The sequence below is a fragment of the Gopherus flavomarginatus genome, chromosome 3 (genome assembly GCF_025201925.1).
Source record: "Gopherus flavomarginatus isolate rGopFla2 chromosome 3, rGopFla2.mat.asm, whole genome shotgun sequence".
NCBI lineage: Eukaryota > Metazoa > Chordata > Testudines > Testudinidae > Gopherus > Gopherus flavomarginatus.
The window spans coordinates 86285046-86573403 of NC_066619.1; the positions used below are offsets into that span (position 1 = coordinate 86285046).

General features: G+C 41.5%; 2 protein-coding genes and 1 long non-coding RNA gene across 8 annotated transcripts; 2 read left to right on the forward strand and 1 right to left on the reverse strand.

Moving 5' to 3' along the window:
- Positions 1-46704: 46704 nt before the first annotated feature.
- Positions 46705-137461, reverse strand: LOC127047504 (rab9 effector protein with kelch motifs-like). 5 transcript variants are annotated; one of them, XM_050945851.1, is made up of 19 exons: positions 137334-137461; positions 136959-137027; positions 134067-134139; positions 133669-133711; positions 132749-132827; positions 122680-122768; positions 115308-115454; positions 114383-114434; positions 91088-91146; positions 88935-89020; positions 86731-86812; positions 83713-83798; positions 81309-81396; positions 77248-77296; positions 74317-74404; positions 71110-71210; positions 57528-57612; positions 50202-50306; positions 46705-47515 (listed from the first exon to the last, which is right to left on the reverse strand). In XM_050945851.1, the coding sequence occupies exons 1-19, from the start codon at positions 137357-137359 to the stop codon at positions 47411-47413; spliced, it is 1512 nt and encodes a 503-aa protein (XP_050801808.1). In that variant the 5' UTR covers positions 137360-137461; the 3' UTR covers positions 46705-47410. The 5 variants fall into 5 exon arrangements, with proteins under 5 accessions (XP_050801808.1, XP_050801807.1, XP_050801810.1 ...); XM_050945850.1 differs by having other exon boundaries at positions 91046-91146; XM_050945853.1 differs by lacking the exon at positions 134067-134139 and having other exon boundaries at positions 91046-91146.
- A 6609-nt stretch (positions 137462-144070) lies between these two features.
- On the forward strand, positions 144071-194456 carry MFSD14B (major facilitator superfamily domain containing 14B). 2 transcript variants are annotated; one of them, XM_050945855.1, is made up of 12 exons: positions 144071-144324; positions 163000-163095; positions 167679-167741; positions 170034-170161; positions 171256-171370; positions 175837-176055; positions 177324-177437; positions 182980-183051; positions 184804-184916; positions 186772-186869; positions 189106-189263; positions 192768-194456. In XM_050945855.1, the coding sequence occupies exons 1-12, from the start codon at positions 144181-144183 to the stop codon at positions 192963-192965; spliced, it is 1518 nt and encodes a 505-aa protein (XP_050801812.1). In that variant the 5' UTR covers positions 144071-144180; the 3' UTR covers positions 192966-194456. The 2 variants fall into 2 exon arrangements, with proteins under 2 accessions (XP_050801812.1, XP_050801813.1); XM_050945856.1 differs by lacking the exon at positions 189106-189263 and having other exon boundaries at positions 192768-192932.
- Positions 194457-261277: 66821 nt separating this feature from the next.
- On the forward strand, positions 261278-265581 carry LOC127047629 (uncharacterized). The gene is made up of 3 exons (XR_007773429.1): positions 261278-261355; positions 265298-265388; positions 265512-265581. It is a non-coding gene; the product is annotated as an uncharacterized LOC127047629 (long non-coding RNA).
- The last annotated feature ends 22777 nt before the right edge of the window (positions 265582-288358 follow it).

A 288358-nucleotide genomic window follows, 5' to 3' on the forward strand; every position in this document is an offset into this window, starting at 1 on the left:
AAGATGTGTGCAAGTCTGGCTGCAGTTTCAATCAAAATGAGCTGCCATGTAATGTTCACATCTTAAGAGTAGAATTAATTCAGTGTTGTAAAATATTACTATTTAATTATACAAATATGCTTGTTTCTTCTCAAGACCTATGAAAGCAACTTCTTCATTTCTGCTTAAAGAACAACTCTCCGCACATACTTTTGAAGTATATTGATGTTGGCCAGTTATTTCTAGTTCCCAACTCTGTTTTCACTTCTTGATTCTAATGCAGCTGCCTATATCACATTCCAGTACAGTCACTGATGTAATAGTATCCCAAAAGTACTGGATGCAAGAAGCCAATAATTATTACTGTGAATATAAAAATTAAGTTTAAAACTTTTACATATTCATTATTGCATTGAAATGATGACTTTTACATAGAAATTGCTCAACTGGGGAAATTGGGAGAGCAGAAATGTAAGTCGTCTCCCAGCCAAAAATCTTTATTTTTATTTTGAATTTTATTTATTATGAAGGTTCTGAATACATTGACACTTAAAATAACAGCAGATTGTTTAAAAATAAAATCTAAATGCTAGAAACTCAGGAAATTTGCAGGTAAGTTTCCCTTATATTTCTCAAAAAGAACAGGAGTACTTGTGGCACCTTAGAGACTAACAAATTTAGTTGAGCATAAGCTTTCATGGGCTACAGCCCACTTCATTGGATGCATAGAATGGAACATATAGTAAGGAGATATATATACAAATACAGAGAACATGAAAAGGTGGGAGTTGTCCTACCAACTCTAAGAGGCTAATTAATTAAGAGAAAAACTTTTGTAGTGATAAAATAGCCCATTACGGACAGTTGCGGATACAGATTAACATGGCTGCTACTCTGAAACCTTATCTTTCTGTTCATCTTCCCAAAGAGGTTGAAGACTTCACCAAACGTGTCTTATTCATGTCATTCTATTGAACCCTGTACTAGGCTATAAAAGTAATATTCAGGGAATCAAAGTAGTATGGGTCCCAGAGTGCAAGGGTCAGCTGACAAGGGATCTTAGGTTTCAAACTCAGAGATTGAGAGCTGAATGAAGGGGTGTTGAACTGTCATATTGAGTTTGGTGTGAACTCTGCATGAGCACCTGAAGAGAAGCTCTTGGGACCTGGAAGTGGTTCCTTACCTGGAATCCCTGCAAAAGGGAGTTGTCTACATGCAGTTTGTTCCTACTACTGTTCAAAGAAACAGGGCTTGTGTAAATTTTTTAAATAAATTAACTATGAAATTTCTGACTCCACATCACCAATTTCAGCTCCCGGGGGAAACTTCCCTTTGAGAGCCTTGAATTTCACCTATGACTCAGCCAGGAGGCAACATCTCTTGTGGAAAGTGACATATAATCCAGTGGATAGGACCATTGTTTTACATTTCACTAGACTCGCAGGTGAAAGTGTCGCCTATTGAATCATGAGCATCACTTCCTGCAGCACTTCCGAGTTCCCTGAAAATCACTCCAAACATTAGTATGACCCGTCTATTTAATTTATGAGATCTGCACAAAGTACACAGCTAAAGTCATGATAAAAGTTTTCGAGAGGACAAAAGTCAAGAACATTTATTATGACAGAAAAATTACTCAGCATAAACAAGTGTGAAAACATAAACCTCATACAGCCAGAAATGAAAACAAAGATTTCAGATGAAACCATATAGAAATAAGAACATATTAGCACCCAATCATAGTTAATTTTCCCCTGCTAATTCATCCAAGAATATAACATCAAGACCTTTTCACAGCCTTACAAATGCAAGCAATACACGGAGAACATCAGCTGATCAAACATACTCTTCTCTGCCAAACAATCATTGCTCTAATAATGAAACTGGGTGAATGGTTGAAGCAGTAATCTGAACCAGCACTGTGATGGGTTCTCAGGGGTACAACCTGGAATTGTGGGACCGCTGTGCCCCCTTAATTCTCCAGCCTGGACTGTCTCTCACAATGCTTTGCCAGTGACAAGCAGCAAACCCTTTCAGACACTGTTATCACCCAGTCACCAACATGTAGAGGCACACCCAGCTACGTTGCATGAATGCTCTCCGAACCACTCATGAACTATATGCAGGGAAACATCAGCAAATCTCCCAGGCCCCCATCCTTCCACCAAGAAATATACCATCTAGCACTGCTCAAGGCCATCTCTTGAACACTGCAAACTTATTAATTAGCTTGCCACTTCATCAAAGGAAAGTGGACATGTATCAGCCTTTGTAACCTGAGCAGATTCCCTAAGTAAGGATAAACCATTAAAATAAGTTTATTAACTACAGAAAGGTCAATTTTAAGTGATTATAAATGGTAGGCATAAAGGTCAGAGATAGTAACCAAAGGAAATAAAAAGTAAGTACACAGTCTTAATCCTAAACCTTATTAGACTTAGCAGTGTTTGTATCAAGCAGTTTTTCTCACTGCACTGGATGTTGCAGGCAGGTTACAGTCCTTAATAAACAGATTGACTTTCCTTCTCAGCCTGAGAACAGTCTCCTCAGCTCAAGTCTTTGTCTTCCCACTGTTCTTGTTGCCTTCAGCGTAGGTGAGGGAGAAGTAATCTCATGATGCCACTGTCCCTTTTTCTTTTATATCCTCAGTCCTGAAAGTACTAGTCCAGACATGTTCTGTTGGCCTTGCTGTGTCACAGAGTTGAGCAAACCCCATTGTGTGATGCTTGCGCAACTCTCCTACAAAATTATAAATCTCTTGTTTACAACTTCCCTGCTGATTAATGGTCATTTAACGCTCGCCTGGGTGAGGGTTGTTGGGATGGTGCCAAATTGGTGTGGCCAGGCTGAATGAATGGTGAGAGCATAACTTGACATGACTTAAACATGGCTGAATGGCTGCAGAGGATCCTGGGAGCAGGTTCCCTTTAAGCAGAAGCAAATTTGGCAAAGACTGTGTGTACGATCGATGTTGAACCTATTAGTCAGCAAATATGGGCCCATGCAAAAGTAAATATCACATGTATAAAGTTCCAGCATGGAGCACAGGTCCACCTGGCTATAGTGACCTTACAGCAGGAATGTCACGCAGAGAGAGTGAACGATGAGTAAGTAAACGTGGGGTGATCTTCGTTCGGTACCACCACCACCCAGCCCCTTCTAAAATACTAATCAGGTAAAAATTAGTAACCATACGCCCACTGGACATGCTTTTAAGACATGTCTGCTTTGGGGAAAAAGAGTATAAGAATCAAGCAAAGTAAATTACTGTGGTTAGGATTCCTTAATTACCTCTTGAAGAAGCAACATTGCTAGACAGAGTAGCTCTGTGGGCTCAAGTAGAACTGTGAACCAGAGGGCTCTCAAGCAATGAGGGCCTTGCCTGGAGGGAATCCAAGACAGACCAGAGAGCTGAGAAGAACAGACCAGGAGAAAAGAAGCCATATATAAAATTGGTAACCACTTTCTCTGTTTGCCAAGCAGGAACTGCGTGAGGCTAGCCCAGGGCCTGTTTGTGTATGTTTGTGAAAGAGAGACTTGTTAAGAGGAATGTATAGCTCTTAATGTATAGTTCTTAATGTCTAACATAGGAGTTATGTGCTTAATATAACCCTTTACTGCTTGTGTAATTCCTTCTCAATATACCGCTGTGTATTGAAGATAATTACTGTGGACCTTTTTCATTGATACCACAGTAATCTACTCCACCAGGAGCCAGTAAAGATCCATTTCAGGGGTAGTAGCGCCTCCTATTGTCAACATGGGTCATTCCCTTTGTTGTCACTGAAGAACTAGCAGTGGGCGACTCCCAAATTTACAGCATATTTCAATAACAACCACACAACAACATCTGATAACTTCATATGCACTAATGATATACATATTTTGACAGAACAATTGGTTTCAGCAGATCATGACCTTTCATATGATATCTTACAAGGCATGCTTTGCATAAAATATCACAACCATATTTGAACAATGAATATAGGAGTTACAAAGTACTACTTTGAGGTATAGGGTGTCACAGCCTCATTATGCCTTATCTGAACTTTTGCAAGCTTGTGTTTGACAGAGATAGTATGGCAAAATTATTTAGTTGGTGTTGGCACTGTAACACAAGTATCAAGGCACAAAAGCAGCTCTGTCACATCTCAGGGGAGTGAAGGAGAGCATGAGCTAGGGGTCAAATTTACTGAAGTTTGAGGTTAGAACCCAAACTTAATCTAACTAACTAATAACCTTTAACAAGTTATTTTCTAGATCATTAGCCAGACAGTGTTTGAGGTACATACAGGGTTTGGATAGGAGAGGAATGGTTGAAGTCTTCCAGAAGCTCCACATATAAGTCTTGAAGGATAAAACTAAGGGTAAATTATGTGAAAAATGGACTACCTGACAGTGGATATGCCTCACCTTGCTGATTTTAGAGGAACCTTGCTCTGTGCAAAACAAAAATTTAGCAACATGTTCTTGGGATGAGTTGGATAATAGCACCATCAAAGTATACTATGATGGAAAGAATTTTGTTTGTAATATTATATTGGAAAAAATTGTATGGTAGGAAAAATATGCTCAAAGGCCACCTTTATAACAACGTATGTGCAATGTAACAATATTGCGAACCCCCACCATGACTTACTATTTTCTGGTTCATGAAGATAGGGATGTTAACTAGTAGATGCCAATAATGCCCTGAGTTTTAATTTTTCTTTGGGGGTTAATTGGACCAGCTCATACCAATGGCTTGCAGGGAATAAGCTAATGAGTCAATGAAATGCAGCAACCTGGACAAAAGTACTAACATGAAGTCTAGCTATTTTGCACAAAGGAAGTAAAATTCTAAAAGTATCCGCGCAAGCTCAACAAATGATGGTGCACCATTGGTAAGACATTTTTAGAGACTGGTCCCTCTCATGGACATCAGTTTTAAATATTGTGATTCATCCCATAATAGTTTTATTTGTACTAATAGGAATAATGTTTGTCATGTGTTTTATGTGCTGCTGGATTAAGAGAAAGTACCTCAAATTAAAACCACAAGTCCAAATTGCTTTGTAATACATTGCCTTACAGCAATTATACAAGATGTGACCCATGTAATATATTGATATTAAAGGGTCAAAGGGGGGACAATGTAGGCCAAAAGCCTAATGGGAAGAAATTGTCTCAAGTAAAATTGTACTCCATTTTGCTTATTTTGCCTTATACTCCATTTTGCTAGCTTTAAATTAGTAAGAAGAAATTGTTCTGAGTTTATTTTTTGCTGATTGTGTTAACATTTGTTCTTAGAAGGATAGAAGTTCTATCATTGCAATTGCTTTATTTACTGTTTGGTGTGAGTGAAGAATGAGAAAGGACAACTGGGTTGGATGGTTAAGAAGGGAGTGGAGGAGCCAAGAGGCACCAACTTTATCATCAATCACACGGATGGCAGATTGACGACCCTAAAGCAAAGGCATAGACCCCGAGGATGAGATAAGGAGTTGAGCCAAAAGGATGAGATTAGAAACAGCTGCAGATCCTCCCAGTAACAACTCAAAATAATGCTAATTAAGAGCAACCTTGAATACCTCATGATTGACATCTCTGGTGTGACACAGCAAGGCCCATAGACTTATATGGGAACTTATCACTATAAAGAAGGGTGTATTGCCATGGGACTTTGGATTCGTTCTGCATCAACAATGGAGCTTCGAACAGAGGCCTAGTTCCCCGCCCTCGTGTGCAGTTTCAGCTGGCCACTGGAACTGATCAAAAAATAGTAAAATCCACCTGCACAACCTTTTGGGGTGTGTGTGTAACTATGAAATCCACATACAGAACCTTTTGTGGGGGAGGGGGGTGAGAGAGAGAGAGAACGGGAGCATATGCTGATTTTAATGCTTAAATTGTACTCTCAATAAATGCGGCGTATTGCCTAATCCTCTTTACAAAGATTCCGTGTGCTTCTTATAAGTGTAACAAAACGGAGTCTGACATGGTGCCCATTTGCACTACAAAAACAGGTGTCTACTACCAACATGGATATTACATGGCCTGGTTACAGCATAGTTAAGATATGTCATGGGTATACAGCCTAACTGTGCTGTACTGGGGTTCCCTGATTCAGTTGTTTTTGGTAGTATATACAGACTCATTACGTGGCACTGTGGCAGGCTTCAGAAATAATACCTCAGTGATATGAATCGAGCCAGTTGATATTTCTCTAGTATATCAGTCTGCAAAATCACATAAGTGACTTTCACATTCAGAAGATCTTCACAGCCAAAAGGGCCCTGGCCCAGTCCACAAAAGTATTTAAGCTCCTAACTTTCATTGAAATTAATGGAAGTTAGGAGCCTAAATACTTTTGCAGCTCTGGGGGTCTATTTTTTAAAGAAGATCATACATTCTGCAGAAGCAAGTGAATAAGGCCAGACGTTCAAAGGAAAATGCCCTATTTGCTGTTTAGGGTTGTCAACCCTCCTGGTTTGGCTGGGAGTCTCCTAGAATCAGGATTGATCTCCCGGAGGCTACTGAAGCCAATCTGGGAGCTTTTAGGCTGCTAAAAGTCTGGTTGCACAGCGAGGCTAAAGCAGGCCCTCTACCTTCCCTGGCTCCACACTGCTCCAGGAAGCAGACAGTATGTGTGACAGCGGCTCCTAGGCTCGGGTGGCCAAGGGGTCTTGTAGTGGGGTGGTGAGATTCCCTTACAGCACCGCAGAGGGACGAGCCTCCCCTAGCACCAACGTGGGTGGAGCCAGTGGGTCCTGCGCCCGCCCCCCAGAGGTCATGGCGCAGGACAGGAAGTAGAAAAGCCCCGCTGCAAAGCTCAGTTGAAAGCCAGCCGCCGGAGAGAACAGATGCCTGTGGCCTAGCTCTGGGTTGGGGAACGCCCACAGGCCGCGGCCGACTCGAGGACTGGTCGGGCTAGCTGAGCCTACCCCTCGCCAGCTACCCCTTGCAGGAGCCACGCCCACCCCTCGCCAGCTACCCCAAGGAGGAGCCGCGCCTACCCCTCGCCAGCTACCCTGAGGAGCAGCCGAGCCTTTGCTAGTTACCTGGAGGAACCGATGGTGCTGGAAACTGCTGAGTATGCCAGCCAAACCCAGGTACCTTATGAGGGGGAGTCCGGAAGTAGCCCGGAGGCAGCCAATCCTGGCCTGGCCACAGCAGGGCCAAAACCAATGTCAGTGTGTTGCGGTCAGGATCCTCACTCACGCAGCAGCGAGTCTTCTGCCGCTGCTAGGGCCCCAGGCTGAGACGCAGTGGAGTGGGTGGGCCTGCATCCTCCCTGCCACTCCACTCACAGGTGGCAGTCTACCCCTTGCACCAGACGCTCAGAAGGCTGACCTCCTGACTGTGTGTTTGCTGCCCCGCCCTGACCTAGGGCCAAGACTCATAGATTAATAGACTTTAAGGTCAGAAGGGACCATTATGATCATCTAGTCTGACCTCCAGCACAATGCAGGCCACAGAATCTCACCCATCCACTTCTATAACAAACCCCTAACCTATATCTGAGTTACTGAAGTCCTCAAATTGTGGTTTGAAGACCTCAAGCTGCAGAGAATCCTCCAGCAAGTGACCCGTGCCCCATGCTGCAGAGGAAGGTGAAAAACCTCCAGGGCCTCTGCCAATCTGCCCTGGAGGAAAATTCCTTCCCGACCCCAAATATGGCCATCAGTGGCTCATATTGAACTATTGGCTCAGCCCCTGCCTAAGGGCCCAAGCTCCTGACTGTTTACTGGCCAGCCCTGACCCAGGACTTGGGCCCAGAGTAAACTAGTGCAAGGCAGTGGGATACCCCACTGCCCCGCGGAGGGATGAGCCTTGGCCGAGCCCTTCTACAGGGTTTGCTGCCCCCACCCTGAGTGCTGATTCTGCAGCTCCCATTGGCCAGGAACAGGAAATCTCGGCCAATGGGAGCTTTGGGGGCAGTGCCTGCAAGTAGAGGCAGTACGCAGAGCTGCCTGGCCACCCCTGAGCCTAGGAGCTGCTGCCGGGCATGCTGCCACTTCTGGGATCCATCAGTGCTGCCTTTGTGGGTGCTCCAGCCCCAGAGGACCCATGAGGAAAAATTAGTGGATGCTCTGCACCCACCAGCAGCCAAGCTCCCCACCTCACCTCCTCTGCCTCTTCCCCCTCCCCTGAGCGTGCTGCATCCCCACTGCTCCCAGCACTTGCCACTGCCAAACACCTATAGTAAGCTCTGGGAAGGAGGAGTGGGAACGTGGCACACTCAGGAGAGGGGGCAGGGCAGGGGAGGAGTCAGGGCAGAGAGGGGGCAGAGGGGGTCTAGCACTCACCAAAGCCATTAGAAGTCGCCGCCTATGCCAGGAGTCACCTGAGATAAGCACTGCCTGGCCAGAGCCTGCACCTCATACCCCCTCCCATACTCCAAATCCCACCTTAGCCCCCTCCCACACCCCAAATCCTCCCAGAGCCAGCACCCAAAACCTCTGACCACACCCAACCCCTTGCCCCAGACCCCTCCTGAACCCAAACTCTGTCCCAGAGCCAGGACCCCACATCCCAATCACCTGCCCCATCCCTGAGCCCCCTCCTGCACCCAAACTTCCTCCCAGAGCCCACACCCGACACTCACTCCCACACCTGGGCATCAGGTAAACTACTGGCTGGGGGAGGTTCGCCCTCAGCCCTGCCCCTTCCACCCAAGGCCCCACACCTTCTGCGCACCCCAGAACCCAGAGTTCCCCTACTGCAGCTGCCGGCCCCCGCCGCAGGATGGCTAGTGCCCACAGCCCCCTAGCCCTGGAGCACCAGGAGGGAGAGCGCATAATCTCACTGCAGCCCTCCCACCCCCAGTCCCGGAAAGGGGGCAGCATAGCCCCAGCCCCTGGAGCCAAGAGGCACCGCCGAAGCGGGGCCCTGAGGGCGGAGTGTGGGCCGGTCTACGTCTGGCTGTTTGGGGAGGCATAGCCTCCCCCAGCCTCCCCTACCTGCTTCCCCAGCCCAGTGAAAGTGAGTGAGGGAGGGGGAGAGCAAGAGACTGAGGGGGGGGCTGGAGTAAGCAGGGGCATGGTCTCTGGGAAGGGCGGGGCATGGGTGTTTGGGTTTGTGTGATTAGACAGTTGGCAATCCTATTTGTTGTGAATGAGCAAGTGTGTTTGTAAGGCTCTGCCTATTCCAAAATCTCTCTTCTCTGCCAGCACCAAATGACTTCAGATCAACAGCCTCAGCCCCCAGAGAAATAAGGTTGCAAAAACTCACTGCCTTATCTGGAATGAAAAACAGAGAATCCCTGAACCTGAAGGGGGAAAAATCAACTAAAGATGACTTGCATGTAGAACCTAAGCATTCACATTCATTCTGTGTTGTTATAATTCATCCATCAGTGAGTTCAAAAGACTGGAGCGAGTTCCAAAAGTGACCAAATGCCAGAGAAGTGGTGGATTTATAGCAAAAAATATACATTGTATAAGGACAGATGTTCAATCCCATCAAGGCCTGGTCTACACTAGAAAGTGGTACTGGCAAAACTAGCCATTTTGCCATGGTTTATTTTGTCTCCTACTAACAAAATCCTTAACTTTCTCCAGCACAGTTATTCCGTTATCCCCTTTTGTAAATAAATGGTCTTCTCATGCCCTTAACAGATACCAGCTAATGACAAGCTAGTGAAGAAATAATCCAATAAAAGTGTCAGGAGAGAAAGTCACTGATATTATCCAGACACCTCTTTGAAACATAAGTGACTAGTCATCATGCACAGAGGTGGCTCTAGACATTTAGCCGCCCCAAGCACGGCGGCATGCCGCGAGGGGAGCTCTGCCAGTCACCGGTCCCACAGCTCTGGTGAACCTCCCGCAGGCATGCCTGCGACAGGTCCACCGAAGCCACGGGACCAGCGGACCCTCCGCAGGCATGACGCTGAAGGCAGCCTGCCTGCCGCCCTCCCGGCAACCGGCAGAGCGCCCCCCGTGGCATGCTGCCCCAAGCACTTGCTTGGCGTGCTGGGGCCTGGAGCCACCCCGATCATGCAGAGGGGTCTCATCTTTCAATAAACTTTTTCCACTCATAGCAAGAGGTAGTCCTGAATGAGTGACCCTTGTAATGCAGGTATACTGTACATTATTTGCTTGCTGATAGACAAATTATGGCTTTTGTTTTGGAGGTTTCCATGCAAATAGGGACAAATTCTGTAAAGATCAAAGTAGGAGTATATTTCAGGTATATGTATCCTCTTCCTTATTTCCTTTACAATGACTTTGTAATCTTAGCAACTTGATTTTCACACAGCTAACATTTATTTCCACCTCGAGAATTTTTGTTGAACACCAGGCTAGGAAACATTTGAGAGACATGTACCTTCTGTGCTTGGTGTTTTATAGCTCCCCTGGGGAGTCCAACAGTGATAATATAAAAAGAAACATAGCAGAAAAAAAACCACTGGTAAAGAAATCTCAGAGAGACAGAGATGACCTCCCTACTTCACATCCTAATAGTTCCAAAGAAAATATGAAAATTCTTTTCTTTCAGAGACATAGTACTGATGATGGAGAAGAGGCGCATCTGAAATACTGATTGAAGATTCTTAACAAAAATTGTAAGTACATTTTTCCCTCTATATAGACATGAGAAAAACATCTTTATAGATAAAGCTTATGTTTTTGCCTTTCGTGATTTTTGTAACTATTTCAGAGCACTTTAAAATGATAATAAAATGTATCATACCTCATTAAATTGTGCTTTAATCTTGTGTGTGTGTGTGTGTGTGTGTGTGTGTGTGTGTGTGTGTGTGTGTGTGTTGAACAATTTGCTCTAATTTATTGATTATTCACTGTTCCTGTTATAGGATTTTTCCACATTATTATGTTTGTGCAGCTCTGTCATACTATTATAATTAAGATGATATCATTACTTCTGGTTAAGGCCCATTTTTTAAGATTTATGTCCAGGCTATATACAAAGAAAATAATCAAAGCATCAATCCATTTTGAGTTTACACTGAAGGAAAATTACATACATGCTTAATTTGAAAAGTAATTAAGGCCTGGTCTACTCTACAAAGTTAGGTTAGTGTTAGTTGCCTTGCGTTGACCTATGTGTGCATGTATCTACACTGACATTTTTCTCTGGATGACATAAGCCCTAGTGACACAGTAAAATCCCCTCCCCAAATGGCACAGAGCCATGGTCAACCTATTGAAATAGTGTAAAGACTGATCACCTGTGTTAACCCTTAGCCCTGGTCTACACTACGAATTTAGGTTGAATTTAGCAGTGTTAGGTTGATCTAACCCTACACCCGTCCACATGACCACGCCTGCTTTGCCGACTTAAAGGGCTCTTAAAATCGATTTCTGCACTCTTCCCCGGTGAGGGGTTTAGTGCTAAAATTGACCTGGCTGGGTTGAATTTCAGGTAGGATGGATACAATTAGATGGTATTGGCCTCCAGGAGCTATCCCAGAGTGCTCCATTGTGACCGCTCTGGACAGCACTCTCAACTCAGATGCACTGGTCAGGTAGACAGGAAAAGCCCCAGAAACTTTTGAATTTCATTTCCTGTTTGGCCAGCATGGCGCGCTGATCAGCACAGATGACCATGCAGAGCTCATCAGCACAGGTGACCATGGAGTCCCAGAATTGCAAAAGAGCTCCAGCATGGACTGAACGGGAACTACTGGATCTGATCACTGAATGGGGAGAAGAATCCATTCAGGCAGAATTCTGTTCCAAAAGACGAAATGCCAATATATTTGCCAAAATCTCCAAGGGCTTGATGGACAGAGGCTACAATAGGGACACACAGCAGTGCCACATGAAATTGTTAAGGAGCTGAGGCAAGCCTACCAAAAAACAAAGGATGCAAACGGTAGCTCCGGGTCAGATCCCCATATATGCCGGTTCTATGATGAGCTGCATGCAGTTCTAGAGGTGGCCCCTACCACTATCCCACCACTGTCCCTGGACACCTGCAAGGGGGAGTCTCATGCAACAGGGATGAGGAATTTGAAGATGAGGAAGATGAGAAGAAGGAGGTTGAGGGTAGCGCACAGCAGGCAAGCGGAGAATCCCTTCTCCCCAGCAGCCAGGAAGTACAGTTCATCATCATCCTGGAGCCAATACCCTTCAAACCATCCCAAGACAGGCTCCTGGACCATGAAGCTGGAGAAGGAACCTCTGGTGAGTGTACCTTTGTAAATATAATACAGGGTTTAAAAGCAAGCGTGTTTAATGATTAATTTACCATGTAAAGCCAGTAGCAAGTAGTCTGGAATCATTGCAGACAGGGCCGGCTCCAGGCCACAGAGTGCCAAGCGCGTGCTTGGGGCGGCACGCCATGGGGGGTGCTCTGCCGGTTGCCGGGAGGGAGGCAGGCTGCTCCAGTGGAGCTCCTGCAGGCACTTCTGCGGAGGGTCCGCTGGTCCCGCGGCTCCAGTGGACCTCCTGCAGACATGCCTGCGGCAGCTCCACCAAAGTGCGGGACCATTGGAACCTCCGCAGAAACGCCTGCGGGAGGTCCACCGGAGCCGCGGGACCGGCGAGCAGCAGAGCACCCCCCGCGGCGTGCCACCGTGCTTGGGGCACCGAAATTGCTAGAGCCGGCCCTGATTGCAGAACAAAACCTTGCAGTGAATGAGCCTGGGATTTGGCTGTTTGCCTTTGGCTAAAAATAAATCATCCCCTCTGTTAGCCAGGTGGTTGGGGGAGGCCCTTTCATGCTAAGCTATTCGCATTTGGCTGACAGGGATCTTCCCTGATACTGGCCACACAGTTGAGGGGCAGGAGGTGAAGCAATCATTGCAGAGAATTGTGGGGGGGGAGTTGAATTGTGCTGCACATTCACCCTAAAACCGCAGCCCCTTCTTTTAAATGGCCAACCCAACGGGCTTTGCTTGATATGGGAAAGGAGGGTGCTGCTGTTTGAAACCGTTCCCACAGTTATGAAGGTTGAAGAAGCCAAAACCCTTTGCCTTACCATGGCTGCCTGCAAGCCGAATTCTGTTGCCCAGCTGAGCGTGTGTGATATCTCACACCAGACAGGCACGCACTCAATATAAGAGGCAAAATGCAACCTTGTAGCAAAAGCACATGTGCTATGTAATGTGAATCACTTGCTTCAGTGTGAAATAGTCTTCCCTTTGTTCTCTAAAACTTAGCTTTTTAAAATACTACTCCCCCTTTTTTACCTCCCGCAGCTGCAAATGTTTCTACCCTCCCCCCATCATCTCTGTCCTAGAGGCTAGTGCAGATTAGAAGGTGAAAAAAACGCACGCGTTCTCAGAGTTCATGCAGTCCTCCCACACTGAAAGAGCTCAGCAGTCTGCATGGAGGCAAACAATGGCAGAGTCCAGGAAAGCATTTAACGAACACAATGAGAGGAGAGAAGAGCATACTGAGAGGAGGCAGGATGCAATGCTGAGGCTAATAGGGGAGCAAACTGACATGCTCAGGTGTCTTGTGGAGCTGCAGGAAAGACAGCAGGAGCACAGACCGCCGCTGCAGGCCCTGTATAACTGCCTGCCCTACTCCCCAAGTTCCATATCCTCCTCACCCAGATACTCAAGAATGGGGTGGAGGGCAGGCTACAGGCCAGCAACTCCACCCTAAAGGATTACCCAAGCAACAGAAGGCTGATATTCAATAAGTTTTGAACTGTAGTGTGGCCTTGTCCTTCCCTCTTCCCCTCATCCACCACCCCACCCAGTGCTTCCCTCTTTATCCACCCCTCCTGGGCTACCTTGCAAGTTTTTCCCCTATTTGTGTGATGAATTAATAAAGAATGCATGATTTTGAAACAATAATCACTTTATTGCCTCTGAAACTGGTGATCAAAGGGGGGAGGTGGGTTGGCTTACAGGCAGGGATGGCTCCAGGCACTAGCGAAGGAATCAGGTGCCTGGGGCAGCCAATAGAAAGGGGCCGCAGTCTATCCATTGTTGGGGCAGCATGTCTGCGTTGGGGGCGGCAGCACTTCAGTGGCAGCTCAATGGGGTTTTTCTTTCTTTCTTTTTTTTTTACTTCTTTTCCCACCACTTGGGGGTGGGGGGCAGCTGCAGCCAGCCCTGCTTACAGGGAAGTACAGTCAGCCAAGAGGGTGGGTATTCATCAAAGAAAAACAAAGAGAACTGTCACACGGTAGCCTGGCCAGTCATTAAACTGTTTTTCAAAGCTTCTCTGATGCGCAGGGTGCCCAGCTGTGCTCTTCTAATAGCCATGGTGTCTGGCTGCGTGTAATAAGCCACAAGGCGATTTGCTTCAGCCTCCCACCCTGCCATAAACCTCTCCCCCTTACTCTCACAGATATTGTGGCACACACAGCAAGCAGCAATAACAATGGGAATATTGGTTTCACTGAGGTCTAACCTAGTCAGTAAACTGTGCCAGCGCGCTTTTAAACATCCAAATGCACATTCTACCACCATTCTGCACTTGCTCAGCCTATAGCTGAACAGCTCCTTACTACTGTCCAGGGTGCCTGTGTATGCCTTCATGAGCCATGGCATTAAGGGGTAGGCTGGGTCCCCAAGGATAACTATAGGCATTTCAACATCCCCCAGTGGTAATTTTCTGGTTTGGGAAGTAAGTTCCTTCCTGCAGCTGTTCAAACAGATCAGAGTTCCTGAAGATGCAAGCATCATGCACCTTTCCCAGTCATCCCATATTTGATGTTGGTGAAACATCCCTTGTGATCCACCAGTACTTGCAGCACCATTGAAAAGTACCCCTTGCAGTTTATGTACTGGCTGCCAAGGTGTTCTGGTCCCAAGATAGACAGAATGCATATCCCTATCGCCTCATCACAGTTAGGGAACCCCATTGTAGCAAAGCCATCAACTATGACCTACATATTTCCCAGAGTCACTATCCTTGATGGCAGCAGCTCAGTGATTGCATTGGCAACTTGGATCACAGCAGCTCCCACAGTAGATTTACCCACTCCAAATTGATTCACGACTAACTGGTAGCTGTCTAGTGTTGTAAGCTTCCATAGGGATATCACCACTCGCTTCTCAACTGTTAGGGCTGCTCTCATCTTGATATTCTTGTGCTTCAGGGCAGGGCAAAGCAAGCCACAAAGTTCCATGAAAGTGCCCTTATGTATGTGAAAGTTTCACAGCCACTGGGAATCATCCCAGACCTGCAACACTATGCAGTCCCACCAGTTTGTCCCTTAGGAAAGACCATCTGTAAATTATAATCTTCTACAAACATATCTCTACACCTATTGCCAATGGTAATCTGCTGATTGGGAAAGAATGTCCCTGCTTCCAGTTTTCTGAACAGTCCTGCGTTCCCAAAGATGTGTCATACACCTTTCCTGAGCAACCCACATTGATCCATCAGTGCTTGCATAACCATAGAAAAATAGCCCTTTCTGTTCATATATTCTATGGCAAGGTGGGCTGGTACCAAAATAGGGATGTGTGGACAGTCTATCATCCCAGCACAGTTTGGACACTCCATTGCTGAAAATCCATTCACTATTTCCTGCACACTGTCAAGAGTCACAATCCTGAATAGCAGGAGATAATTAATGGCCATGCACACTTCCATGACAATGGGCCCCACTATGGATTTTCCAACTCCAAAATGATTTCCCATTGACCTGTAGCAATCCAGCGTTCCAAAGTGTGATCGCCACTGTCAATGCAGCTTTCAGTCTTGTGTCTCTGTTCTCGAGGGCTGGGGTGAGCTTGGCACACAGATCCAAGAATGGGGCCTTTTGCACCCGAAGGTTCTTCACTGACTGCTTGTCATCCCAAACCTGCATTACGATTTGATCACCAGTTAGTACTCATTTCTCAGGCCCAGAAACAAAGCTCTACTATCAGCTGCTTCTCCATGAACATCACCAAGAATCTTAATTTTTTTTTTTTGATAGGTCCTTCAGAAACTGTCCTCAAAGAAATCCTCCTGTCACCCCTGTGGGTTGCAAATACAGGAGAGTCATGTACCCGGTATTTGCAACGTTCATGAGAATAATGCAGAGCTCTGCTGGCTCTGTACTTCTGTCAGAGATGGCAGACACTGAAAAGTGCCTCAGAGTTTTGTAGGTTTTTTTAAAGAAGTGCAAAAATTATGGGGATATGGATGGCATTATGGGACAGAGAAAGTTGCATGCTGAGAATTTGATCCCTCGCTCCCAGAGATCCCTAAGCAGGTCATCAATATCTCAGGAAGTATTGCAAAACGTATTTCAAAAGGCATTGTGCTGGATAGCAGCTCATGGGACACTGGAATACCTTCCCATGATGCACTGCATTTTACATAGACACAAGAGCCCCTGGTGAATATGTGCAGCACTGACACAAGCAGCCAGGTATGCACACACCTAAGTAGTATAAAGACTTTGATGGCTGTACACCAATACAACTTGCATTGACCAAAGTCTGTAGTATAGACATGGCCTTACTGTAGCTGAGACTCCTTAGAAGCATGAATGCTTATCTGACGTTTTCAAGGTTCTTTCATATTTCCAAACATGCTTAACTTTAGATGTGTCTCTCTTTTTTCACGTTAGAGATGTATTTTCAGACTAAAGATTGTGCATCTCTGGAGTTTGTTTCATTTTAGTAGCACAAGTTATTTCATACCTTGGATGGAATAATTAACTCTTAACCATCTCCTCTAAAGTGGAACCAATATGTTGGTATTGTAAAAAAAAGTTCATAATGCAAATTTCAGTGCAAGGTGAGGAGCTCATCATTTTATAGAAGGTCCTCAGCACCATAGGCTAAGTCTTTCTATTGACTTGTATCAGACCCTTAGGTTCCAGTTCAGGAAAACATCCCTACTCAGGACAGTATTTAAGTGCATGCTCAGCATCATAGGCTAAGTCTTTCTATTGACTTGTATCAGACCCTTAGGTTCCAGTTCAGGGAAAACATCCCTACTCAGGACAGTATTTAAGTGCATGCTACAAATTACTACATGTACCAAAAAACTAAATTACCTTAGCAGCCATTTATGGTATATCAAATAACTCTTTCATATTTAACAAATACTTATAACAAATAGTAAATACTTTAGTAATAGGATTAAACAAAATACAGGGGTCACATGAGGCACTTGTTCCAGTAGCTGTGGTCAAAAAAGAGCAAGATCCCCTCTTTCTCCCCAGGTAGGTTGATCTAAGTGTGGGGAGAAGGTGCTGTTATGGGGATGTTCTATAGGAAATTAGGCAACCAAGGCAGAAGCATTCTGCATGGGAAAACAAAAACAAACAAATGCAATTAGAACACACCAAAGGATTTCTAACCAGGGCTTATTTGAATGCAGAATCATAGCAGAGTGGATGCTCCATGAGGAAATCTGCTGTAGCACTGTCTACCTTAGTAGGTTTCAGAGTAGCAGCCATGTTAGTCTGTATCCACAAAAAGAACAGGAGTACTTGTGGCACCTTAGAGACTAACAAATTTATTTGAGCATAAGCTTTCGTGGCTACAGCCCACTTCAATGGATGCATGAATACATAGCTGGAGTAGACATACCTTAGGTTGACTTATTGTGGTGTCTACACCACACTCTCCCCTCGACTTACCTTATGCTTCTCATTCTGGTGGAGTACCAGAGTCAACGAAAGAGCGATCGACCCCTGGTGGATCAATTGCCATGCATTGATCACCCTGTGGAGACAACCCCTTAGGATGGCTTGGAAGAGGCACTAACAGAAAACAGTGCCTGCTCTCAAAAAAGCATGGCTGTAATTATGATCAGTGTTGCAAGATGTAGAGAGAAACTCCTTGTATACTTCCATGACCTGTTGTTTGCATCCCAGCATAGGGGCCAGCCACAATTTTATGAAGGTGAGCACATAGCTGGGTTGATAAAAAATCTTTAGGAAATAGACTAATATAATGGAAAGTGAGAACTAGACGAGTGAATTGTACAGAAAGTCAAAGAACAGTAGTGCTAATACATTTCATTCACAGATGTTAAAATAACTACGGTTATTTCACTACTGGCAGCCTGTCACATCCAAATCACTAGAGAAGTTTGTTGAAGAAGTTACATCTAAGCGAATAAGTTTGGTGACTATAAAATTCAACCATATCCTTATTAATATTTGTATTTTATTATTCAGCCTACCCCCATGACCAGGAATCAGAATAACACTGTGATCAACAGGGCTTAGTAAGTACCACCGAGTCATAGGACTCATGCAAGCCTGCCGGAATATCACAGCACATATGCCTTAGCAGTACAGGGCAGCCTACTTTGCTGTGCTTTAGAAAGGCAAACATTCTGTTACTACATTGTTTAAGAACCAAGTAAAAAAGGTTTTAAGTGGTTATGCATCCTTAAAAAACAACTTGAATTAGTTATTGAAACTGATGTATATCTAATTGGGTTTAGCCCTGACCATGGTTTGTTTTAACTAATCTTGAAAATAGGGACAGCCAATGCTAGTCTCATCTCACAGAGGCATACCAGAGAGGGCAAACTTTAAAAAATATTTCTTACTTTATTATTTTCAGTAACTCACCAAAATGTTTCCCTTCTTCTCAAGGAAGATCTTCAGAACCCTTTAAAGATAAAAGTGACACTGAGAACAACAGAGAACAGCAGTCAGCTCATACAGTGTTACAGATTACTTTGTTGAAATCCAAGAAGACCTTGAAGCAATAGATTGCTGAGCAAAGAGTAAGAAAACAGACTCATAATGAATATGCAGAAGACAAACATATTTAGTGTAAATGTTGTGAAAGAAAAGATCATATCTGATGAGAAAGAATTAGAAGCTATTAAGACAGATGTCTACTTGGAGAAAATTACATGCTTTCTCCTAATCTGTAAGAGGAGGTAAAGAGAACACACAATGGAGAGTCTTTCAAAAGGATGACTATTACTATGAACTGTAAGATCCCTAATTGTGGATCAAATGGGTTGTCATAACAGTGTGGTTTCTTGACACATAGTGCAGAAACAAGGGCACTTGGGAAGAAAGTGATTCAGAAAAGCTGAACTGTGAAGTAAAAAGAGGCATTATAGAGAGAGTGAGATCAAAACAAAAGAACAAATACATGAGCAAGTGAGACTGCCAATGTAAAAGACATCTTTACAAATCTGAACGTTCTGAAGTGGCAAAGGACTGGATGTGTCACAAAAAGAAGAAATAAAAGGTGGGTCTCACTACTTTCCAATATACCCATCACCAAAAATTAAGATCATGGAAAGCAGACAGTCAGTCTGAAAGATTATATTCTCCACTCTTTCTTCATATTATGTCATGAAAGTGTTCCTGGATTTTAAAAATATTTAATATATTAGTTATATTCAGAAAAGTGATGCCACACCATTCTTTAGGGCAGTTATTGTGTAGAATCTATTGTGAAGAGATGCCAATGAATAATGGTTAGTTAGTGATGGTTACCAGTAGTGAAAATGGAGGGTTTGAGATACCACAAGAAAATTTTGTGATGAAATAATTATGAAATGGCATTGAAACTTCTTTTTCTAGCTTAGTTTTGTGGACGGAACTGTAGGGGAAGGCTTGTGTAGCTGGGCAAGGGGAAAGAAATTGAACAAGGGAACAAAGGGATAAGCTTTTCAGAAGCAGTCAGTATTGTCCTGATTGCTTCCATGGAAGTCAATTCCTACTGAGCTGGAATTGCACCCATGCAATTTAAATCCATTTCCATTGACATTAGTGAGAGCAGAGTTAGGAACAATACTGAACACTTTTGGGAAATCTCATCCAAAAGCTATTACTACTGCAGGGATAAACAGACGGAGAAAGACAAATGAGACTTTTGAGAATATAAAGAGAGACACTGGCTTGGAAGTGAACAAGAGGTAGTGGGCCAACTTACGCTTTTATTCACATGAGTGCGATTCCCACTAAATTGAGAGGGACAAATTGAACAAGTGGGACAGAACAGAATTTTGCTCATTTTTTCTTTTTTCAGATATGAACATGGAACCAAAACTATAAAAATAAATACCAACATATACGGTTGCACTAAATTAATATCAGAACTACAATTGCTGGAATTTGGGGATAGTTGTACTATATATTTTTTGAAAATTATACATTTTATATTTAGAATGGGAATATATTAATTTTATCCCAAAAAAGGAAATGAAAAGCTTTAAAACAGATAGACAAGAAATAGAGTTATGTGCATTGCTTTTCAAGAATACTTCTATACAAGTATTCTGCATGCCTTTTATTAGTCACAAGCCACTTTCATAGAGAATAATCATAATTCATTGACCCATATGGCTGAGAAATACCTTTGACAGACACCACAATTTAAAAATGGCAATAGGAAAGAAAGGCATTCTATACTTGAAAGGGAAGACACATTTTGATATGGTTCTTACATGGGGCAATTAGGGCACAGTTCACAGACCACAAGAACAAGTAGCGGAAGCCAAAGGAAAAATAACATTGCCTAGGATGGAGGAGTACACTTTGTGCTTTTCAGCTGTCCTTGATTTACAAGGATAGCTACTATTTTATCTGAAATTCTCTTTTGCTCCAGTTTAAACTGACCAAAGGGATTATCTGTATTTCTTCAATCAATTTCAGTTTTGCAGAATTGCACAGAGAACAACAGGATGAAACATTCATGTCTTACAAAGCTACCAACTCCTCATAAGATAGGAGAAAATGTGCAATAAGAGGCATACAAATGCAAAGACTGAATTAAGTATCCTGCGATTGAAGTCTGTTTTACAAGCCATTTCAACCACTTCTTCTCTAGTCCTAGAAGAGATACAGAATATGGTCCCAATGTAGAACTGATAAATGAAATTGTTTTTAATTGTTCACTTTATTAATGTAACTTCTGTTCACTATTCACTACACTTGCCTACACTGTAACTTCTGTTCCATATTGTAATTCAAACCCCATTTTAAAACACTCACTCCATTTTGTAAAAGCTTCCTCCAACCTTCATTTTTGCAAACCCTGCTGTAATCTTATTAGTTTAGTTTAGATGTGTGAATGAGGTATGTATGAATGATGGAATCAACCTCCAGCCCCAGCCTGTCCTGATGAGATAAAGTTCAAATATCAACAGCTGAAGACCTAGACAACAGCCCTAAACAAAGTAAGAAGCATCCACCCTAAAAAGAAAAGGACAACAGAACAACAGAAGGAAGATCAAAGCCAGGTCCAAGGCTGTAAGTCACGCCTGCAGTTGATGGGTGATCAGTCTAAACCCAGAGGCAACGTGACACAGCAAGACCTATAGACTTTGAATCCAAACTAAAAGCCTATAAAAAAGAAGGGTGAGATGAGAGACTCTGGGTAACATTCTGCTGCCAACATGGAAGAACATCGGTGCCTGCCCAACAGAGATCCAGCTCAGCCTTGTGCCAAGCTTTCCTGGCCAGTTAGCTGCCACAAGCTACGAACCCAAGCTGCAAAATCAAGCCATGAACTTAAGCTATCTTCAGGACTGGTAACTATGCAGCAGCTGCAGAACACCTGATGAATGTGGGTGTGTGTGTGTGTGAATGTGTGTATGTGTGTGTGTATAGGTATTAGGTATAATGTGAATGTGTGTGTGTGTGTGTGTGTGTGTATAGGTATTAGGTATAATGTGTGTGTATAAGAATTAAGATATTAGTTATTAGTCATAAATTGTTATCATAATAAATGTGGCATCTTTGCCTTGCCCCCTTTAATAAGATCCTGCTGGTTTTTACTGGTCTAATATAATTGGTACAACACCAAATTTGCAAACACATTCATGAATAGCTTAATGCAGGTGAATAGTTCCTCTGTCAGTGGACTACTTACATGTTTAAATACTTGCATGATCAGGGCCTATAATTCTATATTTAATCATTTGAACCAGTCCTACTCTTCTTATTTGGGCAAAGTTCTTATTGAAACCAGACATTTTTCCTGAGTGATAAGTGGAAGATCATGCCCTATTACTTTTAAAAAGAACTTGTGCCTCTTACTGCAAAAACAAATTGGTCTGAATCAGGCAATGAGGGGAGAATCACTATGTAGAGTCAACGGAGCTGTCCACCACAGGAACCGAGACAAGCATTGCAGGAAGTGTGGCTACTCCAACGAGACCCTGCCCCAGGTCCTGTGCAGCTGCAAACCCCACTCCAGAGCCTGACAGCTGCACCACAACGCCATCCAGAACCGCTTGGTGAAAGCCATCGCACCACGCCTGGGGGAGATCTTGGTGAACTACACCATCCCTGGTACCGACAGCCACCTACAACTTGATGTCGTTGTCACCGACGAGGCCCAGAAAAAGATCATCCTCGTCGATGTCACGGTCTCCTTTGAGAACAGGACCCCAGCATTTTGCAAAGCCTGAGCTTGTAAGCTGGAAAAGTACACCATCCTGGCTGACACCCTGAGAGCGAAGGGCTACGAGGGGCAGATGGACACCCTGATTGTCAGAGCCCTGGGCACGTGGGACCCCTACAACGAGCAAGTGCTGCGGACCTGCGGGATCGGTCGATGCTACATACGGCTCGTGCTGCGCCTCATGGTCTCAGACACCATCTGATGGTCCAGGGACATCTACATCGAGTACATCACTGGCCACTGACAGTACCAGGAGGCGTGAGCCAGAGTGACATTGTTCTTCGACTACAAGAAAGGGATCAAGACACTTTCTCCATTGGATCATATTAACTGGAACCATAAACTCCCTGAACATTAAGTCTCACCAAATGAGGGTCAATCCATCCTCATCATCATATCCACTCATTATACTCCACACCTGAACATAGCCACTTTATGAACTTCATACCCTCATATCTCAATGTCTGTACTTTGACCCATCAACCTTTTACCCCCAATTGGGGATATTACAGATTATGTATTCCTTATGCCACCTGATCTTAAACCAAACTTTGCACCCTCGATAATCTGTATGTTATTCCCAATAACCAGAAACTTCTATGCTTAAACTCTGTACCGTTCACTTTTTTTTAACATCATCTCAATAAAATTCTTAAATCTGTTCTTATGAAAAAATGATCTCCCTCTGACGAGTTTTTGTTGTTTACAATGTGAGATGTTCTATTATGATTCATAATGTAGGCATATTTTTAAAGGACGTTAAGTTAACACCTCAGATGTTTGTAACTTACAACAGTGAAAAAATAGTAGTTATATGAGTCTGGGAAATTTGGATGAAGAATGAAGGAAGTCCTGTCTGATTAGGAACAGTTGAGATTTTATTACCATGTCTCACAGAAACATTTGTTACAGAAGGAACCTGAGAGAACTCTATTCCCCTTGGGTGAAACAAAATAATATTAAGTTGTCACAGCTGTACTATTTAAAACCATAATGTTTTTTATCCACCTCACTTACATAAATGTAACACTATTGAAGTCAACATTCACATGGATACGTTTGGACATTTTTCAAGGAATGGCAGAGCACAAAATATTCCTATGTTAGTGTTTATTAAGGTTACTATGTGGGTGCCAGCACAAAGATCTATGAACCATTTAAATCTCATTTAAGCCCAACTAACACTCTCTCTCTCTGTCACACACACACACAATTTTCAAAAAGTTAATATAAAGAAAAATGTTTTTAGGACAATTAAATATATTTTAATGTAACACAGCTGGCTTTTTGTTTGTTTTGCTTTATTTATATTTTCTGTGGTGTTGTGAACCCAAACAAAATGGCATTTAGCTGATGAGCAAGATTCAGTCTTGCCAGTTTCACTATCTAATTTTGTTATCCAAGTTTTACTTAATGTAAAAAAAAAGTAGTAGAAACAAACCCAATAAGGCTCCATCCTCAGATCTAGACTTACCGTTGAGTTTTTGTTTTTAACCTTGAGTGAATGGATTTCCAGTTAACTCAAAGTAGTTAGCATGGTTATAAAAGATAGTGTGGACACATCACAAATGTTTATTCCAGGATACAAATATTTGTTCTAGGCTGAAATCAGTCTTTTGTGGAAGTTCTAGGCGATGTTAGGCAACTTCAGTATAGGGGTCATTGCCACTCCCCCACAATGAAGTGTGTAATATTATCAACTTGCATTAAAAATGATCCTGCTTCTTTCAAGACTCCAGCAAACATATATCCTACTGACTGACAAACTGTACGGAGTCAATCACTTTGTATTGATGTACTTGGAAAATGTAAAGGAAAAGCACACAATATAATAATTTAATCTAAACATTATTAATGTTATGAAATTATATTTAGGTCAACTCACATTTTTCAGCAATAGTAAATTAAGAATCTGAGACAATTACTTATATTATTTAAATATTCAAAAGGCAATGATTCAGCCACTTTTCCAAATACTGATGTGGAGAATGAAGGAGCTATATATCTGATTTTTTATAAATACCAGGTGCATCTCAGTTTACCTGTATGATATTATTCTGCCTGAATGCACAGAGTTAAATCAAAAGCAGGCTGCAAGGAGGAAAACAAGGGAAAATATTTGTACAATGTAGTGAGAAATGTATATTTATTTGGGTATGGGAAGTCTTACTTACTGTATGAAGTTTGAAATCAGAAGAGTTTATAATGGATGCTCCATCCAGGAAGTAGGTGCCAGAATGTCTCTCGTCACTTGAGAAGTGACCCTGCGTAGTTCTTTCTTTAATGCAGGAGTGATGTGGATGAGGGATGTGCTTTTTTTCAAATCATGTGCACCTCTGTTCATCTGTGTGCTACTACCTTGCCTGAACGTTTTTAGTTAAATTAAAAGGAAGCTATAAGGAGGAAACCAACATGAAACAAAATAAGGGCAAAGGTCAGGTGCTATCATAGGGAATATCAAGGGAGAAGCTATCAAGTGGGAAATATCCATAGCCCAGCATCCACTAGACTGGCAAAGTTTACTCTTCCCAGGCCAAACCTGAGATCAGAAGAAGTATTAGAACCTTAAAGATGCTAGTTTTGTCAGAAAGGTTTGAGGTGTTAGGGAAGATTGAGTGAGTTGTCAGCAGGCTGACAGAGGCACAAAGACTGAGGGAGACACAGTGAGCACATTGTCACAGCACAGTCTGCATCTCCAGCCCAGACATGGAGGTGCATGGGCTGAATGGAGATGCTGTGTTGAGGAGAACATACCACAACTCGCAAAGAAAGATTAGGGTTTAGGTAAGGAGAAAATATACAGATAGGCTTTTATTGTTTTAACTCTTGGCTCTGATTGCTAGGTGAAAGAATATATAATGCTTTGTTTTGAAAAAGCTATTTGACTCACTTTAATCAACCACTGTCACAGGCTTTCAGAGGAAAAGAACTCACAGGTACAAAACACAGCTGGGCCTTATGGGTTAACACAGCTGGAGAACAGGTGGGCTACAGCCCAGTGCTCCTGTATAAGGGTAAGTACACCACATTGTTCCACCCTTGCAGTGAGGTGCAGGAAGTCAGGTCAGTCATCTGAGAGGTGCCCTCAAGAAAGGCTAAAAGGAGCCTAAAAATGTAGCTCACCTGGTGTCAAGGTATGATTCCCCACTCTGAACCTTAACGTCCAAAAGATGGGGTACCTGCATGAACCCCCCCTAAGCTTAATTATTAGCTTAGAAATGATAGAGCTGCCACCACCCAAAAATATAGTGTTTTGGGGCACTTTCTGGCCCCCAAACCCTTCCCTGGGGACCCCAAGACCCAAACCCCTTGGATCTCAAAACAAAGGGAAATAAACCATTCCCCTCCTTTCTTCCTCCCAGATTCTCCCCTCCCTGGGTAACACTGGGAGATCCCTGTGATTCAACTCCTTGAATCTTAAAACAGAGAGGAAATCCACCTTCCCCTCCTTCTTCACTCCCCCTCCCAGACTCTCCCTGAGAGAGAGACAAAGATACTAACACAGAGAGAAATCATGTTTTTCCTTCCCCCCTTCTCTCCTTTCTCCCACCAGTTTCCTGGTGAGTGCAGACTCCCTCCCCTTGGGTCTCACACAAGAATAAAAATACCAGTCAGGTTCTTAAAAAGGAAAACTTTCAATAAAAGAAAGAAAAAAGTAAAAATTATCTCTGTAAAATCAAGACGGAAAATGTTACAGGGTGTTTCAGCTTATAGACACTAGAGAGAATCCTCCCCCCTGCACAAGTACATGTTGCAGCAAACAGAGATACAATCCTTCCAGCAAAAATACACATTTGCAAATAAAGAAAACAATGAAAAGACTAAACTGCCTTTCTAACTGGTACTTACTAAATTGAACAGGAGAGGCTGTTTCAGAAAATTGGAGAGTCTGTATACATGTATGGTCCCTCTCAGAACCCAGAGAGAACAAACAAAAAAACCCAGAAAGCACAAACAAAGGCTTCCCTCCACCGAGATTTGAAAGTATCTTGTCTCCTGATTGGTCCTCTGGTCAGGTGTTCCAAGTTTACTGCTAGTTAACCCTTTACAGGAAAAAGAGACATTAACCCTTAACCATCTGTTTATGACACCTGGTAACTGTGTTGCCTTTTTTGATAGATTCCCCAACCTCCATTAAGAAACTACTTAGGATAACTTACAAGTCAGCAGTAGTCATAAAATATTAGAATATCAGGGTTGGGAGGGACCTCAGGATGTCATCTAGTCCAACCCCCTGCTCAAAGCAGGACCAATCCCCAACTAAATCATCCCAGACAGGGCTTTCTCAAGCTTGATCTTAAAAACCTCTAAGAAAAGAGATTCCACCACCTCCCTAGGTAACCCATTCCAGTGCTTCATCACCTTCCTAATAAAAGAGTTTTTCCTAATATCCAACCTAAACATCCCCCACTGCAACTTGAGGCCGTTACTCCTTGTTCTGTCATCTGGTACCACTGAGAACAGTCTAGACCCATCCTCTTTGGTACCCCCTTTCAGGTAGTTGAAAGCAGCTATCAAATCCCCCTCATTCTTCTCTTCTGTGGACTAAATAATCCCAGTTCCCTCAGCCTCTCCTCATAAGTCATGTGCTCCAGCCCCTGATAATTTTTGTTGCCCTCCGCTGGACTCTTTCCAATTTTTCCACATCCTTTTTGTAGGATGTGGAAAACTGGACACAGTACTCCAGATGAGGCCTCACCAATGTTGAATAGAGGGGAATGATCACTTCCCTTGATCTGCTGGCAATGCCCCTACTTATACAGCCCAAAATGCCGTTAACTTTCTTGGCAACAAAGGCACACTGTCGACTCATATCCAGCTTCTTGTCCACTGTAACCCCTAGGTCCTTTTCTGTAAAACTGCTGCCTAGCCATTCAGTCCCTAGTCTGTAGCAGTGCATGGGATTCTTCCATCCTCAGTGCCGGCCTCTGCACTTGTCCTTGTTGAACCTCATCAGATTTCTTTTGGCCCAATCCTCCAATTTGTCTAGGTCCCTCTGTATCCTAGCCCTACCCTCCAGAATATCTGCCACTCCTCCCTGTTTAGTGTAATCTGAAAACTTGCTGAGGGTGCAGTCCACACCATCCTCCAGATCATTAATGAAGGATATTGAACAAAACTGGCCCCAGGACTGACTCTTGGGGCACTCTGCTTGATACCGGCTGCCAACTAGACATGGAGCCATTGATCACTACCCATTGAGCCCAACAATCTAGCCAGCTTTCTATCCACCTTATAGTCCATTCATCCGGACCATACTTCTTTAACTTGCTGGCAAGAATACTGTGGGAGACCGTATTAAAAGCTTTGCTGAAGTCAAGGAATAACACATCCACTGCTTTCTCCTCATCCACAAAGCCAGTTATCTCATCATAGAAGGCAATTAGGTTAGTCAGGCATGATTTGCTCTTGGTGAATCCATGCTGACTGTTCCTGATTTCTTTCCTCTCCTTGAAGTACTTCAAAATTGATTCCTTTAGGACCTGCTCCATGATTTTTCCAGGTACTGAGGTGAGGCTGACTGGCCTGTAGTTCTCTGGATCCTCCTTCTTCCCTTTTTTAAGGATGGGCACTATATTAGCCTTTTTCCAGTCATCCAGGACCTCCCCCGATCGCCTAACAGTCCAGGAAATAAACAGCAGTTCAAGCTGTAGGGCTGACTCAAGTGTTTTGATTCTTTATCTTAAATTTGCTTCTTGTGTGGTATGAGGAACACTTTGTTGTATTTGCTGGGTGTGAAATTCATCCCTTAGCTTTCCTAGTACAATGTGATGGGGGAGTGTATCGCAATCAGGCCCTGAAGGAGTTAATGTGGGCCTGAGGGGCTAGAGTGGGTGTCTGGTTACACCTGGTGGGAGATCCAGGTTTAACTGAATAAGAGGCTTGGCTGGGCTGGAGTAGGCTGGATTATAAAGCCAGGACGTTTACAGCAGAAAGAGACTCTAGGAAGAGAGTCTGGAGTCAACTCTCTGGGAGCAGAGTGGAGGGAAAGTGAAAACCCAGGACGGGGACTAACCCCCAGGGTTCAAGCTCTAGAAGAGGCTGTGCTTGTTCAGGGTAGCTGGCTTTCTGTTCATTCTCTTTGTCTGTTTCTCCTGCTTTTATCTCTTTCTCTGACCCCTCCCTCTACTAAAATCTAGTCTTTATGTTTGCAGTGAGGGCCAGGACTCAGTCGCAGCAACTTCTGTGCAGTCAAAAACCAGCTTGCTACTGGGATAGGCTGGCATCCATATGGGCACAATTTGGTTCAGAACAAGGGTAAGTGGTGCTCAAGAGGGAGACTGGACTATAACTAGATGGGTAATCTGCAGGTTTTTCAGGCTTTAGGAGTGTAATAACCTTAACTTCTGTCCACACTGCAGATTTCACCAGTCTCCAGGATGAAAAGCTGCATCATCCATTACTATGCCAGTGGACCCAATACAGGAACTCAGGATAGATGCTTTCTTTTCTTGATGCTTTTCCCAATTTTGTGGCTACAATGGCTTAATAAATCTCCTTACTTGTGAATGGTCCAAATCATTGGGATGATGGAGCACGTGGGCATCACCTGCTTGAGCTGATGCCAAACTTGGCTGTAATACTATTTGTCCATGGGCTGTTTTGATGTCAATAAAAATTTAGCAGCAATGGAATTGCTTTTCACCTGCAGCCTAGTGGCAAGTGAGAGTTTTGCAACCCCCAGGTGTTGCAGCAGGCTCCAAGCGCATCTGCTCTAGCCACTGTTTCCATCTTGCTGCATCCACTGATGCTAGGAGGGCTTTTCCAATTTCTGAATCTCTTCACTCATCATATTTGTGGAGGAGCTCTTGGCACTCTGCAGTCCACTAAGGAGTGTACAATGACATGTGTCCCTGGGGGGAAGAGGAGGAGGTTGTTCTTCTTTGTGGCGGAGATTAGGAGCTCAGTAAAATGGTCAAAAGTCTTTCGTGTTGGGGGAAAGTGGGAGGTTGTATTGTCCACAGTCGTAGTGAAAGGGCCCAGTCTGCATTTTTGAAGTTCCATTGCAGCACTGGTTTTGAGTAGAGAACTGGGATTTGAATGCCAATATGGGTAGTACTGGTCTGCGCTGGCTGTTCAGGAATTCACAGAGGATGATTTTCAGGGTGGGCATTGGTGGCCCTGTATCATCCTTAGAAATAACATTCAGGTGAGGTCAGCTCCCCATCAATCCCCCAGTTACAGCTCGGCAATTTATTGTAGTGTCAAATGCATCCATGATCGATGTTACAACTTACTCAGCTTTTTCCACCATTATACCTCTTTCTAGCACCATGCGCCCTTTCCACCATCACATCCTCCTGGTAGTCTTTGGCATCGGTATTGAAGTTGGTTCTTACTGTAAACACCCATCCTGAATCTCTATAAGCAATTCTGTATGGATCAAGTAACCAGCCACAGTGGTACCTGTAGCTACATTTTTAGCACAAATCCATAGCAGGAAGCCGTTCTCTGTGTTCTTACTTTACTTTTTTTTAGAAATCATAGCTCATGTGAAGAAAATGTGAACTCATTAGAGCAATTACAGTATGAATAATGGGTATCTTGTGCTGGCCAATATAGATCTCAAATGTGAGATCTCACAAGATTAAAGCCGAAAGCATATGTGGGCTCCGATTCCCGTGTGAAGGAGTATGGGGGCCAGACAAAGATTGCTTTTTTATGCTTTATCACTTAAGCATATTCATCCTTTCATGTATCCTAGTTAGAAAAATGAGGCATTTAGGCTTCAAGGCCAGCAGGCTTGTATAGGTTTGTTCCATCCTTTGAGTTAGCAAAAATATCCTGCATTTCCCCCTGAAGTTATTTCCTTTTTAAAGCCAGTTTAAAATTGTCCCTGTTTGTTTCACTGATCCTATTGCTGCCCTTGCTACTTGTAATTGTTATTGTGTAAAGCAACTTCACCTTCTTTTGTGCCCACTTTTCCTTAGCTTAAGTTGCTGCCCTCTCCCTTTCTTGTAAGTGAGAAGAGTGGGAGAGAATCCTGTCAAGAACCCTAAAGTGATCAAAACATGTCTAGGGATTGTGTGGAAATTGAAAAGACCTAACAAAAGAGTCACCCTTATAAATGGAAGTAATGCATAGAACTTAGAGCAAAAATGCTGAAATTACAATACATTCAAATTGTTATGAGAAGTGGAAAGAGGCTTCAGACTCTTTTGAATAGCCATCAGAGGGGCACAAAGGACTGTTGTTCATAGTTATCTCACTTTAAATCTACCACAAGAATGTTTAGCTTTCTAGTTACATATGCAGGTATGCTCACTAACTACATTTGTAGTTTTGATTTTATTTAGATGAATGGACTCTTATTTAAATCCCAATGTTCTGTATGTGCCATGAGATCAGTTTGGAGCAAACCTCTTAAGCTGTAATACTATTAAAATGCAGATAACTCAATTCACTGGGTGAAATCCTGGCTTCATATAAGTCAATGGGAGTTTTATCACTGACTGTAATGGAGCCAGGATTTCTGTCCCTGTACTGCGTGATGGAGAGAAAGTGAAATAAAGGGTGGGGGGAAGAGAAGAGGGAAAAAGTACACTTACTTAGTGCCTGCCATCTGATTGTGTCAAAATAGTTTACCAACATTAGTAAAGCCTCAGAACACCCCTATGAGTTATACGCATTTTATAGACGGGGAAACTAAGGGTATGGCTACACTTACAGTTTTGCAGCGCTGGTAGTTACAGCTGTGTTAGTACAGCTGTGCAGGGCCAGCGCTGCAGAGTGGCCACACTTACAGCAACCAGCGCTGCAGTGTGGCCACATTTACAGCACTTGCAGCGCTGTTGGGAGTGGTGCATTGTGGGCAGCTATCCCACAGAGCACCTCGTCCCATTTTGGCACTGTGGCTTGTGGGAAGGGGAAGGAAGTGTGTGGGTCTTTCCGCTTCCTGTTCCAACGCCTCGTGGTGCTTTGCTACACATTCCGAGCAGTTTGGCGGCATTGTGATTCTGCAGCGCGATTTCTGCGATTTTTGTTATAAATGGAGCCTGAGCTGCTGACGACCTTGCTGATGAATGTTGCCAGCACATCACGCATGGCAGTGGAGCTATTCCTTCAGCTGCAAAGTGACAGTGAGGAGTCAGACGATGATATGGAATCGCCTGACGGTGAAGACACTAAATTGCTTGTGGCAGCAACAGACGTGCTCAGCACAGTGGAACGGCGCCTTTGGGCTCGGGAAACCAGCACTGAGTGGTGGGATCACATCGTCCTGCAAGTCTGGGATGACGAGCAGTGGCTGCAGAACTTTCGGATGAGAAAAGCCACTTTCATGGCACTGTGTGCTGAGCTCACCCCTACCCTGCGGCGCAGGGACATGAGATTGAGAGCTGCCCTGCCAGTGGAGAAGCGGGTGGCTATTGCAATCTGGAAGCTGGCAACTCCAGACTGCTTCCGATCGGTGGCGAACCAGTTTGGAGTGGGAAAGTCTATCGTTGGAATGGTGCTGATGCAAGTTTGCACAGCCATTAATCGCACCCTGCTAAGAAGAACTGTGACTCTTGGGAACGTGCAGGACATTGTGGATGGCTTTGCAGAAATGGGTTTCCCTAACTGTGGAGGGGCAATAGATGGGACGCATATTCCTATTCTGTCACCACCCCACCTGGCATCAGAGTACGTTAATCGCAAGAGGTATTTCTCCGTGGTTCTGCAAGCACTTGTGGATCACCGTGGGCGTTTCACTGACATTTACTCAGGATGGCCTGGAAAGGTGCACGATGCACACATCTTTCGGAACAGTTCCCTGTTCAGGAGGCTGAGGGCCAGGACTTTTTTCCCAGACCGCAAGATCACAGTAGGGGACGTCGAAATGCCCACTGTGATCCTTGGAGACCCCGCTTACCCCTTAATGCCGTGGCTCATGAAACCATATACAGGGAAGCTTGACAGGAGCAAGGACCGGTTCAACTACAGGCTGAGCCGGTGCAGAATGACTGTGGAGTGTGCTTTTGGCCGTTTGAAAGCCCGCTGGAGGTGTCTTTCTGGGAAGCTAGATTTGGGGGAAAGCAGCATCTCCGCTGTTATATCCGCGTGCTGTACCCTCCATAATATTTGTGAAGGGAAGGGTGAAAGATTCAGTGAGGAATGGACCTCCGAGGTTCGACGCCTAGAGGATGAGTTTGCTCAGCCAGAGAGCAGGGCTACTAGGGAGGCCCAGGAAAGGGCTTCAAGGATTAGGGATGCTTTAAGGGAGCAATTTGATGCTGAGAGCCAACAGTAATGTTTGGTGTATTTGATGTGCTTTGCTGTACCTTGGGGTACAATATTTACCACTTCCAGCAATAAAATAGCGTAGTGAAAAAGAAAAAAAATCCTTTATTCAACATACAGTACATAAAAGGCAAGGGGGTTGGGGTGGTGGACTGTACATTCACAGGTTTGAATATGTCCTATTTTGATCACTATTCAATGTCTGCTGCACTTCAGGATTACTATGCTGCAGGATAATGGGGGTGGAGTGAACAGGGTAAGAATTATAGTTATCAGGGCTGGTAGGTGATCATACAGGTGTTGGGGGCAGCTGGGGGTAATAAGAAACTGGCTGCTGGAGAAAGTTGTTTTGTGGAAATACTGGGGAGCAAGAAAGAGGGCTTTGGGAGGGCTGTGGGTTACAACGGTACATATTTGTCTGCATGGCTACGAGAGACTCGAAAGACTCAGTTTGGCGAGCCAGGAGGCTTATCATCTGCTTTGAGGTTTTTTTGGCAGACAATTCTTTTCTCCTGCTTTCTGTTTGCCTCCATTCATGTACACTCTGTCTCCATTCATACATTTTCTCTCTCCATTCCTGTGTGTTCCTACTTTCTCTGTTGTAGTGACTCATAACAGATTTGATCAATTCCTCTTTTGATTTTCTGGGATTTTGTCTCAAGTTCTTCAGTCTTTTTGAGGCCGGTGATCCGGCTGCATTAGTCAAGGTCACTAGAAAAAAGAGAGATAGAACCATGTAATACACAGAGGCTACATTGTTTATTATCACACAGTGAAGGACTTTTTAGACTTTTGGTAGCATCCTTCTCACATACCTCACATAACACAGAGAGGGCAGGGAAGCTAAGTCATGGCGAGCAATGGGGTAAGTGTTTTTCCCCCGATTTCCCCTTGGGAGTGGGAAGTGACCAATGGGTCACTGGGGTTTATCTGCAATGGGTACAGGAGGTAGCTGGTGTCCTGAACAGGGGACAGTAGTGAACAGGAAGGTGGTGAGCTGCTTGTGGGGGGGGGGTTTGGGGCTTTGGTCCACGTTCACGCAGTCCTTCTGGTGAGGGGGGGACGCACCGCGGTGCTGCATGCCTGCTTGGAGGGGGGTGCATAACACCGGAGCACACCGCGGTGCTGGATGCCTGCTTGGAGGGGGGTGCATAACACCGGCGCGCACCGTGTGGCTGGCTACGTGCTGGGAGGGGGGTGCATAACACCGGAGCGCACCGCGGTGCTGGATGCCTGCTTGGAGGGGGGTGCATAACACCGGCACGCACCGTGTGGCTGGCTACGTGTTGGGAGGGGGGGTGGGGAACACCGGAGCGCACCGCGGTGCTGGATGCCTGCTTGGAGGGGGGTGTATAACACCGGAGCACACCGCGTGGCTGGCTACGTGCTGGGAGGGGGGTGGGGAACACCGGAGGGCACCACGGTGCTGGATGCCTGCTTGGAGGGGGGTGCATAACACCGGCGCGCAACGTGTGGCTGGCTATGTGCTGGGAGCGGGGGTGGGGAACACCGGAGCACACCGCGGTGCTGGATGCCTGCTTGGAGGGGGGTGCATAACACCGGCACGCACCGCGTGGCTGGCTACGTGCTGGGAGGGGGGGTGGGGAACACCAGAGTGCACCGCGGTGCTGGATGCCTGCTTGGAGGGGGGTGTATAACACCGGAGCACACCGCGTGGCTGGCTACGTGCTGGGAGTGGGGGGTGTTAACAACAGAGCGCAATGGGCTGGGGAAACGCGAACCTGGCGCCCTGCACTCAAGTATCCCTAAATTCTCAAGAGGGTTTCCTACTGCCAGACATATCACTGCTGCGTGTTACCTGGGAAGAGAGGGAGGGTCTTCTACAGCAATGTGGATACCGCCCTGGCCCCTATGCAGCTTGCCTGTGTGCAGCCATGGTCCCCCCACCCCTCGCTGCACAGTGGATCGGACGAGTTAGCCTGACTGGGACAAGGACCATGGTGGCTCTCCCAATCAACTTGAGAAAGCAAATTGTAAACACTCTTGCTGCAACTTTTCAAGAGATTACCGAGGCAGATTACAGAGACGTGATAGAGCAAATCAATGGGCTATTCCACGTTTAGGCATGCATGCAGGCAGCCATAACCAAAACCCTCCTCTCCCAAAACATAAAAATCTATTTACCCCGAGCACGAACCTCAGTTTCTTCCTCACCATCCACTTCATGCTGCTGCGACTGGCTAGCCTCCTCCTGGCTTGAGAAGAGCTCCTGGCTGCATGTGTACTGGGACTCCGGGGTGTCTCCCTCCACGCCAGTAGCCTCACTGTTGCCGTCCTCTACAACCTCCCCCACTTCTCCCTGCTCTGAACTCTCCATCGTGCTCCTAGGATTGGCAGTGGGGTCACACCCAAGTATGGCATCCAGCTCCTGGTAAAAACGGCAGGTCGTGGGGGCAGCTCCTGAGCGGCGATTTCCCTCACGAGCTTTGCAGTAAGCACTCCTCAGCTCTTTTATTTTGACCCTGCACTGCAACGCGTCCCGTTCATGGCCCCTTCTCACCAAGGACTGCGATATCTGCCCATAGGTATCATAATTTCTCCTTCTGGAGCGCAGCTGTGCTTGCACAGCCTCCTCTCCCCAAACACTTATGAGGTCCTGCAGCTCTGCATTGGTCCATGCTGGGGCTCGTTTGGTGCGTGGAGGCATGGTCGCTGATTGATTGATTGATTAATTGCACTCCACACCTGGCTGAGCAAACAGGAAGGGGATTTTTAAAATTCCCGGGGCATTTAAAGGAGGGGTCAGGTGAGCCCAGGGCAGTGGAGTTTGCATGATTAACAGAGAGGCTTCTAAGGTATGCTGGGATACCTGCTTATGCCACGGAGGTCAATAAAAATGCTGGTGGGTGTCTACACTTGCTGACCAGCGCTGGATCACCAGCGCTGGATCCTCTACACCCGAGGCTCGACCGGGTGTACAGCCAGCGCCGCAATCAGGGAGTTGCAGCGCTGGCCGTGCTGTGCAAGTATGTACACATCCTAAGTTGCAGCGCTGTAACCCCCTCACCAGCGCTGCAACTCTGTAGTGTAGCCAAGGCCTAAGACACAGTGAGATCAATTTACTTGCCCAGGGTCACCTAGTGAACAGTGGCCCCACTGAAAAGGGAATCCAGGAGTCTGGGCAGGCAGTTCCCGAGGCTAACCACTGACTAAATCGAAGAAGGAGAGGACAAGGAAGAAGTTGATGACTAGCTAATCTACTTCTGATTTCACAATCTCATCAGCAAGTAGTGTCTATTCAGAGGGTGGCAGTAGAGACAGGCAAAGGGGAGAGAAGAGAAAGTAGGAGGAAGAAAGTGGGGTGGAAAGTATAATTGCCTGTTGTTCTAGATTTTTACAATGCAGGACAGTGTGTATATGCCATGCCTCCTTTCCTCAGTTATAAATTACAGTTTATTCTTTTACTTGGTGATTTTTAAGACAAGAGATCCCATCTCTGCATAGTACAGAGGTATAGGTAAAGAACTGGATTATTTGTACTCCAGATAATTTACTAACCCTTCAAATAAATTGTTTAGTCTTCAGTAAAGCAAAATGTTTAATTCCTGGAAGGATTCCAGTTTCCTCCAGCTCCATTTTAACCAAAATCATCTACAAAACTATATACAAAACTTTCCTAAATGATGAAGTGGGAAGAAGGGCCTTAGAAATACTTGACTGGGAACACGCTAGAAAGAGTTTTATTAATTAATTATAGGGCACGGGAGCTACAATTAGACTAATTGTAACGCACACACCTTTTGGATGTGGTGTTCTGTCCCATCTAGTGGCACCGAGACCACTTAAAGAGAGAGATAAAATGAGCGTGCTTAACCGCCAACTGGTTTTTAGCTCATGAAGTAGAGGCTCATGCACTAAGTTCCAGAAGTCCCAGGTTCAATCCCATTCACTGACAACTGGGGTTTATCAGCATTACACAGTAACTCTGCACTTAAAGTTGTCCCGGTTAACGTTGTTATGTTGCTTATCAATTAGGGAACATGCTCATTGAAAGTTGTGCAATGCTCTCTTCTAACATTGTTTGGCAGCTGCCTGCTTTGTCCACTGCATAAAGGAAAAGCAGCCCATTGCAGCTAGCTGGTGGGGGCTTGGCACCAGGGTGGACCAGCAGCCCCTCTATCAGCTAAGTTCCCTGTGTGGCAGCTGCCCAGCAGGCTATCAATTGCCAGCAGTTCAGCTGTCCCTCCCCCCACTGCCATGTGCTACTCCTGCCCTCTGTCTTGGAGCTGCTTCCAGAGACTCCTGCTTGCTGTGCAGGGAGGAACAGAGGGGGCTAATGTCAGGGTGTCCCCCTCCCCCTGCACCCTGCTTACCCCTTCTCCATATAGAGCAGAGAGGGGACATGGATGGAGAGAGACAGAGAGAGCTTGGGGCAGCAGCTGCTCTCTCAACTTCCTGATCCACTTAAAAAGATAATGCACTTAAGAGTGAGTCAGCTTACTTAAAGGGGCAGTGTGTATCTGTCTCTGTCTGCTATACTGTCTCCCCTCCCTCATGTTTATGCTGCTTTGATGAGAGGCTACATTAACAACAATGTGTTAACCCTTGAGGGCTCAGCCAAGTGCTAGTTCATCATTTAGCAGCAAGACATTCCCTGGGAAATATCCCTCTCTCTTCCACCCTCTAACTTCACCACCTCAACCAAGCTTCACAATCATCATAGCTGTGAACAGTATTACATCATTTGTTTAAAAAGTATACTGTGTGTACATCTATGTAACATATAGGTTTTTGTCTGGTGAAATTTCCCTGGAACCTAATCCCCTCGTTTACATTAATTCTTACGGGGAAATTGGATTCACTTAACATTGTTTCATTTAAAGTCCCATTTTTCAGGAACATAACTACAACATTAAGCAAGGAGTTACTATATAATTACTTTAGTTAGCCCATAAACCCTGAAAGTGCAAGAGTTTCTCTACATTATATTTATTAGAACATAACAGGGGCACTTTAGTACCAGCTGTGCTTTAGCTAGAAAATTTCTTCACAAGCACAGCCTACTGGTTTTGAAGAGAAACTGTCATAATCATTGCTTGTTAAAACAAATTTAAGGCCTGATCCAAAGACCACTGAAGTTAATGGCATCTTTGGACCAGGAGAGACCTAGAATATATATATGAATTCATTGGCCTTTTTCCTTCCTTTCTGTGTTTTTGCATATTTCCCTTCAATAACTTGTATTTAGTTTACAATTTTAATAAACCTTATCATATAGAAAGTAATCCAGAAATTAGTGTCATTACCTCTGGCATATTGGAGGTGTTTGGTTATGACTTTGATAAGGTACAAATCCAGGAAGAAGACATTATGGAAGCGGAGCTGCTCTGAAATAATGTACAAATGTACAAATTTTACTGAATGAATATATTGGTTTAGTTCAATAGGGTGCAGCTAGAAAAAACAAGCAAGAAGGGCAAAGACTAGCTTGAGATAACAACCTTCAAGCATTTGCTGAAAGGTAGGTTAAGGGACAATACCCCAACCTCTTAGCTTTGAGCATTTTGCCTTCTCTCCAGCCAATGTGCATAACCAGTTTTGTCCAGAAGGGACAAAGCTCCAGAACATAGAAGAATAAAATACTCCTGGAAATTTAAGGAGGATCTCCTTCTTAAGAGAGGGAGGATGAGTTGTTTAGGGGAACAAGACAAACACTCTGGAGTATCTGAAGAAGTTAAGCCCACCTAGTTTACCACAAGAGGATTGTAAGCCTAATAGATATGCCAACAGCATTGTATATCACTGCTCATAGACTCCTGAAGGGAAGAAACGCAGGTGTCCAAACTCAGTTGGACCTACAGGATAAGCACGGTTGATACACAGGGTACAGTAGCCAAAAGCCTGGTGTAAGAGTGTGAGAACTGGAAATCTACCTTGACCATAGCTATAGTCACTGGGAGAGGGTGAGAAGGGGACAGTGCACTAGAGAAAGCAGAAAGACGACACAGGTGCAGGTAACCCTGAGCCAGGACAGAGGGGAGTCGAGAAAAAATGATGGACAAAATGACAAAAGGAAAAGGGCTAGAGGGGGAGATGGCAGAATAATATCAATAATACCCATTTGGGAATGGGTTATACTTAATAAAACCCAGATTTATAAAACAAGGAAACAGGAAGCAAAAAGTTTTGAGTATGTGGTTTCAAAGTTTAACATGGCTGCATGGACTAACTTTTCAAACTATCAAAACAGAGAGGTTTCACCCAGCTCTTCACCATGTGGCCCTGAATTCTATGTCTCATTAAAAATGTGATTAAAAAAAAAAAAGGAAAAATGCCTTATTAGTTAAAGAATGGCAACAAACAGGACGGCCGACTTAGGGGGAGAATCACTTACCAAAACCCCTATAAACATGGAGTTAAAATTGCTGCCATACAGCAGTGTGTTGCCTCCCCCTGCACTTCCTGAATGGGAGAGATTAATTCCTCAAATTTAAACATTCAAAAAACCAGGAAACACAGAGTCACATCTTTTACACAAGAATTACAGTATAAGCAACCCAACTGACAAACCCCTTTACAAGAGCATTGCATCTACATTAAAAAAGAAACCTTGGATAAGAAAAATGCAAAGTTAAGACATTTCTCTGACAATCAACCACACTGATACCTGAGGGCTCTTCAATCTAATAGATTGAAGGTCAAGAACTACTGACTGGAAGTTGAACTCAGCAATGTTGAAATTGGAAGTAAGCTGCTGTTTTAACAGGAAGGGAAATTAACCATTGGAACAAATGATCAAGAGATGTAAATCAAGACTGGACACATCTGTAAAAAAATAAAATAAAATAAAATTGAACTACAAGTTGTTGGACTAGATGCAGAAAGTACTGGATGAAATCCATGGCCTGTGTTAAGCAGGAGCTGAGACAAGAGGATCATAATGATTCCCTTTTAGGTTTTAAATCTATGACTATGAGTAGAGTCATTTGCTCTTTACATTCCAAATGTAACATGAAGGAAGCACACAGGCACAAGGGGGTCCAAATAACTCTGTTTATTAAACATGTATAATATGTAAGGTCTAGCTACGTATACACACTGCTGCTCTGGTGGGTGTCTGGTGGCTTCTGAATCACAGAGTGGGCGCTCACAAGTTATTTGAAGGAATACTACCCAATTCTTACACAGCATAGTGTGTTGGAATTGGATAGTAAATCTGGATTATAGAGAGATTTGAAAACTGGCTTTAAACTCTATTGCAACCTTACTACAGAGTTGCTGTCACTTGTCTGTAATTCTCAGCTTGGGGCTTTTCAACTGTGTAGCTCCTCTTAGTATTAAGGAGTATTGCCTATTTAAATCTCTACTTTGAGCAGATAACATCCATCTACAATGGACAATCAAGAAGTTTTTAGTAATGGCTTCTGAAGAGGATGTTTCCCTTTATGATTATTTGCTTGGAGGTAGAGGCTAACAATCAAATTTAATTCCTGAGGATTCTTTTTCCATTAGTCACACTCCATGCTAGGGGAGGGTGTTCTATCCTTCACATTAAGCAACTGGGGATCAATACTGTTATGTAAAAAGAGCTCTCTTGGTAGCTCCTCTCTCTCTCTCTCTCTCTCTCTCTCTCACTTACACACACTTTTCTCCATGCACCTTTTAAAGTGAACTAATCTTTTGATCCATTTAAGAAATTTAATTGCATAAGAACAAACAAAGTAAAAACAGTTTAAATATAATTGGTTACTAATGATACATTAGTAGAACATTATGATGATAGCTATTGCACTGTCACAGAACTCCAGGATTTCTTATTATCACCTGCAATTTCTTCTCTATTTAAAGTAGCACAATATTTTTGCTAGTATTAAAACGATACCAAATTACTTCTTCATTTAGGGCCTGATCTTGCACCAGTGAAGTCAGTGAGAGTTTTGCCATTGTTGCCACTTGGAGCAAGAACAAGAGCTTTTATGATCTAATTTTCTAAAACATGCATATCTAAAGAAATTCTGTGCTCATTTACACTGGTGTAGATCTGGAGTAACTTCCCTGAAGCCAGTAATTATTCTGAATGTGTGCCAGTGTAACAGAGCAGAGTTTGGCACCTGATCTTCATTGACAAGGGCTTCAACTTAATAATTCTATTACAGTATGAGCATCTGTTGGTGTTTCTGTGATAAACTCTTATATTCAGGGACTTATAACATGGCAGTACATATTAAATCTATTCTAAAAATCTGTGGGAAAAAAGAGACCCTTTTGTTTCAAAGTGTAATTTTAAAAATTGTTTTGCTCATCTAAGTGATAGGAAGCAACAAATTAAAAGTGAAATGAATACAAACGTATTTCTGTACTCACAGCCTAAAATAACTAAAAAAAAGTTGGGTTTTACATCCATAAATGGACCTCACCATTTAAAATAATTAAAAATATGAATGAAGGAGAGGTTCATATACTAAACCCAAGTGATTTGCTGAGAGTGAGATCTCCACCCCAGCTCCTTTATGCTGGAGGCAAGGACCAGAGCAGTGTAAATGGGCTTTAAAAAGTCCTGGATCCAGTCAGGGGACAATTCCCAGGGTGCAGGGACCGAGGAGTCATCTACTGTTGACATCCTTGCAAGCATTGGCCCAGGGCATTGGCTAGGGGCAGAAGGACATCTCAGGTGTGGAGACACGGTTTTGTGGAGATTCTGAGCAGTGCTGCTACCCACAACCAGGAAGGAACAGGATGTCATCACTTAGCCCAGTGGGGCAGTGTAAATTATGCCAGTAGGCACTCAATCCCAAGGAATAGCCTGGAACTGGGAAGGTGCTAACTTGACTTAATGCCTCCTTCTCCTGAGAGGTGAGGTTTTTTTTGTGCTTTAAAGAAAGAATTAACTGATTTCAACGCACTGTTGTAGGAGTAATGTAAAAAGCTAGAAAACAAAAGAAATGCCCATACTACTGAGCCACCAGTAATCTATTAAAATACTCATTATTGGAGATATAGTTTTGGGTAACAGCCACATGGTTAATTTTAACCTTCCAGAGAATTTGCTTTGAGTCTCTTATGCATAGCAATTTGTCCCACTTTGTATTTAGCTTGAACACTCTAGTTACCTTCTTCAGACCCTGAGGAAGAGCTCTGTGAAGCTTGTCCCTTCTGCTAACAGGAGTTGGACCAATAAAAGATATTACCTCACCTGCCTTGTCTCACACAAAATTGAAAGGGGTAAGTTAATCATAGGCCTTTCCCTAAAACAAAAGGTTTATGTGAACCCACACAGGAGTTTTGGACTGTGGACAAAAAAGGACTTTTGCAAAGTATTGTTTTGGGATGTGAGGGAGGAGAGGAGAGGAGCGAGAGAATAGCCAGAACAAAGGACCAGACAATGACAAAGACAGACAGGAAGAGTGGGTGAAAACATGCTGTCTGAACCTGGAAGAAATCTGCAGAGAGATGTTTGGGTCAGGGGTGCAGGCTGAAAAAAAGAGTGCTTGTGGCCCTGTGAGCAAACAAAGCTTTTTCATGCTATTTAATTCCTTCTGTATTCAGAAGCCTAGGACTTTGTACACTCTTTGTGAAGAAGCAAATCTGCATCATAGGCATACCTGACTATCACAATTTCTATGCCCAACTGGAACATTCCCATGGCCAAGAGGTTGAAAAGGGGCTCCACTTCTTTTTCAGTAAGTTAGTGGGCAAGCTGGTGAATAGTTTATAGCTATGTCTTCACTGCAAGAAAAATGTGTATTTACAGAAAGTTAGCTATTTTGATGTAAAATTCTAGCCGAGACAAGGGTCTGTAGTTTTTACTTTGATACACTGAGATGAGGCCAGCCCCAACTGGGGGAAATAGGGGACATTGTGTTGACTTTAACTAGCCACATCAAAGTAGTAATCACATGTGCCTGTCTCAGCTAGGCTTTTGTATCAAGATACCTAATTCAAGTTAGTTATCTTGATATAAATCCCCTTTTTATTGCACTTTGTAGCCTAAAAGCATCAGTGAAGCTATACCGCAACTTTGAGGATTATAATTAACAACTGCAAAACAAGGAAGTGGGTGAAGTGGGTCATGGATTCACTGATTTATGAAAAGCAAAAAAGAATCCTGTGGCACCTTAAAGACTAACAGATGTACTGGAGCATAAGCTTTTGTGGGTGAATATACATCTCCAACACATCTGTTAGTCTTTAAGGTGCCACAGGACTCATTGTTGCTTTTTACAGATCCAGACTAACATGGCTACCCCTCTGATACAGATTTATGAGTCATCAGGCTAACCAAATCCTAGAATGATGCAAGGAGAGATGACAGACCCGACCAGAAAAAGCCTGAAGCACGGGCAATCACTGTTATGGAGACAAGAATGGCAAAAAGAGCCTAACAGCCCAGCGGACCACCAGTTACTGTCTACCATGATATCCTGTCTGGAAGGAAGAAAGGCAAAAGTAGACTTTGACATACGCATGCCCATAAACACGTTCCTAGAAATATTTAAAACTCACAACTACCAGCAGCTCTTATTCAGCCAAGAGCTACAATATTAACTCTGAAACTGCTGCAGCTTGATTCCTGCTTGTGAGAGTAGTCTCAGCGCAGGTCGATGTTAGTATTAAGATACTCTGTACCCATAAAAGGCAGTGTTTTAGCTAAAATTAAAAATAATATATTTGTTTATATGTCTTGTTTTCTGTAACTGTATTTTACTATATTTATATCTAATCACTTATACTGTCTTTTTAAACATTTATGAAATGTGTTACTGCTTAGGTAGTTGTCTCAGGATGTAGTATATGAGTTTTCTAGCCAAAGAACAATAAAGAGACTATATTTTTGCTTTTTGCTACTTAGTTGTTAGCAATAAATTGGAACCTGGTTTTTATCTTCATATAGAGTCTGGTGTCCTTTTGCTTGAAAGAATAGAGGTAGTGAAGTGATGGTTTTCTAAGGTCTTATTTAATCTGATTTTAAGCAGCCATTGCCCTCTCCCATTTTGACTTTTCTCTAGTCTCACGATGGGGGTCTCATGACAACACCACCTAGTACCCAATCTGGCTTCAGGATAGCTCCTACCTCAGCTTCCCCTCATTCAGGTTGGATCTCCTAACCTTCTAGCATGATTTAGTTGCTGCAGCAACTTAGTGCTCTGGGTAAGTCATTAAAGAAGGAAGTTCACAGCTGTAGGCTATCCAAGTCCAAAACAAACACAAAAACAGTCTTCCACGCTCACCCCCGATCTTAAACTGGACCTACTCCCTCTTAAGGGATGGTCTTTTCTCCTCAGCCCCTCTTGGGCACCTTAAAGTCTCTTTCAAGCTCCAAACCTCATGCCATCTTCCCTGAAGTATCACTTTGACTCTCCCCATGCTTCTCTCTTATCTCAGAAGGTCTGATCTGGTTACATAACTTTCCTGTCCATATGTCTTTACTCATTTTCCCCACCTGGGGAAGAGAGTTAAGCACGTTACAGGTGGGGCTGTACCCAACTCTCCTTAAAGGGCCAGTCAGCCTGTGACAAGTCTATATCATACACTCAGCATAGTTAAGTGGAAGTCATCATGATTCCAGGGTGTCAGTTGGAAACCTTACCTCCCAGTTCTCTTCGTGGTGGTTTTCTTCTTAGGGGAGGAGGAAGCTTGACTGATGGCAGGGTCATGGCAGAAGCAGCTGCCACCATGGAAGGAGACTTCTGGGAGGACTCTTGCCCTTTTTCCTACCCTGGTCCTTTTTGCTGATTGAGGGGGGCTCCCTTGGTAGTGGTAGGACTTTTAGCAGTGGGATCCCTGCTGCTGCCATTGTCCTAGTGTTGGTGGTGGTAGCCACAGAGGTGGATAGGAGAGAAAACCAAGATGGGGCAACAGTGGTGACCAGGGAACCTCCCCGCTGAGTCGCCTCCCTCTCTTTCCTCCGTGGAGGAAACCGTCAGAGCAGAAGCCTCACGTGTGGCAGAGTTGGGATCCACCATTGAGGACAGGTGATGGGAACAACCACAGAAGTGGGGGTTGGGGAGAAAAATTATAGGGGGAGAGAGGGAAAATGGATGCTAACTATTCCTCTTCACTAGACTATGAGTGGTGGCAGGATGGTGCAAACAGAAAATAGTGGTGAGGGGAATTAAAATGAACCAAAAAAGAAGTTGGGGGTCACAGCCAGCAGTTTTGGGTAAACTAGCTCCACCAGCTGGCACTGGGAGCAATGCGCAGATGTAGATGTGAAGGGTGCAGTGGATGGGGAGAGGGTGAAAACAAAATGGGGGTGGAGAATCACAAGCACTGGGAATGCACAGGTGCATAGTACAGGTAAGAATAGTGAAGGCAGAGAACATACAGTAAGGGGGGAGGAGCTTGGACAGGACAGGCAACAAAGTAGCAAGAGGAGGGAAGCTGGGCAGGATGGAAGAGGCAGGTAACAAACAATAAAGGGTAAACAGAGGTGGAGTGGTGGACAGGGGAGGCACGTAACAAATTGGAAGGCAGTGAACTGTGAGGCGAGGGGGACCATGCAAGATATGGGGGAGCGAACTGCAAGGGGGGAGGCCACTGGGCAACCAGGTGACATGGGGGAAGCAGCAAACTGCAAAGGGGGGAAAGAATGGCATGGAGGGATCTGGGGGGAGGCAAGGTGAGCATAAGGGGTGGCTCATCAGCCCAATGGTAACTGACAAAAACAGGGTGGGGAGGGGGAAGTCCAAGAGGTCATGTGATCTCTGTGTGTCCTGCTGCTGTGGTTGACCAGGATAGCTCCAGACTCTCCTGAGTCCTGCTGCTACTGGTAAGCTGGAAAGCTTGGGAGCAGCCTTGTCATACAGATGGCTGTGGGAGTGAGGATCCAAAGGACAGTTTATTTTTCACTCCAAGTAAAACTGGAGTGGGTAAAGAATGTGGTCTATTTTCCTGGCAGCTGCTCATGCGGTGGGGGACAGTGCCTGAGATTTCATTGTCTGAGGAGGAATTAAGACCCAGTGAATTCCTCCTCACTGAGCTGATGCCTGTGCCTTCCACAGCTGCAGTATGATAACAATGTATCTTACATATATCTATTTACTCAACAGCCTCCGCTCAGATATATCCCAGCATTCAAACAGCAAGATACTAAGAGAGGCTGAATAGCACCTGGTTTAGTTTTGGGGGCCAAGTGCTATGCCAACCATTTTTTATGCTATTTGGTATTTATACATACTAACAGAAAGCTGCTTTAGGCTATTCTGCTTTGAAGGTCTCATTACTGCTTATTGGCAGGCTAGCTTTCTGCAAGTCATTGAGTCAGAGCATGAAAAATACACCAGCAGTCCTCTACTTCCTTAGACTGACTTACTCAGACTCACACCCACTTTCCAGCATGTAACTTAATTGCATCACCCCCTTTCACAACACCTCTGTATTTAGGTCATTTGAGTCTGAGGGCTTGTCTACACTTAAAATGCTACAGCTGCACTGCTGTAGTGCTTCAGTGTAGATACTACCTGTTGCCAATCAGCGTAGATAATCCATCTCAAGAGCAGAGGTGCTGGGACAATTTTTGTAGCGGGAATGCTGTAGGCGGAAGCCATGTATTTGGGTTGTTATTACTACTTCAAGCCAGGAGACATGGCATCGCCCTCAGTACCTCTAGTTCCAGTACCTATGCTCAAGAGGCACTAGCTTGCTCGATGGAAGAATTCTTCTGTTGACCTAGTGCTGGCTACACGTTGGCTTAACAACGCCACTCAAAGGTGTGGACTTTTCATACTCCTGACTGATGTAGTTAAACCAACCTAATTTTCTAGTGTAGACCAGGCCTGAGTTGATACTGGGGACCACACAGAAGTGTCCCAAGAAAACCAACTAACAGAAAGATGTAAGAATGCATAAATTCAAGTAGGACTTATCCCCTATTTTTACTCACACTTCCTTTCTTTACAGTGTGTAAATTATACCATCTTAGAGTCACTTACGCTTTGGGCATGAATGTACTACAGCATGAGTATAAGGAGGTCTAACTTCTACATTACCTCTGAAACTGGGTGTGAACATTACCAATATGGTGTAACATTTCCAACTTTCCCCTCTACAAACACTAACAATTAGTCTGTTGAAAAAATGATTTTTAAGAGGGGGGGTTATATAGTGCCAGCAATTTTTCAGCAGAACTCCCCACTGACTTCAATCACTAGAGAGTTCTGCCTGAAAACTGATGGTATAAAGCAGCCCATTGAAATTTAAAATGGAGAAACAGTTTAATACAAAGAAGCAGATGACTGAAATAACTTTCCTTTTTATGAATCAAGCTGAAAACAAAATGCCGAAAACCTTTGACAATTCCTCCATACCCAACAAACACGATTTTTTGCCTTATTCCTATAAGCTGTTTAAACATGGTCCATATTTGGTCCCTTCAATGCAAAGCTCAGTTTCAAAATTCTGTTCTCAGTTTCCCACTGTATGAATTCAATGCAACTCTATTGTAGTCAATAGACTTGTTCTGCAGATACACCAGTTTAACTGTAAGCAGAATCTGGCCATAAAATCTAATCATATTATCCTAGCTATGGTTTCTGTCTTCTTTCCCACTGTTAAAAAAAAATAATTAAATATTTTGTAACAAGAATGTCCTACTTGACGACTGCACTGTTCTTTTTGCTGGTATATGAATGACATCCTAATCTTAACCGCATGACCCTGAAATAAAACTCCGTGGGTCCAGCTTTCATAGGGGCAGCCATAGTGTTCTGCCTTTTCTTCTTTTTTAAGCTCAGACAAAGCAAGGAGATAATTCTTAAAAAATCTGAAAAAAAACATTGAATCAAAATGGAAAATGCAAGAAAGGTAGTGGGTGGAAATTTAATTGATCCAGTGCTCATGAGAGAACCTAAGGAGATTAAACTCTTTTTCACAATAACTGAATATAGTCCTTCAACATGCACAGTAACTGGATCTTTTTTATATTAGTATATAAGAGCTCAGTTGTTCAAGTAGGGTTGTATTGTTGCTATGATCCTGATCATGTGGTTCAGGCTTTATTCAGCAGACTGGTCACATTCCTTTAAATTGTTGCATAATAGAAAGCAGCTGCTGATTGCGCTGTTGAACGTTTTGCTGTTCTTCTTTTAGCCTCTCCTGGTCATGAAGAATCTCTTCCTACAAAAGGCAGGAGATCACGCTTTAGATTAAACCTCCAGTCTTGGCAACTAATATAAAAAATGTTATATGTCTCCACCCTCCACCCTCCAATCCAAAAAACCCATAAGTGCTGGAGATCCACAGCTATGACCAGACTCTCTTTCAGTCAAGTGAAATTCAAAAACCAAAACAACAAAATCCAACTAGCTCACTGCCAAGTGGAAAAATAATTTAGGGCCAGATCAAACTGAAAATTCAAGGGCTTGCCATATAGATTGCAGAAATTTGTCCCCTCTCATGGCAAGGGTTTGGGGCTTGCAGTGGGCAGGGAGTGAAGCCTCCCTACTTAAGAAATCCAATTAATCCACAGGAAAAATACTTCCAGATCCCCAGTGACAAAAAAAGCCCAGATGGATGGCTGCTTCCTGTATTTCTCTATTATGCCTTCCCCTTCAGTAACAAAGCTCCAGCAGGCTGAGTTCCCCTGAGGCTACTTAGTAGAAACCAGTCAGAGGGGACCCAGCAAGAATTATTATGTTTCTAACAGCATTACCTCCAACTCTAGTTTCTGCATGGAAATCTATGGACTGAGTGAAGGATGATTCCACAGAGAGCATCTAATTCCCATGAAAGCTATAGAGTCCTTCTCTTTACCTACCAACTAACTCCCTCTCATGCCTTATCAGCAGGGCCAAAACTTCAGAAACTTTCAGCCAAATGCTCTATACTTTCTGAGCATAAGTGGGCCTTGCTCAGGCATGTTGTACAGCAGAATTTATAACTACCATCTATTATTCCTCAGTTAAACCCCAACTCCAGTGAGGGTTCTGTCTGAGTAGGGGCTCAGAACCATGTTCTTCCCAAACTGGTGTTTTATCTCAGTAGCAGGAGGAATCTCCAAGTTTCAGCTGTGCAGTTCCCCTAGGGTGATCAAGTGTCCTGATTTTATACAGACGGTCCCGATTTTGGGGTCTTTTTCTTATATAGGCTCCAATTACCCCTCACCCCGTCCTGATTTTTCACACTTGCTGTCTGGTTGCCCTAAGTTCCTCCCTCACTGTAACATCAGAAGGCTGGGCTTGCTCTCCCCTTGTGTAATGGTTGGAGTGAGGGTTTGGTCTCCTGACTTCTTGAGATTTCTAGAAGCCCAGGGTCTCACACAGCTAATGCACAGGGCTCCCCTCTCCCTGCCAGTTTCTTATTCAGGATTAATTCTACTGCTGGTTGACACCCCCTGCAGCTTCACAGGAATAGCCATGAAGGAGAGCCCCTAGTTATTAAAGTTAACACCTGATTGGATAGATAATCCATGGATTCAACATGGCAGCACACTCCAGACTGCACCTGCTCCCTAGTTCTATCCCTGGCCCTACCTCCAAATACCTCAGAGGCCTGACCTGGCACAGTCTAGGAAAAAGGCTTCTGCAGTTTCCCGAATTGGGGGAGGAGAGGAGAAGATACTGCAGAGCTGGTGCTGTCATGTTCTGTGGCCCTGATTCAGTTATAATCTGCTTGCACTCCTCTCTACTCGAAGCACAGGGGAGAATCTGGCTCTGAGTGGGGATGGCAGGACTGGGCCACTGAGGAGGATGATAAAAAGAATGTTTGCATGCAGTAAAAACAAACAAAGCTACATTAATAAGGAAAATCATTGTGATGATAATTATTAAAACTGGCTCTATATGGACAAAAATTTATTTTAAGTTTTTAAAATAAACAAGTATAGGGCAGGGGGGTTTGTTAACTGTTTTAAAAGTAGACTTTTTTTGTTCAGTTCTTACCACAGGAATTCTTAAAGGTAAATCAGAACTAAAACAGAGCAACAGTGAAGCAAAACATGTTTATCATTCATGCAAAAATTGATTGTTTGGTTGCTGGAAACATGTTTATGTATTTTAGGTACTGTTGGTGTCACTAGGCAGAAATCTAGGTAACTCAGGAGGATGGAAGACCATGAGTGTCGATTAAGTCTTCTTGCTCTAGGCCTGTGTGAACCAAAGTATCTCCATGTTAAAAGCTTGTGTGTTAGCCTTACCAAACTTTTGTAACCTCCTGCATTATGTGCTGACTGCCAAACAATAAGGCCATAGTTAGCAGGGCCGGTTAGTACTAGATACTGTTAATACTAGATAAGATAGATGGAAAGCAGATGTTATGGCCAAGGCCATATGCATGAGAAAGTAGCCCACACAGTGGGAAAGTACAAAAGAAAGATACAAGGGGGGGTGGGTATAAATACTAGTGCCCGCCTGTGTGCAGGTGTGCAGGATTTGAGATTTTTATTTCTCCCTTGCACCTTATTTGAGCTCAAATAAACTTGTGTTGTGCTTCTCCACCCTGGTGTGTTTATTAGCGCGAAGCACACTGGGCCACGAACCGCTGTTGCTTGGCCTCAGGCACTTTGTGCCGGCAACACTATCGTAACTAAAAAGCTGAAGGGGAAAACAAATTATTTGAAAGCATTTAAAAAATGTGATCCAGAACTAGCAGTCGATGATTCATTCAACATTTCCTCCTAGAATACTTTGGTAACAGTGGTTTTGTTGTTGATGTATCATCTTCATATGTGGTGTTCAAGGAAAAAAAACACGTTTTGCTTCTTTCACTATTGCTATAAGAATTGTGCCCACCACACATATAGAAAGGATCCAAATGGACTCTCCAATTATGCACACAGTTGTATGTTACTTTGGAAAAAGTTTACCCTCAGTTTACATATTTCTTTCCTTTCCTTGTCATTTTCCTCTGCTCTGGCTTTGAGCCAGGCTTCATTTTGGGCCTTGTGCTTATCTAGCATCTCCTGCAGCTCCTGGTTTAAAAACAAACAAAAATTAAAAGATGTGCTTTGTGGTACTGGCTTTAAAGTTGTCCATGTTCCATTACAGACATTAAAAGACAAGCCAGTATCTAGTCCAGTGCATCTTTCAGGAAATAGCTGTCAAAGGCATACTCACATCCTAGGACTCTTCCAAATTTCAGGACATGTTTAAATTTCTTCAGTCTCCCTAAGCTATATTTTGTTCATTTTTCTGTTTAACCAGTGATAATAAAAAACATTGTTTTCTTTTACAAATGCAGTAAGTTATTTCTGCAGATGTTTCCTCATCTAAATAAGTCTTGCTAATGTGAATAACAACACTTAGTAGGCCTATGCTTGCACCTGAATGGTGCTACTTGTGAGTGAAATCCAATACCCCTTTTGTAGATTTTGGCCCACACTGGGTGAGGCTAGCTTAGAGACCTCTTCTACATCACAGAAGGGCAGGATGGCCTGTCACGTCACTTACAGGTGACACCCAGTACAGACACTGTTCAAGGCTTAGATGGTCCAAGTAAGGACTACTTGTGTGAACTGGCTTCAGTACTCCAGCTCTGAAAAGTGCCTATACAAAATGGCACCTTCTTACTTAATGGTCCAGATTCCAGCGGATATTTAGTGTCATAGCAACTGAATTTACTGACTAAGATAAACCTGTACAACTTCTTACTCCTGTTAGCCCTGCAGAGCTAACAAAACTGAGCGAACAAGCTGATTTTATTCTGGTACCTGTGTCAACAGAGTGGTTAAATAAGTTCCAGTTATAGGATCTCTGCGGCTGGTGATCTCTTAGCTAGTATGAGCTCAATTTGATTTTCAGGTTAAAGGATGAGTTTGCAGACTTGCCAATTAGAACATATTCTTCCTATTTGTAAATTGAGCACATTTGTTGTGCAACAATTGAAATGCAATAGATATGAAGGCCCATGATCAAATACAAAGTCAACTTCCAGTGTAGCGCAACAATTTAAAGACAGAGCTGAATTTGGCTTGGTTTCCACTGAAATCAATAGAGTTGTGCCAGCTTATGCCAATGGAGATGCCAGAAGTGGGGGCTGAAAGCTCTGAAAAAGAAAATAAATGGGGCTGGAAGAGCTGATGTTGTTGCCCCTTCTCCAGGAAAGGTGGGACTTTTGTTACAGCCTGGGAATTGCTGGTTTTCTAGGGGAAAGAAGAGTGGAAGAAAAGCTCATAAAAATGTATTGGGGAAGCCAGGTAGTTGGCTGAGCATAGGAGTGTCTGAATGAGGAGCAGGGGGTCAGAAGGAAGGAAGGAAATTTGCTTTTCAGTTTTTCACAAATATTATCCTGACTCAGGTTTTACTCCTGCACTTTAAACTTTCACATTAAGAAAATCTACATTTCCTGGGATGATTTGCTCTTCAATAGTTGGTCCCACCTGTTACCTAAAACAGTCTGTGATTTAGGAAACAAAGAGACTACTGTGCTGCTTGCTAATTACCTAATCTTGTAAAAAGTTAAAAGGTGCGTATTTTGTCTTTGTGTTCAAATAGACTCAAGAAATGGTTATCTGATATCTATCAAGTATCCAAGTATAACACCCTCTCTGCTTTGGAGACAGGAATTTCTATATCAGATGATGCTTTGTTCAGTTTCTTCCCTCTCTCTCCTATTACATCTTCTTTTTTCTGCTTCTTCTTTCCCTCTTTTTTCCTCCTCTATTTTTCTTTGCTTTGTATAGTTGCTGTGGGATAGCACATTCTAATAAGTGAGCACTGCACTTTATCCCGCTGGCAATGAGATTTGAGCTCATTCTTAGCTCCTCCATTAATGAGTTCCAAAGCTTTGGGCCTGTTGCTAAGAAATCCTTCACTCTCACAAGCTTCACAGAGGGTGGAAGAGAAATGTAGTAGTTGAGGGAGATCATGACGAGAAAGGTGTTCTTTGAGGTACAATATCTTGTACTGTTTCACTGGAGAGTTGTGATGGATTGAACATGTCGAAGTAATATTTATAATCTGGGGAGGGGGGAGTTTCAGTTTTAGAAAGACTCTTCCTCAGCCAGACCTTATTCAGTGAACAATTTGTATTGCCCATCAGAAGTCACTTTACTTGATGGGCAGACTGCTCTATGAAATATAGTCTTTCAAATGGGTAGTTAAACTTTTAAAAGGTGATGATTAAAGGCCATTGGATTCTCAATAGGTCATCTCTCGGGCATTAGCTCAACAAAACCTTAGAGAAAACAGCAAGTCCAAAACCTATTGGGTAAAAAACTAAATAAGTACGTAAAAAGTTCTTAGGGGAAGACCTGAAGAAGAGCTCTGTGTAGCTGAAAGCTTTGTCTCTCTCACTCAAGAGAAGTTGGAACTTGGTCATAAAAAAGATATTACCTCACCTATCATGTCTCGCCCATTAGCTAGGGTGGCTATCCCCAGTCTCCAAACAAGTCTTCCCCTGATAACTTTTGTTTAGGTATTTAGGTTTGTTTTTTTTACAAAATAGGTTTTGGACTTGCTGTTTTGTTGAGCTAATGCGTAAGAGATGTCCTATTGAGATTCCAATAGCCGTTAATTATCACCTTTCAAAAGTTTAACTACCCATTTGAAAGACTGTATTTCACAGAGCACTCTGTCCATCAAGTAAAGTGGTTTTTGATAGACAATACAAATTGGAAGTATGAAGTTGCCACCCTCTAGAATGGAATCTTCTTTCAGGTCTTGAAGAAGAGCTCTATGTTGAGGCTCCAAAACTTCTCTCTCACCCCACCAGAAGCTGATTCAATAAAAGATATTACCTCACCCACCCTGTTTCTGGGACTGACATGGCTACAACACTAGACAATGGAAGGCATCTCTAGACAGGCAAGCTGCAAGGCAGGGAAAAGAGAGGTCTCTGAACAAAGGGAAGGGAAACTCTCTTTCACCTTGGAACAGGGTAGGAGTGGAATTCTGACTCTGGGCTCTGAGCCACACAGTGCTTTTTGGAACATGATACAGAGAGCATCTTACTTGATTTATTTTATGCAAACCGTATATCTAGGTATGTAACCTAAACAATTTATTTTTTGTTCTTACTCCACTTTCTGTGTTTTTAATCAGTCTTGTCCTCATTAAGAAATTTGCTGCTGTGCGTGGGGAAGGTTCACCCAGTCTTTCCTAGTCCTGGACATGAAAAAGCATGCTGCAAACTCCAGCGAGGGATATGGAAGGAAAAAAGAGTTCTGGAACCTAGCCGCCCCACTATCACCTCAGACAACAAGGCATGGGCAAGGGTTTCCATCCCTGTGTTGTGTTGCAAAAGGCAGTGGCAGGCAAATACTTGGGGATTAGCTAACATGACCAAGAAAGAGAAAAGTGGCACTGATGTAAGGTAATAAAGGTCTTAAAAGTTCCCACATTCTCTGTGAGCCAATATAGTGCGCCGAGCACCTCTCTCAGTTGCTGGTCATGCTGAAGAAGAGGGCTACTACATTCTGGACTAACTGAAGCTGTTTTAATATTGGAGTAGTGAGCTGGAATAGTCCATCGTAGAGGTGACAAAGGCATGGATTCCTATGGCCTGGTCTACATTAGGTAAAATGGGATGCAGTCTTATTGCTAGTTTTAGATGGATAAAGACATTTGTGTGGGTATCACTATCTCTGTGTCCAGCACTAGTGAGGAGACCAGGAGGAGTGCCTGAGACTGCAGACCAATTTAACAATCTGGAGTCAGACCATACGGGTTTCTTTCTAGGTCTTCAAAGTTTCCCCTTTTCCCACTAGCATTTCCTTATCTTGCCCAGGTTCAGCTTCACCCAGCTGTCTTTCATTTCTCTCAGCCAGACAGCACCATCTCCCAAATATCCTATGTACATTTAAATAAAGACGACATGGAGCTGAGTACCATGTACACCTTGCTGGCATTTGAGGCCATGACTATCTTTGGGCTCTATGGCAAGTGAGAGAGCAGGAGCTGGTCTACATTGAAAATCTACGTTGGAATAGCTCCGCCTCTCCACATCCCTGAGAGACATAGCTCTGCCAATCTAATCCCGGGTGTAGAGAGTGCTAGGACCATGGAAGAATTCTTCCATTAACCTAGCTACTGCCTCTTGGGAATGTGGATTAACTACAGAAAAGCAGACCCTCACCCGTCATTGTAATGAGTGTCTACACTGAAGTGCTACAGTGCTGCTGCTTTGGTGCTGCTGTAATGTTTTAACTGTAGGCACACCCTTTGACAGTGAGTTCTTTGGAGCAAGAGCTGCCCTTTCTGAATGTCTGGAAAATGACCAGTATATAGTAGGCACTAAACTATCACAAATAAAGAATAAGGGCTAGTCTACACTAGCAACATCAAAGCGTTGCCGTGGCAGCACTTTAATGTGCCTTGTGTGGTCGTAGTGCAGTGCTGGGAGAGAGCTCTCCCGTAGCATTGTGCAGGAGGTCAGACTAAATGATCATAATGGTCCCTTCTGACCTTAAAGTCTATGAGTAGCGCAGCACTGAGCACTCTAAATAAACCACCTCCATGAGGGGTGTAGCTACAAGTGCTGGGAGCATGGCTCCCAGTCCTGGGGCACTGTCTACACTGGCACTTTACAGCGCTGAAACTTGCTGCGCTCAGGAGCATGTTTTTTCACACCCCTGAGTGAGAAAGTTGCAGCGCTGTAAAGTGCCAGTGTAGCCAAGCCCTCAGACATGAAAGGAGCCCAAAATGGGAAGGAGGGACTTACAGATTCAGTGTGGTGTGGGTAGGGGTACTGTGGAGACTGGGTGCTGGGGACCAATGATATGAGTCTCCTTCAGTTCCAGTCATAGAGGAATGGGCACTGGGTAAAGGAAAGACACAGATCAGTTTTAATGGCTTGCAAGATTTGGGTAGAAGGCAAATATTGTAGATCAGGTCATCAGTTCAGGCTTCCCACTAGCAGGCAACAGCTCAGATCTTCTCCCTTCAAGGAAAGCAAATGCTTTGACAGGCCTTACAGGACTAGAGGGAGGAAGCAGCTGAATACACTGTAAATAACTTGCTTTTCAAGGCAACTCTGCCTGTCAAGTTTCTCCCAAAATTTTAAGTCATCTCCATGTGGGATAAACCTAGGTGAAATAATCTGTTGCAACCAGGCTGGAGGCAAGAGATTCTGAGCATGCCTTTATCATATATACAGATGAGATTCTTGGATAGATTTGTGCCTGGGTTGCCATAAAGCACATGAAATTGTTGCTGCCTGCAGTACTGTTCTGAAAAGGATTGGATGTGGAGAGCCTCGATTAGCATCTCTAGGTTAGCAGAAAGAGCAGACAAAGGAAAGAAAATGCTGTGAATTACCAGGAATTAGGAACCATGGAGAGAGCAGTAGAGTCAAGATCTAGAGACACCCTACACTTCAAATGTCCAAAACCAGGCACTTACACTCTAAGTGGTGGAGAAAGCATCCTTTATAGTAAGCTATCAACATGAAAGATTTCGTCTAATAACAAATATATGCAGATACTGCTACATGACAGAGAGGAATCTGAATCCTACAAAACAGGAGAAGCAGAGTAGAATGTTACAGGAAAAACAGACTATTCATCTTTCAGAAGAACAGCAGGATGTCTTGGAATTTGGTAGCTAAGGGACATAACAGCTGACTAAGTTATGTAGAGACATATTACAATGACTGTGTAGATCTAATACTTTCCCACAGAGTGTAATTTGATGGTTACTACGTTTTCTGTCTTATCTCTTGCACACTTACAGTAGGGACAGATTCACTCCTTTGGGGATGGGGTAGGGGTGCAAAACAGGTGCCCACATGTCATGGTGATAAAAACAAAAATAGAAAAGCTCATCCCTTACAGGGCCAAAAGCAGCAACAATGGAGGGGAGATTTGCTCTGGAAAGGCAGGCAGCAGTGCAACTGCTATCCTCAACAGTTCTTCCAGAGAAAAACAGCTTTAAATTACTGTTGGGGCAGTACAGGAGCTCCTCTGCAGGAAACTGCTTAGGAGAGAAACTGAATCCCTGCAACTCTCAGCTGATCAGTCCTTGCTCTCTTCTATGATGGCCATTTCCACTTTTGGGGCAATGTTAGTTCCTGAGAGATGCTGTGCCCCAGCTCCAAGTGGACTTTCTATTTCCAGGGGCCTGCAGCCTGGTTAATCTGGCCCAAGATGTTTGTGAACTTGCCTGTTTCCATTCTTGAAAGTAAAAGAAATGATGCAGTCTCCATTTCTGATTTCTTGCCAGCTAAGATTTTTATAGCTGGGAAAATGAAGTAGGGGAGAGGGCAGCTCTGCAGGCTAATCGCCATTCCCCTTTTTATCCTGCAACTAGCCATTTAAAAAAAGATGAGGTTGTTCCCCATGTAGATACTTCCTTGACCGTAATCAAGTCACCTCGTAACCTTCTCCTTGTTAAACTAAATAGATTGAGCTCTTTGAGTCTATCGTTATCAGACCTTTACTAATCTTTAATCATTCCTGGTGCTCTCTTCTGAACCCTCTCTAATTTATCGACACCAGAGTTGTGCAAGTTAAGCCTAGTTAGCATTAAGAGATGTTTTAACTTTTGTGTCCCCTGTAACCAGGCAGCCTCACCCCTACGGCGCCTCCTGCTGGTTGCTTCGGGGAATTAGCTCAGTCCAGTGTCCAGAGCACCCTCTGCAGGCCAGTGATCCGCCTTCCAGCTACTGGCCCTGTGTCCCTCCCTGGACCCAGTGCCCTTTTACATAGGGTGCTGCCCCCTGGCAGTGACCTCTTGTTCTCAGGGTCTCCCCTCCCTAGGGAACCCCCACCCTCTATTCCCACCTTGCCTCAGTGTATGGCTGCTGCCAGTCATTGTCTAGCCCCACACCCTGGGACAGACTGCAGCATCAGCCTACTCATCACTGGCAAGGAGGGTTTGGACCTGCTGCCTTGGCCTACCCCTGGGCTGCACCTTGCAACCCCAATACTAGCTCCCTGCAGCCAGACCCTTCTCCCTCTACAGGCAGAAGGAGACTATTTGTGCTCCTGGCTTCTCTGCCTTATATAAGGACCTGTTGCTCAGTTTAGGGCGTGGCCCCAGCTGCCGCCACTTCCCCAAATCAGCCCAGCCTAAAAGGCTGCTTTCTCCAGCCCCCGCCCTTATCCAGGGCTGTTTTAACCCTTTCAGGGCCAGAGCAGTAGTCCACCCTGCTATATCCCCATACTTTGCTAATATGTAATTGCTGAAGAAATAAATTCCATCTATGAACACGCAGCCACTTTTTCACCACATCTTTTATAAATACAGAAACCCACCTGCTGTTGATATCTGAATTGTTTGTTGTAAACCTCCTTTTCTTGTTGAAAAGCAATTGTGGCCTGAACTAATTCAGCTTTCTCACTGTAAAGTAAATTGGGGGAGAGGGGGGAATATGTTTAGTAAAAACAAACAAGTAATTAAATTGCCAAATTAAAAAGGCCTGTTTTCCAAGGATGTTGGTGGCTTCAGTTGTTTTAAAAACACAATATGCCATTTTAAATATAGATCATAAATGTAGATAGAATTATTTCATCAGGTCTGTGTTGGGATACCAGGTGTTAGTGGTCTGTGGTTTAGGAGGTCACACTTCTAGAGAAGCTCCTAAACACACCCAGTTTCCCTCCTAACCACACAAATTTCCAAGTGGAAATTTCCCCAGGAATTAATGTTGCTCCAAACTTACTTCCTTCACTTCTTTTATCCCCTGGGATGGAGATACGTGGGGAGACTGCAGACTCTGGGGAGGAGAAGCAATAGCAAAAGAACAGCTCCTTAAGGAATTACACTGCACAGAGTTGAGGATCCAGGATACTCCAGGGAGGGTCTAGTTTTCCATGCTACAGCACAGGATCCACACAGTTGCAGCCTGTTTCCCCCAAGGAACCCTAAGTGAGGCCTCAGTAGGCCTCATTCAATTGTCAGGTTAGAGACCCCTTTCCCTTGAGGCTAGGGTGACCAGATGTCCCGATTTTTATAGGGACAGTCCTGATTTTTGGGTCTTTTTCTTATATAGTCTCCTATTACCCCCCACCCCCATCCCAATTTTTCACATTTGCTGTCTGGTCACCCTACTTGAGGCAAAAAGAGAAAGGAAATGCCATGATGTGAACATGGTGGAGTTTCTAGCAGGATAAGTTTCAAAAATGTGAATTTAGGCATTTTTCCTCAGGTCTCATGGCAATATTCTCATGCAGCCTTGTTGATGTAGGCTCAATTCTGCATGTGCTTAACTTTACTACTCTGAATAGCCTTTTATCTTCAGTAGGGCTGCTCATGGTACAATTAAATTAAGCACATGCATAAATGTTTGCAGGATTAGGATCTAAAGCCTCAGTTCCACAATGAACTCTCTGCAGGTGTGTAGCGAGGTGGTGTCTGAGAGGGGGACGAGTCCCTCTGGACACCAAAGTGGGCAGAGCCAGCGAGTCCTGCACCCGCCCTCGAGAGGTCAAGGTGCAGGACAGGAAGTATAAAAGACCAACCTCAGAGCTCACTGGAGAAGCAGCCACTGGACAGGCCAGATGCCTGTGGCCTAGCTCCTGGTTTGGAGACCCTGGCAACTGGTGGCAGACTCAAAGACTGGCCCGCCCGCCCACCCAATCAATGCCTGATACTGACCAGAGCCTGGAGGAGCTGCCAAGCCTACCCCTTGCCAGTTACCCTGAGAAGCCCATGGTACTTGACCCCCTGGAGGACACCATCTGGACCCTGGTACCTCTAGAGAAAGAGTTAGGAAGTGGCCCGGGGGCAGCTGACTATAGTCTAGCTGCAGCACTGCCAGAGCCTATGTCAGTGTGTTGTGGCCAAGATCCCCACTGACACAGCAGCGGGTCCTCTGCCACTGCTAGGGCCCTGGGCTGGGATGCAGTGGAATGGGAGAGCCTGTGTCCCTCCTGCCACTCAACTTCTGGGTAGCAGTCTCCCTCTCTCCTAGGCCCCTCTGAGCTGATAGCCTGGGCTGGTTGTTTTCCCTACCTTTGCTCAGCCCATGCCTGAGGGCCTGAGCCACTGACTCTCTGTGGCCCTGACCCCAGGCCGGGACTTGCTAATTATATAAACTGTTGCTCAGCTCCTGCCTGAGGACCTGAGCCCTGAACTCACTATTGCTGCTGATCACAGACCGGGCATGAGTAACTGTCTGTGTTTGCCTCTACTGCTGCCACAGCGAGAGACTCCCATGGCCAGGCTAATTCCCCATCAACAACTGGAAGGAAGTACTGAGGCGGTGTGGTCCCCCGCCGCCCCGGAGAGGGACAAGCCTCAGCCAAACCCCTCTACAAGGTGGCTCCTCATTAAAATCAATGAAGCTCCTTGCACAGGCAAGGGTCCATCCACAAAGTCAATTGCAGGATCAAAACCAGAGGCTTGAACTATAGAAGTCCCTTATAGGTGCTGTGACAGTTATAAATACATCTATATTATTGATTAAAGTAGGATCTATGCTTTTATAGTTCCTTGCTTGTACTCACTACAAAACAAAGCAAAATATAAAATAATAATAATCTTTTTAGTGGTCTTTTTTGTGTGCAGTAATAAAATAAGTGTAGTGGGTACACACAGCCTCTCCACACTCTTGACATATGGTGAGAAAGATTTAAATTTTTGCAAGAAGAGAGTAATCTTTATATATTTTTAACTACCTGATGAAAGCTTACAATCATAGTTCTGAGAAACTCTGCATTCCAAAATGAAGGCTCTTAACTCCAAAATGAACCAAGAAAACGCGCCCTCCCTCAGCTCCAGTACTTTTTCTGTTCTATTTTTTATTTTTCCTAAAAAGATATTTTGAGAATATTAAAATAGTTATGAAGAAGTGTAAACCAATTTTAATGGCACAGCAAGTTTTAAAAACAGATTTGTAGTTTTTAAACACATTTTTAAAGTTACTTTTAACAATATTTTTATTTCTTTCTGTGACCTTGTTTAGAAAATGGGATGTTTAAAATAACAATAAATGTAAAATAGAATCTTGTAAGGGATATATAGACCAGATATCTCTTAAATGATCAATACTTTCTGATTCCTTCTGGCCCACAGAAATTAAAAAAGCTATCCATCTCTGTTTATCCCAAAATAGGATCCACCTAAGAAGCAAAGACACTAACGGCTTGGCTACACTCGAAACTTCAAAGTGCTGCCGCGGGAGTGCTGCCGCAGCAGCGCTTTGAAGTGTGAGTGTGGTCGCAGCGCCAGCGCTGGGAGAGAGCTCTCCCAGCGCTGCACGTACTCCACATCCTCATGGGGATTAGCTTGCAGCTCTCGGAGCCACACTCCCAGCGCTGCGGCACTGTTCACACTGGCACTTTACAGTGCTGTATCTTGCAGCGCTCAGGGGGGTATTTTTTTCACACCCCTGAGCGAGAAAGTTGCAGCGCTGTAAAGTGCCAGTGTAGCCAAGGCCTAAGAATATTGTTCACATCATTTGAGACACTTTATCTAAGTACCCACAGATCAGCCTAGGACAGGAGTTCCTCTTGTCAAGAATAGAAACTAAAATGGCTAAATGAGAGTATTGTCTAGGTGATTAACAAGAATCTTTCATACTTTGCATATAAATAAAACCTCTTTCTCCCACCCAACCTAGCCCAAAAGGACACCAAGGGCTTGTCTACACTGGCACTTTACAGAGCTGCAACTTTCTTGCTCAGGAATGTGAAAAAACATCTCCCTGAGCGCAGAAAGTTTCAGCGCTGTAAAGTGCCAGTATAGACAGGGCACCACTCCCAGAACTGGTAGCTACTTCTCTCATGGTGAGTGGGTTTTTTTTTTTTTTTTTGAGCACTGAGAGAGCTCTCCCCCAGCGATCTGCCATGACTACACAAGCCATATTAAAGTGCTGCTGCAGCAGCAGCACTTTAGCATGGCCAGTGTAGACTAGCCCTAAGTTACCAAGTTGGATGCAGTGGTGTTGTAGTTGCGTTGGTCCATATCCCTGAGTGGCATAGTTAAGCTGACCTAAGCTCTAGTGCAGACAGCGCTAGGTTGACAGAAAAATTTGTCTGTTGAACTAGCTACCATCTCTCAGGGAGGTGGATTACCTATGCCACTTCTTCAGTTGCATGGAGTGAAAATTACAGATGCAGGCATTCCATAATGACACACAAAGAGAAGGGAGTTACCTCACAAGTGGAGAACCAGTGCTGATGGGGCCAATTCGATCAGGGTGGATGTAGTCCACTCCCAATAATGCATGAGGAGGTGTCAATTGCAGGAGAGGCAAAGCTGCTTTTGTAATGAGCCAGCCACTCCCAGGCCCAAATTAATGGTGTTAAATTTGCAAATGAATTTTAGTTCTGCTCTTTCTCTTTCTGAAGTTTTTTTCGTTCAAGTATAGCTACTTTTAAATCTGTTATAGAATGTCCAGCGAGATTGAAGTGTTCTTCTACTGGCTTTTGTATGTTACCATTCCTGATGTTCGATTTGTGTCCATTTATTCTTGTACATAGAGACTGTCTGGTTTGGCCAATGTACATGGCAGTAGGGGCATTGCTGGCACATGATGGCATATATAACATTAGTAGACATGCAGGTGAATGAACCCTTGATGGTGTGGCTGTGGTTGGGTCCTCTGATGGTATCGCTAGAGTAGATATGGGGACAGAGTAGGCAATGAGGTTTGCTACAGGGTTTGGTTTCTGGGTTAGCGTTTCTGTGGTGTGTAGTTGCTGCTGAGTATTTGCTTCAGGTTGGGGGGCTGTCTGTAAGCAAGGACTGACCTGCCTCCCAAAGTCTGTGAGAGTGAGGGATCATTTTTCAGAATAGTTTGTAGATCATTGATAATGTGCTGGAGAGATTTTAGCTGAGGACTGTACATGATAGTCAGTGGTGGTCTGTTATTTTTCTTGTTGGGCCTGTCATATAGTAGGTGACTTCTGGGTAAGCGTCTCACTCTGTCAGTCTGTTTCCTCTCTTCCCCAGGTAGGTACTGTAGTTTTAAGAATGCTTGATAAAGATCTTGTAGATATTTGTCTCTGTCTGAGGGACTGGAGCAAATTCAGTTGTATCTTAGGGGTTGGCTGTAGACAATGGATTGTGCGATGTGTCCTGGATGGAAGCTGGAGGCATGTAGGTAAGTATAGCGGTCCGTAAGTTTTTGGTATAGGGTGGCATTTATGTGACCATCATTTATTTGCATTATAGTGTCCAAGAAGTGGATCTCTTGTGTGGACTGGTCCCAGCTGAGGCTGATGGTGGGATGAAAATTGTTTAAATCCAGGTGGAATTCTTCAAGGGCCTCGTTTCCGTGGGTCTATATGATGAAGATGTCATCAATGTAGTACAAGTAGAGGAGGGGCGCTAGGGGATGAGAGCTAAGGAAGCGTTGTTCTAAGTCAGCCATAAAAATGTTGGCATACTGTGGGGTCATGCAGTTACCCATAACAGTGTCACTGACTTGAACGTATAAGTTGTCTCAAAATCTGAAATGGTTGTGGGTGAGGACAAAGTCACAAAGCTCAGCCAATAGGTGTGCTGTGGACTCAACAGGGATACTGTTCTTGACAGCTCGTAGTCCATCCTCATGTGGAATATTGTTATAAAGAGCTTCTACATCCATGTTGGTGAGGATGGTGTTTTCAGGAAGAACATCAATGCATTGTAGTTTCCTCAGGATCTTGGTAGTGTTTCAAAGATAGCTAGGAGTGCTGGTAGTGTAGGGTCTGAGGAGAGAGTCCAAATAGCCATATAATCTCGCTCTAAGAGTGTCAATGCCTGAGATGATGGGGCATCCAGGGTTTCCAGGTTTATGGATCTTGGGTAGCAGATACAATATCCCTGATCGGGGCCCTGGGGGTGTGTCCTTGTAGCTATACTTGAACAAAAGAATTTCAAGAAACAGATTTCAAAGAGAAACAGCAGAACTAAAATTCATTTGCAAATTTAACACCATTAATTTGAGTTTGAATAGGACTGGGAGTGGCTGGCTCATTATAAAAGCAGCTTTGCCTCTCCTGGAATTGACACCTCCTCATCTATTATTGAGAATGGACAACATTCACCCTGATTGAATTGGCCCTGTCAACACTGGTTCTCCAATTGTGAGGTAACTCCCTTTTTTCACTGCATCTGAAGAAGTGAGTTTTTTTACGCACGAAAGCTTATGTCCAAATAAATCTGTTAGTCTTGAAGGTGCCACTGGACTCCTTGTTGTATATGTGGAAAAAATCTCTTGTTCTAGTGTAAGTCATAAATAATGTGAAATGCTAATGTATAATCATAGAATGTATGCAATGTCCCCTTCAGATTTAGAAGATTATGGGATTTTGTTGGTTTTCATTGTAAATAATTGTTGTAGTCTCAAAATAATAGCAATTGTCTGGCACAAGGAAGAAAGATGACTAAAATATGTAAACAAAGGGATACCTTTGAAATATTAAGAGAAATTCATAGGTTCTAAGGCCAGGAGGAACTAGTCTGACCCCTTGTATCGCACAGGCCACATAACTTCGCTAAAATAATTCCTAGAGCATATATTTTAGAAAGATATCGAACCTTGATTTGAAAATTGCCAGTGACGGACACTCCACTGGAACCCTTGGTAAATTGTTCCAATGGTTAACTACTCTCACTGGTAAAAATGCATGCCTTATTTCCAGTCTGAATTTGTCTAGCTTCAACTTCCAGCCATTGGATCGTGTTAGACCTTTCTCTGCTACACTGAAAAGTCCATTATTAAATAGTTGTTCCCTATGCAGGTACTTAAAAGCTGTAATCATCACCCCTTAATCTTCTCTTTGTTAAGCTAAAAAGATCAAATTATTTAAGTCTATCGCTATAAAGCATGTTTTCCAATTATTTAGTCATTCTTGTGACTCTTCTCTGAACCTTCTCCAGTTTATTAACATCCTTCCTGAATTATGGGAATCATAACTGGACACTATTATATCAGCAGTCTCACAAGTGCCAAAAACGGCAGTAAAATAAACCCTCTAGTTTCTTTATTTGAGATTCCCCTCTTTATGTATCACAGGATTGCATTAACTCTTTTGGACACAGTGTTACGCTGGGAGCTCATATTTAGCTGATTATCTACCATGACCCCCAAATCTTTTTCAGAGTCACTGTTTCCCACGATAGAGTTTCCCATACGGTAAGTATGGCCAATATTCCTTGTTTCCAGCTACATTCATTTACATTTAGCTGTATTAAAACATATATTATTTGTTTGTGCCCAGTTTATCAAGTGATCTAGATAACTCTGTATCAGTGACCTTTCCTCTCCATTATTAACCACCTCACCAATTTTTGTGTCATTTGCAAACTTTTTTATTTTCTTCCCAGTCATTGATAAAAATATTAAATAGCATAGGGCCAAGAACTAATCCCTGCAGGACCACACTGGAAACAGGCTGGCTCAGTGACGATTCCCCACTTATAGTTACATTTTGAAATCTATCTGATAGCCAGTTTTTAATCCATTTAATGTATACCATGACAATTTTATACCGTTCTAGTTTTTTAATCAAAAATATTATGTGGTACCAAGTCACACTCCTTACAGAAATCTAAGTATATTACGTCAACACTATGACTTGTATCAACCAAACTTGTAATTTCATCAAAAAGGTATAAAATTAGTTTCACAGGAGCTATTTCCCATAAACCTACGTTGATTTGTATTAATTACATTACTTTCCTCTAATTATTTATTAATCCAGTCCCATATCATTACTTCATTATCTTGCCTGGGATTGACATCAGGCTGACAGGTCCACAGTTAAACTGAGTCACCCTGTTTATCCTTTTTAAAAATTGGCATATTAGTTTTTTCCCATTCTTCTAGAACTTCCCCAGTGCTCAAAGACTTATTGAAGAAGCAACATTTAATAGTCCAATGAGCTCCTCAGCCAGCTCTTTTAAAACTCTTGGATGCAATTTCTCTGGACCTGCTGATTTTAAAATGTCTGATGTTGGAGGCTTCTCTTTAACACCCTCTAGAGACCCTAGTGGAATGGAAAGAGTGTTAGGACCATATGAGACTGCATCATCTTTTTTCCCTTCAAATACAGAACAAAAATACTTATTGAACACTTTTCCTTTTCTATGATTTTTATGCATTATTATTGACAGTTCTTCCATTTCTAGCTAATAATGAACCAATTCCATTGTCAGGATTCTTTTTGTTTGTAATATATTTTAAAAACTCCTTATTGTCCTTGTCTGTTGACTATACATTTCTCGAGTCCCTTGGCTTTCCTTATCAATTTTCTACAATTCCTAACTTCTGACTATCAACTCTCCCTTTCTTCCATTCATTATATATTATTATTTTATTATTTTTTATAGCTGCCTTCACTTCCCTTTTAAACCAATTTCTTTTTTTAAAATCAGCACAGCCTTCTTCCTCCGTTATAGGATTGTGGCTTTTTGAGCATCTAGTAAGGCATTTTTAAATGATGTGCATTATCATGCAATTTTTTCTGATTAAATTCTACCAGCTGAGTCAGCTTAGCTCTATTAAAGCACCATATATATGTGTGTGTTTATTTATTTATTTCTGGTCTGGACTATATATATATGATGGTTTAATAGGGCTAAGCTGACTCAGCTGGTGTGTATACATATTTCTGGTCTGGACTTTATTCTGTTGGCACATTATAAATATGATCAACTCATGGTCACCTGCACACTAAGCTACCAATAACTTTTAGTTCTGTGGTCTTTTCCTCTTTGTTAGGACAAGGCTGAATATAGAATTTCCCCATGTTGGCTGTAACACTTTTTGAGTTAGGAAACTGTCATCTATAATGTTCAGAAATTCCAAGGATTACTTAAGAGGGTTGGGGAGAAGAAGGGATCCCAATTAATAGTAGGGGCTAATAACGAAGAACAATCCTTGAAAAGAATCAAACTTAAAAAGCCTCCGATAAGAAAAGGATTAAAAAAATATGTTATACACCAGTGCCATCTACTGGATACCAACGAAAGCATCAGAGAAAATAAGAGCTGAAATCTAAGCAGCTACTTGGTATGTATCAGGAATTCGAGTGTGGCCCCTTCCAATTAGTCCTGAAACTAGGGTATATAAACTGAGGTCACCATGTGCTCAAGAGAGTTGACTGAATCCAACAAGAAGCTTTGGAATCCTAAAAATGTGGCCTATGTCCAGACCAGACCAGCCTTGTGGAAACAACCCTCCCCCATCCCAGGGCTCAAGGGATAAAAAGTGGTGAGGGGATTTCAATTCAGAGATTGTATTACTCCTATTTCTTTAACACAAAGAACTGTATATTATTTTGCTGAGCCCACATTGCCTAATGGTTTCTTTCAAGCAACCATATTTTTAATTTTAATTCCTCTATAAACCAAGTCAGATTGAAAACAATAACTTTAAGCAATTGCTTTTAATATTCTAAACTTGTCCTTTTTGGACCAATCCATTTGGACCATACTACCCACACTCTTCAAAGTGCCTTAAAGACAAGTGTATCATTGGAAGTGTGATAAATGTGTTAGGTACTACACAACTGATAAGTTAATATAATAAGAAATCTTGGTAATTTGCACTGTTCCTCAATAGAACTACTGAGCCTCAACTCTACTCAGTGCTAATTTTGTTGCAAGACTGTATTGTGTGCGTAGTACACACCTAGAATATTGGTTGTGTCTACATTTGAGTGGTGAACTGCTGATTGTATACTAATAAGGTTCTGGGTAAATAAATAGCCAACCAACAGTTTAAGAATAAGCAAGTGTGAAGTGTCCTGATTTAAGGAATACTGTTCAAGTTAAAAATTGACCTGGAAAGAACTCAGCATTAAAACTGGTAAGCTAACACTCCCTGGATTCAATAAAAATAACTTACCCAACTGGCAAACCTAGTTTGTTAGATTTCAGCTTTAAAATCTAAATGGCACCCTGGCAAATTCATTAAAAAAATGACCCCTTTTCATGCTTACAATCTAGACACGTCAGAGAAAATAGAGACAGAAAAATTCTAATTGTTACATTATCTCTAGTCCAGCTCCTTGTCTGTGCAGGATTGCTTCCTATTGTCCACTCTAAAAATTATATTAAATGTGCCAAACAAACAACTTTCCACCACTTAAGTTGTGTTTACGCTAGAATACTTTTGCTAAAACGTCCTCACTGTTTCAGCTCCACTGTGTAGCCCATAGAGCTACCCTAGCCTTTATATTAAGCTGTAATGCAAGCAAGCTACAGGCCTGTATACAGTAAGATATTAGCTTAAGCAGGTTAATTTAAGTATAGTCAAATATGTGACCCTTGGCATAGATAAATGGCCTGATAGTTACCCTTAGATTTTGGGGAATTAGGAATAGCTTGCTCAATAGCAGAAGTTGAAACTAATGGTACCCGGTAACCATAGGGACATAGAAGTGATACTGAGCTGGGATATTTTAGGATACAATCATTGGCAGATGTCTAAACACAAATTTGCTTGAGCAGGGCCATGCTTTGGAACAGAGTTGGCTGGCCCTGGGTCCCCATTGACCTTCAAAGGAACAGGCACCTCTCTACCTGCCCTCTCTCCCTTCTTGTGCATTCCTATACAATCAAACCTTACTTTACACAGGGCTGTTATAAGAAATCCCTGTTTGTATTACATTAACAAGGAATTAGCAGATGGGGCAGAGTTAAAGTTTCCAACTTTAACCCTGCATTTCCTCTCTTCTGGAGGTCTGATTTCCCAGTTTCAGCAATGCATTTACACTAGTTTTGTGTGTACAATTTCCTTGTGGTTTTATTTTGAAAGAAAAAAAATAAAATATTGGCAATGGGATATGTAGTATGATCTTGAACTATTTGGCTTGATGTCTACTGAACCTGGCTGCACTTAACTTCTGTGCCAGGGAAGATAACGGAGCAAGTAATTAAAGAAATCATCTGCAAACACTTGGAAGGTGGTAAGGTGATAGGGAATAGCCAGCATGGATTTGTAAAGAACAAATCATGTCAAATTAATCTGATAGCATTCTTTGATAGGATAACGAGCCTTGTGGATAAGGGAGAAGCGGTGGATGTGATATACCTAGACTTTAGTAAGGCATTTGATACGGTCTCTCATGATATTCTTATAGATAAACTAGGAAAGTACAATTTAGATGGGGCTACTATAAGGTGGGTGCATAACTGGCTGGATAACTGTACTCAGAGAGTAGTTATTAATGGCTCCCAATCCTGCTGGAAAGGTATAACAAGTGGGGTTCCGCAGCGGTCTGTTTTGGGACCGGCTCTGTTCAATATCTTCATCAACGATTTAGATGTTGGCATAGAAAGTACGCTTATTAAGTTTGCGGACGATACCAAACTGGGAGGGATTGCAACTGCTTTGGAGGACAGAGTCAAAATTCAAAATGATCTGAACAAATTGGAGAAATGGTCTGAGGTAAACAGGATGAAGTTCATTAAAGATAAATGCAAAGTGCTCCACTTAGGAAAGGACAATCAGTTTCACACATACAGAATGGGAAGAGACTGTCTAGGAAGGAGTATGGCAGAAAGAGATCTAGGGGTCATAGTGGACCACAAGCTTAATATGAGTCAACAGTGTGATACTGTTGCAAAAAAAGCAAACGTGATTCTGGGATGCATTAACAGGTGTGTTGTAAACAAGACACGAGAAGCCATTCTTCTGCTTTACTCTGTGCTGGTTAGGCCTCAACTGGAGTATTGTGTCCAGTTCTGGGCACCACATTTCAAGAAAGATGTGGAGAAATTGGAGAGGGTCCAGAGAAGAGCAACAAGAATGATTAAAGGTCTCGAGAACATGACCTATGAAGGAAGGCTGAAGGAATTGGGTTTGTTTAGTTTGGAAAAGAGAAGACTGAGAGGGGACATGATAGCAGTTTTCAGGTATCTAAAAGGGTGTCATCAGGAGGAGGGAGAAAACTTGTTCACCTTAGCCTCCAATGATAGAACAAGAAGCAATGGGCTTAAACTGCAGCAAGGGAGATTTAGGTTGGACATTAGGAAAAAGTTCCTAACTGTCAGGGTAGTTAAACACTGGAATAGATTGCCTAGGGAAGTTGTGGAATCTCCATCTCTGGAGATATTTAAGAGTAGGTTAGATAAATGTCTATTAGGGATGGTCTAGACAGTATTTGGTCCTGCCATGAGGGCAGGGGACTGGACTCGATGACCTCTTGAGGTCCCTTCCAGTCCTAGAGTCTATGAGTCTATGAACAAGGCCTCTCAAATCCGGCAGGGAGCTGCTGAACCTCAGGAACCAGTACCTGCCCAGACATACACTACTCACAGCAGTAGCAGCTCATTCACAGAACTCCAGCAGCTGTGTTATAAATCCAATGGCAATTTGAGCACTTGAACTCAGAGGGAAGGAGAAGCAAGTCAGCCTTCCTCTGGGCCCTTTCCCAACACAATTATCACTCATCTCTGTAAAGTGTACACTGTGATTCTGGCTAGGACAGCAGGAACTGGAAAACCATGGGAAAGACTTTTTGTGTGCTATTTCTAGCCAGGCTAAAGCTGTAGTAAATACTGAAAATCCTGCCAGAGCTTGATCTTTCAAGGTCTTGTTACTGAAATGTTGGGTCCGCCTAGCCGAGAGCCAATGACAGCCAGACAGGGATAAGGAAAGGTTGTTTTATTCTGCAGAAGAAAGGAGAGTTCTGTACTTTGGTACAAAAAAACTTTACTTTATACAAAAACCAAGAAGATTTCAGACCAAAAAGATTTTAGAAAAGCTTAATGATCAGCATTAAACTTTGCGCTGTTGATCTGAACCTCCAAACTTTGTGTGTTACACCCATTGCTATAGAAGGCTCTAAAAGGAAATTAAACATCCAAAATAAATAAGCCCTGAACAACACTGAAAACAAAACCAAAAAGTAGGTAACAAGAAAATTAGTGTAAAGACAAAAGGCCCTTCAACTAATTATCTCTGTGTAGGATGGTACATCCCCTAAGAACTGAGGGTGGTTATCCCACCTCTCAGGAAGAAGGAGGGGAAAATTGGGTAATATTCCTCTCATCTTTACCACATGAAGGGCACTCTGTAGGCACAGGACTCGAGAAAGGAACAGAGCTTAGGTGAACCTGAGTGTATCCCCTCCCCCAGTATAACCCTGAAAAGGTACAAATTTGGGCTGTATTATCTTTTTCCCAGGGGCAGCTGCAGGCAAGTCCCTGATAACATAGCTACAGTGATGGTGTGCTGCCAGGGATGGAGCACAGGATTCCACTGGGGACTCAAGCAACTGTGGAAGTACAAGTTATCCACATGGATGACTCTAATCCAATCCCCAGGAATCCTTCAGATTTGTGGGTGGCTCCTGCAACCTGTACCACAGGGGATAAGCTCACTCCCCTAGTGAAGCAACCAGAGGGAAGGATCTCTGCAAGAGGATCCTTAAGGAAATTTCCTTCATCTGAGTCCCTTTTTGTATTGTTTTTCTGCCAGAAGGGGCAATCGGGCTCTGAGAACTAGAACTAGGCCTAATAGTAACTCTTTCATGTTTCTCTGTAAGTTGCTTAAAATACTTTGACATTCATGATACAATAACTAACATCCAAATTTTAAAATACATACTGTATATTAAACTTTAAATAAATTGTGAGCAAACAGTACAGCAATTATGCCCTTTGCAGGTTTCTGAATATCACATTATCTTTTTGGCAGCAGCCACAGCCATGTGATGCATACTGCTCCATGGAGGGGAAAACAGTTTAATGATAATGAAGTTTGCAGCCCTTTATTAAAAAAGCTGAATCATTGTGCTGAACTTTTGCATTTGTAGACATTTCTATCTTATTTTTTGCTTGTAAAATATTGGTTCCCATAATAATTCTTATCCTTACCCCCTTCAAGAGATTTTTACCCCCCGTCTCCCACAAAACACATAGAGAAAATTTCTAGAGACTCTAAATAATACATACGCATCTAGCTTTTGAAACTCCAAGTCCAGCAAGGCAAAGGCCCTTGTGATCATGTCCATTGCTTGGTTACGTACAGAAATGAAATCTCTGAGTTGAGCTGCCTATGTAGAAAGTCATAAGTTAACACAGCTTGAGAATCACAGAAGAAGAGAAGGCATTTAATGATTATTAGCATCTCCCCTTAAACCTACAATGGTCTAAGTCATCTATGAGTTCTCCCATCAAGACCTACTGTTTTATCTACCAGTTTTTCCCTCGGTGATGAGAAGAGATGATAGATTTCACTACAACACAGATCCATGTTGATCATTATTTCATAGTGGGATGCCAGCTGTGATTTTTGGTTTACTCTAGTTATTTATTTGCACATTCTTCCACCTTGTCTCTGCTCAGCAGTGATGGTTACCTTTTCTGTTCTAAACAATAAATTTGTTTTGCTATGAATTTTCCCCATTTAATCCTGTTGACAGCATTAGTTATTCAATCTCTCTAGAAGAGTGGCCTGCACATATTGGCTTTTACCACTGGTCTCAGAGACAGGGCTGAAATTCTTCTGAAGGCTGATCTCAAATCATCTGCAGGGGGATGGAATCCTACACTGAAATTATTGATAGTAATAAAATAATGCATCCATTTTGCAAATACTCTGTAGTATAATATTTAGTAATGGAAATTCCTTTACTGAGCAATGTATTTACTTGGCAATTAAATCAATAATTAAATATTTTACTACATAAATTAAGAACCCAGTAATTTATTTGCTAAGTAATGATGTTATTGGGTAATCTGCGAAATCTTTATATGCAAGTGATTCAAGGAACATGTGACCCATTTAAATTGTTCCCTACAGCAAATAGTTTATATAGTAATTGTACTGTAGCAATAATTTTCAAATTATATCCCCCAAAGCAGGTTGCGCATGGGGCTGGCATGCTCAATTTTTTCATGTGATACCATAAGAAATACATAAAATTGACCAAATTAAAAGAGTCTATTAGCCCATAATTTGAAAATAACTGCTAACATTACTATGCAAGGTACAGTGATAATAGAAGAAGCAATTTAGGCCCCAATTCAGCCATCCAGCCCTATTCAGCCAAGTATTTCAGCACGTATTTAAAAGCTTTACTGAACTGGGACCTTAAAGAGCCTCCCTTCCTCCTGTCCCCGGCCAAAAAAATACCTTCAGATCAAAACTTTAGTAACAAAAGAGATGACTCAGAGTGGAGGTCATTCACATGATACTCCTGTCAGGTGGGAAAGATGAAATACATTATATCCCCCCTCAGAGCTTTCTCTCCAGTTTATTTATTTAACTAATTAATCATAGAGTATCAGGGTTGGAAGGGACCTCAGGAGATCATCTAGTCCAATCCCCTGCTCAAAGCAGGACCAATCCCCAGACAGATTTTTGCCCCAGATCCTTAAATGGTCCTCTCAAGGAATGAGCTCACCACCTTGAGTTTAGCAGGCCAATGCTCAAACCATTGAGCTCTCTCTCTCTTTTACTCCTCCTGGAGATACTCAAACACTTTAGCAGCTTCCCCCAAAAGAGAATATGTTCAGTGTTTAACCCTCATTTCCTCTAAGTCAAAGGAGAAAGGAAGAGAAACCTCTTTCAGAATAAACAAAATTATTAAAATAGGTTCTGGTTCTGCAGATCCCTTTTTCTTACTTTCATGCTTAGTATAAACAAGGCCAGGCAGGAACGCTTGAACTTGCTGCATAGAAGAGGGAGTACAGAGGCTCCATGGGTTATGTAAATCCAACTTACACAAATCTGCATTTGTGGAAAAAGATCTGTAAATTCCGTAAGCTAGAAAGTTTTTGTTTTTGTTTTTGTGTAATGGTCGAGTATATGTTCCTGATTTTTGCAAAATTTGAGTTACGCAAGGCGTTCTGGAATGGAATGCCTGCATAAGCTGGGGAGCATCCGTACTTCCTCTGTCACTCCATCCCCCACTCCTTACTGAATGTGGATGCTTCTTAGGGCTGGTCTACACTACGGGGGAAAATCGATCTCAGATACGCAACTTCAGCTACATGAATAATGTAGCTGAAGTCAAAGTATCTAAGATCGAATTACCTACTGTCCTCATGGCATGGGATCAATGTCCGCGGCTCCCCATGTCGACTCTGCAACTCCGTTCGGGTTGGTGGAGTTCCGGAATCGATGTAAGCGCGTTCAGGGATCGATATATCGCGTCTCATCTAGACGCGATATATCGATCCCCGAGCAATTGATTGCTACCTGCCGATACGGCGGGTAGTGAAGACGTAGCTTTAGGGTTGCCATCCATCCAGGATTGCCCGGGAGTCTCCAGGAATTAAAGATTAATCTTTAATTAAAGATCATGTCATGAGATGAAACCTCCAGGAATACAGTCAAACAAATTGGCAACCCTAATGCTTCTCTGCTGGAGCTCTGCATCATGGATAGAATGCTGCTGAGTTCATGGTACAAGACCAAAAAGCAGAAGAGGGGAAGTGTTGCTTTCTGAGGCACTGCAAACTGCCTTGCAGACAGATAGATGGAAGCACTACAGTTGAGAGCTATATTGCTCCCTCTGAGTCACCTCTGCTGCAGCTACTGAGCTGCCACAGGGGGACCCCAGCCAGTAACTGCAGAAATTATGTTGCCCGGGGGTGGTAGACGAAGCAGCAATGCAGCAGTCACCCCCATAAGACAATTCCTGTTCTCAGTACAGACATTCCTCTCCACAAATCCTTAAGGGCTGGTTCAAGAAAAATCTCTGCCAGGGTCACCTCATGGAGTTCGCCTCCCTTTTGGGCATTCCAGTCAGGGTGTGTGTGAGAGAGAGATCTGGCTCTTAAAATGTTTATTTCTTTGACTTTTTTCCCTCCAAGTGGAAGGATCTATATAAAATCCGCACTAAAAAAACAACCAACTAAACCCCCAAGCAAACAGGAATATTTTTTCTTTCATGAAGCCATTTGTAATTAGCCAGAGACACAATAAGGTGCAACATCATGCCCAAGAGATTCAGAACGCTTGCCTTAGCTTTGTTCCTCACAAGGCACCTGTGGGGTAATGTTGTATAGCATGAAGCATATCCTGTCACGTCTTACTGCTTAGGTTTCAGATGAATGCACGTTTCCTAAGTGTTCTGGACAAAACCACAGCTCCAATGTTACACAAAGAAACCAACCTCCTTAGATCTAGTGAAACTGAGGTGAGATACTTACTGGGATTGCAGGTGGGGACTCCATTATGGCAGGAAAAGGTGATGCCATTAATTCATATTTCACTTTGGGTATTTTGGTGGGAGTAAACCTACACACACACACACACATAGACAAAATCATGGTATTAATAAAGATCCTGAAACTAAACACTTTTCTAAACAAATAAAAATGGCTGCAAAGGAAGTGAATTCTCTTTTTCTCTTGGTTGTTCTGGAAGTTATTTGAGGTCAGGTATTAGAATACTGATTTAGTTCAAGGGGACAAAGTTGTTAAGCACAGAGCTATATGCTACAGTTGGGAGAAATAAATAATACATTTGCGAAACAGCAGCAATATTTGCGAACTCATTCTTTCAGCATTAGCGTAATCTTTGTCTCTTCTATTTTTCCTCTCCCCGTATCCAGTATCTTTCTACTTGATATCTTCAATCTACTATTTCAGGTCTTCCCTCCTTAAGTCTTCAGGAGGCGAATGAATATCACCAGCATCCTTGCTGAGAAGACAGATGAGTGTCTTTGCCCACATGGACGCCAGGGTGGCAAGAGATGTTCTCTGATAGTATGTCGACATTTCCAGCTTTCTGTGTGTCAAATCGCTAGTCATTGCCTCCTACAATCCTGTCATTCACACTCAAATCCCTGAGATGTGTGTTCAAAGGTGTGTAGAAATGGAGTTGGCAAACCTGTCTGGGGGCCTGGGTAAGGCTGCACACTGACCCATGACCCACCTTGCTACCTGGTCATTGTGTGGTGTGGTCATAGTGATGATGTGGTCACCTGTCCTTGAGTCTATTTATTCTTCCATTGTCATGCACACAATTCCCTGTTCTGCTGTGGAGAAGGATGTTATGTTCCGGGAACAGATTTGTTTATCCTGGGTGGAGGGCACTACACAAGAAACTCTCATAGTGTCACAATAAAATGCCTCCCCCTCCCCGCCATGGGGTCCTCTGGGTAAGCACCAGCATTGTATATTGCTAACACCTCTATATGCATTGGGAAGCATCTTGGGAAGGGTTAAAAGTGTGAGTGTGGAATGGAAGATTCCTTTGCAGTTTACAAGGGGCCGAAGGGAGAAAGGAAAGAGTTAACTTGACGATCCAAAGACTGCAGCCTAAGGCCAGTGCACACAAACAAGCTCTCTGCTGCTAAACAGCCAGAAGCCTGTATCACAAACCCAGTCAGCTGTGATAAAGGAGAACTGAGCCAGATAGAACTGAAGGGGTTGCAAAACTAATAAGATTGCGAAGGCCAGCGAGTGGGAACACAACAGTATCACAACCCTGAAACCGGTGTGTTTTGGGGAAGCCAAGGGAGGTGTGGAAGGCCGGTTTGGACTGGCACAGAGAGCATGGGGGATGGGGGTCCCAGGACGAAATGACCCCAGAAGAACCCAGGGCTTAAAACCCTCCTGAGAGCTGAAGCAAGACAGAGATCTACAGCGGACCCTAGATGACCTGTGCACAGGGCAGAACTCTCATCTACCCTTTCCCCCACTTCTTACGTTACACCCAGGCTTGGCCAGCCTTGGATAAGTATGAAAGTGGGTTAGGGCTCGGGCACTCATGTTTTCTTCCTCCCTTTGAGTGATGTGGGGCGCGCCCAGCCCTCACCACTATTATTTGGTTAATAAATCTTTAAACTTAGTCACTTTGTGTGCCCCTTCATCTCCTCCTCTAAAGATCCTGTGGCCTCAGCCTGACCACCTGAAGCCCCAGGCAGATTGGTAACATAAATAAGGCACCTTCCCTCTCTCCGGACCCCCTCACTCCAGCTGCCACCACCACTATGTGATATCCAAGATGGATGCCAAGCTGAGAAAAGTTTAGTTTTAAATACTCTTTATTGTGTATCCTGGGCAGAGGGAGATACATAGGAGACTCCCAGAGGGCATCCACCCTGTCCTCAGACTTCCGTGCTCCCCAGGCTGACACCATGTGGTATCCAAGATGGACACGTGGTCCTACCACACTATGCTAGTTGTCCTGCATCAGATATACCGGTCTATACATGGAAAATAAGGACCAATTATGGCATTCATTAGCTGTGTCCGGTCTGCTGTGAATGAACCCTCCTCCAAGTTCAGCTGCTTTCTTTATCTCAGAAAGTGCTCCTGAAATGCCATCCAGTGTCTTGCTGAACATCTGCTCTGCTATATAAACCATTCATTTGCAAACAGGAGCAGCTGATCAGTTGGTCCCAGGCTTTTCCTTGGATGGAATGGATAGAAGTGAACAGCATTCACAACTTGCAAGTGCCGTACACACAAAAAACAGCATTTAAAATGTGGCAGGCTGAAAGCACTTCTGCACAGGTGTCTGAGAAGAACAGATGAGTTCTCCCACAAACCAATACTAGGGCTTCTCCAGATGGTGAGAACACTCAGGTATACGAAACGCCATGTAGCTACACTGTCAGTAAGGACATGGCTACATGGGGTATGGCGTCTATGCAACTCTGCAGTGTGGACTCTGGCGGTGGGCTTAGCTAATATGGAGATGCATGCATGCGAGCCAGACCTTGGGTACAGACCCAGTGTAGACATAGTCTCTGATAAACCAGAGAAGAAGAGGAGTAAAGGCAGACAGTCTTTTTATTAAGGGTCCAGAATAATAGGACCCACATCTGAATATCAGCCTATTCTTCTATCCCTATGAAATGCTCTTCTTTGAGTAGCAAAGGAATTGATTTATGTAGCGGGGCCATTGTATTTGTCACTGAAATGTGGGCAATTATTAGTGATTAGCCAGATTCAAAAAATCAAATAATCACATATTTACGATGATTTATACACAGAAAATATTTTGTACTGCATGGAGAGGCCAGCTCAGTCAAAGGCAGAGCTAATATGAAAAAAATCACAAATATTCAATCTTCCCTGCCTTTTCCCATAGAAGGAAAGAAAGCAAAGAAACAAAACTATAAAGAATACCTGCTGCTTACTCCCTGGATTCCAAATTCTGAGAGAATCTCCTTCATTACTGAAAATAAGACATCAGTTTGCCATTAGTCTATTAACACATTTTATGAACAAGGAGTGATAGATCAGAACCATTATGGGATCTTTCTACTATTTTTATAATGTATTTTTGGCTGAGACCATATAATTACAACAACATGTATAGCTTTTTTAACTGCTATGAATGTTCATCCGCAAGACAAGTTTTGAAGTGATAAAATGTTAGCATAGCAAAAATTACACACTCAAGATCATTTGAAGCTTCCGTTGATACACAATGTGGCTGCCAGCTTGCCACGTTGGGAATAGGTATGTTGCCTGGAACACATTATACAAGCCCTCCAAAGACTATCCCTGTTCACTTTCAGGTGCAGCTTAAGTTATTGATATTGAACTCTTCAGGACATGGGCTGTGTCCACATCTTGGTTTATATACGGCCTCACATAATAGGACCCTGATCCTGTTTGGGGCTTTTGGGTACTACTGTAATATAAATATTGAATAAGAGTAAACCCCTATATTACTTGTATTCTAGCTACATCAGGAATTGCCTCTCTGTACCAGCATGATGGACTGAGATCAGCTGAGATGGGCTCTTGCTTCTCTCTCTCTCTCTCTCTCCCCAACTCTTCATTTTCTTTTCTCGCATTTCATTACACAACACTTGGAAACACCTGTACCTCTGCATACATGCAAGATGGGCCTTGGTGAACATGCACATGTCCCAGACCCTCAGGGCACTTGTGATAGTCCTTGAGCCTTTTAAAACCATGAGCTGCAGTGGCAGGGCACATGACTAGTACCAAATATGTGACCTACCGTAAGGCAGATATAATGCTTCCTGCTTTTTAGGGTATGTCTACAGTGCAATTAGATACCTGCGGCTGGCCCATGCCAGCTGACTGGGGTTCCCAGAGCTTGGGCTGTGGGACTGCTTCTTTGCAGTGTAGACTTCCAGGATCGGATTGGAACCTGGTCTCTAGGACTCGTAAAGTGTGAGGTTCCCAGAGCTTGGGCTGCAGCCTGAGCCAGGAAGTCTACACAGCAATGAAATAGCCCTTCAGCCTGAGTAAGAGGGCATGGGCCAGCTGCAGGTTTTTATTTGCAGCATGGACATACTCTTAGACAAGGACAGCAGACAGATTTGAAAATAAAGCCAATCCTGAAGATGGGTCTTGGTGTTGGGAGCTTAATTGTGCCCTCCCCAGCCAGCGAATATGCCCAGTGGCTTGCAATCTTATTTGTCGCAGCTTTCTTCCACTTCCTGACACTGCCAGGCTTTACTACTAACTTGAGCCCCAGAATGCAGCAAGCATGAGATTTCAATTGTTCTCTGACTTGAGAAGCACACATTGTGCATTCTGGGGTGAAATCCCAAGGCAATTCCACAGTGTAATGAAGTATGAAGAGAAATGCATCACTTAAACCTCAGGGTCTTGCCACCCAGCTACTGCCTCCAATGGGAAGATAGAGGTCCACACCTCAAATTAGAAGTTTGCACAGCAACCTCCTCCCCAGAAATGACTTGCCACTGGAAGAGATCAGCCAGATAGGCCACAGAGGACCTTCCTCACCGAGAGAGCCTGCTACCAACGTGGGAGAGAAGAGTCCTTTTTCACACCATTGAAGATCCTGCTGCTAGCTGAGGGGAGATGGGGCTTGTTGGAGGAGGAATTGTGTTGCAGGGAAACTGACCCAATTGGGGACTGTCCAAGGGATACTGGAAAAGCTTCAGAGCTTTGAATGAAAACAAAAATTTGTAATGTTGAACTAAACCCTGTCCCTGATGAGAATTACCTATTGCCAATTATAAAGAGGGATAGTGAGGATGTATGCAGCTGAAAAGGTCACCAGTCACACAGTGTACAAGTGACGGTGGAGTACATTACTAGGCTGACACCCACAAAGTGGGTTAGTGTGATGACATCTTGTAATTGTGAAAACAACACTGCTCACTCCATAATATGCTGTCTAGTCTGGAAATATGGTAGACACATATGACTGGGATGCTGTTAATTAAGACTCCTAATTCACAAAATGAGAATTGTAGGCATTAACGATTCACACCACCTTTTATGGGTAAAAAAAAATGTATTCTCTCAGATATTTTTAAACAGCTTTTAGTAATGTCATGAATTAAAATCAGTTCAGCATTATTACAGGTTTCAGAATGGTAGCCGTGTTAATATCAGCAAAAAGAACGAGGAGTACTTGTGGCACCTTAGAGACTAACAAATATATCTGAGCATAAGCTTTCATGGGCTAAAACCCACTTCAGATGCATGCAGTCGAAAATACAGTAGGAAGATATATATACATAGAGGACATGAAAAAATGGGTGTTGCCATACTAACTTTGACGGGAGTAATCAGTTAAGGTGGGCTATTATCAGCAGGAGAAAAAAATACTTTTGTAGTCCTTGTAACCATTATAATCAAACGCTTATAGTAACTGTTAGACAAAGTCTGTCACGCTTGGCAACATTTTATGCAATAGGCCAAGGTTGGTTGAAAGGCCATTGTAGAGTCTTTTCTAGAACTTCCCCTGACTGACTTGGGGCTTTTGTGCAAGAAGAAAAATCCTACCTGTAAGTGACAACAAGATCATGTGGTAGGATTACCTTAGGGTTAGTGCTAGTGCTCCTTTTGTTATGAGCTACTGTGCTCGTTTTACTTAGACATTTAATAAGAAAACACATTTTAGATGAACTATTACTTACTGTGACAGAGTGATGAGAACCAGCAGCTGAACCAGCACTCTAGTCAATTTAAGTCCAAGTAGTTTCCCCAAAGAAGACCTGACTGATGGAAGCCATAGAGGATAGGCCCATCAGTGGCTATTAGCCAGGATGGACAGGGATGGTGTCCCTAGTCTCTGTTTGTCAGAACCTGGGAATGGGTGACAGGAGATGGATCACTTGGTGATTACCTGTTCTGTTCATTCCCTCTAGGGCACCTGGTATTGGCCACTGTCAGAAGACAGGATACTGGGCTACTTTGGTCTGACCCAGTATGGCCATTCTTATGTTCTTGTGAAGCTGGGGCTAATTACTAGATCAGTTTGAGCTGGGGGTGCTAACAAGCTAGTTAACCCATTAACTGAAAGAGTAGAATGGCACACAGGAAGGAAGTGCAAGGGGAAGGGGCAATGAGAATGGCATAAGGGATAGGAATAGGGCTTGGTAAAAGGGAGATCTCTGTGTGGCAAGATCTCTATCCTCTCTTCCTGCTGGCAAAAGGGGGATGAGGTTTGTATGTCACTGTACATGGAATTGCTGCATGGACTGTAAATGAGGTGGTGGTTGAGATAACCCAAATAAGCTATATGTGAGTGTTTACAAACCAGAGTTGTTACAGTCATTTGAACAAGAACACAGAAGTGAGCAGAGGGTCGCATCCTGTTACACTTACAATATTTTAGTTGGATCTATGACTACAACTAGCTGATATTACCATTATTCTTATTTAAAAAAGGCTAAAAGTAAAAGTTTAACTTTATACCATGTGTGAAGTGACATTAGTAATAACCCAATAGGTGGAAAACCAATCCTATGGTATTAAGGGACTAAGCACATTTTAGTGTACTATTTTACAGTGTAAAATAAGGTAATACCTGAGCATGTGATCCTACCAGGTGATAAGAGCTCTTAACTCCTACTAAAGTTAACTGAAAGTTATTTTCTTCAGAAAACATGCATACTGCTATTTGATCTTCAAGTCAATGAATCTCAAAGGAGTTGAGTTCCTCGCAGCCGGCACTCAGCACCTCAGAGGACTTGGCCCTATAAGACCAGATAGAGTGTATGTTTTCCAGAGATCATGACTGTCAGTTTAGGTGATATATTAAACAGCATTTTAAGGAGTGAACAGCAGCTCTGGAAGCCTATGTTAAGCAAACATAATAGTAATGTCTTTCTGTAGACATATTATCACAGAATTTGGCATAAGATGGGAGTGGGAAAGGACAGAGACATGAAGAATTGGTTTCAAGTTAACAATAAGTTTAGAATTTGCCAAATTCATAGTAAACTTACTAGGTTGTCTGTCTGATGGGTTTATCAATTTCATCCCCATTATATCATTGAGTTCTTCTTCCTCATTCATGCCACCAAAGATATAGAGCTGGGAACAATAAAAAAGCAAGTGAGATCAATAGCAAACCAAAATAATGGCAGGGTTGCATAATCACATTAATATATCAGTTAATGTTTGCAGAGGCCCTTTAGTATAGTACATTCTGTATTTATGGTTCCTGGTGCTCACTTCAATCGAATACAGTAAAACTCTTCTTGAAAAAAACTGTATAATTCCATTACATGGAAAATGACTGACTGTGTCACTGCCTGGGATCCCCACACAGAAGACTCTGACATAATCTGCCTGCCCTGCCCCAGAGGAGAAGAGGAACTGCTCAGCCTGATCTATGCAGGACCCTACAGAAGTTGCTCCCTAATTTCCTCTAGAGAAGATGTTTCCAATCTCCCTGCCCCTCTGGAAGAAGAGGAGCAGCTAATCCCAGAGAGTGACTTTATGCTCATTTTGGGACTTCCAGTAGTTCAGAAGAGAGTCTCCTTAGCTGTTCTCACAGTTCTTGTGCTGGCAAGGAAAGAAGACCCACTACCATCTAATCTCATGGAGGAATTGTCCTGAGTAATTTCTGTTGCTCACTCCAATGCATTGGCAACACTATTGGGTGGAAAGTGTTAAATAAATACAATAAAATACACACAAAAACACTTTTTGGTTTATATTTACTGCCTGAAAAAGAAAGTTTGGAGCCCACACTATAGAGCTGCTTAGTTAGCAGCTTCAACAGGGGAGCGCTGCTGGCCTGCAATCAGTGTCTTCTACCGCAGTCTCTCGTGTGGAGGGTCCCTCCTTACCTGAGAAGCTGGAGCTCAGAACAACTGACGTCAAGGACTGAAGGCCTGATCCTGCACCACTGGAGTCAATGTGAGCTTTGTCTTTGATATCACTGCAAGATCAGGCTCCTAGACCACTCGAGTGCATTCAGGAACCGATACTTAGTGGAACCGCACAATGCTAGAGGTGACTGTGTGGGCCACTTTGAAGAAAAGGCTACAATGGACGTGACATAGAGGTGGTCAGTTTGTACCAGCACAGCACCAATGCTGAGTCCTAATGCTCAGGGGTCTTGGCCAACTCAGTTTTATGCCTTGAGAGTTTAGCCTGTGATGTGACACACCTTGACAGCCTTGTTTTGGACTTACAGGAGTACCCCAGGAGATTATCAAAGAGTGCTTGGAGTCATTCTGAACATTTTTTAAGTTCTTTGGGTAATATTTGAAAGCATATCTGTCACCTATGCACGTTGTGGCTGACTCCAAGACAGATGGCACAAAGATCATCAGTCATCACAGACATCAGTTGTGTTTCATTCACATGAATTGCTACTGAGCAACCTTCCTTCCATGATAGATGTTACTTCCTGTGAAAAGGAAAAGGATGCAGTCTCCTCCAGGGAAGCACCCACCGTACCTAATAGACAAACTGCTACATTAAGTAGTGTCGCAAAGATGTGGAATAGTGAAGCAAATGCTAAATGCCAAAATGGAAGCCAAGCTGAAATGCAAAGTTTGGTGTTAAACCACTGAGAAACATGGGTGGTGAGGTACTACAGTAGCACTGAATCACTAGAAGCACAGGCACTGAAGTACAAAGAAAAAAATGCAGCTGCACCAAAACAGGCATTGAGGTGCAGAGACAATGTCAAGCACAAGAAACCAGGAGTGCCAGAGCTTCAAGCAGGTGCGAGAGTCAGCCACCAGAGCACTGAAAAAACAATTGATGAACAACTGCAAAAATGTATTGAAATGCTCAAGGCAAAGACCTTTGAAATTTAATCACTGAAAAACAAGAGAGAATCTGAGAAAAAGATATCCAGAGATATTGCTGGGATGTGAAGAAGAGCTGGAGGAACAGCCTTTGTGGTGTAGCTCCTGTGGAGAACTCTTTCACAGTTAAAAAGATGCTGAGCGGAATACTTGGAAGTCTGCATTTATACTTGAAACAGTGTGGTGAGTGACAACAATCCATAAGAAGCCTTGCTCATACTTCACTCTGCTCCTGCTACTGCCCTTAAGGGTGGAAAAATACCTTGATTTATTGGACTTCCTGTACATTGTTTCATGTATTAATAAACTGTTTTTATTTTGTTAAATGCAACTATTTAATTATTGTAAATTGTGTTTTGAAAATAATTATTAAAATCAACATGGGACTTAATAGAAAATAGAAAACTAAAATGTAGCTCTATAGGGGGACTACATATACATTTAAGAACTGAAGAAACAGCCAAGCTGTATGTTGCCTGAATAAATACAGATTGCAGGTAGGCACTTTAAATCAGTAAGGATGAATCACAGTTAGTAAAGTTTAGGGGTGGCAGAATTCTGCTTTAACATTACATTCACTTACATGGCTATGAAGAATAAATGCTACATGGTTGTGTCTGCAAGCGGGGGGGATCCCTACATAAAGTGGCATCTTCCATTTCATCTTTGCTGTAAAATATAAAAGACAGAAATCAAAAATAGAACATATCTACTGTCAACGCATTGACAGACATGTCTTTGCAGTAAATTAGGCCCTAGATATTCTCAGTATTACACATGAAGCACTTGCAAGCCTAAGACATTTGTATAATTATAGGAGCTGCCAAGTAAAGAACAGCAGTAGTGAAAGCCACAGGGAAAATGCAAAACGAAGAATTCTGGGTAATCCTCTAATGACAAGTAGAAAGGCCCTTTCAGACAGGTATCTTTCAGTCTTCCAAAGACTAATGATTGACCTCAGAAAAATCAAAATCACTAAAGCCAAACACATTCCAAAAAGAAATGTATACCCAAGTTAATGTCTTAAAATAGATTTACTCAAAATAAGCAGCTAAGAAAAACATTCCAAGGATGGGAGATGACAGGAAAGTCTATTTGGAATGTCAAGGAGGATAATAATGTTAATGCAGTAAATCTGTTACATTTATATAATGGCTTTTAATCTCAAGTAATCCCAAAGTGTTTTCCCACTTCCATATACAGGGATCTCTGCCCATCAATGAAATGCAGCTATCTATGGAGTGAACATGGCATCTGTTTAGCTACACACCGTGAACTCAGTTCACACCCTTGTGACAAAACACTCCAAGTGTTTGGTAGCTTTAAACTTTCATAATTGCTATCTGGCTCTGGAGCTCAAGGCAGAGCATGAGTTACAGGTGTTTTGAATCTCAATCCTACTTCCAGGTAGACTTCCTGCCATTAAAGGCTTTGTTCACTGGAATAAGCTGATAGAAGTAAAAAATATCTCAGGGTTGATTCAAGACCAACAACTCTAAACAATAATTTAGGGCACAAAGGGAGAGCCACAACAAAAAGTGATGATATGTATTGTCAAGCAAAAAAGATATGTGATAGGAGTGATGATATGTGACAAAGGACACAAAGAACACACGATGTAGAAGTTGCATTCTGTGGCACTATTTGTGTTGTTACTCTGATAGATCCAATACAAAATTATGTATAAAGATTTCACAATACGGGGTTATGTATGCGCCATAAAGCACAGCGACTGAGCCCTGTCTGATCATGCCCTTTGCCATACTGCATTATAGCCAAGAAGGTAGAACTTCTGAAAATAACAACTCAGCACCAGCAGATCACAGTTCAGTCCTGCTGTACTTAATCCATTCAATCATGTGGGTTTTGGAAGGAACTTCCTCCAGCAACTTTGTTAAAATTCATGTGGATGAATTTTCATGCAAAAGTAGCTTTTCAAGTTTTTGCAGGCTTCCATGCAAATAGTTTTCAGTCATCTGAAATTCTGGGGTGTGAAATCATGGGAAAACAACAACAGCAACAATAACAAAACCCCTGGTTAAAAAAAGTTGCATGAATTTTCTTGAAAATATTTCCAATAGTTCCTTGCTCCCCCTAATTCTTACCAACACTGTGGCTCTATAATAAATTACACTCATAAAGTTCCTTTTTACTTAGTGTCCTGCAGTGATTCACCTTGAAAGAAGACACAGAAAAGTGATCTAGTGTATTTTCGGATTTAACTTTTTAAAGATGTCATTGAAACGATTTAATTTTAAATATACTTTTTTATTTTAAACCAAAAAAGTTGGTTAAAAAAGCTTCTCTGCACAAAAACATGGAAAAACTAAATGACAATGAATTTATAAACAGGTGTAACATTTTTCTTCTCTGTTTAAGGAAAACAGTTAGAAAAAATGTGCTAAGCAGTCACTAACTGCAGCCCAACATGAGTATTGTACAACTCCCTGGTATGTCCCTTGTTTAGAACAACAGGTGAAATCTTATTTGAAAACTGACTGTCCTAAAGAATGGCTGATAGAACAGATTTGTTTCCCCATACAGCGATCAGATCCAGTATCTCCCGTATGGTCCATGCTGGAGCTCTTTTTGGATTTGGGACTGCATCGCCACCCGTGCTGATCAGAGCTCCACGCTGGCCAAACAGGAAATGAAAATCAAAATTTCACGGGGCTTTTCCTGTTTACCTGGCCACTGCATCCAAGTTCAGATTGCTGTCCAGAGCGGTCAGTAGTGCACTGTGGGATAGCGCCCGGAGGCCAATACCATCGATTTGCGGCCACACTAATCCTAATCCGATATGGTAATACCGATTTTAGCGCTACTCCTCTCGTTGGGGAGGAGTACAGAAACCGATTTAAAGACCCCTTTATATCGATATAAAGGGCCTCGTAGTGTGGACGGGTACAGCGCTAAATCGGTTTAACTCTGCTAAAATTGGTTTAAACGCGTAGTGTAGACCAGGCCTCACTGTAGGTCACATTGTGAACCTCCTGCTCCTGCTCTTGAGCAGTTACTTGCTGATGTAGTCTCAAGGACTTCTACAGATCCACTTGGGTGAGTAACTGCTCACCAAGGGATGGAAGGGAGAGGTTCAGAGGCTTGCATGATCAAAAAGATAACAAAGGCAGCATTTCCTGCAATCTCTTGGGCAACAAAAAGTGTTGAATTAAAGTGGTTTACAGAGCTTGTCTAGAGAAACATTGCAACCTAACATAAGCCATAAAATGCTGCACAACCTCACATTACAGATTCAAGGCAAAACTGGAAGGCGTGATAACATCTTTAAGGGGATAGAGAGTGGTGTTAGATTTGGAGCATATATGTGTGTATAAATATTATACAACTTTTAATTAAATCTTACAAATTTTCAGTAAATTATTAAATGATTGATCATATATTGACTACAGAGATACATTTGTGCCTTTGGATGTATTTTTATGTAGCTCCACACATATTTAAAGATGTACTCAGGTTCATTTTATTACAATACTATGTCCTTGTGCAGCCATTTAGCTATAGGATACTTCTGGATAGTATCTTGATCTATTCAGTGATTAAAAAATTGGGTTGACAACCCTCTTTTTGCATTTTTACTCACCTAGGCTTAATTTCATTACATCATTCTTTGGTGTTTTATTACCATCTTTAGACTCATATATTCCTCCAAACAAATAGATATCCTGTTGGCAAGAAATACAACTGTAATACAATATATATGAGTCTGTACTCAAAATATTATCTTATGGAAAGTCTCTTTCCCTGCAATTTAACTGTATGTATCTAGAAAAACAATATGAAAACTCCCCTCTCCTCTCAACACACAGAGATCACCTGTCCCACCACACAAACAAACAAAAAAACATAAGTGAAGTGTGTGTGGGGGAGCCTAATTTTTTATTAACTCTTATTACTAAGGAAAGAGAAGAGTAGACAATGTAATGAAATCCACTGGGCTCTCTCTATGTGGAACTAATTTACCTTGATTTACTGCTTGGTTATTACACTAATGAGGCTATAGAAAACCTTAAAATAGACAGATTCTTGGGCATTCTGAACATTGTCCACATATTAGTGAATGCAAAAATACTGCAGAATTTGCAAGTAAGAGGTGTTTCAGACTGCAGGGAAAAGGAAGAGAATCAGTACTATCGCTCCACATCCAGGTTGTTGGATTCCCAGAAGGTGGCGCATATAGCATGGGTAGACTTTAGAGAGAAAAGATACAGCATTCAGCACTCTTTTCAGCAACCTGCGCAGTGTGGCAACAGAGGAAACTATGAGACATAAGCAAGTCATGCAGGAAGTAATGATATTTTTAAAAGTGAGCATAGTGTTTGCATGAAACTTATTTTCTACGCTTGACAGTATTGCAAACTGAACTCCTTCATTTATGCACTACTAAAAAGCACTGGCTGTGCTAGGAATCACCATTGCTCTGCCACTGGTCATGAGCTCTGTGCTGGAAAGAATGCCACAAGAATTGTGAGGTTTGTTCAGCCTCCATGCCCATTCAGTCTACAGCAGTGCTGGGCAACCTGTGGCCTACGGGCCACCTGTGGCTCATCAGGGTAATCTGATTGCGGGCTGTGAGACATTTTGCTGACGTTGACTGTCTGCAGGCACAGCCCCCCGCAGCTCCAGCTCCAGCACCAGCGCAGCAAGCAGGTGCTTGGGGTGGCATGTCCCGCTCTTTGGTGGCAATTCAGCGGCGGGTCCCTCACTCCCTCTCGGAGCAAAGGACCTGCCACCGAATTGCCGCCAAAGAATGAAGTGGCGGCGGTAGAGCTGCCGCCGAAGTGCCGCAGATCGCGATCATGGCTTTTTTTTTTTTTTTGCTGCTTGGGGCAGCAAAAACCCTAGAGCAGGCCCTGGCTTCCAGTGGCTGTGGTTCTCTGTTCCAGGCCACTGGGAGCTGCGGGGCGGGGGCTGTGCCTGCGGATTGTCAACATCAGCAAAATGTCTCACAGCCCACAATCAGATTACCCTGATGGGCCGCAGGTTGCCCATCACTGATCTAGAGTCTCTCTGAAGAGATTGCCGACTGTAGTGACGTTTCTTGATGTGGGCACCTGTGCACTGGCAGCTGGATCAGGGACATTCACTCACTCACACAGACCAAAAAGCTAGAGAGCAATAACATTCAAACTAGTAATCTGGGCTAAATTTGAACAAGTGACCTATACAACAAATGGATCACATTGTGCCAGTGATATTTATGAGGAAATCTCAACTGAAAACTTAGCACTTGCATATGGCTTTACATTTGAAGAACAAATATACTCCACTTTCAAGAATTAATGAATATATTCTGACAGCACTTATGTGGGGTAAGTGAGTATTATTATCCCTGTTTCTCAGACGGGAAAATGGGGAAGAGATATTAAGATCAACTTTTTCTAAAGTGGCCATTTCTATCAGATGCCTCCATTTTTTTGTGTTCATCTTGAGACACTTTCAGAAGCACCGAGCACCCAAAATTCCATATGAAGTCAATGAGATCTGTGGTTGCTTAGCACCTTTGAAAATGAGGCCTCAAATTGAGTAGACAAAATTTAAAGGGCACTATAAGCTCATATAGTACCAGAGCCAGAATTCAAACTCAGAAGTTCCTGACTCCTACTCCTGTATTAGACTTCTTGATCATACTGCTGCTTAGAAAAAACTAGAGGTGAAATCTCATTACACCTTCTTTAAAAGTATATATCTAAGAAGTGTTGAGAAGGAGACATTCCTGCATCTTCCTTCCATATTGGAATTACAGAAAAAGTAAACCAGGACAGAAAAATGACATTTGGTCTATACCTTGTCATGGTGTGCTGTAAATGTGTGATGTGTCCTTCCACTGGGTAGCTCTCCCTTGACTCCACAATGATGCCAGGTTAATAAACCTGTTGGAAAAGAGTCTCACATAATTATATATTTTCCATTGATTTCCCTTGCTATCTGAAAATCATAATATTTACATACTACAGCCTTTTAAAGTGCAGCTATAATCTAAAAGCTCGTGGCAAAAATGGACTTGTGGTGGATCAGATTTATTTTCTTCCAATTTGTTCAGTTCACCAGCAGAAAACTTGGTGGGACAGCACAGTAAATTGTTGCAAGAAGTATTACTTGAAAGGCTAATAGATCAAAGGAAGTTATAGTTACAGTTCATGGGTTAACAAGACAGGGTGGTGCAAAACCACCAACTCTCACTGTCGAAAAAACAATGTGAGGGGAAAATATATTTTGCAGGTCAGCTGGAGTGAAACATTTTGAGCTAGATTGTGGCTTTTCAGTCACTGTCCTGAAGAGAAGGCCATTCAAGTAGCAATGCCTCAGAAGGAGCACTTGGGAGGTTGGCACAATATTTCCGGTGATGCTCCTTGCACATAAAAGGTGAGCATTCTGCTACCTTTATGTGCTGGCTCCACTCCACAAACTGATGCAGAGTGGGAGTGGGATCACAGCCCTGACTCCTCCCTCCTCCCTTTGCAGAGACCAAGGCTAGGCTGTCTTTGTGCTCTCCAAAGTGCAGGGAGCACAGGGACTGGTCTGTGTGTAACGTTTGCACAGCTGCAGAGAGGGGTAAATTGTCTTGTTCACCCCTCTGGCCCTATGTAGTTGTGCAGGGGCCACACTTGGCCCCTTGCAACCATACTGAGGCCACATCCAATTTGCCCCCATGCAGCTTTACCTCAAACCTCTGATAAAAATAAAGCTGATTTTGCAAGTGGAAAACTCCCTTTACAGTGAAAAAGCCAAGGTCTCTGCAAAAATGGCCTATTTCCATCTGGACATATTACAATTCAAGTTTGAGTTGAGAAAGGGAAATTTCAATTAACTTATCCTAGAAGACAAACAGTTCACAAGAGGGGCTTGAGATAGTAGCTTGTTTCTAATGTCTTTTTTTCCTGACTCAGTATGGGTGAAAGAAGCAGTTGTTTCCAGACAAATAATTTAATGACTGGCCCCTCCTAATAATTTGGGTTGTCCCTGAATCTGGTCTGCAGCTGTAAATACACTAGATGTATTTTCATGAGGCAATATCCAAATGCATGACAAGGCAATACAATTATTTCATATCAGTTAGCTCATATCTAACCTAGGAAAGATGATATTTGAAATGAACCAATGAGAATTTTTCAAGAAAGTACCTCAATTTACCCTGTGTGGTTCCTCTGAAGACAGTAAATGTGGTGGGTGAGGATGGATTTAAGTGGGAAGGAAAAAAAAAGGGATAAATTTTCATCTACACTCCAGCAGTGTGTGCCTGTTTCTATGACGCTTTTAAGGATTTCTATTTTGCAGGCCTATCAGATTTACAAATAAAGCAAATGTAATTAAATAAACTATGCAACTCTTTCAATATACTTTGGCTGGCTTTAATTTTCTGTTGTGAATTCACCTTTTCAGTATTATTTACAAGCTTATATTTAAGACTATATTCATGGCGCATCTCTCAAAAACCAATAACAAAAATGATACTTCACACAAAGGTCAAAATTTCCTCCCCTCCTCTGTAGGTGCCCACTAATAGAGATGAACCTCAGTAGGTCTGCAGCACAAGGGCCAGGAAGAAACAATCCAAGAGTTCACAAAGTAGGTGCAAGCTCTTCAGCATTGTGTGGAGTCCAGTACAGAAGAAGCTCTTGCACAGCTACATGCAGCAGCTTTTTGGGGGTCTGACTAAAGTACCTACTGTTGTGCAGATTCTCTAGTTCTTCTATCAATGGAAGAGGCCTATCCTGTCCTCAGAATGGAGTATTGGCTGCAGAGCAATTCTGCACCAACTCTGGATCCTGCTGGGAGGTTAGAAATAGTACCACGGGATCTGTAAGACAGGTCTGTGATACTGCTCTTCTCTTATCACACTTTATATATCTATAAAATGTACTAAGAAGGATATCATCTGCAATTCTAAAAGATACCTGTATCCAATGCGTGCACATCAGTGCAGTAAATATTTTCACCCGAACAACCACCAAACATGTATATTACTTGTCCAACTGTTGCAAAAGCATGGCCTGACCTGAAAAGAATAAAATAACATTTGAAGCCAACAGTTTTTCTAACATTCACTAAGTAAGCAAAATTACTGAAACCAGAAGAAGCCAGACTTCTATTCATTACAGGTCAGAACAACACAGGGGAAAATATATCCTGTTTGTTGCACTCCTAGCAATGTAGTGTTACAACATCTGTGCTTTCCTCCCCTTCTCTGAAGAAGGATTAGCTCTTGTTTCCATATTGTAGCTGCACATGTGCATGTGTGCATTATATCTATAAACAACTCAACCACTTTTCCTTCTCATTCCAGAGAGCTTCCCTCATCCACCTTTCAATATCCTGGGCTAAACCCCCAGCTCTCCAGGTGCACTAAAGTGGGGCTCGGTGAATGGAGGTGGGGTGGGTGGCTTAGGTGGTTTTCCCCACCTTTCCAATCCCCTGAACCTGAGGGATGGCAGGAAGTGTGCTGGCACAGGGATGGAGTAATCAGCCCTACATTAGCTCCTCTTGCCCCATCCTACGTCAGGGACATTTTGGGACCAGAGAGGAAGGGGACATGTCAAGGGTGGGGCAGGGCATGAGGTTCTCAGGTGATCCTTGGGGACTGTGATATATTCCGGTACAGATAAATGTAGATATAAGAAGGCTACAACAAATCCATTGTACAAAAGAAATCATCTGGTTAAAAAAGAAAAAAACAACATAATTTTCCAATTAAAGCATAATTAACGAAGACTAGACAGTTGTACATCCGAGAAATCATTTCTTCATAGTAACTCAGATACAACAATTCCCTGTCTTAAATTGGCATTATAGAATGAAAATTTCTACACTAATTTATATCCTAAAGGAGAAAGAGCAGCCTTAAAATCATAGATAGGAGAATTCTGGCAGGAGAGAACTTCTAGAAATGTTCACATTGATCATATTGATTCTCATTTCTTTCCAATCCACAGAGGAGAGAGTTTTTGCAATGAAAAAATGTTTGGCTTTCTTAAAGTCCAAAAAGTTTCCCAAAATGTGAGTATAATAGGCTGGACTTAAAAGTGAATGTATGAGTAGCATCATTACAATATCATACTTTCATCATGAATAAGGATTTGCAGTATTCAAAAGTAATGTAGGGCCAGAGTTTTAAAGGTATATTAAAGGCTTATACATACAGATAGATGCCCAGTCGGATTTTAAGAGCACACAGGCACCTAATTTTCATTGATATCAATAGGAGTTAGGCACTTTTGTAAATCCCACTAAACATCTATCTGCAGCTTTAGATACCTGAATACCTTCAAACGTCTAGCCTGTAAATATTTTATTAAAATATAAAAGCCACAGGAATCAATTTAACCCTAAATGTGATCTGTGAAGTATTTTTTTTAAATTGGTCTGATGTCCCTTTCTTTATAAAGACTGCTCGAATGCCTTCTTTATTATTTACTTTGTTAGTACTTGCTTTTCACCATAAAAATACAAGGGTTCAGGACTGTCAAGCCTGACAGCCTGACTGGGAGGCATAGGGGATGTTTATGGTGATAGAAGAGAGTGCTGGATCTTTTAACAAATGCTCCCTTAATTCCAAATGTTAATGTGTCATTGGAATTCAATAGGTGTTACTATAACACCCCCCAAAAGGGTTTTAAACAGTCTAACTAAATCTCTCCCCCATAATTGCACTCTTTGGGGTGTTGTGATGTCACCATTTCAGTAGTTCTCCAGGCATTGTAAAGTCTTTCAGCCCCGTCAAGACCTGCATTGCTAATACAAAGAACAGACATATAATTTTACAAGACTTTCAAGCCTTTTTTATACAGCATAGAGAAAGATACAAACTGGATATAGTTTCCTATGCAGGTCACCAGTGATACACCTAAATCCCTGATTTATTAATTTTTAAGGTCTCAGGGAAGATCACCTTTATAAACCTTTATAAAACTGGGATTTTATAACTACTAATTTTGATAAAAATTATGGAAATGAAATTGACAAGAGCACAAATTTTGAGTAACAAGGATATTTAGGGGCTGGAGAATTAGGCCCTTATCTTTCAACTGTTAGCATGTAAGCATCTCCTGCACCTTTTTTAGGGCCCAACCAATTGCAGAATTGGGACCTATGAGGGAGCAAAGAAACTGCCACCTAGTACAGTGGGGATTAAAGAACATCTTTGGGTTCAGCTAGCCCTGCCCTGCTATACCTGCAGCCAATACCAGGTCTGTAGGGGGTAGAAAAGAAGGGAGGCTGGCTCATTTTGGGGCTGACTGGTGAGATGGCAGGAGATATCTGCCGGTTGAGATGGATCAGTAACTTGCCAGCCAGTACAGCCACTTGAGGCAAGTCAATGTTCCCCTGCCAAGGGGAGTATGCAAATAAGCCCTAGCTGATGGGTATTTGGACTAGTGGGGCCATGCCTCAAACTAAAGAGACTTGTAGGAAGTAACCCACGGAATACACACTGGGGGGCAGACCCAACTCTCCTGTTTAGGGGTAGACCTACATAGGGCCCTGGGCTGGGACCCAGTGGAGAGGGAGGGCCTGGGTCCCCCTACCATCCTCTCTGGCCTTACAGATTGAAAGACCAGCTACTCGGCCACCTGGCCATGGAAAACCCTATACCAGGGGTCAGCAACCTTTCAGAAGTGGTGTGCCGGCTCTTCATTTATTCACTTTAATTTAAGGTTTTCCGTGCCAGTAATTCATTTTAATGTTTTTAGAAGGTCTTTTTCTATAAGTCTATAATATATAACTGAACTATTGTTGTATGTAAAGTAAATAAGGTTTTAAAATGTTTAAGAAGTTTCATTTAAAATTAAATTAAAATGCAGAGCCCCCTGGACCGGTGGCCAGGACCTGGGCAGTGTGAATACCACAGAAAATCAGCTCATGTGCCACCTTTGGCACACGTGCCATAGGTTGCCTACCCCTGCCCTAAACCAATATAGTTAAAGCTGTAACAACTTTTGAGTGTAGATAAGACCATTGCTAAAGAATTCCAATGACCTTAATTATCAGAGGGGTAGCCGTGTTAGTCTGGATCTGTAAAAGCAGCAAAGAATCCTGTGGCACCTTATAGACTAACAGACATTTTGGAGCATGAGCTTTCGTGGGTGAATACCCACTTCCTCAGATGCATGTAGTGGAAATTTCGAGGGGCATCCTCCCTGATTGAACTGACCTCGTTATCTCTAGCTTGCTTGCTAGCATATATATACCTGCCCCTGGAAATTTCCACTACATGCATCTGAGGAAGTGGGTATTCACCCACGAAAGCTCATGCTCCAAAACGTCTGTTAGTCTATAAGGTGCCACAGGATTCTTTGCTGCTTTTAATGACCTTAATTGAGTCTCCATGCAGGTGTGAAGGTATCATAACCTTAGTCCCAGATTTGGACCTTAGCGTCCAAAATATGGGGGTTAGCATGAAAACCTCCAAGCTTAGTTACCAGCTTGGACCTGGTACTTGCTGCCACCACCCAAAAAATTAGAGTGTTTTGGGGCACTCTGGTCCCCCTGAAAAACCTTCCCTGGGGACCCCAAGACCCAAATCCCTTGAGTCTCACAACAAAGGGAAATAATCCTTTTTCCCTTCCCCCCTCCAGGTGCTCCTGGAGAGATACACAGACACAAGCTCTGTGAAACTACACAGAGTGACTCCCCCTCTCTGTTCCCAGTCCTGGAAACAAAAAGTACTTTCCTCTTCACCCAGAGGGAATGCAAAATCAGGCTAGCAATTCCAACACACACAGATTTCCCCCGATTTCTTCCTCCCACCAATTCCCTGGTGAGTACAGACTCAATTTCCCTGAAATTTCCCAGAAAAGAAAACTCCAACAGGTCTTAAAAGAAAGCTTTATATAAAAAAAGAAAGAAAAAATACATACAAATGGTCTCTCTGTATTAAGATGACAAAATACAGGGTTAATTGCTTAAAAGAATATTGAATAAACAGCCTTATTCAAAAAGAATACAAATCAAAGCACTCCAGCACTTATATTCATGCAAATACCAAAGAAAAGAAACCATATAACTTACTATCTGATCTCTTTGTCCTTACACTTAGAAACAGAAGACTAGAAGTAGAAACTACTTCTCCAAAGCTCAGAGAAAGCAGGCAGACAGAAAACAAAGACTCAGACACAAAATTCCCTCCACCCAAAGTTGAAAAAATCTGGTTTCCTGATTGGTCCTCTGGTCAGGTGCTTCAGGTGAAAGAGACATTAACCCTTAGCTATCTGTTTATGACAGAAGGTCCATGGAGCTTAGTGCAGAACTGGAGCTCAAAGTTTCTATGGTGTTAATGAAAGTGACACTGATGGCAGGGAAGAGACACTTAGTGAACACTCACGTAGCCCTGCCAATGCATCTCAATCATAACGTGCAACATTTTGGCTGAGAGGAAAAATAAACTTTTAAAGGTACTCTAATCTATTTATTTTGGTCAGCTTCTTGTTGGTTCATAGTAAACAGCAGAAGCAGGATGTGGACAGCTGTAAAGGAAGTTCTGAATTGTGGAGCACTGCTTCATGGAGGCTTCATCTGCTGCAAATGGAGGGCAGGGTGTGTGTGTGTGACACCCATTCCTAAGTAGGATGCTGCACTCGGAGGCCTTGCAGAACTCCTCTGCGAGAAGTCTATTTAATCAAGCCTTGCCCAGGTGCAAAGATTTAAGCCTATTTACTAATTCCCCAGCCACTTGTTTTCTTTGCAATGAGTAATTCCATGTCATCGAAATATAGATACAGAGCCAGGGTCAGAATAAATTCTATTTACAACCAATTCTTTGTGCATCTGATATATAAAGCAGAACTTGTGATTTTTAGAGTAAAGCTTTTTTCATGGTAAATGCAAATGTATGAGAAATATTTTATTTCCATGACAATTACTGGTTTTAAAGTACTTTGAATGATTGCTTAAAATCACATGGCTATATTAGAAATCCCTTAATTTAAAAATATACCTGTGACTTGAAGCACCTCTGTATGCACAGCCTATGCACTATTGTAGTAATCTTTGTACAAAATATGCCTTCTGAGGTATCATTTGAAAACTAATAACTCACTTATCATTAATATTTTTTGTGTGATGTATGTATGTGGTGGGTATTAAGAGTTATGATATGTGCCAGAATTATATTCTTAAAATGTGTTTTACAAGCAGTGCATAAGCACAGTCTGCCTTAAAAAAAAGAATATGGGCAATTTACATATATGTTGTAAACAGGGCCATCAAATTAAGAAGGTGGTGAGAGGGGGAGACTGAAGGAAACAGAACGATTTGCATTTTAGCAAACAGCAGGAGGGGATGAAAAAACATGGAGCGTCCTTCACCATTAGACTTTATGTCACCTTCCTCACAGCTTAGATAAACTTTACTTTCCGGGGTAATCTTTAGGAGAATCCATTTCAAAGGTTTACTGGTCTATAAAAATTGAGAGGCTGTAGACATGCTGCTGGGGTCAGGTTTGCTGAACCAGGGCTGGCTGCATAATACACAGACACTCAGAGTGTGACCTGCGTGCTTGTTGCTAACAGAGCTACAGTAGCAAACATTGAGACACTCTGTAGTACTGGGTATGAGATGGCACAGCTCCTCAGCGGTCTGGATTGTACCAAAGAAGGTGACAGTGTAAGGGTACATCTACAGTACGGGATTATTCCGATTTTACATAAACCGGTTTTGTAAAACAGATTGTATAAAGTCGAGTGCACGCGGCCACACTAAGCACATTAATTCGATGGTGTGTGTCCATGGTCCGAGGCCAGCGTCGATTTCTGAAGCGTTGCACTGTGGGTAGCTATCTCGTAGCTATCCCATAGTTCCCGCAGTCTCCCCCACCCCTGGAATTCTGGGTTGACAGCCCAGTGCCTGATGGAGCAAAAACAGTGTCACGGGTGGTTCTGGGTACAGCTTCACCCCTCCCTCCGTGAAAGCAGCAGACAACCATTTTGCGCCTTTTTTCCTGGGTGAACTCTGCAAAAGCCATAGCACAGCAAGCATGGACCCTGCTCAGATTAATACCGCAATTGTGGATGTTACAAACACCTTGCGCACTCTTGTGCAGCCTATGCTGAACCGGGACCTGCAAAGCCAGGAGAGGAGGAGGCGACGGCTACGGCAGCGCGGCAATGAGAGTGATGAGGACATGGATACAGAATTATCTCAAACCATGGGTCCCTGCACTTTGGAGATCCTGCTGGTAATGGGGCAGCTTCTAGCCATTGAACGCCGATTTTGGGCCAGGGAAACAAGCACAGACTGGTGGGACCGCATAGTTTTGCAGGTGTGGGACGATTTGCAGTGGCTGCAAAACTTTCGCATGCATAAAGGCACTTTCATGGAACTTTGTGACTTGCTTTCCCCTGCCCTGAAACGCCATAATACCAAGATGAGAGCAGCCCTCACAGTGGAGAAGCGAGTGGCAATAGCCTTCTGGAAGCTTGCAATGCCAGACAGCTACTGGTCAGTCGGGAATCAATTTGGAGTGGGCAAATCTACTGTGGGGGCTGCTGTGATGCAAGTAGCCAGAGCAATCATTAAGCTGCTGCTACGAAAGGTTGTGACTCTGGGAAACGTGCAGGTCATAGTGGATGGCTTTGCTGCAATGGGATTCCCTAACTGTGACGGGGCGATAGATGGAACCCATATCCCTATCTTGGCACCGGAGCACCAGGGCACCCAGTACATAAACCGCAAGGGGTACTTTTCAATGGTGCTGCAAGCACTGGTGAATCACAAGGGACGTTTCACAAACATCCACGTGGGATGGCCAGGAAGGGCTCATGATGCTCGCATCTTCAGAAGCACTGCTCTGTTTAAACTGCTGCAGCAAGGGAATTACTTCCCAGACCAGAAAATAACAGTTGGGGATGTTGAAATGCCTGTAGTTATCCTGGGTGACCCAGCCTACCCCTTGATGCCATTGCTCATGAAGTCATACACAGGCAGCGTGGACAGTGGTCAGGAGCTGTTCAACTACAGGCTGAGCAAGTGCAGAATGGTGGTAGAATGCGCATTTGGCCATTTAAAGGCCTGCTGGCGCACATTACTGACTCGCTCAGACCTCAGTCAATTCAATGTCCCCTTTGTTATTGCTGCTTACTGTGTGCTCCATAATCTCTGTGAGAGTAAGAGGCAGACCTTTATGGTGGGGTGGGAGGCTGAGGCAAATCACCTGGCCACTGATGACGCGCAGCCAGACACCAGGGTGATTAGAAGAGCACACCACGAAGCGATGCGCATCAGAGAAGCTTTGAAAACAAGTTTCATCACGGGCCAGGGTACGGTGTGACTGCTGTGTTTGTTTCCCCTTCATGAACCGCCCCCCCCTTTATTGACTCCTTCCCTGTAAGCAACCCACTCTCCCCCTTCGATTACAGCTTGCTTAAGGAAATAAAGTCACTATCATTTAAAAATCATGTATTCATTATTAAAAAGTAATTATAAAAAGAGGCAGAGAACTGACAAGGTATCCCGAGTGTGGTTTGGGAGGAGGATAGAAGGAAAGGAAAAGGCTATTAAACACATTTCAAAGTAATGACAGCCTTTTGGTTGGACTGTCCACGGGCGTGGAATGGGTGGGTGCCTGAAGCCTTCCCCCAGGCGTTCTTACACGTCTGGGTGAGGAAGATATGGAACATGGTGAGTGGTGAGGGTGGTTACACAGGGGCTGCAGCGGCACTCTGTGACCCCGCTGCTCTTCCTGAAGATCCACCAGACGTCGGAGGATATCAGTTTGATCACGCAGCAGCCCCAGCGTTGCATCCCGCCACCGCAGATCTTCCTGCCTACACCTCTGATCTTCCTGCCTACACATCTGATCTTCCTGCCGCCATCTCTCATCTCGAGCATCCCTCCTGTCCTCTCGTTCACTGGCATCTTTCCTGTAATTTGATACCACATCCTTTCACTCATTCAGATGAGCTCTTTCATTGCGGGTTACTTCCACGATGTCCAAGAACATTTCGTCTCGCGTCTTCTTTTTCCTCCGCCTTATCTGAGATAGCCTTCGGGATGGAGTAGGGAGGCTTGAAAAATGTGCAGCTGCATGAGGGAGGGAAAAAAGGGAGAGAAGTATTTAAAAAGATACATTTTACAGAACAATGGTTATACTCTTTCACAGTGAACAAACCTATTCACCTTGCATAGCACATGTGATTTCACTACAAGGTCACATTTTGCATCTTAATATTGAGTGCCTGCGGCTCTGGTGTTACAGATCTCACAGATGCAGGTCCGGGCATCAGAATTCAGCTTGCATGCGGCCATGGTAAGCCATTGTCTTTCGCCTTCTCCAGTCTTCATATACACAGTGCCCTCTGATGCTTCTTTCCTGTTAACATGCAGCAGCAGAAGCCAACCCCCCCATCCAATTCTCTAGGATGATTGCTTTACCCCTCCCCCCACCGCATGGCTGGTACCATGGAAGTGCACTGCTAATCACCCCCCTTCCCCCCCCCCACCGCGTGGCCGGTAGCTGGGAAGATTCCTGCTAGCCAAACGCAAAAAAACTCAGTGCTATCCTTCCTCCCCTCCCCCCGCTTGGCTACGTGCAAGGAAGGATTTCTTGTAAGCAACAGCCCAGGAGGAAAATGGCCAGCTCTGTCCCCTTAATTAAATTCCTGAATTTCAACTAGGTTACCATGAACGATATCACTCTGCTGAGGATAAGAGAGTGAGATAAAGAACGGATGTTTTTTGAATGCCAGCAATCACTGGGACCATACGCAGCTAGGCTTTGTCATGCAATGATACCCGATTACTTGCTACATGCATGGTGTGGTAAAGTGTCCTACCATGGTGGACGGAACAAGGCTGCCTTGCCCAGAAACCTTCTGCAAAGGCTTTTCGAGTACCTCCAGGAGTGCTTCATGGAGATGTCCCTGGAGGATTTCCGCTCCATCCCCAGACATGTTAACAAACTTTTCCAGTAACTTTACTGGCCGCGAATGCATCCCAAGCCCTCATGGCAAATCAATCATTAAAAAACGCTTGCTTTTAAACCATGTTTTATATTTAGAAAGGTACACTCACCAGAGGTCGCTTCCATGGCTTCACTGTCTGGGCTAGTGGCTTGGGAGGGCTGGGAGGGTAATTCCGTCGGGGTCACAAAAAGCTCCTGGCTGTTGGGGCTAACAGAGTGCTGTGTGCTCTCTGCAAAGTCATCCTCCTCTTCCTCCTCCTCCTCCTCATCTTCCCCCTCAGCCATTGTTGAGATTACAACCCCCACCTCGGAATCCACGGACAGGGGTGGGGTAGTGGTGGCGCAGCCCCCTAAAATTACATGCAGCTCAGTGTAGAAGCGGCATGTTTTCGGACCTGACCCAGACTTTCCGTTTGCTGCTTTGGTTTTCTGGTAGGCTTGTCTGAGCTCCTTAACTTTCACTCTGCACTGCACTGAGTCCCTGGTGTGGCCTTTTTCCATCATAGCTTTGGAAATTTTTTCAAATATTTTTTCATTTCGTCTTTTGGAATGGAGTTCTGTTAGCACTGAATCCTCTCCCCATACAGCGATCAGATCCAGTACCTCCCATGCGGTCCATGCTGGAGCTCTTTTTCTGTTCTCAGGAAACTGCATTGCTACCTGTGCTGATGAGCTCTGCGTGGTTACCTGTGCTGATCAGAGCTCCACGCTGGCCAAACAGGAAATGAAATTCAAAAGTTCGCGGGGCTTTTTCTGTATACCTGGCCGGTGCATCCGAGTTCAGATTGCTGTCCAGAGCGGTCACAGTGGTGCACTGTGGGATACCGCCCAGACGCCAATGCCGTCGATTTGCGGCCACATTAACCCTAGTCCGATATGGTAATACCGATTTTAGCGCTACTCCTCTCATCGGGGAGGAGTACAGAAATCGATTTAAAGAGCCCTTTATATCGATATAAAGGGCCTCGTAGTGTGGATGGGTACAACGTTAAATCAGTTTAACTCTGCTAAAATCGGTTTAAACGCGTAGTGTAGACCAGGCCTAATAGTCTGATGGGGAACATAACCCCCGCTCATCTCGTTAGATAAGCTTTGCAATTGTTTTTACAGGCTCCTATATGCAGGCCTCAGGCTTTAACTAAACCAATGCTAAATAAGAACAATTTGTTTATCAGCAAATCGAGCACTGGGGCATGAAGAAACTGGAGTGTGAAGAAACTAGGTATGAAGAAATGGGGTATGAAACACTAACAAAAGAGGAACTGGGAGGAGGACAAGGGGTCCCTTGGGTGCCAGCTCAGCTCTAGGCAAGTATAGTGTGACAAATATTGCTTACTTAAGGTAACCTCAGGGAGGGGTTACAAAATGACCAGCGCAACAACTGCCAACACATAAAACATGTTGAAATAGCTTGCTGGCTTGCAATATTTTATGCCAGATACAGTAAAATATTAATCTTAATTTGCAGTGTTAGCAATATAACCCAAATATGGGTATGTTTATGTGTGACGTTTTGTGGTTTTAACCTTTATAAGCTTGGTAAAAATTGTATGGGACAGAGCAGCCTGCCTCTTGCATGGGGTCTATGCTGTCTCTCCCTGCATATATGCTTGTATGAAATAAAGGTGACTCAGGCTGTCTAATCTAAAATCAACCGTGTGGTCGATTTTCCACAACAATTTGGGGGCTAGTCCGGGATCCACAGATGACTCCCATGAACCAAAGGACCACGGACAGTCTCCTCCCAAACTCTGGGCCCACCTGAGAGGTAAGAGATCTTTTGAAATCTCTATTGGGGTTTGGTGGAAGACTGGCCCGTAGGCTCCGGCTTGGGGTAAGTCACAAGCTGGATTTGAACTTTTATCCGCCAGACAGGCTTGACGCCTTTTTCTTTGGGTTCTTTGGGTTCAGTTATCCGGATACCGGTCCGGATTTTGTTGGTCCCGTTTGGCCATCGGGATCTTGGTAGGTCCAGATACTGGTCTGGGACCTGGCTGTTCTCCACGGAATGTCACTGGAGGTGACGAGGTAGCCGGCAACCCACGGACTGCGCTCCTTTCAGTCCGGAGAATCCTGATCCGCGAAAGTTGATCGGGGGTCCCTTTCGACCAGGTTGGTCGGGACCTGGGCAGGTTTCTTGCCCTGGCGTCTGTGCCAGGAACGTGCCTGTTCGAGTGTGAAGGCCGTGCAGCCGGTGTGAGTGACAGCTGTGGGAAGACGCCCTGAGCCTCCTGCGAAGCAAAAGCTTGTAACCGGAACTGTCTCGAAAGCAAGCCCCACAGCTAAGCTTGGAGAGACTGTGGCCACGTCCAGACTACCCGCCGTATCGGTGGGTTAAAATCGATTGCTCGGGGATTGATATATCGCGTCTAATCTAGACGCGATATATCGATCCCCGAGCGCACTTATATCGATTCCGGAACTCCATCAACCCCAATGGAGTTCCGGAATCGACACGGAGAGCCACAAACATCGATCCCGCGCGGTGTGGACGGGTGAGTAATCCGATCTTAGATATTCAATTTCAGCTACGTTATTCACGTAGCTGAAGTTGCGTATCTAAGATCGATTTCCCCCCCGTAGTGTGGACCAGCCCTGTGAAACACTGACGGGCAGGCCTTGGTAAGGGGCTAGCCAGTTGGGGTGCGTGCATGCTTCCCTGTTCCTTTGCCTTTCCCCTTCCATATCCCCATGACCCTGTGACCGCTCTTCGAGTGCTGTCTTTTAAAGGACCACAGGGTCCCTTTCTTTGCCCCCCTGGAGCCATAAGCTCTCTTCCCTTCTTGGAGAGAAGGGGAGCCCCGGAAAACTGCACCGCCGACTCGACAGCTGCAGAGGCACAGTTGGCTTGAAGGCTGGTGCTCTGGGCTGACGAAAGGTGTGCGGGGACCACGGACTTTCCGTTAGGGTAAAAGTCCCTGAGGAGGCCTGCCCCCCTCTATCACTTTCCCTGTAGGTCTCCTGCCGTGGTGCAGGTCCACGGAAACCTACTCCCTCTTCCCTGCCAAGGGCAGGTTTGAAGGGCCATTGGTGTTAGAATTGTGGCAATCCAAGTAAGCATCCCCTGTGTGAGAGGCTTGAGTGAAAGCGAGCTGCGGTAAGAATGGAGGCTGGAGGGTCAAAAGACATTCCAGTCCACCTAAGGGCAAGCCTGCTGCTTATATGTATGTAAATTATAGTCTGTCAATGTGTAAATATTTACAAAAATGGAATTGGTATACCAAAAATGATCCGAAACTGCAGTTTCCCCTGGAGGGAAGTTTCGACCTTGACAGGATCATGCACCTGCAAGGTGCACTACTTGCCAATGCCGTGCCCCAGGGACAGTTCAATGTGTATTTTAATCAGTATAAAGAAACAGAAAATGATATCGCACAATGAAAAGAAATATATCCTTTCCAATTCCTGTGTTATGAAGGTTATTTTGTGTCTGTCATAGGTCGGGGCTGGAACCCCACCCCGAGGTAGGAGCCACTATGGACCCCGGGAAAGTGAGTGACCCTGGAGTGGCCCTAAAAATAAGGTTGGCCAGGGCTCCTGTCAGCAATAGGCAGACAGTGGAGGGGCCGTAAAACTAGCTCCCAGTAATTGGAGCTAAAAGCCTGTAGGTGTGAATGCTGGAATGATTGTAAGTTACACTCTGAATAATGATGACAGGGGCGAAAGGGACACAGTAAATGTGATGTATTTTGTATGTTTTGTCCACTGTGATAGCCTGTCTATTAAGTGTTTTATATTTAGCCCTTTGAGGATGCCTGTCAGCTGGGTTGTATTTGTCTGCCAGGTATCCACAATGGGGGCAAGAGGGAATCTAAGCAAATTCCCATGCCACAGAAGGGCACTCCCGCCATATACATATACTTAAATTATGGTCTTGGGAACTGGGCAGAGAGTTGCTACCCAGCCCCTACAGCCCCAAGGGTAAAGAATATCAAGTGCCCTAAGTATTAAAAGCCCTTATATGTATCCCTCAAACAGTGTTTCCCCATACTAAGGAAATGTTCCCCTTGCGCCAATTCCCAGGCATTGGTGCTTCGGGTCAGGAGACCTTGGTGTCTGTGTATGAACCCTGGTCTCCCACAGAACTGTATAATTTAATTAAATTGGAGAAGTGAATGTCCCTACCACCCTGACCGCTCCACCAGTGGTAGGGGTGGGCAACATTCTTGTGCTCCACTCCACTTTTTCACCTCTGACTGTTTCTGTTGGTCCTTATGTGCTTTCCTCCTCAGTTCTTGTTTACTTGATGATCTTTTGGGAAAAGATTTGCTGCGTAAATTAAATTGTACAATCGGTTGTACCTCAAAAGGTGTGTATCTGGATGTGCCTGATCCCGCTCACAGTGAGGTCCTGGCAGTTTTTCAGAAGGACACTCTAAGGGAGAAGACCAACCCCAGCCCTTCCTCGTTGCAACAGGAACTGCTGGTTAAGGTCTCTCCCTCCCTGTGGGCATTGTGAGCCGATCATGCCGACCAGGTTAAAAGTTGCCTGAACCCAGCAAGACCACTTCCCAAAAGTGTAGTGAAACCCTCTCTCAAACTACACCGAGGAAGGAATTTTACTGTGCTGTTCATACTGTTGTTCTCCCTGTCTTTCCTGTTGTCTGTAGCCCTGCTACTATCCTTCCTTACAATGCACCGGTGCTAAGGGGTTGTTATTGCCTCAAGGGAAAATTATATTCAGTCCGGACATAGAGGAAACATTAATTATTAGGCAAGATGCATCTAGATGTAATGTATGTATGTAAATAGGTGTGCATAAATAGGTTAGAGGGGGTTTAGTCAAAAAGCCCACCCTCCTTGTTAAATTGGTAGTGAAATAATGCCTGTGACCATGTGAAAAATAATACAGTAAGAAAAAAGGATCGGGCCCAAACAAACGGCAACCGCGGTTTAAGAAAGTTAGAAAAAGAAGTTAAAAGTTAACTCTGTATTTATTGGAGAAAATTAAGCAATAAAACTAAGTACAAATAAAAGAAAAATCTTGGGTTTTTTGAGAATGTTTGTGAATAATCAGCAAAAGGTTATTTAAGTAAAATCATTTGACTATGGCAAAGTTAATCAAATTTGCTAAAGAACACTCTTGGTGTGTACAATCTATGTTTTGTAATAAATTGGTGATGTTTTGGGTTGTAAAACCAAAAAAATACTTTTGCCAGAACAAAAAACTAAACAAGAAAACAATCCAAAGTTGTGATTGCAACAGGGCAGTCAAGACCAGAAGAATGGTAAAAGATTTAAATCTGATTTGGTAACAAATAGCAGATAGAAGCTGTAGTAAGTACCCCATACTAAGCCTTAAGGTGGCTCTGTGTAATCAACGGTCATGTTGCCAAAGAGAAGCCAAAATGGATTGTGCTTTCCATTTCAGATCAACATGTATTCAAAGGCAGAAGTTAAAAAGGTAGAAGTCATTAAAACTTAACCTGGCTATAAAACAAATACAGGAAAATATGGGGAGTAATTTGAGTAATTCCTCAGTTTTGCCTACAATAAGCAAAAATATTTGTAAAAATGATTTTATTCAAATGTTTAAATGTTGTAATTGCAAGACTTGACCTTAGACAAGGTCACAGACCCCATCCCTTGGACATCAGAGGCTAATGAGGCTTTCACTCAGGTTAAGCATGTTCTGGCCTGAGCATTAGCACTGGGCCTCCCTGATTATAAAAAACCCTTTACTCTCTATTGTCATGAAAAGGAGAGGATGGCCCTAGGGGTCCTCACGCAAACCCACGGAAATAAGCAGAGACCCGTTGCATATTTTAGTTCCTCTTTGGACCCAGTAGCTGATGGCTTCCCTCCTTGTCTTAGGTCTGTGGCTGCTGTGGCGGCCTTTGTAGAATCTTCCGCTACCCTTGTGCTGGGCAGCCCCTTGATTATTGCGGTTCCCCATGCTGTTATTGTTCTACTCACTAAGGGGAAAACTCAACATCTCTTTAACTCCAGGCTCACTAAATACGAAATGCTTCTTTTGAATGCATCTAATGTTACCTTAACTAGGTGTCCTATGCTTAACCTGGCCTTTCTGTTGCCCACGGGGGGGATGGTGAACCCCATGACTGTCTAACAGTAACTGCTGGGCTCTCTTCTCCCAGGCTTGATTTGCAGGACACTCCGCTTCAGATTTCTGAGTTATTTTATGTGAATGGCTTATGTCTTAGGAACCCCTCGGGCCAGCTTGTAGCTGGCTATGCAGTTTGTGCCCTCCATGGCCTGGTGGAAGCCTACTGTCTTCCAAAGGCCAGCTCTGCCCAGGTGGCGGAACTGGTCACCCTTACCAGGGCCTGCTCCATAGCTGAGGGCAAGTCTGTTACCATCTATACGGATTCCAGATATGTCTTCGGGGTGGTGCATGATTATGGGCAGCTCTGGAAATATAGAGGATTTCTTACCTCTGGAGGAGCACCCATTAGTCATGACCCTTATGTTAATGCCCTTTTATCTGCCCTTTAGCTTTAGTCTGCAATTGTTGTTGTTAAATGTTCTGCCCATCAAAAGCCCTGTGATAATGTTATGCGCGAAAATGTCCTGGCAGCCGCTGCTGCCAGGCAAGCGGCCCTTTCTGGGTCTCCAACTCCCTCTGAAATTTTTTGTCTTTGTATGCTGCAACCTCTTTCTCCAGCTGCATCCCCTCGTGACCTCGTGCTTTTGCAAGAGTCAGCGTCTGAGGAGGAGTAGGATGGTTGGAGACGAAATGGGTGTTCTCCACACCCTGAGGATGCCTTGTGGTGCACTCCAGATGGTCGCCTGGTTGCGCCCCGGGCTTTGCTCCCCTACCTTGCTTGCGTGGCCCATGGTTTGGCCCGCGTGAGCAAAGGAGGGATGATTGCATCAGTGGTATGGCATTGGTATGCCCCAAAATTTTCAATCATGACTCAACAATATTGTAATTCTTGCCCTATTTGTCTGGCACACAACAGTGGAAAGCCAGTCCGGACTAGACTGGCAGCTCACCCCACTCCATGGGGACGCTTTGTAAATATTCAGATTGACTTTATAAACATGCCAAAATGCTGCTCTTATAAGTATGTTAGTTTTAATAATGTATTTCCTTGTAAAAAGGCAAATGCCAAAACTGTTGTAAAACTTTGGCATACCTGTGAGTAGCAACAGTGAATGTAAACCTAATTTTACTGGACAAATTATAACTAAGTCATGTGCAGCTTCACAGATCCAGTATGGCCAAATGCCCTTAGAAGGCCACTTCCAGTTAAAAAACTGCACTCAGCCCTCATAAAATTTCTACCAGGGCACCCATTGTAACTACCGACAGTGCCCTGCTGGCTTTGGCTCAGATGGACATTCATTTAATAAATGGCACAATGCGTAATTATTGCCTGGCACTAATGAAATGTTAGGTCTTTTTATATACAGTAGCTCTGCCACTCGCTGAAACCAGAAGACTGGGTCTACATGGAGGTCCACCAGCGAGGAACTGCCCTGGCCCCATGCAGAAAGACCCTTATCAAATCCTGTTAATTACCAACACCACTGTGAAGTGCCAAGAATTGACTACCTGCCCATGTTTCTCACTGTAATGGCTCTCCGACTGATGATCGGTCTATCTTTCCTTCTGGCGTTGTTGCTCCTTCTGGATGGCAGGAGTGAAAGACAAGGTAAAAGAACTGGTAACTTCTCCTTTGTCTGCTGACAGACCCACTGTGCCTTGTTAAAAAAACAACCTCTCCACCTAAGAACATAATAAAGCCTCCAAGCAAGCAAGGTGATTGTGCTAGTAACCTCTCCTTTGTGGCCTCACTGCTGGACAGCTAAGTGAATTAAGACTACGAAATCTCGAAGAATAGCTTGCGGAAGATAGCCAAAACTACCTGAAAATGAAACTTTTAATGTTCCTTAACCTCTCCTCCTTAATGAACTTGGGGTGGGGATGGGAAAGTAATATTTTTCTAAATATTAGCCAATCAGTAGCCTCACTAGTAAACAACCAAACATATACCCACAGGACTTGCCTGGCCACGGGAATGTTTTTCTGTTTAGAGGCTATTCCAGTAACCAACAACATAGCCTGTACCCTGTTATAGTATTCCCCCACCCATATGACAAATCTAGAGGCCTCTAAAAGAGTTATCCGAGTGTATAACCAACAGTTATGGTATGGTTCTTCTAGGAAAAGAAACCCTGGTGGGTTCAGATGGACCATACTTAATGCCAGGCTGGGAACTATCAAATTTACTCTGCCCTTATCCCACTTCCAGATCACTGCTACCTGCCCCAATTACTCCCGAGGGGCTGCTCTTGGGTTAGTACAGCAGCAGACTTGGGGTGCATCCTCCCGCCAAAGGAGGGTCTTAGCTGGCTCCTTGTAGGATGGGAAAAATAGTGCCGCCTCTGTTTGGAATATTTACAAAAATCAAAAGCATGATGAAAAATTGGGACAATTGGAATAGGCCATAGGGCTTATTTCCGGGGCACAGGTAAGTGGTCTCCGGGCTGGTGTGGGCGAATTGCGTGTTGTCTCCACTCTTCGTGCCTTTACCCAAGATTTACTAAAAATGATCTTAAGCATCGCTGAGGCTGGAAAGGTATTGCGGTGGGATCGGGCCTGTTCTGAGATGCGGGTTTACCTGAATGACCATTTGGCTAATGACCATTTGGCTAATGGCCATTTGGAGTGATCTTGAGCACCAGGCCTGGCCCACTGCCCTTACAAATGCCTCAGGCATACCATCTGATTTGTGGCCCTGGAGGTACACTTGAAGATTTTCTGGATGGAAATGCTGGTGCTCACAATGCTCCTTTCAGGCCTATGGGCCAGTGAAAGAAGTGTGGACTCCCACATATCAAATCCTCCCAGATCCTTGGGAAAGTTGTATGTGGGACTGGGTCATCCACTGGGATGTTTGGGAAGTGAGACCGCCCGATGGCCCTAACCATTTCTTGATTGGCACCCCAGAAATAACACCTGATATTTGGATAGGATTAGAAAATCAATGGACCTCCTGGCCGTTAAAACCCCCACAGCTTCAGTGTATTCGAAAACTGAAGCCAGAAGAAATTGTCACTATTAATGATCATATTTGTTGGGAGGGTAGCGGACAGATAACAACCATTGATGCACAGCCACTTATCCAGGCTAATAATGGCTGTGTCTATGTCAACAATGCTATTTTGTGGGATGTACACTTTCATCTGCACACGACCTCAGGAAATCATGTCATCTACTGGCCCGCTGATAAGAATGTGCAGGTGAGCCTCCAATTTCAGGTGCCATTTAATTAGACCACTCTGGTCCCTGATCGATTCCACAATTTACTCTCCCTCCTACCGGAGGTCCAACAAATCTGTGAGCTGCAGGAGCAAATCCACCAGCTCCAAAACATGTACCAGAGTAAAAAAAATACCTTTCAGACAGCCTATAAAGTTTCAACTCTTTGCACTAAGTATGATGCCTTGTATTTTATAACCAAAACCTTCCAGCAGCCCCAACCCCACCACATTATCACCTGGGGAGTTATAATAATTTCTATATTAATCAGTATATGCTTCTGCTGCTGTTGTTGCAGACGATGTTTCCCCCCTTGTTGTTCCCCTCACCAGTCACCTACTCCAAAGGTAACCTCTGACCAAGTAGCCCTAGTCCCTCTTAGGGAATTGGCCTGCCAAACGCCAGATATACCCACGTATGAGGAAATGGCCTCAATCCACGAACAACAAGCAACCAGTAAAAATTAAAGATTTAATAAACATCCAAGTTTAAAAATTTGATGCCATAAAAGGCATCAAAAGGAGGGAATGATAGGGAACATAACCCCCCCCGTCTCGTTAAATAAGCTTTGCAATTGTTTTTACAGGCCCCTATATGCAGGCCTCAGGCTTTAACTAAACCGATGCTAAATAAGAACAATTTGTTTATCAGCATATCGAGCACTGGGGCATGAAGAAACTGGGGTGTGAAGAAACGGGGTATGAAGAAACGGGGTATGAAACACTAACAAAAGAGGAACTGGGAGGAGGACAAGGGGTCCCTTGGGTGCCAGCTCAGCTCTAGGCAAGTATAGCGTGGCAAATATTGCTTACTTAAGATAACCGCAGGGAGGGGTTACAAAATGACCAGTGCAAAAACTGCCAAAACACATAAAACATGTTGAAATAGCTTGCTGACTTGCAATATTTTATGCCAGATACAGTAAAATATTAATCTTAATTTGCAGTGTTAGCAATATAACCCGAATATGGGTATGTTTATATGTGACGTTTTGCGGTTTTAATCTTTATAAGCTTGGTAAAAATTGTATGGGACAGAGCAGCCTGCCTCTTGCATGGGGGTCTATGCAGTCTCTCCCTGCATACATGCTTGTATGAAAGAAAGGTGACTCAGGCTGTCTAATCTAAAATCAACCATGTGGTCGATTTTCCACAACAAGTCAAAACAAGGTTTACATACAGCTTGCTATTTTAACTGAGAATTAGACTTTAAGCACTGGTATAACAATTTTAAGTGATTCTCAAGTATGAAGGCTGGGAACTGTAAAAGAAAGGTTACAGTTTTATTATTTTCTGTTTGTTTATTTTGGATAAGGGAAATAGAACAAACGTAAAGATGAAAACAGGAAGGTCAGCAACTACAAAGGTAGGCTTTGTATACACTACTACTTATGTCGGTATAACGTATATCACTCAGGGATGTGAATAAGCCACCCCCGCCCTCCTCTCCGAGTGATGAGGACAGCGCTATGCCAGTAAGAGAGCTTCTTCCGCCAACATAGCTACCACCTCTCATGGAGGTGGTTTTATTCTGCCAACGGGAGAGCTCTCTCCCATCTGCATAAAGCATCTTCACCAAATGTGTGACAGTGGCACAGCTGCATCAGTGCAGCTGTGCCACCGTAGTGTTTCCAGTATAGACTAGCCCTTATTGCAGGCCAGGTTGGAGAATGACAAGATGGGAGAGGTGTGTGAACACCAAAAGTGATTAGATGAACAGAAAGACAGAGTGTGAACACCAAAAGTGGGAAGCAGATATGAGAGCCAAGGAGAGTGAGGCAGAAAGGCAGCAGCAAAAAGAAGCAGAACACTGGTGGGTCCTGGAAGCAGAGTAGCTGCTCACCAACATGCCATGGAGCTGAAAGAGAAGGAAAAGCTGCATGCCCAGTGCACAATGTACCAGCAGGGGAAGATCCCAGAGTTCCCAAGTGCTCCCTCAATCCAAGGAACACCTACCTGGGAGAAACTCTGCCCTTCACATAAAGAAGCAGACTGTATAAGAACACTTTACCACTTTTGAAAGGTTATGTGAGAATCATACTGTAGTTTCAGAACACAAGAAAGTCCCCACACTGATTGCAAGGTTGTCTGATAAAACCTTAAATGTATTTAATGAAATGCCAATTGAACAAATTTTGAAATATCCCAAATTAAAAAAGCTGTCTTGCAAAGATTTCAAATGACCACTGAGGTGTAAAGGTTGAAATTCAGAAATCTCAGGAAAAGTGCTGGCATGAGTCATAGCGAGTGTGTCTGTAAAATGTGTGATCAAATGAGAACAGACAAAGGGACAAAGGGCTGAGAACTATGTCCAGTTGTTTGATCTCTTCACTCAAACGTTCTGGGGAAGTTAGAGACACAGTGCAGGATAAATCTTTACATTCTGTACAGGAAGTTGACATCCTGATTCCTTTGTGCGAGCCCAAAAGTCCGGTGAGTGCAAGACAGAGAAGGACGGGCAGAAGCTTGGTGTAAAGAGGGGGCCTTCTTTTATCACTGGGAAGGTGGAGGGTGGTGAGGATCCCAGGCACTCACCTTCCCAGAATCGTTCCCCTCCTAGAAATCCCCTTCACAGACCTTCTGTGCAGGAGAATGGTCAAAGAGGGTGCTATCAGGGTAACTCTACTGAGCGTAATTGCTCTAAGCTAAAAAACCCCCCAAAACACTTAGCCTCCACCGAGGTTAATACTGTGATTATTAACATACTGTTAGAACTTGGTACTATGGGGTACCTGGGCCATTGAAACCTCCACATCACCACAGGAGGTTTAGGCTGGGCTCTGGCAGGAGGACTCTGTGAGGCTGGACTCTGCAGGAAGTAACACCAGCAGGACTTAAGTGCAGTTCCTCACCGCCCACTGATAGGTTGGCACCAGTACTTAAGCCAGACTGGAGGATGTTGGCTTCATGGCGGCCTTCTGGGAGTTCTGGCTGGCCTGGTGAGGGCAGAGATGCGCCTTTCCCTCAGCGTGGCGGTGGTGGGACATGGGGAAGGTGTGCCCTTGGCTCTTCTGCTGTGACTACACCTGGGGCGCCAGCTGATGGAGGCATGCAGCGATAAAGCAGTTGGAAAGGGAGGTCTTAGAGCTGGAGAGGTATCTGTCCACCAGCCCCAAAGATCCATACCTCTATGGAGCATGCCAAGAGAAGCAGGAGAAGCTCCGGGCCCTCGAGGACCATTGGACCCGGGGTGCCTTTGTCCGATCCTGCATCCACCTCCTTCTGGAGATGGATCGTGGCTCCCGCTTCTTCTACGCCCTGGAGAAAAGTAGGGGGACCAAGAAGCACGTCACCTGCCTCCTGGCAGAGGACAGCACCCCCTCACAGATCTGGAGGAGACGCGTGGGAGGGCCAGGGAATTCTATGCAGGCCTTTTGTCCCCAGATCTGACCGATCCTGATTCTTGCAGAGTGCTCTGGGACGGACTCCCAATGGTCAATGCGGGAGACTGAGACTGGCTAGAGATGCCTCTCACTCTGGCCGAGTTCTCGGAAGCCCTCTGCTGCATGCCACCAATAAATCAGCTTCAGACCTGTGTGCAAGAGACTCCAGACTGGTTTCCAAATCTGCCCATCTCCTGATGCCTGGGTCTTGTTCTGCCCTCTGGCCGGTCCTGGATTTTGGCTCTCTGGTACCTGACCAGGCCTGACACCTGCTCTGACCGCTAGGTTTTACTGCCCACATCCCGATTATGACACACAGAGGTGCATGCTTAGTCCCTGATTAATTTTGTGAGGTCTGACGCTGAGGAGGTGGACCTGGAGTTTATCAAGGTTGCTGAAGTAAATGGCAGGGAATTCACAGCCCGGAGAGACAACGGTGGTGCACAAATTTATCTGGTCAGGGAAAGCATGGTCAGAAAAAACTAACATGTTACCTGGTGAGGATGTAGAGCTCCTGACATTGGAGAAATATAAAATCCCTGTAACTCTGGTTAAAATGCATTTGGATTGGGAAGGCTCGAAAGTTATCTTGAAAGCTGGGGTAGTTAGACAGCATTCCCATAGCAATGCTGGTGGGAAATGATATTCTTAATATATGCAAGATTGTTAAAATTGTAACTCATAGTAAAAAGGAATAATTGTCCCATGATCTCAGAGAATTGTGCAGATAAAGAAACAGCTGTCAGGGAAAGGGACAGCCCTAGCTCAGTACGAAGAAGCAATGTGCTTTCAAGCGTGGGAGGTGCCAAGGCCAGCTTTTGCATAGCAAATAAAAGTAGTGTGTTCATAGAGCTGGAGAATGGGAAGAATTAACCCCTGGTACTGAATAATCTGCTCAGCTGCCAGTGTTTTGCAGATGAACAAAGGGCAGACCCTACTCAAGGGTGCATAAAGGGATATGTCCTGAAGGGATCCCTCACTGAAGAGAAATGGGGAAATGTTTTTTGAAAAGGAAGGGAGACTATGCAGGGAATTTCCCATGGGAGGAAAGCCTTGGAAAACCTGACAAGCAGCTGGTTGTACCTGCCCAGCACCATGACGTCCTTTTGCTGGTCATATAGGGGCCCAGAGAACCCATGAGAGGTTAAAGAAATATATCTACTCGTCAGGGACACAGAATGAGGTGGGAGATTACTGCAGGTCTTGTGAATTATCTCAAAAAAGAAAAAAGACCTGCAGGACCCTAGAAAGTTTGTCTCCACCTCTTGCCCGTAATATAAGAGGCATTTCATAGTTTCGCAATGGACACTGTGGTCCCTATTCCATGGCCTACCCAAAGCGGGAAGAAATATATTACTAGTCTCCCATGAACAAAGACCAGAGCCCAGTCTACAGTGCATAAGGAAACTACCTATCTGTCTCCTATGTAAATTAAGCACAGTGGAATCAAAGCAATGAAAGCCCTATTTACACATAGGGAAACCCACAGGAAGGGAAAATCAGCATGAAGATCATTAAACTTTTGAAGATAAAAGGAAGGATAGAAGCCAGCTTGGGCATCCATCACTAGACAGACTCAAGGGAACAGAGCTCTTGCAAGCTTAGACAGATGGGTCCTTCAATCAAAGAGGGGTTGAAGTCACTGGAAACTGAATATAGGTAAGAAACCTGCTTAGACTTAATCCTTTAATCCCTTATTCTCTATGAAGGTAGTCTTAGAAAATCACTAACCTGGCACCAGGTGCTGAACCAGTGGTTTTGACTGGGGTCCAGCTGAGAGATACTGAAACATAAAATAGAATTTTAAATGACAGGATATAGTAACAGCAATGCAAACAAGTCATTACTAATATGCTGAACTAACAGTAATACATAAAATCCAATTGATTTAACATATAATTGTTTTTTCTGGACTGCAGTCATGAGTCCTGCTTAAAAATTGCTGGCACAGTATGGCTGCTTAGTTTTCAGAGCACAGTAATTCACATGAATAGAATGTGAGGTGTAAGAGAGATTTTGTAGTTTTGTAGTCCGCTATAGGAAATAGTATGTATTTTACTTGCAATATGGCCAACGTTTAAAAAAAAATTAAGTGCCCAAGTTGAAAAATGTTGGCCTATATGCTCATTCTTGGGTCTCACCTCCTGTGCATAATATGAAATACAACAAGCAAGCTACTGATGATTAAGAAATTGTTCATAGGGCATATGCAAAAATAAATAAATAAAAAATGAAAGGACCTGATTTTGAGGCTGGCGTCCATTTTTGAAGGCACAAATTTAGGTTCACAAAAATTGTACCTGCAATTAATTGTGGGTGCAGATACTATCATTTAGACATCTATGTACCTGCATGAGCCCAGAGAAATGAAGGCTAAGTTGAAGCCTTTTTTTGAAATCTTAGTACGAGGAATGAATGTAAGTCTTCAAACTAATTTGTAAACTGTCTTTAGCTGGTCAAGTTTATGATATATAGAACCCACTGTCCTTATTCTGGTAAAATGTTTAGATTTTTAATGCAGGAATTCTTCATTGGTCTGGAAACTGCATTGTTCTGTGTAAAAAATATTCTATCTGTGATTTTGCAAGAGTGGGACTCAAAGATATTTTCCTAGAATCTGAGTGATGATTTTTTATAACAGAGTAGATTTACTTACCAGTACTGAACATATACAGGTCATCAACAGCTTTTCCGTAATGAACTCCACCATAGACATAGATATTTTCCCCTGTTACTGCTGAACTGTGTCTGAGGGTCTGAGGTGCAATGCCATTAGTTTTTACCTTCTGCCATGTTAAAGAACCTAAAACAACAAACCAAATTTTTAGAGAATCTTCCTCTACTTTCACTAAGTAGAAAGGGAAACAAATATTTTCCATTTTAGTTTCTACACACGATACAAATTCTCCTCAGCACAGCAGCTCTATGACAAAAACCATCAGCTCTGTCAACATTTTTCACATGTGAGGGCTACAGAGCAGATATGCTCCTTGAGTCTCTGCAGGACTATGATGATTTTTAGCCCTTTTCTAAATATAAGTTTTTTAGATTTTTTCCAATTCCACTCCCTGGATCTGGTGACTTGTATGTGTCTCAATAGCCTAATTCCTCTAGGAACAAAACCTCTGCTTCCCAAAGAATGGAATATTTTGAATTTTTTATCCACTTTCTCCATGCTGGCTCAGCATCACTGGCTGACACATTGGTGGGTAGCTAATGCTCTGCTCACTTTCTGTGCACCCGCTTTGAAGACAGACTAGCAGCTGTGTAGTGCACACTCATTCCTGCATGGCTGGTATCAAAGTCTGTGAAGACTGTGCAGGTGTGTGTGTGTGTACATATAGTAGGGTGTGTGTCTTGCTCTCTACAATCAAGCACGCAGTGAATTATTGTTTCAAACTCTAAAATAGGTAAATATTCAGATGATATATCTGCCTTATAAAAATATGGCAAGATTATGTTTTGGCAAAGAAGCTATTTGTGGAGGTAGATGTCTAGTCCTAAAACTAGGGAAGAAACAGAACTTTGCTTCTACAAAAATCAGCAGGAGGGGAAGAGATATTTGAAGATTCTGAAACGAACACTTGTCCTGATCCTGCATCAGAAATCGTGCAAGTGAAAGGAGACTCTGCTCAGGTGCTGGGGTCCAGCCACGTGATCTGATTGCAGGATCAGAAAGATCCGGAGAAAACAAGTGACACTCACAAACTGGAGGAGCGGGGGCTGTGGGGGGGAGGGAAGGAGACAGATAATATACTTAAGTTCTCTGACTATATTTACAACTCATTAGGGGATGAATTGCAGAACATAAAATTTCCACCTTTCAGCCACCTATTCCTCATTCAAAATACAGTACCGAGCAGATTATATTGGAGACTAGCAAACTACAGATAGAAAACCACACAGATTATACAATCTGCTGGAGGTTTGACCATTTTCCTGTTTCACTGTCATACAGACCAGTGGAAAGTCTATAGTCATACAAAGATGGGGAGAGTGTGTGTTGAAGATAAAAGGAGAAAGAAAAACGGACTGACCTGATGGTAGAGGTCCTATTACAGAGCACAAAATCACTAGGAGGAGATGAATGAGGCATTTTTAGAATAAATAATAGAAATAGATTATATTGGAGACTAGCAAACTACAGATAGAAAACCACACAGATTATACAATCTGCTGGAGGTTTGACCATTTTCCTGTTTCACTGTCATACAGACCAGTGGAAAGTCTATAGTCATACTAAGATGGGGAGAGTGTGTGTTGAAGATAAAAGGAGAAAGAAAAACGGACTGACCTGATGGTAGAGGTCCTATTACAGAGCACAAAATCACTAGGAGGAGATGAATGAGGCATTTTTAGAATAAATAATAGAAATAGCAAAAACATAAGACCCGGTAGTAATTGGGGACTTTAACTAACCAGGCATCTGTAGGAAAAGTAATTCAGCAAAATGCAAAATGTCCGATAAGTTATTGGAATGTGTTGGGGAAAACGTCTTGTTTCAGAAGGTGGAGGAATTACTGAGGGAGTGCAGCCATTTTAGATTGATTATGACTAATGGAGAAATTGGTTGTGAATCTGGAGGCAATGTGGGTGAAAGTGATATATTTTATGATTCTAAGGAAAGGAAGGAGCAGCAGAATAAGGCTTCAAAAAGCAGACTTTTGCAAGCTTAGAGAACTAAAAAAAATCTACTGGAAAAAAAGAAGTTCAGGGGAAATGACAATTTCTGAGAGACAATATTTAAGACACAACAGCCAACAATCCTGATGGAAAGGAAGGAGAGAAAAATAGAGGCCAATATAGCTGTATCAAGAGCTCTTTAATTATTGGAAAATTAAAAAAAATCTATAAAAAGTGGAAACATGGACAATGCTAAGGATGAGCACAAAAGAGGTGCACAAGCATGTGGGGACAAAATCAGAAAGGCTAAGACAAAATGAGTTTCATCTAGCAAGGAGCATAAAAAGCAATAGGAAGAGGTTCTACAAATACATTAGGAGCTAGAGAAAGATGAAATCAAGTGTAAGTCCACTACTTAGTGGGAATAGAGAGCTAATAATGTATAACATCAAGAAGGCTGAAGTGTTTAAAGCCTGTTTTGCTTTAGTTTTCCCTAAATAGGTTAATGGTGACACACAATTCATATTAACAACAAAGGGGAAGGAACATAAGCCAAAGTAGGGAAAGAACAGGTTAAAGAATATTTAGATGAATTAAATGGATTCAAGTCAGCAAAGCTGGATGAATTTCATTTTAGGGTACTAAAGGAACTAGCAGAATTAATTTTGGAATCATTAGAGATTATCTTTGAAAATTCATGGAGAACAGGTGAGATCCCAGAAGACTGGAGAAAGGTACTATGTTTGCCTATCTTTAAAAAGGAGAACAGAGGACCTGGGGAATTATAAACCAGTCAGTCTAACTTTGATACCTAGAAAGATACTGGGATAAATGATTAAACAGTTTATCTGTTAGCACCTAGAGAATAATATGGTGATGACAAATCCATGTTGGCTATTACTTAAGAACAAATCATGCCAAACGAAACTTATTTGCTTCTTTGGCAGCGTTACTGGCCTAGTGGATGGGGGAAGCAGTAGACATGATATACAGTATCTTGATTTTTAGTAAAGCTTTTGACACAGTCCCACTGTGGGATGAAGAAGGGGTCTGTTGTAGGTTTGGTATTATTCAATATTTTCATAAATGAGTTAGATAAGGTAGTGGAGAGTATTCTTATAAAATTTGCAGGATGAGTTACAAGTACTTTGAAGGACAGGATTAGAATTCAAAATGAGCTTGATAAATTGGAGAATTGCTCTGAAATCAACAAGATGAAATTTGATAAAGACAAATGCAAAGTAGTTCACTTAGGCCACGTCCAGACTAGGAATTAAAATCGATTTTAGATACGCAACTTCAGCTACGTGAATAACGTAGCTGAAGTCGAATTTCTAAAATCGAGGTACTCACCAGTCTGGACGGCGCGGCATCGATGTCCGCGGCTCTCCGCGTCGATTCCGGAACTCCGTTCGGATTGATGGAGTTCCGGAATCGATGTAAGCGCGCTCGGGGGATCGATACACCGCGTCCAGACTAGACGCGATATATCGATCCCCGAGCAATCGATTTTAACCCGCCGATGCCGCGGGTTAGTCTGGACGAGGGCTTAGGAAGGAAAAATCAATGCACAGCTATGAGATGGGGAATAACTAGTTGGGCAGTAATACTGAAGAAAAGGATCTGGGGATTATAACGGATCACAGATTGCATATAATGTGATACAGATGAAAAAAAGGCTAATATAATTCTGGAGTGTACTAACAGAAGTGTTGTATGGAAGACATGAGAGGCAATTGTACCACTCTACTTAGCACTTGGCCAAAGCTGGAACGTCCAGTTTTCGGCATCACACTTTAAGAGAGATGTGGATAAATTGGAGAGAGTCCAGAGGAATGTAACAAAAATGATAAAAGATTTAGAAAACCTGACCTATGAGGAAAGGTTAAAAAACTAGATATGGTTAATCAAGGGAACAGAAGAGTGAGAAGGGAATTGATTAGTTTAAAACTATGTTAAGGTTGTTATCAAGAGTATAGTGTTCAGTTGTTCTCCATGTTCACTGAAGGTAGGACAAGAAGTAATGGGCTTAATCTGCACCAAGGGAAAGTTCGGTTAAATATTAGGAAAAAATTTCTAACTATAAAAATAATTAAATATTGGAATAGGTTTCCAAGAGATGTGGTGGAATCTCTGTCTTTGGAGGTTTTTAAGAACAGATGAGACAAACTTCTGTCAAGGATGGTTTAGGTTTCTTTAATTCTGCCTTAGCGCAAAGGGATGAACTCAGTAACCTCTCCAGGTGCCCTCCAGCCCTATATTTATATGATTCTTTGCCAAAAATTCCCTGACCTGTACAAACTTCTGCATAAGCTCTAAACTCCACCAGCTCTACTCCACATTGTTGTCTTCTTGGCATTGGTGAGCACAGTGCCATGTTACTGTATCTGAAAAATGTGTTCTCACACCTCTTACTTTATATGCCATAATCAGCTGTAGCGATTGGAAAGATTTTAATGCTACTTACTCTCACACAGTAGAAAACAGAACCTGCATCTTTAATCCTAATGATAAGGAGAAGCAACCTAGACTTATTCTCCCTATTCTGGAAGATACTTGAAAGATATTCTTGCTCCAGGAAAGCCTTCTGTGAGTGAGTGGCCTTTCTTCTCTAAGGAAACCAAGCAACTCCAACTCCAAAATAAAAAATACCAAAGCATTCTCTATAGGAGTTACCCTTATCCCAGTCTCAAAGTTCCCAGACTCCAGATGAGTAGTACAGCCCATAATACCCAACTATGAAATACATCATGTAACTAGGGTGACCATATTTCCCAAAGAGAAAAATGGGATACCCCTCGATGCTGTTGCTCATCACTGGAACCCTGGCCTTCCACCCCGAGGCTGTTGCCAAGTCACTGGAACTATGCGGGTGGCCCCCTCAGGAGGCTGTTGCCTGGTTGCTGGAATCCTGTGCTCCCCTGCCCCCCGCCGCATGCTGGAACATGCTGGAACTCCCCCAGCCTTGTCTCCACGCTACAGTGGAGCTGGCATCTCCGCTTGCCGCATCTGCACCACACCCCACTTTTGACAAAAGTAGGCATTTGTCTTGTTTGCTCTTGCCAACTGATCAAGTCAGCAAGAGCAAACGGGACAAATGCCTCCCTTTGGAAAACAGTTGGGATAGCCAGGACAGGGCTTAAAAAAGGGACTGTCCTGGCCAAAACAGGATGTATGGTCACCCTACACATAACAGGTTCCTACTGGCTCCTCCTGTCCATTATCACCTCCCTTGTTATTCTATCCTCACAACTGTTTTAATGCAAAATATTCCATTACCATATCTCTCTGTGGCTTCCCACAAATACACTATACCCTCCCCCACCCAACACATACTCATTTTACTTTTATTTCTCAAGGTGTCAATCCAAAGCCCACTGAAGTCAAGATTTATATCAGGCCTTTAACTCACATATTAAACATTAGCACAAAATGTATTTATATGCTAAACGCATCTTTTCAAATAATGATAAACTGTCTGATTGAGACTGCACTTTTTATTTTCAGTGTTTTGTAAATTTACATCATGAATTTGGTTTGTACACACCTTGTCCATTACCTGTTCCTTTATTTCCATTGCTACTTACTTGAAAAAAATAATAAATAAAGCTTATTTATCAAAAAATCCAAAGACTTTTAAAAATGTGTTATTGTTGCAGAATAGCAAAACAAAGAAAAATAAATAATGAGAGTGGTTGGTAAAGGTTTATATCATTTACACATCAGAAGCCATATAAAATGTCTGCAGTGTTAAATCATTTTTCTAGAGAGTACATATATCATAGGTTACATCTCCGTTACCAGCAACTTTATATAGTATTACCAAACAATCTTACACAGGTTTATTGTAATAAAGCTTTTATAGACCAAATCAGTAATATATTTTCGTAATTACTGACTTCTGCTCTTGATTTTGAGCGAAATTACATAGTAATCACCTTCAGAAAGCTTTCCAAAATCTTGTGCAAATCCCAAGGTGGGGAGGGGATAGCTCAGTGGTTTGAGCATTGGCCTGCTAAACCCAGAATTCTGAGTTCAATCCTTGAGGGGGCTATCTGGGGATTTAGTTGGGGATTGGTCCTGCTTTGAGCAGGGGGTTGGACTAGATGATCTTCTGAGGTCCCTTCCAACCCTAATGATCTGTGATAATGTGTGTAGGCAAATTAGGGGTCACATAAAAAGCAATCTGTGTGAGTTACCCTAATGCATATTCTGAAGTCAGGGGTATCAGCATATCTAGGTGAGGTGTTTGTGCATGATATTTTGAAAGTTTGACCCTTACTGTTGAATTTTGATTACTATTTAATGTTTTTTACTTTTCAAAATAAATAAATCCAATGATCACACAGTACAAAGTGATATAGATAGTGTTTATATTAGTGGCCTCTGCCTAAGGAATGTGAATATACTCTGAAAATGTGCATTGATCTTTGGAGAAAAAACCCACTTCCCCCCAAGCCAAATATATAATGTACATTATACAACATGTCTGGCAAAGTGACTTTTACATTAACTTTTCAAAATGTAGCCATTAAAGTTTTATTTGTTTATGTATGAATGCTTAAAATTATAACTTTTAGAGGGTCTTGCCCAGGTCTAGCTCAGTGCCTAAAAGTATGTTCCTTTGTGGAATAGTTAGTCTGACTTGAAATGCAGTGCATCATGAACTGACATTTGGTACAGAATTAACTTTTCACTTGGAAAGTTTACAGCAGGGAATCTCAACCACTAATCACATTGCCTCAGGGATTGAAGTAAGAAGACATACCTCAAAGACCTGAAGAAGAGTTCTGTGTAAACTCATCTTTCTTACTAACAGAAGTTGGTCCAATAAAAGATATTACTCATCCACTTTGCCTCTCTAATACCTCAAAGAGGCACACTCAAATGAACTGTATTCCTTTTATTTCTCTACAGGTCATGGGAAAGTAAAATCTAGAAGTAGAGTAACAGCTACATAGCAAAAACAGAGTAAATCCATTGACAACCATCTTTATTTAGTTAACTGACTATTAAACAACAGAATTAGCTCAATTTTTTTGTGGGATTAGGTCTAATAAATATTTCTGCCAATAATAAAAGATGGAGTATAAATGCAGATTCTAAAGCAGATATTGTTTAGGTTTCATCTTCTAAAACCTCTCATTCTAAGATAATTACAGCTCTCAATCTGCAAGAGCACAGTCTTTTCCATAGAAAAGGTAAGGATGCCATTTCTGGAGGAGGGTAGAGGTGTTAGGAGTCATATGTGGGGCTGTCTTGATTATTAATACATTAAAATAATCATTGCAAGTTTTCATAATGAAAGCAGCATATTGCTTCAATTTGAATAATGGTCCCTTAGACTTGTCATTACCTTAGTGGACTATAAATAGCACAAAATGTAATCTTATATTTCTACTCACTAAGGTCAAAGCTGTAGACTCCTGGAAGGCATTCTTTAGCATCCGGGGTTGAACACCCTCCAAATAAATATATCTTCCCTCTTACTACACTGTAATAAAAATAATGATTTTACAATTGGTTCATAAAACATATCCTGAATTATTAAAAGTGATTACATAGAAAACCCATTACATTTTTTGATTAATTCCTGTTAGCAATGCACATATTTAAACTGTATTTTGTATGCTGCAATAAAATTTTATCTGGATTCCAATTAAAGTTTTTACCTCCCCACTAATTGTGCCTATGCTGTTTGTTTAGATTTACTAAAAGGTACAACGTCAAGTTGTTTAGGTCCACAGACTTTAAAACTGTTGTAGAAAAAGATGTCCTCTGATTCCAAGAATCTAGTAAAAAGTTCTTCCCACTCCATCACTGAGTAATTAAAATATTCAGTATTGTTTTGGCCTCATGATACATCTAAAAACGAATTGGATAGTATTTTTTTAACTGAGGAAATTAGTTGGCAGTACCCTTTTACCCCAAAATGGAAACATGTCTATGGATTTAAAGCAAATTCATCTACAAATGAAAAACCTAGAAAGCAAAAGCATGTTGATGCAATAATTTGAAATTTTATTCATCATCACTGTTAAAATGGTACCATGTGGCTCTTTCTCAGATTTGCCTAATATGAGCGTTTGTATTCCAGCCACAATTTCCTTCTATTTTTTCACATTGTATTAATATTAATGGAGAATATGAAAGTGGCAGCAAACAAATATCATATATCATCTTATTGACACCAGTGCTTGATAGTTAATGTTTTGAAATGCTTTTGAGATATAATGCTCTGATAAAAGATGTTAATAAAGTGCAAATTATTTCTTTTTAGTCAGTGGTTATTTCTGCAGAACTGGTTTTGCTAAAAAAGGATTTTGTGCTGCACTTTTATCTACCTATTGCATACTCCCAACTGTTCTATATAGGTTATTCCAACTAAACAGCACTTTCGGTAGACATGTATGTCACTTATTGGATTAAAGTATGGATACAACCTTGTTATAATGCTTCATTATCATTCTTGGAAAACAAGGTAGTATTTAACATCCAATGCATTCCAGTATCCCTAACGAACTTCACATACATGAAGATGAATTAATGGATGTTATTATGAAAATCTAGATTTCTTGAGCCAAGAATCTTGATAATTACAGTATTTCAGAACAGCAGGTTTAATTAACTTAAGCCAAATCACAAGTCTTTTGTATCTTGGATATCAGTGTTTATTTACCTTGCAGGATCAGGCAAACTTAAAGAGTCCACTTTGATGGCCCACATGGGGCCAAATGTAAGCCTCAAGTAGAGACCATTTTAAAATACAGTGAAGTCAGTTATTTTCTTCACAGCCAGACTTCCACTTGTCTCTTACCACTTTTGAGGACTCCCTGCCATACAATTGTTTGTCTCTCAGGTATTCTGTCTGTTTGTAGTATGTACGTATCACATTAAGTGAGTTCCAAACCAACAAAATAAAACATTTCTGAAAAGGCAAATTGTACTTATTTACTACAAACTCCTAAATTGCAAGTATATTGTGATGACAAATAAATAAATACACCCAGACTGAAAGAATAAAGGAGGGAATGTGGTCCAAAAGAAGGTGCTCAGAGGCAAGTCTCCTAAGCCCTATTCCTGACTCAGTCAGAGATTTGTCAAACCACTTAACAAGAGTGAGGCACTGTAAAAAGGGGGATAATACTAAGCTACTCCATAAAGATGCTGTTAGTTTTAATTAACTGATGTTGTAAAGAGCTTTGAAATTCTCTGAAGGGCAGAGTGTCCTGAATTATTATTTTTTAGAGGATAAAACTTCCATTTTTCTCTGACAATGATTTTTTTCTGTGGTGAAGTAATATGGTCTCTATATGGTGTGATGGGGCAAGTCCAGATGGCTACAGTAAAGTACTAAGATACAGGTATGTTAGCCCCAGGCTAAACAAATCCCTAGGACCCTGGTAACCAAATGGCAGTTGCTCCAGGTTAATCAAGGCACCTGGGGCCAATTAAGATCTTTCTAGAAGGCAGTGGAGATAGCTACTTTAATTAGAATACCTGCAGCCAATCAAGGCAGGCTAATCAGGGCACCTGGGTTTCAAAAGGAGCTCACTCCAGGCAGGGAGGAGCTAGAGGTGTGTGTGTGTGTGTGTGTGTGTGTGTGTGTGTGTGTGTGTGTGTGTGTGTGTGTGTGTGTGTGTGTGTGTGTGTGTGTGTGTGTGTGTGTGTGTGTGTGTGTGTGTGTGTGTGTGTGTGTGTGTGTGTGTGTGTGTGTGTGTGTGTATCTATATATATATCAGGGAGCTGAGAGTGAACTGCTGGAGGATTGAGGAGTACAAGCATATCAGACATCAGGAGGAAGGTCCTAAGGTGAGGATAAAGAAGATGTTTGGGGGAGGCCATGGGGAAGTAGCCCAGGGAGTTGCAGCTGTTACAGGAGGCACTATAGACAGTTGCAATCCACAGGGCCCTGGGCTGGAACCTGGAGTAGAGGGCGGGCCTGGGTCCCCCCCCCCCCCGAAACCTCCTAATCAGACACAGGAGGAATTGACCCAGACTGTGGGTTCCACAAGAGGGGAAGATTGCTGATGTGAGCAAATCTGCCAAGAAGAGCAGGACCCACCAAGGTAGAGGAGGAACTTTGTCACAATGGGCAAGGCATGTTATAGCCTAGTCTAAAGACAATGACGTAAGTCAGGGGTAATGTTAAAGATCCTTACTAGTGATTCCAAAATGATTAACAAATGTGATCAGAGAGAGTTTTGCTGTGGGATGTCTTATATGGCAAGTTTCTGTTTCTTAGATACCAGATTTTTATTTCAATGAGATTACTTTCTGTACTAAAGTGTAGTTTGCTCTACTGATGCGCATTTCCTTAAGTGTCAGGCATTGAGATTAGGACCCTATCTACATCAGAGAATTTGCACTGGTGAAAACTCTTTCATATCTGTGCAGTATGTTTACTTTAGGGGCTTGCACCATTGTACACTGATGTAGTTATACCAGTGCAAATTTGTTTAAAGTAAACAGGGCTGGGGATCTCCCCCACCACACTCTTAATTCCCCTACAGGATGTACTGATGAGCTCCAAATAGAAGAAAGAAAATATTGTTAGCAGCTGGTATGGGGTTCCTCTCCTGGGGAAAAAACACACGATAGGAAAAATAACTAAAAAAATCCATGGGCCACATCCTCCACTGTTGTAAAATGGCACTGACATTAATGCTGGAGATATGCCAGTTAAGGCTCTGGTCTCATGAGTTAGAACTTGGAGTTAGTGCCTTGTGCTTCTCTCAGGGAGGAGGGGTTTGTGGCTTTGGGGAGGGATGTGGGGTGCAGCCTGCAAATCTCACCCAGCTGCAAGGAACTCAGGGTCCAATCCCATAAATCCTTGTGGTGGCATCCAGGAGGCACATCACTGAGCTCCTCTTGGACAGCTTGTACATATGCACACTACAGCAGTGAGGGAAGGGGTTAATTTCCTACAGGGGAAGGGGAACCTCTCACACAATCTGTTTTGCCTGCCAAGGAAGAGAGAGAATCTCCACCTGGATTCAGTAAGGCAGCTATTTAAACAGCCTAGGGAGGAAAATAATCAGAGCTACTGCTATTTGGACAGCAGACTGCTCTATCGCTACTTGAAGAGGGCTGCAGATAAGGCTGTTTGATATTTTTATCTCCTTAAAAGGCCTCAAAGGAGCCTCCTAGGGTCTTTCCAGTGGACTCTTTCCAAACATCCCACAGCTGATGGAAGCCTGGGTTTCCTTCTCCAGAAACAGGCAAGCTCCTTTAAGGAGAACGTTCCTAATTGGAGTTTGGACCCTTAAAATGACAGTTTAAAATATATTTAGGGCATTTTTTCCTTTATTTTCTGAGTCTGCTAGCACAGACCCAGGCCAGCCTTGGACACCCCTGGACACTTAGCCAGACTGTTTGTGATGACCCATCCTCTCTAAGGACCAAGGTTACCATTGGCTCACCTTACCTGTTTGCTTTACCTATTCTTTGAGGGGGCCTAGAAGGCCCAGGAGAGAGTTAATATTGGTCTGCCCAGTATTTAAGTACCCTGTGAATTTTTACATGGGAGTCTGCCAGTAATTAAGGGGAACATGCTATGCAAAGTAGCTGATTTCCCTTTCTGCCCCATGTCATCCCCAAATATCTACGTGGGTATGAGCTTCATGGAGGGTTTTCTGATTACTCAGAGGGACAGAAGAATGTCACTGGGCTGCCACTCCCTCTTTCTCAGAGGCTGTTTTGTTCCTTTAATCCCTTCAGAGATACCAAAAAAAAAAAAGTTCTTGGTATCTTTAAACAAATTATAAAGGAATACATAAGAGCCAAATAATCACACAACAGAGAATCCAAGAATGACTCAAGTGGAAATCCAGCTGTGAGGGAAATAGCTGGTATCTATTAACCAGACTGTGTGTGTCCGGTCATTAAGGTTGCGGAAGGTAGGGAGGCACCAAGTCATCACCTGTGCCATCCCCTACTTAGTCGGGACTGCCTCCTACCTGCATTGGGTGTCTGCAGCTCCCAGACCTGGCTCCACAGGCAAGTACCTTATGACACGGGCCAGGGTGGGGAAGAGCAGCAAGTGATGGGGGCAGGGAAGAGGAGTGAATGGGGGACAAGGCCTTGGGGAAGAGGCAGGGTGGGGGCGGGGGGAAGAGGAGGAGTGGAGGAGGTTCCAGCACTCCTGCTGGAGTGTCCATTTTATAAACATTACGGAGTTGGCAACCCTAGTCAGGGATGGTCAACATATACTTGTCCTCTGCTTTGAGGCAGGACCTAGACTAGATGAACTCTAAGGTTCCTTTAACCCTACATTTCTATACTCAATATGATTCTTGATATTGAAATAATGAGTGATCCCTCATGTCCTCATTCTTAAATAACTTAGACAAATGTTATATGGGTCTCTGGGTGCTAGCTGTCATTTAAATTAATCCAATAAAAACATTGTTCAGGATATCTGGCACTTATTTTACAGAGATACTGTGTCCAACTTTTTTAAACTTGGTGCCTAAATTTAGGCTAAAAACAAAGGCCTTATCTTGAGACTTGCTGAGCACCTACAGCTTCTACTAAAGTCAAGGGAAGTACAGGTCACTGAACAAACACTTTTTCTTGAACACAAGTGATGTCAATGGGAACTGAAGTTGCTCAGCACCTCTGAAAATCAGGCCACTCTTATCTAGGAGTCTACCTTTAGGCATTCAGGTTTGAAAATGTTTGCCTGTGTGTTGTTTGTTAAAAAAAAATATGGGATTCATAGTGTTTTTGGTCACTGCACTGCACTGAATGAGTTCTCCTGTTGGGCGACTGGAGTATACAATTAGAAATAATGCTGGTCCCAGCAACATTAACTCAACCTCTTTAGTTCATTCCATGTTGTCATAAACAGATAGTTAAGGGTTAATGCCTCTTACCTGTGAAGGGTTAAGAAGCTCAGTAAACCTGTCTGACACCTGACCAGAGGACCAATAAGGGGACAATATACTTTCAAATCTTGGTGGAGGGAAGTCTTTGTTTGTGCTCTTTGTTTTGGGGGTTGTTCGCTCTTAGGACTAAGAGGGACCAGACGTCAATCCAGGCTCTCCAAATCTTTCTGAATCAGTCTCTCATGTTTCAAAATTGTAAGTAATAGCCAGGCAAGGCGGATTAGTCTTGTTTGTTTTTCTCAACCTGTAAATGTTTGGTGTTTTTTGCTGAGAGGATTTTACCTCTGCTTGCTGTAACTTTGAACCTAAGGCTAGAGGGGGTTCCTCTGGGCTATACAAATCTGATTACCCTGTAAAGTATTTTCCATCCTGATTTTAGAGACTTTTTTTTTACTTAAATTAAAAGCTTTCTTTTTAAGAACCTGATTGATTTTTCCTTGTTTTAAGATCCAAGGGGATTGGATCTGGACTCACCAGGGGATTGGTGAAGCCTCTCAAGGCTGTCCAGGGAGGGGAAGGTTTTGGGGGGGACAAGAAGTGATCCAGACACTGAAATTTCTGGATGATGGCAGAGTTACCAGATCTAAGCTAGTACTTAAGCTTAGAAGTGTCCATGCAGGTCCCCACATTTGTACCCTAAAGTTCAGAGGGGGGAAGGAACTTTGACATATTTATTGAAAGATGGAATTGCCGTATAGAGTAGTTTCCTAAAATGCTCATGCAGTGGCTGCTGCTGGTTACCCTGTAGGGGAAAATGCTACTATGCAATTGCCTTTCCCATAGCTCCCTTCTCAACCACATGAGATTTCTGCAGTTTTGCTCCCATTCACACTAAATAGCAGAGGACTACACTGGAAACCAAGTGATAGCCAACGTAGTAAATAGTAACAATGTCTACACTTGTGGCAGTGTGTACAGGGCCGGCTTTAGGCAGATTTGCCCGATTCCCTTGAATCGGGCCCTGTGCTGGCCAGCTGTCTCCCGGAAGCAAAGTTCTGCATCTCCTGAAAGCAGCAGCTGTTGTTGCTAGGCAAAGAGAGATGCTGCCCGGCAGAGGGCTGAGGCAGAGACAGCCGCTGGGTGTTGCAGGTCAGGAGGGGAAGGGGGAGAAGGCACATGTGCTTGCAGCCTTCCTCCCCTCCCCCCCCAACAGTCACCTGGAGGAGACACCGAGGGAGCTTCTGGTCCGGTGGGAGACACAGGAATCTCTGCAGTGGACCTCACCCACCTGAACAGCTGCTGGGGCTTCCAACAGTGAGTGTTTGACTGTGTCATTCCCCCTAGGTTTGTAATGTTGGGTTGGTGTTGTGGTTTTCGTGGTGTTACTGTTTGAGGGTGAGTTTGTGCCTGCCTGTGTCTGTGTTTCAAAACTAAAGTTGGGATCATGTAATGTAACCCAGGAAAAAAGCCCCCAGCCGGTACTTAGTGCTGTGAACTCCAGGTGAGAAAGAGGGAAGTTTGGAGGAGGAAATCAAATACAGCAAGAGAAGAGAATGCCAAAGGTCTGCAACATGGCACAGCAGGCTGAGACTTTTATCTCCTCCCATCTCCCTGCAGAAGGGGAAACTGAGGCACAGCATGATCTGATTCCCTCTCCAAATTATTTTGCAAAGGAAGGGGACTGGGGTGCCTATCCAGACCAGTTCCCTTCCCATCAACTCTGTTCCCCTGCTGCAAGACCGCTGTAGGGGCTGAATATTTCCATTAAACTATGGCTCCTTCATTTGCCCTGCAACAATAAAATAGACTGGCTGGGGGGGGGGCCAAACACCTCCCCCCCCAAAGCTGTGTGGATATTAAGGTTTTTTGGGTTGGGGCATGATAATCTAGATCAATCAAATGCCCAGCTCAGCTTTCTAACCATCCAGCAGCTCTAGGGCAGGGAAGGAAGGTGCTCTTGGTGCAGAGTGGTCGCAAAACAGGGGTAAATTTAGTGGGGGGTTGAGGGGTCCACTTGAAATCCCACCCGATGCAGCCACACAGAATCACTGGCAGCGCTGGGAGAGGCCAGGAGTGGAAGCAGGTGGCTTGGGGGTGGGGGGACATTGCCCTCAGTCCTGGGCTCTGGGATGGACTAGGCTGGGTGGTGGGTTCAGTCTAGTCTGCCAGCCTTTTGCTCTCATTGGAGTTTGTGGTTTTCATCTGCCTCCACTGAGAAGATGAAACAAGCCCAGTAGAAAAGGAGAGTGAGAGGCGGGAAGGAGTTTGTAAGGGGTTTAAGTGACCCATCAGCAAAAGAGTAAAACCAGAGTTTGACTGGGTTTCCCCCCAGCCATCACTCCTGCAAACACTGGGGAAGGGGCAGCTCCATCCCCCACATGGCAGTCCCTTCCCCCCAGCACCCCCTCCAGCCCCCAAACTCTGTCCCAAAGCCTGCACCCACCCCTCCACACTCCCTCCCAGAGCCAGCACCCCTCTACCCTTCTGCACCCCACCCCATGCCCCAGCCCGGAGCCTGAACCCAGCACCCAAATTCCATACCACTCAGCCCTGGCCAAAACTCCTTGGTCTGGCTCCCAGCCCCTCTCCAAGGGTTGCAGCTGTCTGGAGGTGCCTGCCTTCCACACCTTCCTCATTCATTCAATAGGGCAATTGATTATGAAGTGGAAGAAAGATCTTATTCTACTTCTAGCAAAAGGATATTTTTCTTTTACCTTGTATACTACCTTAGGGGCCCGCTATAACATTACCAAGGTTCAATACAAAGTCATGTAAAAGTTAAATCTCTGCATTATGCATTTTTGTATATCTACAACCGCATTGACTGACTGCTGTGTGCAGTAATATAGTGACTCCTGGGTCTCTGAATGAGGCTATATACTTGCGGGAGGAGGGGGGTGGTGCAGCGTCGAGTCGGGGGCAAGCAGGTGGGTAAAGAGGCAAGCAGTGAGCCAGCAGAGGTTCTAGGGGCAGGCATGGGGGTTTCTGGCGGGGGGGGAGAAAGTGAAAGGTGGTGGGTGGGGGCTGAACTAGGAGGAACGCAGCAAGTGAGTGGGGGACTAGAGGGTGAAGAGGGGTGTGATGGTGGGGCTGAGCGGGGAGGGGGTGGGTCCTATTTTACTGCTGTGATCTGGTCACCCTATGTGTGCCAGGTTTCAGAGCAGCAGCTGTGTTAGTCTGTATCTGCAAAAAGAACAGGAGTAATTGTGGCACCTTAGAGACTAAAAAATTTATTTCAACATAATCTTTCATGGGCTACAGCCCACTTCTTCAGATGAATAGAATGGAATACTTTTTGCCTATGTGTGCCGTTTCTCTCCCTTTCGCGACCCCCCCCGCCCAAACCACCTTCTTTGGCCCACAGCTGTTTCGACAGGGTGGCGCTGAGGAAGGAGGGTTTGTTTCTGTGACGTGGGCAGTGCTGGGGGAAAAAGGAGGGGCATAAAATAAACATTATTGAAGAAAATCAGTTGTACAACTATTGAAACATAAATTTTTCTAATATAAATTTTCACTTTCATATAATCTTTTTTAGAATGTGGTACTTCTATCAATATGGGCAAGAGATATTGGTAGAAAGTACCCAAGTGGGAGTAAGAAAAGAGTCATATACAATATGATGTAATGTATGTAATTTTGTTACGTATACAGTCATGGAAAGTAAATAATATATGGAAGAAATGAAAGGTGGTTTTTTTAGTCATCCTTGCCGGGGCCCCACTGAAACTGTTCGAATTGGGCCCCGCACTTGCTAAAGCCGACCCTGAGTGTGTAGCCACATGCCACAGTGAAAAGATGGATGTGTCCACATTGTGGTATATAGCTACATGCAGCGAGGAAAGGCTCTTGCAGGAAAGAAGCATAATAACTAAAAAATTAGATAGTAATCAAATAAAAATGTGAAACACACATTTCTAAAGTTGACTTCTACTTTCTTATGGGTGAATCTTGTGCAAAACCACAAACTTTTGAATTATCAAGTAATTCTTTGATGAACCACTCTTATGGCTGAAGAAAACTTGCAGTCCCATCAAGCTGAAATTTGCCACAACTGCTAATCAAGAGTGGGAAATCTTCCACATCCTGCAGCTGTGGAATGCAGAATTAAGTAAACTTTCCTCTAAATAGGCTGGCCTGTGAAAGTTGCAGTACACAACTTTTAGGCACTTGAACAATCCAGAATGTTACAGATATATTTACTGACGAGTAAATTCTTCTATTGACACTACTAGCTTTTGTTGTTTTTAATTTCTTTAATGGTGTATCCTTATTTAATTCTTCTTGATTCTGTGTGTTGCTTGATGGTATATCCAGTTTTGAACTCTGGGAGCTTTGTCTATAGAAAGACAGCTGTCTGTAACAACCTGTTTAGTTTTTTATTCTAATAATTGTTGAAAGTGATCTCCAATTTTAAGTTACTACCAGAATTCAGGCTTTTTAGAAATTCTCTTGAAATGGAAAGATTTGATTTTTTTTCCTTATGTGATTTAATTTTTCAAAAGATGCTGATTAGCATGTGGAGTAATACTACACGGATTCATTACTTAAGTGAACAAAATGTTGTCCAAATAATGAGCAAGTGTGAGAGAATGACCTAAAAATTTATCGAACTGATGGCAAGGAAAGTTCTGAATTCTTTGCTTACCAAAGGGTATGACCTTCTCTGGCACAAGGAATATGTCCATCATGAGGTATCCTTTCCCAAGTCAAATCAGTAGGAGTAACTGTTGATAGATAAGGATATGTTCGATTATTAAAATCATTATCATTCTCTAAAATGTAATTAGATAAACACACTGAAAAGCAAGTTTGAAACAGTGTTATGCTTCAAATTCTCAATATTCTCTCATAATGCACATTTACAACTAGTACACTTTTAAAAATAGACTTGCCTTATTCTCCCTGCAATCTTTTAATTTTTGTTTGAGAGAAAGATTGTGCTGCTTCCTGTAACTGATGCCCATAGTGAGCCATGGAGTGTCTGTCAGCTGCAAGAAGAAAACATTGAGCTACCAGTCCCTTGCCCTTCCTCTTTGTCCTTCCAAGACAAACTCATTTCCTTTGCACTATGTCTGGCTGCAAGAAGTACAAGTCTCAAGTTGATAAACTTCATTTATGAATTTGGGTATTCTGTGTGCTAGTAATTTGGCAGCTGCAAATTATACTAATATCACTGTTCCAAAAATATAAAGAAATAATTAATCACATCAGATCAGCAAATATATCTAAACAAGCTCTCTCAGTAACCCTCTAAGTGAGGAGACGTTGGTTGATGATATCAAGTACATTCAAATCTATGGAGAATTATGATTATGCAGCTTTTGTTTCAGTACATCTATTCAAATCTAGCAGAACAGGAAGAAAACCTGAAATAATTTTAAAACTATTGTTAAGCAATTTTAGTCTTGGTCTCACTGCTTTTTGCAGTAACCCTTCACTATTTTTATGGTAACACGTTATAGGTATCACAAATAATCCATCCTATCACAGTGAAATATGTGCAACTCCAAAAAGAGGAATAAACCTTTGAGTTTTGTCTGCCACAAAAGACGAAAAATATCTCACTTGTCAACATGTAGAAGTCATTGAAATATGTTCGCTGATCATCCTAGGGGAGAGAGACAGAGAAAGAAATTGAAGGTGATATATTTATTTTCAGGATATTAATAATGCCACCAAAGTAGGGAAAACTCTTTTAATTGAACAGTGACTGGTACAAGAAATAATACATAGATTGTTACCAGGGAGCAGTGGGTGTAGTACTGAAACACATCACAGCACACACTACATGGAATGCTTCTGCAACGATTCTTAAGAAAACATTTCTGAATTCAGAACAACAAACAGTAAAACTAGATTTAAAATAAAAAGCACTAAATGATGTAACTGAATACAGTTCTACCACAAATTGCTCAGTGTTAACAGTTCAATAAATTATGGCAATGATATCCAGCTACACTTACAAAAGTATTATAAATGGAACAGCCTCCAAATACAAATGCTATGTTGCCTGCCATTGTCAGTGCATGTCCATGCCTAAAAATGAAACAGAACAATGGTGAATAATCTGAGTTGTTGACATGACTGTGCAATATTTTTTTCTTTTATCAGAGCTGTTCATTATGATTATTTGCCATTTGTATTGTGGTAACAACAAGAGATCTCAGCCAGGTCAGGGCTTGATTGTGCTAGATGCTGTACAAGAATCAGTGTCCTAAAGAGTTTATTGCCTAAATTACATACATGTCAGGAAAGGGAAGAGGAAGAAGATGGGATATCAAATATTAGGATGTTGGTACAGACAAATATAGGGCACAATTCATAGCCAATCAGTAGCAGGAATCACAGCTTGCCACCTGCCTAGCCATTATCCAATGCTAGTTTTCTGTATGCACAGCAGCAGAGGTGAGTTTTAAGGAGGAACCTGAAGGTGGAGATTTTTCTGACACACAAGCAACAGTAAGGGAGAGAGCCTGAAATTAATTCTGGGAGATGCGAACTACTGAGGCTGTCCTCATTGGCAGAGTGAGGGCAGGGGGTCAATCTCATAACAAGATAATAGGACGGATAGGTAAGGACAAAAGCCCTTCTTACTCAGAAGCAGTGTGTCTTCCACCCCCCTCTCATCTCCACTTTGGGGAAGCTTTGGTGTTCAATCTACCTCTTCCTTTTCTCCCCCATTACGGATAATACTAGTGGTTGGCCTAGCACTTCCAGAAGTATCTCCACAGGGCTTTAATAGTGACACTAGAAGCTCTTTGTAATTTTTTCAGTCTTATTTATTCACACTTAGATATAGCTTGCTCTTAGGACTGTTTTATTCCATGAGTTTTCCAATTTCAAGGAAAAACTGAAACTAATACAAGAAAAATTTCTCTGGTATTAAGCAATCCAGGAGAGAGCGCTGTAAACAGAGAACATGATTGTCAAAAATAGAAGAAAGCACATTCTGCTGTGTGGCTGGAATATTGGCACTTCAAACACATGAAGCAGCATTGTTCACTGTTGCAGACGAGAAGAGGAAATAAAAAAAATCCTTGAGATTATTATCACCATTGTGCCCTTTTAGTTGCCAAGCCCAAGGACATAGTTATTTTCAAGACATGAATTGTTCAAATATAAAGAAGGTCCCAGCACAGCTTCAACTGTTAAGTATCCAAGTACAAAAGTTATAAAATTAATGACCAAACAAAAATATTCACAGAATTTCAATAGATTAAAAAAAAAAATTCACCAAGTGCCCATGTGGTTAGTTTTATTAAATTAATAAATAAGGTGATGGACCATTAGTGTCAAGAAAATAATTAATTTTATACATTCTGTCCATAAACTCTCCTCCTGTCATTGAAGAAGCTCCTTTTTACAATTCCTTTACTCGTCTCCTGGTTTTATCTAGAATTGATATGTCCCATTAATATTTTTCAAACAAATTAATGGTTGGTTCAGGGATAGAATGATATCCTCCTCAGTTTCTGCTGGAATATTACTTGCCACTTTGAAAACTATAGGCCTAATCCTGTAAACACATTTGCACACACGGACCCTATCTTCTATGTAGAATCCTATTGGAATTTTGAGCTGAAGTAAGGGTTTGCATGCACAGTTCATTAGTGATATTAGACCCAGGGCCGGCTCCAGGCACCAGCTTATCAAGCAAGTGCTTGGGGTGGCAACTCTGGAGCAAGGCAGCACTATCAGGTATTCTGCGGCAATTCGGCAGAGGGTCCCTCGCTCCTGCTCGGAGTGAAGGACCTCCCGCTGAATTGCCGCAGATAGTGATCGTGGCTTTTTTTTTTGTTTGTTTGACTGCTTGGGGCGGCAAAACCCCTAGAGCTGGCCCTGATGAGACCTTTATAGCCCCAATCTAATAAAGCACTTAAGCATTTCAGTAGCTTAATGAAACTATTCACACACTTAACTCTAAGCATAGGTGCAATTTTTTGCAGAACTGAGCCTTAGCCTATAAACTGTTTTGGTCAGTGATTGTCTATTGTGTTAATACAGTGTCCAGCACCATAAACAAAAAGACAGTATAGCTTTTTCCTATGTGTTTTAATTAGTAGAAAGGAAAGAAAAAATGAGTAAAGTGCATATGGGTATTTATACTACTACAATATATGCACATTTTAAAATATATTAAGCACATCTGCTTAACGCCATGAACTTTTTTAAATTTTAGGAGGTAAATAAAGTGCTCTGATATCTAATAGCTAAAAAGAAATTGAGAGTTTTCAGTGAGTGATGGATAGCTAAGGTACTCTGCTATAATGAGTGAAGTGAAATAATAATAATCATTATCATAATCACCTTGCGTATACAGCCCTTATCTGGCAGGATCCCAAAGCACTTTACAAACCGCTTGTATAATACTGACTAGTGGGTGAATGATTTGTGTGTATATATCTATATATCTTTTAAATGCAGTCCTGCAGAGGAGGGAAGTGTGCAATATGGCAGCTATTCTGTACCAGTAATACCACATATTGTTGAAGTAAATATTTTGGAAATAAAACATAATTACCCAAACTGGAATTTGACCAAAATAGCCAGGTTAAAATCCTTAACGGTGCAAAAATTGTATTATGGGATCTTATGTAATCACAAGTGATCAGAATCTCAGTTTTATATTTCATCTGAAAGACATGTGATTTTTAATTAATGTTAAGCTGCGAGGGCAGTTAGACAATGTAAAACACTGTTTGAATAACAGAAGATTTTCTTATTCATAGGCCAAATTAGGTGCAGCAACATGAACTAAATCCAACTCACACTTTTACTGTATAAAAGTGAAACAGAAAACATGGTATTTGAAGGAGACTGATAGACAATAGTAAGTTTTTACCGTTATAACATACCTAGGACTTGGGGAGTCTCCAATTACTTCTTTTCTAATCCAATGTCCACTTGCTAATGCCATCTTTGAACTATTCAGAAAAATATATATAGTCAGTAAGAAAATTCCAAAATGTATGAATGTTCTTGATTTTGTACAGGTATTTAAAAAGAATAGATTTAAAAGAAAACCAATAGCCAGTATTTCTTTATTAAACAGTTGTATGTAATATTTGTTTATGGTATTTCATATACTGCATAGTAGTTCTGATAGGTTTTCCAAGCTAAAAAACTCTACTTGGCATGAGAAAAAGCTTAAATATTGACAATGAATGATTCAGAAGTATACTCCTCTTTTGTTATTCTTCTACTTATCAGCAACCCTATATTTCACTCACCTGTTGTGCATGTTTCTTGCACTCATGTAGGAGATAATGGCTGTTTCTGTAGATTCAGTATGCTGCCAGAAATTAATCTCTGGTCTAATTTATTCAGCTCCAGTTCATTCTTTACCTACATTGGTGGCAGTTGCTATGACACAAAGGTACACAGAGAGACATGCATACCTTACGTTATCTCTCTGATGCAGTATTATTTCCGGGTTACTGAAACACATGGCAGGTTAAACAGATACTTTACAGATGCTGCATTCATCCTGTTACACATGTTGCACTGCACTGTGATGAACCATCAGAGTTGTAGTCAGCAGCTGATTTTTTTTATACAGTATTTGGTTAATTTATCAGAGACTATGCTCTTTGTTTATTCTGAGAGTAGTTAGTCTGAGGTACCTTATAAAACAGTAGAAACCTGTCACAGTGAAATAAGTCTACCACCAAATCTTGAGCTCTTGCATAAAATAGAAAAGATCTGGACCTGCATACAGAGTTTCAGTATAAATGAAATTGTAATACATTGAAATGTTTAGGACTTTCATTTTACTAAATTAGAAGCAGTTTCACTCCGTCCATGTTCACTGAAAATGAATTGCACTGTACATTGGTTGCTGTTTTGATATGTGATTATGATTTTCACTAAAGTCATTCCAGATCACAAAATTAAAAATAAAATCCTATTTGTTTCATTGTTTCAGTAGAATTAATTAATTCAGTAGAATTAATTCTTCAATATACACAACCATTCTATTGCTTTTCTATATGAAGGAGATTGGCAATTTGGGAGTTCTGTGATTAATTGTTAAGCATGTTAGATAAATAACGATAATGGTAAAGAGACCTCTCAGCTATAATAGGTGTATTTAGAGATCAGGAAATGCAAGTACTGTAATTTGCATTGTTAAGGCTACATACTGCTCTTGTTTCTCACAAGTCATACTGAATTAGAGTTGTAGGCACAGACTGCAGACTGAATGCATGTGCCTAAGTATCTTGTTGACATTTCTCAGGTGGTGTGATAAATAAAGTGGGGGGATAGCTCCCTTTGATGGACACCCTGCCAGCCAGTTAACTGTAAAATCCCTCCTGGTAGCTGTTCTTTACTTGCTTTACCTGTAAAGAGTTAATAAGTCCCCCAGGTAAAGAGAAAAAAGAGTGGGCTCCTGACCAAAAGAGCCAATGGGAAGGCTAGAACTTTTTAAAATGGAGAAAGAAACTTTCTCTTTGTTTGTTTGTTGTTCTCTGGGCTGGAGAGACAGAACAGCCATGCTATAAGCAGCTGAAGCCAGGTTTGATCATGAATCATTAGATCATGCCTAGAACTACTTATCTGAACTCCAAATGTGTAAGTAGATCAGAATGTTTAGCTAGATGCGATCAGGTTTATTTTCTTTATTTTGGCGTGTGGATCTCCTCTGTGCTAACCCCTCATGTTTGCTTGTAACCTTTAAGCTGAACCTCCAAGAAAGCTATTTTGGGTGCTTAATTTTTGTAATTGTTTAAGATCTAGCGAAAAGCCTAAGATCCAGATGTATTTTTTCCTTTTTTGTTTTTAATAAAATTTACCTTTTTCAAGAACAGGATTGGATTTTGAATGTCATAAGAGGTTTGTGCATGTTGTTTGATTAGCTGATAGCCACAGCTAATTTCCTTTGTTTCTTTCTCAGCTCTTCCCGGGAGGGGGGTGAAAGGGCTTGAGGGTACCCTCACAGGGAGGAATTCCCAAGTGCTCCTTCCTGGATTCAAAGGCTTTTTTTGCATTTGGGGGAGGGCAGTATTTACCAAGCCAAGGTCAGAGAGAAGCTGTAACCTTGGGAGTTTAATACAAGCCTGGAGTGGCAAGTATTAATTTTAAAATCCTTGTGGGCCACCACTTCTGCACTTGGAGTGACAAAGTGAGGATTCAGCCTTGACAGGTGGTATTAAATAAAATTATTTCTTTTTCCAGTGGGTCTTATTATTGGTAAAAATCACTACATTATAATCTCTTAGTGGGTTAGTTTTAATTCTCATGCATTTTTTAAACCTGTTTGCAGTTCTCTGTGTGAAAGATAAGACTTTCAGTTGTTTTCTTTTTTAAATAAGTAAACAGACTAGTGATTTACCCCCAACTTAATTTAATTTTACTAAATTTAGGTGAGATAATGAACCTATTTTTTCATTATTCTTAAACAAATCACAAAAAAGAAACAAGGAAATTACATTATTTATTATTTAGACTGCAGTAGCAGCCACAGTGGGTTCAGCATTTAAATATCAAAAACAATCTCCCTTATGTTGGTTATAATTTTAAACAATCACAGGTTAAGAAATACAAAAGTAAATTTTCTCATAACAATCTTAATGCACCTACAATAGGTTTTTTTGCTAATCTTACATTTCTATTTTATACCGTTACATGTTTATCTAAATTCCATCAACTAACATCCCCCAGGCCATGCTACAGTGAGATTCTTCTGAAACTCAACCAGCAGAGGAGGCCAAAGAACATACATTTATTCCTATTATTATTACTTGCATTGTGGTAGCCCAATCATGGATCAGAATGTGTTAGGCGCTATATATACATACAATCAGTACTGGCTATTTGATCGGTCATTTTTGCTTTATGAGCACCTTCATCAGCGCTGGGAGAAGGAAATAAATATTTCTTGCCCTGTGGAAGCAACCAAGATCACAGACGTCATGTGTTATATACTCAGATTACATAAATTTTGTTAAGACCTAGGTGAGCAGATATACGTGAAGGTAGCATACATGTTTTCAGTGTTGAAGAAAAAATGTATCCATTTCTTATGTTCCCCTTGCTCTTTTTCTTGCAAGGTGGAAGAGAAAAGATGGATCTCTAATTCCAACTTCATTTTGCCAGGAGACTTTGTCCATTCCTTTTGAGTGAGGAGCAGGCCACAATGATCCACATGTTCATCAGGTCCAGGCTGGAGTATTGTAACTTGAAGCTGAGTACATCACTGCTTTGTTTTGCTTCCTCTATGGATTCTCAATCTGTGTTTTTTGCCAGTTCAGTGAATCAATGATATCTTCTCCATCCATGGCCTGTCAAGACAGCTGTGCTCTAAGGCTGAACTGGGGGAAAATGGTGCTAATGCTGTCCCAAGCGTGACCCACTTGAGACATTAAACCAAGACATACCTTGTAGAAGATTGTATAGATTGTCTTAATACTATTTTTTGCTTTTCTTCTGCGCTTTGATAAGCAATAATAGCTAACAATGCAGACGTAAATTATCATCTTAGGTTATAGCGTTAATACGGCATTGAAATGAACGAGTAGGCGTCATACCTTCCTGTCTGCAAACTTAGCCAGCTATCACAGAATTGGTTTATACTTTAAAGGTTATCTTCACAACCATAAAGATTAGAGACTTTAAAAATAATTATTATTCTGGCAGTCTGCAAAAAAAGTGCAGATTTGTAAGGCCAACACAAATCAGCCAAAAATCCATCATGTGCTATAGTCCTCTAGAATAATGCAGCTAATAAACCCAGAACAAAGTGTATGGAAACTAGAAACAAAATATTCTTGGAGGAAGGGGCTCAACTAGGGAATGAGCTACCAGAGGACAAGTAGACCAATCTAGAGTCCAACCACTTTTTAGAACACACTGAAAGGCCCTCCTTTGGGATAAAGCTTTTCCACTGTAACCAGAATGATAAATTTATATTTTCTAAATAGAACTTCCTGGAAAACTTTGGAAGAGATAAGCAAAGAGCAGAGTACTTCATGAAGTCCACTACAAACTTCATCACAATACAGAACTAAATTAGTTGTGTAGTGCTTAGATACTAGTTACAAGCACTATAGAAAACTTGAAATTTACATATATAAACAGGTAGGACTCAATCCTGCAAGGTACTCAGTTCTTTCACCCTGATCTAGAAAAGCTCTTAAGCACATGCTTAGCATGTGCTTTAGTGCTGTGCTACATTTAGAACTCGTTGGTGAAGTCCTGGCCTCATGGAAGTCAATGGCAAAATATCCATTGATTAAATGGGGCAGGATTTCATGCAGAATGCTGAGCTCCTAGCAGGATGGAGCCATAGACCGTAATTGGTCAGGAAAACAAACCAAAATCTCTGATAGCAAAATCATTTCAACATGGAAAAAAACCTTACAACTTCAAATTCCAGACTGAGTGCAGAGAATGGACTGTACTGTTGTTCTGAAATTAATCTAATTGCTTAGGACCTGTTTTCATAGGGGCTGATCAAATACTCAAGGTAGCCAATAGGAATCTTTCCATTGATTTCAGTCCGTATATGATCATGTCCATAGCGAGGCTATGATAATACTGAAAATTTTGAAGTACACTGATGACTTCAAGCAATACAAATTATAAACCTGAAATGGAAGGCAGAGACATCTGTGGCCAAAGTTTTCTAAACAGAGTGCCTAAAGTTAAACTCATAATTTCATATCTAAATAAATGTCTTGAGTTTCAAAAGTGATGAGTGCCCTGAAGTTCTTGTGCTAAGAAACATAAGGGGTGAAATCCTGGCACCACTGAAATCAATAGCAAACATCCAATTGACTTCAGGTGGGCCAGGAGATTGCTAAAATTGCATTTATGATTAAAAGAGAAGTTAGTAGAGATGAGCTGGCTCTGTCATTGCTGATGTTGTTATTAAAGTCTGATCCCATTACTTAGAACACAACAAAATGAACATACACAAAATGAGGCAGGAGTGGCAGAAGCCCTCTAAGAGTATGTGTGTGGGGGCACTGGCACCCAAACCATGGCCCTGCCCACCCCATGCTGCCCCTTGTCCCCGAGGCCTTGTCCCCATGCCGCCCCTTCCCCAAGGCCCCCGACCTCGCACTGCCTCTTCCCCCTAAGACCCTACCCCCCATTCGCTTCTCTTCACCCTCTTTGCACCCTCATTCACCTGTAAAGCCAGTAAAAAGTGGGAGGGCATAGCGATGGCAGTAGTAAGAACTTCTTAGAATGCATTTAATGCTTTCCTAATTACTCAACTTACATTCTGAGCCTATAAGACAAACATTCACTAGTTTCTTGGCAGTAATTTATTTCTTCCTTTTTTTATATATTGGTTTTTTAAAGTTGCTCAGAAAAATGGATAAGCGTAAGAGAAGCAGTCAGATAAGCACGATCAAGTTCATGGCCCTCACCTTCTCTGGGAGAGATAGGGTGGTCTTGAAACAGGACAGAAGGGTGATAGGAAAAATCTGTGAGAAAAGGCCCATTTCTCTCTCTCTCACCCACCTCAGGGCACACTCTCTTACATGTTCAAGAAAGGAAAAGATGCTGTGGATGCTAAGGGAAGAGAGACAGCTGAAACACAGGTGGACAGAGAAAGCCATTACGGGACCCAGAAGGCATGGTGCAGAGAGTCTATTCAGTATTTTCTTAGGAGACCAGTAATGGAAAGTTACAACGTCAAAGCAGCATTAACTTGATTGCTCTACAGGTCTGACACAACCTGGGGAGTCTGGGTGGATGTGTGGCGTTTTACAGCACCTCTCACACTGTCACTTGTTCACATCATGGGCCATATTTGAATTAGGGCACCATCCCATTACGGTTTGCCAGGACTTTCCCGGAATCAGGCTTTATTTCCTGGAGGCTACTGAGGACGAACCAGGAGATTGTAGGTACTAAATGTCCGGCGATGCAGCAAGGCTAAGGCAGGCTTCCTCCCAAAAGCACCGAATCTACAGCTCCCATTGGTCGGGAACTGTGGCCAATGGGAGTTGCCGGGGCAATGCTTGCAGCCAGGGGCAGTGTGTGGAGCCCCCTGCTCCCCACCCCAAGGGCCACTGGGATGTGCGGCTGCTTCCGCGAGCAGTGCGGGGCCAGGGCAGGTAGGGAGCCTGCCTTAGCCACACTGTGCTCCCGACCGGGAGCTGCCCAAGGTAAGTGTCAACCGCCCGGAGTCTGCACCATGCACCCCCTCTGCAACCCAACCCCCTGCCCCAGACTCAGGCTGGAGCCCCCTCCCACACTCCAAACCCCCTCAGCCCCAGCTCAGAGCCTGCACTCCTCCCTGCACCTCAACTCACTGCCCCAGCCCGGTGAAAGTGGGTGCGGGTGAGTGACAGAGGGAGGGGGATGGAGTGGGGCGGAGCCTTGGGAAAGGGACGGGGCATGGTGCATGGGAAGGGTGTTTTGGTTTGTGTGATTTGACAGTTGGCAACCTTATGTCCCACGAACGTTTGTCTTAGTGGCCATTCCAAAGGCCACCCCACTCTGCCAAGTCACAGCCCGGGGTGCAATGCAAGTCACCCAGAGGGACTGGTGATGTCAGGTCTAAGGGGTAAAGTCTAATGGCTGGGCGTGCACTGGGCTGGGACTCAGGGGACCTCGATCCTATTCCCGGTCTCCCACTGGCCTGCTGGCTGGGTGACCTTGGGCAATGGATGCTCCCCACCCCCAGGTGGCGCTGCGAGCAGGCTGCCTGGCGCGGACCTGGCTGGGCACACAGCTCTACGGCAACGCCAGGGTTAAACACTGACCATACGGCAGGGGTGGGGCGGGAAGACAGAAAGGCGCCGGCATCACGTGACCGGACGGCTCTCTCGCGCTGGTGGATGGGTCGGTGCTAGGACCCACCCACACGACCCGCTCCGCTGCTCCGGCCCCGCCCTCCTCTGCCGCAGGCCGGAAGCGCTGCGGAGCGGGTCAGTGACGTAGTTTCCGGTGGGGGCTTGGAGCGAAGCGGTGGTAATCACGTGGGAGTGGCGGTCAGTGTGGCAGGGGAGTGCTGTCCCCTCCCCCTCCGCGGCTGCAGATGAAGGTGCCGGTGGGAGGACGCCCCGAGCCGCCGACCCCGCCGCTCTGCCGTCCCGGCTGCACCGGGAGGATGGGAGCGAAATGAGCCCCGAGCCGGAGCCGCCGCCAGCCCCGGCAGGGGAGGCGGAGGCGCCAGCAGCAGCAGCTGGGGAGGGCGGCGAGAAGCGGGGCATCTGCGTCATGCTGGTGAAGAGAATCGGCCTGAAACCGGGCGGCGGCAGCGCGGTGAGTGCGGGGCGGGGGCGCCTGTGGTCGGGGCAGGTGGGTGAGATCCTGCCCGCCGCCTCCCGGCGGGTGCTGCCCAGCCCGGCAGCGGGTCAGGTTCTCAGAAGCGGGTGAGGGCTGGTGCCGCTGGCCGGGGGCTCGCACCGCATCTCCCGTGCCCGGGGACGCGGCACTGGCTGCGGTGATACTGTGCTAGGGCAGCGGGACCGTGGGGCTCCTTGTGCCGATCCGTTCTCCCCCTGTGCAGGGCAGCCCTGTAGCGCGGAGGTCTCCAGCCTAACAGCCTTACTTTGTTCAGTGTTTCCATTGTCTGCTGCCTGAGGGGAATAAGGAGCCGGTCCCTACTTAGAGCCAGGGCAGTAGCCTCCTTGTTTCCTCGTCATGAGAACAGAAAATTGTCAGTCGGGGCCACTTTCTATGCCTCTTACTTTTAAAAGTTGGCTTTGAGGGATACAAAGGCGCTAACCGGAAATAATTTGAATTTACTTTCTAGGACATAGGCACAGAAATGATTTTTTGGTAGTAGAATTGGTTAATGGCTCACCGCATGATAATTAAGTAACCCTCTGACGCCTCGTGCATGGAGAAAATCCAGTTTGTATTTAGGAGGTATTGCATAAACGCTTCTGAAGTTGGGAGTGTCTTTAACAGCGTCTTTTATAGTAGTTTTCACTTCACTGTGAATGAACTTCCACATACCAAATGTAGGTTAAAATGTTTAGTTGTTTGGAGTAAAAACTCTGCTTAACTTGCAGTGGGTTTTGCAGCTCTTTTCGTCAAGTGGATCATAATGTTGTAAATAGTAGGTGCTGAGTGACTTTGGTGTCAAACACAATCTGTTGTACTGGCTGAAAAGTTGTATGGAAGGTTTCTGCAGTTGTCCTGCTGCTCTTCCCTAACTAGCCTCGAGTTGCGAAACTTTGGTCTGAGTTTCTATTACTGTGTTTCAGATAAAGGAAGTTGCAGTTTGTGTGAGCCCTGGGTAGATAGTATATAAGGGATATTTAATCCCTTCCTGTGTTTATCCTTCTATTCTTGGCATTTCTAATTTGTGTGAATATGTGGTAACTTCTCTTTGCCTCTTCTAGCAAGCTGAACCCATAGATCTATTATCTATTTTAAAAGATACTGTCAACTGAAATCCAGTCTATTTAAAAGTTGCTTCCGGGTAATAGATCTGCTCCTGAATCTCTCAGCCCATTTTTGTTTCAGCACTTTCTAGTTGTCTTTCTTTCCCTGTTTCTTTGTGAACCTGATGCAGCCTATTGGCTATGTCTAGAGATGCACATCTATAGTGTAGACACTTATTACAGGGATGGAAATGTTTTTCTGTTGATATAATAGCTACCACCTCTTTGAGAAGTGGATTTAAGTCATAGAAGAGTACTTCTGTTGATCTAGTGGTGTCTGATCTGGTGTTTAGCTCAATTTAACTACATGCATTGTACAGGGGGTGAAATTTTTCCGCACAGCTCATTTGGAATGGGAAGTACACAATCAGGCAGCCACAGAAACAAAAATAAAGCAAGTACAGTACTGTGTTAAGTGTAAACTACTAAAAAAAGGAAAGCTTTAAAAAAATGACAAAGTAAGGAAACAGTTTCTGTGCTTGTTTCATTTAAATTAAGGTGCTTAAAAGCAGCATTAAGTTAATGTTCATTTGTAAACTTTGAAAGAAAAACCAAAACGTTTTGTTCAGAGTTACAAACATTTCAGAGTTGCGAGCAACCTCTGTTCCAGAGGCATTCATAACTCTGAGGTTCTACGGTATTTTATGTCGTGTCAGTTTAGGTCATCTCAGCTGAAAGCGATGTGATTGTCATATTGCTAGACTTCTGTATGATGAGCATTTATTGAATGGGGTTATTCAAGATAAAATAATAAGGACCAAGTCTTGTCTTTATGAGTGTGTGCTTGCAAAGTGCTTTTTGAGGTTAGGAAGATTGCAGTGTTCTGATCTGAAGTCAGAAATTTGCCTTTTGGCATTTGATAAATGAAGAAATACTATGAAATGAATTTTTGGTCAGCTACTTGATCTGGTTTTTCAGTAGATGCCATGCTTGCAGGACAGAGGAATTGACAAGGGATTGTAAACTGATTTGTTTTGACTAAGTGGAAGAGTATGTGGAAGTAAATGTCTTGTTGTTGTGCAAGTTTCTTAATCTTTTCAATTTTGGAAAATAGGTTTTTCCTGTCAGGAATTTAATTTAATCCTATTTAAGTCTTGCTTTGTTGAAGTTTGTTTTAATTGTTCTCTTATATTGTAGAAATAAGACACATAAAAACTTTTCAGTGAATGTGACCTTTTCAAAATCAGTTATGTTTTCCTTGAAATGAATATCAGAAGTCTGTAGTCATTTTACTAAGTGAATTCTAATGGTATTAAATACATTTATGCTGGCGCTATAAACTTATAAATTGTCTTCTAAAATTAAATTGACACTTTGGCTGGACATTGGGTTGGTTTCTACAGAATTGTCTGCTGGCAGTACTATACCTTCTGATGGTACGGAGTTAAAATCAATACCATGGTAAATTAAGTTTTGCAACCATGGAGGACGTTCATATAATACACATTTGACAACTAAGGAAGTTTTTTTAGTAACACTGATAGCAAAATAACTATTCAATACTGACTTACTGTGATCTATTCTGCAACAAGGGTTTTCCTTTTACAAATTTAAGTGCAGAGGAGGAAATATGCCTGTAACTTTTTCTGAATTAGTAATAATTCAGATATTTGTTTTCTAACACGGAAATTTTACAGCTTCCACATAAACTGGTTTTATGACAAAACTATAAACGTATTATCCATTTTCACCTACAGATTATTCTTGTAGTATCACTAATATTGCCATTCTATTCAGGTACAATAGCAGAGTACAAGAAAGTGGCTCTACAGGTGTGTGACTGGGTTCGATTCACCACTGCAGTGCCTCCTGCTCGCCGTCCTGGGAATTAGCTCGAAGTTAGCAGAGTGCACTCCTTACTTGATGTCTCACCCATCATCACTCCTGTCCCCACATCTAAAACTTGCATTGCTCCCCGGACCCCGTCATCCTCTTCTGGGCAAAGCCCTTAGGCTGTGCCCCACTCGATTCTTTCCCTCCTTCTGGGGAATCGCCAGTCTTCAGTCCAACCACTTGCCTCAGTGGCAATCTGCAGTCCAGGTTCTAGCCACTCATCTCAGTGGCAGACAGCAGTCCATGCATTGGCCACTCCTCTCAATGGCAGGGTGTGGGGGGAGAGCCTGGGCCCACCTGCTACTTCGGCCACTGACCCAGGGACCTTGTAGCCGGCAGCCATGTACTGCCCCCCCCCCCCCAACTCCGTTATCTTCTTCCCTGGGCCACCTCCTCGCAACCCCAACACCTCCTCTGCCCTTGTGTCAGGGTTTCAGTTTGGCCGCCGTCAGTTTGGAGCTTGCTCAGACTCTGCTGACCCTGACTAGCACTGCTCTGTCCATGGTGCTCCAGCCCTTTAAGCAATCAGGCCTCCTCCCTCAATCTCCAGGAAATAACTGCCTTTGCTTTGCTCAGCAGCCCCTTCTTATATGGGCCAGCTTGGCCTGATTGGCTCCTCCAATAAATCTTCCCCTAATTGGCTGGCACTACAAGCCTTTTCCTTATTGGATGCCTCCCGCACAGCCTCCCCAGGGTAGCTTTAACCCCGACATACCAATGAGGAGCAGCTGCTCCGTCACGAGGTGAGACGTTTTTGAATGCCATCGTCAAAACACAGCCATAATGATAAATTAAGTCCTTGTTCCGGGCTTTCCGACTGCTCTTTATTCTTGGCTTTGTTCTGAAGCTCTGTTTCTTTCAATGAGTAATTTTTTTTTTTGCTATTAAAAAGCTGAGACTTTCATGATAGAGATTGCACTACAGTACTTGTGTTAGGTGAATTGAAGTATACCATTTCTTTTGCTTTTTACAGTGCAAATATTTGTAAATAAAACTATAAAGTGAGCACTGTACGCCTTGTGTTCTGTGTTAATTGAAATCAGTATATTTAAAAATGTAGAAAACATCCAAAATATTTAAATAAATGTTGTTCTATTATTGTTTAACAGTGCAATTAATCGCTTGACAGTCCTAATAATTATAGATTGACCTCCAAAGTCCCACACCATTTAGAATTCACTATGTGGGCTCTTTGCAGTCAGTCTTTAGTTTCCATCTTGATATGGAGATGGTCCCATGGGTATAGGCCAGTCAGTGCTCTTACTGCTTCACTTCAGCTTTCAACACACAGTCAGAAAGTGCTGTTAGCTTGATTTTGTGACAGCATTTGAGTAGATGGCACATCCGTACGAAGGCTTCAGTTAGTACTCTCAAAGAGGACCCAGAATGTGGTGATTTGAGACTGTTCCCATTCCCCTGAAGGTTCTTGTATATGCGGTCCCACTGGGGTCTATTTTGTTGCCATCTCCTCCTTTTGAATATTTACTTGAGACTGGTTTTTGTAACGCATCCCAGGCTCTGCTGTCAACCATATGCTAAGCAGGGATTTGGAGCAGTCAAATTTTTGAATTCCTCCGCTCCAGCTCCAGGCAAAAACCTACTGGTCCATGCTCCAGCTCTGGGCTCCGCTCCAAAGCCCTGATGCTAACCACACCTGCTTATATCTTCAACCCTTTTACAAAGATGTCTACAAGGCTATTGGCAGTTTGTGATCAGACTACACTGGAAACGCTCACTCTGTCTATTAGTCTCTAATAAAGTTGCACTATGCTAGGTCAGTGCAGATGTTGCAATGATGTTTGATGTAATCCTTGAATGTATAAATGGTAGGAGTGTACATCTATATGCAGTGTTGATGAGATCTTTACAGGAATACTGTGTCCACACTTCAACAAGAACGTTGAAAAATCTGGTTTGGATTCAGAGAAGAGCTACAAGAATGTCTTGAAGCTTGAAGTTTATAAGTATAAGAACCCTTCTAGAATAGAGCTCTGGAAACCTGCTGTATATTGAGACTATCTAGATTTTCTTTAATCAGAGGAAAGGTTAAGAGGAGATTAGTTCACTATATGGAGAGAAGATTTTTTTGGTACTAGAAGACTCTTTAATGTAGCTGTCAGATATAATGAGATTCAGTGGCTGGAAACTGATGTGAGCCATTTCATACAAAAAGGTGCATTTTTTTAAATATCATTTAAAGACCATTGGAACTTGACAAAGGATATGGTGGATTCTCCATCACTTGAAATCATTATTAGATGTATTTCTACAAAATATGCTCTTAGTCTATTGTAAGTTTGATTCAGGAATTATGAGATGAAATTCTGTTATGCTGGGGGTTAAACTAGATGATCATAATGGTCCCTTCTGGTCTTTTCCTAAGAAAATTCTCTCCTTGTCACTTAAATACTATAGTGACAGGCTTTTTAGAAAAATCTTATATAGGCGAATACCTAAGTTGTATGATTGGGGAAACAAGTTGAGTAAGAGCTAAAAATCATTATTAATTTCAAGAATGTGCATATTTAGAACCTATGTAGAAGTTGTTTTTTTAAAGTACAGCATGCACTTTCAATTTTAAATTCAGTTTGGCAAATGAAAAATTAAATTGATCAGGATTTGTTTGCTGAAGAAATGCTTTTTTACTTCATTCCCATTCCATAAAGCTCAGTGATGAGACATGTACAAAACTGAAAGTGGGTTTATTGAAATAATTTTTTTTACTACTCATTCTCATTAGTAACTACTGAATTGTGGGAATCTCTACAGTTTTCACCATAAGTTGCTGTTTGTACGAGTGGAAGAACAGTTTTGCAGGTGGTGTTGTACTGAATCTGTTCAGAATCATAGGCCAGTGGTATCTAATATACAAGGTGAGCAGTTGTAGACCGTCCCATTATTCCCTGCACATGTAGAATTGAGGATAAAGAAGTCAGGAAGATGAGATTGGGAAAGATGAAATGAAGAGCAAAAGGAGATTCTGACTAATCTCTTAAAGACAAAATACTTATTGCATTAAAGAGAACTGAATGTAAGTAAATACTTTTGTAATATTACTTCCGTGTAAGCAACTCCTGTAGTTGCTACAAAGATTGATTGCAAAAGGGTGGGGAATCAGTCCATGCACTTGAGGGAAGGTGATCCAAGACTCGAATTTCTATTAAGATCTAGTTTTCGCTGTGGAAAGTTTGGGAATCTAAGCCCCTTGGAAATTTGATTAAATGTTTTAAAATAGATGTTACCAACCTTTGGAATTAAATTTTCGTTATGTCTAAAGAATGAAACTTGTTACAAAACTTCTGTGTAAGTAAACCCAGAAAACTGATTTAGCAGTTGTCTTTAATTCTGTCATTTTTGTCATGGTTAAAGATAAATTGTGAAACATAACCAATGTTTTTGTACTGTTTTTTGTTTTCTGTATGTTGTGTATATACTGTACTTCAAAAATGATCTTTAATATCAGTCAGTATCTAATCTCTGTAACTTTTGTCTGTTGGTTATAGATTGACAGTTGCTATACAGCCTGGCCACTGCTTCCTGCAGCTCCCATTGGCCAGGAATGGCAAACTGTGGCCACTGGTAGCTGTGAGTGGCTGTGCTTGCGGATGCTCAGGTAAACAAAATGTCTCGCGGCCTGCCAGGGGCTCATCCTGAATAAGCCGTGAACCAAGTTTGGGAACCCCTGCTGTACAGTAATTGGGTGTGAATTTTATTAAACAATAATCATAAAAATTAACTGAGTAGTCTGTTTTTTGCCATTCAGCTGTTCGGACTTGAGTTTTCTTTCTTCCCACCTCTCGCTGTTCTTCAAAGGCTTTGGTGGAAAGGTAGATTTCATACTGGGCTCTGAAAATGTGCAGACAGGGTCATTTTGAGCTCTCTTAGTGTTCTACAGCAGGGGTCGGCAACCTATGGCACGTGAGCCAATTTTTAATGGCACGCTGGGGCCTGCCGGGACTCCAGTGTGCCATTAAAAATCCTGCTGACGTGGCAAGCCGCAGGGTCCGTGCTGCCGGGCCGAATGCAGCAAGCCGCCGGCCCCTTCCCATGGAGCCCTGCCGTCGCGCACGCGGCTCTCTGGGGGCTGGGGCTGCGTGCTCCTGCGGGTTAGCGTTTGGCTCCGTGGGGAGAGAAAGACGCTCCCCGCTCATTCGGAGCCCTGCTGCTGCGCGCCAAGCATTCTGAGCGGCGAAGCTGCACGCATGTGCGGCAGCAAGGCTCTGGATGTATGGGGAGCCTTATGGTAAGGGGCTCCTGCACCCCCACTCACATTCCCACCTGCACCCCTCACACCAAATGGGAACTGCCTAGGTAAGTGCCCCCAAACCCAAACTTCCTGCCCCAACCCTGAGGCCCCTCCCTCATTCTAGCTCTTGGCCAGACCCTTCACCCCCAGCCCTGTGCTCAGTCCACTCCCACCTTCAGCTCAGTGCAGAGAGAGGAAGAGAATGGGCCAGAGCCAGGGAGAAGGTAGGTACCTACTGTATGAGGGCAGGGCTGGGACCCCAGACCGGCAGCAGGCTGAGCGGATCCAGCAGCCGGAATCCCGGCTGGCAGGAGCCAGCGGATGGAACCCCTGAGCGGCAGTGGGCTGAGCCGCTCAGCCCACTGCCAATCTGGGGTCCCGGCTGCTGGCCCCGCACAGCTCACTGCCTGTCTGGGGTTCTGGCTGCTGACCCTTCCCAGCTGGAGTCCCGGCCGCAGGCCCTACTCCGCCCACTGCCTATCTGGGGTTCTGGCTGCCAGACCCTTCCCAGTTGGGGTCCCGGCCGCAGACCCCACTCAGCCCACTGCTGACCTAGGTGAACAGAGCCCCAAACCAGCAGCAAGCTGAGTGAGCCGGCAGCATAAGATCAACATTTTAATTTAATTTTAAATGAAACTTCTTAAACATTTTGAAAACCTTGTTTGTTTTACAATACAACACTACTTTAGTTATATAATATATAGACTTGTAGAGAGAGACCTTCTAAAAAATATTAAAATGTATTCCTGGCACGAAAACCTTAAATTAGAGTGAAGAATGAAGACTCGGACCCCTGTTCTACAGTCTAGAACCCAACATAAAAAATGCTGTTCCTCCAGTTCATCAAAGTTTTACTCTGGACACTTTTTCTGTGGCCCCACTCAGTACAACTGTCTTAATGGATGGCCTCTGAGGTAGTCTGATCCAAAATCATTGATTATGAGTACCAGCACCTTGAATTGGACAACAAAGCAAATGGACAATGTGAACAACTGGTGTGATGTGCACTCTGTGGCTTGCTTCACCCTAGGCAAACTGCCACGTGATGTACAAGCTGGAGTTTATTTGTGCTGACTGACCACCCTGTGAATAGAGCAAGGTCATAAAGCAGCACCTAGGGACCCTCTTTGTTTTGCTCTGCAGTTCTGTCCAAGTTTCTTATGTTGTACATATTACAATGGTACTCGGCTTACTTGAAATTTCTTTCTGTCCAGTGGGAATGGCTATATCCATATGCCATTTAATTTGCAGTAATGACTACTCAGTACTTAACTACTGTTTGTGAGCATTTGATATCTGAAACGTCAGACTTCAGTTGCCACCGACCTGCAATGTTTGAGGTATGCTGCCTAGGAACTATGTATACTGAATGAGAGTTCCAGTATTGTATCTGAAGTCATTGGCAAAATAACTTGCCTGGAATAATTGAAACAACTCAGTGCTTGAAAATGCACAGTGGTATGATAGTGTGTAACTGTCACTGAATTTGATGTTGAGTATTGTGTGTGTGGTTTACAAATAATATACACGAACCTATACCAACGTAGAAAATTTACTTTCTAATGATAACACACAGTAGATAAGTTCAGTGTAATTTGAAATACTTAATTAAAGAGGACTGGATGTCTTGCAGTTTCAGTAGCAGAACAGAGAGACTTTGATCTCTGAGTGGCTGGTAGACTACATGAAATCAGTGCCTCATTGTCTCACTTGGATTCTGAAATGCCTAAAGTGAAGCAACTACCATCATAGGTTTTTCCCTTTCGGTCAGTTTTCCAGAGATATTGAGGATTTGAAGAAGCATGGAGGAGGTACTGTGTGCATCCCTACACATAGTCCCTGAAGGTTAAGGTTGAGAGTTGTTAGTAGGACCACATGAGGAAGCTTGCATAGTTGTTGCCCATACTGTATCTGTTTGTGGCTATGGAGCGTCAGTTCTAGTATCTTTTCAGGAGCAGAACATTTTATTAAAATAATCCAGAAAAATCATCAGGATTTGCATTGTTATGATTGTGGTATTATCAGGCCATTGTAATTTATGTATTGCATAATCTGCCAGTCAAAAGATTTTTACATCAGTAAATGAGACTGAAAAACATGTAATGTCTGTTTTTAAGAGTAGAGAAGATGGCACTTGGGCACAAAAATAGATGTTACTGAAACAAAATATCATTTCACCTCATTTTATTGCATTTCCTCTCTGATCATCCTACAAAATGATTTACTGTAAAGTTTAGCTTCTGAGGAAGCAAAAAAGACAATGCAAATTATCCAATGCACATGTCACCATATATGTAGCAAGACTCAACTTTTTTCCCATCACTCTTTAGCCTCTTTGGTTTCCTTTCTAGGTCACATGTGACTCCTTTATAGTAGCTTTCTTTTTCTGTATAGAAGAAAATGGAAGAAATCTTTTCTAAGGAGAGATGTTGGAGAGTCATTAAAATAATGTATCTGTACTAATGATGAAGTTGAGTGATACATGCTGTATAATGTTTATGGGAGCGAGGAATCTGTTTTTAATGAGTTGTGAATGTTTAGTGGCAGACCTGAGCATAGGCAATTTTTATTAAACATTTTGCATTTCAGAAGTGTCGAATGGTAGGACATGAACAAACTGTTCAGAAGGTATTGTCCCTTCCTTAAAAAGTTTATAATCTGAAAACTGAAGTGTTCTACAAAGAATGGGGAAGAGAAATGCAGTTAATATATATTGAAATAGTTATACAGTAACTCCTCACTTAAAGACAAGTTTCAGAGTAGCAGCCATGTTAGTCTGTATCCACAAAAAGAACAGGAGTACTTGTGGCACCACAGAGACTAGCAAATTTGAGCATGAGCTTTCATGGGCTACAGCCCACTTCATCGGATGCATGTAGTGGAAAATACAGTAGGAAGATAGATATATCACTCACACACACACACGAAACAATGTGTGTTACCATATGCACTATAAGGAGAGTGATCAGTTAAGGTGAGCTATTATCAGCAGGAGAGAAAAAGAACTGTTTGTAATGGTAATGAAAATGGCCCATTTCCAGCAATTGACAAAGAGATGTGAGGAACTGGGGGAGGGGGGGTGAAAGGGGGGGGGGAATAGTTTTACTTTGTGTAATGGCACATCCATTCCCAGTCTTTATTCAGGTCTAATTTGATGGTGTCCAATTTGCAAATTAAATCCAATTCAGCAGTCTCTCGTTGGAGTCTGTTTTTGACATTTTTTTGTTGTAATATTGTGACTTTTGTAATCGAGTGGCCAGGGAGATTGAAGTGTTCTCCAACTGGTTTTTGAATGTTATAATTCTTGCCGTCTGATTTGTGTCCATTTATTCTTTTACATAGAGACTGTCCGGTTTGGCCAATGTACATGGCAGAGGGGCATTGCTGGCACATGATAGCTTATATCACATTGGGAGATGCGCAGGTGAATGAGCCCCTGATGGCGTGGCTGGTGTGATTAGGTCCTATGATGGTATCCCCTGAATAGATATGTGGACAGAGTTGGCATGGGGCTTTGTTGCAAGGATAGGTTCTTGGGTTAGTATTTTTGTTGTGTGGTTGCTGGCGAGTATTTGCTTCAGGTTTGGGGGCTGTCTAAGCAAGGACTGGTCTGTCTCCCTAGATCTGTGAGAGTGATGGACGATCCCCCATTTACATTAATTCTTACAGGGAAATTGGATTCGCTTAACGTCATTTCACTTAAAGTAGCATTTTTCAGGAACCAAACTACAATTTTAAGTGAGGAGTTACTGTATATTTTTTTCTTTTAATAAGATTAAATTATTACCAGCCATCCCCGTTCCCCCTCTTCTTAGCTGTGGATAATTGACTGAATCCTTATACGTGTTTTAGTGGAAGTGAGCCTTCATCTTGATTTAAGTTAGGATATGTTAGTTTCTTTGTGGAACACCATCCCTTTTCTGATCCACATATAAGGGCACAGTGGAATAAGATAAAATTCTATTAAGCTGAATTACTCAGCTCAGAGAGATACATTCATTGGTATTTAACTTCACAGCTATTTGGTTAGCTGAATCCACAAGTTCATCTGTTGAAACAGGAAGAAATTGTAAACTGAAGAGACATAATAACCATGGAACAAGGGATGCTGGGGTTTGAAAGTGCAGCCAAACTGCGTGGCTCCAGGCTTAAGGAGCTTTTGGCAACTTTGCAGAAGCCTGGACTCCACTGAAGAAGTCTAAAGAGGTTGTAAAGAGTACTGGATATTTATTAAAATAAACTAAAACAAAGGGAATTTCAAGGTGACTTCCCCCTTCCCCTTGTTCCTTTCTTGTTAGGGATGCAAAACTAAGTATTCAAGAAGTTTTCTCCTGTAGTATACACAGACAAGTTAAAAATGTATCTTCTGTTTTGTTAAATGTAAGCTAATGTTGGTGTATGCTATGAAACAGGAAGTGGAACATGGCAGTTAGTGTGGGAGATCTTGACTTTAGGAATTTTGGTAATATTGCATTAATTCTAGTTTCTCTTCTGTTTAGAGCAACTGCATATACAACTATTGGTTCTGTACCAAAATAGGTACGGGGAAGTGTTTGTAAAGCTTAGTTAACTGAATAATTTGGATGAAGGCGCATAAAATTAAAATCTTTAAAATGGTAAGATTTAGTGACACAAGCACAAGCTGGGCATTTTGATTTGTAAAAAAAAAAAAAAAAAGAAAGCATCTTGAAACTAAAAATACAGAGTAGGTGATTAGAGTACTTGAAGCAGTGCTGTGAGTTGCTACTCTGATGATTACAGCAGTATGGATACAGGAGAGATGAGAGATCATCCTTAAAGGTAAAAAGCTACACCTTAAGAAATCCCTTAACTGTCAAATTCCTCACTTTATTTTCTTAACAGCACATTATCAGTTCACTTAATTTAGGCAATGTGTTCTTTTGAAAGACATAACAAATAGTGCATGAATACAATGTCTACATCAGTGGAAATATATAACCACTCTTAGCTGGTACCAAATGTCGCAATACGTTCTATTTTTGTCTGGGAAAGAATGCCCAGGAGAGGGAGGAAAAAAAACTTAAGTTCCTGCAAATGTCAATTAAGATTCATAGGGTAAGTCTACACTATGGAATTATTCCGATTTTACATAAACTGGTTTTTATAAAACAGATTATATAAAGTCGAGTGCACGCGGCCACACTAAGCACATTAATTCGGCAGTGTGCGTCCATGGTCCGAGGCTTGCATCGATTTCCGGAGCATTGCACTGTGGGTAGCTATTCTGTAGCTATCCCATAGTTCCCACAGTCTCCCCCGCCCCTTAGAATTCTGCGTTGAGAGCCCAGTGGCTGATGGGGCAAAAATCATTGTCGCAGGTGGTTCTGGGTAAATGTCGTCAGTCATTCCTCCGGGAAAGCAACGACAGACAATCATTTTGGGCTCTTTTTCCCTGGATTGCCCTGGCAGACGCCATAGCAAGGCAACCATGGAGCCTGTTCAGCTTTTTTTTTTACGGTCACCGTATGTGTACTAGATGCCGCGGACAGAGGCGATACTCCAGTGCTACACGGCAGCATTCATTTGCTTTTGCCTGATAGAAGAGACGGTTACCAGTCGTTCTGTACCATCTGCTGCCGGTGTAAATTGGCAATGAGATGACGGTTATCTGTTTTTCTGTACTGTCCACTGCTATCATGGGTGCCCCTGGCTGAGATGGGCCGGGGACGCAAAAGCAAAACTGGGAATGACTCCGCGAGTCAATCCCTCCTTTATGGTTTCTAAAAATAGTCAGTCCTGCCTAGAATATGGGGCAAGTGTACTAGAGAACCAGTGTATCAGAGAGCACAGCTGCTCCGTGTCAGATCCCGCAGAAATGATGAGCTGCATGCCATTCACAGGGGGTGCCCCTGAAACAACCCCACCCGTTGCTTCCCTCCTCCCCCAGCCTTCCTGGGCTACCATGGCAGTGTCCCCCCCCATTTGTGTCATGAAGTTTATAAAGAATGCAGGAATAAGAAACAGTGACTTGTTAGTGAGATAAAATGAGGAGGAGGCAGCCTCCCGGTGCTATGACAGTCCAGGCAGGACATTAAGCGGTGCAGAGGAGAGGAGCCCAGGATCCCGCTGCTATGCTAGTCCAGGCAGTACAGAATCTTTTCTTTACACAGGAAAGGGAGGGGGCTGATGGAGGTCAGCCCCCAGTTGCTATGATGAGGACGGTTACCAGCCGTTCTGTCCCATCTACTGGGAATGACCAGAAATCATTCCTATTTTTACCCAGGCGCCCCCGGCCGACCTCACCTGAGGCAAGCGAGGAGCACTCACGGGCTGATGGTGATAACAGATATCAGTCATATTGTACCGTCTGCCACCAGGGAGGGGAGAGGAGCGGATACTGCTCTTCACTGCTGCAGTATCGCGTCTACCAGCAGCATTCAGTAGACATAGGGTGACATTGAAAGAAGTCAAGAAACGATTTCTTTCCCTTTTCTTTCACGTGGGGGGGGGGGAGTAAATTGACGATCTATTCTCTGAACCACGCCGGACAATGTGTTTGAACCTACAGGCATTGGGAGCTCAGCCAAGAATGCAAATACTTTTCGGAGACTGCTGGGGACTGAGAGATAGCTGGAGTCCTCAGTACCCCCTCCCTCCATGAGCGTCCATCTGAGTCTCTGGCTTCCCGTTACATTTGTCATGCAGCACTGTGTAGCCTGTAGATTTTTTTTTCAAACGCTTTGGCATTTCGTCTTCTGTAACGGAGCTCTGATAGAACAGATTTGTTTCCCCATACAGCGATCAGATCCAGTATCTCCCATATGGTCCATGCTGGAGCTCTTTTTGGATTTGGGACCGCATTGCCACCTGTGCTGATCAGAGCTCCACGCTGGGCAAACAGGAAATGAAAATCAAAATTTCGCGGAGCTTTTCCAGTGTCCCTGGCCACTGCATCTGAGTTGAGAGTGCTGTCCAGAGCGGTCACAGTGGTGCATTGTGGGATACCGCCTGGAGACCAATACCGTCGATTTGCGGCCACACTAACCCTAATCCGATATGGTAATACCGATTTTAGCGCTACTCTTCTTGTTGGGGAGGAGTACAGAAACTGATTTACAGAGCCCTTTATATCGATATAAAGGGCCTCGTGTGGACGGGTACAGCATTAAATCGGTTTAACGCTGCTAAAATTGGTTTAAACGCGTAGTGTAGACCAAGCCATAGACTAAACTCAGTTAATGTTTTTTTACTGTTTAGTAGATGCCCACATTTGAGTGGCGAGTGTGATGAAAATAAAATGGTTTTGGTTGAACTAAAAGCATCTAATCAAATGATGCCATGCATGGGGAAGGTGCACTGAAGGGGTACAGCACCTAGTACTCTGGGGCCCTGATCCTGATGGAATCATTTGGCACTAACATAATACAAATGAAATAACGTTGGAAAGGGACACTTAAGGCTTTTGGCGTGGGAAACATGAGGCAGTTCTTTTTTTTTTATGGAATAAGCACATTAGCTAGACAATTCAATTAAGATAAGTAAAATGGTTAACAATATTGATACTTAAATTTGCGTTATTATATTGCAAAGTTAAATTTTAATGTGTGAAAATTGGTTGGAAAAGAATTAATGTGTAAATGGTTGCGATGAGGCTGTCTGAGGAACAAATGCTGCCAAAACGGGAGCCTGTAACTTTGATCGAGGAGTTAAAGAAAGTGAAGCATGTTATCAGACTTACCATGCTATAGTACTTTTTCAGAGAAATACTAAAAACATAACCCTCAAAAAGGCTAAAAGTATGGTATTTGAACCACTAATAAAAAGAGCTTTCTCTTCTCCTACGTGTTCTTGAAATTACAAATTATGCTCTTCCTCTTATACAATATAAGTCTTAACAAGCTAGATTTATCCTCTATAAGATTTCATTTGGAGTCTAGGGAACAGGTTTGTTCATGTTGAACAGCTATGTTCTGGTTGAAAATATTTTTGATGGCATTCTTGGAATGCAGTACTCAGGTCACAGGCAACACATTACAATGAATGTTTTGTGAATTTACTGTCCTCTTTCACAGACAGAAATTTAACTTTGGAGAGGAGAGGAAACGGAACATAGAGAGAAGAGAAGTGTGGTGGAATGGAGCTTTGCTTTTGTTTCTGATATTTTAAACATCTTTGATGGGCAAAATTAAGAAATCCTAACCTAACAATGCTGACTGACAAATAACTTTAGTAATTGGTTCATTGTTAGGTATTAATGAGAGAGGGGGATATTGTGTGATGTACATGTACTTTTCATCTTCACTGATTTTTGCAGCTATGTGTTTTGACTAATGCAATTTGTTGAAAGATGGTTTGGTTTATCTTTATCATAGCACTTGTCGTAAACTTTCTCTGCATAAATTCCAATAACTTATACAAGAAATATGAATCGTGATATGGCAGGAAAATACTATATCTGAATTTTCTTCATGTCACTAGGAACATTAAATTTTTAACGTTAACTCTTTAAAATGTTCTGATGGAGACAAGGAAAATAATCTACTCTATGGTTCAGGTGATTATCCAGATCACTGATTGTTCCAGTGCCACACTTAAGTTCATGTGTTCTTCCTCATCTGCTGCTATAACACAATGTTCTGATTTTCCTTTAAAATTTGGAGATGAGGAGCCTGTCCTTTTATCTTCCAGTTTCAAGAATCCTGAAGCTCTGTTACATTTTGAAGCACTTAGACTTAAGTAAGACAAATGGTTATCTCAGCCTACTTATCATTTTTTAAACTGGGTTACACAAATTGTCTCATTCTGTTGCAACATACTAGAGCTATATGTTTCACTATTTTGAGTACTACTACAGTGCTTCTTCTTTTTGGGGAAGTTCTCCTTTTAGAGGTCTTGTTAAACTCAATGTTTGGGGAGGGGGAGTTCCTCTGAACTATTGCAATTCTGAGTCCTGTAGGGAATTTCCGAGACACACGGCTTTGAAGTATCTTGACTGTGGCAAGAAAGAGATGAAAACTTTCTCCTTTTGTGTAATGGAAATTCTTTGTGATGTGGCATATTCATTTTACTACACTTAAAATATTTAACTTAATGCAGACAACTACTGTGTACATTTTCAGTATAACCACCTGAAGATCCAGTCCTGCAAACACTTAGGCACATCTTAACTGTTCTACCATGAGTAGTCGCACTGATTTAAATGGAAGTGCTTGTGGTGGTAAAGTTAATCATATGCAGCAGCGATTGCAGGATTGGCATTTAAGAGACTGTGGCTGCGGGAAGTCTGAGTATAAAGTTGTGGATTTTGTATATAATTTATCAGAGTACCTTATTTCAGAGCTGGATGTCTGATTTTTGCCTGCATTAATCTGTTTTGATAGATACAGAACTTAATTTGTTGTGTATGTGTGCTTTTGGGAGAAGAGGTATGCAGCAGCAAACAAAAATAATTTAATAACATCTGATGGTCAGGTTAGCAATTACTGTAGATTTATATACTTAGTGTCTACTCTAGGGAATTCTTTTAAAATCCCACCCATGGCATGGTTCGTCTGAATAGAATGTTTAAGTGAACTAACATGGTAATAAAAATGCCTTGTTATAGGCCCTGATTAAAGCACATTTACAATCACATGGTTCCCCTGGTATATCAAAGCCATTGAGCCGAGGAGGAACAGTAAGTCCATAACTGTATTATGTGTGTTCGTCATAAGTGCTCTATAAACATGAGTTAATGAAGCCTTAAAACACCCCCTCTGTGGTAGGTACTTGAACTGTTTTACAGATGTTATAGTTAAGGCAGGGGGACCACAGAAGGGAAGGAGTCTGTATCAGAGCCAGTAGAGCAATGAGTTCCTGGGTCTCCAGTCCTTTGAGACTCTAGTTCTCTTGACAGAGTTTTAAACCTTTTTATGACCATATGATTAAAATTGGAGAGAGTCGTCTTTGGAGCTTATTTAAAGATATGAGGTAAATTGTTCCAAGTTGAAAAATATATATCGAAATAGTGAGCCAGAAAAAAACTCAAATCACATGTTCAAATTTGTTGAGATTGAGAACTTCAATGCATTTATTCAACATGGAATATAGTAATCTTTCTATATGTAGCAAAGCGCAGGTTGTAATTTAGTGCCTTTAATACCATAGAGCTGAATATATCAAAAGGAAAACTATATGAGAGAAATTTAAAGGTGTACATATAGCATGTCATGTTGCTGTTTATGATGAAATCAGCTGATAAAGATCTATGTTGGTCATGGGGGGGAGGGATAGCTCAGTGGTTTGAGCATTGGCCTGCTAAACCCAGGGTTGTGAGTTCAATCCTTGTGGGGGCCATTTGGGGAACTGGGGTAAAAATCTGGGGATTGGTCCTGCTTTGAGCAGGGGGTTGGACTAGATGACCTTCTGAGGTTCCTTCCAATCCTAATATTCTATGATTCTATGATTTCTATGAACATATGCAGGACTCGAAAAATCACCTACTTGGATGGACAGCTCTGCCTGTTTGTTTAGGGTGCCGAAGCCATCAACTTCTGGCAGAACTTAAGCTTGCATTTATTTTTGTCATTTTTCTGTCCATTAGGCATGTGTTGCTCTGCAGTGTTGCCTTTCTGATTCTGAAGATAGACTACTGTAGTGCCTCTGCTGCTCAAACTTTCCTAAGTAGCTTGTAAGAATGATTAGTTTCACTTGGGCAGAACAAAAACCTCTGGACAGTGGTGAAACTGAAGGGAGAGATTAATTTTGCTGCTGCTTAGTAACCTACAAGAAGAGATGGGAGCTGGAGTTATTCACAGGGAAAGACCCTCCAAAAAAGGAGACAGGAGGTGGGATAGAGTAGTTGAAACTTTTCTCTTGACTCAGAGGAAGGTTAAGAGTGGGGAGATGTTTCTCCTAATCAGCTGGAGGTTGGGGAAGCCGGTCTTCAGATATGCAAGAGTAACTCCTGAGGAAGGTTCATGGGCAGTACTCTTAGACCTGTGGTTCTCAAACTATTTACCACGCGGCCCACAATGTGTTATGTGGGCCACATCCAATACTACCCCTATGGCCCTGAGGATGTCACATGGGCTGCAGACATGCCAACTGGACCGCATGTTGAGAACCACTGTCTTAGACAAATCTAAGAGGCTTCCTCCTTCTCTGAGGGTGGGAGCTTGGCTTCTTCCTAGGGCATTGTCCCCAGACCTCATTGTTGGATCTGCTCACTCCGCTCCACAAATCATTCATACTGCCTATAGCTGTTAGATTTGGAAAGCTAAAGCAGCGTATCAAATGGGGAATGGCTGGTGGCTTGAGTGATTGGGAGGGAAGGTTTTTTATGTTGATGTGATCAATTTCTCTTACACTGGTTACTTGGCTCATTCAGATCACCTTTAAAGTGTTTGGGTTTTTTAAATTGTAGGTCACCTTGAAAGCTTATTACTGTTTCAAAATGTTATGTAAATTGAGAAGTCACTTCAGAAGAGATCCATTATTCATATTTAAATACCCCTTTATTTTTAGCAACAAGGTATTGGTCGACCAAGTGTGTACCATGCTGTCGTGGTCATATTCCTGGAATTCTTTGCCTGGGGACTATTGACAACTCCCATGCTAAAAGTAAGTATTGCCAATCTGTTTCTCTTTCCCTATGATAATGTCACAGCTCAATTTGTTTACTTTGGAGATCCTATTCATACTGTCTGGGGGCTCTGGTTTTAAATGAGTTTTTTATTTTATTCCCCAGTGTCTTAATAAAGCAGTTTGAGGTCTCTCTCTTTGCTTATATCAAGCCATCGTGATTTGTACAGTTGGTATTCTGCTGAATGGGACCACAGCTGGACTGTCAGAGGGACTGCAAGTTTGATCTGAAATTCATTTAGAGCACCTACAGTGCTGCATCTTAAGTCAGTGTTGTCAGAGTCTCATTTTTATAAGAACAAAAAGTATTTAAAAGAAAAATTAACTGCAAATATAAAGACTTGAGTGTATGCTTTGCCTGTTATAACCATTTAATTATGGGCAGGGAAGATTATAATTTTTACTGCAATGTGGACTGTTTGTGTTATCAACATAAAATTTGCAGTAAAATTTATTAAAGATCTTCATGTTAGAAATAGATTTTACAGCTGATTAAACCCTTATAGAAGGCAGGTACTCTCCAGATGGCTAGATCATTTAAAGGATTGGCAGTAGGATATGGAGTCTTCAGGTTAGAGATGTAAATTCATTCCATATCAAGTCCACCTAAGGGCTGGTCTACACTGAGGACTTATAGTGGCATAACTACTATTTCTGAGGGGGTCTGAAAAATCCACATGCTGAGGTATGTGGTGTGGCTATTGTGACTTAACCCATGCTGTAGACAGTGATATGTTGATAGAACATTTCTTCCTGTGACCTAGCTACTGCCTGTCCGGGAGGTAGATTAATTACAGTGATGAGAGAACCCTTTTGTGACTATAGTGCAGAGGTTCTCAAACTAGGGGTTGGGACCTGTCAGGGGGTTGCGAGATTATTACATAAGGGGTTGCGAGCTGCCAGCCTCCACCTCAAACCCTGCTTTGCCTCCAGCATTTATAATGGTGTTAAATATATTAAAAAGTGTTTTTAATTTATATGGGGGGGTCGCACTCAGAGGCTTGCTATGTGAAAGGGGTCACCAGTACAAAAACTTGAGAACCCCTGCTGTAGTGAGTGTCTACGATAAAGTGCTACAGCAATGCACTGTAGAGTTTTACGTGTAGATATGCTCTGAGTTATCGAACGGCCTCTTAGTGACAAAGAGATGCTGGTATCTCGGTCTTGTTTCTCAGTGAAGTGTCCATATAACATCTTGGTCGTCTTTCAACAGATTCAGGATTCAAAGAGGCATGAAAACCAACATTACTTTGTTCCCTAAGAGGGTCCCCCCAAGAATGGTGGTGGTGCATATTGTCATGACAGTACAATGAAGCTTTTTATTTGATAACTTTTGTTATACTGGCTCTTTAGATAGAGGGCTTAGGTTTCCAGTCCTGTTACTCTCAATGTAACTAAATTAACTTTTAACGATATTTACAACAAAAAGCTACCTATGTGGATGGGACATCAAGTCCAGCCGCCTGTGCTGAGGCAGGACCAAGTAAACCTAGACCAGGGATTCCCAAACTAGGGGATCAGGACCCCTCAGGGGATGGTGAGGTTATTACATGGGAGATTGTGAGCTGTCAGCCTCCACCCCAAACCCCACTTTTTCTCCAGCATTTATAATGGTGTTAAATATATTTAAAAGTGTTTAATTTATTAGGGGGGGTCACACTCAGAGGCTTGCTGTGTGAAAGAGGTTGCCAGTAAAAAAAGTTTGAGACCCAGTGACCTAGACCATCCCTGACACCTGTTTGTCCTGTCAATTTTTAATAAGCTCTAATGGTGGGGATTCCACAGCCTCCCTTGGAAGCCTATTCCAGAGTTTAACTCCCTTTATAGTTAGTTTTTTTCCTAACAGCTAACCTAAAATTCCCTTGCTGTAAATAAAGCCCATTACTTCTTGTCCTACCTTCAGTGCACATGGATAATGATTGATCAGTCCTCTTTATAACAGCTCTTAACATATTTAAAGCCTGTTATCATTGCCCTCCCTCAGTTTTCTTTTCTCAAGGCTAAATACCCACCCCCTCCCTTTTTTTTTTTTAAACCTCTCCTCATGTTCAGGTTTTCTAATTTTTTTCTCATGTTTGTTGTTCTCCACTGGACTCTCTCCAATTTATTCCATCTTTCCTAAAGTGTGGTGCCTAAAACTGGACTCCAGCTGAGGCCTTATTGAGGCTAAGTAGAGTGGGACAGTTACCTCCCATGTTTTACAATACTCCTAATAATGCATCCCAGAATATTATCCTTTTTCCAACTGCATTGTTGACTCATATATACATATATACTCACTATAACCCCCAGATCTTTTTTTGCAATACTACTAACTGGCAATCCCCCATTTTATAGCTGTGCATTTGACATTTCTTTCCGAGCTGTAGTGCTTGCATTTGTCTGTATTGAATTTCATTTTGTTAAAGTCAGACCAATTCCTCAAGGTCAGTTTGAATTCTAATCCTGTACTCCAAAGTGCTTGCAACCCCTCCCAGTTTGGGGTCATCTGCAGATTTTATAAGAATACTCTCTACTCCATTATTCAAGTTATTTATGAAAATATTGAAAGTTGCAGACCCCTACTGGATGCTATTAGGTATCCCCCTCCCTGTGTTGCAGCAAAACATGATAATTGCTTGTTGAGTGTGGTCTTTCAACTAGTTGTGCACCCACCTTTTAGTAATTCCATCTAGATTGCGTTTCCCTAGTTTGCTTTCTAGAATGTCATGTGGGACTGTCAGAAGCCTTACTAGAATGAAGATAAATCATGTCTACAGCCTCCCCAGTAGGCCAATAATTCTGTCAGTGAAAAGAGATTGGTTTGGCATGATTTCTTCCTGACAAATCTATGCTGGATATTCTTTATAATCTTCTTATCCTCTAGATACTTATGAATTGATTGCTTAATAATTTGTTCCAGTATCTTTCCAGATATCAAATTTAGGCTGACTGGGTTCTCTCCCCACCCCTCCTTTTTTTTTTAAAGATAGCTACTTTGTACCACCAGTCCTCTCAGTCATCAACCGTCCTCCATGAGTTATGTTAGAAAGAATCCCATAGATTTAGTAAAATCAAAGTTTTTTTTAAACATCTAATTTACTTTCTACAGTTTTCTACCAAAACCAACTAAATATAAGAAAAGTAGTTGATACAGAAGTCTGGGACTTCCATCAGAGTGGTGATGGCTTCATAGAAAAAAAGCTGAGATTCTCTGTTTGAAGACAATTATTTGATTTCTACTTTTGCTGGGCTTCTTCCTTTATTTTTATGACAAGAGAGACTTGCAAGAAGTTAGGATCTTTTTAAAAGCTGATCTGCTGTCCCTCTTCACCACCTGGAGTCCTAATTTTCTGTTTTGTGAATTAAAAGCAGAAACTGATGAAAAGTTTATTTAAATAGCTGTGATAATAAAAGAGGAGACACATGAAAAACATAATCCTATCAGCAAAATTATCTCTAGAAAGAAAGCTATTAATGTTGCATAAACTGTGGCATAATGCTGTTTTTTGGTGTGTCATGTTTCTTCATATCAGTAGTTTTCAATATACATATAAATAACTTTTATGGATGTTGCCAACCCTGGTATAGAAATATACGGATACATTTTATTTGAGATTTTGTGAAGATCTTGGAAAATTATGCTGGTTTAAACAAGTAACATCCAGTTCTATTCCTAACACTAATCCATAAAACTTTTATATATACTTGTCTCCTAATAGACAAAGCTAAGTTACAGCAATTGAGAAAATGCCTCACGGGTAATATTCTAGCAAGTTTCTTCACATCTCATTAGAGTTTACTGGACTAGTTCAAGAGCAGGCATGTGATTGTTAATGTGCTTTAATCAGGGACTATAACAAAAATCCACTTGGTATGTAAAGAATGATTGGTTTATGCATAATTATACTAGTAACCTTAGATTTTTTTTCCCACTTGAGCAACAGCTTCTATCTGCATAACTGTTAGAGACCCAACAGGCTCTGTACTCATTGCAGTATAGTTCGCTATACAATTGTAGACGTTTTTCTCACTAAGTTACTAATTTTTCAATATCTTTTCAAATAGTTTGTCATCCTGCCAATAAGAATAATTATAATCAAATTAGACTGAAAATCGTGTTCACCTATATAGCAGTGCTTTGGCCAATTATTCAGGTATAACTGTACTATGTATTTTGGTGTAACTATACTGATATACTAGTATGAACCCCTATTTGGGCACACTTATTCCAGGATAAGAGTGGCTTTTTTCCCCTCGGTGTAGTTTAAATCCCTTCCCATACAACATGAACTAAATAGAAGAAAAACACTTTTATCCTTGAATAGGTGACAGCTCAAGGATTATATGACTATAAATATATTAGCTTAAATTCATATTTTATTTTACACCAATTTACTCCTGTAGACAAGTCCTATGAGTTCTTCTGTGAGTCTGATAAACTTTTAACAAGGCTTGGTGAAGTTGTATTTGTCCCCTCCTTGTTAGTGAGAGAGGATTGTTTTTGTCATCATTTTTCTTTTCCCTTATTTTGTTTCTTAATTCACACACAGCCTACATTTTAACATGTTGTTTCTCTTTAGGTCTTACATGAAACATTTCCTCAGCATACATTTCTAATGAATGGTCTTATTCAGGGTGTTAAGGTAAGACTCTGAAATAGACAGTTGAACATAATCTTTTTGTACTTATGAGTTACGAAGATGTCCATGTTTCAGTCACCTTTTTCACTTCATTTTTTATTGTAACGTCTAGAATGCTTGGAATTGAAAGATGTCTAAACCAGTTTTTTTCCTCATCCGTAAATATTTTTTACAAGTTTATGCATCAGTTTGAAGGTGTTTGTGTTTGTTTTTAATTAACATTTGAAGCATTTTCTGGAAACTTAAACACCTTTTTTTGCAAACAGGTGGTATGTTGAACAATCTTGACTAGAACCATTTTCATAATATTTCCAGTCTTAGTATCTATGCCCTTGTTTTTCAAATCTTGAATTAATAAACAGTGCTAGCATGTGACAGATATTTTCATTTCTCCCCCCTATTGCTTCCTCTGTCTCAGGTAAACCAGCATCTAATATTTTTTTTAAAGAAATGTACACAAGAATGGCCACATTGGGTCAGACCAATGGTCCATCTAGCCTAGTATCCTGTCTTCCGACAGTGGCCAGTGCCAGATGATTCAGAAGGAATGAAGAGAAAAGGACAATTATTGAGTGATCTGTCCCTTCTTGTATACTCCCAGCTTCTGGCAGTCAGAGGCTTAAGGATACCCAAAGCTTGGGGTTGAGTCCCTGGTCATCTTGGCTAATAGCCAGGACCCTACCGAATTCATGGTCCATTTTGTCAATTTCACAGTCATAGGATTTTTAAAATTGTAAATTTCATGATTTCAGATCTTTAGATCTGAAATGTCAGTATTGTAACTGTAGGGGTCCTGACCCAAAAAGGGGCTCTGTGTGTGGGGGGGTTAGGGGGGGTCGCAAGGTTATTGTGGTACTGTCACCCTTACTTCTGCGCTGCTGCTGGCAGTGGCACTGCCTTCAGAGCTGGATAGCCCCCTCCCCTACCACACGCAAACCCTTTTTGGGTTGGGACCCCCAGTTTGAGAAATTCTGGTCTCCCCCCATAAAATCTGTATAGTATAGTGTAAAAGTACACAAAAGACCAGATTTCATGGTCCATGATGTTTTTTCACGCCCAGGAATTCGATAGGGCCCTACTGATAGCCATTGAGGGACTTACCTTCCATGAATGAATCTAATTCTTGGTGTCGAAGGCGGCTACAGGATTTTCTGTCTCTAGATTTGAGCGTGCAATTTTTCGCTTGTTCTTTTAGAAGGCTGAAATGTTTAGTTTTTCCATTTGCAAACACTAACTTCTCACATGCCCATAACTCCATTACATGTTTTTGAATTAATTGAATTGTAGACTTTCTAAAGTATTATATCAGAGTGCATTCATTTTTCTGCCATTAAGATATAATTAATTGAATCATGCTTGGACCTAAAAGCACTGACATGCTACCCTTTGTTTAAAAAGATCCAGAAAAACACAAAACAATTGACAAAGAAAAAAAGAATACAGATACAAAACATAATTCTGTTAATAACGTATTCTACTACAGAAAACATCAAGTAGCAAAATACAAATTGGCCGTGTTTCAAAAAGTAAACCCACCACTTCTGTCCTGTGACATCTCAAAGAAATCAAAAGAGGAAATTAGTCCTATGTGGTTTTTATAGTGAAATTAAACTGTTTTGAATAAGAACTAAACGAAAACTGGTGTTCTTAGTTGTTGTGCTTTCTCCCTACTCCAGGATATTTTCCCCAAATTAAATAACATTAGAAGAAGAAAATGAATCATTTTAAGTACTGTAGATTTTTTTCTTTATCAAGGGTTTATTGATAGTTGCAAAGGTGCTAATCCTGTGTTTGTATATCTGAGGTCTTTGTCAAATATTTGATATTTTACCCAATTGTGTGTAAAGTGAAGGAATCCTAGCTAGAATATCAGTTAGTCTGAAATAGCTGAGGGGTTTAAGCACCTAGCAAATAATAAAAGATTGGTACAAGGCCAGGGGAAAGGTTGTTCCGTTGCCTAACCAGTTCCAGGCGCTAGACCAACCTTGTTATAGTGGCAGAAAGAGTTGAATAATTGAGTTGAGAAGAGTTAGTGGAAGAATATAGTTTTATAAGTGTCTGTAGCTGCAATAAGCTTTATTTTTATGTAGGTTTTGTTGAAGGTTTATATCCCTGTCTTATAAATTAAATAAAACCTAAACCATTTGATCATTAGCTGTGAAGTTTCCTACAACTATGTGCTATGAATCAAAGCACAAATTCAATCAGTTCCGTTTAAATTGTAGTTTTACAAAAAACCTTTTTATGCTTCAAAATACATTTACGAATCTTTTTTTTTTTTCTTTTCTCTTACAGGGTTTTTTATCCTTTATGAGTGCTCCATTAATAGGTGCTCTCTCTGATGTGTGGGGAAGAAAGTCTTTTCTTCTTGTTACAGTTTTCTTCACTTGTGTCCCAATTCCATTAATGAGGATAAGTCCATGGTAAGTGGTACAGCAGGGGGCTGTGGTGAACTCAATTGCAGGCAGATTGGTGTTTGGAAAAGAAGGATAATTAGGCAAGAAGAAAATGATTTACTTCTCAAGATGTGATTAAATCATCCTGGCACTTCTTTGTTCATGTTCTAAACATTGATTTTGTGTATAGGGGTGTTAAAGAAGCAGTGTTTCCTGTAAACTGATTTAGTGACTATGTACACACACATCTAGCAGTAATTGCTAAAAATGCTTAGAATGCATTACATAACTGCACTACACAATTTTCAACACTATGCTCTACTACATTTTTCCTTTCTGAGACTTCTGTGGAGATGTAAAGTATCTTTAGTATGTTGGTTATTAGTACAAGCCAAATAAATGTCTCACGGTAGTAGTTCTAAATGGGTGAATCATAGAGTGAAGTATAAAATGCAGAACATCTTTTGAATCTGATTATAGAGCTCCGACATTTTGACTGTATTGCCTTGTTTTCCCTTTCCCTTTATTTGCTGTATTTTGGTGAAGCAAAGATACTGAGAACTTTCTACGCCTGCTGACTGTTTTAGAGCCTGAAATCATGCTCTCGATTTTGATAGCGTCTGTAACTTTAATACATGGGGATTAACTACCACTAACTCACTGAAAGGTGACTCCAGAGTAACTTGTTTTCAGAAAAACTTTTCCACTTTAGAGCAAATGTGGATTGTTAAGTTTTTACAGTTCTACTTCACAACCGAAATTCATCATAGCCTATATTGCTCTTTTCCTTGACAGTTTGATAACTTTATGGGAATCATTATCCTTCATTAGAGGTCAGTCAGAAATTGGGAGTTTCTTTTCATAATTCTCTAGAAAAAGAAAATGCTGCTGTTTTCATTAGATCAATATATTTTGATGTTTGACAGCATCATTGGCACTTATTTTACAATATATGTTGTTAATCTACAGACTGATTAATGTTATGGATACCTATATTTTAAATTATTTATAAAGTTGTTCTAGACTAAATATTAACAAATATTTTCATGGCATAAACAACGTGTTTTTTGTAGTAGACGATAAATAGAGGGTATTTTCTAATTGTCTTTTTGACTTTTTAGGTGGTATTTTGCTATGATTTCAGTATCTGGAGTCTTTTCTGTTACCTTCTCTGTAATATTTGCGTATGTAGCAGACATAACACAAGAACATGAGAGAAGTACTGCATATGGACTGGTAAGATGTATATAAAAATTTTGAATTCTCGTACACTAAAGCATTATCAGTAGAGCTGTTTAGGGCACTGATTTCTAACCTATGGCCCTTGAGGGAGATTGTATCAAGAAGAAAACTTGTATTTAATTATATATAGAAAATGTGTTTCTTGATCCATTCCTTGTGACATTAAAATTTGAAATATTTTAATCAGCCCTTTTACTACAGGGTGAAGAGTGGTACAGTGGTTAGACTAGCATAGACTTGGAAGATCTCTGTTCAGGTCCTGCAACTTCCTCAGTGACTTTGGGCAAGTCAATTAGCCTCTTTGCCCCTTGTGTAAGAAGAAGTTAATACTCGTCTCAACAGGGGAGTTGTGAGGATGAATCTATTAAAGGTTGTGAGGCACTCAGATACTACAGTATAGGGAGTATGTATGTATATGACTTATAGGTAAATAGTTGATAGCAGTGCTTCCTCCTAGGAGTATCTTTAAATGATGATCCCTTCTTTAATGCTCAGCAGCTCACCAACTAAGTTAATGCTTGAAAGGTTAACGTTGACTCTGAATTTCTTGGCAACTGTTTTTACTAAGGATTTTTACCCTTTAATTACTGACGTGACTGCTCACTCTTAACTTTGCCTTCATGAAGCTTTTTATGGGAACTGTACCAAAAGAACTTAATGCATGAACTTGCTGTGTAAAAACTATCTAAGCCGCATGTCTGCAGTGAACTTTGCAGGCTAACATAACCATGAGGTATCTGTATTAATTCTATAAAACAAGTTGATTTTTCTTTGTTTCTGTAAACTTAATTCTTACTGTTTGCATCATGCAGTGACATAATTGTATTTTCTGTTTTTAACGTGGACTAACCATGTTTATCCTCTTCCCTGGTGTAAAAGGAGCCTTGGCATCCAAGTGTAGGCTTCCTCTTATGCATTTAGGCAAGTGCCTGTGCCAAGAATCTTCAACCTGATCCAGCTTTCAGTGGGCCCATTCCTAGTGGCTTGGGCAGGAGCATGACCAATTTCTTCCCCTCCATTTCTTTGTGATGCTGCCAGCGTCTTTCATTGAGATTCCTAATAAGTATCTTGCTCAGGATAACATCATGTGCCACTTGAGCCAATGAGTGAGTTTTGCCTTTTTGGGAAGGAAGGAAAGGTGCTTTGATTCAGTCTCCCTTGTGAAATGAGACTGCTTATTTTGGAGTTGGACAGGAGTGTAGATCAAGAGCTTAATGACATGGCAATGCTACAGCTGCAGTCAATGGATGGACTCAAGCCAAATGGCCTTTGGTTTTTTTTTTAAAAGAGAGAGAGAGTGAGTGCAGACCAGGTGATCTTTGAGGGTCCTCAGATTCTGGAACTTGCTTCTGCCTTGGTCTTAAATAGCCTGAATTTGATTACTTTCTTAGAATGCTGTAAAAGCCACTTGTTTGAGGTTTTGTTGGAGGGTGGGTGGCTCTTCTAGAGTATTTCCATTTTTGTCTGCTGGTTGAGGTAAACTGTTGCTTCTGTTTAATTTGGTGTTGCTATCTGGTAAAGCCACAGATCTATCAGAAATGTTCTAGTAATTTCAGCTGTTAGCAGAACCTTAATGATTAAACGAAGAAAATTTCCCTGCCCTCCTCACATTTGTTCAGGAAAAACTGTACATGTATTTAAAAAAAAATTCAGGAATGGAGGTGATATAGGGTAAGTTCAGCGTCTTTTTTTGAGTAATTGAACTGGCATGGAATTCAAGAGCATAAGTAGCTACAGAAATGCTACTTCCATAAACTGCATTATTCCTCCCTCCCCCACCCCCAAATCAATTAGCTGCTTTGAGCTATTGAGTCTGTTTTTGGAGGCAACATTGACCTTTTTTCCAGACAGTGCTAGTATAATCCACGTTCATGTGGTGCAGCACCTTGTAACATATCTGTCTGTGTTTGTGACCTAACAGAATGGTCTGACTGGGAAACTTCCATTGCAGCGTATTTTGGGGGATAAAATATATGTTTCCTTAATCTTTTTAAATGAATCATTTTCCTATTCTCCCTTTTAATAGGGAACCTCTTCTGAGGGCACATCATTAAACAATCCCTCTCTTGTCTGGTTAACAGTGTGTAACTCTTTTAAAATTGAAAGTGAACATTAGCTGCTGCTTAATTCTTTGGCAACAGTAACTCATTGGAGCAGAGATGTACAGGGAGAGGCCGAGCACCTATTTCCTGTTACTTTATTAATGCATTTGCATTAGGAAATCGTTCAATAATAATAGTATACTTCTGCTTCTGAAAAACAGTAACTTCCTTAAAAATGTCACAAAGTATCTTCTCAGTATTTTGGCATAAAGTTCCAAGAAAGTAGAAATCATAGCAAAAGAAGTTCTGTTCAGTAGTTTGGACATTGGGTAAAAGTGAATGGCTTGAGCAAGAAATTCAACTGTATAGATAAGTTGTGTTAGTTTACTGAATTGAATGCAAACAGTTTGGAGCTTGATATATTTGGCAGGTAGACACCTCTTTTCAATTATTTGCATCTCTGCATCATGATATATGCCTTAAAGATGGGTTTAGGTCATGTAGCTGTTGGCCACAAGTGTTGTCATCATCTTTCTCAAATAACAAGAAGCCTTCTAGTACTTCATTTGCAATAGCCTTTTCTATTCAACTAGAATTTAAACTATTTTAGCTACTTGGAAGCAGCTACTCTCTACCAGTTGAATCTGAGTAGAGAAAATTGGTCTGATTTCCTTCAAAGCTAACAGTGTAGGTAGATACTTGCATAGCTCAAGATTGGAGGTGAGTATAATGGGCCTTCAAACTTAATCATTTCTCCCTTCATCCCTACACTAAAAGAGTTTGTTTCAAGGTTAATATTAATTCAGGACTCTAGTCCCTGGTGTGTTGTACCATATTCTCTTACTTTCCAGCTGTTGAAAGATCAGCTAGAAAGACCAAACGGGAAGTCCCAGGAATAAAAATGCTCAAGTGTCCATCTGGCAGTGATGGGAACAAAAGACTTAGCTGTAAAGTCAGCACAGGCGTAATGAAAGAGAGAAAATAATAGATTAGAAAGTTGATGGTTCTTTCCTGGCTCATTTTATTAATCATAGTTGAAAAGGACTACTACTATTAAATTGCTCAAATATATGTGATATAGCTATAAGTCAGGGATCATTTCCCTTTCTTAGGCCGTCAAAAAAATAAAATAAAACCCTCTTAGAAGTCCTCAATACAATTTTCTAGAAAGGAATAGAATCTAAGATGAGATAAATTGTTCCAGTAGGATAATGCGTTTTTCTAATCAATCTTATTACTGTACATAAGTGCGGTAAGTTCTGTTTTTTATGTTTCTGTGACTTCCAGAATATGTAAAATTGTTTCTAGCCCTCATGGTTATAACGGTAACAATTCTAAATATAACTACTATGCATTGTCTTCCTGAGTGCCCAGCTCTCAAAACTTCCAGGTCTTCACCTTCCCCCTCCACCAGCTTCTACAGTTACGTTAAATTCAGTTATACAATGCCTCATTTTCAGTATGCTCTAGAATTTGTATTAACACAACACAAGGTATTAGTTGTATTCATTTTCATATTTTATTGAAGGAAAACTTCAATATTTGAGTGTTCTTATGCCTACCAAAGAACTACCAGTTTGCCACAGAAATAAAGGGGTTTTGTTGTGGGTTCAGCTTGCCACAGAGTAAGCAGCATGGTGTTAAATATCATAACTGATAACTTTTAATCAGAAGAAATCCCTTAACTGGCATAAGAAAAACACTACTTTTACTGTAAACATACTGTAAGCCTAAAATCATGAACTTTGTTAATTTAGGATTTGAATCAGATATATAAACTACTGTGTTTATGAGTTAGGGTGTGCCTGCCCTAGAGAAATTGGTATCCATCTTTTAGCGCAGGTGCATGTGCACCATTAAGTGCTGTCAGCCATGAACAGATTTTCATAAAACGATGAAAGTGCCTGAGCCCTGTTTGTCTAGTGCTTAGAGTGATGCGCTTGTAGTCCTGCTGTACAAAGTGCACAAGTTCTGAGTGTAGACAAGGCCTTGCATAACACATTCTGATATCACAATTATCCCAAAATGTGGATGCTTGATTTCAAAAAGTTTAAAGCAGTTTAAGTTGTGCATATTGACTAGGACTGGCTCAATTTTTTTCCCTTGCGTTTTCAGTTAAATTAGAACTCCTGTGTAAAGTGTCTGCCTTCCTTGAAAACTTTTTTGATTTTTTTTTTTCTATTGGAAAACTGCATTTTTGGATGAAAATCAAAGTTTTTCAACTGGAAACTTTCCAGGTTTTGGTTCTAGAAAATGGAGGTTTTCATTCTTTTTTTCCTACCCATTTTCTGGCCAGCTGTAATTTTTTGTAAATGAAGTACCTGTATCTTCAAAACCACTGAAAATTCCTTTATTAATCTTAATTGTATGCTGTAGTAGTGAAATCAATTTAACTTATAAAATTGTTTTTATGCTTAGGTTTCCGCCACCTTTGCAGCAAGTTTGGTAACTAGTCCTGCCATTGGAGCATACCTGTCTGCCAGCAAAGGAGATAACCTTGTAGTACTAGTGGCCACAGTGGTGGCTGTCCTGGATATCTGTTTCATCCTATTAGCTGTACCAGAATCTCTACCTGAAAAAATGAGACCTGCTTCATGGGGAGCCCCTATATCCTGGGAACAAGCAGATCCCTTTGCAGTAAGATACATATTTTTATGAATATTTTAAAATAGTTATTACATCTTTTTAATCAACAGGAATAATTTAATTGTATTGGTAGATTAGTCATTAACCTAATGCACATTAATCTTTACACCTCTTTTGCAAAAGAGGTGTAAACTATAATGAAAATAATCATGTTGGATATTCATGCGTTTGGAAGCTGTTACATATACTGGTAGTATGGTGGAGGTAGAAAATCCTAAGGAAACACTCCACCCTCTGGACTCATTTAACACATTGTTATGGAAAGGAAAGTGTTTGAATTCTTATGTTGCTGTGTACTCACTTTAAAAAATAAATTGACGCAACCTTTTTACACTAATTGTATGCGTTTTGCTTTCATAAGGATGCTGATTTCTATAGGTGAATTCATACATTACTGATTTAAAAAGTGAATTGTTCTTAATGAAATCACCCTGCTGGAGTTGCTCTAAAGAAACTGCATTATAAGTGTTTAGAGATGAGTGATATGCTTGGAAAAACTGCAGCAAGGGGACTTGGTTTCCACAGTTTATTAATAGTTTTTCAAAATATGATATAGTATTATCAGAAATGAGCAAGTATAAGAAAGATACAAGAAATAGAAGTACTTTTGTGATATGGTAAGTTGAACCTACAGAATAGTAAGTAGGATCTGTGCTGATCGCTAGCCTTAGTCCCTGTAATAGCGTTCACGTGGTAAATGCTTAAACTTCGAGTAATTCATGACGGTGGTAATAATGTGTATGTATGATTAACTAGCTTTAAGGTTTGATAGTCTGACTGTGTCGAAATTTAATGGACAACATGGATGGATAAGACCCAAAATTTATATTAGGCTATATGAAAAACTAATAATGGGAATATTTTCATAATATTTTAATTTAAGGAAAATCTTTTAAATTTACATTAACTGTTTCTTTGCCAGTCCCTTCCCTTAGCCATTGCAATATTATACTAGTGCAGGATGACAAAGTGACTCTGACTAGCCTGTTCCTGTTGTCCGTGGTGAATAAAGTGTAAAGTAAGCAAACAAATGATGAGAATCAAGTTAAAATTCTTTCGTGATATGTTAGACAAGTAACGAAACCTGCTTTTAAATAACTTTTACTGTAATAGCGACCCTTTAACTGTTCCATAGAATTTCGTTCACTTGGGATTAGTCATGGAACATTTAAGGGAACTACTGTTTTTATCCTTTTGTACAAAGAGTTTTCAGAGTAATTCAGTTTGGCTCATGTTTCCTTCTCTTCTCTTTGTGATAGTCCTTGAAGAAAGTTGGAAAAGATTCCACAGTCCTCCTGATCTGTATCACAGTATTTCTGTCCTACCTGCCTGAGGCTGGCCAGTATTCTAGCTTTTTTCTCTATTTGCGACAGGTACGTAACTGAAGAATGCATGTCATGTTTTCAGAGTCTGTCAAGATACACTTCAATCAGGATTGCCAGAGTTCTGTTTCTAGATTTATATTCCATTTGGGGAACTGTCTTTAAAGCACCATATGTACATGAACTATGAAACCATTGTACTTCGTATACAACAATTACAAGATTTCCTTGAGGGAGAGTATACTTGCTATTATTGTAAAACTATTGCTAAACCTTTTTGTAGGTTTCAGTGATCTAAAGACTTTTTTTCCCTAAACTTCTCAAGTGCATGGCCTAATTCTGAAGTAGTGCTGGAAAGGTCTTACTGAAGTTTAGTTTTAATTTAATATTGAACCAGTGCTTACTGTATTTGCTTCTAGAATAACACTGTTTTTAATGAAAAGAAGCTAAATTTGTGCTAGAATTGCTCCTCCTTTGTTGCTTTTCCCCTCCTCTTTGAGTAATAAAAGATCCTATTCTTAAAGTGCATTTATGTTCCTAGTGTTGTGCATAGCTGCTTGGGGATGGCGGAATATTCTAGCCTGCCTCTCCGTATAAGTTTACTTTTTCAGTAGAGAAACAGCAAGAACAGAGATTTTTGTTAAAGCTGAAAGCACTGAAAATATGAGAACATAGTCAATTGGACTAGGTGAGTCAGGGAAATGATTATTAATCTTTACATAGCACAATGACTTTTTATAGTGCATTAGATAAAAGTTCACAGCTCAATTATACACTGAAGAATAATCAGTCTGTTTCTTTCAAGTGTGCTTTTTCCCACAAATCTGAAATCTTAAACATGCAACATAATTCCATGGGTTTTCCTAATCATGTCCATTTAATATGAATGCCAAGCACCCTTTCTGTAAAGTGAATGTAATCGTGTGCATTTATAAGCAGTTTGTCAAATGTTCTTGCATTTGATAGACAACAGGGTAGAGAAATTATGGGTGATAAACATAAAAACAAAGTGAGTTATAATATGATACTTTTATGTTGAGTGGAGGAGTAAATGGCATAGAAGTGGTGGTCAATGATGAAAAGTGAGGTAAGATGAAATTTTAAGTCACAGAGGTGTGTGAGAGTGAGTGTAATGCATAGGAAGAAAGATGTTGTAAGTGTAGGGAGTGGTATTAAATGGAGATGACAAAGGGAGTAATAAAGTGAGAATGGTGGGCAGATGGGTAAGGCTGCGATTTAGTCACTGAGGACACGGAAGTCACAGAATCGGCAGCTCTCCCACTGCTCCCAGCCCCCATGGGTGGTGGGGGGATCCACCGTTCCCCACCACCGTGGGGGACCCTGCAGCAGGGGGAACCCCCACTGCTCCCCACCATTGTGAGCGTCAGAGGGTGACCCATGTCACTCCCCACCACTCTGGGCGACAGGGGGACCCGGCGGTAGGAGGGAATCCCCATTGCTCAAGGCTGCCGTGGGCGACAGGGTGTGCCTGCAACACTCCCCACTACCCTGGGTGGCAGGGGACCCTGCAGCAGAGGGAATCTCTGCTGCTTATGGCTGCCCCAGGCAGCGGGCAGGATCCCCACTGCTCCTCCCATGCACCGCTTGTGGCAGGGGGGTTCACAGAACTCCCAGCCCCTGTGAGTGACAAGAGGGGGCCCCCGCCGCCACCAGCTGCTGTTGGCAGCAGAGGGGATCCCCGCCACTACGAGCAGCAAGAGGGAACCTTGGCGCTCCCAGATGCTGCAAGTGGCAGGGGGACCTGGCAGCTTGTAGCCGCAGTGGTGGGACCCCGGAGCTCCCAGCTCCCCCTCGTCTACCCATCTTGTCTTGGGTATTTTTAGTAAAAGTCAGGGACAGATCACAGTTTCCATGAATTTTCATTACCCGTGACCTGTCCCTGACTTTTACTAAAAATATCCATGACAAAAACTTAATTTATGTTGCAAGGTGTGGAGGCAACAAAAATGCCCCAGAGGACAGAACTGTGCAGAGGCAGAGGAAGCAGCAAAAGGATCCATTCGGGGTAACAGAGGAGCAGTCAGCAAAGTAGGAAGAGAATCCAGTCACAGAAATCCATGGAAAAGATAGTCTCAAGAAGTGCTTCGCTGATTAAATTAAATGAATGAAGGAGAATCAGTGTAAAGTGACTCTTGAAACTTGGAGAAGTCATTGTTGCCTTTAAGTGCGGGAACTGCCATGGTGGGAAGGATAAAGCCAGATTTGATTGAGGATAGAGCTGGAGGAGAAATTGGTAAGGAACAGGGAATAGTCTGCTCAGGAGCTTGGATATAGAGGGAAGGGAAAGGGAGATGAGATAGACGTAGGGTCAAGTGAGGATTTCTTTAAGATAACAGGAAGCAGGAGTACTTGGAGGCAGAGGGGAAGCAGACTGAGTACCATGAATAAGAGTGAAAGGTGAAGGATTTTAGGAGGCAGGATGGATGGAGTTGAGTTGGTAATAGGTTTCTGCCACAGGTTTAAAATTTGCCCAGGATTGTGGAGACCAGATTCTAAATGTGAAAGTATTTTGACTTATGTGAAAGGAGTTAGTGGTCTGAGTCAATTTGCTAGTAGACAAGTGCCCATGCCATAAAAACCATCATAAATGGCACTAATGGGCAGTCTCATTAGAAAGATAACTCAATTGTGTGTCTCAGCCCATAGAGGTGATCTCTAGTTGTGAGGAGCTCAAGCTGTGACATGTGGCTAGAGCTTTGTTTCCAGAGCTATCAATACCTCTTATGAGAATAAATTCACACACAACCAAATCATAACATTTTACTGTCCTTTGTTGTGTGTTGATTATATGGCTATACTGTGCTAAAATTAAGGAAAATGTTTAACCGTTGTATCTTTACAAATATTTGTGAATTACCGTATATAATCATTCATAAGCAGAATATTTTTGGTAAAAAAGAGCAGGGTTCGGCTTATAAACGGGTCTATACCAGAATTTGATGATTTTAAATTCTATGGAATCATTGAATTGAAAATCTAATACCTGGAGTTTTGTTTACCTGGAGTGTCTGCAGGCCTGGCACCCCTCAGCTTCCTGTAGCCTCGATTCGCTGTTCCCAGCCAGTGGGAGCTGTGGGCGCGCCATTTCCTGCAGCTCCCATTGGCTGGGAACAGTGAACTGCGGCCACAGAGAGCTGAGAGGCTCCAGGCCTGCAGACGCTCCAGGTAAACAGAACGTCCCGCCAGTGGCTTACCCTGGCAGTCCGGGAGCCAAAGTTTTCTGACCTATTTATTGATGTCAATACTGCAGCCTTTTAAAGTTGCAAAGGCTTTGTTTAGTGGATTGACTTTAGATTGGCTTGAAATGGACCTCATAAGTCTCAAGCCAATATGAAAATATAATGTTCAGAATCGATGGAATCTCTAATAAAATTGAAATAACCTGTTATCCCTACAGACATGCCAATCTACAGGTCTGCTTGAAAATAAACCAAGAACAATAATAATTTGACAGTGATAAAGCAGGTGACATTCCCATATAAAGTCCTACAAAATCTACAACTATAATAATAATAATAATCTGTTTTCATACTAGTATTTAAAATGAACAATGAAAGAAAAAGGTCTTATGCAGCTTTCAAACTTAAAGTTGTTGAATATGCGGAAGCAAACAATAATCGCACTGCTGCTCATGAATTCTGTATCAATGAGAAGCAAATAAGAGAATGACGAAAAAATAAAACACCACTAAAAGACATGCCAAGAAGCAAGAAAAAAATGTCCGAGGTGCACTTCATTTCCTGAGATAAAGATCTCAATAACTGGGTTGTTGAGTGTCGATAAAATGGGTATATTGTCACTAGACCTGGAATTCATCTGCGTGCTCTGCAAATGTCGAAAGATGACAAATACAAGACAGTAAAGCAGTCAGTGTTTGTCGCATCAGTGATTCGTGTCCTCGCTTCATGAAGCGTCATGGTCTGCCTTTGTCAGCAAACAAAGAGCTGCCTTTGTCAGCAAACAAAGAGTGCAAAAGCTGTCTAGAGAACTGGAATTAAAAATCCAATCTCTCCAAAGGTTTATTATAAAATATTGAAAGGAATATGCATTTGAACTGTCACAAATAGGAAATATAGACGAAACACCAATCACATTCGATCTCCCGAGCAACAGAATGGGAACAGGTATTGGTGAAAAAACAGTTTTAATTAAAACCACTGGCCATGAAAAAATCCATTTTACGGTGGTTTTACCATGTTTGGCAAATGGATCAAAACTCCCTCCTATTGTTGTTTTTAAAAGAAAAACCTTGCCTAAAAACAAGAAATTTCCTGCTGGTGTCATCGTAAGTGCACATGAAAGGGATGGATGGATGAAAGTGGGACTATTGAATGGCTGGAAAAAGTGTGGAAGAAGAGACCAGGAGCGCTTTTCAAGAAACAGGCTATGATCGTTTGGGACATGTTCAGGGCACACAAGACGGATGTGGTGAAAAATATGGCCAAAAATATGAAGACTGCTTTGGTTGTAATGCCTGGAGGCTTAACTTCAGTTCTACAAACGCTTGATGTCTGCCTGAACAAACCCTTTAAAGACAGGCTATGCAGAATGTGGTCTGAATGGATGTGTTCAGGCATGGCGAAGTTGACAAAAGGCGGGAATCTTATGAAGCCCAAAATCAATCTGGTCACCCAGTGGATCAAGGACGCATGGGTGTCCATTCTCAGAAATGGTAGAAAATTCATTTAGGAAATGCTGTATCAGCAATGCACTCGACGGGTCAGAATATGATACCATATTTGATGACACAACAGAGGCTGATGATAAGAAGGAATCTGACTCTGAAGACGACACTCCCGACATCTGCTATGACAATGCAGGTGCAACTGTGACTGAAGCCAAGTTTAATGAACTGTTTGGTGAATCAGAGACTGTTTCAGACTTTGAAAGATTTTAAGACTTTTAAAAGTCTTATATTGTTCTAAGTTACTTGTTTTAAATATCCACTGATTTTGAATATTGACTGTCATTTCGAAGGCAAATACATATTTGTTCAGTTATTATTGGAACAGGTTTTTTCGTTAGATTACATTAAAATAATTCTAGCAAAACTTTTGAGTGTTTCTTGTGATGCCAGCTTTTAAAATATAGCAGGGATCGGCGGACTTTGGCTCCTGGCCTGTCAGGGTAAGCCACTGGCGGGTCAGGACGTTTTGTTTACTTGAAGCATCTGCAGGCACTTTCTGTAGCTCCCATTGGCTGGGAATGGCAAATCGCAGACACTGGGAGCTGAGGGGCTCTGTGCCTGCAGTCGCCCCAAGTAAACAAAACGTCCCGACCTGCCAGCGGCTTATCCTGATGTGCCGAGAGCCAAAGTTTTTTCCAACCCCTGAAATATAGGGTCGACTTAGGAAAGAGTCATGCAGTTTCTGCTATTTTTATCTAACCATCTTGGTGGGGGTGTCATCTTATAAACGAACGGGCTAATGAACGAGTATATACAGTAGTTCTTACTGAAGTAGTTGTGTTCCAGTGTTTATAAATGCCATCTTTATATGGAACTGTTTTAACTAATTATCTGTAACTAGTATTTGTTTTACTGTATTTATAAATTTATATTATCTTCTTTCAGATTATAGGTTTTGGTCCTGCTACCATAGCAGCATTCATAGCTGTAGTAGGAATTCTGTCTATAATAGCTCAGGTAAGTGTGATCCTAATAGCTTTTTTAGAAATTCTGTTGACTCTTTGGATAAACAAAGAAGAAAAATTAAGGGATTTCAGTATGCATATATAATCACATCTGTTAGAGTTGCGATAATAAAACTCCTCTACAAAACATATTAAATGAGTCCAACCTAATACAGTCCATTTCTTGAACATATTTCCCCAAAGTTGCAGGAGTATAACCAATCAGGTGAATGTTACCGATGTGTCATTTTTGACATGTTGCAATTATGTATAGGTAAGGTCCTTTCCACCCTTTAAAGCCTCAGAATAGATTTGTTCAGTAAAGGAATATCTGTTCATTCAGATTCCTCCTGAGAGGTGGCCTCTCTCCATGACCTCTGGTGGTAACGGTGTGCCTCAGAATCCATGGAACTTAATTTCAGAAGTGTGAGATGTGCAAGCTTATTAAAATGGGATTCTTTCAACAGCTGGACCAAGATTTTGGCCCTTATTTCGGCAAGAGATTAAAATGGCAACTAACTGAACTGCTTTCAAAACACAATACAAAATTTATTTCTTGACTGGTTTCCCACAATTTAACAAAAATTTTTTTTTCAAATGAGGATATAGAAATGGATTCCTTTTAACTTTTATATTTGTAAAATGCACATCAGCTCAATATAAATGGGTAAATTTAGCCGCTTAAAATGTTGAGACCCTGCACGCACAAAGATTACTCACATGGCAGATGATTTAGTTCTAACTTTGCTACTGAAATATTTTCATGATGTCTACCAATACAGTTAAATATGGGGACAGTGAATAAAAATAAAGACCAATAGCAGAATAATATAATAAGTGAAAAATTGTGGTGTATTACAGAAATACAGATATGGTTTGCTTCCCTCCTACTGTGTTGGGAGTGTTGTATGTAAGATGGGTTTCCAGCAGTGTCTTGGATATTTTCTGCTCTCAGGCACAATGCACTGTTGGCAGTACCTGCCTTGCAGAGAGCTCTATTGGGAAGTACTTGTCTCCTGGTTTGGATTAGTGGGCTTCCCTTCCCACAGGGATCACCACTGGGCCTTCACTGGCTGAGGCTCCTGTGCCCCCACAGTTGACTCCTTCTCCATAGGGTGTCCCTCACAGTGGAAGTGAGGAAGAGTGTGTGTGGAACTGAGAGGTAGGACAGGAGAAGGCACAGAGTGAAATGCAGTCCTTCATTCTGCATACAGAAGAAAAAATGGGATTTAACATTGGATTTCAGTGAGCAAAGCATCCATCTTTGATTCTTGAAAACCCTCTGGAAATAAACGTCTGCTCAACTTGTTCTCAAATTTCCTGGGATGGCTGACTAATCCTTTTGTGAGACTTACTAAAACTGAACTCTAGTTTGAGGAAATGGCAGGAAGAACCTCTGCATGCTAGATATCTGCGTATTCCAGAAAACCAAAGAATCACTGTTCTGCGTTCAATACTTAACATTTTAAATTTTGTAATAAACTCAGTTACTAACACGAAGGGAAATCGCTACCTTTCTTGAAAAGGTATTTAAAAATGTTTCTGGTTATGCTTTGAGTACTAGCTGTGCATCAAATTGTGGATCAAATCAGGTGTCTGTTTGGGTTATTAAATACAAAAATGTCATAACAGTCAGAGTTCAGTTAATTGAATGTAAACAGCAATAGTGGAGCTTCTCTTGGATTGTTTCCTGTAAAAGTGGAAGCTGTATTAAAGGTCTCAAGTTTAAAATGCTTCTCACTGAATTCGTTCCTTATTTTTACAGACCGTGTTCCTCAGTATCCTGATGAGGTCAATAGGGAACAAGAATACGGTCCTCCTTGGCCTTGGCTTCCAAATACTCCAACTGACCTGGTATGGTTTTGGATCTCAACCTTGGTAAGCACGTCTCCTGAGCTGCACAAATTTCATGGGGCTTTAAAGTATTTTTTTCCAAAATCTCCCACTACTTTGAACATTTAACATTATTTTCTTTCAGAACATAATACACTTGTCCTTCAAATACATTACATTGATTTGGTGTATAACTTGACTCCTAATTTTTAAGTTGCACTTGACTTTTTCCTAGAGTTACGACTTACCATGCTTTAAAACGAGCACCTTTTTTTCCTGAGGCTAGCTGTATTGCTTGAGTTAAGACAAAAAAGCAAATGCATCTAAGAGTGCAAAAAAAAAAAAAAAAAGTTTTTGGTGATCATATTTATTCATTCTGAAATTAGTCTTTAGAGTAGCTTTCATAACCTGTCTCTCTCCAAAGCAAGCAACAAGAGATAACAGATGATTAGTCTGTTAGATGAGCAATCAGTGTACTTATTCCTTTAAGCGTTGTTTCAGATGCTTGTAGCAATTAGTCATGTATAGCAAGGACTTGAATTTATTAATCCTTTTGATTATTTATTTGCCTCTTACTGTTCCACAAACATTCAGGAGTGCTAGACATCCTAATAGTTAGTTTTCTTACCATATCAGCACATTTAAGGTGTTCTTATAGTTTAGTCCTTTGATTCCCGTTAACAGTTCTGGATGTTTGCAGATGTGGGCTGCCAGCTTGATCTCTGCCCATCTTTCCCTTTTATAGAAAGTATTGAGCGTTTTTGAAGTATCATTTTAGGAAAAGTTTGGTCTGTTTTTACTTTGATAAACTTGCTGTTGAAGTTGGATACCAGCAAGACTGTTCAGTCTGGCTTGCCCAACTAATCTATTTCAGCACACAAACTTATTATGGAGCACAGGCTGCTTGCTATTCTCATTAGGTTGCTTTTGTCTACCAGTTATTGGCCATCTCCTACCCTGTCAGATGCATGCAGTGACAGGTTTTTTTGGGGGGAGTTTGGTGGTTTTTTGTTTTTAAGCTTTAGGTGCTGTGTAGAACCCCTTCCTAACTTCTTTCCAAACAGCTCTACCAGTTAGGGCCACTGAGGCAAAAGCTCTTTCCTTTTTGGAGTAGCAACCCCTTCTGTACTGTAGTGAAGAACGCCTCACCAACTTTTTCACCATAGCTCTTCGTAACAAGTGAGATGAGCTAGAGAGCAGCTTTACCTAGAGTAGTAGCAGCTAAACAGAGATTTTTAGGCTCTGTGCAAAAACATGAGGTGAATTCTGGAACTGGATTTGATGGTGAAGTAGAAGAACAGGAAGACAAGCTGTTCAAAAGCCACACTAGAAAATGCATATTCTCCTATTAATATGTGCTCTGCCCCGTATAGTGAATATCACCTCAGAACCTATTCAGTTAACTTGAGGGATATTAAATAAACTCAATCAGGATGGGATTTAATAAAACGTAGCTATTTTGAAGGAGCCTGGCAGAACCTTGCATGCACCTATCCATGCAGTAGATTTACTGAATTTGCTACTTGGTATGACCTTTTTCTAACAGAGGACAAGGCAGCATCAATAATATTGTGTTCACCTCATCTGAACTTGGGTTGAATCAAATCAATTAATTTCAATGAGCTCAGTGTAACACAGAAAAACATAAATAGGAGAGACTCTGAGGTTTGACAAATTGTAAGAGAAGAAAATAACTAAATTGTAAATGTGTAGCCATTACAAAAATTACATCTTTGGGTACTTAATGGTGAATGGTTTAGTGACAGTTTTAAGAACAGACCCTAATTGAGGAACCTGAAAATGTTTTGTTTGTATTCTTGCTTATTTGGGGAAATCCTTTTGTACCTAAAAGTATTGCTGCTTTAAATTTTGAACAAAATATATATTTCAATCAACGCAGGATGATGTGGGCAGCAGGAGCTGTAGCAGCCATGTCAAGTATTACGTTTCCAGCAATCAGTGCTTTGGTTTCGCGAAATGCAGAGCCAGATCAACAAGGTAAGTTCAGTAAATTCGTCTTGATGCGCCTGAAAAATTATTTTCCTTGGACCAATTTTCTTTCTTAAACCATAATACCTATCTAGCTGTGCTCTTCAAATAAGATGACAAAGGAGGTAATTAGTTTTTGTCAGGAGGAATGAAAGTTTGTCTCTGGGTATTGTGGAGAGAGGTGGATGCACATCAGGCATACGTGCCTTTTATTATTTCCTGAAAAGCATTGCTCTGAACAGTGCAGTCATCTCATTAAATAATTGCCTTTAAAGATGCTAGAAAATAAAAGTAAGTTGTTACAGTACCTTTTATGGTTTTTCCTCTCCACTTTTTAAAAATCATTCTATGACTCTGAACAACCAGCACTAGTATAGCAGTACCATCTTTCTCTTAACAGCTGAGTCCCCATTTTCCTATTATCTGATTTATTACCTTATGTATATAAGAAACATTTTCTTTTTGTTCCTTGCCAGGGAAAGAGGGTGGCCCGATTTGCTCTAAGTGTCTTTCAAAAATATAAAAGACAAACTTCATAACCTCTCTCTCTAGGGAAGCCGGAATAATGAAGACATGGTAGAAGGGGTGGGCTGTGTGCATGCATGTTTATTCCAAAGTTGGGGAAAGAAGTAAACCTGCACTTGCTTTAAAGTGAAAGTCAGCAGTTAATACTGGTAAAATGAGCTATATTCTATAGTGCCGTAGTGCTTTAAAGGCAAATTTAACAATCAAATCCCTGCCCTGATGGGTTTACAGTCTAAAGTTAGAACAAACAAATGAGGAATGCATGGTAGAATGGGCAAGACAGAAAGTAAAGAAAGGATACAGCCTAGGAGGCAGTCTTCTGTTGGGAAAGGTGGTATTTGTATACATTTGATGGTAGTTTTCTGTAGGCTTAACACAGTTTACAGTGATTATATTCTAAGAGTGAACTAAGTTTCAAATGAGGCATTGTCCTTGTTGGTTTTTAGTATTGTGGAAGGAATAGTTTTTTCAAGCAGTAAACAGTTAAAAGTAGCAGGGAAGAATTCCGTAGGGTGACAAGACAGCAAGTGTGAAAAATCAGGACGGGGGTGGGGAGTAATAGGAGCCTGTATAAGAAAAAGATCCAAAAATCAGGACTGTCCCTATAAAATCGGGATGTCTGGTCACCCTAGAGTTCTGAGGAAGTTAGGGGAAAATAAAGCTGTGCACTGTTCATTCAAAGCCACCTAGAAAGCTGTACATGAAAGGGTTTATAAAATTCCAGTGTGAAGTTATGCCATCTAGTGGAGAGAAAACAGCCATTGTAATTACACATAGTTCCACCCAAACTGAACAGAAACTAAAGAAAACTAAATGACTTTCACTCACTAAAGCTAAAAGGATTCTTCCCTACTTTCTTTTTGTTCCAGCGGCTCATGAGAATCACTCTTTCCCTGATTTTATACTACCTTTGTCAGTAAAAATGGTCTCCATGTAATTGAAAAATAGTTCACACCAATCTCAAGATCTGTTTTGTTCATGTCTGTCTCTTTAGTTTGTAAGCTCGTCAAGACAGAGTGGCTTCTTTTGTCTTATACAGCATCCCCTTGTACACAGGCAGTGCTTAATAATGGCACTTGTTAAAGTAATAATAGATAAATTAGTATCTGTCAGAAACTGCTACAAATGTGGGCATACCTTTATTTATTCAATACTTTGATCTTCGGCTACCCCAGAGTTGGAGCAGGAATAAGATTTATCTGAGGAGGATCAGACAAGAGCAGGATGTTACTGATGGGACACAAAACGTTAGTCCATAGCTTAACAGGGAGTATTTTGCAGGTAGAAATTTACTTGTTTGTTTATAACCAAGGCGAACTATCTTTTAGCTAAGGCAAATATCATCTTAAGCCTCTTATTCAGAATAAGTGTGGAGAGAAGTTGAGTTAGAGAGAGCATGGAGGCTGAGCTCACCCATTATAGCTGGGAAATTTTGATAACTTCTAATTCAGACCCCTCAGTTTCAGAATTGAAAATGTTGCTAGCAGCACATTAATATATTGAGTGAACTGTGCCCATGTGGAAGCTAACTAAAATCCAGCTAACCTTCCTTGAAGGCATTTATTAAAACCCTCTCATGTGGAAGGTAAGGTTAATCTATTACATGATAGAATTAAACAGTAATTAGAGAAATTTTGGGCTGTTTTAACCATCCCTTATTTTTATGTATGGTACATGAAAAGGCTGCCGCCTTCACTATCGTTACCTTTTCCTTTCACAGGTGTTGTCCAGGGAATAATAACTGGAATCAGAGGTCTGTGTAACGGCCTTGGACCAGCTCTCTATGGCTTCATATTCTTTCTCTTCCATGTGGAGCTCAATGAATTGGCACCTGTCCAGAGTTCTGATGATAACACCATGCAGGATCCTAGTGATGAGGTAAATCCATGGCCACCTTCCATTTTTTTCCAGTCACAAATATCAAATTTGCATGACTAAAATATCTTTGTTTTGAACTCCTGGTATTTGTTCCTATGCTTTAGTTTTATTCTTAATTACATAAGAGACACTTTGAAGAGAGAAGGAAATAACAGATGTTAGAGCCAAAGTAATAGCTTTGGTTTTTAGTTATTACAGTGGAGCTAATACACTTCTTTTGACATAAGAATAACTTTGTGTGCAGCTATGATTTTCAATGCAATAATACGCCTGATTTATTGTTGATGGGGAGGTTAAAAGAATTCAGTTTAATTGCAGCTAGTTTCCTCATGAACATGACAGTACAGGTCTGATTATGCAAATATGAAAAGGCTTTGGCATGTAGTTTTTAGAGTGATCATAACAAGAGAAGCATACTCTACACAACCATTTTTTAAATGTAGACATTCGAGAAAAATATGCTTCAATAGACTTGCCCCTACTCTTTGACATTTTGCATGAATACCTTTTGACCCCTTTTTGATTCCCTCCAGTAATACTAAGTAGTTGCTTTTGAAATGCCTTTGCTGTCTTTCCCCTTGTCTATCTTGTAAAGTTTAAGCTTTTTGTTCTTGCCTGTGTCCCCGCTTACCTTGTGTTTTTATTGCCCCTTCACTCTTTTTTCAAAGCTTTGTTTAGCTGTCTCACTTGTCTTTTACTGCTCCCTTGGCTGTCTATGCTATCTTTTACCCTGACCCATTCAGCCCTCGCTCTTTCTTTCGAGTCTTGCCTGAAAACCGTGTCTTTCCAAGAGGCCTAATGATCTCTGTGCACTTGAAATCAAATATTTAACAGTAGATTGATGTATTAAGATCTTACATTAGTAAGAATTCATTTCCTTTATAGAAGATTCCACATTCCATTCATTACTATGTCATACATAAAACTAAGCTACGCTTGCCAGAATAAATTTTAAAAGTGCACTTTGTTGCAGAATTGTCAATATTTTAAATCATGTTTGCTTCCAATCATTAGTGATGATGAGCAAGGTTCTAGTTAAGTGGAGCTTCTTTCATTCTGAAGATTTCACAAAGCAGAATATACTTTTAGGATCCTGCATGTGTGCGACTGGTCTCAGTGACCATTTCCCCTGATTGGACTGAGAAACCTGTAACATTTTTCTGTGTGTAAAAAAAAGGATTTATATTTAGTCTAATTCCGTAAAAAGTTGCCTTTTCAGTAACAATCAAAAAGATTTGTGGTTGCTTTCTCTACTGGGCCCCAAATACACTCTCATTCTGTGACAGATTTGGTTTTCCAATATCATTTGTGTTTTCCCATCCAAGACAGAGTTGCTCTTGTGTTAAAATACTGTTTTCCCAGTGCTTGAACTTTTCTTTACCACCTGTTTTTTTGTGATATGACGCTTAGCCCTATCAAATCTTCTGTCCAGGTTATTAATCCTAGAAGTTAGATTTCCTTTCCAGGGAAGTCAGCTGAAGCCTGTGAACAGTCTTATTGTTCAAATATAAGCTTCTCCTTAAAAATTTATCTGCAGCTCTTTGGAGGACTTGGAAACTTGCAAAGATGGTGCCAGCCTGAGAGAACCCACTGAAACTTGGTTGACAGCAGTGGTTCTTAGCCTCCCACTTTACAGATAAAGAATAGAAAGAAGATAATTTGGCTCAACGTATCCCCCCAGTAGTGAACTTCTCTTCAGTCTGCACTGCTGATAGGGTTAATTGTGGCAAAAATGTGTGCCTGCTTGTGACGGGGTTGGGACTCATCACGATGGAGCCTCCTGCTGGCTGCTCTGGGAATTAGCTCAGTCCTTGGTGGGGCATCTGCTGCTGGTGGTGTCCCGTCCGTCCTCTGCTCCTTTGTTGTCTGGACCCATGTTGCTTCCTGCTTGGCGGCATCCTCTTCAGGACATTTCCCTTCCGGGGGTCTGGTGTTATCAGCAGTCCTTCTTTGCGCCCCAGCCACCGTGGTCAACTACACCCCAAAGTCTAACCCCTAGTATCAGGGGTCTGGTGCAGTCCACTATCACCACCTCATCCACTAGCTGGGTGCTTGTGAAAGGGGGAAGCGGTGGGTGGGGGCAGGCCCACCCTCTACACTGGGTCCTGACCCAGGGACTCTTTGGCAGCCTTCCTGCCCTCCTCCTGTCCCCTTTTGCGCCTCTCTCCCTGGGCTGCTTCCCCTTTTTGTTGGCCTGTCTGCACCTGCTAGGCCCTTTCCTCAGGGCCTTCAGCCTGACAGGTAGCAGGCTGGAGTTCCCTTCTCCTCCCCCGAGTCTGCCCAGCACTGCGCTGTCCCAGGTGCTGGTCTCCTCACTCAGGAGACAGACCTTTCCCTCTGAAGGTCTGGGAGAGACTGCTTGCGCCTCTCCTAGGCAGCCTTTATATAGGGCCAAGCTGAGCCCTGATTGGCTGTCTCCAATCATGGACTTGATTGGCTCTCAGTAAGCCCTTTCCTGATTGGCTGCTGGCCTGTGCAGCTGCTCTGGCTTACTCTAGCCCCCTCTCATGTAGGGGTGTGGCAGTCATCCCACCACATTGCAATTCAATTTGTATTCAATTCTTAAAACTGATTTATGATGTGAAACTTGGTGCTCTTCATTCTTTATCCTTCCCCGTAAAATTGTTAGTTGCACTGAAATAGATTTGGAACCCTAAGAGGACCTTCCCCGAGGGGCAGATACAGACTGCTGAACATGACAGTGCCTGAACCGGGTAGATCAAAGACTAACGTGATCAAATGGGGCTACTCAAATGACATGAATACATGCGAACACGGTGAAGTGCAGACTATGCAGCACATGCTCGTTACCGACTCTTTGGTCAACAAGACAGAGTAGTTTGAAGATTTTTCCTTTGCATTTTTTTTTAAGGGTAAACTAAGAAAGAAAACCAAAAATGTACCCTCTTGAATTCTATATGGTGTTTTTTTCCTTCTTTACTTGAGCTTAAAATCACATCCTCATTTCCCTATCTTTGCTGGAAGACCTGCTCAGAATCTTTGGAGGGCCCCCTTTGCTGAAGGCCAGAGAGCTGAAGCTGAGGTGACGTCTTTACGTGACACTCTTCAGGTTAAGAGAGAGATCTGACACTTCTGTTAATTACAAAAATAAAAAAGAAAGATGGGCTTAGTATGGTATTTTTACAATAGCTTTAGCATCTTTATATATCATAAAGAAACAAAATCGAAAACATGTTTTTAATCTTGTTTTTAGTTGAACTGCTTCAGGGTAATGCTTTCAGTCATAGCTATCTGAACTTGACATGAATTCACAAATAGTTTTCAGTTGAATGAAACTTTTTATTCAGGGAGTGAAGTGTCCACTGAAAATTTTAGCCAGCTCTAGTTGTAATGCACATACAAATTGAGCATGCAGTTTGATATACGTTTAGTAAACAGCTTTTTAAAATTGTTGTCCTGTTACCTCCTGATGCAGTGATGTAATATTTTAATCAAGTAGATATTTCAGTTTCATATTTTTCTGATTTGCCTGTTTTGTTGCAGAGAGCTATCATCCCCGGCCCACCTTTCCTGTTTGGAGCATGTGCAGTTCTTCTAGCTTTTCTGGTTGCCTTATTCATTCCTGAGCACAGTAAAGCCAGCTGTACCAGGAAGCACAGCATCAGCAGTGCCCAGAGCAACAACCCAGATCGTGGCAGTGATGAGGACATTGAACCATTGCTGCAAGACAGCAGTGTCTGAGGGCTAGCTTTGAAAAAGGAGGCTGCAAATCAAAATTCATGCACTGATCTGTGAACCCAGAAAACAAGACAGAATGCAGTGAGCTTCTGGTCTCTTAAGGGAGGATGGAGCAATGTGCAAGTGAAGATCACATGTTGTTGTGGATATTGGTGTCCAGTTTGGGTTCATACTATCAAACACTTTCTGTGGTATTTTGTTTTGTGTACTAGGGCAGGGTAAGGGTCAAATCCTTTTTTCCCCTGTACCTGATATATAACTGCAAATGCCATCTCAAGCCCTGATGTTGGATTGAAAACCTAAATACACAGACCTTGCAGAGAATAAACTTTAATACAATATTTTGAACATTCAATTCCCTATAGTCACTATAAACAAAATAAGCAGGTTTGAGGCAGACTACAGTTCGTGCCAAAATAGTTAAAGGTTAAGTTTTGCATTTTAAGCCTTTTCTTTGGATGTATGGCCCTGTGTAACCCTTCTAGGTTTGGAAGGGACCAATCTACATAGTTTTAGTATCTGAAATATTGCAGATGATTAAAGGTCAGATTAAAATTCCTGAACCCATATTCTCAAATATTTATGTATCATACTAATAAAAAATCCAGTAGACTCCTTAGGGCATTGATAAAATGAAACAATTACTTTTCACAGATGAGGGAATCTGTAAAACTTGCCTATGAGTGAAGGACATATTCAAGTCTTAAACCCACATTCCAGAACAGTGTCTGACCTGAAGTGGCTGAAAAGAAAATCCAGTTGGCACCTGTGAGCACTGATAATGTCAGTGCTTTGCTAGTAGAAAATGTTATTAATGATTGACTGTATAGCACCACAAATGTAGACATTCTTCGTTTATGTGGGGGCTGGTTAACTGGATGCTGAGGCAACTTACATCAAGACTTGTGTGTATTTATTGTATTTTGTCACTGATCTGCCGTATAAAATAACTCTTCCACTAATTTCACCCCTGCCTTAACTGCTGCTTAGTGTGCATTTATTCTCATCTAGCCTTCATATCAATGTGTCTCGCCTGCTGAATCTCAAGGAAATATGCATATTAAGTTGTTTTCTAAAAGCTGGTTTAAAGAAGTTCAGTGTCTACAAAGTGTTATGCTAATTTTTAGACATTTTATGAAAAATTATACAGATTTATATGTATTTTGTTGCAGTGTAAATGAACCATTAAACAAAACCTGACTTTAACAAAGTACTCCTATGAATGTTTTGTATGTATGAAATATATGTAGATATTTGTAAGGAGTTTTAATTTTTTCCAGATGGAGGTGCTGTGTAAATCTTGTATTTATAAATGCAATGAGGGTACTGACAGATATACAGTTTTTGTAAAGGATTGTGTATTGACTGAACAAATTTTAAAAAATTATATATTTTGAAACTTGTTCCACCTTGAGCAGAGATAACAGACCTTTTGTACTATGCAGTTTGGTTTTTAAGTTAAGCTTCCATAATAAATCTGCAACTTATACTTTCTAGGTTTCATGTCTTAAGTGTGTGTTCTTGCAGTTATTACTTCCATTTCATTTTCCCTACTTCAGATTGAAGATGATTTACCATTCAAAATTATATAAAGTTTCAGGGCCCCATAGTGTTGTTGTTTTTCTACATACAAGTAATAAGACACTCTGTGCATCAGAAAGCTCACAATATAGGTTTGACAAGGTGTGATTGGGTGCAGCAGAGATATGGAAAGAGTAGGTAGGGGAAGACGGATACCAGTGAAATATTAATCTGATGAGTTTGAGTTGTCAAATACTCAGGACTTGATTTATTTTTTTAGTTGGATACTAAATTCTTCTATTCCTTAAGTCTTCAAATTTTCATTTTTATGCCCTTGTGGTTTACTCGACATTTTAGCTTGAGTGTTTAATTTCTACACCAGGTGTCTTTGAATTCCAAACTTGTATTTTGAGAGGAAGCTTGATTGCAGTGGTTGGATGCAGTCTGACTACATGTCCCAATGGTGCATGAAGTATATGTAGATCTAATGAGCATAATCCTTTTGTTTTGCTAGTATCTTCTGAGAGTTTGGGGATCCTATTCAGCAAGCTGGATTTAAGGAAGCTTGTGTTAGGTTATGGGTTTAAAGTCTTTCTGTGAGGTTCTCAGTTATTACAGTAATGAGCACCAAGCTGAGAAGTGTATACCTCATTTATGTAGACTGAAGGAACAGACAGCATTTGGCCAACTTCACATGTGGAGCTTGATGAACCAAGGAATAGAAACTAGGTCTCCTGATGACCAATGCTAAAGCTTGTATCACAGGATTGTCATTCCTTTTCCTAGGTTATGTCTGGCCTGAAAGCTGTGGGAGATCATTCTTGCAACACCTGGGACTTCTATCCCATATTAGTATTTGCTGGATTACAATGAAAGGCAGCTAATTGAACTAAACTATATGGGCATCTTCATGTCCTACATACTATTAATATGAAACACAAGACTAAACAGATTTGGACTCTGATTACATTGGCAAACCAAACATATTGTGCTCTGTAGGTATGATCTGCAACTGTCTACATTCTCTTGCACTGTAACATCCTTACTGCAGAGATTATGCTGCTCCCCTTTGGTCCTTTGTTGAGCTATGTTTCCCCTGTTAACTGTTGCCTCAGAGGATTGTTTTTTCTTTTCTTATTTTAAGACTTTTTTCCCCCATGAAAAATTCTGTCAAGGGCATGCTCAAAAATCATGAATAAAAAGTCACTGTGGGCATATGGAATGTTTCTTGCACCTGTTCGTTTTTTATTGATTACCTGAACACTTAAGTTGGGGAATACCAACATTTTATCTTTATTTTAGAGCATTGTAAGTAGTTAATAGCATTATAATACCCTATGCAGATATGTGAAATTGCCTTTCTACAAGAATACGGAGTTTAACAAAGTCTGACAATCTTGATGATAAGGAAATTCACATGACAAGATTTCCTTGGATACTCCACCAGATTAAGGTCTAATACTACTTAACATAAGGATAGAAGTATCTGTACTGAGCAAGACCCACTCAGGTTCTTTGCAGTAAGGTTGAGATCCACAAACACTTAGGTGCCAACGCCATCCTCAACCACCTAGGTCAGCTTAATTCTAACCCTGTGGGGCTTAAACTCACTTGTTCCCTAAACTTTTGCTTTCAAAGGCCCCTAGGCACCTTTGTTTCTGCCTTTTGTCATGTGCATGGCTGCCTCCAGATGCCTCTCACCTCTAAGCCTCAGGCTCAAATGAGGTAGAGATTGGCATTCTTACTGGATTAGGTGCTAACTTCACACAAAACAACCACAGAGGGGGAAAAATTTCCATGCAACTTTTAGCCCAATGGTTAGAGAACTCATCCAGGAGCGGAGAGATCTGAGGGGCTAAAGCTGGGAGCTGTGGGTCTGAATTCTGGAGCCCCAAGCCCTGGCCTTACCCAGAGTGGGACAATCTCGGGGGAAATTCTACATCCTCTCCCCACTTGGCCAGGTTCAAGGTGGGAAGCTGGAGCCAGGCAATGGGAGGGGGCAGCTGCTGCTCTGGCTGGTACCATGGACTGGACTGTCATGGAGCCCCCCGTCTCCTGCTGCTGGTGCCCAGGATTATGGCTGCTCCTCAGCTCCCAGCCCCCTTTGATTGCTCAGGCAGCCATAAGACCTGCCTGGGCAGGGAGACCCAGCTCCTGGGTGGCAGAGACCCTGGGGAGCAGTGACCATAGGATGGAGGGGCCCTCCTGGGCTCCTGGTCCACAGGCTATAGCTATTCCCATACCTGCAGTCTGAGCTACCCCCTTGCCTGCATTCAGAGGTGCATGCCTCGCTGCACACAGCTCTGAGCTACCCCCTCCCTGAGCCCCAGGCCCTGGCCCCATTCCATCCCTTTCCCCAAGACCCCTACCTCTGCCTCGCTTCTTCCCATCCCCATTCTGCCTTCTCCCACCCAGTTCCACTTCTTTCCCCGAGCATGCCCCATCCCTGCGCCTCCCCTTTCCATGCAGCGTCTCCTGCAGCAGAACAGATGATCGTGGCAGGCAGGAGGTGCTGGGGGGAAAGAGGGGGAGGAGTTGGCTGCTAGAGAGTGCTAAGCACTCACTATTTTTTTTCTGTGGGTGGTCCAGTCCTAAAGCACCCATGTAGTCAGTGCCTATGCCCCAAGCTACCTCCCCTGTCTGTGCCCTAAGCAGTTTTCAAACTTTTTGAGCTGAGCCCCTCACTCTATAATTTTCAGGTGCATTCCATCCCACAACCCAGACAGGCTGGGTGGTGAAGTAGGGCTTCCCACATCCTGGGCTAAAAGTTATAAGGGAGTCTGCTGCCTCTTGCCTGCCCCCCCCCCCAATGGAATTAAGTGTGTGCTGCTGCTGTTCTAAGTCCCTTCTTGTGAGGTGCCTAAGACTACTGACTCTAGAAGAGGATTCTTGGCTGTGGATCCCAAGTAGGAATAGGTACCTTCTTCTAGTCCAGACTTAAGCTCCTAATTCCCTAAGGGGGTCAGGGCTTAGTCCACAGCACTTCAGCAGTATCTGCTATGGCATAGCTTAAGTGGCTCCCTGTCTAGTATGTTGGCTTTTACAGATCTCATTCTCAAGTGCATAACTCTCCCCAGGCATTGGATGAAGAATTTAGCTACCTAATGCAGGCTTTGTGGATTCTGGTGATTTTTCAAGGCAGCTGAAAGACATTGCAACACCTAAATCCTTTTGTGGATCTGGGCTTAAAGTACTTCACAATGTGAGTAAGGATAGCCAAATCAGGCCTGTAATATTTATTTGAATTGGGATAAAAGTTTTAGAAATAGCCTTTGATTTTTGTGCCTGTAGCGAACTGTGGGAAAGAACTTTTCATGCACGTTAAGTCTCATCTTACGTGCATTTAACATGCGTGAATTCAGCTTTGTGCGGTGGGCAAAAACAAAGAAAGAGAAAATTAATTTAAATACTGTACCTGTAGTGTGGGCAATTTCTTCCACCATTACACTCAATGTAATTTTAACTATACGCGATTTTCACTTTACGCACTGACAGCGGAACGTAACCCCAGCGTAAGATGACTCACCTGATTAATGTTTTTTGGCCTCTTTGAAGCCAATGTTCTTAGTGAAGCCACTACTATCACAACATGCTAATTTGCAGTCTTGGTAGAGTAGGCAAGGATTTAATTGGCACTGAGCCTGAATTTCTCTTTTGCCTCCAGCAGTGATCTTTCCCAATGAATGTATACAGGTGTTGCATCATGAGGAAGCTTGCATTGCTCCAATCCAATGTCAAGTTCATACCTAAATGGAAGACTTCAGTTTCCGGTGTTGATAGTAAGCACTAAACTATATATATGTACATATAGCAGTTCAACACAATTATAGTCAGATTTCAAGGAAGGTGAGGAAAGAAGAATGGGTGTTTATGGTAATGGATCAAGCCAAGCCTTGCAGAGAATGTCAGTAAGCAGATGAATGAAAAGATTGTCACAGGCAGGATAAAGTGCTCATGGAAGAATAAACTAATTGGTGCCACCCTGACAAGTGAAGGTCATAAAACAACTTTTTTTGCCTTGTTTATCCCATTGTTAGTGGAAATAAGTCAAACTCCCTTGTACTGATGTTATCAAAAAGTGTTATAGGTGTTGAGTAGTGTTGGCTGAGGTCTTGTTCTTTCATTTAAGTAAGAAATTCACAAAGGTAAAAACTCAATCTCTGAGATACGTGGAAGGAGTTGTGAAGGCCAAAAATTATCTAACTCAAAGAGCTCTAAATTTTCTTGCTTTTATTTAGTTTGGACTGTAGTTCTACTTTGAAAGGGGGTAGTAAAAATGGCCTTATGGGGTAGTATATTTGTGTTTCTGGCTCTAGATCAAACGCAAATTTTTGAAGTAAAAAGATTTTTTGCCCCCAATGGCTAACTTTGCAAACTCAACGAGAGGTTTGCAAGTCATTCTTGCATTCTATTTTGAGCTTGCATGTAATTATCAGAAGCGCTGATCCACCTGAGGTGTAGTAAGTGCATTTGAGGTATACACAGGGTTACTTAAGAGACCAGAAAAGAGCACCTCTTGACTTTCATATCCCGCCATGAGTTTTCAGGATTGGAAAAAAAAAAAAAAAAAGAAGCTGAGCAAATTTCATCTAGAAGTTACTGAGAGACAAGCTGGTTGCAAAGTGATGGTTTTCTTTTTGTTTTTCTCTGAAAAGTCACTTTTAAAAATAGTGTCCTGATGGTTTGCAGAGTTGAACTATATGTTGAGCTTGATTCTCCATTGCCCTGCTGCCTGTATAGTCATTTACATCAGTGCAAAGCAGATTTAATGTTCTGAACAGATAGCATTTTACTCTTATTTGGGACTTGCATAAATGCCTACACAAATTGCAGAACACTGGAAAATCATACCTTTTAAATGCAAACTCATTTCTAGAGGAAGGGGATTTATTATTCGCCAGATTAATTTACACAACATAGTTTACTTTTAAAGAATACAGGCACTTTTGGCAGATATTTGGAGTACAATGAAGCAGTGGTAAACTCCCAACTAAGCCCAAAACATATCTAGATGTTTTGTTATAGTAACACATAAAAAGAAAATAATGTAACTATCCCAAACACCCCAAGCTTCAGCTTTGAAAACCTTCCATCCCATATCTTAACTCTCAGAAAAGAGGGAACCCAGCCCTTTTGTCCACAGTGACTTTTCCTGTAATTGGTTGCTTTCGACTGACCTTTCTAGTTTCAATTCACCCTCTTACGGGAACCTTTTTCAGTATGTTCTTTGGTAGCTGATTCTTTAAATCTAGGAAAGCCAACCTACTGCAGTCATAGTGTGGCTATTTTGCATCAGACTGTTGCAGGATGCACCTTCCTTCCTTCCATCTGGAGTAAGGTTTTTATTTATTAGTCTGGCTCTTGATATAGTTTCCCTTGGGTTTCCTTTTTGCTTATTCCTGAGAAGGTGGCACATTCTTGGTGAGGTTTTGACAAGAACTCTAGGGTGCATATAACGTTCATCTCTCAAAATGAGAGTAAGTTCTGTGTGATAGTGCCAGAATTTTGCCATCTATTTAGTCAGGTAAGTAAGTTCAATGGTATTTGCTTATTTTCATGCCAAAAAAGAGCTAAATATCTGGGGAAAACACTATTAAGTCATAATGTTTAAAGCAGCATGTAAAAACGCTGTTGATATTTCAACCTCGACTGGCCTTTTTGACTAGTCAAGGTTCAGGTGATCAGTCCCCTTGACAGCAGCCCTGTAGAAAACCTGAATTAGCAATTAAAATAATAGGAAACCCTGACTTCTGCTACTATAGCATTAAACCTGCACAGCAGTCTCAGGGCTAGTTCAAGGCATCAGTATCTCTCTAAAAAGATCGTAGCAGTCATTACTAAGCACAATTGGTCAGAGGAGAAAATCCTAGCAGAGGAATTGGTACATCCATCTGCAAAACTTAGTTTGCCAATTTGGTTGGACCCATTCCTGGAGGTTTCATCACATGACATGATCTTTAATTAAAGATTAATCTTTTAATTCCTGGAGACTCAAGGACAATCGTGGAAGGCTGGCAACCCTAACAAAACCCAGCATGTTATTGGAGTTAGACCAGGGATTCTCAAACTTCATTGTGCTGCAAGTCCCTTCTGACCACAAAAATTACTACATGACCCTAGGCGGGGAGACCGAAGCCTCAGCCTGCCCGAGCCCCAGTGGCCCAGGATGGGGGGCCAAAGTCCCACTTCCCTGTGGCGTTGGGGGTGCGGTGGGGTAGGACTGAAGCCCAAGGTCTTTAGCCCCAGGCAGGGGGCCTGTAACCCAAGCCCTGCCACCCAGGGCTGAAGCCCACAGGCTTTGACACTAGGTGGAGAGGCTCAGGCGTTAGCTTCGGCCTATGGCCCCAGCAAGTCTAAGCCAGCCCTGGCAACCCCTCTAAAATGGGATCGTGACCCACTTTGGGGCCCCAACCCACAGTTTGAGAACCACCGAATTAGACTATGCCTTGAGGCACTGACCTTCAGATCTTGTTAGAAAGTCACAGAAATTTGTTTGGACATTAAAGTCTGGAATTTTCTTCCTTTTTCTGTGAGGAGGGACTATGCCCTTATTGTGCTACAACTCTGTAAATGTCCTTTGTCTCAATAATCATATTCTGCGCTTGTGCGTGCGCACACATACACACTTTGAAAGGTAGCCTTCAAGAGAGGGAACTTTAGGGAGAAATAATGGTGCATTTATGTTTGTCTTTGAAGGTTCTAGTTGCAAAATCTGAAATGAGTTAGTTTCATTAAATCATGCATCTAGTCAAAGGGAGCTATTAGCTCAGTAGGGCCCACAGAGTGTAATAAATTCTATATCATCAGTATCTCTCACCTAATAGCCTTATTAAGCTTGTATTGTTTCCTATCTGTATGAGCATGGATGAAATTTACATTTCATTGAACTAAACCAAACCCTCTTTTTAAATGATGGTTGTATTTGCAGTATGAATATATTTTCCATGGAAGATTATAACTAGCACAGCATGTCTTTCTTTTTATAATAAGAAAGAAGCACCCACTTTAACAGAGTAACACTTGTAGGGCTATGTCTGCACTACATGGTAGGAGTGTGATTCCCAGCTTGCACAAACACACTTGTGTTAGCTCTCATGCAACACACTTAAAACAGTGTAGTCACTGTAGCATGAGCAGCCCTCAGTGTGTGTATCAACAGAGTTTGCATGGGTTTGTACTCAGGGTGGCTAGCCCATGCTGCTGCTGCAGTTGTCCTTCCTACCACAGCTTCACTTGGGGTGGCTCCAGGCACCAGCGCAGCAAATGCATGCCTGGGACCGCGAGCCGCGGGGGGGTGGCCTGCCGGTCGCTGTGAGGGCGGCAGTCAGGCAACCTTCGGTGGCGTTTCTGCGGGAGGTCCGCCGGTCCCGCGGCTTCAGTGGCGAGTACCCTGAAGGCGTGGGACCAGCAGATCACGCACAGAACCACCGCCTAATCCGCGTGACCAGTGGACCTCCCCAGAAACACCGCCGAAGGCTGCCTAACTGCGGTGCTTGGGGCAGCAAAAAACATAGCCGCCCCTGGCTACACTACTGTTTTTAGCACACTAGCCCAGATAAGAGTTAGCATGAATGTCTATGTGAGCTGGGAATGACACCCCTGGACTCTACCTCTTATAGAGTATAGAGGTAGCCTAGGTGTAAATTGGAGTTTGCCCTTAAAAAAAAAAAAAAAAAAAAAAGAAAGTCCTATGACCAAGTTAGGACTTCTGTCACATGATAGGCAAGCTTTTTCTACATTTTGTGTGGATTGTAGGTTGGTCTCTGATGATTTACTTTCTTTATATTAATTTTGTAGCAGGTGGCACATCCTGCCGTACAATATTTAGGCCCTGAACTGGCAAACACTGATGAAGGTGCTTAACTTTACTATAGCAAGAAGTCCCATTGTAATTAATAGGGCTATGTTCAGTAGTAAAGTTAAGCATGTGCATAAGCATTTGTAGGATCTGAGCATTCGCTTGTAATAAATTCTTTGGAAACTGTCCTGTGCCTCCCGCACTCCCTAATGCCCATCTGTACTGGATACTATTCAGTGTTGATATACTTACTTACCCCATTTGATAGAATAGTGTTTACACACACCGCTAGTAGGGAGGAATTATCTGTCTTTACTACTTTCTGAAGTGAGTATTTTCATTCTTCTCCCAGTTCCTTTTAGTATCCTTTCCACATTTGTGTTACGTTGCAGAGTTTGGAATGTGTTCACTGAAGTTAATTTTTTCCTTGCATTCAATATTTTTCCAGTAGTTATAGTCATAAAAATACATATTAAAATCACATGAGTAAGAATTTATGGCCCAGTAATGGGACCGGTAGTGAAATAATTAATCTTAATCAAACAATAACAAATGTTGATGCATTCTATACATTTGATGTTTTTATGTTTTTGAAATACACCAGTGTTCTTGAATTGAAAAACTTAAAAAGAAGTGAAAAGTTCAGAATAACAAATGTTGCTACACTATATAGATTTTAGCTCATGATAAATATGCTGCAGAATGATGCTTATTTCTTTTACTGTCATCATCTTAAACGACAAAGTCAAAGCTTTTATTACATTTCAAAAATATTGAAACTGCTGGATTTGAGTTGTTTTGAAGTCAACTGACCACTAGCTGGCAATGTTATACAGCTCTTTTTGTTACAGATTCATTGCATAATATATAATGGTTTGACTCAAGACCTTTATTTTTTTTCTATTTTTAGAATTAGATTTCTGTGGGGCTGGGCATTTTTGAATATTTCACTACTAAGGCTCTTGTGTAACTTAACAAGTAAATTCAAGTGCTGTGAATAGAAATACAGCGTTCCAAAACAACACTTGTTTATGGTATTATTTTTATGGTTTTCTTTTTTTTCTGTGCTTGGTTTTTAACATATGTTTTATGTATAGACTACTTACATCACCACCCTCTAATCCATTCAAAATGAAGCTGAAGCTATAACATTTTACTTGCCTGTCATCTCGATCATAACAAGAACCTTTTTGGAATTCTTGCTCTAGTTTCTCCCTCTCCACTGCATCAACTTCAAGTTTCTTGTCTTCATCTTCAAGGCTTTTAACAACTGCCCCTTCCTCCCTATCCATTATAGTTTGATTTCCAATTGCATACTCTCCCATTTCTTTTTGCTTGCAATCGGATAACAGCTAAGGGGATGGAGAGTGTGGATTTCTGACATTTGATTCTTTTAAAAATGAAATGGTTTTGTGCTGAGTATTGGAAATATGCACAAGCTATGATCATATACTATCACTCTTATCCTCCAGATACTCTTCACCTCCCATTGTTTATAGTCTTCTCTTGTTACATGTTGTCTGAAATCAGGCCCCCATCTTGTGAGTGCGTTGAGTCTTGAGCTTCGCTGAAGTGATTAGAATATATTATTTTTAACTATGGAGAAAAGTGTTTAGGTTGATTTTTCATTCTCATGCAACTTAAACATTTTGAACTAAAATGTTGCCTGTGTTGTCTTGACAAAATCCCAATATTTCAGAAAGTCAGGTTTATGTGAAAACAAAGGTTTTAATAATAACTGGTCTACAACATTAAAGATTCCTATAATTTTTTTTTTAAAAAAGTATTTTTCCCATTTATTTATATGACACCTTTGACAGCACTTTGTGTTTAGTCAGTTTCACTATTTCCCATCCCCTCTTCAGACAAGGCTCTTTCACACAATAATATTACAAGAAAAACAGGAAAACGTGATTGTAAAACCAACAATATTTTCAGGGGCCAAGTACAGTACCTGATATTACTTTTCACTCATTGTTTAAATTGATTATGTTTCAAGTTAACAGTGACCCTTTAATTATAACAGGTTCTGGGAGGCACTTATCATATTGTACTTGTATGCATGCCCTTAGCAATGTCCGGAGGAACTAAAAGCAGCTGTGGATATGGCTAAAGCAAGCTATTCCTCTGTGGATGAATCTCTAGCTGAAAATATTGCCATCTGTTGAAGTGAATGGGTATGTGAATACCCACAACTTTTGTTTAGCTGTCTCATGCTTTTGTCTAGCAAAAAATAAAAATAGCATCCAGTCAACAGTTTACTTACTGGAGTTGGGCCATTAGTCCAAGGCTAACAAAATGTGGAGTGTTGGAAAGTGAATTGGATAAATGTATACCACAGTTAGGGTGACCAGACAGCAAATGTGAAAAATTGGGACAAGGGGTAGGGAGTAATAGGAGCCTATATAAGAAACAGACCCCAAAACCGGAACTGTCCCTATAAAATCGGGACATCTGGTCACCCTAACCACAGTCCCTAATAGGTTTTCTGTGGTATTACTGTATGTTTGCCAGTCTGAAATATGAGAGATCTCTTGATTATGTGGTATGTTTTGAGATTAATTTTGATGTTTCTGTTCTTTTATCTGAAACATACTTTTTCCTAGGTGAGTTGCATTATTTGTTTTTAGAAAGATTAATATGTTGCAGGATATTGTTTTGTGTATCTGTGTGCTGGATCAATTTCTAGCCAATGGCCATGATAAACAAAGAGAACAAGCTGGAACTCGAGATGTGTGGAAGCCTGTTTGTGTCTGTAGTTGTTTTCTTTAACAAAAGCCTTCTGTTTAAGATGGTCTGTGAGTCCATATGTCGAAGTAGAAAAGCATGTTTGTTGAGGAAATGTGTGTGCAGAAATGGACTTAATCATTGTAACTGCAAGTCATTATTCTGACAATATATCCAGCTCATCAGAATAGTACTGAAGTAAAGAAAAGCCATATATGTCTAACAGTTGTATCCTGACTTCCATGGAGGTCTTATCAGCATTTCAAGGGAAATAATACTGTAGTAAAGATAAAAACCTAATGATTTTCCCCCTAAACACGAATAACTTATTTCATTGTCCTAAAAAAATTTAAATGTAAAATACTCTTTTGCTGAAGGTGAGAAAAGCTCAAATTTCCACCTTGATGAACACAGATCAAGCCAAACAATGTTGTGGCAGCTTATGTTCTCAAAGTGCTGAGCAGGGTGAAGCAGGAGACAAAATTTATATAACTAGAAAATAGCAGGTTTATCCCTCTTCTGATAGCCACATTGTAATTTATGGCTTCAAATTGACTCAATTTCTAGCCACTGCAACTGGCAATGAAAATAATTGAGTCATAAACTATAGCAGATAAAATGTTGACCACTTCCATATCCCAAAGGTCCCTCTTTCACTGATATGGTGCCTAAGAGGGGAAGGGTTTCCTAAGAATCCCTGTGCTTTGACATATTGCTATTGGAATGAACTACTCATGCGATGGCTTTTAGTAGGATCTACATGGTCACCTTTGGCCAAAAGCAGGGCCAAGTGACCCAATAGAAATGATGAAATTGTGATGATGAGTCAGAGCTACTGTTTTGGCACCTGGCAACATGTTATACACCGGAATAAAAAAATAGCTTTTTATGCACCTGTGGCAGTATTATTTGGGCAGAGTGGAATTTCTTCAGTTTTCCAATAATGTGATGAGCATTGTTCTTCTGAAGGAGCATCAACATCAGAAGAAACCTTAATATCTCCCACTCTCAAAGGAGCCCTTAACATTAGCCTGCTTGTATTTTCACAGTCTATTCTGTCTCCAGCACTTTATTTTTAATTATTTGTACTAATCAAGTTTGTTAAAGGTGTGTTGATTATTTCTGTCGAGAAACCCTTCAAAACTCCAGAATTTGTATTTGTTTTTAAATACTATAAAGTCTTTCAATCTACAGAAAATGCAGTTGCTGCTTTAGAGTAAAAAAGCACAATTGATGTGTATACAAACACACACACACAGATGGAGAAGTTTACACGGATGTGAGAAGAACGCTAAAATCCAGCATCCAAGCACCATCAGTGCTGTGTTTCTCTAGAAATGATAGAAGGAATATTTCATAAATATTAGCTGTGGCACTTCTATGTTTGCTATGTACGGATGAAGAGTGCAAGACTAGTCATGTGTGCTGTTCAGATGGTCTTGTCAATCCTGTATTATGCCTGACTGCTTTGATCAAGCTGCTGGGTTTTTTCTTTTTCTTTTTCTTTCTTTCTTAAATCCTGGCTGGACTTAAAATATATTTACATATGGCAAAAGGGAGAGAGTCTTCTTTTAATTTCCTGTTCTGAATCTGAAAATGCAAGCCTTGGAGTTGGAAAATATAATTCTCTTGGCCTCAGGTTAGCAACCTACCAGCTACTAAATTATTGAATTTTTTTATTACTTTTCTTCAAATCTGCCTGGTATGTAATTTTATTTTATTTTTACAGCATCCCAAAAGCTGTGCATTATTTCTTTAGTTTACATTCCTGGGCACTGTACAGTGCTTTCTGGATCACATCTGCAGTTCAACATTCCAAGCAGCAAGACTAATTCTTTTTTCTTCACTCTTCATACTATGCATCAGATTATAAGTCAAGGATTGCATAATGTTAATGACAGAGGTGTTCTGAGTATAGCTGATTCATTCTGTTCTTAGTAAGTGTGTTGGCACAAACCCTTGTTTCCTAAATGCTAAGCCTATTTTTAACCCTTTTTTGTCTTATTTTGTTATTAGCTCTGAGACTTGAAACTGAACAAATTATTAGATGGTTATAGTGTATAGTATAGAGTCATAGACTTTAAGGTCCGACGGGACCAATAAGATCATCTAGTCTAACCTCCTGCACAATGCAGGCCGCAGAATCTTACCCACCCACTCCCGCAACAAACCCCTAACCTATGTCTGAGCCATTGAAGTCCTCAGATAGTGGTTTAAAGACTTCAAGGTGCAGAGAATCCTCCAGCAAGTGACCCATGCCCCACGCTGCAGATGAAGGCGAAACCCCCCCAGGGCCTCTGCCAATCTGCCTTGGAGGAAAATTCCTTCCCGACCCCAAATATGGTGAGCAGCTAAACCCTGAGCATGTGGGCAAGACTCCCCGGCCAGACAACCATGAAAGAATTCTCGGCAGTAACTCAGATCCCACCCCATCTAACATCCCATCACAGGTCATTGGGCATATTTACCGCTAATAGTCAAAGATCAATTAATTGCCAAAGTTAGGCTATCCCATCATACCATCCCCTCTATAAACTTATCAAGCTTAGTCTTAGAGCCAGATATGTTTTTTGCCCCACTGCTCCCCTTGGAAGGCTGTTCCAGAACTTCACTCCTCCGATGTTAGAAAGCTTTGTCTAATTTCAAGTCTAAGCTTCCTGATAGCCAATTTATATCCATTTGTGCTTATGTTCACATTGGTCCTGAGCTTAAATAATTCCTCTCCCTCCCTATTATTTATCCCTCTGATATATTTGTAGAGAGCAATCATATCTCCCCTTAGCCTTTTTTTGGTTAGGCTAAACAAGTCGAGCTCTTTGAGTCTCCTTTCATAAGACAATGTTTTCCATTCCTCGGATCATCCTAGTAGCCCTTCTCTGTACCTGTTCCAGTTTGAATTCATCCTTAAACATGGGAGACCAGAACTGCACACAGTATTCCAGATGAGGTTTCACCAGGGGCTTGTATAATGGTACTAACACCTCCTTATCTCTTCTGGAAATACCTTGCCTGATGCATCCCAAGACCACATTAGCTTTTTTCACGACCATATCACATTGGCGGCTCATAGTCATCCTGTGATCAACTAATACTCCTAGGTCCTTCTCCTCCTCTGTTACTTCCAACTGTCGAGTCCCCAGCTTATAACAAAAATTCTTATTATTAATCCCTAAATGCATGACCTTGCACTTTTCATTATTAAATTTCATCTTATTACTATACTCCCGTTTACAAGATCATCCAGATCTTCCTGTATGATATCCCAATCCTTCTCTGTATTGGCAATACCAATTAAATCTAGCTCATTTTGATGCTGCATCAAAGTTATATTTAGACCTTCAAAATATATTTCCCTAATTCATCTAGACTAAAAATTCAGTGTATTGAGGATTATCAAGTATGTCCTGGGGTAGGATCTTGAAAGGGCAGGGGTCAGGGGCTTTTCTACTGAGAGCCTGCATTTTTGGGGCTATGATTCTGTGCTGTAGCACATCCAAGGCATCCCTTGGGACAGGATGGGAGACCTTGCTGTTATGTTGCTTTCACTGTCTTTTTAATGTAGTTTTTAAAATTTGGATTAAAATAGCCAATGCACTTTAGAATTGTGGTTTTAAAAAATATGCTATTATTTTTTATTATTATCTTTAAAACCATTTAAAGCTTGCTTCTGAGCACAGTGAGGCAAATTGTCCTTGGCTGATACCTTGTGTCACCGCTGTGCTGTTAGTCTGCTGTGAATGTGAGACATTCACTACAATTACTTAAAGGCTGTTGCTACTGTAAGTGAGACTTTCAAAGTGTTCAGCTTGTGCCTTACTCTGCTCCCATTGAAGTAAATGGTAAAATGGCCATTAACTTTGGCCAATCCTCTGTGCTTCTGAAAATCCCACTTCGTGTTTGTACGCATGTGATTTTTGTTTTTAAGCCTGGAACACTTCATGGCTAATTTCTTCAAATGTTGGGTCCCAAATTGGCCTGGGATAGATGCAGGCATATATTCATTGATAACTATGTACACATCAATTATTCAGATTACTTTACACAAATGTAAGTTTGGTGTAAACAATTATGTTGGTGGGTGTGATTTGGTATCTGTGTTTTCAAAATATGGTCCTATTTGTATAGAAGATTATAATAATAATAATACTTAGCACTTAAATAGTTTGTTTGTTTTTTCATCCAAGGATCTCAAGTGCTGTACAAAGGAAGGAAAATATCAACATCTCTATTTGAGAGCTCAAGAAAATGAAACACAGGGCAGTGAAATGACTTGCCAAGGTCACACAGCAGGTCAGTGACAGAGCCAGGAATAGAACCTAGGTGGCTTGACTCCTAGCTGAGTGACCTTTTCATTGAACCATACTGCTACCCAGGCTAGAGTGTAAACAAAGGTAGTGTCTTACTACAAAGATAATCGGTGTTGAGGATAGTGTAGAGAGAACTTTTTCCTCATGTTAATGGACCTCAGATTTCCAGAGTTATTTCTTGGTGTGGGAATTATGAGCATTTTAGAACATTTACCCCACAAGATGTATCTTTCTTTATCTCATGCACATGTGGACCACACAATGAACTCACTAATGCCTGCAAAGTGTTAAAAGGGAACAAGGTAAACTTCAGCTTGAAATACAGCTGTAAGTAGCTTTGCTGATTTCTCTGTATGTAGCATTTTGTTTCTGGAATACAAGAAATTTAATCTTCTGCATTTTGTATTTTGTTTTAATAGTAACTGCTTATTGTGCATTCAGCAGTTATTCTTTTGATCTTGTCGTAGGATTTTTTGATAGGGGCAAAATGAATCCTTTGCAGTATTGTCACATCTATTTGTGCCAGTTTGGAATGAAGATGACTACAAAACGAAGTCCCATATAGGGATCAAATTCATCCCTTGTATCACTTCACTGAAGTCAGGGATGAATTCGTCTCACTGTACTGCAAAGTTTTAAAGGTAAGCACACTCGTAAAAGCATGTCTCTTTTCCTTAGTGATTTGATGTTGTGACCTTTATGTAGTGAAAGGGGCATTCAAGTCATCTTCAGTAAAGAAAGATATTTTGTCGGTATTTCCAAGAAGTGCAATGCTGCTTCTGCAGAGTGGATTTTGTGCTAGCATTGGCATGGTATTGCTGAAGGAATACCAACCTTTAGGAACAGAGATGCTTTGAGAACTCGGTTTGTCTACATTTAGGTAAACTCTATTAAACCAGCGTATCATAAAAGTTTTGGAAAAGCAGTTATCCCTAGAGGTTTTTGGTCTGTCTGGGATCCCTACAGGGACCCAAGTTAAGTCTGACTGATGTAACAATGCATCAGAAGAAAAATTTTTCAGTTTTCTAATAACAAAAGTAAAGTAAAATTGTATTGAGCATTATGAGGGAGATATCTACCAAATGTTCTTGGGCTGAATTTTAATACAATGAGACAAGGAAATTTGCAGAAGGTATTTGTCTCCTTCAGGCTGCCAGACTAGAATTTTCTATTAAGTTATTCTTTGTACCATCACAGACACAGGCTATAGAATATCAGGAAGTAGAAAGAGCTAGTTTTATTTCCTTCATGTATCAGAGAAAATATCATCTTGATATCTAACTGACAGCGAGACAGTTGGGTTTGTCAGGTATAATGTGACCTTCTTCCTCACTGATAGAAACCCCGTACATAGTCGTCTGTAAAGGCATCAACTGTGTCACTCTTTCTTATTCCTGAACAATACAATATGTATTTAAGACTAAATCTTACACTGAACTGCCAATCTTCTCTGTCCGTACCATCTTCCAGAATTGCAGTGTATTATTTCTTGATCATTTTTGTCTGACTTCTACTCTGGCTTACAGTAGCTAACGCACACACCAAAAGCAGTGCAGGAAAATATGTTGCTTTGGATGGCTGTGATCTTTAGTTCATACAGGGGATCATAAAAATCTAAGGTGAGATTCATTGGTTGGCTCTGGGCAGGGGCAGCTCTAGTTATTTCGCCGCCCCAAGCACGGCAGGCGGGTTGCCTTTGGCAGCTTGCCTGCGGGAGGTCCCTGGTCCCACGGATTCAGCGGCATGCCTGCGGGAGGTCCGCCGAAGCCTTGGGACCAGTGGACCCTCCGCAGGCATGCCACCGAAGGCAACCTGCCTGCTGCCCTCATGGCGACCGGCAGAGCACCTCCCATGGCTTGCTGCCCCATGCACGCGCTTGGCGTGCTGGTGCCTGGAGCCGCCCCTGGCTCTGGGAGCACAAAGTAACCAGAAACACAGTTTAACTGGAATGTACTGGTGAATCTTGTCCATAAATTTATATCCTTGAAGGTGAATCAGAGCACTATATCTTGTGAAGTGTTTAACACACTTAATTCCTTTGGAAGTGCTGCTTTCACTGAAATCAATGAAAATTTTGCAGTTGACATGAAGAGGAGTGAGACAAGCCCAGAAGTCTTTGGGAGTTAATAACTCTGAACAGAATGTCATATTGAGTCCATATTTATTACTTTGGCAATTTTGCACTTTTATTAGTAATAATAAAGCCAGTTAGATATGTAATTTTAGGGCCATGCAACATTTTTATATATTTTCTTTCAACTAAGGCTAGCGAACGCTTCTGTATTACAGATGGGTGATTCCCGCCCCCCCACAGCAAATAGTTTATTCCTCATCTAAAATGCATTTTTTTGGTTGAATGAAACTATTTGTGTAGTAAGGTCAAGGGAGGGGGGTGGCAAATAGTTTTGGCTGGAAAAAAAGGAACTTTTTTTTTTAATGTCAAAACAGTTTTGTTTCAATGTTTTCAACTTTTCATTTTGAAGTAACATTTCATTTATGGAATTTACCTAGATTTAAAAAATATATATAAAAAAGGTAAACCACCAGAAACATAACAAAATGAAATAGGAAAAAAATGTTTTGGTTGAACAAAAAATTGTTTTGTTTGAACCAAAATATTTTTTTCAGTTTTTTTAGTTAGACCACCAAACCAAAAAATCAATTATTTTAATTATTGGTTCTCTTGGATCTCACATCACTCTCATTGATGAGAGTAGTAACCAGGCCAAAACTTTAGAGGAAGGGAAGAAGAGCAATCATTCCACTGCAACAAATACTGAAAATATGAAAGCAAACAGACATGCAGGGGTTTCATTTTCTTTCTGTAAGTAGACACATCCTATATGACATCCTGGCAGCACACCAGCCTTGAATTTGACCAAACTACAACATATGACACAATGAAAAACATATTATTTACCCTTTGCTTTCAGTTTGATCTATATTCTATCATTACTACTTTCCTTTTCCTTTTTTGGAAAGATCAGATGTCTTATGGACGTAAATGTCTCTCAGCTAAAATAACCTTCCCAAGATATAAGTTGAACATAAATTTCCTGAAAAGACTATCTGGCCTGAAAAGTAAACACCACTCATTTGAATCTGATCCCGCAAATAAAGATGCAAAAAGTTTCCTTGCACAGTTTTTCTGGAGTGCTTTTTTGAATACTGTCTGCTACATATTATAGCATGGCTAATGGAAACTTACCAATCCATCAAGACTCCTCTATAGCAAAGAATGAGTTCTTGGGTCTTTATTATACAAATTTCAGTAGAATAACATAATTTTCTAGCCAATGGACTGTGTTTGTTCTAACACCTGCTAAAGTTCCCCCTCTATTTTTAAAAACTTGTAAGAACTTTTCAATTAATTTATTTTTAACTGAATTTAGTGCTTTGTGTAAATTACCAAATTAGGAGCTCTGAAAAGTAAAGTCCTCACTCCACAGAGCAAGAATGAGAGATGGCACAACGGGAGAACATATTTCATGAAGTTACTCATATTTTAGGGGTTTTGGTAAGAGACTTAGGTATAGAATCATAGAACTGGAAGAGTCCTCAAGAGGTCATCTAGTCCAGTCCCCTGCACTCAAGGCAGGACTAACTATTATCTAGACCGTCCCTGACAGGTGTTTGTCCAACCTGCTCTTAAAAATTCCCAGTGATGGAGATTCCACAACCTCCCTAGGCAATTTATTCCAGTGCTTAACTACTCTGACAGTTAGGAAGTTTTTCCTAATGTCCAACCTAAACTGCCCTTGCTACAATTTAAGCCCATTGCTTCTTGTCCTATCCTCAGAGGTTAAGAAGAACAATTTTCCTCCCTCCTCCTTGTAACAACCTTTTACGTACTTGAAAATTGTTATCATGTCCCCTCTCAATCGTCCCTCATAGGTCATGCTTTCTAGACCTTTAATCATTTTTTTGCTCTTCTCTGGACTTTCTCCAATTTGTCCAAATCTTTCCTGAAATGTGGTGCCCAGAATTTGGCCTCAACGAGAGTATTGTGTCCAATCAGTGGAGTAGAATGGAAGAATTACTAAAGGAACTAGAAGAATCAATTTTTGAGATTATTTCTGAAAATTAATTGAGGACAGGTGAGATCTTAGAGGACTGGACAAAGGTACTATGTTTGTTCTCCTTTTTAAAGATAGAAAAAGAGGACCTCAAGAATTAGAAACCAGTCAGTCTAACTTTGATACCTAGAAAGATACTGAGATAAATTATTAAATAGTTAATCTGTAAGCACCTAGAGAATAACAGGGTGATGACAAATCCATGTTGGCTATTACTTAAGAACAAATCATGCCAAAGAAAACTAATTTGCTTCTTTGGCAGTGTTACTGGCCTAGTGGATGGGGGAAGCAGTAGACATGATATACAGTATCTTGACTTTTAGTAAGGCTTTTGACACCATCCCACTGTGGGGTGAAGCAGGGCTCTGTCTTGGGCATTAATGACCAGTTGAGGGGAACCTTTGTTTTTTGGAGTGACTGGAAAGTTGGACCCCTGCCCTCCTCCAATCCAATAGACACCCTGAAACTTTCTGCCTATTAGTTTATCCTATTTCACAGGACAAACAAAAAGATAATTGAGAGAACCCAATATCTTGAAATACATGCAATATCTGGGGTGAGTTATTGTGTGATGGTGTCAATGCTGAACTTTCTCAATGCAATGGGTTATACTATGATGACCACACTAGTGTTACTTACAATCTCTTTTCATGCTGCTTTTTTGTCTTCGCTGAAAAGTACATATGAAAAAACCTACAGGACGACAGATACAGATGATGCCCATTTTTTTTCAGCAGTTTGGGTGTGAAATGTCTGGTCTTCCTTCCTTTGGCAGATTGTGTGAATATTCAAACCCCTTCTACATGTCTTGTTTGATGCATGAATGTGAATGCTCTTCAATTTTTATCTCCTCTTGTGACTTCAGTCTTAGTCTGACAGACTTCCAGGATATTCCAGATTCCCAGCCAAGTCTTTTATGCACCAAATTACACTTCCCACATATGTTATATTATAATACATAGGATGATTGCTACACAGCTGACAGTTATAGCTCTCCAATCTCATCTCAGTAAATCCACTTATCACACCTGGAGTTCTCTAGCTCCACTTTGATTTCTTCTGCTATGTTGACGCTTTAGCAGAAATGTGCACTGCAGAATATGTTGCCACAGTCCATCACAAAGGCAATTTTTCTATGCTTGTGATTTTCTTCATATACAGTACTCATGAATTGAGATAGTAGCTTATCATTTTCCCTGTAAAGCACTGTTTATGGCCAAAGCTCACAATAACTATTACTGGCAGATGAGATTAGAAGTACTCCTGGTATGGATCCTATTCTTTTCTTACATGTGGAACTATGATAGCATAAGGATGTACAAAAGCAAGTTTCCTTTCTCTTATCCACATGATATACTCAAGAGGGGGATGCACATATATGGTAAGAAGCTATAGTATTAAACATGGGCTGAGTCAACTTTTCACACTAGCTCAAACTTTCAGAATTGTGCTCAATTAGTGTAATAATATTCTCCTCAATTGTGCTAAATGCACACACAAATTATGTATGCATTTTTGCTAGGGCTATCAATTAATTGCAGTTAGTTCACACAATTGACTCAAAAAAATTAAATGTGATTTAAAAATTAATCATGATTAATTGCACTGTTAAACAATAGAATACCAATTGAAATGTATTAAATATTTTTGGATGTTTTTTCTACATTTTCAAAGATATTGATTTCTATTACAACACAGAATACAAAGTGTACAGTGCTCACTTTATATTATTATTTTTGACTACAAATATTTGCACTGTAAAAATCATAAACAAGAAATAGTATTATTCAATTCACCTCATATAAGTACTGTGGAGGAAAACAAAGTCCTCACTCTGAGTTTGAAGCAACAAGCCAGAGGCAGCTTTATTTTGAGCAATTGCAATATGCACAGGAGAGTACACACGGGCAAGTGTCTCCCTCCCAAGGCAGGTCTTCATTAGATTAGGGCAAGCATTTATACCTGTTGTTACAGACAATAATGATCAACAACCACATCTTGTTTATACATATTCCTTCTGATATCTTACTTTTCTCAGCAGTTCCTGCTACAGTCTATTCCATTCTTATCTAACACAAGGTTGAAAAACAGTATCTCTTACCATTTTTTTCCACTCACTTTCCACTTGCCCAGGCCCTGCCTTGAAATCTCGCGTTATTAGAGCTAGTTTTAGCCTGACTCTTGCTCTATTCCTAGAAACTAAGATATCTGCATTCAAATTCCCTTTATCCTTTTCTCTACTTCCACACTCCCAGCTTTTGTGCTTCCAGGACAACTATCAATCTTCAACCTCCATGTTCATCAAACCTTGTATTTCTGATTCTAGATCAAATGGTTCAACCTCATGGTTTTGGTTGGATGCAACGACAATGCATGGTTAGTATGAACATAGAAGGTGGTGGTGTTATTACATCCTTTACAACAACAATAACCTAAACCTAAACTAAACAACAACAATAAAACATTAACATTCCTATTATAATAATATGATGGTGTTATATAACCTTAGTCACAAAATACAATATATCATAATTAATACATGAAGTAGACACTCTATAGGCTGTATGGAAAATATACTTTTCAATTTGATATATATTTTGGAGCATATGAATTTGCCCTTGTAATTCAGAGATTTTCTGGACCTCTGGTAGGAGTAAAAGCAAATTTTGTAATCGATCAGGTGCTAAGGCAATCCAATTAAAGGGTGTCTGGAACCTAAGGGCTGATTGTAAAATTCTATCCACAGGCCAATAAATAATATAATTGCCTGCAACAGTGGTGAAATTAAAATGTATGTCTTGCAAAGTGGTGGCCTTAATGTACACAGCTGTTATTAGCTTGGAAAAACAGGTGTCCTTTCAGAGTAATTCCTTGTCCCCTACCCTCCCAACAAACATTGTCATAAACAGTGACAACTTCCCCGGGCTTCAGTTTATGTGCACATTGAAGATGTGAGGGTTCTAATGGCCAAAGTGTCCATTTGACTCCCTATCCCTATCCAAATGTCGGGTGTTATTCCAGGAGCACTGATTATAAATCGGTTAGGCATACCAGGTAGTTTAATTTCCCAAAAATTATCCAATCCCACATGCATCCTCCTCATGGACCTGACAGGATTCAGTATGTAGGAGCCCACACCCCTTCAACCAGCCCATATGCTTGGAAAGAGCACTGTGAGCATCTGCACTTCCACCCTGAAAATCTCCAAGTATGTCTCCATGGCAACAGATCAGATGGCATTCCTGAAGCACTAGTAAGGGCAGTGGGCCAAGCCTGATGCTCAAGATCACTCCAAATGGCCATGAGCTGGTCATTCAGAAAATCCTGAATTTCTGAACATGCCAGATCCCACTGTAATTCCTTTCCTGACTCAGTGATATTCAATACCATCTCTGTCAACAGCTTCCGGGTCATTGAACTAAGGGCAGACATAACATGTAATTCACCAACTCCAACCTGCACCTGGGTTAACTGTGCTCCAGTAATAAGGCCTGTGGTCTTTTCCAATTGGCCTAATTTCTCTTCATGCTGTTGGCCTTTATAAATATTCCAAATCCCAACTGCGCTATTGGCACCATCCCATAAGTGTCTGGCCACATCCCTCTTCTTTCTAGAGGAAACCCAGGCCTTTTGTTGTGCTACCCTAATTGCTCAAGAGGGGCTGCCATTAGGTTGTGTGGAGGTGACTTGGAAGCTGGATAAGGGCAGTGTGATTAGTACTACTCTAGGAACTATAAAATTCAAAGTCCATCGATATCCTAACACATCTCTCTTTGGTGAAATACTATACCACATCTAAATACTTGGCTAAATACTTTTATGTACTTTTGAGAGGCATTAGCATAAATAGCATAGGAAGGGCTATATTGCAATATGGTGCAGGTTAAATTATTAGTTACTGGAATTATTTCAGTACAGGTATAATTTCCAGTGGCAGAACAAACTCTTTGAGTATATGTTTGATTATTCACTAATTGGGTGACCAAATAACGATAAAGGCCTCTTTCATCTAACATACTGCAAATTCCAGGAAAGACCATCATATCTGTCCCATCATAGGACCCATCAATCACAATTTCTGATTCCTGGGGCTCATTTGTAGCGATATCATATGTTTCTATTTCCACTGATCCATTTGTTCTCCCCTCAATTGTTCGCTCATAAGAACTATTCTTAACTTTGAAAAATAAATTTTATGAACAAAATTTTAGTAAATCACTAAGATGTGAAGGTCTGGGCCATTGGGTTTCATTAGAATATACAATATTATCTGTATCTGGGTAAATTTCAGGGGTGGTGGCAAAGGTGGAGGGGATGGTGGGGGTAAGGTTTGTGGTAGCAAGGTGTTTTTGGTATTCATCCTCCAGAAGCCAATTAGGGAGGGTAGTGCATCCTAATGGTACTTGTCCATAAGCACAGAGCCTTTCCCCTGGAAGAAGTCCAAACTACCATTCAACCCCACCTTCCTAAGCGTGGTCCCCGCAAGTCCCTCCCTGCCAATTTACAATACTCTGTCTTCTCCACCAGGGCCAATTCTTAATGTCTTTTGTAGTCAGGAACTTCTGGACCTTGGTGGTTTTGGCAGAGCGAGTGTTCCTTCTTTTCTCTTGGAACAATCATTGTTTAGCGTTATACAGGGGAGAGGTTACTAGCACTTCACTCTGTAGTAACTTGGGTCTTCCAACAAAATCCAAATACATGGTAGTTCTGTCAGTGGACAAGAGAGAGGTTACTAGCACTTCACCTTGTCCTTTTCTCCTGCTGTCCAGAAGGAACAGCAGCACCACAAGGAGAGAGAGCCCACTCATCAGTCAGAGGGCCGTCTTTGCAGTGCGAAGCATGGGTCTAGGCAGTCAGTCCTTGGCACTTCACAGCGGTGTTGGTAGTTAACAGGACTTGGTATGGACCTTTCCAGCGTGGGGCCAGGGTGGTCTTTCACTGATGGACCTTTATGTAGACCCAGTCTCCTGGTTCCGGTGAATGGCAGGGTTGCTCAGGATCCTTGGGTAGTGCTTCTTTCACCTGTGTATAAAGACATTTCATTAGTGTCTGTCAATAATTAAGCATTGTGTCATCCATTAAGTGAATGTCCATCTGGGCAAGGGTCAGCGGAGGTGCCACTGGGAGCCGCATCAGGCGTCCTGTTACAATCTCATGAGGACTGAGTCCAGTCTTTCGATTAGGAGTGGCCCTCATATTCATCAATGCTAACGGAAAGGCATTTGGCCACTTTAAGTTTGTCTCAGCACAAATCTTGGCCAGTTTATTTTTCAGAATCCCATTTTGACATTCCACTGTCTCGGCAGACTGTATTAGGTCTTGTGTGAGCACTGTACACTTTGTATTCTGTGTTGTAATTAAAATCAATATATTTGGAAATGTAAAAAAAATCCAAAAATATTTAAGTAAATGGTATTCTATTATTGTTTAAAAATGCGATTATTTGCAATTAATTTTTTTAATCGCTTGACAGCCCTAATTTTTGCACATGCAGTTGTCTATACCCAGTTCAGAACATCTGGGCATGTCTAATATATGCAATGATTTTTGCCTTAAATAAAGCAGATTTTAGATGAGCATGTTTCATTAATTTTATTTCCAGAGAATGAACAATTTTATAGTTCCCTGTGAGATTTGCAAACTTGAAAAGGAGTGTAAAAATGTTCTATTAAAATCTATTCATGGGGCAAAACAGCAAAAGGCATTCACTCATCAGTGTGGAAGAAACTCAATCCAATACATACCAAGGATCTTCTATCCAGTACAAAACAATAAAGAAAAATGCTCCAAAACCTCTCCTAGACACTGTGTGCCCAACCCACACACTGCCCTACACTTAGTTTACCATCTTCAGATACTTTTAACTGCCATGCTTTAATCCCTGCTTCTGCAAAGTGCTTAAACATGTACATAACCTTAAGCATGTTAGAACAGCCAGTGGGATGCCTTTAAAGTTACCAAAATAAATATCCTGTTGAATTGGGCCTTGCTTACAAATGTTCTAAAATACAAGGAAGTAATTTGCTGAGTTGGCACAGTGAGGTGGCAACTGTTATTTGTCAACATCACATGTTTAGGGCTTTGGTTTTAGTATTTTCATGGGGGCTTGTCTGCCAAGGGGTGGACAGATAAGGTCAGTAGGGTTGTCCAATTATCAGTCTGTCAGCCAAAGGCTAAATTTGCTGGACGTACATCCAATACCAGTTTGTGGTGGATCATGACCACGGACTGCAGTAAATTAGTTTTTAAAAAAGGATTTAAAAAAGGTGGATTTTGGACTGTTTGGTTGTTTGTCTGTACTGATGGATCTTCTGAAGTGAATGATGAGAATCTAAATTGAAAAAAGCATTTGTGATGTCCAACCTGGTGGTATTTTGAGGTAACGCTGTGTAAAAACAATGTGTGCTGGGCTGGGTCACATTGACTAACAGGAGGTGACATAGAAAATTGCCATACATGGAAGAATATCAGCTAGTTGGCTGCTATCAATATTACAGCAATGAAGTCAAGTTTAGTTGTTAATTGGGACAAATCATCTCAACAAGTTGGCATGATTGTATTAGCTTTGGATAATTTGTCAAAGAAGAACTTTGAGTGGTGTATGGTTCTGTCATAAACAGATAGTTAAGGGTTAATGTCTCTTTTACCTGTAAAGGGTTAACAAGCTCAGTGAACCTGGCTAACACCTGACCAAAGGACCAATCGGGAGACAAGATACTTTCAAATCTTGGTGGAGGGAAGTCTTTGTTTTGTGCTTTTTGTCCTGTTCTTTGTTCTCTCTTGGGAGTAAGAGAAGCCAGACATATAACCAGATTTCTCCAATCTTACTGAAACAGTCTCTCAGGTTCCAGATAGTAAGTCATAGATAGAAAGCAGATTAGATTTATGTTTGTTTTCTTTATTTGTAAATGTGTATTTTGCTGGAAGGATATTTCACTTCTGTTTGCTGTAACTTATACTTAAGCGGGGAGGAGGAGTCCCTCTGGTATAGGTAAAGCTGAGACCCTGTAAACATTTTTCCATCTTGATTTTACAGAGATTATTTTTACTTTTTTCTTTCTTTAATTAAAAGCTTTTCTTTTAAGAACCTGATTGATTTTTTTATTCCTGTGTAAGACCCAAGGGGACTGGGTCTGAACTCACCAGGGATTGGTGGGGGGAAAGGAGAGAAGGGGCAGGGAAAGGTTAATTTATCTCTCTGTTAGGATCCAAGGAGTTGGGATCAGTGTCTCTGTCTCAGGGAGAGTCTAGGAGGGGGAGAAAAGGGGGGGGAGGTGAATTTCCTCTCTGTTTTAAGATTCAAACTCCTTGAATCACAGTGATCTCCCAGTGTAACCCAGGGAGGGGAAAATCTGGGAGGAAGGAAGGAGAGGGGAATGGTTTATTTCCCTTTGTTTTAAGACCCAAGGGAAGGTTTTGGGGGACAGGGAGTGTACCCAAACACTATATTTTGGGTTGGTGGCTGTCTGATAAGATCTAAGCTAGGAATTAAGCTTAGAAGGGAACAGGCAGGTCCCCACTTACTGGACGCTAAAGTTCAAAAAGTGGGAAAGAGACCCTAACAGGTCCAAATTAACCCTTTTAGTGTAAGCAGGCACAACCCCGAAGGATTAGCAGGCACAACCCCGAAGTGTAAGCAGGCACAACCCCGAAGGAGCCCTGACTGCTTATGCTAGGCTTGACTTCGACCGTCCATCTATAACTCAAGAGTATTTATTTATTTATATATTTTAAGTTTAATAGAGAGAAAACAGATTTTGAGTTAAACGTACTGTATATGAAATCTGTGTAAAATATCTTGTTATATAAAAAGACATCATGCTGGAGATAAGAATGAAAAACTTCTCTTTGTGATGCAAAACAGTATAGTGAAGACAGAAAATTTTTGTTCTCATTTTTGTTTGGCAAAATTGCTGCGTTTCTCTGTTGATTTGGCCTCATCAGATATGAAGAACAATCAAGTGCAACCCTCCCCTGCTGCTGTATGAGATCCTTTCTATAGAGAGATATCTTCTGCTGATTTAAGACAGGCAGGATTTTTGAAATGGAGGAAAATTAAGTACAAAAGAAAGATGTGAAAAAGTAAAGAGCAGTTCTACTCTGAAAAGAGACTGTAAAAGTGACATGTTGGGGCCCCATATTTAACGTCTTAGTGATTTTTTTTCCAAATCAAATACTCTCAGTTTACAAATATAAATACTTTTCCTCCCCACTAACTCCTAGCCCTGAACATTCATCCTGGGTTCTGAGAGACAAGCTTGTTTCTTTCTGCCTTGCACATTGCCACCACTAATATACATTCTCCCTACATTCTTCATGCCCCCAGTGACATCTGAGCAACCCTCTGGTCTTTAATGGGGTGCACAGGTGTAATTAATTGAATTTGGTGAACATGTCTATTGACGGTGCTTCAAAAATTTTAAGAACCTAGCTCTCTTGCAGTTAAGTTTGACTCTAACAGGAGTAAAGTGTTTGTCACCAAAGTCAGTTGGTGTGACTATATAACCACAGGGTCAGATCCAATGAGGTGTCAATTATTTATTTATTTATTTATTTATTTATTTATTTATTTTTTACACAAGCTGTTATGGTATAAGTCCCCACTCTGAACCTTAGCGTCCAAAAGATGGGGTACCAGCATGAATTCCTCTAAGCTCAATTACCAGCTTAGTACTTGTAGTGCTGCCACCAACCAGGAATTCCAGTGCCTGTTACACTCTGGTCCCCCCAAAACCTTGCCTGGGGACCCCCAAAACCCAGTCCCTCTGGATCTTGACACAAGGAAAGTAAACCCTTTCCCTCACTGTTGCCTCTCCCAGGTTTCCCCTCCCTGGGTTACCCTGGAAGATCACTGTGTGATTCAAACTCCTTGAATCTTAAAACAGAGAGGAAAATTCACCTTCCCCTCTCCTTCTCTCTCCCCCTCCCAGACTCACCCTGAGAGAGAAAGTAATCCTAACACAGAGAGAAAATTAACCTTTCTCTCCCCCTTCCCTCCTTTCTCCCCACCAATTCCCTGGTGGATCCAGACCCCGTCCCCTGGGGTCTCACCAGAATAAAAAAAAACAATCAGGTTCTTAAACAAGAAAAGATTTTAATTAAAGAAAAAACAGTAAAAATTATCTTTGTAAATTTAAAATGGAATAAGTACAGGGTCTTTCAGCTATAGACACCCTCCCAGCCTAAGTATACAAGTACAAATTAAAATCCTTTCAGCAAAATACAAATTTGAACTCCTTCCAGCCAAATACACATTTGAATTCCTTCCAACCAAATACACATTTGCAAATGAAGAAAACAATCATAAGCCTAACTCATCTTATCTACCTAGTACTCACTATTCTGAACTTATAAGAGCCTGTATCGGAGAGATTGGAGAGAAACCTGGTTGCACGTCTGGTCCCTCTCAGAACCCAGAGAGAACAACAACCAAACACTAACAGCACACGCACAAACTTCCCTCCCTCAAGATTTGAAAGTATCCTGTCCCCTGATTGGTCCTCTGGTCAGGTGACAGCCAGGCTCACTGGACTTGTTAACTCTTTACAGGCAAAAGAGACATGAAGTACTCCTGTTCTATTAACCCTGAACTATCTGTTTATGATACAGGCACATTTTGAAGTAAATGTTTGACATAGGGACTTTTTTTTTTTTTTACATAGTCACCTTTTTGAGTTGTCTGAAATGTAGATCAGATCTGTTCTGAGAGATTTGATTTGCAAGAACAGTGTTACAGTTTAAATCATTTTCACATTTAAATTAGTTTTGTTACTAAGAAGCCCTGGAAGGCTTACATCCACAGTTAGTTTGCATATCAAAGTGTGTCTGTCTGTATGGAGCTTGTTACTGTGTGGCGGTGCAGCTTTTACAGTGGGTGCCATTTCTGTACTTCCCATTTCCATGTACAGTTGATGCTGCTATCATGCTAGTGCGTTGATGTCTGGACTCTTTTTTCCTTACCTAGAGGAACAAAGTCCAACAGCTGAACTTCTACTACAGTGGTCTTGTTTGACTGTCTTGCATTTGTGATGGATAGAAATCAAACAGAGTCATTTAAACTGCTTGCATGTTTTTTCTTGTTTTTGTCTTTAAATTTCCTCTCTCCCTAAATTCCCTCCTCAGTAAATGATTTTTGAACTCTCCAATACCATGCCTCATTTCTGATCCTTAATACTCACACTCAGTGCTCAACTCTCTGAGGGTCTAGGCGCAAACTCATCTTCAATTTGCTCCTTCCTACCACCAGTTTCCTGTCTACAACCAAGAAAAATGGCATAGGCCAAAAATTTCATGTACTTCAAATTTCCATCTGGCCATTGATCCCTGATGGTACTACAGATTTCTCTGAGAGCATGTTGCACGAGATGTCTTCTGTGTTTTATTCTTCAATTTGTATTTGTTTTTATTGATTACTCCTTTTAGTGAACAGATCCTAAGTTTGTACGCATCTCCTTACAGCATTTCCTGGTTTGTTCATTGATCAGAACCAAAGGCACTAAAAAACCCATGAGGCACAGTATGTATGCATGGGGCAAAACCTGGAAATTAGAGCTAGCTGGGAATTTTTAGAAGAATCCTTTTTGTCATTGAAACTGAAACTGTTTCCAAAATAGGGTTGGGTTTGATGAATTCCCAGACTCAAAAAATGGTGTTAGAAAAAATTTCAATATTTTCAAAATGAAAAATATCAGTTTTTTTTATTGAAAACAAACCTGTTAAAAAAATTAAGCTAATTAGACTGAAACAAAGTTTCAAAAATGGTCAAAATTGACATGAAATATTTTGATAGACCCAAAGTGGGAGAGAAATTAATTTTTTGGTTTGCAAATATTTTCAAGCTTTCTCTTTTGTTCCAGTCTGAAATGGGAAAATATTTTGAACTCTTGAAAATATTCACAGAACAGAAAAATCATTTCCCATTCAGCTCTACTGGAAATCTTTTGAGAGTGTCTAACCTTGTGAAATTTCTGTTCACGTTTTGGATGCTCAGTGGCTCATCTGCCATTGTCCATGGTAGCGTGAACTGTACTTCTAATCTGTGTTTGATTTGCCCATCTTTACCTCTGATGCATTATAGTCTAAAATGACATGCACTTCTGCTCTAGATGTTGATGAATAAATCAGATTCTAAATGTCTCAAATCCTGAAGGATTCTTAATCAGTATCGTTGCACAATATTTTGCATATGAACTGTTAAATAACAGAAATGATCTCCTTTATGAAATTTAGATTAGTGGTTAATTAATGCTAATTTAGGGAGATACTGAATGTAATTGTCTGATCTGGGCAGGACTGTAATGAAATAAATATCTGCGGTTACATTTATTCTTTGTTGCTTGGATTCTAGCTCGAGTTCTCATGTTCTGTAGTAAAACTCACTTGATATACATATCGAGTATCAGAGGGTAGCCATGTTAGTCTGGATCTGTAAAAGCAGCAAAGAATCCTGTGGCATGCATCTGAGGAAGTGGGTATTCACCCACGAAAGCTCATGCTCCAAAACGTCTGTTAGTCTATAAGGTGCCACAGGATTCTTTGATATACATATTTCTTCTAAGAAGAATAGTTTGTGATATGTACTAGGCATGAACTGAATTATCTGAGAAATTAAAACAGTGACATAGAAGGCCTTAAACTTGTACTCTCCATAATAGGCATAACTCAGATTTTCTAAAGTACCTCAGTGACTTTCAATGGACTTGTGCTCCAAAGTGAGTTAGGACTTTTGAAAATCCCACCCTGGGTCCTTTACGTCAACATTTTCAGGAAATGGTGGTTTAAAGTCAATGGGAGTTTTCTGTGTAGGGGGCCAGATTCTATCTAAGGGTTGGAAGATTCTTTGAAGATGGTAAAATACTCCACTCTTTAAATCTCTTCCTCTTGAACACCCTTTCTCAGCCTTGTGCTTCAAGTTCAAACTGCTTGGCCTCCCCTTTGACACCCTGTTCCTGTTCATATATCTGCTTCCTCTCATTCCTTCTAAACTTCTATCCTAATCACTATTTTTATATCCTTCTCTGAATCCAGTCATCAGTCTTCTTCCAGGTGTCACTTATCCATTAACAATATGCCTCTTTTCATGTGCCGAATATCCACCCTCACCAACTTTAAATTCTTTCTTAAAATCCGCTGCACAGTATTTCAGCAACAATCTTTGCAAAGTTCACATAGCCCTCAATCTTCTGCCAGCACCTGATGTACTTACTAAGGGCTGAATTCAGCAAAGCACATAAGTATGTTCTTAACTTTACCAAGTAATCCCATCTCTTTTCAGGAAAGCATTTCAACACATGCAGAGCAAAGTGTGAAGAGGGCTAAAAATCCCTACAGTCATTATTATCTGATGTTCATTATTATCTGATATTCATGAAGGACAGACAAAACCTTGAATTTTAGGGTATCATCTGAAATACATCTCCACAGTCAGCTACGTTTATTACAGTATTTCCTTTTATTGCCGTTCTCAAGGGATTTCAGCAAAAAGGCTACTGTGAAGCTATATAAGAAATTTTACCTGAGATACAGTATCTCAGGGCCAGATTTTTAAAGGTATTTAGGGTGCTTAAAGATATAGATTTAAATGATTTTGCTTATAAAAATCCCACTGGGTGTCTATCTGCATCTTTAATGCCTAAATATCTTTAAAAATCTGTCCCACAATCTTTAGGTATGGTTAAATAATGAAATATGTGCTGCTTCAGATTCACATTTACTTCCTTTCCTACCTCAAACAGATCTTGTGTTTTAACACTCTTTATTACTATGAATTCTGTGCACTGAAAGTGTTGCATCATTTTGCACAGTGGGGCCTTGATCTTGTTTGGGATCGCTAGTGTTACAATTTGTAATACAAATAAATAATAATAAATAACCTACAAATATTTATTTGCAGTTCAACAATGTTTTGCAGTTCAGCAATGTTTTGTACTTGTTTTTTCTGACATTTTAGTATGAAAGGGGTGAAAACCCATTGTATATTCATTTCTTGGTCTACAGTACATTGTTTCTTGTTTTCTGTTGCCCTGAGCTGAGTGTTTTAATAACCACCCTGTAATAACCTTAGTCCCAGATTTGGACCTTAGCGTCCAAAATATGGGGGTTAGCATGAAAACCTCCAAGCTTAGTTACCAGCTTGGACCTGGTACCTGCTGCCACCACCCAAAAAATTAGAGTGTTTTGGGGCACTCTGGTCCCTCTGAAAAACCTTCCCTGAGACCCCAAGACCCAAATCCCTTGAGTCTCACAACAAAGGGAAATAATCCTTTTTCCCTTCCCCCCTCCAGGTGCTCCTGGAGAGATACACAGACACAAGCTCTGTGAAACTACACAGAGAGACTCCCCCTCTCTGTTCCCAATCCTGGAAACAAAAAGTACTTTCCTATTCCCCCAGAGGGAATGCAAAATTAGGCTAGCAATCCAACACACAGATCTCCCCTTGATTTCTTCCTCCCACCAATTCCCTGGTGAGTACAGACTCAATTTCCCTGAAGTAAAGAAAAACTCCAACAGGTCTTAAAAGAAAGCTTTATATAAAAAGAAAGAAAAATAAGTACAAATGTCTCTCTCTGTATTAAGATGATACAATACAGGGTTAATTGCTTAAAAGAATATTGAATAAACAGCCTTATTCAAAAAGAATACAAATCAAAGCACTCCAGCACTTATATTCATGCAAATACCAAAGAAAAGAAACCATAGAACTTACTATCTGATCTCTTTGTCCTTACACTTAGAAACAGAAGACTAGAAAGTAGAACTACTTCTCCAAAGCTCAGAGCAAGCAGGCAGCCAGAAAACAAAGACAAAGACACTCAAATCCCTCCACCCAAAGTTGAAAAAATCCGGTTTCCTGATTGGTCCTCTGGTCAGGTGCTTCAGGTGAAAGAGACATTAACCCTTAGCTATCTGTTTATGACACACCCTGAAACAGACAATATTTCTATATCTCTCTACATTGCTCTTGAAGGTGAAAGATACTGACTAGTTGAAATTACAATTTTGTATCAATATTTCCTATGTTGATTCAAAATATCCAACTGACAGGAGAGTAAAATAAGTAGATTTGCAGGTAGAATGGGTTAGTTCTTTGGTAGGCTTTAAAATGAGATGTTTAACTCTCTGATTACCACTGTTGATATTGAACTTCATGGTATTTGGAATTTCTTTTAAACTACTTGTAAAGGCTGGAGGATATTTGAAGCTACAATGACTTTCTGGATTCTTTCTCAGCCATTTCCTCTTTCGCTGATCTGGCCTGCTGCTTCCCAGGACTGAATGGCATTTGAGTAAAATGCTAAAGCGAAAGCTTTCACAGGCACTGGACACCGTGATCTCTTGTTACAGAGTAGTGGTTGCTGCATAGTCTTTCCTTTTGATTATCATCACAGACGTGTCAAGCCATCCAGAGATAATTTAGATGGCTGGCAATCTCTCCTCTTCTGTATTCAAACAATGCAGAGAACAGAGCTTAGTCTTTGCATCCCAGCTTCTGAAATTTTAAAATAAATGCTGACTGTATGCATCTGCTCTTCTACCTTTTAGCAGCTGTAGAGGTCAATACATTATTTCACACTGGAAGTGATAGATTAGTCTCTTGATGTAACCCCACAGAACATCATGGCCCCCAAAGTAAAGAGCACCGCTCTTTCATTTAGAGATTTGAAGCTGGTACTGACCTAGACTGTGCATGTGCCAAGATTGTTTGATGTTGGTTGGTGACCTGGCTATCTCTAGAAAGCAGGTTTTAGCGTGGTAGCCGTGTTAGTCTGTATAAGCAAAAATAATGAGGCATCCTTGTGGCACCTGATAGGGAAACCCTCCCCGACCCCACCTTACCCAAGGCCCCAGGCTTTTTTCTGAGAATAAAGTAAGAGTAGGCCTTTAGCTAGAAGCAAGAGTTTTAACTCCTGCTAAACTTGTTTTTCTGTACAAAGGGCATGCTGAGGCAAAAAAATGTGGTCAGGACCCCAAAAAGAGGAACTAGAATTGGATAAAGGGGAACCAGAAAATCTGTTAAGTTATAACAGCTTTTAGTTTATTATGGTTTATTAAGTTGCTTGTGTGGGCGTAAAATATAACTCATGATCATTTGACCAAAGGTACACCAATAGGTATTTTTGGACCCAAGTTCCTCAAAAAGGCCTGAGCTACGTGCAATAGTGTAACCACAAGTAGGTGGAAAACCAAGTGTCAATGTCCTGATGATCGCGAAACCTGTTAAATGGGGAAGTAACAAAGGAGCAGGCTTGCAAATTAGCTCATAACCGGTATATTAATAGCAATTGTTTTTAGCAGATGGTTAGAAGATGTTACTGTATTAACCAAATAAGGTATCATCGGATGTATGAGTTCATATGATAATTTGCGGTTTTCGGCTTTATAAACCCAGGTATCACTGCTGTAAGGTAGAGCGACTTACCCCTTGCTAGGGGATTTGTCGTCTCTCCGTGTGTACACATGTATCTCTGATTGATCAATAAAGGAGCCTCAGGCTGTCTGATCAACTCAACACGGTGGTGGTCACTTTCCACGACACACCTTTAGAGACTAACAAATTTATTTGAGCATAAGCTTTCATGGGCTAGAACCCACTTCATCAAATGCATGGAGTGGAAAATACAGGAGCAGGTATAAATACATGAAAAGATGTGATTTGCTTTACCAAGTGTGAGGTCAGTTAACAAGACAATTCAATTGACAGCAGGATACCAAGGGAGGAAAAATAACTTTTGAAGTGGTAATGAGAGTGGCCCATTTCAGACAATTGACAAGAAGATGAGTAACAGTAAGGGGAAATTACTATTGGGGAAATTAGGTTTAGGTTTTATAATGACCCAACCACTCGCAGTCTTTATTCAAGGATCTACAACGTATCCTGAAGGATGATCCCTCACTCTTACAGACCTTGGGGGACAGGCCAGTCCTCTCTTACAGACAGCAAGCCAACCTGAAGCAAATACTCACCAGCAACCACACAACAAAAACACCAACCCAGGAACCAAACCCTGCAACAAACCCTGATGCCAACTCTGTCCACATATCTATTCAAGGGCCACCATCATAGGACCTAACTACATCAGCCACACCATCAGGGGCTCGTTCACTTGCACATTTACCAAGGTGATATATGGCATCATATGCCAGCAATGCCCCTCTGCCATGTACATTTGTCATATTGGACAGTCTCTACACAAAAGAATAAATGGACACACATCTGACATCAGGAATCATAACATTCAAAAACCAGTAGGAGAACACTTCGATCTTCCTGGTCATTCAATAACAGACCTGAAAGTGGCAATTCTTCAACAACAAAAACTTCAAAAACAGACTCCAAAGTGAAACTGCAGAACTGGAATTAATTTGCAAACTGGAAGCCATCAGATTAGGCCTGAATAAAGACTGGGAGTGGTTGGGTCATTACAAAACCTAAACCTAATTTCCCCAATATTAATTTCCCCCTACTGTTACTCACACCTTCTTGTCAACTGTCTGAAATGGGTCACTCTCATTACCACTTCAAAAGTTATTTTTCCTCCCTGGTATTCTGCTGTCAATTGAATTGTCTCATTAGACTGACCTCACAGTTGGTAAGGCAAATCACATCTCTTCATGTATTTATACCTGCTCCTGTATTTTCCACTCCACGCATTTCATGAAGTGGGTTCTCTAGCCCACAAAAGCTTATGCTCAAATAAATTTTAGTCTCTAAGGTGCCACAAGGATGCCTTGTTCTTTCTAGAAAGCAGGTAGTTTTTGATATGTGAGCAGTGACTTTAGGTGCTTTGCTCTATTAAGTGACATCTCTATTTATCGCATCAGTACTCTTATCTACATATGTTCAACATTGGTTTCTATACAAAGAGAGAAAACAATGTGTTGGGTACAAAGTTCACAGCATAGATATACATTTAAAAGGGCTGAAAGTTGGCAGAATGATAGCACTTTGCAGGTCTTTGTTTTAAAAGACCTGAGGGACCATTTCCTGCTTGCACTCCAGTGCAATGGAATATATTACCTGTGAATCTGAAACCATCCTTAAACTTAATTTTGTCTCAAGTAAACAGTAGAAATATCAGAAGAAAAATGATGGCCACCTTTTGATATCTTTCTATAACAAATCTACACTTTGAGTGAGTAATACAAGAATAGTTCACTCCTTTAATTGGCAACAAATATTATAAAACATACATTTAATTGGGTCTTGTCTGAGCAAGGTGATGTATGCATATTGTCTGCTGCTACAGATTCTATCAGTAGAGAGTGCTAAAGATTTTCACAGATGACACTTCTGCTTATGTAAATATTGATATATTAAATACAGACATTTGCACTGGAAAACAGCAACCCACAAGGGGGTGTTTGTCCAGCTTCAGTCAACAAACAGATCCACAAGTAAATGTTGGAGTGAGCTTGCCATTTGGTTCTTATCTCTCTCTCTTCACTTGGGCAGACATCTCAATGTAGCGTGCACTACATAGCATGAGATTTTCATAAGGCTTAGATGAGCAATTTACTTTGACTAAATGTGCAATTTGGGAAATTGCACATTCAAATATCCAGAATTGGTTATCTTTATATGTAATTTCATGTGACAATTAGGAGTGGTATTGTATATACATTTCGCATGCACAATTGCAGGCTTAATACTTTTCAAAAACTGGCCTTATGTGTACTGCAATCCTAATTTTATTATACATCAAGCAAAACTTTGTAAAACACACACAAAACCCAAAAATTAGAGAGGATCCCAAATCTATTTAACATCCTCACAACTATTTACAGTTTTTCTTTTGCTTATCTTCTTTTGCCTCTCTTTGTAATTCCCGACTTGTTACTACAAGAGAAAAGCTAGAAAGAGTGTGACAGATGAGCAACTGTTTAAGTGCAGGTGATCATACCACTACAAAAAAAAGGTTACTCAGAAGTACATAATGTTTGCTCAAGTTCATCCAAGGATACATGTAGGACAAATCCCGGGAACTACCATCCTATCCCTCACCATCACTGAGCTTCTGATAATATTTATGTATAGAAGGAAGTTTAAGGAGTAGAAGGAAGATTCTGCATCTCAGTTGACTTCACTCATGACACTTACAAAGGAAGGCTGGCTCAGTGGTTCACCTGGGAGTTTTGGAGACCCACGTTCACTCCCCTGGTCTGTCACAGACTTCCTGTGTGTCATTTGATCTCTCTGTGCTTCAGGGTCCCATCTGTGAAATGGGGATAACAAGACTTCCTTACCTCAAAGGAGTGTTGTGAGGATACATACATTGAAGATTGAGAGATGCTCAGATACTACAGTAATGGGGGGAGGAGACCATATAAATACTTTAGATAAAATAGATATTCTGTATTTAAACTAGTATAAATGAGATTAGAATCTGGCTATTGAGCTCTGCTGGTGGAGACAGCTTTTAGAATTAAGAGGCAGATACATATTATGGGCACTGGGATGGGTGCCTGGTCCCACTTTTTCAACTGAGGGGGGAGGAATAACTGAGCCCAGCTGACGAATGATTAACAACAAATGAGAAAATGGACAGGAGTGAGGGTCACAAGGCCAAAAGAGTGGATCCAGGGAAGATTAAGAGGCATGTAGTGGTCAGATGCATGGTTCTTCTATAGAACCCTACTTTCTTGGCTCCCATGCTCATGGATTGGGTTAAATATTTCTACCCTGTCCTCAGGGATCAGATACCATGGTGAAAATGAGAAATAATTCTGTCATCCATTCCCAAATGCACAGATAAAACAGCATCCTGAGCCTGTTCTGTGTGAGGACAGAAGGAGACAGTTATTAAAAGAAAGAAAACTTCAGTAAGGAAGTGGACAGGAGCCCACCTTTTTATAGGGCCTCTCAGCATAAAAATAATACAAGATACTTATATTGTACAGTAGGTCCTGTGTGTTGTTTCAAAAATTTAAAGACAATTAAAAAAAATAGTTGGCAGCCAATCCAGCATGCAGTGTTCATCTGGTTACTCAATACTTGTGAATTTTCTATGCTAATGTCTTAGATGTGCTAGATTTAATTAGCTGCTTCTTTTGTGGTTTGTTTTTTATGCTGCCACTTATGTGTAGTACTGTATGCTTTAACTTGCAGAATCTGAACTGATATTCAACACTGACTGACGGGCTAGGATGCTGGCCAAAAATTAAGAGAAGGAAATGGAACTGTTTCCCTCCTCCACCTCTGTGAGGTACCCCTGGTGCTGCTGAGGTTATTTTCTAGTATCATGGCTGCCAGGAAGATCTAGATGCAGTTTAACTCTTTCCTGGGTTTTTGTTTTTGCTAGAACTTTGTAGGATGTACCACATCTGCATACCAGCCAAAGGCTACTGAACTTCATGCTGTCTTGGTAGCACACCTACTGCAGAGCAACACTTGGAATAGATTGCAGGATGACTTCTTTCAAAACTCCTGATGGCTGCTATGACAACAATTAGCAAATTTAGGAAAACCAGAGCTTAAACTGAGGATTTTGGCTATAGTTTAAAAAAAATGCTGAGCATTTAATTAAGCTTCTAAATCCTTATTTAGGTGCTTAAGGATGGATTTGAAAACTGAATTTTGGGCACCCATTTTTGAAAATCTTAGCCTACATTTCCTAATAGGCATTATTAGTACAAGAATACACCCATAAAGCCACTTCAGTAGCAAAGTGAGGTATTTCTACTAAACCCCATTTTAGCCATTGCATCCAAAAGTAAATTAAGATACAGATACTCAATTTGCATAATCCAGGAAGCAGGTTAGGGCTTTGTACATATACTTGAGCACAGAAATAATTTTTTTTTCTGAGTTCCTGAGCATTTGCACTTTGGATCCAAGAAGAAGTCTCACATTTCTTCAAATGAACAGAGATTTTTAGTAGGAGATAGCAAAACTCTCCTCCCACTGAGGCAAAACGGTATATTTTTTATATGTTTTCACAGAGTAATGGCACTCATTTTTAAAGCAAAAAAGATGTTGCAGAAAAATGGAAATTTTCTTCCTTGCTAACTGGCTCTTAAATATGCAGAATAATCACAGGTGAGGAGGATAAATTGCACTTTATTGTTGCCTCAAAATACAATTTATTTTTTACTACTCATTCTGGTGAAAAGTTAGGGTTTTTTGTTTGTTTTTGTTTTGTTTTGTTTTTTAAAACATAGCATTAAGTTTAGTGCTTATTTTTCATTTCAGCCGCATTTGTTTGCTGTTCTGACATTATAACCTGCCCTGGGCCATGTGATGGGATGGATTAGGCCCAGAGGCCACCAGCTGGAGGCCTCACAGTACTGCCACACCTGTCCCAGGAAAGGAGCAATAGAGAGGTTCTCCAAGTGGGCTAGAATGGCTGCAGGGAGAAGCCAATCAGAGCCCAGCAGGCCCTATAAAAGGAGCTGCAGGGCTAGCATGAGATCAGTCTGCTGTTAGAGACTGGGGTATCAAGAAGTGCTCTTGGGTGTCTGCAGGGACTGCCAGGGCAAAAGCAGGTAGTTACTGGCAGGGACTGGAGGCGTGAGGAAAGAGCTTCTGACTGGCTGCTGGGACACAATTAAGATGGGCTATGGAGAAGTGGCCCAGGGAAACATAAGCAGCAATTAGTAAAGGGATGCAGCACAAGGTTGCTATACTTCAAGGATCGGGTCCTGTGACAGTGGGTGGGACCTGGAACCCATCTCCCCCATCCCCCCACCAGCCAATGGGAGGAAGTGACCATGCCCTAAGGAAAGGCATTAGAACTGTGGCACCCCAGGAAAGGGGCTGCACTGGGACTGACTCAGTGGGGAGCTATAGTCCGCAAACTCAGTCTAAGAGGGGTGACTCAGCAGGAAGTCTGGGATCACTGAGGACTCAAGTAGAGGCAAGGAGTTTCCAGGGAAGAAGCCCTTGGGGAGTTGCTCAGTTGCAGAGCAGGAGCCTTGCAACCTAGCCAGACCAAGAGAGGGTGCAAAATAGGCCAAGTTGGACTGGTTAAAAACTGATCCCAGGGAGGGCTGCAGGACATTGGGAACATTTAGAATTGTGTACCCTGGAAGGAAATTGTTTGTTTTGCACATAGGCAGAGTGTGACGTGGCCAGAGGGCTGAGTCACCAAAGACCTGCCTGATAAGCACAGCAGCTAACGGGGCACTGTGAGTGGAGAAAGTTGAGAAAAAACTGCAGGTATGCACACACTTGACCGGGGGTGCTCATGAATCTGAGTACACTCCATTACAGGGCAATTTTTCTATCTTTATTAATAAATGTTAATAAGCTATACTGTAAAAAAAGTATTTACTAGACTCTATTAAAGAGCTAGTCTCTGCCTCTGTTGCAGAGAGGGGCAGATAGTTAACCCCCTCACCTGCCACTGTTGCTTGCTTTGGGGCAACAGTGGCCTATCCTTTGCCATAAAAACTTCCCCATCCGGTGGACTTTTCACTGGTGTGACCATGCTCCAGGATATGTACTTGTGGAACTTAGTGCAGACTCTGTACTAAACCTAGTCCCACGTCTCTGAAGAAGTCATTCTGGATTACAGTGTACAAAAATGTACATTTGTAAAATTGTCTCAAGGGTATTTATCCAAGATGTTGGCTTCAGGTGATGTTAGAGATCATATTGGTTCCATGAACATTTGTTGTCACATATTTATCATGTACTCGTATAGTAATAATCAAATCACTTCTTCAATGTGATCAATTGTGGTAGCTAAATTCATTTAAAAAAACATCAGAAAAGATTGTTCCTAACATACATAATGCAGCATTTAGATGCTACTCATATGGCCCAAGGGTATATTTAAATAGATTCATGATAACATGAAGGCTAACATATGAATGTTCATGCAGGTGTCTGTATAGGTTTGTGTATAATATTTGTTTATATGGTTTCTGGTTTTAGATTTAATCTGCTATAATTCAGGTTAACTATATGAAAGCAAAATATTGAGACTAGATTTTTAAAAAAACGCTGTAAATACCAAATACCAAAAATTTATCATTTTGGCCATGTTGAAAATCGTTTGCAGGAATAGTGGACCCTAAAATTCTCCTAAATTCTCACTTATCACAGAAGAGGGAAGGCAGTATATTTAAAGGAAAACAATATTTTAAGCACTGATAACAATTTTGACTTGAAGTATATTCCTTGACCAAGGTTTTCAAAAATAGATATCTATATTTATGCTCTTAAATTCATATTTAGGCACCTAAATAAAGTAGCCTGATTTTTCAAATCTTCGGAACTCTTTGAAGCTCCTATTAATTTCAGTGCGAGTTGTTGGTAGTCAGAAAATAAGCCCACATACTGGATTCCAGTCACCAATGTATTGAGAATAATCAGAATAATATATAGTTTAAAGCAGTGGTCTCAAACTTTGACCCGTGGCCCACTTGCTGATGGTCCATGTAGATCTTGATGCTGGATCTCCTCTTTGCTTCCATTTGCTAAATCTCATCAGAAGCTAAAAATACATGAAATGTTCCTGATATTACATTTCCATGTAAGCACTTGCTATAGTTGCTCCAGAGATGGAGCAGCTAATGAAAGAGAAAATGGTACAGTCAGTGATGAATGGTAGAGGAGGTGGTCCCTGGAACACTATACTGAGATAGGTTCCACACCAGGGCTCGGCAACCTTTGGCACGTGGCCAGGCCAGTTTGTTTACCTGCTGCATCCACAGGTTCGGCCAATGATGGCTCCCACTGGCAGTGGTTTGCCGCTCCAGGCCAATGTGCACTGCGGGAAGCGGTGTGGGCTGAGGAATGTGCTGGCCACCGCTTTCTGCAGTCCCTATTGGCCTGGAGAGGTGAACCACGGCCAGTGGGAGCCACAATTGGCCGGACCTGGGGATGCGGCAGGTAAACAAACTGGCCCGGCCTGCCAGGATGCTTACCCTGTTGGGCCATGTGCTGATCCCTGTTCCACACCATGAAATGTTTGAGAGAATCAACTAAACATGGAGCCATACATAAATTCTGGTGAAAGGAAAATTAAGGGCTCCACATTCCCCTATACATCCTAGGCAGAAGGCAGTCTGTACCCATGGGAGGGAGATGGAGTTCCATCTCTGTGGCTTGCCCCTCTTTTACCCTAACCCCTTCATAGGAGCTCTGTGGGGTTCTAGCTTCAAAAACCTGGAGGTTACAGGCTGGGCAGCTTGGCTGGATTTCTCTAGCTTCTCTGTTTTCCCAGACTGTGAGGCAATGTTAATACAGTCGAAGTGCTCCCTCTTCTTTGCTCTGGAATGTCGTTTTAGAGATTACAGGACCAGCTATTCTGATGAAGCCTTTGGCAGCATGGGTTCTCCAGGAGTTTTACTTATAAAGTTGGACAGGAACCAATGGGTCTGGACTGCAGTGTGGAGGCAAACAATATCCATGCTAATACTTCTTGACTCCTAGGGATCCTGGGAGATCCACAAGTTAAGGAGCAGAGTTGGGGCAAAGAAGTTATTACCCTATTAGTGCATACAAGGTCCTGAGTGCTTTCTCCACAGTTCCGAGATAATCCTCAGTCAGCTTCCTCTAAACTAAACATTTCTACTCTGTGAGCAAATCCTATCAGGGTCTGATTTAAACAATGGGCAGTTGGCATTAGCAACTGTGGGACATCTTATAACATTTCCCTTGTGGAGACAAACCTATTGAGAGCTGCAGGTGCTCCTCACATCCCAGGATCAGGACCAAACCTACTTAAATATAAAATGGATAAATTACAAGATACCAAAACATGTTTGCAAGCAGAGCCTTAAACCAACATGGAATAAGCACTAGAGCTTTTACCTGTTAATATTAGTAAAGGTTATTACACCAAACAAATTTATCTTTTCTATAAAGGATTGTACCTCACAGAGGGTAGTTATCACCAAAAATATGAATCTTCTGATTGCAAATGTTATCCTTCTTTATTCTGTAGTGTGGTTGTTGAACAATCTTAACCAAGTAGGAAATATGCCATGGAGGACAATGATGTAAATTAAAATAACCTGACAGAAAGCATGTAAAATGAAAACAACTGCAAAATTAGCATCTAAAAGGAAACAGACATCTCTTTGTACTGTTCTTGCCACACATAGTATTCAACATATAAAGATATAATTACTACTTGAAGTTATAAGGATCTTACATGCACTCAGTATGTTCAATGCAAAACTAAAGAACATTACAGGCTAGGGTTATGTTATTATGGGTCTCCAGTTCCATTTCCCAGATGCACACATTGCAATGTAAAATTAGACTAATGCTAAAACTTTCAGGGTTTTTGGCCACAACTCGTGCAAGGATGGTGCATAGCTACCCTACTCCAGTACAAGCATAGGAGAAATTGTGACTCTGTTTGCTACAACCCCTCCTTGGTATAACATTCCTCCCCCTCTTTGTGCCAGAGCACCATGGGGGGATGAGGCAGTGGAGCCAGGCTCAGCCTATTTCCTTCTCCTCTCAGCCAGGATCCTGTTCTCCCCCCATGCCTGAAGTATGGAGAGAGGTGCTCCCAGATGATGTAATAGGCAGGGAGAAGGCACCCCAGAGCCTAGCTCCACCACACCAACTCTCACTACCTCTGCTTGAGCTTGCTCACTAAAGATAGCAGTGTTGCCGCTGTGGCATGGGTGGTGGCTCGGGTTAGCCACCGAACTCAGACCCAGGGTAGGGGAAATTAGACCCAAGTGGCTACCCTTAGCTGCTGCCCATGCTGCAGTGTCCACACTATTGGTTTTTGTACTCTGGCTTGAGCAGAGCTAGCATGTGTCTATCTACTCTGCAAGCCTTGCAGCCAGAGGTGAAAGTAAGCTGGTACGCCTCAGTACGGCGTACTGGCAAGGGGTGGCCAGGATTCCCCAGGCAGCAATTTAAAGGGTCTGGGCCTCCCAGCAGCAGCTGGAGCCCCAGGCCTTTTAAATTGCTACCAGAGCCCTGCTGCAGGAGCTCTGGTGTAGCGGCGGGGCTCTGGGGGTTATTTAAAGGATAGGGGCTCCCACTGTTTCTACTGCTCTGGGCCCTTTAAATAGCCACAAGAACCCCACCACTGCTACCCTAGGGCTCCAGGGGTTATTTAAAGGGCCGGGGCAGTAGAAGCAGGGGAGTCCTGGTCCCATTAAATAGCCCTCTGAGCCCCCCTGCCAGAGCCCTTGAGTAGCAGCAGCAGCCAGGGGCTCCGGCAGAGGTTTAAAGGGCCCAGGACAGTAGCGGTGGTTGCGCCCTTTAAACTGCTGCTGGAGCCCCCGGCTGCTGCTGCTACCCCGGCGGGGGAAGGGGAAAGCACTTATCGGTACAGGGCGGGCCGGGGCTGGCTCTGAACCCCCCATCCCCGCCCCTTCCGCCCAAGGCCCCGCCCCTTCCAGGGGCCAGAGCTGGCCCCAACCCAGCTGCATACTGGTAAGTCTCTTTTTCTACTTTCACCCCTGCTTGCAGCTCAGGTAGACATATCCACAATAGCATCAACTTCATAATCCGCTTCAACAATGGAACTCTACAAACAACAATATACAGAAATCCCTGGCTTACTACACCTATCTACAGAGATCCAGTAACCACCCCAAACACACCAAGAAATCAGTTATCTACAGCCATCCACTCGGATACCATAGAATATGCTCTGAGGAGAAAGTCTGGGATATACGCCTTAACACACTGAAAACCGCCTTCACCAAATAAGGACACGCTGCCAAAAAAGACCGTCTCTTATACTTCCTTTTCTGCCCTTCTGCTTCTTGCAAGGTGGGTGAGCTTAGCCTGGCTTCACCCTCCAGGGGTGGAGAGTGGTTCCTCCTTGTCAGCATTGGAGGAAGGCCACTCCGACTCACTACAGTAAATATCCAAATGAAATTTTTTGACCTGATCTGATTTTTTTTCCAGATTATCAGTCTGTGAAAACTTTGAAGATTTCAACTTTTTGTCCAAGTTTAGGACATGAAAAATATTCAGAATCTCGCACAGGGCAGGGAAAATGTTTCCTGCATCCAGTTCTTTTTGTTAGTTCCTTGTTAAGTCTATACATAAGCAAGCAGTACACAGAAGACAAGCCTTTCAATGGGAATAAAGCCTATAAGATACCTGTGTAGCAATGCTTTGTTAACATGTGTGCTGAGCAATTCTTGGGAAAGGATTTTCTCTTTTTCTTGATCATTGATTCCAACTGTGTATTTTTTTTCACACATAATTCAAAGTCAAATGTAATTCAGAGCCACAGCCAAGGCTGGGGGTGGGGCTGGGAGCAGAGCCACAGAGAGGCTGGGGATGCCGCCAGGTGTGAGATTTGCGATGCAGCTGCTGGTGGGAGCAGAGCTGGGGTGGGGAGGTATTGGGTGGTGCTCCCTTCCCACCCCAGTGGGGGCTGTCCTGGTCCCTACTGTGCCCCTGAAGGTTCCTCTGCATCCCTTTAGGGGGCATGCCTCACAGTTTGGGGATCACTGTGCTACAGGAGTTGGCATTTCAGAAATATGTATGTAAGCAGAGTCAGGATAAGCTCTACCCTGACATCTGGTGGAAAGAATTTCAGAGAGTGTATTTGCATAGGCACGCCTACCCTGTCCCAGACTGCCGAGCTGTGGGACTGCTTGGTGACAAATGACTCACCCTCAGTTGGGTGGTACTTGCTAGACAAGGGACATGGGTTCCAAAACCCAGTGAATTGAGAGAGGCTGGGGACAGGTATCTGTTCCTGGTGGTGCAGTCTCCTTGTGGAGCCAGAAGCACCAGTTCCACCCCTGTCCTCTCTCCACTGTGGAATGTCAGAGTTGATTTTTTTTTATTCCCTCAAGAATCTAAATACAGGTTACTGAGCTGAACTCCCTTTGGGCTAATGGTGCACTAGCACTGGGGCTCCCCTACTAAGAGCTGAGATCACTAAGAGTTGAAATCACTAAAGAGCTGAAATTACTGGGCTGAGAGCACTGAGTACTGTGCTAACTAGTGGGGGAGCCTGGAGATATACTGTGGAACAGAGCAGCTGGTGGAGCGGAGCAGTTGTGGGGACTGCTGGTGGCAGCGGAGCGGCTGGCAGAGTGGAGTAGCTGTGGGAAGGGTGAAGCGGCCCACAGAGCGAGCGGAGCCGAGCAGTTTGCAGGGAGAACTGGAGCAGCTCATGGAGCAGAGCAGCTGGTTGAGCGGAGCAGTTTCTGAGGACGGCTGGAGGAGCAGAGTGGAGCGGCTGGTAAAGCGGAGCAGTTCGTGGAGAAGGCGGAAGCAGAACCCACGGAGAGGCAGGGCAGTTGGCCCCGGACCACGTAAGGTGCCCCTTTCTACCCAGGCTGGGGGGAGGGACCTCTACAGATACACTCTCGAACTCTGGGGTGGCATTGACCAGAGACTTTTGGGTTGTTGGACTTTGGGGTGATTGGACTTAAAACCCTAAAGGGAAAAAGGACAGTGCCAAACGTACTTGGAGGTGGGTTTTGTTTATGGTTTGTGTTAAAACCCTGTTTGTGGTGTTTCTCCAATGGGATGCCACATTGATTCCTTCCTTTATTAAAAAGATTTTGCTACACTCAGACTCCGTGCTTGCGAGAGGGGAAGTATTGCCTCCTAGAGGCGCCCAGGGGGATGTGGTATGTGAGTGTCCCAGGTCACTGAGTGGGGGCTCGAGCTGGTTATGCATTGTGTTACTGAAACGGAACCCCTGGATACTGAACCCGGCCCTTGTTGCTGCCAACTCAGAGGGGCAGAAGGGTTACATGTATAATGGTAATAATAATGAAAATGCTGCTACATTTATCTCTTCTACTTGTTAAAACATGTTATCTGCAGTGTCAAAATAATTTTACATCATAATTCTTCACACCTAACAACAAAATCCTACCACTTTCTAGCTGGTTTTAATGAGTCCAAAGTGAAGACAGAAACTCTTTGCTTATTTATCAAGTTCTGTCAGTAAGTTTCTGGGCATCAAAGGATATGCACTCATCTTTCATGTGACTCTCTAGCTGAAAAGATAATAGAAGGATTTTCATTTAATTGTGTTTTACATCCACAATCCAGAAGGACCTTACAGCTTAATGCTAGGGTTCATACATTCTGATTAAAGTTAATATTGAGACCCCAGATGCCCATGCTAAAAATAATAATGGAGATAACTTTTTGATAATTCTCTTTAAGCGGAAGGAGTATCAGCCTTCCAGAGCCAGTTTAGAATAAAATCAATATCACAAAAGGCATTAGACATGGTTGTTACTAGTTTAATCAAAGGAATAACTTTTAGATTTTGCATGTAGATTCTCCAGATTTTGGTAATGTAACAAGTTATCTCTTAACTTTCAGCTCCTATAACTGTTCATAACCAGCTACTATGGTTACCTCATTAGTCAGGGACAGTATAATGAATGCTTCTGGTCTCTAGAAGGAATGTTAAAATGTGTGTGTGTTTGTTTGTTTGTTTGTTTTTAATCAGTATCTTCAGGGACTTTGAAATGTTTCCAAGAGTCTTCGCTAAAAGTTTTATAAGAGGAATTTCTGAAGTTAAAATATCCTGTCAAGAACAATTTACTATTAAAATTCTACTTAGTAAGATAGTTTAAAATGTTTCTAACAAAATGTTTTTCTATTGGAAATTATCAATTAATCAAAATTGAAATGTTCCACAGTAAAGTGTTGATTTCAACATTTTGTTGAGGAAAAACTTGAAATGAAGCATTTTGCTGACATGTTTTGACCTTACTGGAACAGAATTTTTCATTTTGAAATGGCTGTGAAATTTTATTATATTTTATATTATACCAATTACGAATTAGAATACCAAGTACCAATTATGAAATTAATTACCAGTTAGAATACCAATTTTAATGATTATTATTACAAACGACTGGCTAGAGTACCAGAGCCCTAGATAATAGAATGTGTTTGCTTCTCTGACCAGCCTGGTTGTCAGACAGATACAGTAAAAGTCAATATACACATAAGGTAAATAAAGCTATCAAGTGGGGGAGAAGACAGCATGGCATCTACACCCCAGCAGGAGTTAGAAACTTTATCTGGGCTATAAAGACTGGGGGTCTGTGCCTCAAATTATAAGTAATATAATATTGTATACAGTTGATTTAATGATAGACTTTTCTAACACAATTGATGCCTTTTCTGTAAGCTAATGACACTAGTGATTATTATCATTGTGAAAAATGTGTTTACGCTATATGAAGAAATAGAGATACTTAATGATATTATGCTTAAAGTCTGTGACCAAACACAGAGAGAAACAGGTTCCCTCGCAGACAGGAGGAAAGGCAGTTATCTACATATCTCCAATGAAGTTAAGCAAGGTGTGATGAAAATTAATGGAAAATCTATTTACATACAAATCAGCAGGGGGGTGGGAAGTTCCCAGGAAGGGAAGGACAGCATGAGGTCATCCTGAGTCTGGGGCCAAAACAGTAGTTTTGGGAAAATATAAGGAAAGAAGAGACGCTTTCATGGTATCCATCACTGGACAGACACAATGGACCAGAGTTCTTGCAAGCTGGAAAAGATGGATACTTCAGTCAAAGTCTCTGGTAAGGAACCTACAATGAACAAAAACTGTGCTTGTTAAATTAGGTCTTAGTCATTGGAAGTATATTTTACCTTTGACATCCAGCCGATGAAGTGGGTATTCACCAACAAAAGCTCATGCTCCAATACGTCTGTTAGTCTATAAGGTGCCACAGGACTCTTTGCTGCTTTTACCTTTGTTTGTAACTCTTTCTAACTTTTTAATCCATATTTTTATTTTTATTTTATAAATTAAATTAATATTTACTTGCAGGGCACATACTTTGTTGCTTCTGCAGGCCAAGCTCAGTGTACACATCAGGGGCTCCTTGATTTTTTTTCCCCTTAGCCCGCACTCCCACAAACTCCTTATATGGCACCCTCCCATCTCCATCTATTTCAGAGACTCCCTGCACCCCCTAACACCCTCCCTTGGTTGCAGTATTGAAAAGTTATCCTGTTACATTGGAACAAACAAAGAAATGCCTTCAAGTTGAGGGTAGGACCTTGCTTTGCTTGGCTAACTAATTATTGCAACCCCTGCCCCTCAGAATTAAGTAGTAAAAGGGAATAATAAATAGATATGACCAGTGAGGGGGGGAAATAATCTCTTTAGAATAAGGTACAATCAACCCCATCTGTGTAATCTGAAAACTAATGTCAATGTCCACTTTCTAACTAAAGTCACTGGCTGAATCTGATTTGCCCTCTGTACTGTTGTTTTGCCAGGATTCTGACTGAAACAAGCTATATCTCATTGAAATTTTCTTGGCTGATTGTTATAAGTGAATAATAAAGAAAAGGAAGACTTTCTTCCTCTCAGTTTTCCTATCCGCTATCGATTTTGCAGAATTCAGAATATGCTGAGAGTTGTCACAGAAATTCCACCTAAGGAGGTTAACCCAGATCGAATGGCGTACCCAAAAATGTGAGCTAAAGATATTAGGTATTTTCTTTAGTAAAAGAAGAATCTGAAATCTATTCCTACCTGAAAGTTATAAAGTGATCTATGTGAAAGGAGTCTCAGTTCAATTACTAATGGAAATGTGTCCTCAACACACAAGTCATCCCCACAAGTTGTACTAATTTGTTGCACTTTTAACATAGGCCAAGAACTGAATGGGGATGAAATTTAAACCATTCTTTTAGTCATGGAAGTAGTTCTTTTAGGTCTGAGCTGAGGCAATGTGGCTAAACTTGGTTAGTGTCTATTTTGTGAATTGGTACAGGAATTCAATCTTTCACATTTCAGGGGCACACAATATTCACTTGAACCAATTTTTAAGCAGAAAAAAAGTAAGTTTCTAACTGTTTGAGAGGGAATTTGTAATTTGTCTGCTTAGCTCTTGTATTGGACCCCAAATCACCCAACTATTTCTGTACTGAGGAATTGGAGGCCCTCACTATGTCAAGATTGGGAGGAAAAAAGGCATGGGGTGCATTTAAAACTGACTTTAATATAACCAGTGAACTGTGAACTAGTTAAAACCTTCCTAGATTCAGAAGCACCGTACTTGTGTCGGGGTTTAACTGACCCCATGTTTATACAATTAAAATAGATTGCCACAGCAACAATATAAATTGCACAAACACAGCAAAGTGTCAGTAAATGGTTTACTATTGTGAACAAATGGAGCATATAGGTGACATGTTCTGAACATACTAAGTTTTTACACTTCATACATTTTTTATGTGTTTTTTTTTTCCTGTCTTGTTCTCTGGAGCAGATGTAACATCTTTCCTGTTTCTTAGGCTTTGGATAAGTACCCAACACACTAGTTGCTGCTTCCCTAGAAGCCTGAGACAAGGCTGCAATATTCCTTTTCTGTACCGGTGGTTTCACCATTTCTGTACCCAGGTCCCTGAGAAACACCCGTCTCTTACGCAAAGATTTATTATGCCATGTACAGTTCAATAAAAGCCAAACAGTGTATGACTTCAGACATGCAATGTGCATGTTCAATGCAACAGTGAGTCTTTGCCACAACAACAGCATCTGTCAAAAATGCATCTGTCAGTTTTGTCTTGTCCAGAATCTCTTCCTACCAAGTGTAGGCTTCCCAGCAAATCAGTTTGACAGTGTTATCTACAAGGACACTGAATTTGCTGGACAATTGTAATGATACATGAAGTAAATGTTATTTGGCCTCTCACAAGACCCTCCCTGTCTCCCAGGCCTATTTTGTGTATTTTTTTAAAACAAAATCCACTGAAACTATGATGCTAGAAACAATGCTGAAAGATTCATATAATCATATATTTGTCTCAAAATAAAAACAATCTGATGCTGTAATACCTGCATAATTGTTTTGGGGTCTAACTGACCCCATTACCTTTAGAGTGATTTTTATTTATTTATTTTTTTTGCTATACAAAAACCACAAGTAGTATGGTAAAACAATGTGGAAAGAATGACCTTGTCCTAGTCTGTGAATACTTAATGTATGAAGAGGCATGTATTTGGCATGAAAATTTTTGACATTTTTGTGCACATTGGAGTGAGTTAGATCCCAAAACATTATGAGAATTAGGAAACAGTGATTGTATCCTGGCCATACAAGTCACAAGTTGTAGGAAAAGTTTGGATTTTTATGTATACTTTGAGTTTTTAAAATATTTTTAAAGGAAAAATGCACAAGGGAATGGGAAACAGTAGCACAGATTCATTACCACTATTATTCTCTTTATTGGATCGCTGTACAATATAGCTGTAATACAAAAGATTACTCATGTCATATATGGTTGAAGTTGTTATGATGACTCACATATACAAATAACTTTAAAAAGTTTACCCTTAGCACAAGAAATGGTTGAGTTAGATATAGTATGTTAAGATAACCCTTTTGAACTACAACTACAGGCGGCTTTTAGGATTGTGTTCTGAACCATTAGGCAGAAACAGCTGGATTTGTTTCAGGCTTGGCAAATCTATTTCAAACAGAGATAAGGGGCTAATATAAATCTGAGTGGCCGTTGGAACTACAATAGAGAGTTTGACCTGAATTTTAATTGTCATAACATTGGATGCTTATGTCAAAGGTTTGATAAACTTACTTAGTTTTATAGGCAATCCTGTGTAAAGAAAACTCTGAATTTTGCAGATAGTCATTTCAGGGTAAGGTACTGATATTTGTGAACCCAATTTTTATTTTAACATTTACACATTAAATCTATACCAGACTTGGCAATAAATGCATCAGAACAGGCAGAAAGGTTAGAAACTGTAGGATTGTCTGATATGTTCTTAAGGCAGCTATTACTTTTGGTTAACACAGGGTGCGAATGTATGTATGTGATGGATATGGGGGGAGAAGGAGAGAGTATGTGTGTGTGATGGGAGGCAGAAAAGCATAAAAAGTCTGGGGGAGAGAGAGAGAGACAACATGACTGGATTGGATGGAGATAAGAGAGATCCTGAACTGAACTCTCTTTGAATGCATTCATAGTTTAAGACTGGGATTTTTCAAAAGTGCTCGGTGTTGGCCTAACTCTGCACTCACTGGAGTCAACAGTAAAACTCACACTTTCTTCACTGGGAGCAGAGTTAGAGCAATGCTGGGTGCTTTTGAAAATACCATTGTAAAAGTTCCAAAAGTACTCCCCCACCCCCTTTCTTCATGTCAATCAGGAACCTTAAATCTGTTATGTTTCTACATGAATATATATTCATACATGAGGAGATAGCTTAGACTTTCCTTTGCTTGTGCCATAGCAACAGACCCTCTTTAATGTCACTCATTTTCCTGGAGAATACTATTACACCCATAAGGATCAGAATCTGCAGTAGGCCATGCTCCTGTTTGCTGTAAAGAATCTAAAGGAACTTCAATTTTCTTTAGTTTGCACTTCAGTTGGTTGAGAGTCAGATTCCTTTCTTTTTTACGAAATTATTTACCAAGTTCTTTTTAAGCTAGATTGAAAATGAATTGTTTAGGCAAAGTTCAACTGGTATTAAGACTATAGAGTTAATGACTTTGGTGCATAGTATAAGGTTACATCAGGTAATAATAGTTCCTTCAGTTATTTGTAGGATTTTTTCCCCTGGTAGTTTAGTCTATTTCCAATCATACTGAGTATTACTGATAGTGAGGTCTTGAGTCAGCTACTTAATAGTACTTATCTGAAAGACAGAATTTTTGATGACCTCTTATGCTTAAATGCATGAAAAACACTGTTCAGAAACTCTACAATTTTTTTTCCTTTAATTACACTAATATTCTTGTTTCTTTGTTAGTTCCCATGCATGACTCATGTGCCCAGCACTTCAACATTTCTGGGAGATTGGATGAATAATATGGATGTCTTCATGAGACCAGGCTGAATTACTGGAACAAGTACAATATATAGTTTATAAGAAAACTTTCTACTTCTCTAGTGTTCTTCACTAGAGGACTTACTAAAGAAGGGCAAACAAGACAGATCAAACTAGATTGCTGTCATAAATATAAAAGGAAGGGTAAGAACTTTCCTGTATACAGTACTATAAAATCCCTCCTGGCCAGAGGCACAAAATCCTTTTACCTGTAAAGGGTTAAGAAGCTCAGGTAACCTAGCTGGCACCTGACTAAAAGGACCAATAAGGGGGTGGGGGGAGGCTTTGTTTTGTCTGTTCTGTGTGCTTGCCGGAGACAGATCAAGAAAGCAAGCAATCTAACTCAATTAGAATGAGTAAGTACTAGCGAAGAAATGCATTAGCTTACTTTTATTTTAGCTTGTGATTTCCTTTGTCTAAGAGGGAGGGTTATACCTGATTTTGTAACTTTAATGTTTTGCCTAGCGGGGAGATATTCTGTGTTTTTGAGTCTTTTGTTATTCTGTAAAGTACTTACCATCCCGATTTTACAGAGCTAATTCTTTTACCTTTTCTTTAATTAAAATTGTTCTTTTAAGAACCTGATTGATTTTTCATTGGTTTAAGTTCCAAGGGTTTGAGTCTGTGTTCACCTGTACCAATTGGTGTGGATATTATTCTCAAGCCTGCCCAGGAAAAGGAGTGTAGAGGTTTGGGGGGATATTTGGGGAAGGTAGGGCTCTAAGTGGCCCACCCTAAATGTTTGTTTAAATCACTTGGTGGTGGCAGCATTACCTAATCCAAGGTACAAGGAAGGATTTGTGCCTTGGGGAGTTTTTAACTTAAGCTGATAGAAATAAGCTTAGGGGGGTCTTCATGTGGGTTCAGAGTAGGGAGGGAACCCTGACAATTGCCAAGATTAAAAACAAATGAATCACTTGTATGACATCTGCAGTTGTGCTCATTAGGGTAAAATGGGAACTATCCATTCTTTTACCATTGATTTGTTTCTGTGGGGTGGAAATAATTTCTCTCTCATTTATAACTATGCAAAATCAGTTGCAATGTTGGTGTTTTTACATTCCTATAACTATCTGGCACTGGCTGTGGATGGAGACAGGATACTGGATTAAATGAACGAGGAAAACATTCTTAGACCAAGACTTTCATAAATGGGTGCCCAAAGCTAAGCTTAAATCCATGTTTAGATGCCTAAATGAATGGCCTGATTTTCAAAGGTACTGAATATAATGCAACTCCCACAGACTTCATGTTTCAGCTGGAGTTGCTGGACGATCAGCACTCTGGAAAATCAGGCTACATCTTCAGGTTTGTAAACATACACTCAGGTAGCAAATGGGAAAGAACTGGAGCTTTCTTAGTTTGGGATAAGCCTATGAATTTTTAGATGCAAATTCCAAATGAACCTGCAATCCATTCTTTAGAAGCTTGCCCATCTCCAGAAAGTCTCTTGCACAGGTTGGGGTGGGGTGGCTATGAATGAAAAGAGAAGAGTTAGAGAGAATGCTGGCTCATTAATATACAAAGAGAGTAGACAAAGTATCTGGTGAGACTAAAATATCTGAGCTACAGAATTGCTCTTTTAAAATCAGTTTTAATGAGGAATAAAGGAGAAGTGTGTGGCTGATTAGGAAGCAATGAAGACCTTGTCAATGTATTGATAAAATACTGGTAAGGGAGTTAGGTAATGATCTTACTGAGCCACTGGCAATTATTTTTGAAAAGTCATGGAGATTGGGGAGGTATCAAAGACCTGGAAAATTAGCACATATAGTATTGATCTTTAAGGGGGGAAAAAAGTGCTCCTGGCAGTTATCAGCTGACAAATCTAACTTCTGTGCCTAGTAACATTCAACAAATAATAAAGGATAACAGATTCATTAACAATAAAGAGCACTGATTTTTTTGAAAATCAGATTAAGCCAGATAAACTTGATTTTTTTAAAATCAAATTGTAGAAATAGTAGATGAGATAAATGAAGTAAATGTAAGATGTTTAACTTTAGTAAAGCATTTGGTTCAATGTCTGTCATATTTGAATCATTAATTCCAATTGGCTTGGAAAGGAGCACTGTCATATGGACTGAAAATCAGTGGAAGAACTGCAGAAAAAGCAAGATGTACATTGAACATGGCTAGAAGTATATATATCTGATACTGTGCTGCAGAGATTGGTGTTAAGTGTGGTTTTAGTCAGTATACCATATCTTGTGGGAAGGGGTGGGTAAAGAACACACTATATGTGCTTATGATACTAAACTGACAGGTGTGACTCAGCAGCATAAATCTAACAAGTCCCCATAAGTTTGTAACAAAGATTTCACAACCTGGGGTTCACCCCACCCTCAGCATCTAGTTATAGAACCCTGCCTTTTTACGGCTGCTCTCTTGTAACTCTTCCCCTGAGCAAGCATAAGGGATATTGAAACTGGAGATAACCCTTGTGCACAGGGGACATGGCAGTACCCCTGCACCCTATCATAGTTGCATCTTTGAAGACAGGAAAATAATCGAAAGAGGCCAACCCTCTGCTTTCCCGGCCTAAGGAATGAGTTGAGGGACTATGGTTTGCTCTAGAGTCTAGACCCAGTAGGTCAATGGCAGCCTTTTCATTCGCTCAAATAGGTGTTGTATCAGACCCTTCATAATGGTGGTCATCTTGATTTTAAGGATGATGTCAACAATCATAATTTATATTAATGGGTCTTCATGTGACTCCATAGACAAATTCAGGAAGAACTACATTTACTGCTCTGGCTGCAGAGCCATTTGCCTATTTGTGTTGATTGAGCTGCGTGTTGTTTTTATGCCTGGCACTGTGCTTCCAGCTATACCATGCGATTCTTCTCAAAGTCGTGGTGCTGACCCTTATGGCATTGCAGCATGGAATCACTCAAAGGTTGAGTCCCAAATGTTCATTTTGTGCTGATTTTGTTTGAGTGTCTTGAAGTGTTTCATCTGCCCTCCATGCTTATGATTACTGAGCTTAATACAGAAGATAAGACTTGTCTTGATAGATGAGTCTCAGTCATTTGAATTACATGGCCAGTCCATCACAGCTGGGCATAGATCAAATGAGCCTCAAAGCTGACCGAATTAGCTTCACCAGGACTTGAGTGCTCGTAACCCTGTCCTACCATCTGATGCCCAGCAATTGTCATAGGTGTCATGAATGGAAATAGGCCTTTAGCTGCAACCTGGACTATATAGTTTTTATAAATGGTTCTTTTGCATTTGGGCCTTTTCTACACTGGCTAGCCATTTAAACTATCTAACCATGTTTAAGCACTGTTAATTAACTTGACTTCCGTGTCAGTTAGGCAAAGTCAAGGAGAGATTAGAGATCAGTAATGGGCTGAGATGTCTGCTTTGAATGAGCACCCCAAAGTTTGCATGATTATTCAGTGTTATATGAACATCCCAAGTCTTTGGGATATCAAAACTGGGTTAGAATATATGTGAAGAAAGAGGAAGAGGGAAAATGATGTGGCAATACAAAGTTCTAGAACTCTTCTGCACCCAAAGATTTTTTCTTTCATGTTTGGGGGTGAATATTTGGATTGGTTCTTGTTATCTCACTTACCTGAATTAGAGATATGTGCAAGAAACAAAACTGGGTGGGACATAGTTTTCCAGTTCTGTGAAAATTTTTGATTTCTCAAAAACTTTTCTTAGTCTCCATTGGGCTGAAACTGACAACTTCCACTTTTTTTTGGATGTGAGGAGAGAGAGACCCTGCTTCTCCCTCACAAAAGACAGCCAATAGTCTGATGATTAGGACACTTCACCGAGGGGTGAGATCCAGGTTCAAGTTCCTGTTCTGCCTGGTTTGGACCATGGACTTGAACCTGGGTCTCCCACATCTCAGGTGAAGGCCCTAACTACTGCACTGTTGCCTATTCCGGGGTGGGTCTTTCTCAATGTCTTTTGCTGATATTTTTCCACTTTATATAGATAATGAAGTATTGTTTGGGGAAGAAACAGACTGACTCTATAGCTCAGTAGCTAGGGCACTCACACAGGAGGTAGGAAACTCAGGTCCAAGTCCTTGCTCCAATACACAATTATGCATATAAAGTGGAACATTTCTCACAGGAGAGGCTGACAAGAATGCACACTGTCTGGTTTTGTGGTGGGAGTCATGCGTAAGCCTTCCTTTCACTGTGCAACACACATATAGGTTGTTCAGACTTGCAGGTCTTGAGCTTGAAGTGCATGGCTGCTTCCAATGTGCTGCCAATGGGGAATATGGCACCCCAAAAGAATAAGGAATGGTTGCTGTAACATCTCGCACTCTCACCAGCTCTCCACTGGGGTGAGGGCCTAGGATCTACTGTGCTGGTAGATTTGCCCACCCTAGGGAAATCCTGAAATGGATGTTTAAGCCAGCCATACAGTTCCTTTGTGCCTCACCAAAGTGAAGCAAAAGGTAAATGATTTAGCCTCTCATGATGGATCTCTTCTCCTAACTTTTATGATTTGGTAATATCAGGAAGTTTGTCAATCAAAGGAAAGAAAGACAAAGCCAAGGTAGAGAAGCAAAGAAGTGAAGAGCAACATAAAAGAAAAAGTCTCAAGGTAGGTAGAAAAGAAGCTGATTAGGGAAATGAGCTTGGAAAATAAAGCCAGCAAGAAACATAAATGACAGAGAGAACACAAGGGCAAAAAGTGGGTTCTTAAAAAGGAACTGAGGACAAAGATCAGGGGAAAAGAAGAAAAGATTAGACAACTGCTGAGGAATAAAATTAGAAATAATAGCAGACTCAAATGAATTTAATGTTCCAAACACAAGTATACATGTGCTTAAATTAAAAAAAAAGGAAAAAGACATTCTACAAAATAACGAAAATCTTTTGAAGAAGCTAAATTGTTCAGAGTTTTTAACTAGAAAATTATAAGCAATAAATTCTACCTATCAATGAGTTTAACAAACAGAGTCAGAGTGCACATAGTTACAAAATCATATTTGGTAACATACATGTTATTGTATTTCATATACATGCAAGCAAGAAGAACTCATTTCAAAATACTTGCAATCCCAGAGAGATGTTTGAGTTTGTCATAGCCAAGGGCAGAGTCTGTCTACTTAACCCAAATATATCCCAAACAATTTGGATTAGAAACCTGGGTAGAAATCTTGTCAGAACTGATACTTACAGAGGATGCTTTTGGTTATCACAGTGATGAGGGCCACATAGGTACCTAGACAAATAGAGCAGACAGGCTTTTGAAGCATTATCTGAGTGGAACCTTCAAAACTTCTGAAGATATTAAAAAACCCTGATTCCCTTCCCACGTATTTTTCTCTCTCAGGAGCTGTGATATGGTGTCCAAATGTATTAATATATATATTAATGATGCATTAACCATGATGCTGACTTTCATTATATGACCACATACTTTTAAATATATATATAATGGTCATAATGAAAGTCTGCATCATGGTAGATACATACAGGCAAATGTTATTCTTCCATTTTACTAATTTTTGAGTGCTTGATTTTGCAACCTAAATAATCTTTTAATGTTTTGTGTGTGTATCACATACAATATCTGCCCAGTTATATTCAAATTGGTTTGTGTTGTAAAAGAGAGAAGCATAATTACATTGTTTATGAACTAATGATATAGGCAAAAGCCATCAGAGATAACCAGATTTGATTATTAACTTATGTTATCATGTTTAGCGTTCATGATCCAAATAATTTTTATTTATATTTGTGTGTCCCTTGCCATGAAGTCTGGCATTATAAATTAAAAACAAACAACATGATTAGTTGAACGGTCAGGCACAAATCTTTTCTCTTTACTACTCGAACCCAATTCATTTTAAGAAAAACCTCACCAATGGTGATCAAAGTCAAACAAGTGCTTGTGCTCTGAACGTCAGCACACATGAGTTATGGAAACTTATTCCAGAGAGAATGAGAGATTATTACTAAAATGTATCTCTCAGTAGAGGTAATAGTAATAAAATCTCTTGCTCAAATTCTTGCCTTCTGAAATTTGTAACCGATTCATAAGTGTTTAAGACAGTTACAATATGTAGTGAAAGTAATCTGTCTCCACAAGTTGGGGTGAGGTGGACGGAAAACATGGTGCAGCCGTAGACTTTAGTATCTTTTGTTTAACTAAGTTCTCACCCTCCCAGCCACCCATTTCTCACTCCAGCCAGCGCAATATCATCTACCATTTCGTAAGCATTACCCTCTGCAAGCTACATGCACACAACTAGACATTATCTATTCCAATGTGCACTGTTCCTGGCTTGGAATGATTGAAAAATCTTAGATTCATAGACTCCAAGGCTGGAGGGGACCATTGTGATCATCTAGTCTGACCTTCTGTATAACTCAGGCCATAGAACTTCTCCAAAATAATTTCTAGGGCATATTTTTATTTAAAAATTCAGTGATACAGTGAACATTGCTAAATTGTTCCAATCATTAATTACCTCACTGTCAAAAATGTATTCCTTATTTCCAGTCTGAATTTGTATAGCTTCAACTTCCAGCCATTGGCTCATGTTAGACCTTTCTCTGCTAGAGAAGCGAATTGGAACTATCAGAGATTGGCTCAAGCTGCCAGACTCAGAACTAGATTCAGATTTTTATATGAATTTTGGGATATTCAAAATCTGGATCTGCATTTTGATGCATGTTTTAATTCAGGGTAGAGGTTCCCCTCCATTTTTAATTGAGTCCTTCTGTCTTCTTCATCTCTTGATTCATTTGGTTGTGCAGAGGAGAAAAGGAGATGGGAATCTTTAATAAAATAAAAATAATAAAAAACCCAACAAAGAAAATGAGTTTGGTTTGAGTTTTGGGCAAAGTTCAGGTAAAATACAGTAACTCCTCACTTAAAGTTAATGTTAACGTTGTTATGTTGCTGATCAATTAGAGAACATGCTCGTTTAAAATTCTGCAATGCTCCCATATAACGTTGTTGGTAGCTGCCTGCTTTGTCCACTGCTTGTAGGAAAAGCAGCCCATTGCAGCTAGCTAATGAGGGCTTGGAACCAGGGTGGACCAGCATTCCCCCTGTCAGCTCCCTGCTCCTTTAAATTTCCTGTATGGCAGCCGCCCAGCAGTTCAGCTGTCCCTCCCCCCACTGAGACATGACAGGGCTCAGGACGGAGGTAGCTCGCTGGCTGCAGCTGCTGTCTCAACTTCCTAAAAAGACAAGGTACTTAGAGTGCGGTCAGCGTACTTAAAGGGGCAATGTCTCTTTCTCTCTCTCTCACACAGACACAGACACAGACACACACACACACGGTGTGTGTATCTGTCTGCCATGCTGTCTCCCCTCCCTCCATTCGTGCTGCCTTGTAGAGTGTGAGGCTACATTAACAACAATGTGTTAACCCTTGAGGGCTCAACTGAATGCTAGTTAATCACTTAGCAGTAAGGCATTCCCTGGGAAATATAACACCCTCTTTCACCCTCTAACTTCACCACCTCAACCAAGCTTCACAATCATCATTGCTGTGTACATTATCAAATTGTTTAAAACTTATTGTGTGTATATATGTGTGTATGTATATTGTATATAATATATAAAAAATAGTTTTTTGTCTGGTGAAAAAAAATTCCCTGGAACCTAACCCCCCACCCCTCCATTTACATTAATTCTAATGGGGAAATTGGATTTGCTTAATATCATTTCGCTTAAAGTTGCATTTTTCAGGAACATAACTACAATGTTAAGCAAGGAGTTACTGTATTCTTATAGCTGTTACCAGTTCACAGGTGCCTAAAAGGAATACTTCATGACTGGTTAATTAAAAACTTCATGCTACCTATTCATTCTTTTTAATTACATGTTGCCTTTGTGTAAAGTAGACAACTAACCGACCCACTGTAGCAGTTATTTGTTAGGTGTAATAAATCAGCAACTATTGAAAAGTGCTGCCAAGTTCATGGCAGAAATTGTAAATTATTCAAGTCTTCCCAATAGCAGCTTAAAATGAGAATATCCTAATAACCCAGAGATCAATCATCATGTAGAAAAACTGCCTCACTCTGCCAAAGGAAATTAGGTGAGACAAAGTCTCACAGCCTTGTCAAATGCCTTTCTCAAAGGCAATACCAGAGAAGAGAATATACATGGAACTCCTACATGCAGGGCACTGTGTTTGTGTCTGCCTTTTTTAATGGAACCTATCAGTTTATCACTTTGTCTTTCTATCCAGCATAGTAAATTACCCTAAATAACATTGTCAGAACACTTAGTGTTTGATACTGACTGCAATAATCTTTTGCTCAATATCAAATTAACATCAAAAGTGCTATCATTTTGGTGGATATATCTGGGTCAGTTCCTAGTTTAAAAATATCCTGTGCTAGTTCCCAATCTTACTGTGTTCACTGCATGGGGATTACACTCATTCAGGTGAAAGCTGGGGGAACAAACAAAAAAAAAACCCAAACCAAACAAAAAAGCACAGTATGGAATAGTGTCTGTTTTTGTGTGAATGTGTTTTTTTCTTTAAAACAAAACAAACTTTATGAAAAGAAATTTTTGCAAAGTAACAGACAATTTGACAAATGAGAAACCATCAAAAACAAATGAAAAACAGCTTACCTCATACTTAAACTTTCCCTAAGCGTGCAATGAATGATATCTATGCTCAAGTCAAGCCCAAAGAGGTATCAGCAGTGGTTTTCTCACCTTATCACTTGGTGGACCATTTTTGTAAGAGATTTTTCCCATAGTCCCACCCCCTTCCAAATTCAAACCCATCATTTGTTTGCTTTCAAAATGTTTCACTCTTTGCAGTGCCAAAAAGGACTTCACAGACCACTGAAGGTCAACAGATCATAGATTGACAAACACTGTTCTAGGGAAAGCAGTGACCACACCATAGAAATATCTCTCTCTCTCTCTCTCTCTCTCTCTCTCTCTCTCTCTCTCTCTCACACACACACACACACACACACACACACACACACACACACACACACACACACACACACGATCCACAGAGCAACATTCTATAGATGAAAATGTAGGTGCATAATCCATTTGTGGATATCATCCATTTCACCTTTGAATTATAGTTGGGGCACTGGGTTATGATGTGTTAGATGGTCTGGATATTCTCACCAGTGTCACACAAAGGGGGATCCTTGATTTTTTCCACTTTTGTATCAAGTAGCTTCATCTTCCACTGTTTGTTTAAACATGGTTCAGTGTGATCCAAAGTCTGTATGGTAGGTTGAAACTGCGAGGGCAGCTTGTTGGGTCAATGATAATGTGCTTGTTTGGAATGGTAGATGAAGTCCAGACACTTTGCCATTCCCTGGATGGATCCAAAGACTTGAGGTGATCGCATGTGGTCCGTGGTGGTTTTCGTGATTTCGGGCATTGTTGGGGTATGTTGTCCATAGGCTGCCAGATGGGAAGTTCTGGATCGTCTTTGGTGAGTTGAAGTTCTTGTGCTTGACAGATAGCAAACATTGAACCTCCAGCTAATACAGAAAGCCATGGTAGAGGCATTGATTTTGAAGTTGTTGTGATGATTTGTATGGTCTTATTCAGTTGCCTTTCCACAAGTTGGATATGGAAACTTCTTGTCCATACCAGTGTACAAGGGTACACCAGGGTAAAGGACTATGTCTGTAGCAGCAGGGCAGTTGATCCCCCAGCTAACTTTTGGATAAGTCAGTGTGAGTCTTTGCTTTACTGAATACTTTCTTGCGATGGTCATGAAAGGTGAGTGTGTGGTCAAGAATGACATCAAGCTATGTTGGCTTGGGGGATGCAAAGTTTCATTAAAAAACTCAACGGTTAAAGTGCAATTTTGTTGTCAAGGTGGAAAGTAGAGACTACCAGTTTGCTTGGATTTGGTCTCAGCTGCTACATTTGGAAGTACTCTTCCATGATCTTAAGGTGAGAGGTAAGGGTTTCTTCGAGAAGTTCAAAGCTATGGGCCTGAGTTGACAGTGTTGGGTGAATGATAGATGAAATCATCAGCATATGCAAACTTTGTTTCAGACATATTGCTTATTTATATATTGAAGTGTGATGGAGTGAGTACAGATCCTTGTACAGTCCATTATTCAAAGTGTGTAGTTTGTTTGTTTGTTTGATCTCCAAGGTGTATGTGCATCCTTTGGTCACTAAGCACGGTGTTCAGTAGCCAGAGAATCTGCATGAAAAGGATCACTTTGGCCAATATCAGTAGCAGTCCATCCTTCATACCACTGGTAATTGATTAAAGTGGTACTGGTCTTGAGTTTTTGTTTGAATCTTATCTAGATGTTTGTAGTTAGGGACAGGACTTGGTCACAACAACAACTTCTGTGAGGTCAGAAACCAGTTTTCTCTTTGGGTAAACTGAAATCCACAGTGGGCCTCATTCAGTTCAGAAACATATGCTCCATCACCTTGCAGGCAATGCTGAAGAGGGAGATTGGCCTAGAACTAGAAGGGTCATCTGCAGATTTTCGAGGCTTTAGGAGTGCAATGACATAGGCTTTTCTCCACATGCTGGGGGTTTCATTGGTCTCCAGAATGTCGGTGAAAAATGCTGCATCATCCATCTCTGTGCCAGTGGACCCAGGTTATATAGGTTCTCAGGATAGAAGCCATCTTTACCAAGTGCTACATCAATCTCCTCACTTGTACATGGCCAGACCACTGGGACAATGGAGTACATAGGGACATCATCTGCTGGAGCTGATGCTGGACTTTCTGAGATACTCTTTGTCCACCAGCTGTTTTGATATCCACAACACTTGATTGGTGATGGCATTGGTTTTCACCTGCAACCTAGTGGCATGTGTGGGATTTACAGCCCCCAGGTTCCAGTCCCATCTTCCTGAGTGTGTGAAGTTGATACCTTCCACACATTTAAGTCATCGTTTCCACCATGGTGCATCTAGTGATGTCAGGGGAGCTTTTCAATTTCTCAGTCTCTACACTGATCATATATGCAGAAGAGCTCTTGGCTTTCTGTACTCCAGCAAGGAGTGTAAGACAATCTGTGTGCCTGCAGTGGAGATTAGAAGCTCCTAATAGAAATGATAGGACATTGCTAATTTAATGTAAGATTATGGTGGAAAATTACTCTATAAATCTTTTTTTCCTTATTCCACACATTTTACTGGCTCTCCTGGAGCTGTAAATAATTGGGTTCATTTTGATTGATTTAAGCTTGACCATCTGTCTTGTCAATCAGTTTATTAATCAGAGATTAGGCATCTAAGATTAAACAGCCCAAACAGAAAAGTAATGCATACTGATCCAGAGTAACAGTCTGTTGTTCACCCTATTATCCAATCAGGTGGGTATCCAATCACTAACAAAAGTCAATTTGTCAGCTTCTTACAAATTCCACTATGCCTCAAATTTCCAGCCAAAAGAGATCTAACAACCTGACCTCTATTTAACAATAGCGCTAGAACATCTACAAAACAAGAGTCTCAACCAATCATTTCATTTTGAACATTTTACATTACGCTGATGTCACATCTGTGGTCAACATTCCTTTGAGACCTGGAAGACCTCAGTTATGTTCCCCTCATGCTGCTTTTCTTGTGATGTCAGTTACAACTAATAGCCAATTACATTTTACCTGGTAAGCAAATCTTGCAGTTAAAAAATACTAATATTTTGCTCTTGTAGGCAATATACTTTTACTTAGTGAATTTTCATCATCTCCACTTAGCATAGATTCACAAAGTTCTGTGGGTACTCAGTATATTTGCCAAACGATTCTTTTAACTTAACCACATGGGACAATGAGAATGCTAGACTCATTTGGTAACAGAGCAGTTTCTGAACTCTCATTGGCATAGCTTCATTGACTTGAGTAGAATTTTTCATAATTTAAATTGGTGTGAGGGACTCTTGCTCCATATATCTGCTTACTTTTATTGATACAAACAACAAACTAATTCACTGCTAATCATTTTTTAGAAGAACCAAATTAGTGTGTTTCTCCATCACTGTTGGATGTAATGGAAGCTATTAGGACAGGATACTGTGGAACAAATGATTGCTGGGGTGGAGAGTGAGGAATTCAAACCTTTCTGAAGTTTATAGTCTCCTCTGCCATGTAACAAAACTGAACAACTTCCAAGGACTAAAACTGTATCCACCCCTTCCCCAGTATCAAAAGTCCCAACTACCTCTTCCGAGCTGCCAAAGGTTCTTGCTTTGCTCTTTGATAATGTCTACAATTAAAATATTCATTTTATTACAAAAGTCTGAATGTTTCTTTACAAAAACTGATGATTTGAGAACAGTGTAAAGTAAATTTAATATAATATAAAATAAGAATGTGATCCTGACAGGACTGGAGAAAGAGAGGGATCATGCCATATAATACTGAGTTTTCTGTGCATATTTTACCTTTAATGTGCCACCAAAACTATAGTCCTTGCCTATAGCTACTGAGTAATACACGTTATTCAACAACTATAGCAGTGTTAACTCTAATGGAAACCACGGTAATTACACTGTCAATTTAATAACACATGACTGCTGTACTATTTTCTCAAAGACAGTGTGATTGCCTTTAAATCAGTGTTGAGATCATGAATGGTACAGCAAAGGAGAGCTCACATTTCATTTATGGTACTAGACTGTTTATCCCAATATAAAAAAGACGAATTTAGCCAGTTTTGTAGTATTTATGCTCATAAATAGCACTTTATGACAGCACTGTCCTCCCTCTCTGACACCTTTTAAGGAATTAGCTGTTTAAAGTTGCTCTTGCTTCTCTTATGTGTAGGAGAGAACAAGATAGAGGACAGATGAAATTCCCACCATTCCTCATTGTTACCCCAGTTCTTAAAGGTTACTAAAACTAACAATAAAGGAAGGAGAAATCTTAGCCCTTTGAAAGACTCTTTCAAGCTCCGTCAAAAACAAGAGTAAAAAAGAAATAGTATTCTCTAATTCCAACCTATAGAAATATTCTGCAGAATTTAAGGTTGATATCAAGAGGGTTCCATAGACGTTAAATGATTTCTAGAGAAACTGTTCCAAAAACTATAGAATTTAATAGAAAATTATATCACTCATAGAATTTTAAAACCAAACTATAAAGTAGAGAATTATAGCCTTGCCATAGAATTGTGTTGGGATAATTGAAATAAGAAATACAAAATGGAGTCTGTGACATGTGACTTCAGAATTCCATCCTTGTTTACCTCAGGGGCACTGACTCTAAGCTAGCTCCAACTGGTCAGGACTTGATTTTCCTGCCTTTGGGCTCTGGACATTCCATCTGTTTTCCCGCCCAAATCCGTGAAGGTTCTGTCACCTCAGATTTGCTTGGCATTGCTATTTGAAACAGTCCAATTTTTCCCATCTTAACATCTATAAAAGACTGACCTCTGTGTGGATGCAGGGCTGTCCAACTAAGCAGCAGCCTGTGTGCAGTGCGGTATGGGTCTCATTGTGGTTCCGACCATATCAACGAGAGTGACACCTATGCTGAAGACACCAGAGAAGACCTTCAACACTTACCTTATCCTGCTATTCCATCTCCAGAGGGCTTCTCTTCCACAGAGATCTCCATCCATCCGTTGGACTCCTCAGAGTTCCTCCTTGATGGCTTTCCACTTGTCTGATAGTTGAGGTCCTGAGCACCACCACTGCACACAATTCAGCACCTAGATTAAGTAGGAAGAAATCAATCTCTGTTATAGGGTACTTGGCTAAGGAAGGAATTTATCTGGGTCTGGATTTTATGCCCCATTGGAAGTCACTGTCACTATTGTTATTGGTTGTAATATTGGTTTGTGTTTGTGGTTTTCCCCCTTCCCTATTAATTATATTCCTATCCTTAATACACATCTCTTTGCTTTTCACCTTACTTACCTGTCTCCTCTTCATTATACACCACGCCATACTTGGACTATTGGTCCAGTAGGTAATTAGATACCAGAGGGGGTCATACCTGCACTTATGAGAAAAAGGGGTATCCATTTTCTTTCCCTCTATCACACCTGATTTATTCTAAGAGTTACCTTTTCCCCACTTTAAGGCAACAATTCTATAAACTGTTTAAACATTCTATGGAAAGGTTATCCTTTTATATTACATTTTATAATACTTTTTTCTAAGTTCTGAGAAAATTATGATATCATTTGTTCTATCCAGCTTTTTATAATTGTGCCCATTGCTGAAGCATCTAAGCACCAGTCAAGTTTGGTACCCTGCCTCTGCCTCAAAGAAAGAGGAAAAACAAATCACCCCACAGAAGGTAATTAATCTTTTTTTTTGGTATCATATAGTAATCAGCTTGCATCATGAAGCACTGGACTTGACTGGGAATGTTTTAAAAAAGAAAATTAGACCAAACTGTCATTTTGCCTTGAACTTCCTCAGAATCTTTCAGAGGTCACTCAGAAATTAACTCAAGTCAAAAATATGTGAACATTCTGGATATTTAAAATAGTCAAGATAAGTGCTGTCTGCTTCTAGTGAAGTAGATACATATTTGCCTGATGACAATACCCACAGGTCCAATAGGTAGGTCTTATTTGACAGATCCCATAAAACAGTTGACAAAGACATCGTATTACATGTTGGTGTTTATATGAACAATTTTTCTGTGACAAATTCATTTTGACAAGGCATTAAATTTTGAAATCCAGGTGTCAGAAAAGGTTCTTTACTCTATTGTGAAATGAGAAATGGGTTTTGGTGACTGGCCCATTGTGCTAAAATTATTTTGGACAGGAGTTTTGCTTTTTAGGGTAGGATAAGTTATGAAGTCATTCAAAGTTATGTAAATGGGCTGTCCATTTGATTTGCACAGGAATCTGAATGAACCAAACTATCTCAGTATTCAGATAAACCTGAATATCTCGATAATTGATTTTTTTATCAGACTTTTTCTCAGGGAGCTATTGATTCTGAAATACCAGGATCTGATGGTTTTGTGGTATAGCTACTATCTAGGACCAGAAGCACGATAAGTATTTCAGATCTAGTGTTGTTCCAGCTCCAGGGGAGAGAGCACACATGCAAATAAATACAAATATTCAAATATGTACCTTCATTTAAAAATATTAAAGGTCTGATATCTCATTAGGAGTTTGTCTTAAATGTATTGTCAAATGCATGCAGTATGAAGATGCACATTCTCAATAATGTAACATGATTCAGAAAGAATATCATTCTGGGAAGTGGTACAAACTGTCTGAATGAACAACATCCTGAGCATGTGACCTAGCCAGAGGCAACTCCAGAATTTCAATGAATGGTGTCTCTGAAGTCTGGCAAGGAGCCAGATGTCTTTTATGAAACTGTATCTTCCAAACTTTGCCATCTGCATCTCTAGATGACCAACCATAGCATCTTAGTAGGGATGTAAAGAATGTTCCTAGTAATTCATAAATACACTAACATTTAAAATAATGTATCTACCCTAAACCTGTAATAATAGTACTTTACACTTCTTTAGTACTTTTTATTTGATGATCTCAAAGCACTTCAAAAACATTTAGCCTGTAAGACAGGTAAATATTGTCAACCTCATTTTACAGATGGGAGAGGAGTAGGGTTACTACCATTGGAAATACAAAAAACCCAGTGCCCCCTGACCCAAGACAAGCCCACTGCAGCCCCCAGGCAACTTTGCAGCTCCCGCCCTTCAATGGCTACTTACAGTGACTCAAACTCTCTCTCGCGCACAGACATGTGGTGTGCTTGCATGTTGGTGGGCAGACAGCTGCTGTATTTTCAACAAGTTTGATCCATTATCACTTAAACTGTGGAAGTGGGAACACTGCAGCATCTTTAACTGAACACAGAAACTTTTAACATTAGATATACCTATACATTAGATATAACTATATTGTTATAATAATGCAAGTTTTTAGACCGACATAGCCCCCCCTCCCAGCAGTTTAAATTATTTTTCTGGCAACTGGCAAATCCATAAAAAACCTGTCCAGGCTGGTCAATACCAGCTGGATGGTAACCCTAGGGAGGATGGGGGAAGATAGATTTGGACCCAAGCTTCCAAACTCAACAGTTAGGCATATAAATTCACGTATCTCATACATCCTACATTGCTTAACAGCTCTGAAAATCAGACACTCATTAAGCAGCCTATATATAGATATAGATGTTAAGGTCCCATAATGAGGTTACATTAAAAAGTTGTACTAATTTGGTTAAAGTTTTATTAGTTGATAGTTATAAAAATAATGATTATAAAATACTTTGAAAGATAGAAAGCAATACTTAACTACTTATTATTTATTAAGACTGGTTGTTTCTCATAGTAAAAATCATTTTAGTTAAAAATTATGCACGCTGCAATTTATTTCTCATTAGAAAAGTGTTAAATAACTCATTAATCGTTCCAAGGAATATAGGCTAGGACCTTCCCCCAACTTGCAATGTATATGCAATAAAGAGGCACAACTGAAGAAGAGTTAAAGATAGTAAACTTTCAACCTTCACTGAAAATGTTACTGTTTTGTGGTTTCATGTTAGACCCTTAAAGCCTTATTAATGAAGTTATTTTATATAGTTTTAAAATATGCTATTAGGGAAATTCAGCTAGAGGACAAGACCAGTCTTGGCCTTTTTATAAAGATTATTTTTTACTTAAATCACTTCCATATTTGTGATTATATAAAACTTTCCCCATTAGTTGCTATTTGCAGACATGTTCTTCTCTTACCTATGATGGTGTTAGTGGATCTAGGTTCAAAGGAAAGGCAAATTTAGCTTCCCATGTCTACTGAACTTCAAAGCAAGTCTCAGCCAGTCCCGTTCTGTGGACCTTCATCTAATTTATAGCTTTGAGTGTGCATTGAAGGTGAAGGCTCTACACACACTCTTCTATCCCTGGACAAAGCGCAGTACTTGCAGAACAACTTGCAAAGCTTTTAAATGGACAGGGAGGGACTAGCAACTTTTGGCTGATATCTATGGTCCTTTATAAGGGTGACAAGAAAGAGCCACTTCCAGCCTCCTTCAGAGGGAAAGAAGAAGAGCTGCTATCACTGATCTCCTGCGATTTTCAGGCAGCCATCCTCAGAGTTCACGAAGAATGTGCAAGATGCTAGTTTGGATCCCAGAACCCTCATTCTTTAACACTGGATGTTGGGGATCTGGAGAAATCCTTTTTTCTTCTTGTGGCAGGTTGGACTAGGTCTGGACACCTCCTGCTCGAGGCCTTATGGCCCTGCATCACCCTGTCCCAGAATAGAGCAGTGAGAAGTCCTCCAGGCAGCCTAGACTGGCTGCAGAAGAGTGGCCAATCAGTGAGGCTGCTGAGGTGACCAATCTGGGGCCAGAAGGGCCTTATATAAGACAAGCAGCAGAGCAGAGAAGGTCAGTGGCTGGGTGGAGCTCAAGGAGTGAAGACTGGGTGACTGGCTGAAAGAGCAGCAGTACTGCGGGCAGCTCACTGTGACGAGCTCACTGCAGATAGGACGGAAGCCCTGGAAAGGCTGCTGAAGACTAGGTGCCCGGCTGGTGGAAAGAGCAGCAGGACCAGCGGAATGTCAGTGCAGGCAGGCTGAAGCCCAGGGGGACTGAGCACAGAACCTGGCCAGGCCAGCGAGGGTACTGAGATGGGCCCTGATGGTCTGGTTGAAGACTGAGCCCAGTGAGGCCTGCTGAAACACCCCCAGCTGTGGGTACCAAGATGGGCCCCCGCTGGGTGGTTGAAGAAGGCAGTGCCTCTAGGAAGAAGCCTAAGAGCTATGGACCCCTACAAGGGGCATGATAAAACCTTGGGATTGTATGCCTCGGAAGTGGGGACAGCATGTGCAGCTCGGTTGGAGGGTTGAGCTGTGGCAGTCCAGCTGAGAGAACCAATGGCTGGGGGGGTACTTGAGACGTAGGTGCCACCCTGATGTAAGACCAAAAAAGAAAAGCAGGCTCACACATAACCAAGAGAAAAGGGGCACACATGGAAGGTGGGTGCTGGCTCCATTACACTTCCCTGTTAATGAATAATTATGGTTTGAAGTATTGTACTATAGCTATTAAGTTCTTATAGTAACTGAACTGTATGTTTGCTTGGAATGAAGGTAGGTGTTTTAAATCAAGTTTTTACCTAATAGCAAGTAAAATTTAAAGTGTTGAAGTTTTAAGTAAGGAAGGTACCATGGAAAATCAATTAAAGCAAAAAAGTTACATATGGCCACAGCTAATACTGAACATGTCTCCTTTCTAGAAATAATGCTGATCTACTATGCAAGATAAAGAGAAGAGGAGAAAAAATAGTGCGGGGATATTACAGAGGCTGAACCCAGCATGGACACCAGGTAGGCTAAGAATATGAAAAGATCTGAACAACTTCTGAGGATCCATAAGGCTAAAGCAAATTTCCCAAAGTGTCTAGTACTCAATTAAGTGTGTGTGTGTGTGTTTGTTTTTTCTTCCCCAAGGTTATACGTACACAGAAGATGGAATCTGGTAATAATCACAAAAGATATCACGTGAAAAGGATAAGCCCTGAAACATTAAACTGCTTGTCAAATTATTTTTACAGGCAGTGACATACTAAGGGACTGTAATTCTGAACATTAGTTCAAAAGATGTGGAAGATGAGACAGAAGAGAGAGAACTAATGCCCCACTCCCTCTGTGAAAATCTACCCCCTTCCCCCCGAAGAGGGGGGGAAGACTTAGAGACTTAGAGATTCAGAATCATAACTGGTGCCACAATATGTGGCAAAGGCAGCACAGCTATGTTCCCCCAAGGCTCAGTCATGTGCAGAAACTAGAATTCTAAGGATTCACACAGGCCACCACTCTCAGAACAGGAGATACAGCCCAAGAAACTTTAGATATGATCAGCCTGAAACTGACTGGGATCCATTTCCTCCCAGAACTATGATGCTTAGAGTAAGGTCTGTAACCAGGGCAAGAAACTGGACCATACGTATAAGATAACACAATTCAATCCATGTGGTAGCCTGGTGGAGGAAACCAAGCCTAAGTCACAGAGAAAACCCAGAATAACAAAGGGAACACAACCAGCTCCCATTTCCACAGAGTTGACTGTAAGCTGAATCTGGTACACTGCTGAATATATAAACCTTCAGCAAAACAACAGGGTGGGAGAAAAACATAGGCCAGAGAGATGGTTGTGATGGGTGATTGATCTGTGCCAGAAACACAAGTGATTAAGGAGGAGACAGTATTGAGAAGATGAGAATACAATGGCCTTCAAAGCATCAAGGAAAATATCTGTAGCTCACCATGCACACCAATGGCATAATATCAACAATAATACCAGTTGATATATGAAAAATAAGTCACTCATTTACTAAGCATGATGGATGAGAGGAGATAAAACAACAGAGAAAAGAATTAAGGCAGGATGAGAGAGTTTTATCTGCCTGAAGGACACTAGCCCGAGAAACCGTAAGGATGACTGATCCATACTTGTATCTTTTCTCTGACTCAAAACTACTGGCCTCTTGAAATCATTTATTAAAACAGAGTTGTTTCCAGAATCTTTTATTTTTCTACCTCTGTGCATATGTCTTCCTGTTTCTTTATTGTTCTGTGGGGGAACACATGTCCAACTGTGGTTACAGTATAAGTTTTGACAGATGTCTTTATTACTCTGTGGAAGAGGATTCTTTCCATAGGCACAGCTTTAGTATGACTTTACTTGACAGAATTGGTGTGTACTATTAAATTTATTTTGAAATATTCTCTTGTGCGTTTTTATGCTGTCATGCATCAAGAATTGCACTGTACTTTTATTTTAAAATCAATAAAATGAAAGTTGAACCAAAAAGAAACAACTCCTAACAAATACCTTGTTTAATCAAAGGGAATGTAAAGTTCACTTATCTTGCTAAGTCTGGAATGTAGGAACAGAAGAAGTCAAGGTGTTTTATTCTAAATAGTGACAAAGTTTTTTGTTTTTAAAGTGCTAGATCTTCTTGGCACCACATTTTATATTTAAAAATATTAATTAAGGAAAGTAATGTTTATTTTAATAAATAGAAAATTTACATTATAATAGGGAATTTCTTCAAGCTTCTATTCTCAGATTCCTCTTTCTGTGCTCCAAAGCAATGCTGTCCTTCAGGTGCCTCAAAGAATTCCATTCTGATGCAAATGTATTATCCATATTCTCAAAAGATTGACCCCAGATTAATCTCTCAGTTGAAATCAGTGAGGGTGTAGCAGTGTAAATGGGGGGAAAAATTTCCGTTGAATTAAAAAAAAAAATAATCCAAAAAGTGCTTTTGTCCCTATCATCATACATCTTGTTCCAGTGGGGAAGAGATCATTGTTCAATTTGCTTTCTAAGGGATTCTCTTTCCTTACGGTTCAGGCCTATGCAGATGGAAGACACTTGTAATATATAGTATTGTGTTCTAGTAGCAATTTCAGTGTAATGCTCATATAGAATAGATCCTCATTTATTAACTGGGCTTCATAAAAACAATGCAAATAACAATTATTACTAAATGTGGAATTTTGCATAGTTTTTCATTAAGATCAGGTAATAAATGATTCATAGTTATATCATTATAAAATAAGAATTTTATTTCAGATTTGTTAAACTGAAGTACACTGGTAAACAGTGTGTGATAAGAAGTGTTCTTCTCTGGGGTTTCTAGAAAGTGTTTACACAAATCTAGTGGATTCTCCATTAACAGCTGAATCATTTTTCTATAAATGACCCATGTGGGATATATGCACAGATTTTTTTTTGCCTTGTATTCATGTCTTATTTTATGTCATGTTGCTGTGGTGTTTTTTGTGATCAGTTGTCCAACTTTGAAGTTATAAAGTATTTTGTCACATCAGAATCCATGTGGTATTCCCTGCTCTCTGAGAACAGTGTACATCAACTGTGGCATTTATGTAAAAACCCTTGCATGCAACATTCACATACACAGCAACTGAGAAACAGCAGTTAATTTGGTACAGCAGTAAATTAACACCATTAATTTGGGCTTGAATAGGGATGGGAGTGGCTGGCTCATTACAAAAGCAGCTTTGCCTCTTCTGGAATTGACACCTCCTCCTCTATTATTGGGAGTGGACTACATCCACCCTGATCAAATTGGCCTTGTCAACACTGGTTCTCTACTTGTGAGGTAACTCCCTTCTCTTCATGTGTCATTATACAATGCCTGCATCTGTAATTTTCATTCCATGCATCTGAAGAAGTGAGGGGCTTTTTTACCCATGAAAGCTTATGCCCAAATAAATCTGTTAGTCTTTAAGGTGCCACCAGATTCCATGTTGTTTTAGCAGAGTGTAGTCACTTTCCTACTTTTCTGTTTAACACAGCACAGTGATTGCCAGCTAAAGACGCATAAGTGTCTCATCTTGTCAATGTCTTAGCATGGTTTGGTACAATTAAGTTCTACTATTACTGATTTTGATTTCTATGTCAAGCCCTGCATGCTTCATAGGACAAATGTGCATGCAGACTACACTGACAAAGAGTGAATTGCAGAACAAAGCATCTGAGCTACGGGGCTCCTTTGAAAGAGTAATTTTATTGTCTAGTGTTAACGTTGCCTAAAGTTAAAACACAGAGTATCCAATTTTTAGATCAGATGTAAAATCAAAGCTCTGACCATGTCTGGTGATTAAAGATCCTATGACTCTTTTATGTGAGAAGCTTTGCTAACCCCAGCATCCTGAGCAAGTTACATTTGGGGGAAATATGTTCTTCCTACAGTTTCTAGTGGACAAGTTATTTTCCACTTCCTGCCCCAAAATGTTATAAACATGATGTGAGAACAGTTGAGGTCTTGAAAGGAGGAAACAGAATGTTGGTGTAGAAGAAATGTAAGCAAAATGAAGAGCTGTGTTTAAAGTGAATAAGATGTCCCCTTAACTGAGCCTTTCTTGAAATTTTAAAAGTGCTTCCTATGTTAAAAGAATAGTTTTCCCATCCTTATTGTTCACCATGGAGACCTACATCTGTTGGATGCAGGTACTCTTGTTGCCTGACTTTGCATCTATATCTGACTAAGGGCTGATTGCAAAAATGGTGCTGGCTCTTACTTAGTCTTCCTTTTTGGAGGGTGGATTTTAGTTGTTTGTTGACGGCTTCCATGTTTAGTTTAGCTGACAACTTCCATGTTGTGTCAGAGGTCAGTGTGTCTACACCCTTCTCAGCAGCTGTTGGAAAAGCTACAGAAGTGTATAAAGAATGTGTTAGGCCTCGTTTACACTACATAAGTTGACATAAGTCACCTTGTATTGACACAGTTGTGCATGTAGCTACACTCAGATTTGTTTCTTGCTGACATAAGCACCCTGTTACAAAGATGCAGTGGCTTAGAGCCTGCATGACCTATATTGACCCTAACAGCCCTCCAGCAGCTGTTCCACAATGCCCAATTCTGACTGTTCTGGTCACAATTGTGAACTCCATTGCTCAGGGGTCATGGAGACTGGAAGCCATCACCCTTTTGTTTTAAAAACCCAGTGTATTTTTGAAATGCCTTTCCCTGATTTTCCAGCTTGGCAAGGAAACCCAGCAGCTCTCTCTTGTTGTGTGCAACTTCCCAAACCACCATGCCAGCTACATGCTCCAGATGCATTCCTGTCTTGTGGTGGACAGGAGGTATTGGATCTCTTGCTCCTCTGGGAAGAAGAGTCTGTGCAGGCACTGTTACGGAGCAGTCATAGAAATGTGGATATCTGAGCAGAGTGCACGGGGGATGCAGGTTAAGGGGTATGATAGGGATTAGCAATAGTGCCACATGAAAGTGAGGGAACTGCAGCAGGCATACCATAAAGCCACGGATGCCAACAACCAATCTGGTGCTGAGCCACAGACTTGCCACTTTTACAATGAGCTGTGTCCTATGCTCCATGGAGACCGCACCAGCACCCTGCAGAGCAGACAAACCTCTGCTGTGAACAGCAAGGAGGAGGACATGCAACCAGAGGGTCCAGCTATACCACGAGCCAGGATCTATTTGAGATTCTGCCACAGTCTAGTCAGTCCCAGCATCCAAGCATTGACAAATCCTTCCCCTGCATTGGAACCTCAGGTAAGTGTGTGAATGCATTTCCTATTACTATGTGTAAATGTACAGCTGGTGCCTGACCCCAGTGTAGCAGGACATAGATAGCAACTTTTCACTACTTTTCTTGTACTAGAAGAAGTAGCAGAACAACAGAGCAGTAGAGTTGTTACCTGTTTTTATTCCCCTGTAGGGTTAAGGGGCACATGAAGCAGCTTGTTTAGGTACAAGGATGTCCATTAAATCCTTCTGAGAGATCTTGATGAAACTTTCATGGAGGTACTCTGCAATCCTCTCCTGAAGATTTCCAGGGATGGTTGCCTTATTTCTTCCTCTGTGGTAGGACACTTTCCCACACCAGTCCACAATGACTTTGGTTGGCACCATGTCAGTAAACCGGCTAGTGGCATATGGGCCTAGCTGGGTTCAGGACGCCAGCAGCAACTGGGCTCTCTGTGCCTTTGTTACCCTCAGGAGTGAAATATCAGCTACAGTCACCACTGCCTGTGGAAAATAGTTCCAGTGCTCAATGCCATTGCCCTGTATTCATACCCATGGAACTAGGGTCTGAAATGTATTGTTAATGCAATTGAACAATCCGGTCCTCATTTTCCCCTGTTCCTCCAATCCCCACACCGCTGCTGGGCATAATCACCAGGGCTGCAGTGGTGTTGTGCAAAGGTGCTCCAAAGCTGACGTGTCAATAAGCATGTCTTGTTTAAAACTTTTGGGGAGCAATGAAAGGAAGTTCTTAAACTAAAATTCTGCTTTCTGTTTGAGTGTAAATATGATACTTCTGTGAGTTATCTGTTGCTGCTGCCATTTTGAGGGATCCCCCTCCACATCCATGGATCACCTCACCATGATGAGGGGGAGAAAGAAAAGGACAAGGGAGGATATCTTCTACAAGATCCTGCAAACCAGTGTTGCATCAGACTGTAAACAGAGAGCCTGGAGGGTAAATACTGCAGATCATATGGAGAGGGAAAGCACAGACAGGTGAAAGGCTCAGGAGTTGGAGAGAATGATGCATTAGGACATAATAAGGCTTCACTGGCAGCAAACATGGATGTTGCAGTCTCTTGTTGACCTGCAGGTTCAAAAATCACAGGTTGCCTCCATTTTCAGCCAATGGAGTATTCCATTTTAGCACCTCACTACACTTCACAACATTCCACTTGACATTAGGGGCCATAATCTGCCCCTAGCACTTCATGCCAAGGGACAATAAGGACAGCCACAGCTTCACATACAACGAAGTGTTAGAACAACGGTTGCTGTATGTGTAGTCAAATTGAACTGAAATGGACATTAATGTTCTTTTCCCTTAAGTTTTGTTATGTTAATATATTTCAGAAGGTTTTATTGTCCTTGTTTTCTATTGCCATTGTTTTTGTTTGTTTGTTTTGCTACTGTTTTGGTAAGCACTAAAAATCTATTTTTTTGGTAAATAATTCATCTTTATTAATGAATATGCAACACACAACATGAGCTGCAGAATTCTAGCACTACTGAAAGCACCTACCACCTGTTATTGTATAGGGTGACAGAACTCATAAGATAGTGACAAGTAGTGTAATCATTATAAATAGACAGCAAGCAGTGCAAAAATTAATAGGTGCATTAACAGACAGTTATATTAATAAAAGTACATCAAGCACCACACAATTTTTCATAGCCCCCAAAACTTTAGGGCCAGATAGAGGACAGTCCACCACACCGCATTACTGTTGCTCACTGTTAAAGTGCTCTTTCAAGGCCTCCTTCAGCTGCATAGCTCCATGTTGAGCTCTTCTAATAGCCCTTGTGTCAGGCTGTTCAAACTGTGTAGATAGCTGCTCCAGCTCTGCCCTCCACTGCAGTGACAGCTTTTCCCTCTCTGTCTCACAGATATTATGTGGGACAAAATAGACACCTATAACCATTGGGATATTTTTCTCACAGAAATACAATCTGGTGAGTAAACAACACCAGCATCCTTCCAATCTCCCAGAAGCACATTCAGCTGCCCTTCTGCACCTGCTGAGCTGGTAATTGAATCTTTCCTTGGTGCTGTTAAGGTGTATGGCTTCCTGAGGTGAGGAGCATGGGGTAGGCTTGATTCTGCAGGATCACTATTGACATTTCCACATTATCAATGGTAATCTGCCAATTGGGAAAAAATGTCCCTGCTTGCAGATTTCTGAACAGCCCTCTATCTTAAAGATGCAAGCATCATACACCTTCCCTGACCAGCCAACACTGATGTCGGTGTAGTGTCCTTTGTGATCCACCAATGCTTGCATAACCATAGGTAAGGCTATGATTTAGTCACAGGTATTTTTAGTAAAAGTCATGAGCAATAAACAAAAATTCATGGCCCATGACCTGTCCATGAATTATACTATAAATAACCCTGACTAAATCTTAAGGGCAATGCTGCTGGGGTGTGGGGTGTAGCAGGGGCCGCTGCTGCGGGGGGGGGAGGGCAGTGCCCTGGGGTGCTGCTGCTGGGGGGCACGGCACCAGGTGCTGGGGACTGCTGCTAGCAGTGGCTGCACTGGCCACCCAGGGACCACTGCTTGGACGGTCCCTGGGAGTAGCAGATGCTGGTGCAGCTGGCCCAGGGGCCATTTCAGCAGCGGCTGGTACGGCTGTCCCTAGAGCCAGCTGCTTGGGCAGCCCTGGGGTCAGCTACACTGGTCTCCGCAGAAGTCTCGGAGATTGCAGAAAGTCACAGAATCTGTGACTTCCACATCCTCCGTGACAAACATGGAGCCCTAACCATAGACAAGTAGCCCGTTCTGTTGATGCAGCCTATGGCAAGGTGGTCTGGTGCCAAAATAGGGAAGTGTGTGCAGTCTATTGCCTGACCACAATTTGGGAACTCCATTACTGAAAATCCATCCATTATGTCCTGCATGTTGCCTAGTATCACATGTAGCAGAACTTAATTAACGGCCCTGGACACTTTCATGATAACAGTCCCCACTGTGGGTTTTCCAACTCCAAAATGCTTTCCTACTGATTGGTAGCAATCCAGCGTTGCAAATTTCTGCAGTGTGATTGCTACTCACTTCTCAACTGTAAGTGCCAGTCTCATTTTGGTATCTGCACTGGAGGGCTGGGGCGAGCTTGGTACAGAGATTCAGGAATGTAGCCTTGCACATCCATAAGTTTTGAAGCCACTGCTTATCATCTCAAGTCTTCATTACAATGCAAGTCCACCAATCAGTACTTGCTTCTCAGGCTCAGAAACAGCACTCCACCAACTGCAGCTGCTCCGTGAATGTCACTAACAATCTACAATTGGTTTTTGCTATGTCCTGCAGCAGTTTATTGTCCACAAAATAGTCTTGTGCCCCATTGCTGCAGTTCTTCCTGAAGCTCTGCAAATACAGGAGGATTGTTCATCTTGCGTTTTGCAATGTGCATGACAATAGTGCAGAGTTGTGTGGGCTCCATGCTTCTGTCAAAGGTGGCAGGGTTTTGTGAGATTTAAAAAAAATGTATAAAAATTATGGGATAGGGATGACAGTATGGGATGGAGCAAGTTGCATGATGGGAACATGATCTTTGCCCCAGCATGCATTGCCAAAATTTCCCAAAAGACAGTGTGCTGGATGATGGCAAATTGCAAAGTGAGATAACTACCTATGATGCACTGCACTGTGCATCGACACCAGCATTCCTGGTGAGTACTCACAGCACCGATGCAAGGAGTTAAGTATGCACATGTGTCAGTGATATACTAACTTCAGCAGCTTTATGCTGATGCAACTTGCATCAACCAGAGTTTATAGGTATAGACATGGCCTTAGGTAAAGGAGGATGGGGTCCATTGATCTGGTTATCATTGAGCCTAAAATCTGCAATGTGGCTGCTGTATTTAGACTCCACTTTGGCCTGATTACTCTTTGCCTACTGGTGAATACAAATCTGGGCAATGTGAATTTACTTTTTATATAGCTATTTTCTGTTTGCTAGAAATTGCTGAAGCATGGTCTGACTGGAAAGTTACTCTCCAGCCATGGCTTTTACAAGAACCATTGTTCTTTTAATCTTCATGTTCCTACTAAGGGTTTCTCCTCCAGGGGTTTATTCACTATTATGGTTAAGCTGTCCCACCTACCTGACTTTGACCATTTGGCCTGGAAATTCAGAAAAGTCCTTGCTGTTGAGACTGAGATTATCCTGTATATTTTGGATTAAGTTCTTTCCAAATTCCTGATTTTTTTTTTTAAAAACAAAACACTGTTACAGCTATATTTTTACTGGAAGTGAGGGTCCTGATTCTCTCCTTCTGTGAGTGATAGTAGGAAAGTTATTGTCTGGAAACAATTAGTTGTCAATTTTCAGATGAGGGATAAGAAACCATTTTTATGTCTTTATGTAATGATTCGATATTATTCTTTGCTTGAAGATCTTTATACTATGGCTCTTGTATGACTTGCTTGTTCCTGTGTGACTCTGTTCCCAGTTGGTATAGACTTCCTCTGACAAAAATGCTCTGGTGATCTATATTGGAAATTATGGCACAGACACAGGGATCAGAGTAATGATTTTTTTCCGAGCTGCATCAGAGACAGATATTGAAATGCAGTTTCACTTTGCAAAACCAGCTTAAAATGGTTTTATGTTGAGTTGGGCTGATCATCCTATCATATAATATATATGGAATAAACTCAGCCTGTCAGGAGAAATGCCATGTGACTTATTCAGTGAACCAGGCTTGAACTCAAAATACCCTATAAACTACAGCCTGAAAAACAAATAATGGATATCCATTAAGAGCAAAATAAAAAAAAAAGTTTGTAAAAAGTTTCCCTGTACAATTTGACAAACTAAACCAATGAATCACCCCTGGAAACTCAGTGCAAGGCTGACTGTGACTACCTGAAGGGGTTGAAGTGAATGATTCACACAAAGATGTCTGTGAGCAAGTTTTACATGTTTGTTCTTTGTGTCTAGAAGTGGATATTGGGTCTTGCAGTGTATTACTGCTGCCCAGGATCTTTATGAGTATTTGAGATCGTTTTCATTGAACAGATTTGCTAATATTTTGCAAATATCCTTTGGCCTTTTTCAGTCTCTAGTGAGTAAGTGCCCTTTTGCATATATGGTAGTGGCTCACTCTATACAACATCCTGTGGTGTTTGTAAAAGCTATGCACGGGTTAGAGTGAGTGATTTTTGATTGGTCTGGGGGTATATTTTCTTGGTTATGGAGACTTTTAATTATTATTGTCATATATAAAATTAAAAGATTTCTTCAGGGTTCTATTTGAGGTATATTTTGAGTTCAAGCCTGGCTCATATATATAAATCTAAGTTACAGGGTCATAAACTAAACTGGAGAGAATACTGACAATAGAGCTTTTCAGCATTTCTTTTAGTTATCTAGATTTCCCCCCTCAGCCAACTTCTTTTGAGCACTCACTGCCATACCCCAAGATTTATTTTGGTTTTTACATGCTCACCTCTGCTATCCTATGACCTAAAAATTATCAATATTTCTAGTATTTAAAAAGACATAATCACTATAAGTAAACGGGACTAAGTGAAGGATTAATTTAATACCAAGAGTTTGAAAAGTTTAAATAAAAAAATCCAGTTGGTTATTAACCTCTGAACATTCATTGTACCGATTGACCTTTAAAAATAGTGTATATCCTATCAAGTTCACAGTCTCAAGACTTCTGTTTCAGGTAGGATCTGCACTGTATTAAAAGCTTGAAGTTCTGTGATTTGATTCATGAAGGTTTGGTAGCTCTCTTCCTCACCACAAAATTAAATGCTGCTCAGTGTGGGAACTAATTGTTTTGTTTGAAATCAATCTGTCTGTATGTTTATCTAGGTTCTTATTTAATGTTCATCATCATAGCATTTGAGAAGTTCTTCCTCAGGAACTGGCATAATTGCTAGGGAATGCAGTCCCAGGATTTTGAGAACAGGCATCCTGGGATCCCATGGTACATTCCATTATTGAAATCGCAGGACTGCACCTCTACTAATCCTGAGATTTTGGTACTTGTGATGTTTTTAATTATCTGATTTGGAAGTAAAGCTTATCTGCATGTCTGTCTATTTGTCTCATTGCCTTAGATATGAGTACAAAGTGTTTTAAATCAGGGTTTGTGGGTGGAATATTATTTAAAGCTGTATGATTGAGATTTCAGGATTCTGTGATAATAGTAAAGTTTCTCTCAGAATCTTGGGATTGCAGAATTGCTTTGCAGTGCAGATCCTTTAGTAGCCAAAGAAGCAGAATGCCCATTCCTGTATTCTGTTGCATCAGAGCTGTGGCACAGTGAGCTGTTTGGTTATTTCTAGTTACATGGAATACACTTCCAAATAATATCAATTAATGAACATTTTTGGAAAGAATGAAGTAATGACAAAATGTTTAAGCCTGAAGAAAGTGAGAAGATGAAGAGTAGGATTAGCCAGCCACACAGACAGCTGAAGGTATATGCCATTTGCTCTCTGTCTACATTTCACTAAAACAACTTCTCCCAACGGCTTCCTGGAGGTGAAAATCTGATATTTAATATAACTCTATGTTCTAGATGGTGGATATTAACAAGTGGGAGATTCTGTTTCAGAGTTAGTGTTTCTCAGCTGGATTCACCCTCAGAGCACTAAGTCCACACAAAGCATTAATAAGGTTTGATGGCCTTTTGCATCAGCACTTCACTCTTTATTATTCATCTAATTTATCTGAAATTGCATTTCATCTTCTTGGCATGCAGAGACAATGCACTAATTTCCCTGACAGCCTGCTTTAAGATGCAGAAATAGCAGCAGGGAGGATAGAACAATCTGCTTTCACCTCCAGGAAATTAGCAACAGTCCTAACAAAAGCAATAGCAGTCCCTATTACAACTGTTTCCTTTTGTAACATTAATTTGGATTTGCTGTGTGATAATTATGAAATGATGCTTAATGAAAAAAGAAATAAGGACCTGCTCCTTCTTCCACTGAATCCATTTCTTCATGGGCTGCTTCTCTGCAAGTATCATGATATGTTTTAGGGTTCAAAGGCACAGGTGTGGCAGAACTGTGGAGTACAAGTAGGGAAAGGATCATTCAGTGGCCCATGAAAATCCAGTCCTGGATGAACAATTATTTCCAGTTCATCTTCCTGAGAAGATTTCAGGGAAAAAATATATAATACAAGTGATCAAATGTTGATGGGCTCTACAGCAAGGAGGTCTGTGTCATCCCTGTTGTTCTATGTCAAAAGCCATACTAAGATCCAGATATATCACATCTACAGCTTCCCTTCTATCCACTAGGTCAATAACCCTGTCAAAGATAGAAATTAGGTTGGTTTGGTTCTTGATAAATCCATGCTGACTGTTCCTTATAACCCTAGTATGCTCCAAGTGCTCACAAATAGTTTGTTCAATAATTTGTTCCAGTATCTTTCTATGTATTGAAGTTAGGCTGACTGGTCTATAACTCCCTGGGTAATCTTTGTTCCCTTTTTTTAAAGATATATTAGCTCTTCTCCAGTCCTCTGGGACTTCACCTGGCCTCCGGAATTTCTCAGCGATAACTGCTAATGATTCTGAGATTGTTTCAGCTAGTTTCTTAAGTATCCTATGATTAATTTAATCAGGATCTGCCAGCTGTAATGTATCTTGCCCTGTTTTGGCTTACATACCTTCCCTCTTGTTGTTAATATTAATTGTGTTGCATATCTGATCACTGTTAACCTTTTTAGGGCATGGCTACACTTGCAGATGTAGATCGCTTGAGTTAAACCAGCCTTTATAGAGTGCAGTAGGGAAAGCATGCAGTCTGTCCACACTGACAGCTGCAAGTGCACTAATGTGACCACAATTGCAGCACTTGCAGCGGCATTGGGAGCGATGCATTATGGGCAGCTATCCACAGAGAACCTCTTCCCATTCTGGCGCTGTGGCTCGTGGGAAGGGGGCAGGAGGTGCGGGGCATTCTGGGTCCTGTCCCAACACCCCGTGATGCATCGCTTTGCATCCCAGCAATCTCTCTGCTTCCGTCCACATCTTTCAATGTTTTTTGTGCTGTGTGCTCTGTCTTCCCTTTTCGGTCTGCAGGAATGGAGTCCAAACTGCTGATGAGTCCCACCAGCATGTCACATTTGGCAGTCGAGTTACTCCTTACCTTCCAAACTGACAGTGAGGACTCTGGTAATGATATCAACTCGAGTAACGCATATGACACAAGATTGTTTGTGGCATTCACGGACATGCTCACCACCATGGAATGCTGCTTTTGGGCTCGGGAAACAAGCACTGAGTGATGGGATCACATTGTCCTGCAAGTCTGGGATGATGAGCAGTGGCTGCAGAATTTTCGGATGAGAAAAGCCACTTTCATGGGACTGTGTGAGAAGCTCGCCCCCACCCTGCGGCACAAGGACACAAGATTGAGAGCTGCCCTGACAGTGGAGAAGTGGGTGGCTACTGCAATCTGGAAGCTCAACACCTGGATGCTGAATCTGAACAGCCAGAGAACAGGGCTATTAGAGGGGTCCAGCATGGGGCTGCAGGGATTAGGGGTGCCTTGAGGGAGCAATTTGAAGCTGAAAGCCACCAGTAATGTTTGGTGTCCTGCATGGGAGTGAAGTGCAATGGTTCCAATGTTAGTAGAAATCTGTGCTTGCTATGCTGATTTACAGTGCCTGTTGCTTTCCAGGGCTAAGGTATCTTTTACTTTATGCAATAATAAAGAATGTTTTCAAAGCCCAAAAATCTGTTTATTGAAAAGAAACACAACTGCTTGGGAAACAGAAAGGGCAAGGAGGTGGGGTGGGAAACGGTACAATCACAGATTTGCTTATGTCCTGTTATCATACTTAGCCTTCCTGTCTGGAGTGCTGTGCAATGAGTGCTGCACTTCAGGATGGCTATACTGCATGAAGAAGGTGTAAGGGTCATAGTTTTCAGGGCTGGGTGGTGTTGGAGGCAGCTGCTGGTGGTAAGAACCGGATGTTGGGGAAAGTTGATTGGAGGTGACATGGGAGCACAATGGAAAGAGCCCCCCCCGAGTGAGAGGGACCTTCCAGGGGACCAGGTGAGTCCCAGCAGTGCAAGCCTTACCTGGAGCGGCTCCCAGGAAGCATCCAGCAAGCAGGTCCCGTCCCTCTGGCTCCTAAGGTTGCATCACTCGCGCACAGGTCGGGTCGGGTTGAGGGGGGCGGGGGGGGGCTCTCTGCCCACTGCCAGTGCCTACAAGCCCTGCCCCTGTAACACACAGTGGAGACCTCTGTGCATGCCTGGGGAGTGGGGCTGCAGCACTTTGCAGGCTCCTACCAGCTGGCGGGCAGGTACTGGGAGCTCAGCTGCGCTGTCCCAGGAAGAAGAGATGAGCGGCGCCTGCATGTGTCCTCCACCAGACGGTCCCCCGATATCAGGACAAAGTGCATCCCAACTGATGTAAGATCAGGACGCGGGACAAGTCTCCTAAAATCGGGACTGTCCTGATAATATCGGGACATCTGGTCACCCTAAGTTAAACTGGCTGCTGACCTACAGGTTCTGTTCCCATTTGTAATGTGGCTGTGTGATCACCCTGGCTATATTTTTGTTATACCAACCTTTGGGTAAAATGCTACATTAGCTATGTTAATGTTGAAAGTGAAGGAAATCATAGAAATTCATGTAAGATCATAGATATACTTGGTAGCAAACAAAATAACTTTGTTTTGCTAAAGTTTTAGTCCAAATCAAATGGTGTGAAAGTACCATTTTTTTTTCTTTTCAATACTGAAGCACATCAAAGCAAGCCTGTAGCGGAGTGGCCACCCCACTCCTGCCCAGAGGGGTTAAAACAGCCCTGGAAAAGGCTGCAACTGAAAAAGCTGGGCTGATTAAGGAAGCAGCCACAGCTGTAGCCAGCTCAATCAGGGTCCAGTTGGTCCTTACAAGAGGCCAGTGGGCCAGGAACTAAAGAGTCTCTCTCTGGCTCTAGAGAGAGAAGGACTGGGCTGCCCGGGAGCTGAGAAGGGACCTGAGGTGGACCAGTGCTGGAGGAGGGTAGAGGGAGCTGGGGAGCTCCAACCTAGTAGGGCAGCCCATAGATAGGCAGAAGCAGCAGGTCCAACCCCACCTTGCTGATGATGAGTGATTTACAGACTGCAGTCTGCCCTAGGAAGCGGGGGCTAGATGATGACTGGCAGTAGCCACTGAGACAAGGTGGGGATAGGGCGTTGGGTGTTCCCCTGGATGGGGAGACCCAGATTGTGGGTTACTGTGGGGGCATAACCCAGACATAGTAGGGCACCGGGGTCTGGGAGGGACATGGGGGCCAGTGGCAGGCGAGACATCAGCCGGCAGAGGGTGCTCTGCAGCTGGAAAAGAGCTAATTCCCTGGATAACCAGCAGAAGGTGCCACGCTGGTGAATCATTTCCCCGCCACAAAGCCATAAAACAAAATCAAACAAGTATCAGTTGCATTCTGCATAAAAGCTTAAAAGCAATAGTTTAGTTCATGTAGCTTGGAATTAACATAATGCATATTCCTTGATTGATCTCTTGTTTTCTCAAGACATCTTCATACATTGCTAATGAATGCTCTGTAGAGATACTGTTCACAGGTACAGACATGCAGTGTGCTGCTGTTGATGCAAATGCTGAACTGTTAAGTGTGTGCCAAAGCTGCATGTGGTGTGTGGCACATGTAAGTTTTAGCTGACTTTGCAAACTCTTTTTGTTTACTGTTGCTGACAAGGCAAGTCTTTGTTGTTTGGATTCCTACTTTCTTCAGCATTCTATACACAGTATGCTGTCAAGACAACTGCAGTTGGTTAATGGTGAAGAAAACATTGGCTCCTCCAAACATTCAGATAGAGAACTGTTATGCACTGTGTTGTTCATCCCCTCATGTCTGTCTGGTAGTCGAATGTGGTATTTCATCAACATACTTCAAGGATCTGTCCAAGTCAGGAGATTCTTTAGTTCATCAAAGATAAAATAGGATGGGTAATGAAAGGAGTAATATCTAAACACTCAGATGCTATGGTGGTGGGGGCCACAGAAGTGCCTACATAGCATTTCAGATACTTAGGTTATGTGAATCCAGGTTAGCTTATTAATATTCTGTTCCTGGCAAAGCTCCTGATCACTTTTTTTTCTTTTCTTCTCCTTTTGCCAGAAGCCAGTGAATTTCAGGAGGTGATTCTGAGGAAACAGCTGCCACATTCCAAAGGGAGCAACAGGTACTGGCACATGATAAGCAAGTAGGGTCTAGCAGACTCAGAGCCAGGAGATTTGGGTTCTGTTCCAAGCTGTGCTATTGACTCACTCTGTAAACTTGGGCTTAAAAATAGACCTCTGTTTGTCTCATTTATAAGATCAGTAAAATGTGGCTGATAATACTTACCCAGATTTATACAGAGCATTGAGGTCCCTGAATGAAAGGTATTGGATAAATGCTAATGTTACTGTGATTCATTTCTTCCTGACAGTTGTCCTAAGTAGTATGTTCCTTACAGAGTAAGCAGTAAAATGGTAGTGAAGCTTTTAAAGAGATGTTTGCTTTAAAATTGTAGCTGGCATTGTCTGTGACATATTGTTAGTTTGCCTTTCCATATGGGAGAGTGGTCTTTCAGGCCTGTGGTTACAGGATTCCTTGAAATTCCCACAGTCAAAGACCACAGCTTGTCATGATGGGTTCCAGCCACGATGTCTCAGAGTTTCTGTCACATTTTAAACAGAGCAGAGCAAGAATATTCAGAACACATGGTACCAATTCCCCATGTCAGTAGTTTCATCACCCACAACAGACAGGGCCAGGGACAGGCACTCTATTTCCGACTTCTTTTTACACTTCACAGAGGTCAGGCAGGTTGAATTTTCTCAGCTGGTGAACAATGCAGATTAGTCCCATATTCTTTAGATTGCAATCTCTGTGTGTTTTTTCATGGCTGGATGATCCAGGGTATGAAGAGGAATATTTGCTGAGACAAATGCCTCTGTCAGATTCATCAACTCAGTATGGCAATATTCTTGTTGAACTGCACATCTCCTGCATGGTCCATTGCCTGTTCACTTCCCTCTCCTCATCATTTTAAATTGGTTGCAGTTTAGGCTTGTGTGAAGAGAGTTCTAGATATTTGTTACAACTACAATAACTTTCCCTGAATGGTCTGTGGAAATAGAGCAAAAGTTCTTGCACACGTCCCCGTCCACTGCCACCTTTCTTATGCACAGCCAGGTATTCTTCTGCAGCCAGCTTGATGACATGAAATAATAGACATAAATGTTGGGAGAAAAAATAGGTCCCTCCCTAAGCTAAAAGTTACTGTCTAACATAACTTCAAAACTATTTTTTCGCAATGTTACTTGTTTGATAAACTACATAACAAAGATGATGAGCTAGCCCCTCAGGGGGTCGCAAGGTTATTACATGGTGGGGCGCAAGCTGTCAGCCTCCACTGCAAATCCTGCGTTGCCTCCAGTATTTATAATGGTGTTAAATATATAAAAAAGTAGTTTTAATTTATAGTGGGGGGGGGGGTCGCACTCAGAGGCTTGTTATGTGAAAGTGGTCACCAGTACAAAAGTTTGAGAACCACTGAGCTAGATACTGCAGGGCAAAATTCAATGGGGTTTTGTGCCACTAAGGCCTGCAGGATTGAGTGAGCACAGTAGACCCCAATTCTAGTGACCTCTGACATAATCAAAATCCATGTAGAATGAAAGTACCAGGATCCTGGCAGTCGTTGAAGGTGGGGCATTCAAATGAGTTTAGAGGTGAAGGAATGAAATGAGATTTGGTGTGAGGAGTAGTTGGAGAGGCACGTGGGATCCAGCAGCTTGGAGCCCTGATGGCAGAATGCCTGTCCGTGGTGAGGTTGCAACGGTGAAAGATAGATGGAGCCTCCCTTTTAAACAGGGGGTCTGTAGGTTCCAGCTGTAAGAGGGGGATGGAATTAGTGCAGGCAGGGTGTGCCCTGCTTCATCTTCACTGCAGCCTCTACTGGGTATTGTGTCTTCAAGTGGAAATTAAGGCTGATCCCCTATCCTAAGTGAAACCCCAAAGAAGGGTAAATAGTGGTATTGCTATCTGATCTCCCTTAGTTGAATACCTCTGGTGGAGTTGGCCAGGCTGGCAGGGAGGTGTAATTTACAGATAGAATCTGGCCCTGTTTTATTATTGTAGGGTTGCACATTAGTAAAACACTTCTTGCATAAGAAAAAAAAGTAAGAGTCATTGCAACAAGAAAAAAAAAGCAGCATTGACCGATCTATTTCACTCTGCATATGGAATAACTAAGATGAAAGGCAGTCTATATTGGCCTAGATAAGAATCAAATTCACTAGAGGCAGGGAGGGAAAGGTGCATTCTAAGGACTTAAGGCAGCACAATAGATTGCAGTTGGGGAAATCTGCCTTGGCATCTAGAACTGGACAAACAACTACTTGAACTAGAGACTAGGTCTGCAAAGGAGATGATTGAAGAGTCTAAAAATGGTTGTTTTGTCATTCAGATGTTTTGTAAAACTGAACAGAACTACAAATGCAAAACAGTCAATTTTTTGGCTGGCATAAGCACATTTGTTGAAGTTCTGGCTGCCCCAGCATAAAATCAGTCCAGTGATTTATCCCTGAGTTTGTAAGGGTGCCATTTCTAATCATTTACCTTGGATGTGCCTCATATAGTGTTAGAACCAGTAATCTGATTCTGTACTCTGTTTTCTAATGGGACACAGACAAACAAGTATACATAATTGGGGAGAGAGGTTGCTACAGCTTCCAAAACAAGTTCATTGCCACTTCTGCTAAAGCAGCAGCTCTATTTTCTCCTGCCAATAGTGACTCAATTACGCTTCACATAGTTTTAGCACTCTCTCCCTCTGTGTCTGTCTCCCTCAGTGGTCTCATACTTGCAAGGCCAAATCCTGCATACCTTAGTTATGTGACAAGTCCTACTGACTTAAAATTCAGGATTAGATCCAGAATATTGGAATGATACCCTATCATCACCAACGTTCATTTAAATGAGAGATTTTTTTTAAGTTTACAAATGTTTCAATTTACTGTAATAAACAACCAGTTCCACAAGAAGATACAGAAAATGTACACCCCAAACTGGTGGCTATTCTATCATTAGATTATACTAAGACAATAACAGAAGTGAACTTCTGTATCACCACACTGGTTAAACAGAAGTCAAAATGCAGTCTCCTTAGGCATTCCAGCCCTTGGGTCACTGCCCAGACAGTAGACTTTATGATGAGTGGTTATTGAAATCAGATATATTTAATCAGATATAGAGTCCTTCTAATCCCAAGAGATCAGCAATTTACAGACCAATATATAACTCAGATCTTACCCAATAATCACACTGATGCCAATCCTTTAGTAACTAAAAACAAAATTTAATAATATAAACAGAACAGTTATAAATTTATTAAGGAATCATATACATGCAAGTGATTGCAAAGTCCTTATCAGGTTTGTAGCAGTGATGGAATAAACTGCTAGCTTGCAAAAGTCTCTCCGGAGTCACCCAAACAGATTGTTAGATACCAAGTCCAAAAAAATGAAGCAGGAAATGAAGACAAAATGGTGATATCTCAGGTGCCTTTTTATATACACTGCCATGTGCATGGAAGTGTACTATCCCAAAGTCCATAGCCCCTGTTTGTGGAAAATTACTGACTCAAGATGGACTAAGGGTCACATGAGCATATCACATGCCCTTGCATGTTTTGCTAAATCACAGGGGATAGCCATAGGCCCTTCAGAGTCTGAGATGTCTGCAGGAAGATCTACTGGGTGGGATGAGTTTCTATTTGGGGGTGTCAATCAGGAATACAATACATGTGTAAGATACAAGTACAGAGCCAATACTTATCATAACTTCAGATACAAAGATGATGCATGAATTTAACCAGGATAATCATATCTGATAGATTGTAACTTTTCTATTGACAGCTTACATGATTTACCTTGTATGAGAGTTTTTGCAATTGTATAACAGTGGTAGCAGAAATGATACGAATAGTCATTTTCAGTCATAAAGCATCACCACCAATAATGTAAAATCTAGCTACATAGATTATTCAATAGGACCAAATGCATCAAATCAATGCGAGAAACCAGAAATGCAAATAGATACACATACTATATCTCTTTGTAGTTATCTATCTATAAGGCTGGCTATGTGTCCTGAAGATACTTGCATTCTGCAGAACCCCTAAGAGGAGCTACAGAGGATTGAGTGAATGGGGGGAATAGGGCAAGTTTGGGTTCGAGGAGGTTTCTGCAGAGCTTTTTAGCTTCATAGTAGCAAAGCTCCACTCCAAACTTATGACCATGTAAGGCCAGACAGAAGAGAAACAGATAATAGAACCTGCAGTTCCTGCTAGTAAGCAGAGAAATACTGCTCAATTGTCTCTTCCTATCACCTTCTCCCTGCATCTGGCCTTCTCTGGGACCTATATCATCCTTTGTCAGCATCCTGAGAGCTCTGTTTACACCTGCAAAACTTAGAAACTCCAGCTGCTTGGCATTTTTTTTTGCCCAGGTATCTGATTCCAGAGGTTTGGGATATCCTTAAGATTTTCAAGCACATGACATTTTCTTTTCCTTTGAGGTGTCCCCATCTAGACTCATGAGATCCTCAGCTGGTATAAATTGCCTTTAATGAAGCAATGAAAATGTATGCCAGCCAAGGAGCTGCCCCAAAGTTACTTAGGGACTTGGCTTTGCAGGCTGAACAATACAATTAGTATTCTAAAATTTAAAAAAATGTCAAACACTCAAACAGTATCTCCAATAGTTTTTCTGTTTAAAAAAAAAAAGGCATACAGGCAAGTCTTATCTCACGCAGGGGTTCCGTTCCACGGTTAGCGTGTAAAGCGAAAACCACGTATACTCAAAATTACATCCCCAAGCCCTTTAAATCCCAGCCTGCAGCTCTGGCCCCGGCCCAGCCACCGAAGCTGCGGGCAGGATTTAAAGGGCTCCATCAGGCTTCCTGCCACAGTGGGGAGCCCAGAGAGCCCTTTAAATCCCACCCGCAGCTTTGGCAGCCGGGCTGGGGCTGACATTTAAAGGGCCTGGAGCTCCACGGTGGCTGGAGCCTCGGGCCCTTTAGTTCACCCCAGGGGCTACCAGCCATCTGTGCAGCTGGGAACACTCTGGGTGATTTAAAGGCCCTGGGACTCCCAGCCACAGCTGGTGCTCCAAGGCCTTTAAATCTTGAAGCCATGCCTCTTCCGCTTGAGGCCACACACCCCCAGGACTCCGGCAATACAGCGTAAAGCTGAAATCGCGCATGTTAAATGCGTGTAAGTTGCGACAGACCTGTATATATAATGTGATCTTGTTTGGATTTTTTTTTTTTTTTTTTTTTTTTTTAGAATCACAGTTTTGTAAGGTGCATAGTGAATGAGCTGAGGTCTTTGCTTTTTCCACTGCACATCATGCATATAAAGGATATTTATGAACGCTATCTGGTATATATAGAGGACTGAAAAATGCTAGATAGGTGTACCTAAGGATGCAGAAAAACATTGTTATTAGATCGTATTGTCTGAAAAACGAAAAGCAGTCAAGTAATTAAAGATTACAGTACCTCATATGCAAAATGGACTGAATTTTTAAGCTTGCTCGTAGAACCTTAATTTTGATATTTTCTGATTTGAGTATTTAACTGTTGGAAAAATAAAATAAAAATATCCATTAAATATTTTACAGCTTAAACATTGGTGAAAAAATAATTTTAGAATAGCTGTCTATAGTTGTAGGATGTATATGTGCAAATACAGATCCATTTGTATGTACATTACAATAATTACATGATTTGGTTTATATTTTCAAACAATTATGTGCTAGAATTAATAGGGGATATTTAAAAAAAAATTACAAAGTGTTTGATCCCTGAGGGCAGCAGGCTTTTCACATTTATAAGTGCTGATTACCAGGTTTAACCATGCATCATATGAAATTTGAGTTATGTCCTTCCAGTTATTTAAAATCACCTTGAGAAGAATTACAACTAAAGTTTTGACAAGTTTTTTTCCTCATTCAAATTCAGACTCTAGCACATAAGTGCTCCCCAAGATAAGCATTGGAGAGATAAGAGAAATGAGACATTTCAAATAAAAGAAATAAAAGTGCTCATTTCTGAACCAAAATAGTTTAACCATGATACATGTAGAAGAATGTAGAGTGTGATACACACACTTGGCAAGAACACATCATCAATACCTGATGAGCTTAAACCTGTATTATTTCTCAGGTGGATTCCACATGGGTTTATTCAGAAGATAAAAACAGAGTTTGAGTTCAGTGGGTTTTGAATCAGGCTGTGAGTGAAGACAGCAGTTAGGAATAAGTTTACGATAATGGACAATATACCCATCCAGAGTCTATCATCTATCGGGACAACTAAGCCAACCTTCTAGGTTTCCCAAGATACTTTTTATTTCTGGTGGTTTTTTTCAGGAATTGATGAGTTCATAGGCTGGCAGAATTTAAGGCCAGAAGGAACCATTGGATCATCTATTGTGACCTCCTGTTTATCACAGGCCATTAAATTTCACCCAGCTACTCCTGTATTAGTTCAATAACTAATTTGACTAAAGCGTATCCTCCAGTAAGGCAACCAATCTTGATTTGAGACATTGAGATGGAGAATCCCCTGCTTCCCTTGACTGTTTGTTCCAATGGCTAACACCATCACTGTTAAACGTGTTCCTAATCAATTAAACTGATTGAGGTTTTCCTTTGTGGAATAATGGTTGAGTTTTTAAGAACAGATTTATTCTCTGAGCTTCTTGTACTAGTACAATTTGAATGCATTATGTTAGTTTTATGGGTTTATTGACTTGCCTACATTTAAACTACATTTCTTTCTAAGTAAGAAAGTCATTGGCTCTTACCTGTAAGATCTTTCATGCTCTGGATACTTGCATTCCTAATGTTCTAGTCACTTCGGGCCAATTTTTCAACCTGGCCTTCATCCACAATTTTTTGAACATTCAGTTTAGGTCACCTGGACTACTGCTTACCTCAGCAGATGCATATAATTGTTGATGTAAAAATACAGCCCAACTTCTAAAAACATTTTTGTTAATTTCATAACATCATTTTCCCAACACTGGCTCTAAAATTTTGTGGAGGGTTAAATATATTTACATGAAATTTATAACATCATCTGTAGCTTTCAAGACTGGGTTTAAGTTCTGGAGACCCTTACTTTTCCTCATTATAAAAGAGCACAGAGATAAAAAAACAGAGCCAAATCCATTACTAAAACAAGCAGGTGCAAATCCTTTGACTTAGGCTTCTTT

Coding starts and splice junctions, on each gene's coding strand:
- LOC127047504 (XM_050945850.1), bottom strand. CDS start 137,359: ATGAGTGCAAGAAACATGCACAACAG. Junction 57,613..71,109: donor GAGTTTCAAAAGCTAGATGC/GTATGTATTATT, acceptor TTTACTTTACAG/TGAGAAAGCTGAATTAGTTC. Junction 50,307..57,527: donor AATTCAGATATCAACAGCAG/GTGGGTTTCTGT, acceptor TTTTTAAACCAG/GAGCTGCAGGAGATGCTAGA.
- MFSD14B (XM_050945855.1), top strand. CDS start 144,181: ATGAGCCCCGAGCCGGAGCCGCCGCCAGCCCCGGCAGGGGAGGCGGAG. Junction 144,325..162,999: donor AACCGGGCGGCGGCAGCGCG/GTGAGTGCGGGG, acceptor CTTTATTTTTAG/CAACAAGGTATTGGTCGACC. Junction 167,742..170,033: donor GTCTTATTCAGGGTGTTAAG/GTAAGACTCTGA, acceptor TTTCTCTTACAG/GGTTTTTTATCCTTTATGAG.